This window comes from Myxine glutinosa, unplaced genomic scaffold (assembly GCF_964187855.1).
Source record: "Myxine glutinosa unplaced genomic scaffold, kmMyxGlut1.1 SCAFFOLD_185, whole genome shotgun sequence".
Taxonomy (NCBI): Eukaryota; Metazoa; Chordata; class Myxini; order Myxiniformes; family Myxinidae; genus Myxine; species Myxine glutinosa.
Genome location: NW_027616375.1, coordinates 101,103 through 389,460, shown reverse-complemented (window position 1 = coordinate 389,460; position 288,358 = coordinate 101,103). Strand labels below are relative to the sequence as shown.

At 39.5% G+C, this 288,358-nt stretch overlaps 1 long non-coding RNA gene across 1 annotated transcript; it reads left to right on the top strand.

The window, feature by feature from the left end:
* The first annotated feature begins 99,070 nt into the window (after nt 1-99,070).
* On the top strand, nt 99,071-236,546 carry LOC144888948 (uncharacterized). The gene is made up of 3 exons (XR_013621481.1): nt 99,071-99,172; nt 211,726-211,851; nt 236,342-236,546. It is a non-coding gene; the product is annotated as an uncharacterized LOC144888948 (long non-coding RNA).
* The last annotated feature ends 51,812 nt before the right edge of the window (nt 236,547-288,358 follow it).

Sequence of the window (288,358 nt, the reverse complement as noted above, 5' to 3'; positions counted from 1 at the left end):
ATCTTCGGATGAAGCACTAGTGGTTTAGTTATGCGATTAGCCAATTGATTATGAAAATATTTTGTGATAATCTTTTATTGATTTTAATTATACAATTAATCAATCAATTAGTGTACACCTCTCCCTCCCAATGCAGCCTTAATGAGCTGCACTGCGGTATTGCCGGGCGCCGGAGGCGCCCCGGCAATGCCGCGCTGCAGCATATTTAATTATTTGGCATGGGGCGGTGTACTTTGAATGTATGTGTACTTGTTTGTTGTACACCGCTCCTTTCCTATGCCACCTCCAGGCATTGCAAATCGTCATTGCCGGGCACCGAAGGGGGCTTGGCAGTGACGCACGCTGAAAGAGAGTACTCAGTTTTCACTCTGGTTTCTTGTTTGTTTGTTTGTTTGTTTTCTTTCTTGGTTGTCCGGGCGATATCTCAGCCATCCTTTGAGCTAGGAAGCTGAAATTTTGGCACAATAGTGAGAAAGTCCTTTGTCAAAAACGGTATTTTTGTACACCGCACCTTTCCTATGCCATCTCCAGGCATTGCAAATCGTCATTGCTGGGCACCGAAGGGGGCTCGGCAGTGACGCACGCTGAAAGAGAGTACTCAGTTTTCACTCTGGTTGTTTTCTTGTTTTCTTTCTTTCTTGGTTGTCCGGACGATATCTCAGCCATCCTTTGAGCTAGGAAGCTGAAATTTCGGCACAGTAGTGAGCAAGTCCTTTGTCAAATACGGTATTTTTTGTTTTTTGAATAATCAATTAATTGAGGAGTTATTTAATTATTAGCGTTTAATTAAGTACTTATTTAATTAATTAAATTTCATTTATCTTCTGACCATTATTAACTCAGGCACCTTTTGAGTTAGGAAGCTGATATTTGGACATGCCAATGACCAGGTGATTTGGCTGCAAAGGATATTTTTGATTTATTAATTAATCAATTAATCGATTAATTATTTAATTATTCGATTAATGACAAAAAAATTTTTTTTTTTTAAGTTACAGATTCTGATGAAATAGTGGTAGTTTATGTGTTCTCTGACCAAATTGATTAATAATTTAATTTTTTTATGATTATTATTTATTTATTTTCATTATTAATCATTTATTTATTTTCTTTCTCATTTGGCCAATATCTCAGGCACCTTTTGAGCTGGGAAGCTAATATTTGGACATGAGTGACCAAGTGATGTGGCTATCAAGGATATTTTTGATTTATTGATTAATCATTTCATCTATTAAGTATTTATTGATTAATCGATTAATTATTTATTGAGTAATCAATTAATTATTTAATTTTTTATAAATGACTTATTTAATTAAATTTCTAAAAGATACATCTTCGGATGAAGCACTACTGGTTTAGTTATGCGATTAGCCAATTGATTATGAAAATATTTTGTGATAATCTTTTATTGATTTTAATTATACAATTAATCAATCAATTAGTGTACACCTCTCCCTCCCAATGCAGCCTCAATGAGCTGCACTGCGGTATTGCCGGGCGCCGGAGGCGCCCCGGCAATGCCGCGCTGCAGCATATTTAATTATTTGGCATGGGGCGGTGTACTTTGAATATATGTGTACTTGTTTTTTTTTTGATTAATCAATAAATTAAGGAGTTATTTAATTATTAGCGATTAATTAAGTTCTTATTTAATTAATTAAATTTCCTTTCTCTTCTGACCATTAACTCAGGCACCTTTTGAGTTAGGAAGCTGATATTTGGACATGCCAATGACCAGGTGATTTGGCTGCAAATGATATTTTTGATTTATTAATTAATCAATTAATCGATTAATTATTTAATTATTCGATTAATGACAAAAAATTTTTTTTTTTTTAAAGTTACAGATTCTGATGAAATAGTGGTAGTTTATGGGTTCTCTGACCAAATTGATTAATAATTTAATTTTTTTATGATTATTATTTATTTATATTCATTTATTAATCATTTATTTATTTTCTTTCTCATTTGGCCAATATCTCAGGCACCTTTTGAGCTGGGAAGCTAATATTTGGACATGAGTGACCAAGTGATGTGGCTATCAAGGATATTTTTGATTTATTGATTAATCATTTCATCTATTAATTATTTATTGATTAATCGATTAATTATTTATTGAGTAATCAATGAATTTTTTATAAATGACTTATTTAATTAAATTTCTAAAAGATACATCTTCGGATGAAGCACCAGTGGTTTAGTTATGCGATTAGCCAATTGATTATGAAAATATTTTGTGATAATCTTTTATTGATTTTAATTATACAATTAATCAATCAATTAGTGTACACCTCTCCCTCCCAATGCAGCCTCAATGAGCTGCACTGCGGTATTGCCGGGCGCCGGAGGCGCCCCGGCAATGCCGCGCTGCAGCATATTTAATTATTTGGCATGGGGCGGTGTACTTTGAATGTATGTGTACTTGTTTGTTTTCTTTCTTGGTTGTCCGGGCGATATCTCAGCCATCCTTTGAGCTAGGAAGCTGAAATTTCGGCACAGTAGTGAGCAAGTCCTTTGTCAAATACGGTATTTTTTGTTTTTTGAATAATCAATTAATTGAGGAGTTATTTAATTATTAGCGTTTAATTAAGTACTTATTTAATTAATTAAATTTCATTTCTCTTCTGACCATTATTAACTCAGGCACCTTTTGAGTTAGGAAGCTGATATTTGGACATGCCAATGACCAGGTGATTTGGCTGCAAAGGATATTTTTGATTTATTAATTAATCAATTAATCGATTAATTATTTAATTATTCGATTAATGACAAAAAAAATTTTTTTTTTAAAGTTACAGATTCTGATGAAATAGTGGTAGTTTATGTGTTCTCTGACCAAATTGATTAATAATTTAATTTTTTTATGATTATTATTTATTTATTTTCATTATTAATCATTTATTTATTTTCTTTCTCATTTGGCCAATATCTCAGGCACCTTTTGAGCTGGGAAGCTAATATTTGGACATGAGTGACCAAGTGATGTGGCTATCAAGGATATTTTTGATTTATTGATTAATCATTTCATCTATTAATTATTTATTGATTAATCGATTAATTATTTATTGAGTAATCAATTAATTATTTAATTTTTTATAAATGACTTATTTAATTAAATTTCTAAAAGATACATCTTCGGATGAAGCACTAGTGGTTTAGTTATGCGATTAGCCAATTGATTATGAAAATATTTTGTGATAATCTTTTATTGATTTTAATTATACAATTAATCAATCAATTAGTGTACACCTCTCCCTCCCAATGCAGCCTCAATGAGCTGCACTGCGGTATTGCCGGGCGCCGGAGGCGCCCCGGCAATGCCGCGCTGCAGCATATTTAATTATTTGGCATGGGGCGGTGTACTTTGAATGTATGTGTACTTGTTGTACACCGCTCCTTTCCTTTGCCATCTCCAGGCATTGCAAATCGTCATTGCCGGGCACCAAAGGGGGCTCGGCAGTGACGCACGCTGAAAGAGAGTACTCAGTTTTCACTCTGGTTGTTTGTTTGTTTTCTTTCTTGGTTGTCCGGGCGATATCTCAGCCATCCTTTGAGCTAGGAAGCTGAAATTTCGGCACAGTAGTGAGCAAGTCCTTTGTCAAATACGGTATTTTTTGTTTTTTGAATAATCAATTAATTGAGGAGTTATTTAATTATTAGCGTTTAATTAAGTACTTATTTAATTAATTAAATTTCATTTCTCTTCTGACCATTATTAACTCAGGCACCTTTTTAGTTAGGAAGCTGATATTTGGACATGCCAATGACCAGGTGATTTGGCTGCAAAGGATATTTTTGATTTATTAATTAATCAATTAATCGATAAATTATTTAATTATTCGATTAATGACAAAAAAATTTTTTTTTTTAAAGTTACAGATTCTGATGAAATAGTGGTAGTTTATGTGTTCTCTGACCAAATTGATTAATAATTTAATTTTTTTATGATTATTATTTATTTATTTTCATTATTAATCATTTATTTATTTTCTTTCTCATTTGGCCAATATCTCAGGCACCTTTTGAGCTGGGAAGCTAATATTTGGACATGAGTGACCAAGTGATGTGGCTATCAAGGATATTTTTGATTTATTGATTAATCATTTCATCTATTAAGTATTTATTGATTAATCGATTAATTATTTATTGAGTAATCAATGAATTATTTAATTTTTTATAAATGACTTATTTAATTAAATTTCTAAAAGATACATCTTCAGGTGAAGCACTAGTGGTTTAGTTATGCGATTAGCCAATTGATTATGAAAATATTTTGTGATAATCTTTTATTGATTTAAATTATACAATTAATCAATCAATTAGTGTACACCTCTCCCTCCCAATGCAGCCTCAATGAGCTGCACTGCGGTATTGCCGGGCGCCAGAGGCGCCCCGGCAATGCCGCGCTGCAGCATATTTAATTATTTGGCATGGGGCGGTGTACTTTGAATGTATGTGTACTTGTCATTTATTTGTTTTCTTTCTTGGTTGTCCGGACGATATCTCAGCCATCCTTTGAGCTAGGAAGCTGAAATTTCGGCACAGTAGTGAGCAAGTCCTTTGTCAAATACGGTATTTTTTGTTTTTTGAATAATCAATTAATTGAGGAGTTATTTAATTATTAGCGTTTAATTAAGTACTTATTTAATTAATTAAATTTCATTTATCTTCTGACCATTATTAACTCAGGCACCTTTTGAGTTAGGAAGCTGATATTTGGACATGCCAATGACCAGGTGATTTGGCTGCAAAGGATATTTTTGATTTATTAATTAATCAATTAATCGATTAATTATTTAATTATTCGATTAATGACAAAAAAAATTTTTTTTTTTAAGTTACAGATTCTGATGAAATAGTGGTAGTTTATGTGTTCTCTGACCAAATTGATTAATAATTTAATTTTTTTATGATTATTATTTATTTATTTTCATTATTAATCATTTATTTATTTTCTTTCTCATTTGGCCAATATCTCAGGCACCTTTTGAGCTGGGAAGCTAATATTTGGACATGAGTGACCAAGTGATGTGGCTATCAAGGATATTTTTGATTTATTGATTAATCATTTCATCTATTAAGTATTTATTGATTAATCGATTAATTATTTATTGAGTAATCAATTAATTATTTAATTTTTTATAAATGACTTATTTAATTAAATTTCTAAAAGATACATCTTCGGATGAAGCACTACTGGTTTAGTTATGCGATTAGCCAATTGATTATGAAAATATTTTGTGATAATCTTTTATTGATTTTAATTATACAATTAATCAATCAATTAGTGTACACCTCTCCCTCCCAATGCAGCCTCAATGAGCTGCACTGCGGTATTGCCGGGCGCCGGAGGCGCCCCGGCAATGCCGCGCTGCAGCATATTTAATTATTTGGCATGGGGCGGTGTACTTTGAATGTATGTGTACTTGTTGTACACCGCTCCTTTCCTATGCCATCTCCAGGCATTGCAAATCGTCATTGCTGGGCACCGAAGGGGGCTCGGCAGTGACGCACGCTGAAAGAGAGTACTCAGTTTTCACTCTGGTTTCTTGTTTGTTTGTTTTCTTGGTTGTTTTCTTGTTTGTTTTCTTTCTTGGTTGTCCGGACGATATCTCAGCCATCCTTTGAGCTAGGAAGCTGAAATTTCGGCACAGTCGTGAGCAAGTCCTTTGTCAAATACGGTATTTTTTGTTTTTTGAATAATCAATTAATTGAGGAGTTATTTAATTATTAGCGTTTAATTAAGTACTTATTTAATTAATTAAATTTCATTTCTCTTCTGACCATTATTAACTCAGGCACCTTTTGAGTTAGGAAGCTGATATTTGGACATGCCAATGACCAGGTGATTTGGCTGCAAAGGATATTTTTGATTTATTAATTAATCAATTAATCGATTAATTATTTAATTATTCGATTAATGACCCAAAAAAATTTTTTTTTTAAGTTACAGATTCTGATGAAATAGTGGTAGTTTATGTGTTCTCTGACCAAATTGATTACCAATTTAATTTTTTTATGATTATTATTTATTTATTTTCATTATTAATCATTTATTTATTTTCTTTCTCATTTGGCCAATATCTCAGGCACCTTTTGAGCTGGGAAGCTAATATTTGGACATAAGTGACCAAGTGATGTGGCTATCAAGGATATTTTTGATTTATTGATTAATCATTTCATCTATTAATTATTTATTGATTAATCGATTAATTATTTATTGAGTAATCAATTAATTATTTAATTTTTTATAAATGACTTATTTAATTAAATTTCTAAAAGATACATCTTCGGATGAAGCACTAGTGGTTTAGTTATGCGATTAGCCAATTGATTATGAAAATATTTTGTGATAATCTTTTATTGATTTTAATTATACAATTAATCAATCAATTAGTGTACACCTCTCCCTCCCAATGCAGCCTTAATGAGCTGCACTGCGGTATTGCCGGGCGCCGGAGGCGCCCCGGCAATGCCGCGCTGCAGCATATTTAATTATTTGGCATGGGGCGGTGTACTTTGAATGTATGTGTACTTGTTTGTTTTCTTTCTTGGTTGTCCGGACGATATCTCAGCCATCCTTTGAGCTAGGAAGCTTAAATTTCGGCACAGTAGTGAGCAAGTCCTTTGTCAAATACGGTATTTTTGTACACCGCTCCTTTCCTATGCCATCTCCAGGCATTGCAAATCGTCATTGCTGGGCACCGAAGGGGGCTCGGCAGTGACGCACGCTGAAAGAGAGTACTCAGTTTTCACTCTGGTTTCTTGTTTGTTTGTTTTCTTGGTTGTTTTCTTGTTGTACACCGCTCCTTTCCTATGCCACCTCCAGGCATTGCAAATCGTCATTGCCGGGCACCGAAGGGGGCTCGGCAGTGACGCACGCTGAAAGAGAGTACTCAGTTTTCACTCTGGTTTCTTGTTTGTTGTACACCGCTCCTTTCCTATGCCATCTCCAGGCATTGCAAATCGTCATTGCCGGGCACCAAAGGGGGCTCGGCAGTGACGCACGCTGAAAGAGAGTACTCAGTTTTCACTCTGGTTGTTTGTTTGTTTTCTTTCTTGGTTGTCCGGGCGATATCTCAGCCATCCTTTGAGCTAGGAAGCTGAAATTTCGGCACAGTAGTGAGCAAGTCCTTTGTCAAATACGGTATTTTTTGTTTTTTGAATAATCAATTAATTGAGGAGTTATTTAATTATTAGCGTTTAATTAAGTACTTATTTAATTAATTAAATTTCATTTCTCTTCTGACCATTATTAACTCAGGCACCTTTTGAGTTAGGAAGCTGATATTTGGACATGCCAATGACCAGGTGATTTGGCTGCAAAGGATATTTTTGATTGTACACCGCTCCTTTCCTATGCCATCTCCAGGCATTGCAAATCGTCATTGCTGGGCACCGAAGGGGGCTCGGCAGTGACGCACGCTGAAAGAGAGTACTCAGTTTTCACTCTGGTTTCTTGTTTGTTGTACACCGCTCCTTTCCTATGCCATCTCCAGGCATTGCAAATCGTCATTGCCGGGCACCAAAGGGGGCTCGGCAGTGACGCACGCTGAAAGAGAGTACTCAGTTTTCACTCTGGTTGTTTGTTTGTTGTACACCGCTCCTTTCCTATGCCACCTCCAGGCATTGCAAATCGTCATTGCCGGGCACCGAAGGGGGCTCGGCAGTGACGCACGCTGAAAGAGAGTACTCAGTTTTCACTCTGGTTTCTTGTTTGTTTTCTTGGTTGTCCGGACGATATCTCAGCCATCCTTTGAGCTAGGAAGCTGAAATTTCGGCACAGTAGTGAGCAAGTCCTTTGTCAAATACGGTATTTTTTGTTTTTTGAATAATCAATTAATTGAGGAGTTATTTAATTATTAGCGTTTAATTAAGTACTTATTTAATTAATTAAATTTCATTTATCTTCTGACCATTATTAACTCAGGCACCTTTTGAGTTAGGAAGCTGATATTTGGACATGCCAATGACCAGGTGATTTGGCTGCAAAGGATATTTTTGATTTATTAATTAATCAATTAATCGATTAATTATTTAATTATTCGATTAATGACAAAAAAAAATTTTTTTTTAAAGTTACAGATTCTGATGAAATAGTGGTAGTTTATGTGTTCTCTGACCAAATTGATTAATAATTTAATTTTTTTATGATTATTATTTATTTATTTTCATTATTAATCATTTATTTATTTTCTTTCTCATTTGGCCAATATCTCAGGCACCTTTTGAGCTGGGAAGCTAATATTTGGACATGAGTGACCAAGTGATGTGGCTATCAAGGATATTTTTTATTTATTGATTAATCATTTCATCTATTAAGTATTTATTGATTAATCGATTAATTATTTATTGAGTAATCAATTAATTATTTAATTTTTTATAAATGACTTATTTAATTAAATTTCTAAAAGATACATCTTTGGATGAAGCACTACTGGTTTAGTTATGCGATTAGCCAATTGATTATGAAAATATTTTGTGATAATCTTTTATTGATTTTAATTAAACAATTAATCAATCAATTAGTGTACACCTCTCCCTCCCAATGCAGCCTCAATGAGCTGCACTGCGGCATTGCCGGGCGCCTGAGGCGCCCCGGCAATGCCGCGCTGCAGCATATTGAATTATTTGGCATGGGGCGGTGTACTTTGAATGTATGTGTACTTGTTATTTATTTATTTTCATTATTAATCATTTATTTATTTTCTTTCTCATTTGGCCAATATCTCAGGCACCTTTTGAGCTGGGAAGCTAATATTTGGACATGAGTGACCAAGTGATGTGGCTATCAAGGATATTTTTGATTTATTGATTAATCATTTCATCTATTAAGTATTTATTGATTAATCGATTAATTATTTATTGAGTAATCAATTAATTATTTAATTTTTTATAAATGACTTATTTAATTAAATTTCTAAAAGATACATCTTCGGATGAAGCACTAGTGGTTTAGTTATGCGATTAGCCAATTGATTATGAAAATATTTTGTGATAATCTTTTATTGATTTTAATTATACAATTAATCAATCAATTAGTGTACACCTCTCCCTCCCAATGCAGCCTCAATGAGCTGCACTGCGGTATTGCCGGGCGCCGGAGGCGCCCCGGCAATGCCGCGCTGCAGCATATTTAATTATTTGGCATGGGGCGGTGTACTTTGAATGTATGTGTACTTGTTTTCTTTCTTGTTTGTTTGTTTGTTTGTCCGTGCGATATCTCAGCCATCCTTTGAGCTAGGAAGCTGAAATTTCGGCACAATAGTGAGCAAGTCCTTTCTCAAAAACGGTATTTTTTGTTTTTTGATTAATCAATTAATTGAGGAGTTATTTAATTATTAGCGATTAATTAAGTACTTATTTAATTAATTACATTTCCTTTCTCTTCTGACCATTATCTCAGGCATCTTTTGAGTTCGGAAGCTGATATTTGGGCATGCCAATGACCAAGTGATTTGGCTGTAAAAGGTATTTTTTATTTATTGATTAATTAATTAATCGATTAATTATTTAATTATTCAATGAATGATTTAATTAATTTAAAAAAATTAAGTTACAGATTCTGATGAAATGGTGGTGGTTTATGTATTCTATGAGCCAATTGATTAACTATTTAATTTTTTTATGATTATTATTTATTTCTTTTCATTATAATCATTTATTTATTTTCTTTCTCATCTGGGCAATATCTCAGGCACCTTTTGAGCTAGGAAGCTAATATTTGGACATGACAGTGACCAGGTGATGTGGCTATAAAGGATATTTTTGATTTATTGATTAATAATTTAATCGATTAATAATTTATTGATTAATCAATTAATTATTTATTTTTTTATTAATGAATTATTTAATTAAATTTCTAAAAGATACATCTTCGGATGAAGCACTAGTGGTTTAGTTATGCTATTAGCCAATTGATTGAGAAAATATTTTATGATAATTGTACACCGCTCCTTTCCTATGCCATCTCCAGGCATTGCAAATCGTCATTGCTGGGCACCGAAGGGGGCTCGGCAGTGACGCACGCTGAAAGAGAGTACTCAGTTTTCACTCTGGTTTCTTGTTTGTTTGTTTTCTTGGTTGTTTTCTTGTTTGTTTTCTTTCTTGGTTGTCCGGACGATATCTCAGCCATCCTTTGAGCTAGGAAGCTGAAATTTCGGCACAGTAGTGAGCAAGTCCTTTGTCAAATACGGTATTTTTTGTTTTTTGAATAATCAATTAATTGAGGAGTTATTTAATTATTAGCGTTTAATTAAGTACTTATTTAATTAATTAAATTTCATTTCTCTTCTGACCATTATTAACTCAGGCACCTTTTGAGTTAGGAAGCTGATATTTGGACATGCCAATGACCAGGTGATTTGGCTGCAAAGGATATTTTTGATTTATTAATTAATCAATTAATCGATTAATTATTTAATTATTCGATTAATGACAAAAAAAAATTTTTTTTTTAAGTTACAGATTCTGATGAAATAGTGGTAGTTTATGTGTTCTCTGACCAAATTGATTAATAATTTAATTTTTTTATGATTATTATTTATTTATTTTCATTATTAATCATTTATTTATTTTCTTTCTCATTTGGCCAATATCTCAGGCACCTTTTGAGCTGGGAAGCTAATATTTGGACATGAGTGACCAAGTGATGTGGCTATCAAGGATATTTTTGATTTATTGATTAATCATTTCATCTATTAAGTATTTATTGATTAATCGATTAATTGTACACCGCTCCTTTCCTATGCCATCTCCAGGCATTGCAAATCGTCATTGCCGGGCACCAAAGGGGGCTCGGCAGTGACGCACGCTGAAAGAGAGTACTCAGTTTTCACTCTGGTTTCTTGTTTGTTTGTTTTCTTGTTTGTTTGTTTTCTTTCTTGGTTGTCCGGACGATATCTCAGCCATCCTTTGAGCTAGGAAGCTGAAATTTCGGCACAGTCGTGAGCAAGTCCTTTGTCAAATACGGTATTTTTTGTTTTTTGAATAATCAATTAATTGAGGAGTTATTTAATTATTAGCGTTTAATTAAGTACTTATTTAATTAATTAAATTTCATTTCTCTTCTGACCATTATTAACTCAGGCACCTTTTGAGTTAGGAAGCTGATATTTGGACATGCCAATGACCAGGTGATTTGGCTGCAAAGGATATTTTTGATTTATTAATTAATCAATTAATCGATTAATTATTTAATTATTCGATTAATGACAAAAAAAATTTTTTTTTTTAAGTTACAGATTCTGATGAAATAGTGGTAGTTTATGTGTTCTCTGACCAAATTGATTAATAATTTAATTTTTTTATGATTATTATTTATTTATTTTCATTATTAATCATTTATTTATTTTCTTTCTCATTTGGCCAATATCTCAGGCACCTTTTGAGCTGGGAAGCTAATATTTGGACATGAGTGACCAAGTGATGTGGCTATCAAGGATATTTTTGATTTATTGATTAATCATTTCATCTATTAAGTATTTATTGATTAATCGATTAATTGTACACCGCTCCTTTCCTATGCCATCTCCAGGCATTGCAAATCGTCATTGCCGGGCACCAAAGGGGGCTCGGCAGTGACGCACGCTGAAAGAGAGTACTCAGTTTTCACTCTGGTTTCTTGTTTGTTTGTTTTCTTGTTTGTTTGTTTTCTTTCTTGGTTGTCCGGACGATATCTCAGCCATCCTTTGAGCTAGGAAGCTGAAATTTCGGCACAGTAGTGAGCAAGTCCTTTGTCAAATACGGTATTTTTTGTTTTTTGAATAATCAATTAATTGAGGAGTTATTTAATTATTAGCGTTTAATTAAGTACTTATTTAATTAATTAAATTTCATTTCTCTTCTGACCATTATTAACTCAGGCACCTTTTGAGTTAGGAAGCTGATATTTGGACATGCCAATGACCAGGTGATTTGGCTGCAAAGGATATTTTTGATTTATTAATTAATCAATTAATCGATTAATTATTTAATTATTCGATTAATGACAAAAAATTTTTTTTTTTTTAAGTTACAGATTCTGATGAAATAGTGGTAGTTTATGTGTTCTCTGACCAAATTGATTAATAATTTAATTTTTTTATGATTATTATTTATTTATTTTCATTATTAATCATTTATTTATTTTCTTTCTCATTTGGCCAATATCTCAGGCACCTTTTGAGCTGGGAAGCTAATATTTGGACATGAGTGACCAAGTGATGTGGCTATCAAGGATATTTTTGATTTATTGATTAATCATTTCATCTATTAAGTATTTATTGATTAATCGATTAATTATTTATTGAGTAATCAATTAATTATTTAATTTTTTATAAATGACTTATTTAATTAAATTTCTAAAAGATACATCTTCGGATGAAGCACTAGTGCTTTAGGTATGCTATTAGCCAATTGATTAAGAAAATATTTTGTGATAATCTTTTATTGATTTTAATTATACAATTAATCAATCAATTAGTGTACACCTCTCCCTCCCAATGCAGCCTCAATGAGCTGCACTGCGGTATTGCCGGGCGCCGGAGGCGCCCCGGCAATGCCGCGCTGCAGCATATTTAATTATTTGGCATGGGGCGGTGTACTTTGAATGTATGTGTACTTGTTTGTTTTCTTGTTTGTTTGTTTGTTTGTTTTCTTTCTTGGTTGTCCGGGCGATATCTCAGCCATCCTTTGAGCTAGGAAGCTGAAATTTTGGCACAATAGTGAGAAAGTCCTTTGTCAAAAACGGTATTTTTTTTTTTTGATTAATCAATAAATTAAGGAGTTATTTAATTATTAGCGATTAATTAAGTTCTTATTTAATTAATTAAATTTCCTTTCTCTTCTGACCATTAACTCAGGCACCTTTTGAGTTAGGAAGCTGATATTTGGACATGCCAATGACCAGGTGATTTGGCTGCAAAGGATATTTTTGATTTATTAATTAATCAATTAATCGATTAATTATTTAATTATTCGATTAATGACAAAAAAAATTTTTTTTTTTAAAGTTACAGATTCTGATGAAATAGTGGTAGTTTATGTGTTCTCTGACCAAATTGATTAATAATTTAATTTTTTTATGATTATTATTTATTTATATTCATTATTAATCATTTATTTATTTTCTTTCTCATTTGGCCAATATCTCAGGCACCTTTTGAGCTGGGAAGCTAATATTTGGACATGAGTGACCAAGTGATGTGGCTATCAAGGATATTTTTGATTTATTGATTAATCATTTCATCTATTAATTATTTATTGATTAATCGATTAATTATTTATTGAGTAATCAATGAATTTTTTATAAATGACTTATTTAATTAAATTTCTAAAAGATACATCTTCGGATGAAGCACCAGTGGTTTAGTTATGCGATTAGCCAATTGATTATGAAAATATTTTGTGATAATCTTTTATTGATTTTAATTATACAATTAATCAATCAATTAGTGTACACCTCTCCCTCCCAATGCAGCCTCAATGAGCTGCACTGCGGTATTGCCGGGCGCCGGAGGCGCCCCGGCAATGCCGCGCTGCAGCATATTTAATTATTTGGCATGGGGCGGTGTACTTTGAATGTATGTGTACTTGTTGTACACCGCTCCTTTCCTATGCCATCTCCAGGCATTGCAAATCGTCATTGCCGGGCACCAAAGGGGGCTCGGCAGTGACGCACGCTGAAAGAGAGTACTCAGTTTTCACTCTGGTTTCTTGTTTGTTTTCTTGTTTGTTTTCTTGGTTGTCCGGACGATATCTCAGCCATCCTTTGAGCTAGGAAGCTGAAATTTCGGCACAGTCGTGAGCAAGTCCTTTGTCAAATACGGTATTTTTTGTTTTTTGAATAATCAATTAATTGAGGAGTTATTTAATTATTAGCGTTTAATTAAGTACTTATTTAATTAATTAAATTTCATTTCTCTTCTGACCATTATTAACTCAGGCACCTTTTGAGTTAGGAAGCTGATATTTGGACATGCCAATGACCAGGTGATTTGGCTGCAAAGGATATTTTTGATTTATTAATTAATCAATTAATCGATTAATTATTTAATTATTCGATTAATGACCCAAAAAATTTTTTTTTTAAAGTTACAGATTCTGATGAAATAGTGGTAGTTTATGTGTTCTCTGACCAAATTGATTACCAATTTAATTTTTTATGATTATTATTTATTTATTTTCATTATTAATCATTTATTTATTTTCTTTCTCATTTGGCCAATATCTCAGGCACCTTTTGAGCTGGGAAGCTAATATTTGGACATAAGTGACTAAGTGATGTGGCTATCAAGGATATTTTTGATTTATTGATTAATCATTTCATCTATTAATTATTTATTGATTAATCGATTAATTATTTATTGAGTAATCAATTAATTATTTAATTTTTTATAAATGACTTATTTAATTAAATTTCTAAAAGATACATCTTCGGATGAAGCACTAGTGGTTTAGTTATGCGATTAGCCAATTGATTATGAAAATATTTTGTGATAATCTTTTATTGATTTTAATTATACAATTAATCAATCAATTAGTGTACACCTCTCCCTCCCAATGCAGCCTTAATGAGCTGCACTGCGGTATTGCCGGGCGCCGGAGGCGCCCCGGCAATGCCGCGCTGCAGCATATTTAATTATTTGGCATGGGGCGGTGTACTTTGAATGTATGTGTACTTGTTTGTTTTCTTGTTTCCTTGGTTGTCCGGACGATATCTCAGCCATCCTTTGAGCTAGGAAGCTGAAATTTCGGCACAATAGTGAGCAAGTCCTTTGTCAAAAACGGTATTTTTTGTTTTTTGATTAATCAATAAATTGAGGAGTTATTTAATTATTAGCGATTAATTCAGTACTTATTTAATTAATCAAATTTCCTTTCTCTTCTGACCATTAACTCAGGCACCTTTTGAGTTAGGAAGCTGACATTTGGACATGCCAATGACCAGGTGATTTGGCTGCAAAGGATATTTTTGATTTATTAATTAATAAATTAATCGATTAATTATGTAATTATTTGATTAATGCCAAAAAAAAATTTAAATTTAAAGTTACAGATTCTGATGAAATAGTGGTAGTTTATGTGTTCTCTGACCAAATTGATTAATAATTTAATTTTTTTATGATTATTATTTATTTATTTTCATTATTAATCATTTATTTATTTTCTTTCTCATTTGGCCAATATCTCAGGCACCTTTTGAGCTGGGAAGCTAATATTTGGACATGAGTGACCAAGCGATGTGGCTATCAAGGATATTTTTGATTTATTGATTAATCATTTCATCTATTAATTATTTATTGATTAATCGATTAATTATTTATTGAGTAATCAATTAATTATTTAATTTTTTATAAATGACTTATTTAATTACATTTCTAAAAGATACATCTTCGGATGAAGCACTAGTGGTTTAGTTATGCAATTAGCCAATTGATTATGAAAATATTTTGTGATAATCTTTTATTGATTTTAATTATACAATTAATCAATCAATTAGTGTACACCTATCCCTCCCAATGCAGCCTCAATGAGCTGCACTGCGGTATTGCCGGGCGCCGGAGGCGCCCCGGCAATGCCGCGCTGCAGCATATTTAATTATTTGGCATGGGGCGGTGTACTTTGAATGTATGTGTACTTGTTGTACACCGCTCCTTTCCTATGCCATCTCCAGGCATTGCAAATCGTCATTGCCGGGCACCAAAGGGGGCTCGGCAGTGACGCACGCTGAAAGAGAGTACTCAGTTTTCACTCTGGTTGTTTGTTGTACACCGCTCCTTTCCTATGCCATCTCCAGGCATTGCAAATCGTCATTGCCGGGCACCAAAGGGGGCTCGGCAGTGACGCACGCTGAAAGAGAGTACTCAGTTTTCACTCTGGTTGTTTGTTTGTTTGTTTTCTTGGTTGTCCGGACGATATCTCAGCCATCCTTTGAGCTAGGAAGCTGAAATTTCGGCACAGTAGTGAGCAAGTCCTTTGTCAAATACGGTATTTTTTGTTTTTTGAATAATCAATTAATTGAGGAGTTATTTAATTATTAGCGTTTAATTAAGTACTTATTTAATTAATTAAATTTCATTTCTCTTCTGACCATTATTAACTCAGGCACCTTTTGAGTTAGGAAGCTGATATTTGGACATGCCAATGACCAGGTGATTTGGCTGCAAAGGATATTTTTGATTGTACACCGCTCCTTTCCTATGCCATCTCCAGGCATTGCAAATCGTCATTGCTGGGCACCGAAGGGGGCTCGGCAGTGACGCACGCTGAAAGAGAGTACTCAGTTTTCACTCTGGTTTCTTGTTTGTTGTACACCGCTCCTTTCCTATGCCATCTCCAGGCATTGCAAATCGTCATTGCCGGGCACCAAAGGGGGCTCGGCAGTGACGCACGCTGAAAGAGAGTACTCAGTTTTCACTCTGGTTGTTTGTTTGTTGTACACCGCTCCTTTCCTATGCCACCTCCAGGCATTGCAAATCGTCATTGCCGGGCACCGAAGGGGGCTCGGCAGTGACGCACGCTGAAAGAGAGTACTCAGTTTTCACTCTGGTTTCTTGTTTGTTTTCTTGGTTGTCCGGACGATATCTCAGCCATCCTTTGAGCTAGGAAGCTGAAATTTCGGCACAGTAGTGAGCAAGTCCTTTGTCAAATACGGTATTTTTTGTTTTTTGAATAATCAATTAATTGAGGAGTTATTTAATTATTAGCGTTTAATTAAGTACTTATTTAATTAATTAAATTTCATTTATCTTCTGACCATTATTAACTCAGGCACCTTTTGAGTTAGGAAGCTGATATTTGGACATGCCAATGACCAGGTGATTTGGCTGCAAAGGATATTTTTGATTTATTAATTAATCAATTAATCGATTAATTATTTAATTATTCGATTAATGACAAAAAAAAATTTTTTTTTAAAGTTACAGATTCTGATGAAATAGTGGTAGTTTATGTGTTCTCTGACCAAATTGATTAATAATTTAATTTTTTTATGATTATTATTTATTTATTTTCATTATTAATCATTTATTTATTTTCTTTCTCATTTGGCCAATATCTCAGGCACCTTTTGAGCTGGGAAGCTAATATTTGGACATGAGTGACCAAGTGATGTGGCTATCAAGGATATTTTTGATTTATTGATTAATCATTTCATCTATTAAGTATTTATTGATTAATCGATTAATTATTTATTGAGTAATCAATTAATTATTTAATTTTTTATAAATGACTTATTTAATTAAATTTCTAAAAGATACATCTTCGGATGAAGCACTAGTGGTTTAGTTATGCGATTAGCCAATTGATTATGAAAATATTTTGTGATAATCTTTTATTGATTTTAATTATACAATTAATCAATCAATTAGTGTACACCTCTCCCTCCCAATGCAGCCTCAATGAGCTGCACTGCGGTATTGCCGGGCGCCGGAGGCGCCCCGGCAATGCCGCGCTGCAGCATATTTAATTATTTGGCATGGGGCGGTGTACTTTGAATGTATGTGTACTTGTTTTCTTTCTTGTTTGTTTGTTTGTTTGTCCGTGCGATATCTCAGCCATCCTTTGAGCTAGGAAGCTGAAATTTCGGCACAATAGTGAGCAAGTCCTTTCTCAAAAACGGTATTTTTTGTTTTTTGATTAATCAATTAATTGAGGAGTTATTTAATTATTAGCGATTAATTAAGTACTTATTTAATTAATTACATTTCCTTTCTCTTCTGACCATTATCTCAGGCATCTTTTGAGTTCGGAAGCTGATATTTGGGCATGCCAATGACCAAGTGATTTGGCTGTAAAAGGTATTTTTTATTTATTGATTAATTAATTAATCGATTAATTATTTAATTATTCAATGAATGATTTAATTAATTTAAAAAAATTAAGTTACAGATTCTGATGAAATGGTGGTGGTTTATGTATTCTATGAGCCAATTGATTAACTATTTAATTTTTTTATGATTATTATTTATTTCTTTTCATTATAATCATTTATTTATTTTCTTTCTCATCTGGGCAATATCTCAGGCACCTTTTGAGCTAGGAAGCTAATATTTGGACATGACAGTGACCAGGTGATGTGGCTATAAAGGATATTTTTGATTTATTGATTAATAATTTAATCGATTAATAATTTATTGATTAATCAATTAATTATTTATTTTTTTATTAATGAATTATTTAATTAAATTTCTAAAAGATACATCTTCGGATGAAGCACTAGTGGTTTAGTTATGCTATTAGCCAATTGATTGAGAAAATATTTTATGATAATTGTACACCGCTCCTTTCCTATGCCATCTCCAGGCATTGCAAATCGTCATTGCTGGGCACCGAAGGGGGCTCGGCAGTGACGCACGCTGAAAGAGAGTACTCAGTTTTCACTCTGGTTTCTTGTTTGTTTGTTTTCTTGGTTGTTTTCTTGTTTGTTTTCTTTCTTGGTTGTCCGGACGATATCTCAGCCATCCTTTGAGCTAGGAAGCTGAAATTTCGGCACAGTAGTGAGCAAGTCCTTTGTCAAATACGGTATTTTTTGTTTTTTGAATAATCAATTAATTGAGGAGTTATTTAATTATTAGCGTTTAATTAAGTACTTATTTAATTAATTAAATTTCATTTCTCTTCTGACCATTATTAACTCAGGCACCTTTTGAGTTAGGAAGCTGATATTTGGACATGCCAATGACCAGGTGATTTGGCTGCAAAGGATATTTTTGATTTATTAATTAATCAATTAATCGATTAATTATTTAATTATTCGATTAATGACCCAAAAAATTTTTTTTTTAAAGTTACAGATTCTGATGAAATAGTGGTAGTTTATGTGTTCTCTGACCAAATTGATTACCAATTTAATTTTTTATGATTATTATTTATTTATTTTCATTATTAATCATTTATTTATTTTCTTTCTCATTTGGCCAATATCTCAGGCACCTTTTGAGCTGGGAAGCTAATATTTGGACATAAGTGACTAAGTGATGTGGCTATCAAGGATATTTTTGATTTATTGATTAATCATTTCATCTATTAATTATTTATTGATTAATCGATTAATTATTTATTGAGTAATCAATTAATTATTTAATTTTTTATAAATGACTTATTTAATTAAATTTCTAAAAGATACATCTTCGGATGAAGCACTAGTGGTTTAGTTATGCGATTAGCCAATTGATTATGAAAATATTTTGTGATAATCTTTTATTGATTTTAATTATACAATTAATCAATCAATTAGTGTACACCTCTCCCTCCCAATGCAGCCTTAATGAGCTGCACTGCGGTATTGCCGGGCGCCGGAGGCGCCCCGGCAATGCCGCGCTGCAGCATATTTAATTATTTGGCATGGGGCGGTGTACTTTGAATGTATGTGTACTTGTTTGTTTTCTTGTTTCCTTGGTTGTCCGGACGATATCTCAGCCATCCTTTGAGCTAGGAAGCTGAAATTTCGGCACAATAGTGAGCAAGTCCTTTGTCAAAAACGGTATTTTTTGTTTTTTGATTAATCAATAAATTGAGGAGTTATTTAATTATTAGCGATTAATTCAGTACTTATTTAATTAATCAAATTTCCTTTCTCTTCTGACCATTAACTCAGGCACCTTTTGAGTTAGGAAGCTGACATTTGGACATGCCAATGACCAGGTGATTTGGCTGCAAAGGATATTTTTGATTTATTAATTAATAAATTAATCGATTAATTATGTAATTATTTGATTAATGCCAAAAAAAAATTTAAATTTAAAGTTACAGATTCTGATGAAATAGTGGTAGTTTATGTGTTCTCTGACCAAATTGATTAATAATTTAATTTTTTTATGATTATTATTTATTTATTTTCATTATTAATCATTTATTTATTTTCTTTCTCATTTGGCCAATATCTCAGGCACCTTTTGAGCTGGGAAGCTAATATTTGGACATGAGTGACCAAGCGATGTGGCTATCAAGGATATTTTTGATTTATTGATTAATCATTTCATCTATTAATTATTTATTGATTAATCGATTAATTATTTATTGAGTAATCAATTAATTATTTAATTTTTTATAAATGACTTATTTAATTACATTTCTAAAAGATACATCTTCGGATGAAGCACTAGTGGTTTAGTTATGCAATTAGCCAATTGATTATGAAAATATTTTGTGATAATCTTTTATTGATTTTAATTATACAATTAATCAATCAATTAGTGTACACCTATCCCTCCCAATGCAGCCTCAATGAGCTGCACTGCGGTATTGCCGGGCGCCGGAGGCGCCCCGGCAATGCCGCGCTGCAGCATATTTAATTATTTGGCATGGGGCGGTGTACTTTGAATGTATGTGTACTTGTTGTACACCGCTCCTTTCCTATGCCATCTCCAGGCATTGCAAATCGTCATTGCCGGGCACCAAAGGGGGCTCGGCAGTGACGCACGCTGAAAGAGAGTACTCAGTTTTCACTCTGGTTGTTTGTTGTACACCGCTCCTTTCCTATGCCATCTCCAGGCATTGCAAATCGTCATTGCCGGGCACCAAAGGGGGCTCGGCAGTGACGCACGCTGAAAGAGAGTACTCAGTTTTCACTCTGGTTGTTTGTTTGTTTGTTTTCTTGGTTGTCCGGACGATATCTCAGCCATCCTTTGAGCTAGGAAGCTGAAATTTCGGCACAGTAGTGAGCAAGTCCTTTGTCAAATACGGTATTTTTTGTTTTTTGAATAATCAATTAATTGAGGAGTTATTTAATTATTAGCGTTTAATTAAGTACTTATTTAATTAATTAAATTTCATTTCTCTTCTGACCATTATTAACTCAGGCACCTTTTGAGTTAGGAAGCTGATATTTGGACATGCCAATGACCAGGTGATTTGGCTGCAAAGGATATTTTTGATTGTACACCGCTCCTTTCCTATGCCATCTCCAGGCATTGCAAATCGTCATTGCTGGGCACCGAAGGGGGCTCGGCAGTGACGCACGCTGAAAGAGAGTACTCAGTTTTCACTCTGGTTTCTTGTTTGTTGTACACCGCTCCTTTCCTATGCCATCTCCAGGCATTGCAAATCGTCATTGCCGGGCACCAAAGGGGGCTCGGCAGTGACGCACGCTGAAAGAGAGTACTCAGTTTTCACTCTGGTTGTTTGTTTGTTGTACACCGCTCCTTTCCTATGCCACCTCCAGGCATTGCAAATCGTCATTGCCGGGCACCGAAGGGGGCTCGGCAGTGACGCACGCTGAAAGAGAGTACTCAGTTTTCACTCTGGTTTCTTGTTTGTTTTCTTGGTTGTCCGGACGATATCTCAGCCATCCTTTGAGCTAGGAAGCTGAAATTTCGGCACAGTAGTGAGCAAGTCCTTTGTCAAATACGGTATTTTTTGTTTTTTGAATAATCAATTAATTGAGGAGTTATTTAATTATTAGCGTTTAATTAAGTACTTATTTAATTAATTAAATTTCATTTATCTTCTGACCATTATTAACTCAGGCACCTTTTGAGTTAGGAAGCTGATATTTGGACATGCCAATGACCAGGTGATTTGGCTGCAAAGGATATTTTTGATTTATTAATTAATCAATTAATCGATTAATTATTTAATTATTCGATTAATGACAAAAAAAAATTTTTTTTTAAAGTTACAGATTCTGATGAAATAGTGGTAGTTTATGTGTTCTCTGACCAAATTGATTAATAATTTAATTTTTTTATGATTATTATTTATTTATTTTCATTATTAATCATTTATTTATTTTCTTTCTCATTTGGCCAATATCTCAGGCACCTTTTGAGCTGGGAAGCTAATATTTGGACATGAGTGACCAAGTGATGTGGCTATCAAGGATATTTTTGATTTATTGATTAATCATTTCATCTATTAAGTATTTATTGATTAATCGATTAATTATTTATTGAGTAATCAATTAATTATTTAATTTTTTATAAATGACTTATTTAATTAAATTTCTAAAAGATACATCTTCGGATGAAGCACTAGTGGTTTAGTTATGCGATTAGCCAATTGATTATGAAAATATTTTGTGATAATCTTTTATTGATTTTAATTATACAATTAATCAATCAATTAGTGTACACCTCTCCCTCCCAATGCAGCCTCAATGAGCTGCACTGCGGTATTGCCGGGCGCCGGAGGCGCCCCGGCAATGCCGCGCTGCAGCATATTTAATTATTTGGCATGGGGCGGTGTACTTTGAATGTATGTGTACTTGTTTTCTTTCTTGTTTGTTTGTTTGTTTGTCCGTGCGATATCTCAGCCATCCTTTGAGCTAGGAAGCTGAAATTTCGGCACAATAGTGAGCAAGTCCTTTCTCAAAAACGGTATTTTTTGTTTTTTGATTAATCAATTAATTGAGGAGTTATTTAATTATTAGCGATTAATTAAGTACTTATTTAATTAATTACATTTCCTTTCTCTTCTGACCATTATCTCAGGCATCTTTTGAGTTCGGAAGCTGATATTTGGGCATGCCAATGACCAAGTGATTTGGCTGTAAAAGGTATTTTTTATTTATTGATTAATTAATTAATCGATTAATTATTTAATTATTCAATGAATGATTTAATTAATTTAAAAAAATTAAGTTACAGATTCTGATGAAATGGTGGTGGTTTATGTATTCTATGAGCCAATTGATTAACTATTTAATTTTTTTATGATTATTATTTATTTCTTTTCATTATAATCATTTATTTATTTTCTTTCTCATCTGGGCAATATCTCAGGCACCTTTTGAGCTAGGAAGCTAATATTTGGACATGACAGTGACCAGGTGATGTGGCTATAAAGGATATTTTTGATTTATTGATTAATAATTTAATCGATTAATAATTTATTGATTAATCAATTAATTATTTATTTTTTTATTAATGAATTATTTAATTAAATTTCTAAAAGATACATCTTCGGATGAAGCACTAGTGGTTTAGTTATGCTATTAGCCAATTGATTGAGAAAATATTTTATGATAATTGTACACCGCTCCTTTCCTATGCCATCTCCAGGCATTGCAAATCGTCATTGCTGGGCACCGAAGGGGGCTCGGCAGTGACGCACGCTGAAAGAGAGTACTCAGTTTTCACTCTGGTTTCTTGTTTGTTTGTTTTCTTGGTTGTTTTCTTGTTTGTTTTCTTTCTTGGTTGTCCGGACGATATCTCAGCCATCCTTTGAGCTAGGAAGCTGAAATTTCGGCACAGTAGTGAGCAAGTCCTTTGTCAAATACGGTATTTTTTGTTTTTTGAATAATCAATTAATTGAGGAGTTATTTAATTATTAGCGTTTAATTAAGTACTTATTTAATTAATTAAATTTCATTTCTCTTCTGACCATTATTAACTCAGGCACCTTTTGAGTTAGGAAGCTGATATTTGGACATGCCAATGACCAGGTGATTTGGCTGCAAAGGATATTTTTGATTTATTAATTAATCAATTAATCGATTAATTATTTAATTATTCGATTAATGACAAAAAAAATTTTTTTTTTTAAGTTACAGATTCTGATGAAATAGTGGTAGTTTATGTGTTCTCTGACCAAATTGATTAATAATTTAATTTTTTTATGATTATTATTTATTTATTTTCATTATTAATCATTTATTTATTTTCTTTCTCATTTGGCCAATATCTCAGGCACCTTTTGAGCTGGGAAGCTAATATTTGGACATGAGTGACCAAGTGATGTGGCTATCAAGGATATTTTTGATTTATTGATTAATCATTTCATCTATTAAGTATTTATTGATTAATCGATTAATTGTACACCGCTCCTTTCCTATGCCATCTCCAGGCATTGCAAATCGTCATTGCCGGGCACCAAAGGGGGCTCGGCAGTGACGCACGCTGAAAGAGAGTACTCAGTTTTCACTCTGGTTTCTTGTTTGTTTGTTTTCTTGTTTGTTTGTTTTCTTTCTTGGTTGTCCGGACGATATCTCAGCCATCCTTTGAGCTAGGAAGCTGAAATTTCGGCACAGTCGTGAGCAAGTCCTTTGTCAAATACGGTATTTTTTGTTTTTTGAATAATCAATTAATTGAGGAGTTATTTAATTATTAGCGTTTAATTAAGTACTTATTTAATTAATTAAATTTCATTTCTCTTCTGACCATTATTAACTCAGGCACCTTTTGAGTTAGGAAGCTGATATTTGGACATGCCAATGACCAGGTGATTTGGCTGCAAAGGATATTTTTGATTTATTAATTAATCAATTAATCGATTAATTATTTAATTATTCGATTAATGACAAAAAAAATTTTTTTTTTTAAGTTACAGATTCTGATGAAATAGTGGTAGTTTATGTGTTCTCTGACCAAATTGATTAATAATTTAATTTTTTTATGATTATTATTTATTTATTTTCATTATTAATCATTTATTTATTTTCTTTCTCATTTGGCCAATATCTCAGGCACCTTTTGAGCTGGGAAGCTAATATTTGGACATGAGTGACCAAGTGATGTGGCTATCAAGGATATTTTTGATTTATTGATTAATCATTTCATCTATTAAGTATTTATTGATTAATCGATTAATTGTACACCGCTCCTTTCCTATGCCATCTCCAGGCATTGCAAATCGTCATTGCCGGGCACCAAAGGGGGCTCGGCAGTGACGCACGCTGAAAGAGAGTACTCAGTTTTCACTCTGGTTTCTTGTTTGTTTGTTTTCTTGTTTGTTTGTTTTCTTTCTTGGTTGTCCGGACGATATCTCAGCCATCCTTTGAGCTAGGAAGCTGAAATTTCGGCACAGTAGTGAGCAAGTCCTTTGTCAAATACGGTATTTTTTGTTTTTTGAATAATCAATTAATTGAGGAGTTATTTAATTATTAGCGTTTAATTAAGTACTTATTTAATTAATTAAATTTCATTTCTCTTCTGACCATTATTAACTCAGGCACCTTTTGAGTTAGGAAGCTGATATTTGGACATGCCAATGACCAGGTGATTTGGCTGCAAAGGATATTTTTGATTTATTAATTAATCAATTAATCGATTAATTATTTAATTATTCGATTAATGACAAAAAATTTTTTTTTTTTTAAGTTACAGATTCTGATGAAATAGTGGTAGTTTATGTGTTCTCTGACCAAATTGATTAATAATTTAATTTTTTTATGATTATTATTTATTTATTTTCATTATTAATCATTTATTTATTTTCTTTCTCATTTGGCCAATATCTCAGGCACCTTTTGAGCTGGGAAGCTAATATTTGGACATGAGTGACCAAGTGATGTGGCTATCAAGGATATTTTTGATTTATTGATTAATCATTTCATCTATTAAGTATTTATTGATTAATCGATTAATTATTTATTGAGTAATCAATTAATTATTTAATTTTTTATAAATGACTTATTTAATTAAATTTCTAAAAGATACATCTTCGGATGAAGCACTAGTGCTTTAGGTATGCTATTAGCCAATTGATTAAGAAAATATTTTGTGATAATCTTTTATTGATTTTAATTATACAATTAATCAATCAATTAGTGTACACCTCTCCCTCCCAATGCAGCCTCAATGAGCTGCACTGCGGTATTGCCGGGCGCCGGAGGCGCCCCGGCAATGCCGCGCTGCAGCATATTTAATTATTTGGCATGGGGCGGTGTACTTTGAATGTATGTGTACTTGTTTGTTTTCTTGTTTGTTTGTTTGTTTGTTTTCTTTCTTGGTTGTCCGGGCGATATCTCAGCCATCCTTTGAGCTAGGAAGCTGAAATTTTGGCACAATAGTGAGAAAGTCCTTTGTCAAAAACGGTATTTTTTTTTTTTGATTAATCAATAAATTAAGGAGTTATTTAATTATTAGCGATTAATTAAGTTCTTATTTAATTAATTAAATTTCCTTTCTCTTCTGACCATTAACTCAGGCACCTTTTGAGTTAGGAAGCTGATATTTGGACATGCCAATGACCAGGTGATTTGGCTGCAAAGGATATTTTTGATTTATTAATTAATCAATTAATCGATTAATTATTTAATTATTCGATTAATGACAAAAAAAATTTTTTTTTTTAAAGTTACAGATTCTGATGAAATAGTGGTAGTTTATGTGTTCTCTGACCAAATTGATTAATAATTTAATTTTTTTATGATTATTATTTATTTATATTCATTATTAATCATTTATTTATTTTCTTTCTCATTTGGCCAATATCTCAGGCACCTTTTGAGCTGGGAAGCTAATATTTGGACATGAGTGACCAAGTGATGTGGCTATCAAGGATATTTTTGATTTATTGATTAATCATTTCATCTATTAATTATTTATTGATTAATCGATTAATTATTTATTGAGTAATCAATGAATTTTTTATAAATGACTTATTTAATTAAATTTCTAAAAGATACATCTTCGGATGAAGCACCAGTGGTTTAGTTATGCGATTAGCCAATTGATTATGAAAATATTTTGTGATAATCTTTTATTGATTTTAATTATACAATTAATCAATCAATTAGTGTACACCTCTCCCTCCCAATGCAGCCTCAATGAGCTGCACTGCGGTATTGCCGGGCGCCGGAGGCGCCCCGGCAATGCCGCGCTGCAGCATATTTAATTATTTGGCATGGGGCGGTGTACTTTGAATGTATGTGTACTTGTTGTACACCGCTCCTTTCCTATGCCATCTCCAGGCATTGCAAATCGTCATTGCCGGGCACCAAAGGGGGCTCGGCAGTGACGCACGCTGAAAGAGAGTACTCAGTTTTCACTCTGGTTTCTTGTTTGTTTTCTTGTTTGTTTTCTTGGTTGTCCGGACGATATCTCAGCCATCCTTTGAGCTAGGAAGCTGAAATTTCGGCACAGTCGTGAGCAAGTCCTTTGTCAAATACGGTATTTTTTGTTTTTTGAATAATCAATTAATTGAGGAGTTATTTAATTATTAGCGTTTAATTAAGTACTTATTTAATTAATTAAATTTCATTTCTCTTCTGACCATTATTAACTCAGGCACCTTTTGAGTTAGGAAGCTGATATTTGGACATGCCAATGACCAGGTGATTTGGCTGCAAAGGATATTTTTGATTTATTAATTAATCAATTAATCGATTAATTATTTAATTATTCGATTAATGACCCAAAAAATTTTTTTTTTAAAGTTACAGATTCTGATGAAATAGTGGTAGTTTATGTGTTCTCTGACCAAATTGATTACCAATTTAATTTTTTATGATTATTATTTATTTATTTTCATTATTAATCATTTATTTATTTTCTTTCTCATTTGGCCAATATCTCAGGCACCTTTTGAGCTGGGAAGCTAATATTTGGACATAAGTGACTAAGTGATGTGGCTATCAAGGATATTTTTGATTTATTGATTAATCATTTCATCTATTAATTATTTATTGATTAATCGATTAATTATTTATTGAGTAATCAATTAATTATTTAATTTTTTATAAATGACTTATTTAATTAAATTTCTAAAAGATACATCTTCGGATGAAGCACTAGTGGTTTAGTTATGCGATTAGCCAATTGATTATGAAAATATTTTGTGATAATCTTTTATTGATTTTAATTATACAATTAATCAATCAATTAGTGTACACCTCTCCCTCCCAATGCAGCCTTAATGAGCTGCACTGCGGTATTGCCGGGCGCCGGAGGCGCCCCGGCAATGCCGCGCTGCAGCATATTTAATTATTTGGCATGGGGCGGTGTACTTTGAATGTATGTGTACTTGTTTGTTTTCTTGTTTCCTTGGTTGTCCGGACGATATCTCAGCCATCCTTTGAGCTAGGAAGCTGAAATTTCGGCACAATAGTGAGCAAGTCCTTTGTCAAAAACGGTATTTTTTGTTTTTTGATTAATCAATAAATTGAGGAGTTATTTAATTATTAGCGATTAATTCAGTACTTATTTAATTAATCAAATTTCCTTTCTCTTCTGACCATTAACTCAGGCACCTTTTGAGTTAGGAAGCTGACATTTGGACATGCCAATGACCAGGTGATTTGGCTGCAAAGGATATTTTTGATTTATTAATTAATAAATTAATCGATTAATTATGTAATTATTTGATTAATGCCAAAAAAAAATTTAAATTTAAAGTTACAGATTCTGATGAAATAGTGGTAGTTTATGTGTTCTCTGACCAAATTGATTAATAATTTAATTTTTTTATGATTATTATTTATTTATTTTCATTATTAATCATTTATTTATTTTCTTTCTCATTTGGCCAATATCTCAGGCACCTTTTGAGCTGGGAAGCTAATATTTGGACATGAGTGACCAAGCGATGTGGCTATCAAGGATATTTTTGATTTATTGATTAATCATTTCATCTATTAATTATTTATTGATTAATCGATTAATTATTTATTGAGTAATCAATTAATTATTTAATTTTTTATAAATGACTTATTTAATTACATTTCTAAAAGATACATCTTCGGATGAAGCACTAGTGGTTTAGTTATGCAATTAGCCAATTGATTATGAAAATATTTTGTGATAATCTTTTATTGATTTTAATTATACAATTAATCAATCAATTAGTGTACACCTATCCCTCCCAATGCAGCCTCAATGAGCTGCACTGCGGTATTGCCGGGCGCCGGAGGCGCCCCGGCAATGCCGCGCTGCAGCATATTTAATTATTTGGCATGGGGCGGTGTACTTTGAATGTATGTGTACTTGTTGTACACCGCTCCTTTCCTATGCCATCTCCAGGCATTGCAAATCGTCATTGCCGGGCACCAAAGGGGGCTCGGCAGTGACGCACGCTGAAAGAGAGTACTCAGTTTTCACTCTGGTTGTTTGTTGTACACCGCTCCTTTCCTATGCCATCTCCAGGCATTGCAAATCGTCATTGCCGGGCACCAAAGGGGGCTCGGCAGTGACGCACGCTGAAAGAGAGTACTCAGTTTTCACTCTGGTTGTTTGTTTGTTTGTTTTCTTGGTTGTCCGGACGATATCTCAGCCATCCTTTGAGCTAGGAAGCTGAAATTTCGGCACAGTAGTGAGCAAGTCCTTTGTCAAATACGGTATTTTTTGTTTTTTGAATAATCAATTAATTGAGGAGTTATTTAATTATTAGCGTTTAATTAAGTACTTATTTAATTAATTAAATTTCATTTCTCTTCTGACCATTATTAACTCAGGCACCTTTTGAGTTAGGAAGCTGATATTTGGACATGCCAATGACCAGGTGATTTGGCTGCAAAGGATATTTTTGATTTATTAATTAATCAATTAATCGATTAATTATTTAATTATTCGATTAATGACAAAAAAAAATTTTTTTTTTAAGTTACAGATTCTGATGAAATAGTGGTAGTTTATGTGTTCTCTGACCAAATTGATTAATAATTTAATTTTTTTATGATTATTATTTATTTATTTTCATTATTAATCATTTATTTATTTTCTTTCTCATTTGGCCAATATCTCAGGCACCTTTTGAGCTGGGAAGCTAATATTTGGACATGAGTGACCAAGTGATGTGGCTATCAAGGATATTTTTGATTTATTGATTAATCATTTCATCTATTAATTATTTATTGATTAATCGATTAATTATTTATTGAGTAATCAATTAATTATTTAATTTTTTATAAATGACTTATTTAATTAAATTTCTAAAAGATACATCTTCGGATGAAGCACTAGTGGTTTAGTTATGCGATTAGCCAATTGATTATGAAAATATTTTGTGATAATCTTTTATTGATTTTAATTATACAATTAATCAATCAATTAGTGTACACCCCTCCCTCCCAATGCAGCCTTAATGAGCTGCACTGCGGTATTGCCGGGCGCCAGAGGCGCCCCGGCAATGCCGCGCTGCAGCATATTTAATTATTTGGCATGGGGCGGTGTACTTTGAATGTATGTGTACTTGTTGTACACCGCTCCTTTCCTATGCCATCTCCAGGCATTGCAAATCGTCATTGCCGGGCACCAAAGGGGGCTCGGCAGTGACGCACGCTGAAAGAGAGTACTCAGTTTTCACTCTGGTTTCTTTCTTGTTTGTTGTACACCGCTCCTTTCCTATGCCATCTCCAGGCATTGCAAATCGTCATTGCCGGGCACCAAAGGGGGCTCGGCAGTGACGCACGCTGAAAGAGAGTACTCAGTTTTCACTCTGGTTTCTTTCTTGTTTGTTTTCTTGTTTGTTTTCTTTCTTGTTTGCTTTCTTGGTTGTCCGGACGATATCTCAGCCATCCTTTGAGCTAGGAAGCTGAAATTTCGGCACAGTAGTGAGCAAGTCCTTTGTCAAATACGGTATTTTTTGTTTTTTGAATAATCAATTAATTGAGGAGTTATTTAATTATTAGCGTTTAATTAAGTACTTATTTAATTAATTAAATTTCATTTATCTTCTGACCATTATTAACTCAGGCACCTTTTGAGTTAGGAAGCTGATATTTGGACATGCCAATGACCAGGTGATTTGGCTGCAAAGGATATTTTTGATTTATTAATTAATCAATTAATCGATTAATTATTTAATTATTCGATTAATGCCAAAAAAATTTTTTTTTTTTAAGTTACAGATTCTGATGAAATAGTGGTAGTTTATGTGTTCTCTGACCAAATTGATTAATAATTTAATTTTTTTATGATTATTATTTATTTATTTTCATTATTAATCATTTATTTATTTTCTTTCTCATTTGGCCAATATCTCAGGCACCTTTTGAGCTGGGAAGCTAATATTTGGACATGAGTGACCAAGTGATGTGGCTATCAAGGATATTTTTGATTTATTGATTAATCATTTCATCTATTAAGTATTTATTGATTAATCGATTAATTATTTATTGAGTAATCAATTAATTATTTAATTTTTTATAAATGACTTATTTAATTAAATTTCTAAAAGATACATCTTCGGATGAAGCACTACTGGTTTAGTTATGCGATTAGCCAATTGATTATGAAAATATTTTGTGATAATCTTTTATTGATTTTAATTATACAATTAATCAATCAATTAGTGTACACCTCTCCCTCCCAATGCAGCCTCAATGAGCTGCACTGCGGTATTGCCGGGCGCCGGAGGCGCCCCGGCAATGCCGCGCTGCAGCATATTTAATTATTTGGCATGGGGCGGTGTACTTTGAATGTATGTGTACTTGTTTGTTTTCTTGTTTGTTTTCTTTCTTGTTTGCTTTCTTGGTTGTCCGGACGATATCTCAGCCATCCTTTGAGCTAGGAAGCTGAAATTTCGGCACAGTAGTGAGCAAGTCCTTTGTCAAATACGGTATTTTTTGTTTTTTGAATAATCAATTAATTGAGGAGTTATTTAATTATTAGCGTTTAATTAAGTACTTATTTAATTAATTAAATTTCATTTATCTTCTGACCATTATTAACTCAGGCACCTTTTGAGTTAGGAAGCTGATATTTGGACATGCCAATGACCAGGTGATTTGGCTGCAAAGGATATTTTTGATTTATTAATTAATCAATTAATCGATTAATTATTTAATTATTCGATTAATGACAAAAAATTTTTTTTTTTTTAAGTTACAGATTCTGATGAAATAGTGGTAGTTTGTGTTCTCTGACCAAATTGATTAATAATTTAATTTTTTTATGATTATTATTTATTTATTTTCATTATTAATCATTTATTTATTTTCTTTCTCATTTGGCCAATATCTCAGGCACCTTTTGAGCTGGGAAGCTAATATTTGGACATGAGTGACCAAGTGATGTGGCTATCAAGGATATTTTTGATTTATTGATTAATCATTTCATCTATTAAGTATTTATTGATTAATCGATTAATTATTTATTGAGTAATCAATTAATTATTTAATTTTTTATAAATGACTTATTTAATTAAATTTCTAAAAGATACATCTTCGGATGAAGCACTACTGGTTTAGTTATGCGATTAGCCAATTGATTATGAAAATATTTTGTGATAAACTTTTATTGATTTTAATTATACAATTAATCAATCAATTAGTGTACACCTCTCCCTCCCAATGCAGCCTCAATGAGCTGCACTGCGGTATTGCCGGGCGCCAGAGGCGCCCCGGCAATGCCGCGCTGCAGCATATTTAATTATTTGGCATGGGGCGGTGTACTTTGAATGTATGTGTACTTGTTTGTTTTCTTTCTTGGTTGTCCGGGCGATATCTCAGCCATCCTTTGAGCTAGGAAGCTGAAATTTCGGCACAGTAGTGAGCAAGTCCTTTGTCAAATACGGTATTTTTTGTTTTTTGAATAATCAATTAATTGAGGAGTTATTTAATTATTAGCGTTTAATTAAGTACTTATTTAATTAATTAAATTTCATTTCTCTTCTGACCATTATTAACTCAGGCACCTTTTGAGTTAGGAAGCTGATATTTGGACATGCCAATGACCAGGTGATTTGGCTGCAAAGGATATTTTTGATTTATTAATTAATCAATTAATCGATTAATTATTTAATTATTCGATTAATGACAAAAAAAATTTTTTTTTTAAAGTTACAGATTCTGATGAAATAGTGGTAGTTTATGTGTTCTCTGACCAAATTGATTAATAATTTAATTTTTTTATGATTATTATTTATTTATTTTCATTATTAATCATTTATTTATTTTCTTTCTCATTTGGCCAATATCTCAGGCACCTTTTGAGCTGGGAAGCTAATATTTGGACATGAGTGACCAAGTGATGTGGCTATCAAGGATATTTTTGATTTATTGATTAATCATTTCATCTATTAAGTATTTATTGATTAATCGATTAATTATTTATTGAGTAATCAATTAATTATTTAATTTTTTATAAATGACTTATTTAATTAAATTTCTAAAAGATACATCTTCGGATGAAGCACTAGTGCTTTAGGTATGCTATTAGCCAATTGATTAAGAAAATATTTTATGATCATTTATATATTTTAATTTCACAATTAATCAATCAATTATTGTACTCCTCTCCCTCCCAATTCCGTCTCCATGTGGCTGCCATATATACCCCTGCCACCGAAGGTGGATAGAGGTTGTGTTTTTGTTTGTTTGTTTTCTTGGTTGTTTGTTTGTTGTACACCGCACCTTTCCTATGCCATCTCCAGGCATTGCAAATCGTCATTGCTGGGCACCGAAGGGGGCTCGGCAGTGACGCACGCTGAAAGAGAGTACTCAGTTTTCACTCTGGTTGTTTTCTTGTTTTCTTTCTTTCTTGGTTGTCCGGACGATATCTCAGCCATCCTTTGAGCTAGGAAGCTGAAATTTCGGCACAGTAGTGAGCAAGTCCTTTGTCAAATACGGTATTTTTTGTTTTTTGAATAATCAATTAATTGAGGAGTTATTTAATTATTAGCGTTTAATTAAGTACTTATTTAATTAATTAAATTTCATTTATCTTCTGACCATTATTAACTCAGGCACCTTTTGAGTTAGGAAGCTGATATTTGGACATGCCAATGACCAGGTGATTTGGCTGCAAAGGATATTTTTGATTTATTAATTAATCAATTAATCGATTAATTATTTAATTATTCGATTAATGACAAAAAAATTTTTTTTTTTTAAGTTACAGATTCTGATGAAATAGTGGTAGTTTATGTGTTCTCTGACCAAATTGATTAATAATTTAATTTTTTTATGATTATTATTTATTTATTTTCATTATTAATCATTTATTTATTTTCTTTCTCATTTGGCCAATATCTCAGGCACCTTTTGAGCTGGGAAGCTAATATTTGGACATGAGTGACCAAGTGATGTGGCTATCAAGGATATTTTTGATTTATTGATTAATCATTTCATCTATTAAGTATTTATTGATTAATCGATTAATTATTTATTGAGTAATCAATTAATTATTTAATTTTTTATAAATGACTTATTTAATTAAATTTCTAAAAGATACATCTTCGGATGAAGCACTACTGGTTTAGTTATGCGATTAGCCAATTGATTATGAAAATATTTTGTGATAATCTTTTATTGATTTTAATTATACAATTAATCAATCAATTAGTGTACACCTCTCCCTCCCAATGCAGCCTCAATGAGCTGCACTGCGGTATTGCCGGGCGCGCCCCGGCAATGCCGCGCTGCAGCATATTTAATTATTTGGCATGGGGCGGTGTACTTTGAATGTATGTGTACTTGTTTGTTTTCTTTCTTGGTTGTCCGGACGATATCTCAGCCATCCTTTGAGCTAGGAAGCTGAAATTTCGGCACAGTAGTGAGCAAGTCCTTTGTCAAATACGGTATTTTTTGTTTTTTGAATAATCAATTAATTGAGGAGTTATTTAATTATTAGCGTTTAATTAAGTACTTATTTAATTAATTAAATTTCATTTCTCTTCTGACCATTATTAACTCAGGCACCTTTTGAGTTAGGAAGCTGATATTTGGACATGCCAATGACCAGGTGATTTGGCTGCAAAGGATATTTTTGATTTATTAATTAATCAATTAATCGATTAATTATTTAATTATTCGATTAATGACAAAAAATTTTTTTTTTTTTAAGTTACAGATTCTGATGAAATAGTGGTAGTTTATGTGTTCTCTGACCAAATTGATTAATAATTTAATTTTTTTATGATTATTATTTATTTATTTTCATTATTAATCATTTATTTATTTTCTTTCTCATTTGGCCAATATCTCAGGCACCTTTTGAGCTGGAAAGCTAATATTTGGACATGAGTGACCAAGTGATGTGGCTATCAAGGATATTTTTGATTTATTGATTAATCATTTCATCTATTAATTATTTATTGATTAATCGATTAATTATTTATTGAGTAATCAATTAATTATTTAATTTTTTATAAATGACTTATTTAATTAAATTTCTAAAAGATACATCTTCGGATGAAGCACTAGTGGTTTAGTTATGCGATTAGCCAATTGATTATGAAAATATTTTGTGATAATCTTTTATTGATTTTAATTATACAATTAATCAATCAATTAGTGTACACCCCTCCCTCCCAATGCAGCCTTAATGAGCTGCACTGCGGTATTGCCGGGCGCCAGAGGCGCCCCGGCAATGCCGCGCTGCAGCATATTTAATTATTTGGCATGGGGCGGTGTACTTTGAATGTATGTGTACTTGTTGTACACCGCTCCTTTCCTATGCCATCTCCAGGCATTGCAAATCGTCATTGCCGGGCACCAAAGGGGGCTCGGCAGTGACGCACGCTGAAAGAGAGTACTCAGTTTTCACTCTGGTTTCTTGTTTGTTGTACACCGCTCCTTTCCTATGCCATCTCCAGGCATTGCAAATCGTCATTGCCGGGCACCAAAGGGGGCTCGGCAGTGACGTACGCTGAAAGAGAGTACTCAGTTTTCACTCTGGTTTCTTGTTTTCTTTCTTGGTTGTCCGGACGATATCTCAGCCATCCTTTGAGCTAGGAAGCTGAAATTTCGGCACAGTAGTGAGCAAGTCCTTTGTCAAATACGGTATTTTTTGTTTTTTGAATAATCAATTAATTGAGGAGTTATTTAATTATTAGCGTTTAATTAAGTACTTATTTAATTAATTAAATTTCATTTATCTTCTGACCATTATTAACTCAGGCACCTTTTGAGTTAGGAAGCTGATATTTGGACATGCCAATGACCAGGTGATTTGGCTGCAAAGGATATTTTTGATTTATTAATTAATCAATTAATCGATTAATTATTTAATTATTCGATTAATGACAAAAAATTTTTTTTTTTTTAAGTTACAGATTCTGATGAAATAGTGGTAGTTTATGTGTTCTCTGACCAAATTGATTAATAATTTAATTTTTTTATGATTATTATTTATTTATTTTCATTATTAATCATTTATTTATTTTCTTTCTCATTTGGCCAATATCTCAGGCACCTTTTGAGCTGGGAAGCTAATATTTGGACATGAGTGACCAAGTGATGTGGCTATCAAGGATATTTTTGATTTATTGATTAATCATTTCATCTATTAAGTATTTATTGATTAATCGATTAATTATTTATTGAGTAATCAATTAATTATTTAATTTTTTATAAATGACTTATTTAATTAAATTTCTAAAAGATACATCTTCGGATGAAGCACTACTGGTTTAGTTATGCGATTAGCCAATTGATTATGAAAATATTTTGTGATAATCTTTTATTGATTTTAATTATACAATTAATCAATCAATTAGTGTACACCTCTCCCTCCCAATGCAGCCTCAATGAGCTGCACTGCGGTATTGCCGGGCGCCGGAGGCGCCCCGGCAATGCCGCGCTGCAGCATATTTAATTATTTGGCATGGGGCGGTGTACTTTGAATGTATGTGTACTTGTTTGTTTTCTTTCTTGGTTGTCCGGACGATATCTCAGCCATCCTTTGAGCTAGGAAGCTGAAATTTCGGCACAGTAGTGAGCAAGTCCTTTGTCAAATACCGTATTTTTTGTTTTTTGAATAATCAATTAATTGAGGAGTTATTTAATTATTAGCGTTTAATTAAGTACTTATTTAATTAATTAAATTTCATTTATCTTCTGACCATTATTAACTCAGGCACCTTTTGAGTTAGGAAGCTGATATTTGGACATGCCAATGACCAGGTGATTTGGCTGCAAAGGATATTTTTGATTTATTAATTAATCAATTAATCGATTATTTATTTAATTATTCGATTAATGACAAAAAAAATTTTTTTTTTTAAGTTACAGATTCTGATGAAATAGTGGTAGTTTATGTGTTCTCTGACCAAATTGATTAATAATTTAATTTTTTTATGATTATTGTACACCGCTCCTTTCCTATGCCATCTCCAGGCATTACAAATCGTCATTGACGGGCACCAAAGGGGGCTCGGCAGTGACGCACGCTGAAAGAGAGTACTCAGTTTTCACTCTGGTTTCTTTCTTGTTTGTTTGTTTTCTTGTTTGTTTGTCCGGGCGATATCTCAGCCATCCTTTGAGCTAGGAAGCTGAAATTTCGGCACAGTAGTGAGCAAGTCCTTTGTCAAATACGGTATTTTTTGTTTTTTGAATAATCAATTAATTGAGGAGTTATTTAATTATTAGCGTTTAATTAAGTACTTATTTAATTAATTAAATTTCATTTCTCTTCTGACCATTATTAACTCAGGCACCTTTTGAGTTAGGAAGCTGATATTTGGACATGCCAATGACCAGGTGATTTGGCTGCAAAGGATATTTTTGATTTATTAATTAATCAATTAATCGATTAATTATTTAATTATTCGATTAATGACAAAAAAATTTTTTTTTTTTAAGTTACAGATTCTGATGAAATAGTGGTAGTTTATGTGTTCTCTGACCAAATTGGTTAATAATTTAATTTTTTTATGATTATTATTTATTTATTTTCATTATTAATCATTTATTTATTTTCTTTCTCATTTGGCCAATATCTCAGGCACCTTTTGAGCTGGGAAGCTAATATTTGGACATGAGTGACCAAGTGATGTGGCTATCAAGGATATTTTTTATTTATTGATTAATCATTTCATCTATTAAGTATTTATTGATTAATCGATTAATTATTTATTGAGTAATCAATTAATTATTTAATTTTTTATAAATGACTTATTTAATTAAATTTCTAAAAGATACATCTTTGGATGAAGCACTACTGGTTTAGTTATGCGATTAGCCAATTGATTATGAAAATATTTTGTGATAATCTTTTATTGATTTTAATTAAACAATTAATCAATCAATTAGTGTACACCTCTCCCTCCCAATGCAGCCTCAATGAGCTGCACTGCGGCATTGCCGGGCGCCTGAGGCGCCCCGGCAATGCCGCGCTGCAGCATATTGAATTATTTGGCATGGGGCGGTGTACTTTGAATGTATGTGTACTTGTTATTTATTTATTTTCATTATTAATCATTTATTTATTTTCTTTCTCATTTGGCCAATATCTCAGGCACCTTTTGAGCTGGGAAGCTAATATTTGGACATGAGTGACCAAGTGATGTGGCTATCAAGGATATTTTTGATTTATTGATTAATCATTTCATCTATTAAGTATTTATTGATTAATCGATTAATTATTTATTGAGTAATCAATTAATTATTTAATTTTTTATAAATGACTTATTTAATTAAATTTCTAAAAGATACATCTTCGGATGAAGCACTACTGGTTTAGTTATGCGATTAGCCAATTGATTATGAAAATATTTTGTGATAATCTTTTATTGATTTTAATTATACAATTAATCAATCAATTAGTGTACACCTCTCCCTCCCAATGCAGCCTCAATGAGCTGCACTGCGGTATTGCCGGGCGCCGGAGGCGCCCCGGCAATGCCGCGCTGCAGCATATTTAATTATTTGGCATGGGGCGGTGTACTTTGAATGTATGTGTACTTGTTGTACACCGCTCCTTTCCTATGCCATCTCCAGGCATTGCAAATCGTCATTGCCGGGCACCAAAGGGGGCTCGACAGTGACGCACGCTGAAAGAGAGTACTCAGTTTTCACTCTGGTTTCTTGTTTTCTTTCTTGGTTGTCCGGACGATATCTCAGCCATCCTTTGAGCTAGGAAGCTGAAATTTCGGCACAGTAGTGAGCAAGTCCTTTGTCAAATACGGTATTTTTTGTTTTTTGAATAATCAATTAATTGAGGAGTTATTTAATTATTAGCGTTTAATTAAGTACTTATTTAATTAATTAAATTTCATTTATCTTCTGACCATTATTAACTCAGGCACCTTTTGAGTTAGGAAGCTGATATTTGGACATGCCAATGACCAGGTGATTTGGCTGCAAAGGATATTTTTGATTTATTAATTAATCAATTAATCGATTAATTATTTAATTATCCGATTAATGACAAAAAATTTTTTTTTTTTTAAGTTACAGATTCTGATGAAATAGTGGTAGTTTATGTGTTCTCTGACCAAATTGATTAATAATTTAATTTTTTTATGATTATTATTTATTTATTTTCATTATTAATCATTTATTTATTTTCTTTCTCATTTGGCCAATATCTCAGGCACCTTTTGAGCTGGGAAGCTAATATTTGGACATGAGTGACCAAGTGATGTGGCTATCAAGGATATTTTTGATTTATTGATTAATCATTTCATCTATTAAGTATTTATTGATTAATCGATTAATTATTTATTGAGTAATCAATTAATTATTTAATTTTTTATAAATGACTTATTTAATTAAATTTCTAAAAGATACATCTTCGGATGAAGCACTACTGGTTTAGTTATGCGATTAGCCAATTGATTATGAAAATATTTTGTGATAATCTTTTATTGATTTTAATTATACAATTAATCAATCAATTAGTGTACACCTCTCCCTCCCAATGCAGCCTCAATGAGCTGCACTGCGGTATTGCCGGGCGCCGGAGGCGCCCCGGCAATGCCGCGCTGCAGCATATTTAATTATTTGGCATGGGGCGGTGTACTTTGAATGTATGTGTACTTGTTGTACACCGCACCTTTCCTATGCCATCTCCAGGCATTGCAAATCGTCATTGCTGGGCACCGAAGGGGGCTCGGCAGTGACGCACGCTGAAAGAGAGTACTCAGTTTTCACTCTGGTTGTTTTCTTGTTTTCTTTCTTTCTTGGTTGTCCGGACGATATCTCAGCCATCCTTTGAGCTAGGAAGCTGAAATTTCGGCACAGTAGTGAGCAAGTCCTTTGTCAAATACGGTATTTTTTGTTTTTTGAATAATCAATTAATTGAGGAGTTATTTAATTATTAGCGTTTAATTAAGTACTTATTTAATTAATTAAATTTCATTTATCTTCTGACCATTATTAACTCAGGCACCTTTTGAGTTAGGAAGCTGATATTTGGACATGCCAATGACCAGGTGATTTGGCTGCAAAGGATATTTTTGATTTATTAATTAATCAATTAATCGATTAATTATTTAATTATTCGATTAATGACAAAAAAATTTTTTTTTTTTAAGTTACAGATTCTGATGAAATAGTGGTAGTTTATGTGTTCTCTGACCAAATTGATTAATAATTTAATTTTTTTATGATTATTATTTATTTATTTTCATTATTAATCATTTATTTATTTTCTTTCTCATTTGGCCAATATCTCAGGCACCTTTTGAGCTGGGAAGCTAATATTTGGACATGAGTGACCAAGTGATGTGGCTATCAAGGATATTTTTGATTTATTGATTAATCATTTCATCTATTAATTATTTATTGATTAATCGATTAATTATTTATTGAGTAATCAATTAATTATTTAATTTTTTATAAATGACTTATTTAATTAAATTTCTAAAAGATACATCTTCGGATGAAGCACTAGTGCTTTAGGTATGCTATTAGCCAATTGATTATGAAAATATTTTATGATCATTTATATATTTAAATTTCACAATTAATCAATCAATTATTGTACTCCTCTCCCTCCCAATGCAGCCTTAATGAGCTGCACTGCGGTATTGCCGGGCGCCGGAGGCGCCCCGGCAATGCCGCGCTGCAGCATATTTAATTATTTGGCATGGGGCGGTGTACTTTGAATGTATTTGTACTTGTTTGTTTTCTTTCTTGGTTGTCCGGACGATATCTCAGCCATCCTTTGAGCTGAAAGCTGAAATTTCGGCACAGTAGTGAGCAAGTCCTTTGTCAAATACGGTATTTTTTGTTTTTTGAATAATCAATTAATTGAGGAGTTATTTAATTATTAGCGTTTAATTAAGTACTTATTTAATTAATTAAATTTCATTTCTCTTCTGACCATTATTAACTCAGGCACCTTTTGAGTTAGGAAGCTGATATTTGGACATGCCAATGACCAGGTGATTTGGCTGCAAAGGATATTTTTGATTTATTAATTAATCAATTAATCGATTAATTATTTAATTATTCGATTAATGACAAAAAAATTTTTTTTTTTAAAGTTACAGATTCTGATGAAATAGTGGTAGTTTATGTGTTCTCTGACCAAATTGATTAATAATTTAATTTTTTTATGATTATTATTTATTTATTTTCATTATTAATCATTTATTTATTTTCTTTCTCATTTGGCCAATATCTCAGGCACCTTTTGAGCTGGGAAGCTAATATTTGGACATGAGTGACCAAGTGATGTGGCTATCAAGGATATTTTTGATTTATTGATTAATCATTTCATCTATTAAGTATTTATTGATTAATCGATTAATTATTTATTTGTTTTCTTTCTTGGTTGTCCGGGCGATATCTCAGCCATCCTTTGAGCTAGGAAGCTGAAATTTCGGCACAGTAGTGAGCAAGTCCTTTGTCAAATACGGTATTTTTTGTTTTTTGAATAATCAATTAATTGAGGAGTTATTTAATTATTAGCGTTTAATTAAGTACTTATTTAATTAATCAGATTTCCTTTCTCTTCTGACCATTAACTCAGGCACCTTTTGAGTTAGGAAGCTGATATTTGGACATGCCAATGACCAGGTGATTTGGCTGCAAAGGCTATTTTTGATTTATTAATTAATCAATTAATCGATTAATTATTTAATTATTCGATTAATGACAAAAAAAAAATTTTTTTTAAGTTACAGATTCTGATGAAATAGTGGTAGTTTATGTGTTCTCTGACCAAATTGATTAATAATTTAATTTTTTTATGATTATTAATTATTTATTTTCATTATTAATCATTTATTTATTTTCTTTCTCATTTGGCCAATATCTCAGGCACCTTTTGAGCTGGGAAGCTAATATTTGGACATGAGTGACCAAGTGATGTGGCTATCAAGGATATTTTTGATTTATTGATTAATCATTTCATCTTTTAATTATTTATTGATTAATCGATTAATTATTTATTGAGTAATCAATTAATTATTTAATTTTTTATAAATGACTTATTTAATTAAATTTCTAAAAGATACATCTTCGGATGAAGCACTAGTGGTTTAGTTATGCGATTAGCCAATTGATTATGAAAATATTTTGTGATAATCTTTTATTGATTTTAATTATACAATTAATCAATCAATTAGTGTACACCTCTCCCTCCCAATGCAGCCTCAATGAGCTGCACTGCGGTATTGCCGGGCGCCGGAGGCGCCCCGGCAATGCCGCGCTGCAGCATATTTAATTATTTGGCATGGGGCGGTGTACTTTGAATGTATGTGTACTTGTTTGTTTTTTGAATAATCAATTAATTGAGGAGTTATTTAATTATTAGCGTTTAATTAAGTACTTATTTAATTAATTAAATTTCATTTCTCTTCTGACCATTATTAACTCAGGCACCTTTTGAGTTAGGAAGCTGATATTTGGACATGCCAATGACCAGGTGATTTGGCTGCAAAGGATATTTTTGATTTATTAATTAATCAATTAATCGATTAATTATTTAATTATTCAATTAATGACAAAAAAATTTTTTTTTTTAAAGTTACAGATTCTGATGAAATAGTGGTAGTTTATGTGTTCTCTGACCAAATTGATTAATAATTTAATTTTTTAATGATTATTATTTATTTATTTTCATTATTAATCATTTATTTATTTTCTTTCTCATTTGGCCAATATCTCAGGCACGTTTTGAGCTGGGAAGCTAATATTTGGACATGAGTGACCAAGTGATGTGGCTATCAAGGATATTTTTGATTTATTGATTAATCATTTCATCTATTAAGTATTTATTGATTAATCGATTAATTATTTATTGAGTAATCAATTAATTATTTAATTTTTTATAAATGACTTATTTAATTAAATTTCTAAAAGATACATCTTCGGATGAAGCACTACTGGTTTAGTTATGCGATTAGCCAATTGATTATGAAAATATTTTGTGATAATCTTTTATTGATTTTAATTATACAATTAATCAATCAATTAGTGTACACCTCTCCCTCCCAATGCAGCCTCAATGAGCTGCACTGCGGTATTGCCGGGCGCCGGAGGCGCCCCGGCAATGCCGCGCTGCAGCATATTTAATTATTTGGCATGGGGCGGTGTACTTTGAATGTATGTGTACTTGTTTGTTTTCTTTCTTGGTTGTCCGGACGATATCTCAGCCATCCTTTGAGCTAGGAAGCTGAAATTTCGGCACAGTAGTGAGCAAGTCCTTTGTCAAATACCGTATTTTTTGTTTTTTGAATAATCAATTAATTGAGGAGTTATTTAATTATTAGCGTTTAATTAAGTACTTATTTAATTAATTAAATTTCATTTATCTTCTGACCATTATTAACTCAGGCACCTTTTGAGTTAGGAAGCTGATATTTGGACATGCCAATGACCAGGTGATTTGGCTGCAAAGGATATTTTTGATTTATTAATTAATCAATTAATCGATTATTTATTTAATTATTCGATTAATGACAAAAAAAATTTTTTTTTTTAAGTTACAGATTCTGATGAAATAGTGGTAGTTTATGTGTTCTCTGACCAAATTGATTAATAATTTAATTTTTTTATGATTATTATTTATTTATTTTCATTATTAATCATTTATTTATTTTCTTTCTCATTTGGCCAATATCTCAGGCACCTTTTGAGCTGGGAAGCTAATATTTGGACATGAGTGACCAAGTGATGTGGCTATCAAGGATATTTTTGATTTATTGATTAATCATTTCATCTATTAAGTATTTATTGATTAATCGATTAATTATTTATTGAGTAATCAATTAATTATTTAATTTTTTATAAATGACTTATTTAATTAAATTTCTAAAAGATACATCTTCGGATGAAGCACTACTGGTTTAGTTATGCGATTAGCCAATTGATTATGAAAATATTTTGTGATAATCTTTTATTGATTTTAATTATACAATTAATCAATCAATTAGTGTACACCTCTCCCTCCCAATGCAGCCTCAATGAGCTGCACTGCGGTATTGCCGGGCGCCGGAGGCGCCCCGGCAATGCCGCGCTGCAGCATATTTAATTATTTGGCATGGGGCGGTGTACTTTGAATGTATGTGTACTTGTTGTACACCGCTCCTTTCCTATGCCATCTCCAGGCATTGCAAATCGTCATTGCCGGGCACCAAAGGGGGCTCGACAGTGACGCACGCTGAAAGAGAGTACTCAGTTTTCACTCTGGTTTCTTGTTTTCTTTCTTGGTTGTCCGGACGATATCTCAGCCATCCTTTGAGCTAGGAAGCTGAAATTTCGGCACAGTAGTGAGCAAGTCCTTTGTCAAATACGGTATTTTTTGTTTTTTGAATAATCAATTAATTGAGGAGTTATTTAATTATTAGCGTTTAATTAAGTACTTATTTAATTAATTAAATTTCATTTATCTTCTGACCATTATTAACTCAGGCACCTTTTGAGTTAGGAAGCTGATATTTGGACATGCCAATGACCAGGTGATTTGGCTGCAAAGGATATTTTTGATTTATTAATTAATCAATTAATCGATTAATTATTTAATTATCCGATTAATGACAAAAAAATTTTTTTTTTTTAAGTTACAGATTCTGATGAAATAGTGGTAGTTTATGTGTTCTCTGACCAAATTGATTAATAATTTAATTTTTTTATGATTATTATTTATTTATTTTCATTATTAATCATTTATTTATTTTCTTTCTCATTTGGCCAATATCTCAGGCACCTTTTGAGCTGGGAAGCTAATATTTGGACATGAGTGACCAAGTGATGTGGCTATCAAGGATATTTTTGATTTATTGATTAATCATTTCATCTATTAAGTATTTATTGATTAATCGATTAATTATTTATTGAGTAATCAATTAATTATTTAATTTTTTATAAATGACTTATTTAATTAAATTTCTAAAAGATACATCTTCGGATGAAGCACTACTGGTTTAGTTATGCGATTAGCCAATTGATTATGAAAATATTTTGTGATAATCTTTTATTGATTTTAATTATACAATTAATCAATCAATTAGTGTACACCTCTCCCTCCCAATGCAGCCTCAATGAGCTGCACTGCGGTATTGCCGGGCGCCGGAGGCGCCCCGGCAATGCCGCGCTGCAGCATATTTAATTATTTGGCATGGGGCGGTGTACTTTGAATGTATGTGTACTTGTTGTACACCGCACCTTTCCTATGCCATCTCCAGGCATTGCAAATCGTCATTGCTGGGCACCGAAGGGGGCTCGGCAGTGACGCACGCTGAAAGAGAGTACTCAGTTTTCACTCTGGTTGTTTTCTTGTTTTCTTTCTTTCTTGGTTGTCCGGACGATATCTCAGCCATCCTTTGAGCTAGGAAGCTGAAATTTCGGCACAGTAGTGAGCAAGTCCTTTGTCAAATACGGTATTTTTTGTTTTTTGAATAATCAATTAATTGAGGAGTTATTTAATTATTAGCGTTTAATTAAGTACTTATTTAATTAATTAAATTTCATTTATCTTCTGACCATTATTAACTCAGGCACCTTTTGAGTTAGGAAGCTGATATTTGGACATGCCAATGACCAGGTGATTTGGCTGCAAAGGATATTTTTGATTTATTAATTAATCAATTAATCGATTAATTATTTAATTATTCGATTAATGACAAAAAATTTTTTTTTTTTTAAGTTACAGATTCTGATGAAATAGTGGTAGTTTATGTGTTCTCTGACCAAATTGATTAATAATTTAATTTTTTTATGATTATTATTTATTTATTTTCATTATTAATCATTTATTTATTTTCTTTCTCATTTGGCCAATATCTCAGGCACCTTTTGAGCTGGGAAGCTAATATTTGGACATGAGTGACCAAGTGATGTGGCTATCAAGGATATTTTTGATTTATTGATTAATCATTTCATCTATTAATTATTTATTGATTAATCGATTAATTATTTATTGAGTAATCAATTAATTATTTAATTTTTTATAAATGACTTATTTAATTAAATTTCTAAAAGATACATCTTCGGATGAAGCACTAGTGCTTTAGGTATGCTATTAGCCAATTGATTATGAAAATATTTTATGATCATTTATATATTTAAATTTCACAATTAATCAATCAATTATTGTACTCCTCTCCCTCCCAATGCAGCCTTAATGAGCTGCACTGCGGTATTGCCGGGCGCCGGAGGCGCCCCGGCAATGCCGCGCTGCAGCATATTTAATTATTTGGCATGGGGCGGTGTACTTTGAATGTATTTGTACTTGTTTGTTTTCTTTCTTGGTTGTCCGGACGATATCTCAGCCATCCTTTGAGCTGAAAGCTGAAATTTCGGCACAGTAGTGAGCAAGTCCTTTGTCAAATACGGTATTTTTTGTTTTTTGAATAATCAATTAATTGAGGAGTTATTTAATTATTAGCGTTTAATTAAGTACTTATTTAATTAATTAAATTTCATTTCTCTTCTGACCATTATTAACTCAGGCACCTTTTGAGTTAGGAAGCTGATATTTGGACATGCCAATGACCAGGTGATTTGGCTGCAAAGGATATTTTTGATTTATTAATTAATCAATTAATCGATTAATTATTTAATTATTCGATTAATGACAAAAAAATTTTTTTTTTTAAAGTTACAGATTCTGATGAAATAGTGGTAGTTTATGTGTTCTCTGACCAAATTGATTAATAATTTAATTTTTTTATGATTATTATTTATTTATTTTCATTATTAATCATTTATTTATTTTCTTTCTCATTTGGCCAATATCTCAGGCACCTTTTGAGCTGGGAAGCTAATATTTGGACATGAGTGACCAAGTGATGTGGCTATCAAGGATATTTTTGATTTATTGATTAATCATTTCATCTATTAAGTATTTATTGATTAATCGATTAATTATTTATTTGTTTTCTTTCTTGGTTGTCCGGGCGATATCTCAGCCATCCTTTGAGCTAGGAAGCTGAAATTTCGGCACAGTAGTGAGCAAGTCCTTTGTCAAATACGGTATTTTTTGTTTTTTGAATAATCAATTAATTGAGGAGTTATTTAATTATTAGCGTTTAATTAAGTACTTATTTAATTAATCAGATTTCCTTTCTCTTCTGACCATTAACTCAGGCACCTTTTGAGTTAGGAAGCTGATATTTGGACATGCCAATGACCAGGTGATTTGGCTGCAAAGGCTATTTTTGATTTATTAATTAATCAATTAATCGATTAATTATTTAATTATTCGATTAATGACAAAAAAAAATTTTTTTTTAAGTTACAGATTCTGATGAAATAGTGGTAGTTTATGTGTTCTCTGACCAAATTGATTAATAATTTAATTTTTTTATGATTATTAATTATTTATTTTCATTATTAATCATTTATTTATTTTCTTTCTCATTTGGCCAATATCTCAGGCACCTTTTGAGCTGGGAAGCTAATATTTGGACATGAGTGACCAAGTGATGTGGCTATCAAGGATATTTTTGATTTATTGATTAATCATTTCATCTTTTAATTATTTATTGATTAATCGATTAATTATTTATTGAGTAATCAATTAATTATTTAATTTTTTATAAATGACTTATTTAATTAAATTTCTAAAAGATACATCTTCGGATGAAGCACTAGTGGTTTAGTTATGCGATTAGCCAATTGATTATGAAAATATTTTGTGATAATCTTTTATTGATTTTAATTATACAATTAATCAATCAATTAGTGTACACCTCTCCCTCCCAATGCAGCCTCAATGAGCTGCACTGCGGTATTGCCGGGCGCCGGAGGCGCCCCGGCAATGCCGCGCTGCAGCATATTTAATTATTTGGCATGGGGCGGTGTACTTTGAATGTATGTGTACTTGTTTGTTTTTTGAATAATCAATTAATTGAGGAGTTATTTAATTATTAGCGTTTAATTAAGTACTTATTTAATTAATTAAATTTCATTTCTCTTCTGACCATTATTAACTCAGGCACCTTTTGAGTTAGGAAGCTGATATTTGGACATGCCAATGACCAGGTGATTTGGCTGCAAAGGATATTTTTGATTTATTAATTAATCAATTAATCGATTAATTATTTAATTATTCAATTAATGACAAAAAAATTTTTTTTTTTAAAGTTACAGATTCTGATGAAATAGTGGTAGTTTATGTGTTCTCTGACCAAATTGATTAATAATTTAATTTTTTAATGATTATTATTTATTTATTTTCATTATTAATCATTTATTTATTTTCTTTCTCATTTGGCCAATATCTCAGGCACGTTTTGAGCTGGGAAGCTAATATTTGGACATGAGTGACCAAGTGATGTGGCTATCAAGGATATTTTTGATTTATTGATTAATCATTTCATCTATTAAGTATTTATTGATTAATCGATTAATTATTTATTGAGTAATCAATTAATTATTTAATTTTTTATAAATGACTTATTTAATTAAATTTCTAAAAGATACATCTTCGGATGAAGCACTACTGGTTTAGTTATGCGATTAGCCAATTGATTATGAAAATATTTTGTGATAATCTTTTATTGATTTTAATTATACAATTAATCAATCAATTAGTGTACACCTCTCCCTCCCAATGCAGCCTCAATGAGCTGCACTGCGGTATTGCCGGGCGCCGGAGGCGCCCCGGCAATGCCGCGCTGCAGCATATTTAATTATTTGGCATGGGGCGGTGTACTTTGAATGTATGTGTACTTGTTGTACACCGCTCCTTTCCTATGCCACCTCCAGGCATTGCAAATCGTCATTGCCGGGCACCGAAGGGGGCTTGGCAGTGACGCACGCTGAAAGAGAGTACTCAGTTTTCACTCTGGTTTCTTGTTTGTTTGTTTTCTTGTTTCCTTGGTTGTCCGGACGATATCTCAGCCATCCTTTGAGCTAGGAAGCTGAAATTTCGGCACAATAGTGAGCAAGTCCTTTGTCAAAAACGGTATTTTTTGTTTTTTGATTAATCAATAAATTGAGGAGTTATTTAATTATTAGCGATTAATTCAGTACTTATTTAATTAATCAAATTTCCTTTCTCTTCTGACCATTAACTCAGGCACCTTTTGAGTTAGGAAGCTGACATTTGGACATGCCAATGACCAGGTGATTTGGCTGCAAAGGATATTTTTGATTTATTAATTAATAAATTAATCGATTAATTATGTAATTATTTGATTAATGCCAAAAAAAAATTTAAATTTAAAGTTACAGATTCTGATGAAATAGTGGTAGTTTATGTGTTCTCTGACCAAATTGATTAATAATTTAATTTTTTAATGATTATTATTTATTTATTTTCATTATTAATCATTTATTTATTTTCTTTCTCATTTGGCCAATATCTCAGGCACCTTTTGAGCTGGGAAGCTAATATTTGGACATGAGTGACCAAGCGATGTGGCTATCAAGGATATTTTTGATTTATTGATTAATCATTTCATCTATTAATTATTTATTGATTAATCGATTAATTATTTATTGAGTAATCAATTAATTATTTAATTTTTTATAAATGACTTATTTAATTACATTTCTAAAAGATACATCTTCGGATGAAGCACGAGTGGTTTAGTTATGCGATTAGCCAATTGATTATGAAAATATTTTGTGATAATCTTTTATTGATTTTAATTATACAATTAATCAATCAATTAGTGTACACCTATCCCTCCCAATGCAGCCTCAATGAGCTGCACTGCGGTATTGCCGGGCGCCGGAGGCGCCCCGGCAATGCCGCGCTGCAGCATATTTAATTATTTGGCATGGGGCGGTGTACTTTGAATGTATGTGTACTTGTTTGTTTTCTTTCTTGGTTGTCCGGACGATATCTCAGCCATCCTTTGAGCTAGGAAGCTGAAATTTCTGCACAATAGTGAGCAAGTCCTTTGTCAAAAACGGTATTTTTTGTTTTTTGATTAATCAATAAATTGAGGAGTTATTTAATTATTAGCGATTAATTAAGTACTTATTTAATTAATTACATTTCCTTTCGCTTCTGACCATTAACTCAGGCACCTTTTGAGTTAGGAAGCTGATATTTGGACATGCCAATGACCAGGTGATTTGGCTGCAAAGGATATTTTTGATTTATTAATTAATCAAGTAATCGATTAATTATTTAATTATTCGATTAATGACCAAAAACTTCTTTTTTTTTTTTAGTTACAGATTCTGATGAAATAGTGGTAGTTTATGTGTTCTCTGACCAAATTGATTAATAATTTAATTTTTTGATGATTATTAATTATTTATTTTCATTATTAATCATTTATTTATTTTCTTTCTCATTTGGCCAATATCTCAGGCACCTTTTGAGCTGGGAAGCTAATATTTGGACATGAGTGACCAAGTGATGTGGCTATCAAGGATATTTTTGATTTATTGATTAATCATTTCATCTATTAATTATTTATTGATTAATCGATTAATTATTTAATTTTTTATAAATGACTTATTTAATTAAATTTCTAAAAGATACATCTTCAGATGAAGCACTATTGGTTTAGTTATGCGATTAGCCAATTGATTATGAAAATATTTTGTGATAATCTTTTATTGATTTTAATTATACAATTAATCAATCAATTAGTGTACACCTCTCCCTCCCAATGCAGCCTCTATGAGCTGCACTGCGGTATTGCCGGGCGCCGGAGGCGCCCCGGCAATGCCGCGCTGCAGCATATTTAATTATTTGGCATGGGGCGGTGTACTTTGAATGTATGTGTACTTGTTGTACACCGCTCCTTTCCTATGCCATCTCCAGGCATTGCAAATCGTCATTGCCGGGCACCAAAGGGGGCTCGGCAGTGACGCACGCTGAAAGAGAGTACTCAGTTTTCACTCTGGTTTCTTGTTTGTTGTACACCGCTCCTTTCCTATGCCACCTCCAGGCATTGCAAATCGTCATTGCCGGGCACCGAAGGGGGCTCGGCAGTGACGCACGCTGAAAGAGAGTACTCAGTTTTCACTCTGGTTTCTTGTTTGTTTGTTTTCTTGTTTCCTTGGTTGTCCGGACGATATCTCAGCCATCCTTTGAGCTAGGAAGCTGAAATTTCGGCACAATAGTGAGCAAGTCCTTTGTCAAAAACGGTATTTTTTGTTTTTTGATTAATCAATTAATTGATGAGTTATTTAATTATTAGCGATTAATTAAGTACTTATTTAATTAATTAAATTTCATTTCTCTTCTGACCATTAACTCAGGCACCTTTTGAGTTAGGAAGCTGATATTTGGACATGCCAATGACCAGGTGATTTGGCTGCAAAGGCTATTTTTGATTTATTAATTAATTAATTAATCAATTAATCGATTAATTATTTAATTATTTGATTAATGACAAAAAAAATTTTTTTTTTTAACTTACAGATTCTGATGAAATGGTGATGGTTTATGTGTTCTCTGACCGAATTGATTAATAATTTAATTTATTTATGATTATTATTTATTTATTTTCATTATTAATCATTTATTTATCTTCTTTCTCATTTGGCCAATATCTCAGGCACCTTTTGAGCTCAGAAGCTAATATTTGGACATGAGTGACCAAGTGATGTGGCTATCAAGGATATTTTTGATTTATTGATTAATCAATTAATCAATGTATCGATTAATTATTTAATTATTCGATAAATTACTAAAAAAAAAATTTTGCCCCCAGTTACAGATTCTGATGAAATGGTGGTGCTTTATGTGTTCTCTGACCGAATTGATTGATAATTTAATTTTTTAATGATTATTATTTATTTATTTTCATTATTAATCATTGATTTATTTTCTTTCTCATTTGGCCAATATCTCAGGCACCTTTTGAGCTGGGAAGCTAATATTTGGACATGACAGTGACCAAGTGATGTGGCTATCAAGGATATTTTTGATTAATTGATTAATCATTTAATCGATTCATTATTTATTGATTAATCGATGAATTACTTATTGATTAATCAATTAATTATTAAATTTTTTATTAATGACTTATTTGATTAAATTTCTAAAAGATACATCTTCGGATGAAGCACGAGTGGTTTTGTTATGGTATTAGCCAATTGATTAAGAAAATATTTTGTGATAATCTTTTATTGATTTTAATTATACAATTAATCAATCAATTAGTGGACACCTCTCCCTCCCAATGCAGCCTCTATGAGCTGCACTGCGGTATTGCCGGGCGCCAGAGGCGCCCCGGCAATGCCGCGCTGTAGGATATTTAATTATTTGGCATGGGGGCGGTGTACTTTGAATGTATGTGTACTTGTTGTACACCGCTCCTTTCCTATGCCATCTCCAGGCATTGCAAATCGTCATTGCCGGGCACCAAAGGGGGCTCGGCAGTGACGCACGCTGAAAGAGAGTACTCAGTTTTCACTCTGGTTGTTTGTTGTACACCGCTCCTTTCCTATGCCATCTCCAGGCATTGCAAATCGTCATTGCCGGGCACCAAAGGGGGCTCGGCAGTGACGCACGCTGAAAGAGAGTACTCAGTTTTCACTCTGGTTTCTTGTTTGTTTTCTTGTTGTACACCGCTCCTTTCCTATGCCACCTCCAGGCATTGCAAATCGTCATTGCCGGGCACCGAAGGGGGCTCGGCAGTGACGCACGCTGAAAGAGAGTACTCAGTTTTCACTCTGGTTTCTTGTTTGTTTTCTTGGTTGTCCGGACGATATCTCAGCCATCCTTTGAGCTAGGAAGCTGAAATTTCGGCACAGTAGTGAGCAAGTCCTTTGTCAAATACGGTATTTTTTGTTTTTTGAATAATCAATTAATTGAGGAGTTATTTAATTATTAGCGTTTAATTAAGTACTTATTTAATTAATTAAATTTCATTTATCTTCTGACCATTATTAACTCAGGCACCTTTTGAGTTAGGAAGCTGATATTTGGACATGCCAATGACCAGGTGATTTGGCTGCAAAGGATATTTTTGATTTATTAATTAATCAATTAATCGATTAATTATTTAATTATTCGATTAATGACAAAAAAATTTTTTTTTTTTAAGTTACAGATTCTGATGAAATAGTGGTAGTTTATGTGTTCTCTGACCAAATTGATTAATAATTTAATTTTTTTATGATTATTATTTATTTATTTTCATTATTAATCATTTATTTATTTTCTTTCTCATTTGGCCAATATCTCAGGCACCTTTTGAGCTGGGAAGCTAATATTTGGACATGAGTGACCAAGTGATGTGGCTATCAAGGATATTTTTGATTTATTGATTAATCATTTCATCTATTAAGTATTTATTGATTAATCGATTAATTATTTATTGAGTAATCAATTAATTATTTAATTTTTTATAAATGACTTATTTAATTAAATTTCTAAAAGATACATCTTCGGATGAAGCACTAGTGGTTTAGTTATGCGATTAGCCAATTGATTATGAAAATATTTTGTGATAATCTTTTATTGATTTTAATTATACAATTAATCAATCAATTAGTGTACACCTCTCCCTCCCAATGCAGCCTCAATGAGCTGCACTGCGGTATTGCCGGGCGCCGGAGGCGCCCCGGCAATGCCGCGCTGCAGCATATTTAATTATTTGGCATGGGGCGGTGTACTTTGAATGTATGTGTACTTGTTGTACACCGCTCCTTTCCTATGCCACCTCCAGGCATTGCAAATCGTCATTGCCGGGCACCGAAGGGGGCTCGGCAGTGACGCACGCTGAAAGAGAGTACTCAGTTTTCACTCTGGTTTCTTGTTTGTTTTCTTGGTTGTCCGGACGATATCTCAGCCATCCTTTGAGCTAGGAAGCTGAAATTTCGGCACAGTAGTGAGCAAGTCCTTTGTCAAATACGGTATTTTTTGTTTTTTGAATAATCAATTAATTGAGGAGTTATTTAATTATTAGCGTTTAATTAAGTACTTATTTAATTAATTAAATTTCATTTATCTTCTGACCATTATTAACTCAGGCACCTTTTGAGTTAGGAAGCTGATATTTGGACATGCCAATGACCAGGTGATTTGGCTGCAAAGGATATTTTTGATTTATTAATTAATCAATTAATCGATTAATTATTTAATTATTCGATTAATGACAAAAAAAAATTTTTTTTTTAGTTACAGATTCTGATGAAATAGTGGTAGTTTATGTGTTCTCTGACCAAATTGATTAATAATTTAATTTTTTTATGATTATTATTTATTTATTTTCATTATTAATCATTTATTTATTTTCTTTCTCATTTGGCCAATATCTCAGGCACCTTTTGAGCTGGGAAGCTAATATTTGGACATGAGTGACCAAGTGATGTGGCTATCAAGGATATTTTTGATTTATTGATTAATCATTTCATCTATTAAGTATTTATTGATTAATCGATTAATTATTTATTGAGTAATCAATTAATTATTTAATTTTTTATAAATGACTTATTTAATTAAATTTCTAAAAGATACATCTTCGGATGAAGCACTACTGGTTTAGTTATGCGATTAGCCAATTGATTATGAAAATATTTTGTGATAATCTTTTATTGATTTCAATTATACAATTAATCAATCAATTAGTGTACACCTCTCCCTCCCAATGCAGCCTCAATGAGCTGCACTGCGGTATTGCCGGGCGCCGGAGGCGCCCCGGCAATGCCGCGCTGCAGCATATTTAATTATTTGGCATGGGGCGGTGTACTTTGAATGTATGTGTACTTGTTTTCTTTCTTGTTTGTTTGTTTGTTTGTTTGTCCGGATGATATCTCAGCCATCCTTTGAGCTAGGAAGCTGAAATTTCGGCACAAGAGTGAGCAAGTCCTTTCTCAAAAACGGTATTTTATTTTTTTTGATTAATGAATAAATTGAGGAGTTATTTAATTATTAGCGATTAATTAAGTACTTATTTAATTAATCAAATTTCCTTTCTCTTCTGACCATTAATTAACTCAGGCACCTTTTGAGTTAGGAAGCTGATATTTGGACATGCCAATGACCAGGTGATTTGGCTGCAAAGGATATTTTTGATTTATTAATTAATCAATTAATCGATTAATTATTTAATTATTCGATTAATGACAAAAAATTTTTTTTTTTTAAAGTTACAGATTCTGATGAAATAGTGGTAGTTTATGTGTTCTCTGACCAAATTGATTAATAATTTAATTTTTTTATGATTATTATTTATTTATTTTCATTATTAATCATTTATTTATTTTCTTTCTCATTTGGCCAATATCTCAGGCACCTTTTGAGCTGGGAAGCTAATATTTGGACATGAGTGACCAAGTGATGTGGCTATCAAGGATATTTTTGATTTATTGATTAATCATTTCATTTATTAATTATTTATTGATTAATCGATTAATTATTTATTGAGTAATCAATTAATTATTTAATTTTTTATAAATGACTTATTTAATTAAATTTCTAAAAGATACATCTTCGGATGAAGCACTAGTGGTTTAGTTATGCGATTAGCCAATTGATTATGAAAATATTTTGTGATAATCTTTTATTGATGTTAATTATACAATTAATCAATCAATTAGTGTACACCTCTCCCTCCCAATGCAGCCTCAATGAGCCGCGCTGCAGCGTATTTAATTATTTGGCATGGGGCGGTGTACTTTGAATGTATGTGTACTTGTTGTACACCGCTCCTTTCCTATGCCATCTCCAGGCATTGCAAATCGTCATTGCCGGGCACCAAAGGGGGCTCGGCAGTGACGCACGCTGAAAGAGAGTACTCAGTTTTCACTCTGGTTTCTTGTTTGTTTGTTTGTTTGTTTTCTTTCTTGGTTGTCCGGGCGATATCTCAGCCATCCTTTGAGCTAGGAAGCTGAAATTTTGGCACAATAGTGAGCAAGTCCTTTCTCAAAAACGGTATTTTTTTTTTTTGATTAATCAATAAAATTGAGGAGTTATTTAATTATTAGCGATTAATTAAGTACTTATTTAATTAATCAAATTTCCTTTCTCTTCTGACCATTAACTCAGGCACCTTTTGAGTTAGGAATCTGATATTTGGACATGCCAATGACCAGGTGATTTGGCTGCAAAGGATATTTTTGATTTATTAATTAATCAATTAATCGATTAATTATTTAATTATTCGATTAATGACCAAAAAATTTTTTTTTTTTAAGTTACAGATTCTGATGAAATAGTGGTAGTTTATGTGTTCTCTGACCAAATTGATTAATAATTTAATTTTTTTATGATTATTATTTATTTATTTTCATTATTAATCATTTATTTATTTTCTTTCTCATTTGGCCAATATCTCAGGCACCTTTTGAGCTGGGAAGCTAATATTTGGACATGAGTGACCAAGTGATGTGGCTATCAAGGATATTTTTGATTTATTGATTAATCATTTCATCTATTAATTATTTATTGATTAATCGATTAATTATTTATTGAGTAATCAATTAATTATTTAATTTTTTATAAATGACTTATTCAATTAAATTTCTAAAAGATACATCTTCGGATGAAGCACTAGTGGTTTAGTTATGCGATTAGCCAATTGATTATGAAAATATTTTGTGAAAATCTTTTATTGATTTTAATTATACAATTAATCAATCAATTAGTGTACACCTCTCCCTCCCAATGCAGCCTCAATGAGCTGCACTGCGGTATTGCCGGGCGCCGGAGGCGCCCCGACAATGCCGCTCTGTAGGATATTTAATTATTTGGCATGGGGGCGGTGTACTTTGAATGTATGTGTACTTGTTTGTTTTCTTGTTTGTTTGTTTTCTTTCTTGGTTGTCCGGACGATATCTCAGCCATCCTTTGAGCTAGGAAGCTGAAATTTCGGCACAGTAGTGAGCAAGTCCTTTGTCAAATACGGTATTTTTTGTTTTTTGAATAATCAATTAATTGAGGAGTTATTTAATTATTAGCGTTTAATTAAGTACTTATTTAATTAATTAAATTTCATTTATCTTCTGACCATTATTAACTCAGGCACCTTTTGAGTTAGGAAGCTGATATTTGGACATGCCAATGACCAGGTGATTTGGCTGCAAAGGATATTTTTGATTTATTAATTAATCAATTAATCGATTAATTATTTAATTATTCGATTAATGACAAAAAAATTTTTTTTTTTAAAGTTACAGATTCTGATGAAATAGTGGTAGTTTATGTGTTCTCTGACCAAATTGATTAATAATTTAATTTTTTTATGATTATTATTTATTTATTTTCATTATTAATCATTTATTTATTTTCTTTCTCATTTGGCCAATATCTCAGGCACCTTTTGAGCTGGGAAGCTAATATTTGGACATGAGTGACCAAGTGATGTGGCTATCAAGGATATTTTTGATTTATTGATTAATCATTTCATCTATTAAGTATTTATTGATTAATCGATTAATTATTTATTGAGTAATCAATTAATTATTTAATTTTTTATAAATGACTTATTTAATTAAATTTCTAAAAGATACATCTTCGGATGAAGCACTACTGGTTTAGTTATGCGATTAGCCAATTGATTATGAAAATATTTTGTGATAATCTTTTATTGATTTTAATTATACAATTAATCAATCAATTAGTGTACACCTCTCCCTCCCAATGCAGCCTCAATGAGCTGCACTGCGGTATTGCCGGGCGCCGGAGGCGCCCCGGCAATGCCGCGCTGCAGCATATTTAATTATTTGGCATGGGGCGGTGTACTTTGAATGTATGTGTACTTGTTGTACACCGCTCCTTTCCTATGCCATCTCCAGGCATTGCAAATCGTCATTGCCGGGCACCAAAGGGGGCTCGGCAGTGACGCACGCTGAAAGAGAGTACTCAGTTTTCACTCTGGTTGTTTGTTGTACACCGCTCCTTTCCTATGCCATCTCCAGGCATTGCAAATCGTCATTGCCGGGCACCAAAGGGGGCTCGGCAGTGACGCACGCTGAAAGAGAGTACTCGGTTTTCACTCTGGTTTCTTGTTGTACACCGCACCTTTCCTATGCCATCTCCAGGCATTGCAAATCGTCATTGCTGGGCACCGAAGGGGGCTCGGCAGTGACGCACGCTGAAAGAGAGTACTCAGTTTTCACTCTGGTTGTTTTCTTGTTTTCTTTCTTTCTTGGTTGTCCGGACGATATCTCAGCCATCCTTTGAGCTAGGAAGCTGAAATTTCGGCACAGTAGTGAGCAAGTCCTTTGTCAAATACGGTATTTTTTGTTTTTTGAATAATCAATTAATTGAGGAGTTATTTAATTATTAGCGTTTAATTAAGTACTTATTTAATTAATTAAATTTCATTTATCTTCTGACCATTATTAACTCAGGCACCTTTTGAGTTAGGAAGCTGATATTTGGACATGCCAATGACCAGGTGATTTGGCTGCAAAGGATATTTTTGATTTATTAATTAATCAATTAATCGATTAATTATTTAATTATTCGATTAATGACAAAAAAATTTTTTTTTTTTAAGTTACAGATTCTGATGAAATAGTGGTAGTTTATGTGTTCTCTGACCAAATTGATTAATAATTTAATTTTTTTATGATTATTATTTATTTATTTTCATTATTAATCATTTATTTATTTTCTTTCTCATTTGGCCAATATCTCAGGCACCTTTTGAGCTGGGAAGCTAATATTTGGACATGAGTGACCAAGTGATGTGGCTATCAAGGATATTTTTGATTTATTGATTAATCATTTCATCTATTAAGTATTTATTGATTAATCGATTAATTATTTATTGAGTAATCAATTAATTATTTAATTTTTTATAAATGACTTATTTAATTAAATTTCTAAAAGATACATCTTCGGATGAAGCACTACTGGTTTAGTTATGCGATTAGCCAATTGATTATGAAAATATTTTGTGATAATCTTTTATTGATTTTAATTATACAATTAATCAATCAATTAGTGTACACCTCTCCCTCCCAATGCAGCCTCAATGAGCTGCACTGCGGTATTGCCGGGCGCCGGAGGCGCCCCGGCAATGCCGCGCTGCAGCATATTTAATTATTTGGCATGGGGCGGTGTACTTTGAATGTATTTGTACTTGTTTGTTTGTTTGTTTTCTTTCTTGGTTGTCCGGACGATATCTCAGCCATCCTTTGAGCTAGGAAGCTGAAATTTCGGCACAGTAGTGAGCAAGTCCTTTGTCAAATACGGTATTTTTTGTTTTTTGAATAATCAATTAATTGAGGAGTTATTTAATTATTAGCGTTTAATTAAGTACTTATTTAATTAATTAAATTTCATTTCTCTTCTGACCATTATTAACTCAGGCACCTTTTCAGTTAGGAAGCTGATATTTGGACATGCCAATGACCAGGTGATTTGGCTGCAAAGGATATTTTTGATTTATTAATTAATCAATTAATCGATTAATTATTTAATTATTCGATTAATGACAAAAAAATTTTTTTTTTTTTAAGTTACAGATTCTGATGAAATAGTGGTAGTTTATGTGTTCTCTGACCAAATTGATTAATAATTTAATTTTTTTATGATTATTATTTATTTATTTTCATTATTAATCATTTATTTATTTTCTTTCTCATTTGGCTAATATCTCAGGCACCTTTTGAGCTGGGAAGCTAATATTTGGACATGAGTGACCAAGTGATGTGGCTATCAAGGATATTTTTGATTTATTGATTAATCATTTCATCTATTAAGTATTTATTGATTAATCGATTAATTATTTATTGAGTAATCAATTAATTATTAATTTTTTTATAAATGACTTATTTAATTAAATTTCTAAAAGATACATCTTCGGATGAAGCACTACTGGTTTAGTTATGCGATTAGCCAATTGATTATGAAAATATTTTGTGATAATCTTTTATTGATTTTAATTATACAATTAATCAATCAATTAGTGTACACCTCTCCCTCCCAATGCAGCCTCAATGAGCTGCACTGCGGTATTGCCGGGCGCCGGAGGCGCCCCGGCAATGCCGCGCTGCAGCATATTTAATTATTTGGCATGGGGCGGTGTACTTTGAATGTATCTGTACTTGTTTGTTTTCTTTCTTGGTTGTCCGGGCGATATCTCAGCCATCCTTTGAGCTAGGAAGCTGAAATTTCGGCACAGTAGTGAGCAAGTCCTTTGTCAAATACGGTATTTTTTGTTTTTTGAATAATCAATTAATTGAGGAGTTATTTAATTATTAGCGTTTAATTAAGTACTTATTTAATTAATTAAATTTCATTTATCTTCTGACCATTATTAACTCAGGCACCTTTTGAGATAGGAAGCTGATATTTGGACATGCCAATGACCAGGTGATTTGGCTGCAAAGGATATTTTTGATTTATTAATTAATCAATTAATCGATTAATTATTTAATTATTCGATTAATGACAAAAAATTTTTTTTTTTTTAAGTTACAGATTCTGATGAAATAGTGGTAGTTTATGTGTTCTCTGACCAAATTGATTAATAATTTAATTTTTTTATGATTATTATTTATTTATTTTCATTATTAATCATTTATTTATTTTCTTTCTCATTTGGCCAATATCTCAGGCACCTTTTGAGCTGGGAAGCTAATATTTGGACATGAGTGACCAAGTGATGTGGCTATCAAGGATATTTTTGATTTATTGATTAATCATTTCATCTATTAAGTATTTATTGATTAATCGATTAATTATTTATTGAGTAATCAATTAATTATTTAATTTTTTATAAATGACTTATTTAATTAAATTTCTAAAAGATACATCTTCGGATGAAGCACTACTGGTTTAGTTATGCGATTAGCCAATTGATTATGAAAATATTTTGTGATAATCTTTTATTGATTTTAATTATACAATTAATCAATCAATTAGTGTACACCTCTCCCTCCCAATGCAGCCTCAATGAGCTGCACTGCGGTATTGCCGGGCGCCGGAGGCGCCCCGGCAATGCCGCGCTGCAGCATATTTAATTATTTGGCATGGGGCGGTGTACTTTGAATGTATGTGTACTTGTTGTACACCGCTCCTTTCCTATGCCATCTCCAGGCATTGCAAATCGTCATTGCCGGGCACCAAAGGGGGCTCGGCAGTGACGCACGCTGAAAGAGAGTACTCAGTTTTCACTCTGGTTGTTTGTTTGTTTTCTTTCTTGGTTGTCCGGACGATATCTCAGCCATCCTTTGAGCTAGGAAGCTGAAATTTCGGCACAGTCGTGAGCAAGTCCTTTGTCAAATACGGTATTTTTTGTTTTTTGAATAATCAATTAATTGAGGAGTTATTTAATTATTAGCGTTTAATTAAGTACTTATTTAATTAATTAAATTTCATTTCTCTTCTGACCATTATTAACTCAGGCACCTTTTGAGTTAGGAAGCTGATATTTGGACATGCCAATGACCAGGTGATTTGGCTGCAAAGGATATTTTTGATTTATTAATTAATCAATTAATCGATTAATTATTTAATTATTCGATTAATGACCCAAAAAAATTTTTTTTTTAAGTTACAGATTCTGATGAAATAGTGGTAGTTTATGTGTTCTCTGACCAAATTGATTACCAATTTAATTTTTTTATGATTATTATTTATTTATTTTCATTATTAATCATTTATTTATTTTCTTTCTCATTTGGCCAATATCTCAGGCACCTTTTGAGCTGGGAAGCTAATATTTGGACATAAGTGACCAAGTGATGTGGCTATCAAGGATATTTTTGATTTATTGATTAATCATTTCATCTATTAATTATTTATTGATTAATCGATTAATTATTTATTGAGTAATCAATTAATTATTTAATTTTTTATAAATGACTTATTTAATTAAATTTCTAAAAGATACATCTTCGGATGAAGCACTAGTGGTTTAGTTATGCGATTAGCCAATTGATTATGAAAATATTTTGTGATAATCTTTTATTGATTTTAATTATACAATTAATCAATCAATTAGTGTACACCTCTCCCTCCCAATGCAGCCTCAATGAGCTGCACTGCGGTATTGCCGGGCGCCGGAGGCGCCCCGGCAATGCCGCGCTGCAGCATATTTAATTATTTGGCATGGGGCGGTGTACTTTGAATGTATGTGTACTTGTTTTCTTTCTTGTTTGTTTGTTTGTTTGTCCGTGCGATATCTCAGCCATCCTTTGAGCTAGGAAGCTGAAATTTCGGCACAATAGTGAGCAAGTCCTTTCTCAAAAACGGTATTTTTTGTTTTTTGATTAATCAATTAATTGAGGAGTTATTTAATTATTAGCGATTAATTAAGTACTTATTTAATTAATTACATTTCCTTTCTCTTCTGACCATTATCTCAGGCATCTTTTGAGTTCGGAAGCTGATATTTGGGCATGCCAATGACCAAGTGATTTGGCTGTAAAAGGTATTTTTTAATTATTGATTAATTAATTAATCGATTAATTATTTAATTATTCAATGAATGATTTAATTAATTTAAAAAAATTAAGTTACAGATTCTGATGAAATGGTGGTGGTTTATGTATTCTATGAGCCAATTGATTAACTATTTAATTTTTTTATGATTATTATTTATTTCTTTTCATTATAATCATTTATTTATTTTCTTTCTCATCTGGGCAATATCTCAGGCACCTTTTGAGCTAGGAAGCTAATATTTGGACATGACAGTGACCAGGTGATGTGGCTATAAAGGATATTTTTGATTTATTGATTAATAATTTAATCGATTAATAATTTATTGATTAATCAATTAATTATTTATTTTTTTATTAATGAATTATTTAATTAAATTTCTAAAAGATACATCTTCGGATGAAGCACTAGTGGTTTAGTTATGCTATTAGCCAATTGATTGAGAAAATATTTTATGATAATTGTACACCGCTCCTTTCCTATGCCATCTCCAGGCATTGCAAATCGTCATTGCTGGGCACCGAAGGGGGCTCGGCAGTGACGCACGCTGAAAGAGAGTACTCAGTTTTCACTCTGGTTTCTTGTTTGTTTGTTTTCTTGGTTGTTTTCTTGTTTGTTTTCTTTCTTGGTTGTCCGGACGATATCTCAGCCATCCTTTGAGCTAGGAAGCTGAAATTTCGGCACAGTAGTGAGCAAGTCCTTTGTCAAATACGGTATTTTTTGTTTTTTGAATAATCAATTAATTGAGGAGTTATTTAATTATTAGCGTTTAATTAAGTACTTATTTAATTAATTAAATTTCATTTCTCTTCTGACCATTATTAACTCAGGCACCTTTTGAGTTAGGAAGCTGATATTTGGACATGCCAATGACCAGGTGATTTGGCTGCAAAGGATATTTTTGATTTATTAATTAATCAATTAATCGATTAATTATTTAATTATTCGATTAATGACAAAAAATTTTTTTTTTTTTAAGTTACAGATTCTGATGAAATAGTGGTAGTTTATGTGTTCTCTGACCAAATTGATTAATAATTTAATTTTTTTATGATTATTATTTATTTATTTTCATTATTAATCATTTATTTATTTTCTTTCTCATTTGGCCAATATCTCAGGCACCTTTTGAGCTGGGAAGCTAATATTTGGACATGAGTGACCAAGTGATGTGGCTATCAAGGATATTTTTGATTTATTGATTAATCATTTCATCTATTAAGTATTTATTGATTAATCGATTAATTGTACACCGCTCCTTTCCTATGCCATCTCCAGGCATTGCAAATCGTCATTGCCGGGCACCAAAGGGGGCTCGGCAGTGACGCACGCTGAAAGAGAGTACTCAGTTTTCACTCTGGTTTCTTGTTTGTTTGTTTTCTTGTTTGTTTGTTTTCTTTCTTGGTTGTCCGGACGATATCTCAGCCATCCTTTGAGCTAGGAAGCTGAAATTTCGGCACAGTCGTGAGCAAGTCCTTTGTCAAATACGGTATTTTTTGTTTTTTGAATAATCAATTAATTGAGGAGTTATTTAATTATTAGCGTTTAATTAAGTACTTATTTAATTAATTAAATTTCATTTCTCTTCTGACCATTATTAACTCAGGCACCTTTTGAGTTAGGAAGCTGATATTTGGACATGCCAATGACCAGGTGATTTGGCTGCAAAGGATATTTTTGATTTATTAATTAATCAATTAATCGATTAATTATTTAATTATTCGATTAATGACCCAAAAAATTTTTTTTTTTAAGTTACAGATTCTGATGAAATAGTGGTAGTTTATGTGTTCTCTGACCAAATTGATTACCAATTTAATTTTTTTATGATTATTATTTATTTATTTTCATTATTAATCATTTATTTATTTTCTTTCTCATTTGGCCAATATCTCAGGCACCTTTTGAGCTGGGAAGCTAATATTTGGACATAAGTGACCAAGTGATGTGGCTATCAAGGATATTTTTGATTTATTGATTAATCATTTCATCTATTAATTATTTATTGATTAATCGATTAATTATTTATTGAGTAATCAATTAATTATTTAATTTTTTATAAATGACTTATTTAATTAAATTTCTAAAAGATACATCTTCGGATGAAGCACTAGTGGTTTAGTTATGCGATTAGCCAATTGATTATGAAAATATTTTGTGATAATCTTTTATTGATTTTAATTATACAATTAATCAATCAATTAGTGTACACCTCTCCCTCCCAATGCAGCCTTAATGAGCTGCACTGCGGTATTGCCGGGCGCCAGAGGCGCCCCGGCAATGCCGCGCTGCAGCATATTTAATTATTTGGCATGGGGCGGTGTACTTTGAATGTATGTGTACTTGTTGTACACCGCACCTTTCCTATGCCATCTCCAGGCATTGCAAATCGTCATTGCTGGGCACCGAAGGGGGCTCGGCAGTGACGCACGCTGAAAGAGAGTACTCAGTTTTCACTCTGGTTGTTTTCTTGTTTTCTTTCTTTCTTGGTTGTCCGGACGATATCTCAGCCATCCTTTGAGCTAGGAAGCTGAAATTTCGGCACAGTAGTGAGCAAGTCCTTTGTCAAATACGGTATTTTTTGTTTTTTGAATAATCAATTAATTGAGGAGTTATTTAATTATTAGCGTTTAATTAAGTACTTATTTAATTAATTAAATTTCATTTATCTTCTGACCATTATTAACTCAGGCACCTTTTGAGTTAGGAAGCTGATATTTGGACATACCAATGACCAGGTGATTTGGCTGCAAAGGATATTTTTGATTTATTAATTAATCAATTAATCGATTAATTATTTAATTATTCGATTAATGACAAAAAAATTTTTTTTTTTTAAGTTACAGATTCTGATGAAATAGTGGTAGTTTATGTGTTCTCTGACCAAATTGATTAATAATTTAATTTTTTTATGATTATTATTTATTTATTTTCATTATTAATCATTTATTTATTTTCTTTCTCATTTGGCCAATATCTCAGGCACCTTTTGAGCTGGGAAGCTAATATTTGGACATGAGTGACCAAGTGATGTGGCTATCAAGGATATTTTTGATTTATTGATTAATCATTTCATCTATTAAGTATTTATTGATTAATCGATTAATTATTTATTGAGTAATCAATTAATTATTTAATTTTTTATAAATGACTTATTTAATTAAATTTCTAAAAGATACATCTTCGGATGAAGCACTACTGGTTTAGTTATGCGATTAGCCAATTGATTATGAAAATATTTTGTGATAATCTTTTATTGATTTTAATTATACAATTAATCAATCAATTAGTGTACACCTCTCCCTCCCAATGCAGCCTCAATGAGCTGCACTGCGGTATTGCCGGGCGCCGGAGGCGCCCCGGCAATGCCGCGCTGCAGCATATTTAATTATTTGGCATGGGGCGGTGTACTTTGAATGTATGTGTACTTGTTATTTATTGTACACCGCACCTTTCCTATGCCATCTCCAGGCATTGCAAATCGTCATTGCTGGGCACCGAAGGGGGCTCGGCAGTGACGCACGCTGAAAGAGAGTACTCAGTTTTCACTCTGGTTGTTTTCTTGTTTTCTTTCTTTCTTGGTTGTCCGGACGATATCTCAGCCATCCTTTGAGCTAGGAAGCTGAAATTTCGGCACAGTAGTGAGCAAGTCCTTTGTCAAATACGGTATTTTTTGTTTTTTGAATAATCAATTAATTGAGGAGTTATTTAATTATTAGCGTTTAATTAAGTACTTATTTAATTAATTAAATTTCATTTATCTTCTGACCATTATTAACTCAGGCACCTTTTGAGTTAGGAAGCTGATATTTGGACATGCCAATGACCAGGTGATTTGGCTGCAAAGGATATTTTTGATTTATTAATTAATCAATTAATCGATTAATTATTTAATTATTCGATTAATGACAAAAAAATTTTTTTTTTTTAAGTTACAGATTCTGATGAAATAGTGGTAGTTTATGTGTTCTCTGACCAAATTGATTAATAATTTAATTTTTTTATGATTATTATTTATTTATTTTCATTATTAATCATTTATTTATTTTCTTTCTCATTTGGCCAATATCTCAGGCACCTTTTGAGCTGGGAAGCTAATATTTGGACATGAGTGACCAAGTGATGTGGCTATCAAGGATATTTTTGATTTATTGATTAATCATTTCATCTATTAAGTATTTATTGATTAATCGATTAATTGTACACCGCTCCTTTCCTATGCCATCTCCAGGCATTGCAAATCGTCATTGCCGGGCACCAAAGGGGGCTCGGCAGTGACGCACGCTGAAAGAGAGTACTCAGTTTTCACTCTGGTTTCTTGTTTGTTTGTTTTCTTGTTTGTTTGTTTTCTTTCTTGGTTGTCCGGACGATATCTCAGCCATCCTTTGAGCTAGGAAGCTGAAATTTCGGCACAGTCGTGAGCAAGTCCTTTGTCAAATACGGTATTTTTTGTTTTTTGAATAATCAATTAATTGAGGAGTTATTTAATTATTAGCGTTTAATTAAGTACTTATTTAATTAATTAAATTTCATTTCTCTTCTGACCATTATTAACTCAGGCACCTTTTGAGTTAGGAAGCTGATATTTGGACATGCCAATGACCAGGTGATTTGGCTGCAAAGGATATTTTTGATTTATTAATTAATCAATTAATCGATTAATTATTTAATTATTCGATTAATGACCCAAAAAATTTTTTTTTTTAAGTTACAGATTCTGATGAAATAGTGGTAGTTTATGTGTTCTCTGACCAAATTGATTACCAATTTAATTTTTTTATGATTATTATTTATTTATTTTCATTATTAATCATTTATTTATTTTCTTTCTCATTTGGCCAATATCTCAGGCACCTTTTGAGCTGGGAAGCTAATATTTGGACATAAGTGACCAAGTGATGTGGCTATCAAGGATATTTTTGATTTATTGATTAATCATTTCATCTATTAATTATTTATTGATTAATCGATTAATTATTTATTGAGTAATCAATTAATTATTTAATTTTTTATAAATGACTTATTTAATTAAATTTCTAAAAGATACATCTTCGGATGAAGCACTAGTGGTTTAGTTATGCGATTAGCCAATTGATTATGAAAATATTTTGTGATAATCTTTTATTGATTTTAATTATACAATTAATCAATCAATTAGTGTACACCTCTCCCTCCCAATGCAGCCTTAATGAGCTGCACTGCGGTATTGCCGGGCGCCAGAGGCGCCCCGGCAATGCCGCGCTGCAGCATATTTAATTATTTGGCATGGGGCGGTGTACTTTGAATGTATGTGTACTTGTTGTACACCGCACCTTTCCTATGCCATCTCCAGGCATTGCAAATCGTCATTGCTGGGCACCGAAGGGGGCTCGGCAGTGACGCACGCTGAAAGAGAGTAATCAGTTTTCACTCTGGTTGTTTTCTTGTTTTCTTTCTTTCTTGGTTGTCCGGACGATATCTCAGCCATCCTTTGAGCTAGGAAGCTGAAATTTCGGCACAGTAGTGAGCAAGTCCTTTGTCAAATACGGTATTTTTTGTTTTTTGAATAATCAATTAATTGAGGAGTTATTTAATTATTAGCGTTTAATTAAGTACTTATTTAATTAATTAAATTTCATTTATCTTCTGACCATTATTAACTCAGGCACCTTTTGAGTTAGGAAGCTGATATTTGGACATACCAATGACCAGGTGATTTGGCTGCAAAGGATATTTTTGATTTATTAATTAATCAATTAATCGATTAATTATTTAATTATTCGATTAATGACAAAAAAATTTTTTTTTTTTAAGTTACAGATTCTGATGAAATAGTGGTAGTTTATGTGTTCTCTGACCAAATTGATTAATAATTTAATTTTTTTATGATTATTATTTATTTATTTTCATTATTAATCATTTATTTATTTTCTTTCTCATTTGGCCAATATCTCAGGCACCTTTTGAGCTGGGAAGCTAATATTTGGACATGAGTGACCAAGTGATGTGGCTATCAAGGATATTTTTGATTTATTGATTAATCATTTCATCTATTAAGTATTTATTGATTAATCGATTAATTATTTATTGAGTAATCAATTAATTATTTAATTTTTTATAAATGACTTATTTAATTAAATTTCTAAAAGATACATCTTCGGATGAAGCACTACTGGTTTAGTTATGCGATTAGCCAATTGATTATGAAAATATTTTGTGATAATCTTTTATTGATTTTAATTATACAATTAATCAATCAATTAGTGTACACCTCTCCCTCCCAATGCAGCCTCAATGAGCTGCACTGCGGTATTGCCGGGCGCCGGAGGCGCCCCGGCAATGCCGCGCTGCAGCATATTTAATTATTTGGCATGGGGCGGTGTACTTTGAATGTATGTGTACTTGTTATTTATTGTACACCGCACCTTTCCTATGCCATCTCCAGGCATTGCAAATCGTCATTGCTGGGCACCGAAGGGGGCTCGGCAGTGACGCACGCTGAAAGAGAGTACTCAGTTTTCACTCTGGTTGTTTTCTTGTTTTCTTTCTTTCTTGGTTGTCCGGACGATATCTCAGCCATCCTTTGAGCTAGGAAGCTGAAATTTCGGCACAGTAGTGAGCAAGTCCTTTGTCAAATACGGTATTTTTTGTTTTTTGAATAATCAATTAATTGAGGAGTTATTTAATTATTAGCGTTTAATTAAGTACTTATTTAATTAATTAAATTTCATTTATCTTCTGACCATTATTAACTCAGGCACCTTTTGAGTTAGGAAGCTGATATTTGGACATGCCAATGACCAGGTGATTTGGCTGCAAAGGATATTTTTGATTTATTAATTAATCAATTAATCGATTAATTATTTAATTATTCGATTAATGACAAAAAATTTTTTTTTTTTTAAGTTACAGATTCTGATGAAATAGTGGTAGTTTATGTGTTCTCTGACCAAATTGATTAATAATTTAATTTTTTTATGATTATTATTTATTTATTTTCATTATTAATCATTTATTTATTTTCTTTCTCATTTGGCCAATATCTCAGGCACCTTTTGAGCTGGGAAGCTAATATTTGGACATGAGTGACCAAGTGATGTGGCTATCAAGGATATTTTTGATTTATTGATTAATCATTTCATCTATTAAGTATTTATTGATTAATCGATTAATTATTTATTGAGTAATCAATTAATTATTTAATTTTTTATAAATGACTTATTTAATTAAATTTCTAAAAGATACATCTTCGGATGAAGCACTACTGGTTTAGTTATGCGATTAGCCAATTGATTATGAAAATATTTTGTGATAATCTTTTATTGATTTTAATTATACAATTAATCAATCAATTAGTGTACACCTCTCCCTCCCAATGCAGCCTCAATGAGCTGCACTGCGGTATTGCCGGGCGCCGGAGGCACCCCGGCAATGCCGCGCTGCAGCATATTTAATTATTTGGCATGGGGCGGTGTACTTTGAATGTATGTGTACTTGTTTGTTTTCTTTCTTGGTTGTCCGGGCGATATCTCAGCCATCCTTTGAGCTAGGAAGCTGAAATTTCGGCACAGTAGTGAGCAAGTCCTTTGTCAAATACGGTATTTTTTGTTTTTTGAATAATCAATTAATTGAGGAGTTATTTAATTATTAGCGTTTAATTAAGTACTTATTTAATTAATCAGATTTCCTTTCTCTTCTGACCATTAACTCAGGCACCTTTTGAGTTAGGAAGCTGATATTTGGACATGCCAATGACCAGGTGATTTGGCTGCAAAGGCTATTTTTGATTTATTAATTAATCAATTAATCGATTAATTATTTAATTATTCGATTAATGACAAAAAAATTTTTTTTTTTTAGTTACAGATTCTGATGAAATAGAGGTAGTTTATGTGTTCTCTGACCAAATTGATTAATAATTTAATTTTTTTATGATTATTAATTATTTATTTTCATTATTAATCATTTATTTATTTTCTTTCTCATTTGGCCAATATCTCAGGCACCTTTTGAGCTGGGAAGCTAATATTTGGACATGAGTGACCAAGTGATGTGGCTATCAAGGATATTTTTGATTTATTGATTAATCATTTCATCTTTTAATTATTTATTGATTAATCGATTAATTATTTATTGAGTAATCAATTAATTATTTAATTTTTTATAAATGACTTATTTAATTAAATTTCTAAAAGATACATCTTCGGATGAAGCACTAGTGGTTTAGTTATGCGATTAGCCAATTGATTATGAAAATATTTTGTGATAATCTTTTATTGATTTTAATTATACAATTAATCAATCAATTAGTGTACACCTCTCCCTCCCAATGCAGCCTCAATGAGCTGCACTGCGGTATTGCCGGGCGCCGGAGGCGCCCCGGCAATGCCGCGCTGCAGCATATTTAATTATTTGGCATGGGGCGGTGTACTTTGAATGTATGTGTACTTGTCTTTTATTGATTTTAATTGTGCAATTAATCAATCAATTATTGTACACCTCTCCCTCCCAATGCACTCTCTGAGAGCTGCACCGCGGTATTGCTGGGCGCCCGAGGCAACCCGGCAATGCCGCACTGTAGGATATATAATTATTTGGCATGGGGGTGGTGCACTTTGACTGTATCTTTACTTGTTTGTTTGTTTGTTTACCTGTTTGTTTGGTTACCTGTTTGTTTGTCTGTTTATCTGTTTCTTTGTCTGTTTACCATTTTGTTTGTCTATCTGTCTGTTTGTCCTCACAGAACGTGAGCATGCTTTTCTCTGCAACCGTTGGTCCGGTTGCCAAGAAATGTTCACCATCCAATAGAGTTTTATAATGATTATGACGTCATAGGTCACGTGGTATGGGTGCCATCTTGGAAAAATCAAAAACTTTGCACATCTATATTCACAAAACCGACGTATGGAATAAATTGAAACGTGGCTTATTGTTAAGTACTCCCAATGAAGAATAACATATATTTGTGATGATGTCATCAGTGCCTTCATTATTGTGATATTAGACAAGTAGAACGCTTGATTCGATCAGTTTGAAGTTTCTTGAGCGTGATATACACAAAAATTGTATGGGAAAATTAAATCATCGGCCACGTGTTTGGCAGCCATATTGGATTGAACACAAATCTGTCAATAAACCACGCAAACGCAGCAGCTATTATATACCACACAAAAAACGCCACACAAACACATCCTGGCGAGGGTCTGCACTCTCTAATTTTTTTTTCATGTTTTGTGTCTGCAATGCAGGAAGCATACATGTTTGAGGAAAACACAAGACGAACATGCTCTCTGCTCTGTGGACTCTGGAAATTTGAGTTGCCATGGGTGACAAAGACAAGGCGACCCATAAGGCCTCAATTGCATCTCACCTGCCCAAGTTATCTTACATTGGCTCCAATCAACGGGATCCATTCTGCGCAGACCCCGAAGGCCTCAGTCCTCCTGCACAATGTCTGATTCGTCCTTCTCACCCTGTTTCAGCCCCTTGTATTGAGGAAAAGCAAACGGGGACCAAGAAGCGTGGAATATTTCGTGCTTTTTCTTTTACATTGCATCGACGGCGTTATAGCTTCGGACAATGGAGCCGTGATTCTGGAAATCACAATGAACGTCGGTCTTTGCACGATTCTTCGGAGTCCAGTAAGGGCTTCCCATCTAACGGTACACATTCCTATGACGGTAATAAGACCTGGAATAGTAAGACCCCTCAGAAGCAGCACAGAATAGTCAGTGGGTCTACAAGGGGTTCCTCCTTAAAACGAGACTCTCTTCTTGCTTTAGGACCATTTTGGGGTTGCTTGCAGCAGTCACGATCAGAAGATAATAATGATGATGATGTTCTGAAAAGTCTTCCGAATTTCAAAGTCACTGAGACACAAATTGCCCACAATGTCAGTGATGGGAGCTGCGAGACCTCGAGTTGCAATGTATCAAGCAAAGGTAGACTAGGTCCCGTGACCAAAATTTTAAATTGCAAAGCTTCAATGGAGAACGTTTGTGAGGTATGGAGCCTAAAAAGCAGGAGTAGTGGAAACTATGAGAACGTCATCACAGTTCCACAAACACATCATCAGGATGAAAATGAACCACTCGTACAGAATGATGGCACCAACGTAGTAGAAGAACTCGATACTATGGCGGGCATAGCTTCCAAAACCAATCGGCTGCATTTGGTGGCTAACGGCAATGAATCAAACCAACCGTGCAAGCACAAGGTTGCAGACATTGTTGAACATGCAGCAGTGCAAGAGATGTTCAGTGTTCAGTGTTGAGGATGTTGACACCGTGACTGAGACCCCTGAAGTTGATTTGGAGACGGTCAGTTTTTCAGATATTGAAAAAGACATTGGTTTCCCAAGCTTGGCACTACAACAAAGCGACTGTGACATGCAGGGCTCCGTCGAAACTACCTTCAATACCCGAGAGTCCAGGATCCTCCCGTAGCACTGACAGCGCATTGATGGAAGATTTTGTGCATGGAGAAAATGGAAAACCAGAAGGTGGGGCTGAGAGAGACATTCTCGTTTGGAACGCCATCGTTTTGCCTCAAGGACAAGAGAAATACACAAACTTAACATCTGTTCCCTCTTCTCTGGTAAAGCTTGAGTCCTGCCCTGATGAGGTTTTGCTTGATGCCGATGAAAGTAGTTGGGCCACGTGTCGTCTGGAAGTGAGTGACGATAAGGACATGGCCGCTACCGTCGAGTTGCCCACATCCAAGAGTGGAATGGATTGCTCTGAACAAATTGGTGGCACTGGGACAAAAGTTGTCGCAAAATGGCTGCAGTTTGGGAATGCAGGTTTGTTTTACTGAGTTGCATTTTATTTTACTTGTTTTGTTTTTAAATACACATTGCCTTCAAAAAGTGTTTTACCCTTGATTTTATTTTTCACATTTTGTTGTGTAACAGCCTGAATTAAAAATAGATTTTTTTTTGTCACTAACAAAATACCTCATAATGTCAGTGGCATTTCCCTTTTTTAGAATTTCTTACAGAGCAATTGAAAATGAAATACAGAAATATCTAATTTATATAAGTATTCAGCCCCTGAGTCAGTACTTCGTAGAAGCGCCTTTGGCAGCGATTACAGCTCCAAGTCTTCCTGGGTTTGTCTATATCAGCTTTGCACATCTGGATATATGGAGTTTCTCTCATTCTTCCTTGCAGATTTGCTCAAGCTCTGTCGAGTCTAAAAGAGAGCATCAGTGAACAGCAATCTTCAAGTCTTTTCCACAGATTCTCAATGGGATTCATGTCTGGGCTTTGTCTGGGCCACTCAAGGACTTTCACATTCTTGTTCAGAAACCATTCCAGTGTTGCTTTGGCTGAATGCTGGAGGTCATCGTCCTGTTGGAACATAAAATCTTCACCGCAGTCCAGGTTATTTTGCACTCTGAAGCAGGTTCTTCTCAAATATATGTCTGTATTTGGCTCCGTACATCAATCCTTATATACTTACGAGTCTCCCAATCCTCGTCACTGAAAAGCATCTCCATAGTATGATGCTTCACAGTAGGGATGGTGTTAGATGCGTTCTGCTCGTTTTCTGCCAGACATAGCGCTTTGCATTCAGGCCAAAGAGCTCAATTTTCTTCTCGTCAGGCCACGGTATATTTTGCCTGATGGTCTGAGTTTTTCACTTGCCTTTTTGTAAGCTCCAGGCGTCCTTTCATGTGCCTTTTCTCAGGAGTGACTTGCATCTTGCCACTCTCCAATAAAGCCTAGATTTGTGAAGTTCTGCAGAGACTGTTGTCCTTCCAGCAAGTTCTCCCATCTCAGCCAAGGAACTCTGTAGTTCTGTCAGTGTGGCCATTGGGTTGTTGGTCGCCTCCCTGATCAAAGTCCTTCTTGCCCGGTTGCTCAGTTTGGTCGGACGGCCAGCTCTAGGAAGTGTCTGGGTAGTTCGATATTCTTTCCATTTCCTAACGATGGAGCTCACTGTGCTCTTGGAAACTTTCAACAATATAAATTGTTTTATCCCCTTCCCCAGATCTCTGCCTCCTCACAATTCTATATCTGAGTTATACGAACAGTTCCTTGGACTTCCTGGTAGAGTTTATGCTCTGACATTCACTGTCAACTGTGAGACCTTATATGGACAGGTGTTTCTTTCTAAATCATGTAAAATCAATTTAATTGTGCGGACTCCAATTTGAAGTTGTAGAGATGTCTGAAGGATGATCAAAGGAAATTAGATGCACCTGAGCTCAATTTGGAATGTCATAGCAAAGGGGATGAATACTTATTGACTCGAGACATTTCTGCTTTTCATTTTTAATTATTTTGCAAAAAATTGTCAAAAAAAAAAATCGACTTTGACATTATGGGGTATTATGTGCAGATCAATAACAAAACAAATCTCAATTTAATCCATCTTAAGTTCAGGTGTGTGTGTGTGTGTGTGTGTGTGTGTGTGTGTGTGTGTGTGTGTGTGTGTGTGTGTGTGTGTGTGTGTGTGTGTGTGTAATGGAATATTCTTTTTGTGGAAAAATTTTCAACATCTGAGATTGATTGTTATTCTGATTGCAAATTGCATAAAAAATTGTTGTTTCGTGGTTAATATGGATTGGTAGTTCTTGTGGCTTATTTTTAAATACTCAAAATGAAAAGTTGTTTTATTTTGAGAAGATTTTACTGAAAACAACGTTTTTATCCTCTTTCTGAAGTCTTCTTGCTTGGTGAGCTTGTCTGCGTTATTGATGTAACGTTTGATGGGTTATGGTGCCATATTGTTCCCACTGGCTTTTCATCCCAGAGACTGTGGACTCGAGTCCAACACACTATTCAGGAGTTGATCTGTAATGTTCTGTAAATGAACATAATCCCAGGAGAATGGCCATGGCAAATGAACAATCCATAAATGCTCGGCCATATTACTAATGGCAGCCAGGAAGTGGGTATTCTGCCCGCCCTGCTTTCTCTTGTCAATATTTAATGCCAGTGCACGCTTCTGGTTGATTTTTCATGTCCAGAAGCCAATGGTGCACGAGGTTGAAACCACTACTGATGAGGGCAGCTCTGCCGACATCCTCAGAACAGATGACAAAAGACAGCTTAAAAGGAGTGGTGTGTTGCATCACATGTGTCATGTGACCATTTAAATTTAAGTTGTGCACACTTTGTAGAGCAAGATGTTCATTGTCTACCTAGATGTTGTGTTATTCGCCAGGTAGATGACATTTGAGAGTACAATAAGGTGCAAGGTTCATACATCTTGCTTTTTGTTGATTAACATTGTATGATTATTTCATACAATGTTAATCAACAAAAAAAGCAAGATGTATGAACCTTGAACCCTTTATGAACCTAAAGGTGGTTTAACATTGTATGATTATTTCCCTAGATTCAGGAGAACAGGAAGGACGTGATCAAAAGCAGGTGAACGTGAACATTCAGGCTTATTCGGATGAAGTGAAGCAGAAAGAGGAGGATGTGAAGAGGATTCGAGCAGCAAGCGTCGCTTCATCTTCTGGGGTGAACAGCATTGTATAGGCTCTGGGGGGTTGCTTGTGTACATCTCTCTTCTACGGCAAAACTTTTGATTTTCCTGTTCTATATGTTGAGACCCTTGGAAAAAATCTGGGTAACACTCCCAGATCAAGTACGTTTTTTCTGCACACCCCAATACGTGATTATGACTTGAGGCCAATTAGCCGAAATAGCAAAATTCAGTTTTCATGGAATAATTCAAGAGTAGGCAGCTTTAGATTCAAATGTAACATTTATTTATCATGTTTAGACATAACTAACACATTTTTAGCATGGTTCAATACTATAAACTGTCTTTTTTAGGAAAAAAAACACGTCATTTAGCTTCTTTTTCTCCAAAAATCACTTTCAGTTTGAAAGGCGCTCAAAATCCGATCACCTCTCATACACCCAATTATGTCGATAAAGCAACCAAAATTTGTCAGAAGCTTCCTTATGAAGCCCTTTAATAATTCCATGCATCATATTTATGATTCATTATATTGTATAGTGACAGTGGGGTCAAATGTTAACAAAGGTTACCCCTACCCCAAAAAGTGGTATAAACCAAAATTGGTTAAATTGGTCTAACTTTAGAAGTAAGTGAGATATTCGGCTGATTTTGGTGTCTATGTATGGGTTTTTGATAGCAAGCTATTCATTGGAACCATAATCAACCCCTTTTGAATACACCTAATTTGCATAATTTCAAAATGGCCGCCAAACACCTCCTGGCAATGATGTTGACTAAATTTCGCTCAAAATTCAGCTTAAGCAAAACTATTACACTTACATAGCTTAAGGATTCATGAATTAAAATCATAACATGTCCACAAACCCAATATAACTGTCATAACAAGGAAGCGCGTGCTGTCAATTACCACCATTTACCACCCGTGCAACTTCAATACATGTACTCTTTATCAAGCGACAGGATTCTTGCAGGCATCAGGGGAAGCCTTTTTGCAATGACAAAAATTTACACATTTGATTATGGCGGTCCTACAGGGGCATGTTGACCTGGCACACTTAGTGCATGAACAGACAACTGTCCAATGTGATTCTAGAGTTTTCCACGTTGTCTCAGGTATCAGCTGTTCCTTGTCATGCGTATAACCACAATCCTCTGGCTTAAGTGCGATCACATTTTCAGAATCTTGATGAAGCTCCAAAGCATGCATGATATTGTAGGCATTGAAAAAGCTACGCTTCATATGTGGCAGGAGACCTTGGCTGGTTGGTGGCAGGTTGTGATGAGAACTCCCTTTGACATGATGGAAGATCTCCGCACGCAAGTTCGAAAATTTCTTCGCATCGCTTTTTGGTTTCAGTACTTTGACCAAGTAGGATTCTGCATTCTTGATCAAAGGCTGAGAAAGGGTCGGCAACCCTCCAAAGTGCTTCAATAACTTTTCTGGCTCGGCATTCAAGGTGGCTTTCTTGGTCCCAACTTTGCTAGTGATATCACATCCTGTAAGACTGTGTACGGCAGGAAGAACAGCACAGAGTTGACATCCGATGCGCTCGAACAAGGTATGAAGGGGCACATACCGAGTGCTATCTCCAACTCCAGCTCGTACCCACAGCTCCTCTAGGTCATGTTGGAGAAAGACAGGCATGTGGTTGAGCAAGGCAACAACTACATCAGTATCATTGGAGATGACAACACATATTTTGTGTCCTTCTTTGAGCGCGTCCAAAACATGAAGGAGTATGCGAAGATCCGCCTCTTCAAATGTGGATTGAAGGTGTACCAGTGCGCTCTCATCTCCGTTGTGCATTTTCATACATTTCCAATCCTCGTTCTCTCTGGTCACCTGTCCGAGTACAGTTGGGTACTGACCGGTATTTGCAATATTTGAACGAACATGGCTGCAGATCAGTTTTTCAAGGAGAAGTTTGTTGTTGTTGGAAGGCCAGAATGTGTTCATATCCTTAGGTAGTGGTGTTGATGGCTCTATTGAAGTATATTCGATGGGTAGAGTGTCACTTCGCCTTTTCCTCTCGCTGTCCTTCATTGATGGATCATCAGAATACATGTCAAAGACATAGTCAGTCCGCCCAAACCGATGATATATGGCCGAAAATGACATGAAATTTGAGAGAAGGTCATTGAATTTGGAGAGTTTCGTAACATTAACCTTTCGGATTATGGCCATGATGTCAACTACAAATGATGCGTCTTTCCGATGACTATATGTAAATTCTTCCGGTTTTAGGTGCGTCTCCAACTCCTTCAGTAGCTGGCTCTTTGCTGGTTTAGTCATCATTCCTGCATCATCAAACAACACTGGGGAGGGAACAACATCGTACTTTAAGAGATCATCAGTGGTGAGGCCACGCTCCCGAGCTATTTCTATGTTTCTCTCAGCGATGTTCATCTCCTTCACTGTCGTCTTGGTAGTCTTCTGTGGCTTCTTTCGAAGAGTTTTCATCGTCTTCAAGTTTGTGCGGTGAATGGTACTGCTTATTCGTTCAGTCTTGGTGACAAACCTTTCCTTTCTGAATTTCAGGTACTTCTCTTTTCCTTTTGAAAAGGCATTGAGCATGTCAGTTTTTATATCATCGGACATAACCTCTTTTGTCACAAAGTTTTGTAGTGTTTTGGAAGCGTCTAGAGACAGAGGGGACCCCTACTCTTCAATGAATCTCATCATCTCCTGAATATGTCCTTCTTTGCGGTTCGTTGTGGCTTGAGATGATTCGTGGTGGCTGTAAGTCTCATGTGTCCTGTCAATCACATCACTGTATTGCCGATGTAGGTTCTTCACTGCCATCATTTCATGGTATATTAGGTCCCACTGGGCGACATACTGTTTTTGCTTTGCATGTCCAATGACTCTATCGCTGCACTTAGATGAAAGGTTAATGCTTTGCTCTAATTTCTGGTCTCCTCCAACAGCGGTGAATCGGCCAGGTATCTCTCTGATTGAAAAATTGCCTTTGGCAAATTGTTCATGAACTGATGGTGCAGTCTCAGGTAGACGTCGCATGTCTTCAAGGTAGAGAGAACACCATCGCAAGTAGTTGGTCGAATCGAATGCCGCAAACAGGTTCAATGCACGCTGGACAGCGTCAAGATGCAGTTCCCAAATCCCTTCACGATCAGCTCTCAACAGATCACGGACAATATCCATCATTTGCAAGAACTGAGTCCAGAACTTGAAGTTTTCATTGGTATCAGACCGTGTTTGGATGAATCTGTTCAAATCTTCGACCAACGTTTTTGATGCATCAGCAAACTGAACCATATACTTCTGACTATCTGTGATGCATTTCTCCTTGACACTAGACTGGAGGTTCGTCAGGATGGCAAGCTCATGTGTATATTGGTCGATGCCTTTCTCGGAGAAGAATTCTTTGTACTGGAGGCGTTCAAAGGCTTCAGCAAGGAGCTGCATACCCTCAAGACAGCGGCTGTAGTGACCTCCATGTAGAACAGAATTCTCGATGACAGTTGGACCAAAAACACCAGCCTGCATCCATGTGATGTCCGCGCCACTTCCATCCAGGAGTTTGCCAATACATTTCAAAACAGTTTTCACTAAGTGAAACGTTCCCAGGCATGGAACCAGGGTCCTGAATTCCTCTGGTCTCAGCAGTTGTATATCACGGACGATGCAATAAACACCTTCATCACAATACATTGGTATCTCATTTTGAGTCAGCTGAGAACCAATGTCCATAAAGTTCTTCATAGCCGTATAAACTGTCGCGTACTCTGTAACTGGATGCGGCAGAACAGGCACAAATGCAAGATTCTTTAATGGGATGGCCTCCTCCGTCCAAACAGAGTTGCTAGCACTCCAAGATGGCATTGTTTGTGACTCGGGGTAGATGGACACTTCATCATGCATGACGTTCAAGCGTGCGAGGGACCAAGAAATATCCTTCAGTTTTGCTGCATCGGCTTCGGAGGAAGTGTAAGGCAGTTCGGCCACTTTGTAAGTTGCTGGGATGTCAGCACGGCATGCAGGCTTGTGAAAGTCGGACAGTACCTGGCATTTTAATATTAAACTGAATGACTGTGGACCATGTGTGACCTGTGTGTCAGAAATCTTTGGTTTACTGGTCGACGACGGGGGTTTGTCTTGGTAGACAACAGTCACAGTGTCATGTTCAGATACATTTGCCCCCTCATGGTCCCAGTTGTCAATTGCACTGGAGGTGAATTGCCCAGGATCAAAGTGTGATGGCAGTGAAACGCGATCGTTGTTGTGCTGTGCTGTAAACGTGGCAAGGTCATGTTGGTACCTACGCAGCTCCGGGTAGCTGATTGCTAGTCCTCCGTGGTTTAGAACTGTAGTTACAATTTTGCCACCACGCCCAAGACCAAGCCCACGCCCAAGACCATGAACTGATTCCGCATTCATAATATGCATTGGAGTTCTCTTTCTACCGCAGTGATGGATATAGTACATGACTTGGAAGACAGATTGTATCTTTCTGCAACGCTGTGTGGAGAGGCTGTTACCTGATGGCTTGCTACCGGTATCGTAGTCATCATCATCTTCTTCATCCTCATCAACTGGTTCATCACTTTCTGTCATGACAGCTTCGGCTGCTTTTGCATATGTGTCAGGATTGAAATTGTACAAATGACTGAAAAAACGTAGTACAGGTTCAGGGATATTCATCTCGCTCAAGGAATGCTTTAGATCATGCGCATCACAAAAGCTATCGTCAAGGCCAAAATCATACTCATCTAGAGCCTTCCTAATCACACCAGCGCATACCTGAACAGGATCAAGGGAACGAATGCGCTCAGCTAACACTTTCTTTGGAACACTGAATACCATCATTGAGTTTTTGAACGAACTGGGATATGTAAAATCAATCTCATTACCAAAAGTGTTCAACAAGAAAACTTTTACATCTCTATTACGAAAGTTACATTTGTCATCAATATTGTTCAAAGAGTCTCTGATAGCACTAAGTTCATAACCCCTCCCTTCTTTTAGGCCTTGCTCTAACTCTTTAACAACCTGATTCCAAGCAAGCTGTTTCTCAGACACTTTTGGTATGGAAGCTTTATCACGAGAGTCATACTTATACAAGTATTTAGTCATGCAGTCCCTGTGCTAGAACAGATCTGCTCCAAACACAGAATGCGCATCTTGAAGGTCGCACGTTCGGGTGAACACATCATCTTGAAAGAAGTTTGTCGCAGCCAGAAAGGCTGAAGCACGGCCTGATTCACTAATGCGATATTTCGTGTACTGTTGTTTGTGTGATTTACTGTCACAGATAATACACTTCACTTGACGTAAGGCTGTTGTGGACGTCTCTGTATTCGGTGGATGTCGGACGGCCTTAGAACAAGTACTTCTATCTTCTTCCTGCTCAGAACGGGACAGGTCTTGGCATACAGCGAGACTCTTCCTTTTCCTATTGAGAACTGAAGTCATGGTGTATTTTTTGTAACAGTCATTGGTCACATGATAAACAAACCCATCTCCTTTAACCAGCTTAAGCCGTTTGGAAACTTGATCATTGTGGATGTAACTTGCTTCTCGTATCCTTTTGCAACCATTAGTTGTGCTCAGTTTTATCCCCCGCGCTTTTCTGGCAGATGATGCAGTTTGTCGCATCAAACGAACTGTCTTCGGGCGGTCCTGAGAGAGTAACAGACTCCATCGTCAGCGGCCACGCCTGAAAAACAAAAAATGGATATTAGTTACGTTTGTACGGCTGTAAAAATCGGCAAGGTCGGACCATATGCTGAAAATATAAAATGTGAAAGACTGATAAGCCACAAAGAAACCCATGTTTATCCCTATTAAAGGGCTTCATAAGGAAGCTTCTGACAAATTTTGGTTGCTTTATCTACATAATTGGGTGTATGAGAGGTGATCGGATTTTGAGCGCCTATCAAACTGAAAGTGATTTTTGGAGAAAAAAAAGCTAAATGACGGTTTTTTTTTTCTAAAAAAGACAGTTTATAGTATTGAACCATGCTAAAAATGTGTTAGTTATGTCTAAACATGATAAATAAATGTTACATTTGAATCTAAAGCTGCCTACTCTTGAATTATTCCATGAAAACTGAATTTTGCTATTTCGGCTAATTGGCCTCAAGTCATAATCACGTATTGGGGTGTGCAGAAAAAACGTACTTGACCTGGGAGTGTTACCCAGATTTTTTCCAAGGGTCTCAACATATAGAACAGGAAAATCAAAAGTTTTGCCGTAGAAGAGAGATGTACACAAGCAACCCCCCAGAGCCAGGAGTAGCATGGTATGTGTCGGATTTCGTTTCCACTTGCAGTCCGTTGTTTTAGGGTATGTTGAACAGTTTTGGGGGTGGTTATGTCATATATTCAATATGATGTGCACTTGGACTTTAACTCTCGTAAAAATAAATTGGTAATTCAATTTGTCATGATTGATCAAAATAAGGCCATTTGTGGGATTGGGGGTGGAGAGGGGGTGGGGGAGATAATTACTCAATAATTCAAATACCCAATAATCCTGAGATATGTTGAATTAACAATAGACTTTATACTTGCACAGATTGTGTATGCAGGCCTCGCAGGACAGCCGGCTAGCCTGGGTTTACACACTCTCACCTCTAAAGCTCTCTAGCCTGGGTTAGAATCCCAACTCAGCTATAAACTGTCATCCCGGTGTTTCACAGGCACGGCCATTCATCAATATGTGTGCAGCAGGGATGTTAAACTAGGCATACCGTCTACTGGTTTGTGGAGGTTAAAGATCCCACGGTGTCCTTTGTGAAGAGTAGGCGAGCTATCCTGGGCACCATGAACAAACTACCAACTCCTGCCCCAACTACTGCTGGGAGAGGGATGGCAAACCTCCCAGCATGACCCCAGGCCAAGAAACTGCTTCTGAGGAACCAACACACTCTATCAGACTTACATCATCAGTCATTGTGTGTGCAAGGGCAGGTAATTGAGAAAAGGAAAATATGGGGTAAGTAGGAGGGCAAGGGCGATTGTTATTTTGGGGAAGGTACTGTATGGCAAAGGAGTTTAGGAGGAGATCATGGAGAGCCAGACAGACAGCGAGACAGACAGCGAGACAGACAGACAGACAGACAGAGATATAGAGACAGAGACACGTTGTGTATCAGAACTTTTGCAGCACAGCTTTGTTTATGCATTAAACTAAAATACCCCATTCCATATGTGAGTACGTACTATGTCGAATTGAAAAGGGCTTGGCAGATCTCCACCAAAATTTGCATACATTGTGGGGAAACGTGCAGGCCAGTCATGGGAACGATTTAAATTGACCCCTTTGAGAGTAGGGGAGGGTCTGATCAATAATATCAACGGATTATGTGAAGCACATTCATCCCAAGTCACAAAAATGACAAATTACCATAATGCGGCGTTGAAATAAATGTCATGTTAAATGACAATATTTTACAACAAATCTAAACACTGCGTATCAGGAATTAACACAGAGCTAGAGGAGAAATGTTACCTGGCTTGGATTAATTGCTGCGTGAAAGAAAAAGATGAACGCGATTGTCCAATGAGATCTCGCACGACGATCATGTGACAGACGCGAACAGCACTAGGTAGGGAGCATACCTCTGCCAGGTTGAACAGTTTACGTTTTGTATCCCACTGATAAACCGAAGTTTAGTTATAAAACGTCCACAACCTTTTGAGATATCATGCTGTATATCATTTTCACCCCTCAGCCCAAATTGGGCTAAGGGGTATTGTCGTCACAGGCGTCGTCCGGGCATCCGTCAACTTTTGGTTTCCGTCAATTTCAAGCAGAACGGCTTGTCCGATTAAATCCATTTTTGCAGTGTGTGTTGGGGTTGAGTAGATTAAGGCTCCTTTCGAAAATGGGCGCGCTGCGGTTTTCAATATGGCCGCCACGGCAGCCATCCGGGCGTCCATCAACTTTTGGTTTCCGTCAATTTCGAGCAGAACGGCTTGTCTGATTAAATCCATTTTTGCAGTGTGTGTTGGGGTTGAGTAGATTAAGGCTCCTTTCGAAAATGGGCGCGCTGCGGTTTTCAATATGGCCGCCACGGCAGCCATCCGGGCGTCCATCAACTTTTGGTTTCCGTCAATTTCGAGCAGAACGGCTTGTCCGATTAAATCCATTTTTGCAGTGTGTGTTGGGGTTGAGTAGAGGAAAGTTCCTGGGCGTGCTGCGATTTTCTATATGGCCGCCACGGCAGCCATCTTGAAATTGGTTTCTGTCAATTTCGAGCAGAATGGCGAAAATCTACAAAACACACCAACAGTTCTACTTGGAGACTTCAACATCGACAATTCACATCAATCACCACAAAGTCGCCAGCTCTTCACATTTCTCAAACAGCATAACTTTAACCATCTCATCACAAGTTATACAACAGACTACCAGACTACTATTGACCACATTTATTCAAATATTCCGGCTCCCAAAATACACACAGATGTTCATGAAACATATTATTCCTATCACAAAGCAATTTCTTGTTGTCTACACGATTAAACAAACGTATTGCCATGATACCTGTAAGTTTCTCTCATCCAGACACTATAGATGCAGACAACACAGAGAAGAATCAGTTGCATGAATTCAGTGTGGAGTTGGAGATGAAATTATAATTCCAGAGAGTTATACGATGAACCCAAAACGTGAGTGAAGAGACAAATGTTCTGAACCCCAGGAGTCTGGTCAGAGACTTATACAATGTAGCCAAGATGTTAGTGAACAGACAAACATTTGGCCACGATGCATGCTGCAATAGAAATATTCAATGGTTCATTGACATTAATTCAAAGTTAAAGGTATCCTTTTCTATGGTCTTCTTTGGCTGCTCCCTATGAATTTATAACCCACTCCTATATTCAATCATGCTGTTATAGTGTTATATGCTCCCACATGCAGCTGCCATATCTTTTTGAATCGTTCTGTTCAATAATTATATCCACACATCGCCACTATCATGAAATTTCTTTTCTGCAAAATCCTACTCGGTATACAACTTCGCTTCAAATAACAAATGATCATCCGTAGAGGCTACCGCTGGGTTTTCACAATCGCCTTGCACCTATCAAGGACGCGGAGCGATCACCATGCCGGGCTCGTCCAGGACGCCCGGGCAGGCTCGCCCTCAACTTGCCAGGCCGCAGCCAGGACGCTGGGCCACGCCCCCTCTCGCCTTTCCTGGGCAAACGCTCCGGGATAATATGTATATATATTGCTGCCCGATAAACGGGCTTTTCAGAGTGCCTGAGTGTTTGGTTTGATTAAAGCAACTCGGATGAATTCCAGCTTTTTGTCGCGTCCATTCTTCCGATCGACGTGGGAGCCCCAGCTCCTTCACATCAATGCTTCCTTTCACCATGCATGGGCAGAGGGGTTAGGCCCGCTTTGCGGTGCTATTTATTAAACCTATCACCCGATGGTGAATAATCAATTATATAATTATATAATTATCGTATCTGGATCCGTATTCGGATCTTCACCAAAATCGAACCAATTCTTCCTTGTCACACAAGGCTAACCCCCGCTCTTGCAGGGAAAATGGCCTTTTAAAATGCCTGTTGTGTTGTTGTTCTTCCTTGTTACACACTCAACCTTGTTAACCCACCATTTCATGTTTATTCCAGATGGCGGAAGAGGTAGGGGCAGATGGGGGCGAGGGGGGTTCACGTTCACCCAATGAACCCCCTCTGGATCCGCCCCTCCACCATCTCACAATATCCCACTCCTTGTTAACCCACCATCTCACAATATCCCACTCCTTGTTAATCCACCATCTCACAATATCCCACTCCTTGTTAACCCACCATCTCACAATATCCCACTCCTTGTTAATCCACCATCTCACAATATCCCACTCCTTGTTAACCCACCATCTCACAATATCCCACTCCTTGTTAACCCACCATCTTACAGTATCCCACTCCTTGTTAGCACACCATTTCTCAATATCCCACTCCTTGTTAACCTAACATTTTACAATATCCCACTCCTTGTTAACCCACCATTTCTCAATATCCCACTCCTTGTTAACCCACCATCTCACAATATCCCACTCCTTGTTAACCCACCATTTCTCAATATCCCACTCCTTGTTAACCTAACATTTTACAATATCCCACTCCTTGTTAACCCACCATTTCACAATATCGCACTCGTTAACCCACCATTTCACAATATCCCACTCCTTGTTAACCCACCATTTTATAATATCCCACTCCTTGTTAACCCACCATTTCTCAATATCCCACTCCTTGTTAACCCATCATTTTACAATATCCCACTCCTTGTTAACCCACCATTTTACAATATCGCACTCTTTGTTAACCCACCATTTTACAATATCCCACTCCTTGTTAACCGATCATTTTACAATATCCCACTCCTTGTTAACCCACCATTTTACAATATACCAATCCTTGTTAACCCACCATTTTACAATATCCCACTCCTTGTTAACCCACCATTTTACAATATCCCACTCCTTGTTAACCGACCATTTTACAATATCCCACTCCTTGTTAACCCACCATTTTACAATATACCAATCCTTGTTAACCCACCATTTTACAATATCCCACTCCTTGTTAACCTACCATTTTACAGTATCCCACTCGTTGTTAACCTACCATTTTACAATATCCCACTCCTTGTTAACCCACCATTTTACAATATCCCACTCCTTGTTAACCGACCATTTTACAATATCCCACTCCTTGTTAACCCACCATTTTACAATATACCAATCCTTGTTAACCCACCATTTTACAATATCCCACTCCTTGTTAACCTACCATTTTACAGTATCCCACTCGTTGTTAACCTACCATTTTACAATATCCCACTCCTTGTTCACCCACCATTTTACAATATCCCACTCCTTGTTAACCCACCATCTCACAATAACCCACTCCTTGTTAACCTACCATTTTACAGTATCCTGCTCCTTGTTAACCTACCATTTTACAGTATCCCACTCCTTGTTAACCTACCATTTTACAGTATCCCACTCCTTGTTAACACACCATTTTATAATATCCCACTCCTTGTTAACCTACCATTTTACAATATCCCCCTCGTTAACCCACCATCTCACAATAACCCACTCCTTGTTAACCTACCATTTTACAGTATCCCACTCCTTGTTAACATACCATTTTACAGTTTCCCACTCCTTGTTAACCTACCATTTTACAGTATTCCACTCGTTGTTAACCTACCATTTTACAGTATTCCACTCCTTGTTAACCTACCATTTTACAGTATCCCACTCCTTGTTAACCCACCATTTTACAATATCCCACTCCTTGTTAACCCACCATCTCACAAAACCCACTCCTTGTTAACCTACCTTTTTACAGTATCCAACTCCTTGTTAACCCACCATTTTATAATATCCCACTCCTTGTTAACCCACCATCTCACAATAACCCACTCCTTGTTAACCTACCATTTTACAGTATCCCACTCCTTGTTAACCCACCATTTTATAATATCCCACTCCTTGTTAACCCACCATCTCACAATAACCCACTCCTTGTTAACCTACCATTTTACAGTATCCCACTCCTTGTTAATCTACCAAAATGCATGTTTATTGTTGAGCTCACTGTCTTGTTTCTCTTTTATTCTACTTGTAGAACCGTCTCCTTGATTCAGTACAATCTCACTCTTTGTCTCCTGGGCTTCAAGATGGCGATTACAGTGCAACACAATCTCATGTTGTCTTCTTCCCTCCCGATGATACTTTCTCCATCACACCCACCCCTTTCACTTGCAGGTTTATATCTTTCTCCCACATCTCCCCCATCACCCACCTGCTTATTGTTTTCCTTTCTCTCTCCACAATCCGTACAGTTCCCTTTTATCAATCGTCGGTTCTCTCCATGAGCTGCGATTTTGTATCTGGAGAAAAAGAAAACAAGGTCGAGTTTGCCTTGCCGCTCAGTTAAGGCCTTGTCCCTGTTACGCCATGCGCGCAAAGCATAAAGCGGGTTCATCAATTGCTTCTGTCTGTCTGTCTGTCTGTCTGCAGACGTCAGTATCTATGATCGAGGAACAACTTCATTTCAATTGCATGTTATATTTTGAACACTGTAGAAATTAAACCGGAACGTGAACCTGTAGTTTAACAGTACTTTGGATCGAGATTTGGCAAATCGTACAGGATGTCATTCCGATCACGCACGCGCACAGAGGAGCAAGGTAATTGTTTGTCTGTCTACCTGTCTGGCAGTGAAACAAAATTGAAAATCATTCCAAACAGGAAGTTTACTGTTTTTAGAGACTGCGTAAAGGACACAAACAACAGGCACGAATAACTAAACGTGTTAAATAAGTTGGTGTAAAATGCGGTGCCTGAACGTCCGGTGAACGTCCGGTTATTGTTTTGTTTTTTTAAATACAGCTTTAAAACGTTTTATTTCAATTGAATTATATCTTTTAACACTGTAGAACACAAGTTGTCTTGTTTGTTGGCACTTCGAAAAAACATCCAGTTTTCCAGTACTTGGAAAAAATTTGTCATTTTCCGCCATCTTGACCAATCGAATTTGCCGCTCGTGCTCTCAGCGTTGGGGAATATCGAGAATGAGACAAAATGGCGGCTCGTAGTAGATATCGATCGTGCTCAGAAATGCAAATCTCCAGTTGAAAAGACCCTTCCCATGTCCTGTTTCTCCAGATTGTGCGGAGTGTCGTATTCTATGAACTCTCGAGTTTACTTTTGGAACCAATTCTATGCAAGTTCTAGATTATTCCTTTTATCAACACAATTCAAAGTATTAATCTAAATTTGGTGTTGAATTGGCCTTGCGAATGCAATAATATGAAAGAACTCGCTAGAATCCAGTTTGTTAATCATTTTGCGAGTTGAAGCGTCGGACAATATTGCATTTCCCGTTCCCAATGGTTTTACCATTCAATAATCATCTAAATCTTGTTGAAGGTATTCAGGCCTTGTGTATGCTGCAGGCCAGACCTCATTGCATGATCAATACAGGTCGTTTAATTTACACAACACTGAAAGGTGATCGACTCCATGGATTTCTACATTCCCGGCTTTCTCGTGGAATGCTTCTGGTAACGATTTGAAGTGAAGTTGGAGACAATAAGCAGAAAGAATAAATAGTACTTACTACCTCACTTGATGTTCCTTTTGAATGCAGTAAAACTGAAAAACAAACCGTGTGTGAAAATGTGCCCATATCTAGATACAGTCGGACAGGTAGAATGGTGCAAAGGTGGCACGCTTACCTTTGAGGTGTCCAGCTTGGGTTCAGTTCTGCACTCTGATATAAACCTGGAATGTTACTTCACAGGAAGGTGTTGCCTAAATGGTTGTGCCGTCCCTGAGGTGGTCGTTAATCTGGGGTTCTACCTGCCCTGACTTCTGCTGGGAAGGCGAACATAAACTACCCAGGGTAATCCTTGGGCTTATTTGGCAGCTGTGAACCTGTCGTAATGCAGGTATAGAGGGATTGAGAGATTGACATTATAACAGCCAACATACACACATCACCAACGGATCACTGAAACTAGTCCCGGATCAAGCGTTCTACTTGTCGGTTTATGACGTCATAATCAAGGCACCTGTTGCATCATCATTAATATATGTTATTCCCCATGGGGAGTACTTTACAATGAGGCACCTTTCAATTTTTTTTCCTGGAGCATATTCGGGGATGTATAGGTGCCACGTTTTTCGGTTTTTCCAAGATGGCGCCTGTACACGTGACCTCTGACGTCATAATTATCATTATCAAATTATACAGGAGGAGGTGCTCATATGGTGAAAATTTCGTGTCACTCGGACCAACAGTTGCAGAGAAAATGAATTTTAAGGGGAATAAACCCGCAACATGCCGGCGGAAGACATACATGCAGACACCGGACGGACAAACGAACGCTTTTCCAGATGGAATTGCCCTGTGGGTTACGCTGGAAAAAAAAAAAATTTTTTGTAAATATGTAAAAGTATATGAAATATTTTACAGTGATATTGTCTACCCTGAGGAAATGATATAGTAAGTGTCATAATGCTGGTAAAAAATTTTTCAGGTAAACCAAGATGACTGACAATATTAATGTGTGTTTTAGAACAAACATGTATCATGATGTTCCTTGTGAAGAAGACGGGAGAGTGACAATGAGAGGGGCAAGAATAACAGAGGATGGCACAGTGAGAGTGTGCGGAATGGCATGGCATAGTGTGAGGGGCAAGAATAACATGGCATGGCACAGTGAGAGGGTGCAGCACGGCATGTCACAGTGTGAGGGGCAAGAATAACATGGCATGGCACAGTGAGAGGGTGCAGCACGGCATGGCACAGTGTGAGGGGCAAGAATAACATGGCATGGCACAGTGTGAGGGGCAAGAATAACATGGCTTGGCACAGTGTGAGGGTGCAGCATGGCATGGCACAGTGTGAGGGGCAATAATAACATGGCATGGCACAGTGTGAGAGTATGGCATGGCACAGTGTGAGGGGCAAGAATAACATGGCATGGCACAGTGTGAGGGGCAAGAATAACATGGCTTGGCACAGTGTGAGGGTGCAGCATGGCATGGCACAGTGTGAGGGGCAATAATAACATGGCATGGCACAGTGTGAGTGCGCGGCATGGCATGGCACAGTGTGAGGGGCAAGAATAACATGGCATGGCACAGTGTGAGGGTGCAGCATGACATGGCACAGTGTGAGGGGCAAGAAAAACATGGCATGGCACAGTGTGAGGGTGCGGCATGGCATGGCACAGTGTGAGGGTGCAGCATGGCATGGCACAGTGTGAGGGTGCAGCATGGCATGGCACAGTGTGAGGGTGCGGCATGGCATGGCACAGTGTGAGGGTGGGGCACGGCATGGCACAGTGTGAGGGCGCAGCACGGCATGGCACAGTGTGAGGGTGGGGCATGGCATGGAACAGTGTGAGGGTGGGGCATGGCATGGCACAGTGTGAGGGTGGGGCATGGCATGGCACAGTGTGAGGGGCAAGGATAACATGGCATGGCACAGTGTGAGGGTGCGGCATGGCATGGCACAGTGTGAGGGTGGGGCATGGCATGGCACAGTGTGAGGGTGGGGCACGGCATGGCACAGTGTGAGGGTGCAGCACAGCATGGCACAGTGTGAGGAGCAAGAATAACATGGCATGGCACAGTGTGAGGGTGCGGCATGGCATGGCACAGTGTGAGGGTGGGGCATGGCATGGCACAGTGTGAGGGTGGGGCACGGCATGGCACAGTGTGAGGGTGCAGCACGGCATGGCACAGTGTGAGGGTGGGGCATGGCATGGAACAGTGTGAGGGTGGGGCATGGCATGGCACAGTGTGAGGGTGGGGCACGGCATGGCACAGTGTGAGGGTGCAGCATGGCATTGCACAGTGTGAGGGTGCGGCATGGCATGACACAGTGTGAGGGTGGGGCACGGCATGGCACAGTGTGAGGGTGGGGCACGCCCGGCACAGTGTGAGGGTGCAGCAAGGCATGGCACAGTGTTAGGGTGGGGCACGGCATGGCACAGTGTGAGGGTGCAGCACGGCATGGTACAGTGTGAGGGTGGGGCACGGCATGGCACAGTGTGAGGGTGGGGCATGGCATGGCACAGTGTGAGGGTGGGGCACGGCATGGCACAGTGTGAGGGTGCAGCATGGCATGGCACAGTGTGAGGGGCAAGAATAACATGGCATGGCACAGTGTGAGGGTGCGGCATGGCATGGCACAGGGTGCGGCATGGCGTGGCACAGTGCGAGGGTGGGGCATGGCATGGCACAGTGTGAGGGTGCAGCACGGCATGGCACAGTGTGAGGAGCAAGAATAACATGGCATGGCACAGTGTGAGGGTGCGGCATGGCATGGCACAGTGTGAGGATGCGGCACGGCATGGCACAGTGTGAGGGTGCGGCATGGCATGGCACAGTGTGAGGGTGCGGAATGGCATGGCACAGTGTGAGGGTGCGGCATGGCATGGCACAGTGTGAGGGTGGGGCATGGCATGGCACAGTGTGAGGGTGGGGCATGGCATGGCACAGTGTGAGGGTGGGGCATGGCATGGCACAGTGTGAGGGTGCAGCACAGCATGGCACAGTGTGAGGGGCAAGAATAACATGGCATGGCACAGTGTGAGGGTGCGGCATGGCATGGCACAGTGTGAGGGTGCGGCATGGCATGGCACAGTGTGAGGGTGGGGCATGGCATGGCACAGTGTGAGGGTGGGGAACGGCATGGTACAGTGTGAGGGTGGGGCATGGCATGGCACAGTGTGAGGGTGGGGCATGGCATGGCACAGTGTGAGGGTGGGGCACGGCATGGCACAGTGTGAGGGTGCGGCACGGCATGGCACAGTGTGAGGGTGGGGCATGGCATGGAACAGTGTGAGGGTGGGGCATGGCATGGCACAGTGTGAGGGTGGGGCACGGCATGGCACAGTGTGAGGGTGCGGCACGGCATGGCACAGTGTGAGGGTGCGGTACGGCATGGCACAGTGTGAGGGTGCGGCACGGCATGGCACAGTGTGAGGAGCAAGAATAACATGGCATGGCACAGTGTGAGGGTGCGGCATGGCATGGCACAGTGTGAGGGTGTGGCACGGCATGGCACAGTGTGAGGGTGCAGCACGGCATGGCACAGTGTGAGGGTGCAGCATGGCATGGCACAGTGTGAGGGTGTGGCATGGCATGGCACAGTGTGAGGGTGGGGCATGGCATGGCACATTGTGAGGGTGGGGCATGGCATGGCACAGTGTGAGGGTGGGGCATGGCATGGCACAGTGTGAGGGTGCAGCACAGCATGGCACAGTGTGAGGGGCAAGAATAACATGGCATGGCACAGTGTGATGGTGCGGCATGGCATGGCACAGTGAGGGTGGGGCACAGCATGGTACAGTGTGAGAAGGCATGGCATGGCACAGTGTGAGGGTGCGGCACGGCACGGCATGGCACAGTGTGAGGGTGCAGCATGGCATGGCACAGTGTGAGGGTGCAGCATGGCATGGCACAGTGTGAGGGTGCGGCATGGCATGGCACAGTGTGAGGGTGGGGCATGGCATGGCACAGTGTGAGGGTGGGGCATGGCATGGCACAGTGTGAGGGTGGGGCATGGCATGGCACAGTGTGAGGGTGCAGCACAGCATGGCACAGTGTGAGGGGCAAGAATAACATGGCATGGCACAGTGTGATGGTGCGGCATGGCATGGCACAGTGTGAGGATGCGGCATGGCATGACACAGTGTGAGGGTGGGGCATGGCATGGCACAGTGTGAGTGTGGGGCACGGCATGGCACAGTGCGAGGGTGGGGCATGGCATGGCACAGTGTGAGGGTGCAGCATGGCATGGCACAGTGTGAGGGTGCAGCATGGCATGGCACAGTGTGAGGAGCAAGAATAACATGGCATGGCACATTGTGAGGGTGCGGCATGGCATGGCACAGTGTGAGGGTGCGGCACGGCATGGCACAGTGTGAGGGTGCAGCATGGCATGGCACAGTGTGAGGGTGCAGCATGGCATGGCACAGTGTGAGGGTGCAGCATGGCATGGCACAGTGAGGGTGGGGAACGGCATGGTACAGTGTGAGGGTGGGGCATGGCATGGCACAGTGTGAGGGTGGGGCATGGCATGGCACAGTGTGAGGGTGGGGCACGGCATGGCACAGTGTGAGGGTGCAGCACGGCATGGCACAGTGTGAGGGTGGGGCATGGCATGGAACAGTGTGAGGGTGGGGCATGGCATGGCACAGTGTGAGGGTGGGGCACGGCATGGCACAGTGTGAGGGTGCAGCACGGCATGGCACAGTGTGAGGGTGCGGCACGGCATGGCACAGTGTGAGGAGCAAGAATAACATGGCATGGCACAGTGTGAGGGTGCGGCATGGCGTGGCACAGTGCGAGGGTGGGGCATGGCATGGCACAGTGTGAGGGTGGGGCACGGCATGGCACATTGTGAGGGTGCAGCACGGCATGGCACAGTGTGAGGGTGCAGCATGGCATGGCACAGCGTGAGGAGCAAGAATAACATGGCATGGCACAGTGTGAGGGTGCGGCACGGCACAACACGGCATGGCATAGTAGGAGAGTGGGGAAACTTGTGGCCTAGTGGGTGGGCGGGCCAAGGAGTGGCATAGCCCCACTTTGGTGAAAGAAGAGACGTTGGGAGATGTTCTGAGATCTGAGCTGTACCCGACTCTTTACAGAGCAGTTTATTGGAATTGTTTGTTCGGTGCTTTACAATTGCTTTCCCAGAAGTCGATCAGGGCAGTCATTTCGAGTTTTTCAGTGTTGGTGATAGATCCCGTACTCTTTGCAAAGGACACTGCGGATGATTTTTATTTACATGCGTCAATGAATACCGGCAGATGGAATACCCAGTTTAACACCCCTTCGGAGGGATGGCACACACATCAATGCCTCAACCTGTCTGCGGAACACCAGGATGACAGTTTATAGCTAGGTCAGCACCCGAGCCCAGGTTTAGACAGCTCAGAGGTGAGGGCACGTAACTTTAGGCTATCGTGCCAACCTGGGGAGATGCTAGGCAGGGAAAAATGTGGTATATTAGGTGGGAGTGGGGAGTGAAGGGGTCGGTTACACACATATATACACACGCACACATACATACACACAAACACGCATGCGCACACAGACGCGCACGAACGCACAGACACACGCACACAGGCCCGCCCACACAGGCCGGCACGCACACGCCTATAACAATAAAGGAACTTTCCTTAAGCCGCTGTCACACCTTGACGTTTTAGCCAGCGTATGCCGACGTATGAAAAATTTGGCTACGTTAAGAGAACGCTGAAGCACGCTGGCATACGTCGTAGTACGCCGAGCCCGTCGACAAATTTTGTGCATGCACAAAATTTGTCGACGTATGCCAGCGTATGACTTACACCAGCACTCAATTTTGATACGTCGGCATACGCTGGCTAAATCGTCAAGGTGTGACAGGGGCTTTAGCAGTTGTGAATACTTATTGGAAATCTAATGACACCGCTCCCTATTGGCCACACTTGGCTACACGAATGCCAACAATATATGAGGTGCACACAGCAAAAGGACTCACGTGAACACCATTAAAGTCCTATAGAAACTGCAATCAAAGCTAATCTTATCTTGTACAACCTGTAATCTTATCTTCAGATAATCTCACCTTGTATTCCATCTTTGCATCTCCTTCTCTTAAATATAAACATCTTGGTACAACTGTGATATAAGGCTCAGACTTGTGGACCTTTTTGAATCCTTTCTTCATCACATTCACAAACCAACCAATTGTTTTCGAATTTTTGACATTACCGTTCATTATTCAGGGCTGTTTGCTGTTCCCACCTGAGCATGCAGTTCATACTGATAGGGTTTCTGGTTCAAATCCCATTGGTGATGATGATCTGTTTATTCTTCAGTGATGTGCTTTCGATTACTGGAAATGTACATTGATGGTCTCCTAGTCTCCTACATCGTTGTTCTGCATGTGATTTTACTCACTAAAAATTGCATCCCTCATCCACACCATGCAAATGTTGTGCACACACCACGCCTGGGACCACACGTCACTCACTTGAACTGTCCTACACGATCTCGAGTCTGATTTAATACATGCAATGCCTTCAGAAAGTATTCACACCCCTTGACTTTTTTCACATTGGTTGTGTTACAGCCTGATTTTAAAATGGATTGAATTGAGATTTTTTTTTATCACTGATCTCCACATTATACCCTATAATTTCAAATTGGAATGTTTATTTCAGAATTTCTTACAAATTAATTAAAAACTGAAAAATTGAAATGTCTTGAGTCAATAAATATTCAACCCCTTTACTGTGACACTCAAAATTGATCTCAGGTACATCCAATTTCTTTTGATCATCCTTGAGATGCCTCTACAACTTCAATGGAGCTCATCTGTGGCCAACTCAATTGATTGGACATTATTTAAAAAGAAACACCTTTATATATCAGTTCCCACAGTTGACAGTGCATGTAAGAGCAGAAACTCTATCATGAAGTACAAGGAAATGTTTGTATAACTCCCAATATAGAATTGTGAGGAGGCAAAGATCTGGGCTAGGGTGTGGAACAGTTTTTAGGGTGTAGACTGTTGAAAGTTCCCAAAAGTACAGTGAGCTCCATCATTAGGAAATGGAAAGAATATGGAACTACCCCAACGCCGCCTAGAGCTGAACGTCCGACCAAACTGAGCAACCGGGCAAGAAGAACCTTGGTCAGCGAGGTGACCAAGAACCCAATGACCGCTCTGACAGAACTACAGCGTTCCTTGGCTGAGATTGAAGAACCTGCTGGAAGAACAACAGTCTCGACAACACTTCACAAATCTAGGCTTTTTGAGAATGTTGCCAGACGGAAGCCACTCCTGAGAGAAAAAAAAGCCACATGGCAGCATGCCTGGAGTTTGCAAAAAGGCACGTGAAAGCCTCTGAGAGCATGAGGCAAAAAATTAAGTGGCCTGATGAGACGAAAATTTAAACTCTTTGGCCTGAATGAAAAGCGTTCCGTCTGAAAGAAACCGAGCACAGCTCATCACCCATGAAACACCGTCCCTACCGTGAAGCATTGTGGTGGCAGCATCATGCTATGGGGATGATTTTCAGTGGCAGGGACTGGGAGACTTGTACGGATAGAGGGTACAATGAATGGAGCCTAATACAGGCCAATCCTTGAGGAGAACCTCTTTCAGAGTGGAAAAGAACTTGGACTGTGGTGAAGATTTACGTTCCAACAGGACAATGACCCCAAGCATGCAGCCAAAGCAACACTGGAATGGCTTCAGGACAAGAACGTGAAGAGTGATTCAGACAAAGCCCAGACTTGAATCCCATTGAGAATTTGTGGAAAGACTTAAAGATTGCTGTTCACCGACGCTCCCAATCCAACTTGAGAGAGCGTGAGTAAATCTGCAAGGAAGAATGGGAGAAACTCCCCAAATCCAGATATGCAAAGCTGATATAGACACACCCAAGAAGACTCGAAGCTGTAATCGCTGCCAAAGGTGCTTCTACGAAGTATTGATTCAGGGGGTTGAATACTTATATAAATTAGATATTTCTGTATTTCATTTTTTAAAATTGTTTTGTAAATAATTCTTAAAATAAAAAATTCCACTTTGACATTACGGGTTACGTATAGATCACTGACAAAAAATATATCTAAATTTAATCCTTTTTATATTCAGGCTGAAACAACAAAATATGAAAAAGTCAAGGAGTGTGAATATTTTCTGAAGGCACTGTACTTCATGGGATATCCTATAGATTGGGGCCTGTTCGTGGTCACCAAGTGTTCCCAGGCTCTTAAAACTGGAAGTGTCCCCGGTCAAAGAATGGGGCAACACCCCACAGGGAGAATCGGATTCCCTGATTTGGTGGATGACGAGATGTGTACAAGCTTGTATTGGTGTGAATGATATCGGGGTCACATAGTTTGATGATTTTTTAATTCGCTTTGTTTGAGGAGTGTGTGTGCAAGCTCCTTCATGAGCTAAAGACCACCGTCATGGAGATTGACTTTTATAATTTACTCGTGGGTCCAATAAACATGGTGATCATGCATTTTGTTTCGTTGCAAAGCTGCACGAGGTGCGTTGCCTCATCAGTATGTGTGCCATGGTCTCTCTTTGCTTACCAAGCACCATTTATCCCCTTGCGTTTCTGGTTTCCTGCATAATCTTGGTCGGAAATGAGCGGGTACCTCACGGTAGGTTGGCACCATTGGTTTGCTAACCCTAACCCTCATGTAGATTATCCTTTAGTAATCACCACGTGTGATGTTTGTTCTATTCCACGGAAGTGAAGTTGTCAATGCTGTGCTTCAACATTTAATTTGGGCCATCTTCCTGGTATTTCTATATGCAAGTCTGCACAGCCTGAGATGAATCGGGAGATCCCAATGAGAAGTAAATTGAGGGAATTGGATGTGCAATCGGAAGAGGGCATTGTGAGCGCAGGGCAGTGAACGAATGTTTGCCCTGATGAGCACAAGGGGGCACCATGGTCACGCAGGAACTTGCTTGTGCCCATCGGTTGAAGTGATGTTTGTTCAGTTACAGCAGGGGGCAGAATTTCTCTTTGTTGGACTGAGATGCCCAAAGTGAAATGTGTGAGGTTATTGAGGGCAGAATTTATTTACTGGGCATTGATGAATTTATTCGTTGGTTGTCTCTTGAATATCGTTCAGGGTGAGACCAGCACACGGTACCTCAGCGCATACCACCCTCGGCCAGGCTGAACAGTTTGTTTTGTGTCCCAATGATAGGCCGGATCTGGATTCGGACATGAACCAAAATTGAATCGATTCGTCCTCGACACACACACACACACACACACACACACACACACACACACACACACACACACACACACACACACACACACACACACACACACACACACACACACACACACACACACCGGTCACCAAGTTTCGTCCAAATCCATCCATAATTTTTGAGATATCGTGCTACGTATCATTTTTGGGCCCATCTTTCAATGGTGAAGAATGGCTGAAAAAATTACAAATTCTCAGATCCGGATCGTCATCAAAATCTAATCAATTCATCCTTGTCACGGAGCTAATCTGTCCACCAACTTTCTCCAAATCCATCCATGACATTTTGGGTTTATCCTGCTCACAGACAATACAGGGGTGAAAACAAACGCCGGCCTACTTTTGGTGGCAGAGGTCATTAGGGGATAGAGCCGGGCCGGATCAAGTTTGCAATGTTTGCTTCCAGAAGTTTCCAATCCAAGCTGACCACAGGTCATGATGTATTTTTCTTTGTAAGCATTCCTAAACTAAACTGCTGCTAGCAACAACCACACGAATCTTCCTTACTACATTTTTATCAGGTACCACCAAATTTGAAGAGGAGGAGGTAAAGGGTGAGCTTGATTTGAAGTGACACCATGTGGACCGAGATGAAATGGACAAATCAAAATGCCCACAAGCTTACAAATCAAATCTTATGGAATATGAACAACGACTCATCTACCATTTTCATGATCGACAGAATGGCCTGCGGTAGTGAAGGAATAAAGTAATGGATGAATGTCTCAAAGCTAAGAAGCAAGCAGAGATTGAAGGCCTCTCCTTATTCTGAAGCACTTCCCAATCCAACGGGGCCTCACGACACTACACTTTCAAGGAAGTCATAGTGGATCACTTTTTGAGGGAAGATTACGGTCTGATCAGATTTTAGAATTAAATCCAGGAACACATTCATCCAAACCTTTGTGAAAATTATAATTTTTACAATTAGACCAAAAATTAAACCTGGGCGGTGTATAAGTGGACAGAATGCTGCTCCGCACGTTCCCGATTTAAAAAAAACCAAAATACAATTGCAGTTAAGAAATATGCTGCGATATATTTGCTGTGAAGACGTCATGATGATTTTGGAATTTCACAATACTCAATACAGTATTTAATACGCTAATACTACCTTTCTGTCTTCCCCCTCCCTCACCCCCCGAAACACGGAAATGATCGTCGGAGACAATGGATTGTTGTAAACGTTGCTTCTAATGAATCCACACCGACGGGAAATTTATAATTATTAAGTAAAGGTTACTTCAAATTTATCCGAATCGACAGGAAATTTATAATACTGCCTCAAGTTTGTGAACGACACCGAAGACGTTTGTGGCGGTTGGACGTGGACCACGTGGCTCATCGGTCTGCTGTAGGCAAAAGAATGACGGAAACAACTGTATGACTATGAAGAATGAAAAGGTGTGTAACGATCACGTCATAGGGCGTTGTAACAGTATGGAGCTCAGGATCCAGGGAGGCCTCTGGTATAAAGTGTATTTGGAATCTATCCGAGCGATATAACTACCATGATCGATGGAGGCCTAATTGTCGCACCGTGGAGCGAAAGGGGGACTATGGTTTTCCCCTCCGTCTGTGTGTGTGTGTGTGTGTGTGTGTGTGTGTGTGTGTGTGTGTGTGTATGTGTGTGTGTGTGTGTGTGTGTGTGTGTCTGCGTGCGTGTGTGTGTGTGTCTGCGTGCGTGTGTGTGTGTGTCTGCGTGCGTGTGTGTGTGTGTGTGTGTGTGTGTGTGTCTGCGTGCGTAAGCGAATGACCGCATTCGAATTTGGTGTGCGGTGCAATCAACGTCAAAATCCAAGATGGCCGCCGTCATGTATGTCTGACGCCATGTGGCATGTATGTCTGAACCTTGTGAGCGGAATATCTTGAAAAATAAGCGAAGTACCAACGTCTAATTTGGTGTGTGGGTGTATCTAGGCATAAGGAAGAACGCTATTGAAAATTGGGTCGCCACATAAAAATCCAAGATGGCCGCCACCATATATATGCCTGAACCTTGTGAGCGAAATATCTTGAAAAATAAACGAACTACTAACTTCTAATTTGGTGTGTGGGTGTATCTCGGCATACGGAAGAAGGCTATTGAAAATTGGGTCGCCACGTCGAAATCCAAGATGGCCGCCACCATATATATATGCCTGAACCTTGTGAGCGAAATATCTTGAAAAATAAACGAACTACTAACTTCTAATTTGGTGTGTGGGTGTATCTCCGCATAAGGAAGAACGCTATTGAAAATTGGGTCGCCACGTCGAAATCCAAGATGGCCGCCACCATATATATGTCAACCTCGTGAGTGGAATATTTTGAAAAATAAGCGAAGTACCAACTTCTAATCTCGTGTGTGGGTGTATCTCCGCATAAGGAAGAACGCTATTGAAAATTGTGTCGCCATGTCAAAATCCAAGATGGCCGCCACCATATATATATGCCCAAACCTTGTGAGCGGAATATTTTTGAAAAATAAGCAAAGTACCAACTTCTAATCTGGTGTGTGGGTGTATCTCGGCATGAGGATTAAAGCTATTTAAAATTGGGTCGCCACGTCAAAATCCAAGATGGCCGCCTTGCGTCTTCCACTTTGTCAACTCGCAACACTTCACCGATGGGGGACCTAGGCGTAACGCTTGTTAAAAATTATAATAATCAGTGAACATGTTTTTGCTTAAAACGCTACACAGGTTTGGAGTAATATGGTACTCATGGGATGGATTGTTTAATGATGGTACACTTGTGGGGTGGATTGTTTAATGATGGTACACTCATGGGGTGGATTGTTTAATGATGGTACACTCGTGGGGTGGATTGTTTAATGATGGTACACTCACGGGGTGGATTGTTCAATGATGGTACACTCGTGGGGTGGATTGTTTAATGATGGTACACTCATGGGGTGGATTGTTTATAATGATGGTACACTTGTGGGGCTGGGCTTGCAATGGCAAGAATCTGTGATCGTTGGGATGCATCTTACGTGAAATTCCGTGCCGGCTGTGAAACCAGATTTGCTCTTTTCTTTCTTCCTTCCCTTTCGACTTTATTTTTATTATTTTGTTAAAAAAAAGAAAGTTCTCCTTATCGACCTTCTCCCTCCCACCGGAGCTCGACATGGTTGAAGAGAAAGAACCTCTGTGAGAAAAAGTATAGGAGGAAGAAGAGTGCATCTGGTCGGTGGAGAAAGGCGAAAACGAAAGCAGGACGCGCGGTCCAAGTTTTGACGAGAAACTCGGTCTGTGTGAGCTTTTTGAGGATTTCATTAATCTCTCTGAGGGCCTGTGGGAGTTGTTAGTAAACCATCAGAAAACCATTTGGATGGTAACTTCGCTCGGTCACTTTTGACTGCTCATACGACGTGACCCGCCCATGGGGAACGTATTGGCCTCCCGAGCACATCGATTAGGATCTCTGGAGCAATAGACAGTACCCTGAAGCCCTTCACGCAGGGGCCAGGTCGTAACGAATAGAATTAGAATCGGCCGTCTTTTTCCCACTATTTTCACTTCAAAAATTTGACAGGAAGTTGAGGAACCTCACGAGCAAACATCACCAGGAAACCTCGCCAGGAAACCTCACCGCAAAACCTCACCGCAAAACCTCACCGCAAAACCTCACCACAAAACCTCACCGCAAAACCTCACCGCAAAACCTCACCGCAAAACCTCACCGCAAAACCTCACCGCAAAACCTCACCGCAAAACCTCACCGCAAAACCTCACCGCAAAACCTAACCGCAAAACCTAACCGCAAAGCCTAACCGCAAAACCTAACCGCAAAACCTAACCGCAAAACCTAACCGCAAAACCTAACCACAAAACCTAACCAGTAAACCATCAGAAAACGTCACCACAAAACCTAACCAGTAAACCATCAGAAAACCTCAACTACAAAACCTAACCAGTAAACCATCAGAAAACCTCAACTACAAAACCTAACCAGTAAACCATCAGAAAACCTCACCAGAAAACTTAACCAGTAAACCATCAGAAAACCTCACCAGAAAACCTAACCAGTAAACCATCAGAAAACCTCATCAGAAAACCTAACCAGTAAACCATCAGAAAACCTCACCACAAAACCTAACCAGTAAACCATCAGAAAACCTCATCAGAAAACTTAACCAGTAAACCATCGGAAAACCTCATCAGAAAACCTAACCAGTAAACCATCAGAAGACCTCCCCACAAAACCTAACCAGTAAACCATCAGAAAACCTCATCAGAAAACTTAACCAGTAAACCATCAGAAAACCTCACCACAAAACCTAACCAGTAAACCATCAGAAAACCTCATCAGAAAATTTAACCAGTAAACCATCAGAAAACCTAACTAGTAAACAATCAGAAAACCTCATGAGAAAACCTAACCAGTAAACCATCCAAAAACCTCACCACAAAACCTAACCAGTAAACCATCCGAAAACCTCACCACAAAACCTAACCAGTAAACCATCCGAAAACCTCACCACAAAACCTAACCAGTAAACCATCAGAAAACCTCACCACAAAACCTAACCAGTAAACCATCAGAAAACCTAACGAGTAAACAATCAGAAAACCTAACTAGTAAACAATCAGAAAACCTCAACTACAAAACCTAACCAGTAAACCATCAGAAAACGTCACCACAAAACCTAACCAGTAAACCATCAGAAAACGTCACCACAATACCTAACCAGTAAACCATCAGAAAACCTCACCACAAAACCTAACCAGTAAACCATCAGAAAACCTCAACTACAAAACCAAACCAGTAAACCATCAGAAAACCTCAACTACAAAACCTAACCAGTAAACCATCAGAAAACCTCAACTACAAAACCTAACCAGTAAACCATCAGAAAACGTCACCACAAAACCTAACCAGTAAACCATCAGAAAACGTCACCACAAAACCTAACCAGTAAACCATCAGAAAACGTCACCACAAAACCTAACCAGTAAACCATCAGAAAACGTCACCACAAAACTTAACCAGTAAACCATCAGAAAACCTCACCACAAAACCTAACCAGTAAACCATCAGAAAACGTCACCACAAAACCTAACCAGTAATCCATCAGAAAACCTCAACTACAAAACCTAACCAGTAAACCATCAGAAAACGTCACCACAAAACCTAACCAGTAAACCATCAGAAAACGTCACCACAAAACCTAATCAGAAAACCTCAACTACAAAACCTAACCAGTAAACCATCAGAAAACCTCAACTACAAAACCTAACCAGTAAACCATCAGAAAACCTCAACTACAAAACCTAACCAGTAAACCATCAGAAAACCTCACCACAAAACCTAACCAGTAAACCATCAGAAAACCTCACCACAAAACCTAACCAGTAAACCATCAGAAAACATCAACTACAAAACCTAACCAGTAAACCATCAGAAAACCTCACCACAAAACCTAACCAGTAAACCATCAGAAAACCTCACCACAAAACCTAACCAGTAAACCATCAGAAAACTTCAACTACAAAACCTAACCAGTAAACCATCAGAAAACCTCACCACAAAACCTAACCAGTAAACCATCAGAAAACCTCAACTACAAAACCTAACCAGTAAACCATCAGAAAACCTCAACTACAAAACCTAACCAGTAAACCATCAGAAAACCTCAACTACAAAACCTAACCAGTAAACCATCAGAAAACCTCAACTACAAAACCTAACCAGTAAACCATCAGAAAACCTCACCACATAACCTAACCAGTAAACCATCAGAAAACCTCAACTACAAAACCTAACCAGTAAACCATCAGAAAACCTCAACTACAAAACCTAACCAGTAAACCATCAGAAAACGTCACCACAAAACCTAACCAGTAAACCATCAGAAAACGTCACCACAAAACCTAACCAGTAAACCATCAGAAAACGTCACCACAAAACCTAACCAGTAAACCATCAGAAAACGTCACCACAAAACCTAACCAGTAAACCATCAGAAAACCTCACCACAAAACCTAAGCAGTAAACCATCAGAAAACCTCAACTACAAAACCTAACCAGTAAACCATCAGATAACCTCAACTACAAAACCTAACCAGTAAACCATCAGAAAACCTCAACGACAAAACCTAACCAGTAAACCATCAGAAAACGTCACCACAAAACCTAACCAGTAAACCATCAGAAAACGTCACCACAAAACCTAACCAGTAAACCATCAGAAAACCTCACCACAAAACCTAACCAGTAAACCATCAGAAAACGTCTCCACAAAACCTAACCAGTAAACCATCAGAAAACCTCACCACAAAACCTAACCAGTAAACCATCAGAAAACCTCACCACAAAACCTAACCAGTAAACCATCAGAAAACCTCACCACAAAACCTAACCAGTAAACCATCAGAAAACCTCAACTACAAAACCTAACCAGTAAACCATCAGAAAACCTCACCACAAAACCTAACCAGTAAACCATCAGAAAACCTCAACTACAAAACCTAACCAGTAAACCATCAGAAAACGTCACCACAAAACCTAACCAGTAAACCATCAGAAAACGTCACCACAAAACCTAACCAGTAAACCATCAGAAAACGTCACCACAAAACCTAATCGGTAAACCATCAGAAAACCTCAACTACAAAACCTAACCAGTAAACCATCAGAAAACGTCACCACAAAACCTAACCAGTAAACCATCAGAAAACGTCACCACAAAACCTAACCAGTAATCCATCAGAAAACCTCACCACAAAACCTAACCAGTAAACCATCAGAAAACCTCAACTACAAAACCTAACCAGTAAACCATCAGAAAACCTCAACTACAAAACCTAACCAGTAAACCATCAGAAAACGTCACCACAAAACCTAACCAGTAAACCATCAGAAAACCTCAACTACAAAACCTAACCGGTAAACCATCAGAAAACCTCAACTACAAAACCTAACCAGTAAACCATCAGAAAACGTCACCACAAAACCTAACCAGTAAACCATCAGAAAACCTCAACTACAAAACCTAACCAGTAAACCATCAGAAAACATCACCACAAAACCTAACCAGTAAACCATCAGAAAACGTCACCACAAAACCTGACCAGTAAACCATCAGAAAATGTCACCACAAAACATAACCAGTAAACCATCAGAAAACGTCACCACAAAACTTAACCAGTAAACCATCAGAAAACCTCACCACAAAACCTAACCAGTAAACCATCAGAAAACGTCACCACAAAACCTAACCAGTAAACCATCAGAAAACCTCAACTACAAAACCTAACCAGTAAACCATCAGAAAACGTCACCACAAAACCTAACCAGTAAACCATCAGAAAACGTCACCACAAAACCTAATCAGAAAACCTCAACTACAAAACCTAACCAGTAAACCATCAGAAAACCTCAACTACAAAACCTAACCAGTAAACCATCAGAAAACGTCACCACAAAACCTAACCAGTAAACCATCAGAAAACGTCACCACAAAACCTAACCAGTAAACCATCAGAAAACCTCAACTACAAAACCTAACCAGTAAACCATCAGAAAACCTCAACTACAAAACCTAACCAGTAAACCATCAGAAAACCTCACCACAAAACCTAACCAGTAAACCATCAGAAAACCTCAACTACAAAACCTAACCAGTAAACCATCAGAAAACCTCAACTACAAAACCTAACCAGTAAACAATCAGAAAACCTCATCTACAAAACCTAACCAGTAAACCATCAGAAAACGTCACCACAAAACCTAACCAGTAAACCATCAGAAAACCTCAACTACAAAACCTAACCAGTAAACCATCAGAAAACCTCAACTACAAAACCTAACCAGTAAACCATCAGAAAACGTCACCACAAAACCTAACCAGTAAACCATACGAAAACCTCAACTACAAAACCTAACCAGTAAACCATCAGAAAACGTCACCACAAAACCTAACCAGTAAACCATCAGAAAACGTCACCACAAAACCTAACCAGTAAACCATCAGAAAACGTCACCACAAAACTTAACCAGTAAACCATCAGAAAACCTCACCACAAAACCTAACCAGTAAACCATCAGAAAACGTCACCACAAAACCTAACCAGTAAACCATCAGAAAACCTCAACTACAAAACCTAACCAGTAAACCATCAGAAAACGTCACCACAAAACCTAACCAGTAAACCATCAGAAAACGTCACCACAAAACCTAATCAGAAAACCTCAACTACAAAACCTAACCAGTAAACCATCAGAAAACCTCAACTACAAAACCTCACCAGTAAACCATCAGAAAACGTCACCACAAAACCTAACCAGTAAACCATCAGAAAACGTCACCACAAAACCTAACCAGTAAACCATCAGAAAACCTCAACTACAAAACCTAACCAGTAAACCATCAGAAAACGTCGCCACAAAACCTAACCAGTAAACCATCAGAAAACGTCACCACAAAACCTCACCAGTAAACCATCAGAAAACGTCACCACAAAACCTAACCAGTAAACCATCAGAAAACCTCACCACAAAACCTAACCAGTAAACCATCAGAAAACCTCAACTACAAAACCTAACCAGTAAACCATCAGAAAACCTCAACTACAAAACCTAACCAGTAAACCATCAGATAACCTCAACTACAAAACCTAACCAGTAAACCATCAGAAAACCTCAACTACAAAACCTAACCAGTAAACCATCAGAAAACGTCACCACAAAACCTAACCAGTAAACCATCAGAAAACGTCACCACAAAACCTAACCAGTAAACCATCAGCAAACGTCACCACAAAACCTAACCAGTAAACCATCAGAAAACCTCACCACAAAACCTAACCAGTAAACCATCAGAAAACGTCTCCACAAAACCTAACCAGTAAACCATCAGAAAACGTCACCACAAAACCTAACCAGTAAACCATCAGAAAACCTCACCACAAAACCTAACCAGTAAACCATCAGAAAACCTCACCACAAAACCTAACCAGTAAACCATCAGAAAACCTCACCACAAAACCTAACCAGTAAACCATCAGAAAACCTCAACTACAAAACCTAACCAGTAAACCATCAGAAAACGTCACCACAAAACCTAACCAGTAAACCATCAGAAAACGTCACCACAAAACCTAACCAGTAAACCATCAGAAAACGTCACCACAAAACCTAATCGGTAAACCATCAGAAAACCTCAACTACAAAACCTAACCAGTAAACCATCAGAAAACGTCACCACAAAACCTAACCAGTAAACCATCAGAAAACGTCACCACAAAACCTAACCAGTAATCCATCAGAAAACCTCACCACAAAACCTAACCAGTAAACCATCAGAAAACGTCACCACAAAACCTGACCAGTAAACCATCAGAAAACCTCAACTACAAAACCTAACCAGTAATCCATCAGAAAACCTCACCACAAAACCTAACCAGTAAACCATCAGAAAACGTCACCACAAAACCTAACCAGTAAACCATCAGAAAACCTCAACTACAAAACCTAACCAGTAAACCATCAGAAAACATCACCACAAAACCTAACCAGTAAACCATCAGAAAACGTCACCACAAAACCTGACCAGTAAACCATCAGAAAACCTCACCACAAAACCTAACCAGTAAACCATCAGAAAACCTCACCACAAAACCTAACCAGTAAACCATCAGAAAACCTCAACTACAAAACCTAACCAGTAAACCATCAGAAAACGTCACCACAAAACCTAACCAGTAAACCATCAGAAAACGTCACCACAAAACCTAATCAGAAAACCTCAACTACAAAACCTAACCAGTAAACCATCAGAAAACCTCAACTACAAAACCTAACCAGTAAACCATCAGAAAACGTCACCACAAAACCTAACCAGTAAACCATCAGAAAACGTCACCACAAAACCTAACCAGTAAACCATCAGAAAACCTCAACTACAAAACCTAACCAGTAAACCATCAGAAAACCTCACCACAAAACCTAACCAGTAAACCATCAGAAAACCTCAACTACAAAACCTAACCAGTAAACCATCAGAAAACCTCAACTACAAAACCTAACCAGTAAACAATCAGAAAACCTCAACTACAAAACCTAACCAGTAAACCATCAGAAAACCTCAACTACAAAACCTAACCAGTAAACCATCAGAAAACCTCAACTACAAAACCTAACCAGTAAACCATCAGAAAACCTCACCACAAAACCTAACCAGTAAACCATCAGAAAACCTCAACTACAAAACCTAACCAGTAAACCATCAGAAAACCTCAACTACAAAACCTAACCAGTAAACAATCAGAAAACCTCATCTACAAAACCTAACCAGTAAACCATCAGAAAACGTCACCACAAAACCTAACCAGTAAACCATCAGAAAACCTCAACTACAAAACCTAACCAGTAAACCATCAGAAAACCTCAACTACAAAACCTAACCAGTAAACCATCAGAAAACGTCACCACAAAACCTAACCAGTAAACCATCAGAAAACCTCAACTACAAAACCTAACCAGTAAACCATCAGAAAACGTCACCACAAAACCTAACCAGTAAACCATCAGAAAACGTCACCACAAAACCTAACCAGTAAACCATCAGAAAACGTCACCACAAAACTTAACCAGTAAACCATCAGAAAACCTCACCACAAAACCTAACCAGTAAACCATCAGAAAACGTCACCACAAAACCTAACCAGTAAACCATCAGAAAACCTCAACTACAAAACCTAACCAGTAAACCATCAGAAAACGTCACCACAAAACCTAACCAGTAAACCATCAGAAAACGTCACCACAAAACCTAATCAGAAAACCTCAACTACAAAACCTAACCAGTAAACCATCAGAAAACCTCAACTACAAAACCTCACCAGTAAACCATCAGAAAACGTCACCACAAAACCTAACCAGTAAACCATCAGAAAACGTCACCACAAAACCTAACCAGTAAACCATCAGAAAACCTCAACTACAAAACCTAACCAGTAAACCATCAGAAAACGTCGCCACAAAACCTAACCAGTAAACCATCAGAAAACGTCACCACAAAACCTCACCAGTAAACCATCAGAAAACGTCACCACAAAACCTAACCAGTAAACCATCAGAAAACCTCACCACAAAACCTAACCAGTAAACCATCAGAAAACCTCAACTACAAAACCTAACCAGTAAACCATCAGAAAACCTCAACTACAAAACCTAACCAGTAAACCATCAGATAACCTCAACTACAAAACCTAACCAGTAAACCATCAGAAAACCTCAACTACAAAACCTAACCAGTAAACCATCAGAAAACGTCACCACAAAACCTAACCAGTAAACCATCAGAAAACGTCACCACAAAACCTAACCAGTAAACCATCAGCAAACGTCACCACAAAACCTAACCAGTAAACCATCAGAAAACCTCACCACAAAACCTAACCAGTAAACCATCAGAAAACGTCTCCACAAAACCTAACCAGTAAACCATCAGAAAACGTCACCACAAAACCTAACCAGTAAACCATCAGAAAACCTCACCACAAAACCTAACCAGTAAACCATCAGAAAACCTCACCACAAAACCTAACCAGTAAACCATCAGAAAACCTCACCACAAAACCTAACCAGTAAACCATCAGAAAACCTCAACTACAAAACCTAACCAGTAAACCATCAGAAAACGTCACCACAAAACCTAACCAGTAAACCATCAGAAAACGTCACCACAAAACCTAACCAGTAAACCATCAGAAAACGTCACCACAAAACCTAATCGGTAAACCATCAGAAAACCTCAACTACAAAACCTAACCAGTAAACCATCAGAAAACGTCACCACAAAACCTAACCAGTAAACCATCAGAAAACGTCACCACAAAACCTAACCAGTAATCCATCAGAAAACCTCACCACAAAACCTAACCAGTAAACCATCAGAAAACGTCACCACAAAACCTGACCAGTAAACCATCAGAAAACCTCAACTACAAAACCTAACCAGTAATCCATCAGAAAACCTCACCACAAAACCTAACCAGTAAACCATCAGAAAACGTCACCACAAAACCTAACCAGTAAACCATCAGAAAACCTCAACTACAAAACCTAACCAGTAAACCATCAGAAAACATCACCACAAAACCTAACCAGTAAACCATCAGAAAACGTCACCACAAAACCTGACCAGTAAACCATCAGAAAACCTCACCACAAAACCTAACCAGTAAACCATCAGAAAACCTCACCACAAAACCTAACCAGTAAACCATCAGAAAACCTCAACTACAAAACCTAACCAGTAAACCATCAGAAAACGTCACCACAAAACCTAACCAGTAAACCATCAGAAAACGTCACCACAAAACCTAATCAGAAAACCTCAACTACAAAACCTAACCAGTAAACCATCAGAAAACCTCAACTACAAAACCTAACCAGTAAACCATCAGAAAACGTCACCACAAAACCTAACCAGTAAACCATCAGAAAACGTCACCACAAAACCTAACCAGTAAACCATCAGAAAACCTCAACTACAAAACCTAACCAGTAAACCATCAGAAAACCTCACCACAAAACCTAACCAGTAAACCATCAGAAAACCTCAACTACAAAACCTAACCAGTAAACCATCAGAAAACCTCAACTACAAAACCTAACCAGTAAACAATCAGAAAACCTCAACTACAAAACCTAACCAGTAAACCATCAGAAAACGTCACCACAAAACCTAACCAGTAAACCATCAGAAAACCTCAACTACAAAACCTAACCAGTAAACCATCAGAAAACCTCAACTACAAAACCTAACCAGTAAACCATCAGAAAACGTCACCACAAAACCTAACCAGTAAACCATCAGAAAACCTCAACTACAAAACCTAACCAGTAAACCATCAGAAAACGTCACCACAAAACCTAACCAGTAAACCATCAGAAAACGTCACCACAAAACCTAACCAGTAAACCATCAGAAAACGTCACCACAAAACTTAACCAGTAAACCATCAGAAAACCTCACCACAAAACCTAACCAGTAAACCATCAGAAAACGTCACCACAAAACCTAACCAGTAAACCATCAGAAAACGTCACCACAAAACCTAATCAGAAAACCTCAACTACAAAACCTAACCAGTAAACCATCAGAAAACCTCAACTACAAAACCTCACCAGTAAACCATCAGAAAACGTCACCACAAAACCTAACCAGTAAACCATCAGAAAACGTCACCACAAAACCTCACCAGTAAACCATCAGAAAACCTCAACTACAAAACCTAACCAGTAAACCATCAGAAAACGTCGCCACAAAACCTAACCAGTGAACCATCAGAAAACGTCACCACAAAACCTCACCAGTAAACCATCAGAAAACATCACCACAAAACCTAACCAGTAAACCATCAGAAAACGTCACCACAAAACCTAACCAGTAAACCATCAGAAAACCTCACCACAAAACCTAACCAGTAAACCATCAGAAAACCTCAACTACAAAACCTAACCAGTAAACCATCAGAAAACCTCAACTACAAAACCTAACCAGTAAACCATCAGATAACCTCAACTACAAAACCTAACCAGTAAACCATCAGAAAACCTCAACTACAAAACCTAACCAGTAAACCATCAGAAAACGTCACCACAAAACCTAACCAGTAAACCATCAGAAAACATCACCACAAAACCTAACCAGTAAACCATCAGCAAACGTCACCACAAAATCTAACCAGTAAACCATCAGAAAACCTCAACTACAAAACCTAACCAGTAAACCATCAGAAAACGTCACCACAAAACCTAACCAGTAAACCATCAGAAAACGTCACCACAAAACCTAACCAGTAAACCATCAGAAAACGTCACCACAAAACCTAACCAGTAAACCATCAGAAAACGTCACCACAAAACCTAACCAGTAAACCATCAGAAAACGTCACCACAAAACCTAACCAGTAAACCATCAGAAAACGTCACCACAAAACCTAACCAGTAAACCATCAGAAAACCTCACCACAAAACCTAACCAGTAAACCATCAGAAAACCTCAACTACAAAACCTAACCAGTAAACCATCAGATAACCTCAACTACAAAACCTAACCAGTAAACCATCAGAAAACCTCAACGACAAAACCTAACCAGTAAACCATCAGAAAACGTCACCACAAAACCTAACCAGTAAACCATCAGAAAACGTCACCACAAAACCTAACCAGTAAACCATCAGCAAACGTCACCACAAAACCTAACCAGTAAACCATCAGAAAACCTCACCACAAAACCTAACCAGTAAACCATCAGAAAACGTCTCCACAAAACCTAACCAGTAAACCATCAGAAAACGTCACCACAAAACCTAACCAGTAAACCATCAGAAAACCTCACCACAAAACCTAACCAGTAAACCATCAGAAAACCTCACCACAAAACCTAACCAGTAAACCATCAGAAAACCTCACCACAAAACCTAACCAGTAAACCATCAGAAAACCTCAACTACAAAACCTAACCAGTAAACCATCAGAAAACGTCACCACAAAACCTAACCAGTAAACCATCAGAAAACGTCACCACAAAACCTAACCAGTAAACCATCAGAAAACGTCATCACAAAACCTAATCGGTAAACCATCAGAAAACCTCAACTACAAAACCTAACCAGTAAACCATCAGAAAACGTCACCACAAAACCTAACCAGTAAACCATCAGAAAACGTCACCACAAAACCTAACCAGTAATCCATCAGAAAACCTCACCACAAAACCTAACCAGTAAACCATCAGAAAACTCAACTACAAAACCTAACCAGTAAACCATCAGAAAACCTCAACTACAAAACCTAACCAGTAAACCATCAGAAAACCTCAACTACAAAACCTAACCAGTAAACCATCAGAAAACCTCAACTACAAAACCTAACCGGTAAACCATCAGAAAACCTCAACTACAAAACCTAACCAGTAAACCATCAGAAAACGTCACCACAAAACCTAACCAGTAAACCATCAGAAAACCTCAACTACAAAACCTAACCAGTAAACCATCAGAAAACATCACCACAAAACCTAACCAGTAAACCATCAGAAAACGTCACCACAAAACCTGACCAGTAAACCATCAGAAAACGTCACCACAAAACCTAACCAGTAAACCATCAGAAAACGTCACCACAAAACTTAACCAGTAAACCATCAGAAAACCTCACCACAAAACCTAACCAGTAAACCATCAGAAAACGTCACCACAAAACCTATCAGAAAACGTCACCACAAAACCTCAACTACAAAACCTAACCAGTAAACCACCACAAAACCTAACCAGTAAACCATCAGAAAACGTCACCACAAAACCTAACCAGTGAATCAGAAAACGTCACCACAAAACCTAACTAGTAAACCATCAGCAAACGTCACCACAAAACCTAACCAGTAAACCATCAGAAAACCTCACCACAAAACCTAACCAGTAAACCATCAGAAAACGTCACCACAAAACCTAACCAGTAAACCATCAGAAAACGTCACCACAAAACCTAACCAGTAAACCATCAGAAAACGTCACCACAAAACCTAACCAGTAAACCATCAGAAAACGTCACCACAAAACCTAACCAGTAAACCATCAGAAAACGTCACCACAAAACCGAACCAGTAAACCATCAGAAAACGTCACCACAAAACCTAACCAGTAAACCATCAGAAAACGTCACCACAAAACCTAACCAGTAAACCATCAGAAAACGTCACCACAAAACCTAACCAGTAAACTATCAGAAAACCTCACCACAAAACCTAACCAGTAAACCATCAGAAAACCTCAACAACAAAACCTAACCAGTAAACCATCAGAAAACCTCAACTACAAAACCTAACCAGTAAACCATCAGAAAACCCTCAACTACAAAACCTAACCAGTAAACCATCAGAAAACGTCACCACAAAACCTAACCAGTAAACCATCAGAAAACGTCACCACAAAACCTAACCAGTAAACCATCAGAAAACCTCACCACAAAACCTAACCAGTAAACCATAAGAAAACCTCAACTACAAAACCTAACCAGTAAACCATCAGAAAACCTCAACTACAAAACCTAACCAGTAAACCATCAGAAACCCTCAACTACAAAACCGAACCAGTAAACCATCAGAAAACGTCACCACAAAACCTAACCAGTAAACCATCAGAAAACCTCACCACAAAACCTAACTAGTAAACCATCAGAAAACCTCAACTACAAAACCTAACCAGTAAACCATCAGAAAACGTCACCACAAAACCTAACCAGTAAACCATCAGAAAACGTCACCACAAAACCTAACCAGTAAACCATCAGAAAACGTCACCACAAAACCTAATCGGTAAACCATCAGAAAACCTCAACTACAAAACCTAACCAGTAAACCATCAGAAAACGTCACCACAAAACCTAACCAGTAAACCATCAGAAAACGTCACCACAAAACCTAACCAGTAATCCATCAGAAAACCTCACCACAAAACCTAACCAGTAAACCATCAGAAAACCTCAACTACAAAACCTAACCAGTAAACCATCAGAAAACCTCAACTACAAAACCTAACCAGTAAACCATCAGAAAACCTCAACTACAAAACCTAACCAGTAAACCATCAGAAAACGTCACCACAAAACCTAACCAGTAAACCATCAGAAAACCTCAACTACAAAACCTAACCGGTAAACCATCAGAAAACCTCAACTACAAAACCTAACCAGTAAACCATCAGAAAACGTCACCACAAAACCTAACCAGTAAACCATCAGAAAACGTCACCACAAAACCTAACCAGTAAACCATCAGAAAACGTCACCACAAAACCTCACCAGTAAACCATCAGAAAACGTCACCACAAAACCTAACCAGTAAACCATCAGAAAACGTCACCACAAAACCTAACCAGTAAACCATCAGAAAACCTCACCACAAAACCTAACCAGTAAACCATCAGAAAACCTCAACTACAAAACCTAACCAGAAAACCATCAGAAAACCTCAACTACAAAACCTAACCAGTAAACCATCAGAAAACCCTCAACTACAAAACCTAACCAGTAAACCATCAGAAAACGTCACCACAAAACCTAACCAGTAAACCATCAGAAAACGTCACCACAAAACCTAACCAGTAAACCATCAGAAAACCTCACCACAAAACCTAACCAGTAAACCATCAGAAAACCTCACCACAAAACCTAACCAGTAAACCATAAGAAAACCACAACTACAAAACCTAACCAGTAAACCATCAGAAAACGTCACCACAAAACCTAACCAGTAAACCATCAGAAAACATCACCACAAAACCTAACCAGTAAACCATCAGAAAACCTCACCACAAAACCTAACCAGTAAACCATAAGAAAACCTCAACTACAAAACCTAACCAGTAAACCATCAGAAAACGTCACCACAAAACCTAACCAGTAAACCATCAGAAAACATCACCACAAAACCTAACCAGTAAACCATCAGAAAACCTCACCACAAAACCTAACCAGTAAACCATCAGAAAACCTCAACTACAAAACCTAACCAGTAAACCATCAGAAAACGTCACCACAAAACCTAACCAGTAAACCATCAGAAAACGTCACCACAAAACCTCACCAGTAAACCATCAGAAAACGTCACCACAAAACCTAACCAGTAAACCATCAGAAAACGTCACCACAAAACCTAACCAGTAAACCATCAGAAAACCTCACCACAAAACCTAACTAGTAAACCATCAGAAAACCTCAACTACAAAACCTAACCAGTAAACCATCAGAAAACGTCACCACAAAACCTAACCAGTAAACCATCAGAAAACGTCACCACAAAACCTAACCAGTAAACCATCAGAAAACGTCACCACAAAACCTAACCAGTAAACCATCAGAAAACGTCACCACAAAACCTAACCAGTAATCCATCAGAAAACCTCACCACAAAACCTAACCAGTAAACCATCAGAAAACTCAACTACAAAACCTAACCAGTAAACCATCAGAAAACCTCAACTACAAAACCTAACCAGTAAACCATCAGAAAACCTCAACTACAAAACCTAACCAGTAAACCATCAGAAAACCTCAACTACAAAACCTAACCGGTAAACCATCAGAAAACCTCAACTACAAAACCTAACCAGTAAACCATCAGAAAACGTCACCACAAAACCTAACCAGTAAACCATCAGAAAACCTCAACTACAAAACCTAACCAGTAAACCATCAGAAAACATCACCACAAAACCTAACCAGTAAACCATCAGAAAACGTCACCACAAAACCTGACCAGTAAACCATCAGAAAACGTCACCACAAAACCTAACCAGTAAACCATCAGAAAACGTCACCACAAAACTTAACCAGTAAACCATCAGAAAACCTCACCACAAAACCTAACCAGTAAACCATCAGAAAACGTCACCACAAAACCTATCAGAAAACGTCACCACAAAACCTCAACTACAAAACCTAACCAGTAAACCACCACAAAACCTAACCAGTAAACCATCAGAAAACGTCACCACAAAACCTAACCAGTGAATCAGAAAACGTCACCACAAAACCTAACTAGTAAACCATCAGCAAACGTCACCACAAAACCTAACCAGTAAACCATCAGAAAACCTCACCACAAAACCTAACCAGTAAACCATCAGAAAACGTCACCACAAAACCTAACCAGTAAACCATCAGAAAACGTCACCACAAAACCTAACCAGTAAACCATCAGAAAACGTCACCACAAAACCTAACCAGTAAACCATCAGAAAACGTCACCACAAAACCTAACCAGTAAACCATCAGAAAACGTCACCACAAAACCGAACCAGTAAACCATCAGAAAACGTCACCACAAAACCTAACCAGTAAACCATCAGAAAACGTCACCACAAAACCTAACCAGTAAACCATCAGAAAACGTCACCACAAAACCTAACCAGTAAACTATCAGAAAACCTCACCACAAAACCTAACCAGTAAACCATCAGAAAACCTCAACAACAAAACCTAACCAGTAAACCATCAGAAAACCTCAACTACAAAACCTAACCAGTAAACCATCAGAAAACCCTCAACTACAAAACCTAACCAGTAAACCATCAGAAAACGTCACCACAAAACCTAACCAGTAAACCATCAGAAAACGTCACCACAAAACCTAACCAGTAAACCATCAGAAAACCTCACCACAAAACCTAACCAGTAAACCATAAGAAAACCTCAACTACAAAACCTAACCAGTAAACCATCAGAAAACCTCAACTACAAAACCTAACCAGTAAACCATCAGAAACCCTCAACTACAAAACCGAACCAGTAAACCATCAGAAAACGTCACCACAAAACCTAACCAGTAAACCATCAGAAAACCTCACCACAAAACCTAACTAGTAAACCATCAGAAAACCTCAACTACAAAACCTAACCAGTAAACCATCAGAAAACGTCACCACAAAACCTAACCAGTAAACCATCAGAAAACGTCACCACAAAACCTAACCAGTAAACCATCAGAAAACGTCACCACAAAACCTAATCGGTAAACCATCAGAAAACCTCAACTACAAAACCTAACCAGTAAACCATCAGAAAACGTCACCACAAAACCTAACCAGTAAACCATCAGAAAACGTCACCACAAAACCTAACCAGTAATCCATCAGAAAACCTCACCACAAAACCTAACCAGTAAACCATCAGAAAACCTCAACTACAAAACCTAACCAGTAAACCATCAGAAAACCTCAACTACAAAACCTAACCAGTAAACCATCAGAAAACGTCACCACAAAACCTAACCAGTAAACCATCAGAAAACGTCACCACAAAACCTAACCAGTAATCCATCAGAAAACCTCACCACAAAACCTAACCAGTAAACCATCAGAAAACGTCACCACAAAACCTAACCAGTAAACCATCAGAAAACCTCAACTACAAAACCTAACCGGTAAACCATCAGAAAACCTCAACTACAAAACCTAACCAGTAAACCATCAGAAAACGTCACCACAAAACCTAACCAGTAAACCATCAGAAAACGTCACCACAAAACCTAACCAGTAAACCATCAGAAAACGTCACCACAAAACCTCACCAGTAAACCATCAGAAAACGTCACCACAAAACCTAACCAGTAAACCATCAGAAAACGTCACCACAAAACCTAACCAGTAAACCATCAGAAAACCTCACCACAAAACCTAACCAGTAAACCATCAGAAAACCTCAACTACAAAACCTAACCAGAAAACCATCAGAAAACCTCAACTACAAAACCTAACCAGTAAACCATCAGAAAACCCTCAACTACAAAACCTAACCAGTAAACCATCAGAAAACGTCACCACAAAACCTAACCAGTAAACCATCAGAAAACGTCACCACAAAACCTAACCAGTAAACCATCAGAAAACCTCACCACAAAACCTAACCAGTAAACCATCAGAAAACCTCACCACAAAACCTAACCAGTAAACCATAAGAAAACCACAACTACAAAACCTAACCAGTAAACCATCAGAAAACGTCACCACAAAACCTAACCAGTAAACCATCAGAAAACATCACCACAAAACCTAACCAGTAAACCATCAGAAAACCTCACCACAAAACCTAACCAGTAAACCATAAGAAAACCTCAACTACAAAACCTAACCAGTAAACCATCAGAAAACGTCACCACAAAACCTAACCAGTAAACCATCAGAAAACATCACCACAAAACCTAACCAGTAAACCATCAGAAAACCTCACCACAAAACCTAACCAGTAAACCATCAGAAAACCTCAACTACAAAACCTAACCAGTAAACCATCAGAAAACGTCACCACAAAACCTAACCAGTAAACCATCAGAAAACGTCACCACAAAACCTCACCAGTAAACCATCAGAAAACGTCACCACAAAACCTAACCAGTAAACCATCAGAAAACGTCACCACAAAACCTAACCAGTAAACCATCAGAAAACCTCACCACAAAACCTAACTAGTAAACCATCAGAAAACCTCAACTACAAAACCTAACCAGTAAACCATCAGAAAACGTCACCACAAAACCTAACCAGTAAACCATCAGAAAACGTCACCACAAAACCTAACCAGTAAACCATCAGAAAACGTCACCACAAAACCTAATCGGTAAACCATCAGAAAACCTCAACTACAAAACCTAACCAGTAAACCATCAGAAAACGTCACCACAAAACCTAACCAGTAAACCATCAGAAAACGTCACCACAAAACCTAACCAGTAATCCATCAGAAAACCTCACCACAAAACCTAACCAGTAAACCATCAGAAAACCTCAACTACAAAACCTAACCAGTAAACCATCAGAAAACCTCAACTACAAAACCTAACCAGTAAACCATCAGAAAACCTCAACTACAAAACCTAACCAGTAAACCATCAGAAAACGTCACCACAAAACCTAACCAGTAAACCATCAGAAAACCTCAACTACAAAACCTAACCGGTAAACCATCAGAAAACCTCAACTACAAAACCTAACCAGTAAACCATCAGAAAACGTCACCACAAAACCTAACCAGTAAACCATCAGAAAACCTCAACTACAAAACCTAACCAGTAAACCATCAGAAAACATCACCACAAAACCTAACCAGTAAACCATCAGAAAACGTCACCACAAAACCTGACCAGTAAACCATCAGAAAACGTCACCACAAAACCTAACCAGTAAACCATCAGAAAACGTCACCACAAAACTTAACCAGTAAACCATCAGAAAACCTCACCACAAAACCTAACCAGTAAACCATCAGAAAACGTCACCACAAAACCTATCAGAAAACGTCACCACAAAACCTCAACTACAAAACCTAACCAGTAAACCACCACAAAACCTAACCAGTAAACCATCAGAAAACGTCACCACAAAACCTAACCAGTGAATCAGAAAACGTCACCACAAAACCTAACTAGTAAACCATCAGCAAACGTCACCACAAAACCTCACCAGTAAACCATCAGAAAACCTCACCACAAAACCTAACCAGAAAACCATCAGAAAACGTCACCACAAAACCTAACCAGTAAACCATCAGAAAATGTCACCACAAAACCTAACCAGTAAACCATCAGAAAACGTCACCACAAAACCTAACCAGTAAACCATCAGAAAACGTCACCACAAAACCTAACCAGTAAACCATCAGAAAACGTCACCACAAAACCGAACCAGTAAACCATCAGAAAACGTCACCACAAAACCGAACCAGTAAACCATCAGAAAACGTCACCACAAAACCTAACCAGTAAACCATCAGAAAACGTCACCACAAAACCTAACCAGTAAACCATCAGAAAACCTCACCACAAAACCTAACCAGTAAACCATCAGAAAACCTCAACTACAAAACCTAACCAGTAAACCATCAGAAAACCTCAACTACAAAACCTAACCAGTAAACCATCAGAAAACCCTCAACTACAAAACCTAACCAGTAAACCATCAGAAAACGTCACCACAAAACCTAACCAGTAAACCATCAGAAAACGTCACCACAAAACCTAACCAGTAAACCATCAGAAAACCTCACCACAAAACCTAACCAGTAAACCATCAGAAAACCTCAACTACAAAACCTAACCAGTAAACCATCAGAAAACCTCAACTACAAAACCTAACCAGTAAACCATCAGAAACCCTCAACTACAAAACCTAACCAGTAAACCATCAGAAAACGTCACCACAAAACCTAACCAGTAAACCATCAGAAAACATCACCACAAAACCTAACCAGTAAACCATCAGAAAACCTCACCACAAAACCTAACCAGTAAACCATCAGAAAACCTCAACTACAAAACCTAACCAGTAAACCATCAGAAAACGTCACCACAAAACCTAACCAGTAAACCATCAGAAAACGTCACCACAAAACCTCACCAGTAAACCATCAGAAAACGTCACCACAAAACCTAACCAGTAAACCATCAGAAAACGTCACCACAAAACCTAACCAGTAAACCATCAGAAAACCTCACCACAAAACCTAACTAGTAAACCATCAGAAAACCTCAACTACAAAACCTAACCAGTAAACCATCAGAAAACCTCAACTACAAAACCTAACCAGTAAACCATCAGATAACCTCAACTACAAAACCTAACCAGTAAACCATCAGAAAACGTCACCACAAAACCTAACCAGTAAACCATCAGCAAAAGTCACCACAAAACCTAACCAGTAAACCATCAGAAAACCTCACCACAAAACCTAACCAGTAAACCATCAGAAAACGTCTCCACAAAACCTAACCAGTAAACCATCAGAAAACGTCACCACAAAACCTAACCAGTAAACCATCAGAAAACGTCACCACAAAACCTAACCAGTAAACCATCAGAAAACCTCACCACAAAACCTAACCAGTAAACCATCAGAAAACCTCACCACAAAACCTAACCAGTAAACCATCAGAAAACCTCAACTACAAAACCTAACCAGTAAACCATCAGAAAACCTCACCAGTAAACCATCAGAAAACGTCACCACAAAACCTAACCAGTAATAAACCATCAGAAAACCTCACCACAAAACCTAACCAGTAAACCATCAGAAAACCTCAACTACAAAACCTAACCAGTGAACCATCAGAAAACGTCACCACAAAACCTAACCAGTGAACCATCAGAAAACGTCACCACAAAATCTAACCAGTAAACCATCAGCAAACGTCACCACAAAACCTAACCAGTAAACCATCAGAAAACCTCACCACAAAACCTAACCAGTAAACCATCAGAAAACCTCACCACAAAACCTAACCAGTAAACCATCAGAAAACCTCAACTACAAAACCTAACCAGTAAACCATCAGAAAACCTCACCACAAAACCTAACCAGTAAACCATCAGAAAACGTCACCACAAAACCTAACCAGTAAACCATCAGAAAACGTCACCACAAAACCTAACCCGTAAACCATCAGAAAACGTCACCACAAAACCTAACCAGTAAACCATCAGAAAACCTCAACTACAAAACCTAACCAGTAAACCATCAGAAAACCTCAACTACAAAACCTAACCAGTAAACCATCAGAAAACCTCAACTACAAAACCTAACCAGTAAACCATCAGAAAACCTCAACGACAAAACCTAACCAGTAAACCATCAGAAAACCTCACCACATAACCTAACCAGTAAACCATCAGAAAACCTCAACTACAAAACCTAACCAGTAAACCATCAGAAAACCTCAACTACAAAACCTAACCAGTAAACCATCAGAAAACGTCACCACAAAACCTAACCAGTAAACCTTCAGAAAACCTCAACTACAAAACCTAACCAGTAAACCATCAGAAAACGTCACCACAAAACCTAACCAGTAAACCATCAGAAAACCTCACCACAAAACCTAACCAGTAAACCATCAGAAAACGTCTCCACAAAACCTAACCAGAAAACCATCAGAAAACGTCACCACAAAACCTAACCAGTAAACCATCAGAAAACGTCACCACAAAACCTAACCAGTAAACCATCAGAAAACCTCACCACAAAACCTAACCAGTAAACCATCAGAAAACCTCACCACAAAACCTAACCAGTAAACCATCAGAAAACCTCACCACAAAACCTAACCAGTAAACCATCAGAAAACGTCTCCACAAAACCTAACCAGAAAACCATCAGAAAACGTCACCACAAAACCTAACCAGTAAACCATCAGAAAACGTCACCACAAAACCTAACCAGTAAACCATCAGAAAACCTCACCACAAAACCTAACCAGTAAACCATCAGAAAACCTCACCACAAAACCTAACCAGTAAACCATCAGAAAACCTCACCACAAAACCTAACCAGTAAACCATCAGAAAACCTCATCAGAAAACCTAACCAGTAAACCATCAGAAAACCTCACCACAAAACCTAACCAGTAAACCATCAGAAAACCTCATCAGAAAACTTAACCAGTAAACCATCGGAAAACCTCATCAGAAAACCTAACCAGTAAACCATCAGAAGACCTCCCCACAAAACCTAACCAGTAAACCATCAGAAAACCTCATCAGAAAACTTAACCAGTAAACCATCAGAAAACCTCACCACAAAACCTAACCAGTAAACCATCAGAAAACCTCATCAGAAAATTTAACCAGTAAACCATCAGAAAACCTAACTAGTAAACAATCAGAAAACCTCATGAGAAAACCTAACCAGTAAACCATCCAAAAACCTCACCACAAAACCTAACCAGTAAACCATCCGAAAACCTCACCACAAAACCTAACCAGTAAACCATCCGAAAACCTCACCACAAAACCTAACCAGTAAACCATCAGAAAACCTCACCACAAAACCTAACCAGTAAACCATCAGAAAACCTAACGAGTAAACAATCAGAAAACCTAACTAGTAAACAATCAGAAAACCTCAACTACAAAACCTAACCAGTAAACCATCAGAAAACGTCACCACAAAACCTAACCAGTAAACCATCAGAAAACGTCACCACAATACCTAACCAGTAAACCATCAGAAAACCTCACCACAAAACCTAACCAGTAAACCATCAGAAAACCTCAACTACAAAACCAAACCAGTAAACCATCAGAAAACCTCAACTACAAAACCTAACCAGTAAACCATCAGAAAACCTCAACTACAAAACCTAACCAGTAAACCATCAGAAAACGTCACCACAAAACCTAACCAGTAAACCATCAGAAAACGTCACCACAAAACCTAACCAGTAAACCATCAGAAAACGTCACCACAAAACCTAACCAGTAAACCATCAGAAAACGTCACCACAAAACTTAACCAGTAAACCATCAGAAAACCTCACCACAAAACCTAACCAGTAAACCATCAGAAAACGTCACCACAAAACCTAACCAGTAATCCATCAGAAAACCTCAACTACAAAACCTAACCAGTAAACCATCAGAAAACGTCACCACAAAACCTAACCAGTAAACCATCAGAAAACGTCACCACAAAACCTAATCAGAAAACCTCAACTACAAAACCTAACCAGTAAACCATCAGAAAACCTCAACTACAAAACCTAACCAGTAAACCATCAGAAAACCTCAACTACAAAACCTAACCAGTAAACCATCAGAAAACCTCACCACAAAACCTAACCAGTAAACCATCAGAAAACCTCACCACAAAACCTAACCAGTAAACCATCAGAAAACATCAACTACAAAACCTAACCAGTAAACCATCAGAAAACCTCACCACAAAACCTAACCAGTAAACCATCAGAAAACCTCACCACAAAACCTAACCAGTAAACCATCAGAAAACTTCAACTACAAAACCTAACCAGTAAACCATCAGAAAACCTCACCACAAAACCTAACCAGTAAACCATCAGAAAACCTCAACTACAAAACCTAACCAGTAAACCATCAGAAAACCTCAACTACAAAACCTAACCAGTAAACCATCAGAAAACCTCAACTACAAAACCTAACCAGTAAACCATCAGAAAACCTCAACTACAAAACCTAACCAGTAAACCATCAGAAAACCTCACCACATAACCTAACCAGTAAACCATCAGAAAACCTCAACTACAAAACCTAACCAGTAAACCATCAGAAAACCTCAACTACAAAACCTAACCAGTAAACCATCAGAAAACGTCACCACAAAACCTAACCAGTAAACCTTCAGAAAACCTCAACTACAAAACCTAACCAGTAAACCATCAGAAAACCTCAACTACAAAACCTAACCAGTAAACCATCAGAAAACGTCACCACAAAACCTAACCAGTAAACCATCAGAAAACGTCACCACAAAACCTAACCAGTAAACCATCAGAAAACGTCACCACAAAACCTAACCAGTAAACCATCAGAAAACGTCACCACAAAACCTAACCAGTAAACCATCAGAAAACCTCACCACAAAACCTAAGCAGTAAACCATCAGAAAACCTCAACTACAAAACCTAACCAGTAAACCATCAGAAAACCTCAACTACAAAACCTAACCAGTAAACCATCAGATAACCTCAACTACAAAACCTAACCAGTAAACCATCAGAAAACCTCAACGACAAAACCTAACCAGTAAACCATCAGAAAACGTCACCGCAAAACCTAACCGCAAAACCTAACCGCAAAGCCTAACCACAAAACCTAACCGCAAAACCTAACCGCAAAACCTAACCGCAAAACCTAACCACAAAACCTAACCAGTAAACCATCAGAAAACGTCACCACAAAACCTAACCAGTAAACCATCAGAAAACCTCAACTACAAAACCTAACCAGTAAACCATCAGAAAACCTCAACTACAAAACCTAACCAGTAAACCATCAGAAAACCTCACCAGAAAACTTAACCAGTAAACCATCAGAAAACCTCATCAGAAAACCTAACCAGTAAACCATCAGAAGACCTCCCCACAAAACCTAACCAGTAAACCATCAGAAAACCTCACCAGAAAACTTAACCAGTAAACCATCAGAAAACCTCACCAGAAAACCTAACCAGTAAACCATCAGAAAACCTCATCAGAAAACCTAACCAGTAAACCATCAGAAAACCTCACCACAAAACCTAACCAGTAAACCATCAGAAAACCTCATCAGAAAACTTAACCAGTAAACCATCGGAAAACCTCATCAGAAAACCTAACCAGTAAACCATCAGAAGACCTCCCCACAAAACCTAACCAGTAAACCATCAGAAAACCTCATCAGAAAACTTAACCAGTAAACCATCAGAAAACCTCACCACAAAACCTAACCAGTAAACCATCAGAAAACCTCATCAGAAAATTTAACCAGTAAACCATCAGAAAACCTAACTAGTAAACAATCAGAAAACCTCATGAGAAAACCTAACCAGTAAACCATCCAAAAACCTCACCACAAAACCTAACCAGTAAACCATCCGAAAACCTCACCACAAAACCTAACCAGTAAACCATCCGAAAACCTCACCACAAAACCTAACCAGTAAACCATCAGAAAACCTCACCACAAAACCTAACCAGTAAACCATCAGAAAACCTAACGAGTAAACAATCAGAAAACCTAACTAGTAAACAATCAGAAAACCTCAACTACAAAACCTAACCAGTAAACCATCAGAAAACGTCACCACAAAACCTAACCAGTAAACCATCAGAAAACATCACCACAATACCTAACCAGTAAACCATCAGAAAACCTCACCACAAAACCTAACCAGTAAACCATCAGAAAACCTCAACTACAAAACCAAACCAGTAAACCATCAGAAAACCTCAACTACAAAACCTAACCAGTAAACCATCAGAAAACCTCAACTACAAAACCTAACCAGTAAACCATCAGAAAACGTCACCACAAAACCTAACCAGTAAACCATCAGAAAACGTCACCACAAAACCTAACCAGTAAACCATCAGAAAACGTCACCACAAAACCTAACCAGTAAACCATCAGAAAACGTCACCACAAAACTTAACCAGTAAACCATCAGAAAACCTCACCACAAAACCTAACCAGTAAACCATCAGAAAACGTCACCACAAAACCTAACCAGTAATCCATCAGAAAACCTCAACTACAAAACCTAACCAGTAAACCATCAGAAAACGTCACCACAAAACCTAACCAGTAAACCATCAGAAAACGTCACCACAAAACCTAACCAGTAAACCTCAACTACAAAACCTAACCAGTAAACCATCAGAAAACCTCAACTACAAAACCTAACCAGTAAACCATCAGAAAACCTCAACTACAAAACCTAACCAGTAAACCATCAGAAAACCTCACCACAAAACCTAACCAGTAAACCATCAGAAAACCTCACCACAAAACCTAACCAGTAAACCATCAGAAAACTTCAACTACAAAACCTAACCAGTAAACCATCAGAAAACCTCACCACAAAACCTAACCAGTAAACCATCAGAAAACCTCAACTACAAAACCTAACCAGTAAACCATCAGAAAACCTCAACTACAAAACCTAACCAGTAAACCATCAGAAAACCTCAACTACAAAACCTAACCAGTAAACCATCAGAAAACCTCAACTACAAAACCTAACCAGTAAACCATCAGAAAACCTCACCACATAACCTAACCAGTAAACCATCAGAAAACCTCAACTACAAAACCTAACCAGTAAACCATCAGAAAACCTCAACTACAAAACCTAACCAGTAAACCATCAGAAAACGTCACCACAAAACCTAACCAGTAAACCATCAGAAAACGTCACCACAAAACCTAACCAGTAAACCATCAGAAAACGTCACCACAAAACCTAACCAGTAAACCATCAGAAAACGTCACCACAAAACCTAACCAGTAAACCATCAGAAAACCTCACCACAAAACCTAAGCAGTAAACCATCAGAAAACCTCAACTACAAAACCTAACCAGTAAACCATCAGATAACCTCAACTACAAAACCTAACCAGTAAACCATCAGAAAACCTCAACGACAAAACCTAACCAGTAAACCATCAGAAAACGTCACCACAAAACCTAACCAGTAAACCATCAGAAAACGTCACCACAAAACCTAACCAGTAAACCATCAGAAAACCTCACCACAAAACCTAACCAGTAAACCATCAGAAAACGTCTCCACAAAACCTAACCAGTAAACCATCAGAAAACCTCACCACAAAACCTAACCAGTAAACCATCAGAAAACCTCACCACAAAACCTAACCAGTAAACCATCAGAAAACCTCACCACAAAACCTAACCAGTAAACCATCAGAAAACCTCAACTACAAAACCTAACCAGTAAACCATCAGAAAACCTCACCACAAAACCTAACCAGTAAACCATCAGAAAACCTCAACTACAAAACCTAACCAGTAAACCATCAGAAAACGTCACCACAAAACCTAACCAGTAAACCATCAGAAAACGTCACCACAAAACCTAACCAGTAAACCATCAGAAAACGTCACCACAAAACCTAATCGGTAAACCATCAGAAAACCTCAACTACAAAACCTAACCAGTAAACCATCAGAAAACGTCACCACAAAACCTAACCAGTAAACCATCAGAAAACGTCACCACAAAACCTAACCAGTAATCCATCAGAAAACCTCACCACAAAACCTAACCAGTAAACCATCAGAAAACCTCAACTACAAAACCTAACCAGTAAACCATCAGAAAACCTCAACTACAAAACCTAACCAGTAAACCATCAGAAAACGTCACCACAAAACCTAACCAGTAAACCATCAGAAAACCTCAACTACAAAACCTAACCGGTAAACCATCAGAAAACCTCAACTACAAAACCTAACCAGTAAACCATCAGAAAACGTCACCACAAAACCTAACCAGTAAACCATCAGAAAACCTCAACTACAAAACCTAACCAGTAAACCATCAGAAAACATCACCACAAAACCTAACCAGTAAACCATCAGAAAACGTCACCACAAAACCTGACCAGTAAACCATCAGAAAATGTCACCACAAAACATAACCAGTAAACCATCAGAAAACGTCACCACAAAACTTAACCAGTAAACCATCAGAAAACCTCACCACAAAACCTAACCAGTAAACCATCAGAAAACGTCACCACAAAACCTAACCAGTAAACCATCAGAAAACCTCAACTACAAAACCTAACCAGTAAACCATCAGAAAACGTCACCACAAAACCTAACCAGTAAACCATCAGAAAACGTCACCACAAAACCTAATCAGAAAACCTCAACTACAAAACCTAACCAGTAAACCATCAGAAAACCTCAACTACAAAACCTAACCAGTAAACCATCAGAAAACGTCACCACAAAACCTAACCAGTAAACCATCAGAAAACGTCACCACAAAACCTAACCAGTAAACCATCAGAAAACCTCAACTACAAAACCTAACCAGTAAACCATCAGAAAACCTCAACTACAAAACCTAACCAGTAAACCATCAGAAAACCTCACCACAAAACCTAACCAGTAAACCATCAGAAAACCTCAACTACAAAACCTAACCAGTAAACCATCAGAAAACCTCAACTACAAAACCTAACCAGTAAACAATCAGAAAACCTCATCTACAAAACCTAACCAGTAAACCATCAGAAAACGTCACCACAAAACCTAACCAGTAAACCATCAGAAAACCTCAACTACAAAACCTAACCAGTAAACCATCAGAAAACCTCAACTACAAAACCTAACCAGTAAACCATCAGAAAACGTCACCACAAAACCTAACCAGTAAACCATCAGAAAACCTCAACTACAAAACCTAACCAGTAAACCATCAGAAAACGTCACCACAAAACCTAACCAGTAAACCATCAGAAAACGTCACCACAAAACCTAACCAGTAAACCATCAGAAAACGTCACCACAAAACTTAACCAGTAAACCATCAGAAAACCTCACCACAAAACCTAACCAGTAAACCATCAGAAAACGTCACCACAAAACCTAACCAGTAAACCATCAGAAAACCTCAACTACAAAACCTAACCAGTAAACCATCAGAAAACGTCACCACAAAACCTAACCAGTAAACCATCAGAAAACGTCACCACAAAACCTAATCAGAAAACCTCAACTACAAAACCTAACCAGTAAACCATCAGAAAACCTCAACTACAAAACCTCACCAGTAAACCATCAGAAAACGTCACCACAAAACCTAACCAGTAAACCATCAGAAAACGTCACCACAAAACCTAACCAGTAAACCATCAGAAAACCTCAACTACAAAACCTAACCAGTAAACCATCAGAAAACGTCGCCACAAAACCTAACCAGTAAACCATCAGAAAACGTCACCACAAAACCTCACCAGTAAACCATCAGAAAACGTCACCACAAAACCTAACCAGTAAACCATCAGAAAACCTCACCACAAAACCTAACCAGTAAACCATCAGAAAACCTCAACTACAAAACCTAACCAGTAAACCATCAGAAAACCTCAACTACAAAACCTAACCAGTAAACCATCAGATAACCTCAACTACAAAACCTAACCAGTAAACCATCAGAAAACCTCAACTACAAAACCTAACCAGTAAACCATCAGAAAACGTCACCACAAAACCTAACCAGTAAACCATCAGAAAACGTCACCACAAAACCTAACCAGTAAACCATCAGCAAACGTCACCACAAAACCTAACCAGTAAACCATCAGAAAACCTCACCACAAAACCTAACCAGTAAACCATCAGAAAACGTCTCCACAAAACCTAACCAGTAAACCATCAGAAAACGTCACCACAAAACCTAACCAGTAAACCATCAGAAAACCTCACCACAAAACCTAACCAGTAAACCATCAGAAAACCTCACCACAAAACCTAACCAGTAAACCATCAGAAAACCTCACCACAAAACCTAACCAGTAAACCATCAGAAAACCTCAACTACAAAACCTAACCAGTAAACCATCAGAAAACGTCACCACAAAACCTAACCAGTAAACCATCAGAAAACGTCACCACAAAACCTAACCAGTAAACCATCAGAAAACGTCACCACAAAACCTAATCGGTAAACCATCAGAAAACCTCAACTACAAAACCTAACCAGTAAACCATCAGAAAACGTCACCACAAAACCTAACCAGTAAACCATCAGAAAACGTCACCACAAAACCTAACCAGTAATCCATCAGAAAACCTCACCACAAAACCTAACCAGTAAACCATCAGAAAACGTCACCACAAAACCTGACCAGTAAACCATCAGAAAACCTCAACTACAAAACCTAACCAGTAATCCATCAGAAAACCTCACCACAAAACCTAACCAGTAAACCATCAGAAAACGTCACCACAAAACCTAACCAGTAAACCATCAGAAAACCTCAACTACAAAACCTAACCAGTAAACCATCAGAAAACATCACCACAAAACCTAACCAGTAAACCATCAGAAAACGTCACCACAAAACCTGACCAGTAAACCATCAGAAAACCTCACCACAAAACCTAACCAGTAAACCATCAGAAAACGTCACCACAAAACCTAACCAGTAAACCATCAGAAAACCTCAACTACAAAACCTAACCAGTAAACCATCAGAAAACGTCACCACAAAACCTAACCAGTAAACCATCAGAAAACGTCACCACAAAACCTAATCAGAAAACCTCAACTACAAAACCTAACCAGTAAACCATCAGAAAACCTCAACTACAAAACCTAACCAGTAAACCATCAGAAAACGTCACCACAAAACCTAACCAGTAAACCATCAGAAAACGTCACCACAAAACCTAACCAGTAAACCATCAGAAAACCTCAACTACAAAACCTAACCAGTAAACCATCAGAAAACCTCACCACAAAACCTAACCAGTAAACCATCAGAAAACCTCAACTACAAAACCTAACCAGTAAACCATCAGAAAACCTCAACTACAAAACCTAACCAGTAAACAATCAGAAAACCTCAACTACAAAACCTAACCAGTAAACCATCAGAAAACGTCACCACAAAACCTAACCAGTAAACCATCAGAAAACCTCAACTACAAAACCTAACCAGTAAACCATCAGAAAACCTCAACTACAAAACCTAACCAGTAAACCATCAGAAAACGTCACCACAAAACCTAACCAGTAAACCATCAGAAAACCTCAACTACAAAACCTAACCAGTAAACCATCAGAAAACGTCACCACAAAACTTAACCAGTAAACCATCAGAAAACCTCACCACAAAACCTAACCAGTAAACCATCAGAAAACGTCACCACAAAACCTAACCAGTAAACCATCAGAAAACGTCACCACAAAACCTAATCAGAAAACCTCAACTACAAAACCTAACCAGTAAACCATCAGAAAACCTCAACTACAAAACCTCACCAGTAAACCATCAGAAAACGTCACCACAAAACCTAACCAGTAAACCATCAGAAAACGTCACCACAAAACCTCACCAGTAAACCATCAGAAAACCTCAACTACAAAACCTAACCAGTAAACCATCAGAAAACGTCGCCACAAAACCTAACCAGTGAACCATCAGAAAACGTCACCACAAAACCTCACCAGTAAACCATCAGAAAACATCACCACAAAACCTAACCAGTAAACCATCAGAAAACGTCACCACAAAACCTAACCAGTAAACCATCAGAAAACCTCACCACAAAACCTAACCAGTAAACCATCAGAAAACCTCAACTACAAAACCTAACCAGTAAACCATCAGAAAACCTCAACTACAAAACCTAACCAGTAAACCATCAGATAACCTCAACTACAAAACCTAACCAGTAAACCATCAGAAAACCTCAACTACAAAACCTAACCAGTAAACCATCAGAAAACGTCACCACAAAACCTAACCAGTAAACCATCAGAAAACATCACCACAAAACCTAACCAGTAAACCATCAGCAAACGTCACCACAAAATCTAACCAGTAAACCATCAGAAAACCTCAACTACAAAACCTAACCAGTAAACCATCAGAAAACCTCAACTACAAAACCTAACCAGTAAACCATCAGAAAACGTCACCACAAAACCTAACCAGTAAACCATCAGAAAACGTCACCACAAAACCTAACCAGTAAACCATCAGAAAACGTCACCACAAAACCTAACCAGTAAACCATCAGAAAACGTCACCACAAAACCTAACCAGTAAACCATCAGAAAACGTCACCACAAAACCTAACCAGTAAACCATCAGAAAACGTCACCACAAAACCTAACCAGTAAACCATCAGAAAACCTCACCACAAAACCTAACCAGTAAACCATCAGAAAACCTCAACTACAAAACCTAACCAGTAAACCATCAGAAAACGTCACCACAAAACCTAACCAGTGAACCATCAGAAAACGTCACCACAAAATCTAACCAGTAAACCATCAGCAAACGTCACCACAAAACCTAACCAGTAAACCATCAGAAAACCTCACCACAAAACCTAACCAGTAAACCATCAGAAAACGTCACCACAAAACCTAACCAGTAAACCATCAGAAAACCTCACCACAAAACCTAACCAGTAAACCATCAGAAAACCTCAACTACAAAACCTAACCAGTAAACCATCAGAAAACCTCAACTACAAAACCTAACCAGTAAACCATCAGATAACCTCAACTACAAAACCTAACCAGTAAACCATCAGAAAACCTCAACGACAAAACCTAACCAGTAAACCATCAGAAAACGTCACCACAAAACCTAACCAGTAAACCATCAGAAAACGTCACCACAAAACCTAACCAGTAAACCATCAGCAAACGTCACCACAAAACCTAACCAGTAAACCATCAGAAAACCTCACCACAAAACCTAACCAGTAAACCATCAGAAAACGTCTCCACAAAACCTAACCAGTAAACCATCAGAAAACGTCACCACAAAACCTAACCAGTAAACCATCAGAAAACCTCACCACAAAACCTAACCAGTAAACCATCAGAAAACCTCACCACAAAACCTAACCAGTAAACCATCAGAAAACCTCACCACAAAACCTAACCAGTAAACCATCAGAAAACCTCAACTACAAAACCTAACCAGTAAACCATCAGAAAACGTCACCACAAAACCTAACCAGTAAACCATCAGAAAACGTCACCACAAAACCTAACCAGTAAACCATCAGAAAACGTCATCACAAAACCTAATCGGTAAACCATCAGAAAACCTCAACTACAAAACCTAACCAGTAAACCATCAGAAAACGTCACCACAAAACCTAACCAGTAAACCATCAGAAAACGTCACCACAAAACCTAACCAGTAATCCATCAGAAAACCTCACCACAAAACCTAACCAGTAAACCATCAGAAAACTCAACTACAAAACCTAACCAGTAAACCATCAGAAAACCTCAACTACAAAACCTAACCAGTAAACCATCAGAAAACCTCAACTACAAAACCTAACCAGTAAACCATCAGAAAACCTCAACTACAAAACCTAACCGGTAAACCATCAGAAAACCTCAACTACAAAACCTAACCAGTAAACCATCAGAAAACGTCACCACAAAACCTAACCAGTAAACCATCAGAAAACCTCAACTACAAAACCTAACCAGTAAACCATCAGAAAACATCACCACAAAACCTAACCAGTAAACCATCAGAAAACGTCACCACAAAACCTGACCAGTAAACCATCAGAAAACGTCACCACAAAACCTGACCAGTAAACCATCAGAAAACGTCACCACAAAACCTAACCAGTAAACCATCAGAAAACGTCACCACAAAACTTAACCAGTAAACCATCAGAAAACCTCACCACAAAACCTAACCAGTAAACCATCAGAAAACGTCACCACAAAACCTATCAGAAAACGTCACCACAAAACCTCAACTACAAAACCTAACCAGTAAACCACCACAAAACCTAACCAGTAAACCATCAGAAAACGTCACCACAAAACCTAACCAGTGAATCAGAAAACGTCACCACAAAACCTAACTAGTAAACCATCAGCAAACGTCACCACAAAACCTAACCAGTAAACCATCAGAAAACCTCACCACAAAACCTAACCAGTAAACCATCAGAAAACGTCACCACAAAACCTAACCAGTAAACCATCAGAAAACGTCACCACAAAACCTAACCAGTAAACCATCAGAAAACGTCACCACAAAACCTAACCAGTAAACCATCAGAAAACGTCACCACAAAACCTAACCAGTAAACCATCAGAAAACGTCACCACAAAACCGAACCAGTAAACCATCAGAAAACGTCACCACAAAACCTAACCAGTAAACCATCAGAAAACGTCACCACAAAACCTAACCAGTAAACCATCAGAAAACGTCACCACAAAACCTAACCAGTAAACTATCAGAAAACCTCACCACAAAACCTAACCAGTAAACCATCAGAAAACCTCAACAACAAAACCTAACCAGTAAACCATCAGAAAACCTCAACTACAAAACCTAACCAGTAAACCATCAGAAAACCCTCAACTACAAAACCTAACCAGTAAACCATCAGAAAACGTCACCACAAAACCTAACCAGTAAACCATCAGAAAACGTCACCACAAAACCTAACCAGTAAACCATCAGAAAACCTCACCACAAAACCTAACCAGTAAACCATAAGAAAACCTCAACTATAAAACCTAACCAGTAAACCATCAGAAAACCTCAACTACAAAACCTAACCAGTAAACCATCAGAAACCCTCAACTACAAAACCGAACCAGTAAACCATCAGAAAACGTCACCACAAAACCTAACCAGTAAACCATCAGAAAACCTCACCACAAAACCTAACTAGTAAACCATCAGAAAACCTCAACTACAAAACCTAACCAGTAAACCATCAGAAAACGTCACCACAAAACCTAACCAGTAAACCATCAGAAAACGTCACCACAAAACCTAACCAGTAAACCATCAGAAAACGTCACCACAAAACCTAATCGGTAAACCATCAGAAAACCTCAACTACAAAACCTAACCAGTAAACCATCAGAAAACGTCACCACAAAACCTAACCAGTAAACCATCAGAAAACGTCACCACAAAACCTAACCAGTAATCCATCAGAAAACCTCACCACAAAACCTAACCAGTAAACCATCAGAAAACCTCAACTACAAAACCTAACCAGTAAACCATCAGAAAACCTCAACTACAAAACCTAACCAGTAAACCATCAGAAAACCTCAACTACAAAACCTAACCAGTAAACCATCAGAAAACGTCACCACAAAACCTAACCAGTAAACCATCAGAAAACCTCAACTACAAAACCTAACCGGTAAACCATCAGAAAACCTCAACTACAAAACCTAACCAGTAAACCATCAGAAAACGTCACCACAAAACCTAACCAGTAAACCATCAGAAAACGTCACCACAAAACCTAACCAGTAAACCATCAGAAAACGTCACCACAAAACCTCACCAGTAAACCATCAGAAAACGTCACCACAAAACCTAACCAGTAAACCATCAGAAAACGTCACCACAAAACCTAACCAGTAAACCATCAGAAAACCTCACCACAAAACCTAACCAGTAAACCATCAGAAAACCTCAACTACAAAACCTAACCAGTAAACCATCAGAAAACCTCAACTACAAAACCTAACCAGTAAACCATCAGAAAACCCTCAACTACAAAACCTAACCAGTAAACCATCAGAAAACGTCACCACAAAACCTAACCAGTAAACCATCAGAAAACGTCACCACAAAACCTAACCAGTAAACCATCAGAAAACCTCACCACAAAACCTAACCAGTAAACCATCAGAAAACCTCACCACAAAACCTAACCAGTAAACCATAAGAAAACCACAACTACAAAACCTAACCAGTAAACCATCAGAAAACGTCACCACAAAACCTAACCAGTAAACCATCAGAAAACATCACCACAAAACCTAACCAGTAAACCATCAGAAAACCTCACCACAAAACCTAACCAGTAAACCATAAGAAAACCTCAACTACAAAACCTAACCAGTAAACCATCAGAAAACGTCACCACAAAACCTAACCAGTAAACCATCAGAAAACATCACCACAAAACCTAACCAGTAAACCATCAGAAAACCTCACCACAAAACCTAACCAGTAAACCATCAGAAAACCTCAACTACAAAACCTAACCAGTAAACCATCAGAAAACGTCACCACAAAACCTAACCAGTAAACCATCAGAAAACGTCACCACAAAACCTCACCAGTAAACCATCAGAAAACGTCACCACAAAACCTAACCAGTAAACCATCAGAAAACGTCACCACAAAACCTAACCAGTAAACCATCAGAAAACCTCACCACAAAACCTAACTAGTAAACCATCAGAAAACCTCAACTACAAAACCTAACCAGTAAACCATCAGAAAACGTCACCACAAAACCTAACCAGTAAACCATCAGAAAACGTCACCACAAAACCTAACCAGTAAACCATCAGAAAACGTCACCACAAAACCTAATCGGTAAACCATCAGAAAACCTCAACTACAAAACCTAACCAGTAAACCATCAGAAAACGTCACCACAAAACCTAACCAGTAAACCATCAGAAAACGTCACCACAAAACCTAACCAGTAATCCATCAGAAAACCTCACCACAAAACCTAACCAGTAAACCATCAGAAAACCTCAACTACAAAACCTAACCAGTAAACCATCAGAAAACCTCAACTACAAAACCTAACCAGTAAACCATCAGAAAACCTCAACTACAAAACCTAACCAGTAAACCATCAGAAAACGTCACCACAAAACCTAACCAGTAAACCATCAGAAAACCTCAACTACAAAACCTAACCGGTAAACCATCAGAAAACCTCAACTACAAAACCTAACCAGTAAACCATCAGAAAACGTCACCACAAAACCTAACCAGTAAACCATCAGAAAACCTCAACTACAAAACCTAACCAGTAAACCATCAGAAAACATCACCACAAAACCTAACCAGTAAACCATCAGAAAACGTCACCACAAAACCTGACCAGTAAACCATCAGAAAACGTCACCACAAAACCTAACCAGTAAACCATCAGAAAACGTCACCACAAAACTTAACCAGTAAACCATCAGAAAACCTCACCACAAAACCTAACCAGTAAACCATCAGAAAACGTCACCACAAAACCTATCAGAAAACGTCACCACAAAACCTCAACTACAAAACCTAACCAGTAAACCACCACAAAACCTAACCAGTAAACCATCAGAAAACGTCACCACAAAACCTAACCAGTGAATCAGAAAACGTCACCACAAAACCTAACTAGTAAACCATCAGCAAACGTCACCACAAAACCTCACCAGTAAACCATCAGAAAACCTCACCACAAAACCTAACCAGAAAACCATCAGAAAACGTCACCACAAAACCTAACCAGTAAACCATCAGAAAATGTCACCACAAAACCTAACCAGTAAACCATCAGAAAACGTCACCACAAAACCTAACCAGTAAACCATCAGAAAACGTCACCACAAAACCTAACCAGTAAACCATCAGAAAACGTCACCACAAAACCGAACCAGTAAACCATCAGAAAACGTCACCACAAAACCGAACCAGTAAACCATCAGAAAACGTCACCACAAAACCTAACCAGTAAACCATCAGAAAACGTCACCACAAAACCTAACCAGTAAACCATCAGAAAACCTCACCACAAAACCTAACCAGTAAACCATCAGAAAACCTCAACTACAAAACCTAACCAGTAAACCATCAGAAAACCTCAACTACAAAACCTAACCAGTAAACCATCAGAAAACCCTCAACTACAAAACCTAACCAGTAAACCATCAGAAAACGTCACCACAAAACCTAACCAGTAAACCATCAGAAAACGTCACCACAAAACCTAACCAGTAAACCATCAGAAAACCTCACCACAAAACCTAACCAGTAAACCATCAGAAAACCTCAACTACAAAACCTAACCAGTAAACCATCAGAAAACCTCAACTACAAAACCTAACCAGTAAACCATCAGAAACCCTCAACTACAAAACCTAACCAGTAAACCATCAGAAAACGTCACCACAAAACCTAACCAGTAAACCATCAGAAAACATCACCACAAAACCTAACCAGTAAACCATCAGAAAACCTCACCACAAAACCTAACCAGTAAACCATCAGAAAACCTCAACTACAAAACCTAACCAGTAAACCATCAGAAAACGTCACCACAAAACCTAACCAGTAAACCATCAGAAAACGTCACCACAAAACCTCACCAGTAAACCATCAGAAAACGTCACCACAAAACCTAACCAGTAAACCATCAGAAAACGTCACCACAAAACCTAACCAGTAAACCATCAGAAAACCTCACCACAAAACCTAACTAGTAAACCATCAGAAAACCTCAACTACAAAACCTAACCAGTAAACCATCAGAAAACCTCAACTACAAAACCTAACCAGTAAACCATCAGATAACCTCAACTACAAAACCTAACCAGTAAACCATCAGAAAACGTCACCACAAAACCTAACCAGTAAACCATCAGCAAAAGTCACCACAAAACCTAACCAGTAAACCATCAGAAAACCTCACCACAAAACCTAACCAGTAAACCATCAGAAAACGTCTCCACAAGACCTAACCAGTAAACCATCAGAAAACGTCACCACAAAACCTAACCAGTAAACCATCAGAAAACGTCACCACAAAACCTAACCAGTAAACCATCAGAAAACCTCACCACAAAACCTAACCAGTAAACCATCAGAAAACCTCACCACAAAACCTAACCAGTAAACCATCAGAAAACCTCAACTACAAAACCTAACCAGTAAACCATCAGAAAACCTCACCAGTAAACCATCAGAAAACGTCACCACAAAACCTAACCAGTAATAAACCATCAGAAAACCTCACCACAAAACCTAACCAGTAAACCATCAGAAAACCTCAACTACAAAACCTAACCAGTGAACCATCAGAAAACGTCACCACAAAACCTAACCAGTGAACCATCAGAAAACGTCACCACAAAATCTAACCAGTAAACCATCAGCAAACGTCACCACAAAACCTAACCAGTAAACCATCAGAAAACCTCACCACAAAACCTAACCAGTAAACCATCAGAAAACCTCACCACAAAACCTAACCAGTAAACCATCAGAAAACCTCAACTACAAAACCTAACCAGTAAACCATCAGAAAACCTCACCACAAAACCTAACCAGTAAACCATCAGAAAACGTCACCACAAAACCTAACCAGTAAACCATCAGAAAACGTCACCACAAAACCTAACCCGTAAACCATCAGAAAACGTCACCACAAAACCTAACCAGTAAACCATCAGAAAACCTCAACTACAAAACCTAACCAGTAAACCATCAGAAAACCTCAACTACAAAACCTAACCAGTAAACCATCAGAAAACCTCAACTACAAAACCTAACCAGTAAACCATCAGAAAACCTCAACGACAAAACCTAACCAGTAAACCATCAGAAAACCTCACCACATAACCTAACCAGTAAACCATCAGAAAACCTCAACTACAAAACCTAACCAGTAAACCATCAGAAAACCTCAACTACAAAACCTAACCAGTAAACCATCAGAAAACGTCACCACAAAACCTAACCAGTAAACCTTCAGAAAACCTCAACTACAAAACCTAACCAGTAAACCATCAGAAAACGTCACCACAAAACCTAACCAGTAAACCATCAGAAAACCTCACCACAAAACCTAACCAGTAAACCATCAGAAAACGTCTCCACAAAACCTAACCAGAAAACCATCAGAAAACGTCACCACAAAACCTAACCAGTAAACCATCAGAAAACGTCACCACAAAACCTAACCAGTAAACCATCAGAAAACCTCACCACAAAACCTAACCAGTAAACCATCAGAAAACCTCACCACAAAACCTAACCAGTAAACCATCAGAAAACCTCACCACAAAACCTAACCAGTAAACCATCAGAAAACCTCAACTACAAAACCTAACCAGTAAACCATCAGAAAACGTCACCACAAAACCTAACCAGTAAACCATCAGAAAACGTCACCACAAAACCTAACCAGTAAACCATCAGAAAACGTCATCACAAAACCTAATCGGTAAACCATCAGAAAACCTCAACTACAAAACCTAACCAGTAAACCATCAGAAAACGTCACCACAAAACCTAACCAGTAAACCATCAGAAAACGTCACCACAAAACCTAACCAGTAATCCATCAGAAAACCTCACCACAAAACCTAACCAGTAAACCATCAGAAAACCTCAACTACAAAACCTAACCAGTAAACCATCAGAAAACCTCAACTACAAAACCTAACCAGTAAACCATCAGAAAACGTCACCACAAAACCTAACCAGTAAACCATCAGAAAACCTCAACTACAAAACCTAACCGGTAAACCATCAGAAAACCTCAACTACAAAACCTAACCAGTAAACCATCAGAAAACGTCACCACAAAACCTAACCAGTAAACCATCAGAAAACCTCAACTACAAAACCTAACCAGTAAACCATCAGAAAACGTCACCACAAAACCTAACCAGTAAACCATCAGAAAACGTCACCACAAAACTTAACCAGTAAACCATCAGAAAACCTCACCACAAAACCTAACCAGTAAACCATCAGAAAACGTCACCACAAAACCTATCAGAAAACGTCACCACAAAACCTCAACTACAAAACCTAACCAGTAAACCACCACAAAACCTAACCAGTAAACCATCAGAAAACGTCACCACAAAACCTAACCAGTGAATCAGAAAACGTCACCACAAAACCTAACTAGTAAACCATCAGCAAACGTCACCACAAAACCTAACCAGTAAACCATCAGAAAACCTCACCACAAAACCTAACCAGTAAACCATCAGAAAACGTCACCACAAAACCTAACCAGTAAACCATCAGAAAACGTCACCACAAAACCTAACCAGTAAACCATCAGAAAACGTCACCACAAAACCTAACCAGTAAACCATCAGAAAACGTCACCACAAAACCTAACCAGTAAACCATCAGAAAACGTCACCACAAAACCGAACCAGTAAACCATCAGAAAACGTCACCACAAAACCTAACCAGTAAACCATCAGAAAACGTCACCACAAAACCTAACCAGTAAACCATCAGAAAACGTCACCACAAAACCTAACCAGTAAACCATCAGAAAACCTCACCACAAAACCTAACCAGTAAACCATCAGAAAACCTCAACTACAAAACCTAACCAGTAAACCATCAGAAAACCTCAACTACAAAACCTAACCAGTAAACCATCAGAAAACCCTCAACTACAAAACCTAACCAGTAAACCATCAGAAAACGTCACCACAAAACCTAACCAGTAAACCATCAGAAAACGTCACCACAAAACCTAACCAGTAAACCATCAGAAAACCTCACCACAAAACCTAACCAGTAAACCATCAGAAAACCTCACCACAAAACCTAACCAGTAAACCATAAGAAAACCTCAACTACAAAACCTAACCAGTAAACCATCAGAAAACCTCAACTACAAAACCTAACCAGTAAACCATCAGAAAACGTCACCACAAAACCTAACCAGTAAACCATCAGAAAACCTCACCACAAAACCTAACTAGTAAACCATCAGAAAACCTCAACTACAAAACCTAACCAGTAAACCATCAGAAAACGTCACCACAAAACCTAACCAGTAAACCATCAGAAAACGTCACCACAAAACCTAACCAGTAAACCATCAGAAAACGTCACCACAAAACCTAATCGGTAAACCATCAGAAAACCTCAACTACAAAACCTAACCAGTAAACCATCAGAAAACGTCACCACAAAACCTAACCAGTAAACCATCAGAAAACGTCACCACAAAACCTAACCAGTAATCCATCAGAAAACCTCACCACAAAACCTAACCAGTAAACCATCAGAAAACCTCAACTACAAAACCTAACCAGTAAACCATCAGAAAACCTCAACTACAAAACCTAACCAGTAAACCATCAGAAAACCTCAACTACAAAACCTAACCAGTAAACCATCAGAAAACGTCACCACAAAACCTAACCAGTAAACCATCAGAAAACCTCAACTACAAAACCTAACTGGTAAACCATCAGAAAACCTCAACTACAAAACCTAACCAGTAAACCATCAGAAAACGTCACCACAAAACCTAACCAGTAAACCATCAGAAAACCTCAACTACAAAACCTAACCAGTAAACCATCAGAAAACATCACCACAAAACCTAACCAGTAAACCATCAGAAAACGTCACCACAAAACCTAACCAGTAAACCATCAGAAAACGTCACCACAAAACCTCACCAGTAAACCATCAGAAAACGTCACCACAAAACCTAACCAGTAAACCATCAGAAAACGTCACCACAAAACCTAACCAGTAAACCATCAGAAAACCTCACCACAAAACCTAACCAGTAAACCATCAGAAAACCTCAACTACAAAACCTAACCAGTAATCCATCAGAAAACCTCAACTACAAAACCTAACCAGTAAACCATCAGAAAACCCTCAACTACAAAACCTAACCAGTAAACCATCAGAAAACGTCACCACAAAACCTAACCAGTAAACCATCAGAAAACGTCACCACAAAACCTAACCAGTAAACCATCAGAAAACCTCACCACAAAACCTAACCAGTAAACCATCAGAAAACCTCACCACAAAACCTAACCAGTAAACCATAAGAAAACCTCAACTACAAAACCTAACCAGTAAACCATCAGAAAACGTCACCACAAAACCTAACCAGTAAACCATCAGAAAACATCACCACAAAACCTAACCAGTAAACCATCAGAAAACCTCACCACAAAACCTAACCAGTAAACCATAAGAAAACCTCAACTACAAAACCTAACCAGTAAACCATCAGAAAACATCACCACAAAACCTAACCAGTAAACCATCAGAAAACCTCACCACAAAACCTAACCAGTAAACCATCAGAAAACCTCAACTACAAAACCTAACCAGTAAACCATCAGAAAACGTCACCACAAAACCTAACCAGTAAACCATCGGAAAACGTCACCACAAAACCTCACCAGTAAACCATCAGAAAACGTCACCACAAAACCTAACCAGTAAACCATCAGAAAACGTCACCACAAAACCTAACCAGTAAACCATCAGAAAACCTCACCACAAAACCTAACTAGTAAACCATCAGAAAACCTCAACTACAAAACCTAACCAGTAAACCATCAGAAAACGTCACCACAAAACCTAACCAGTAAACCATCAGAAAACGTCACCACAAAACCTAATCGGTAAACCATCAGAAAACCTCAACTACAAAACCTAACCAGTAAACCATCAGAAAACGTCACCACAAAACCTAACCAGTAATCCATCAGAAAACCTCACCACAAAACCTAACCAGTAAACCATCAGAAAACCTCAACTACAAAACCTAACCAGTAAACCATCAGAAAACCTCAACTACAAAACCTAACCAGTAAACCATCAGAAAACCTCAACTACAAAACCTAACCAGTAAACCATCAGAAAACGTCACCACAAAACCTAACCAGTAAACCATCAGAAAACCTCAACTACAAAACCTAACCGGTAAACCATCAGAAAACCTCAACTACAAAACCTAACCAGTAAACCATCAGAAAACGTCACCACAAAACCTAACCAGTAAACCATCAGAAAACCTCAACTACAAAACCTAACCAGTAAACCATCAGAAAACATCACCACAAAACCTAACCAGTAAACCATCAGAAAACGTCACCACAAAACCTGACCAGTAAACCATCAGAAAACGTCACCACAAAACCTAACCAGTAAACCATCAGAAAACGTCACCACAAAACTTAACCAGTAAACCATCAGAAAACCTCACCACAAAACCTAACCAGTAAACCATCAGAAAACGTCACCACAAAACCTATCAGAAAACGTCACCACAAAACCTCAACTACAAAACCTAACCAGTAAACCACCACAAAACCTAACCAGTAAACCATCAGAAAACGTCACCACAAAACCTAACCAGTGAATCAGAAAACGTCACCACAAAACCTAACTAGTAAACCATCAGCAAACGTCACCACAAAACCTAACCAGTAAACCATCAGAAAACCTCACCACAAAACCTAACCAGTAAACCATCAGAAAACGTCACCACAAAACCTAACCAGTAAACCATCAGAAAACGTCACCACAAAACCTAACCAGTAAACCATCAGAAAACGTCACCACAAAACCTAACCAGTAAACCATCAGAAAACGTCACCACAAAACCTAACCAGTAAACCATCAGAAAACGTCACCACAAAACCGAACCAGTAAACCATCAGAAAACGTCACCACAAAACCGAACCAGTAAACCATCAGAAAACGTCACCACAAAACCTAACCAGTAAACCATCAGAAAACGTCACCACAAAACCTAACCAGTAAACCATCAGAAAACCTCACCACAAAACCTAACCAGTAAACCATCAGAAAACCTCAACTACAAAACCTAACCAGTAAACCATCAGAAAACCTCAACTACAAAACCTAACCAGTAAACCATCAGAAAACCCTCAACTACAAAACCTAACCAGTAAACCATCAGAAAACGTCACCACAAAACCTAACCAGTAAACCATCAGAAAACGTCACCACAAAACCTAACCAGTAAACCATCAGAAAACCTCACCACAAAACCTAACCAGTAAACCATCAGAAAACCTCACCACAAAACCTAACCAGTAAACCATAAGAAAACCTCAACTACAAAACCTAACCAGTAAACCATCAGAAAACCTCAACTACAAAACCTAACCAGTAAACCATCAGAAACCCTCAACTACAAAACCTAACCAGTAAACCATCAGAAAACGTCACCACAAAACCTAACCAGTAAACCATCAGAAAACATCACCACAAAACCTAACCAGTAAACCATCAGAAAACCTCACCACAAAACCTAACCAGTAAACCATCAGAAAACCTCAACTACAAAACCTAACCAGTAAACCATCAGAAAACGTCACCACAAAACCTAACCAGTAAACCATCAGAAAACGTCACCACAAAACCTCACCAGTAAACCATCAGAAAACGTCACCACAAAACCTAACCAGTAAACCATCAGAAAACGTCACCACAAAACCTAACCAGTAAACCGTCAGAAAACCTCACCACAAAACCTAACTAGTAAACCATCAGAAAACCTCAACTACAAAACCTAACCAGTAAACCATCAGAAAACCTCAACTACAAAACCTAACCAGTAAACCATCAGATAACCTCAACTACAAAACCTAACCAGTAAACCATCAGAAAACCTCAACTACAAAACCTAACCAGTAAACCATCAGAAAACGTCACCACAAAACCTAACCAGTAAACCATCAGCAAAAGTCACCACAAAACCTAACCAGTAAACCATCAGAAAACCTCACCACAAAACCTAACCAGTAAACCATCAGAAAACGTCTCCACAAAACCTAACCAGTAAACCATCAGAAAACGTCACCACAAAACCTAACCAGTAAACCATCAGAAAACCTCACCACAAAACCTAACCAGTAAACCATCAGAAAACCTCACCACAAAACCTAACCAGTAAACCATCAGAAAACCTCAACTACAAAACCTAACCAGTAAACCATCAGAAAACCTCACCAGTAAACCATCAGAAAACGTCACCACAAAACCTAACCAGTAAACCATCAGAAAACGTCACCACAAAACCTAACCAGTAAACCATCAGAAAACCTCAACTACAAAACCTAACCAGTAAACCATCAGAAAACGTCACCACAAAACCTAACCAGTAAACCATCAGAAAACGTCACCACAAAACCTAACCAGTAAACCATCAGAAAACCTCACCACAAAACCTAACCAGTAAACCATCAGAAAACCTCAACTACAAAACCTAACCAGTAAACCATCAGAAAACCTCAACTACAAAACCTAACCAGTAAACCATCAGAAAACGTCACCACAAAACCTAACCAGTAAACCATCAGAAAACCTCAACTACAAAGCCTAACCAGTAAACCATCAGAAAACCTCAACTACAAAACCTAACCAGTAAACCATCAGAAAACGTCACCACAAAACCTAACCAGTAAACCATCAGAAAACGTCACCACAAAACCTAACCAGTAAACCATCAGAAAACCTCAACTACAAAACCTAACCAGTAAACCATCAGAAAACCTCAACTACAAAACCTAACCAGTAAACCATCAGAAAACGTCACCACAAAACCTAACCAGTAAACCATCAGAAAACCTCACCACAAAACCTAACCAGTAAACCATCAGAAAACGTCACCACAAAACCTAACCAGTAAACCATCAGAAAACGTCACCACAAAACCTAACCAGTAAACCATCAGAAAACGTCACCACAAAACCTAACCAGTAAACCATCAGAAAACCTCAACTACAAAACCTAACCAGTAAACCATCAGAAAACCTCAACTACAAAACCTAACCAGTAAACCATCAGAAAACGTCACCACAAAACCTAACCAGTAAACCATCAGCAAAAGTCACCACAAAACCTAACCAGTAAACCATCAGAAAACCTAACCAGTAAACCATCAGAAAACGTCTCCACAAAACCTAACCAGTAAACCATCAAAAAACGTCACCACAAAACCTAACCAGTAAACCATCAGAAAACCTCACCACAAAACCTAACCAGTAAACCATCAGAAAACGTCACCACAAAACCTAACCAGTAAACCATCAGAAAACCTCAACTACAAAACCTAACCAGTAAACCATCAGAAAACCTCAACTACAAAACCTAACCAGTAAACCATCAGATAACCTCAACTACAAAACCTAACCAGTAAACCATCAGAAAACCTCAACTACAAAACCTAACCAGTAAACCATCAGAAAACGTCACCACAAAACCTAACCAGTTAACCATCAGCAAAAGTCACCACAAAACCTAACCAGTAAACCATCAGAAAACCTCACCACAAAACCTAACCAGTAAACCATCAGAAAACGTCTCCACAAAACCTAACCAGTAAACCATCAGAAAACGTCACCACAAAACCTAACCAGTAAACCATCAGAAAACGTCACCACAAAACCTAACCAGTAAACCATCAGAAAACCTCACCACAAAACCTCACCACAAAACCTAACCAGTAAACCATCAGAAAACATCACCACAAAACCTAACCAGTAAACCATCAGAAAACCTCAACTACAAAACCTAACCAGTAAACCATCAGAAAACCTAACCAGTAAACCATCAGAAAACGTCACCACAAAACCTAACCAGTAAACCATCAGAAAACGTCACCACAAAACCTAACCAGTAAACCATTAGAAAACGTCACCACAAAACCTAACCAGGAAACCATCAGAAAACCTCAACTACAAAACCTAACCAGTAAACCATCAGAAAACGTCACCACAAAACCTAACCAGTAAACCATCAGAAAACGTCACCACAAAACCTAACCAGTAAACCATCAGAAAACCTCACCACAAAACCTAACCAGTAAACCATCAGAAAACCTCAACTACAAAACCTAACCAGTAAACCATCAGAAAACCTCAACTACAAAACCTAACCAGTAAACCATCAGAAAACATCACCACAAAACCTAACCAGTAAACCATCAGAAAACCTCAACTACAAAACCTAACCAGTAAACCATGAGAAAACCTCAACTACAAAACCTAACCAGTAAACCATCAGAAAACGTGACCACAAAACCTAACCAGTAAACCATCAGAAAACGTCACCACAAAACCTAACCAGTAAACCATCAGAAAACGTCACCACAAAACCTAACCAGTACACCATCAGAAAACGTCACCACAAAACCTAACCAGTAAACCATCAGAAAACGTCACCACAAAACCTAACCAGTAAACCTTCAGAAAACCTCACCACAAAACCTAACCAGTAAACCATCAGAAAACCTCACCACAAAACCTAACCAGTAAACCATCAGAAAACCTCAACTACAAAACCTAACCAGTAAACCATCAGAAAACCTCAACTACAAAACCTAACCAGTAAACCATCAGAAAACGTCACCACAAAACCTAACCAGTAAACCATCAGAAAACGTCACCACAAAACCTAACCAGTAAACCATCAGAAAACGTCACCACAAAACCTAACCAGTAAACCATCAGAAAACGTCACCATAAAACCTAACCAGTAAACCATCAGAAAACGTCACCACAAAACCTCACCAGTAAACCATCAGAAAACCTCAACTACAAAACCTAACCAGTAAACCATGAGAAAACCTCAACTACAAAACCTAACCAGTAAACCATCAGAAAACCTCAACTACAAAACCTAACCAGTAAACCATCAGAAAACCTCAACTACAAAACCTAACCAGTAAACCATCAGAAAACCTCAACTACAAAACCTAACCAGTAAACCATCAGAAAACGTCACCACAAAACCTCACCAGTAAACCATCAGAAAATGTCACCACAAAACCTAACCATTAAACCATCAGAAAACGTCACCACAAAACCTAACCAGTAAACCATCAGAAAACCTCACCACAAAACCTAACCAGTAAACCATCAGAAAACCTCAACTACAAAACCTAACCAGTAAACCATCAGAAAACGTCACCACAAAACCTAACCAGTAAACCATCAGAAAACGTCACCACAAAACCTCACCAGTAAACCATCAGAAAACGTCACCACAAAACCTAACCAGTAAACCATCAGAAAACGTCACCACAAAACCTAACCAGTAAACCATCAGAAAACCTCACCACAAAACCTAACTAGTAAACCATCAGAAAACCTCAACTACAAAACCTAACCAGTAAACCATCAGAAAACCTCAACTACAAAACCTAACCAGTAAACCATCAGATAACCTCAACTACAAAACCTAACCAGTAAACCATCAGAAAACCTCAACTACAAAACCTAACCAGTAAACCATCAGAAAACGTCACCACAAAACCTAACCAGTAAACCATCAGCAAAAGTCACCACAAAACCTAACCAGTAAACCATCAGAAAACCTAACCAGTAAACCATCAGAAAACGTCTCCACAAAACCTAACCAGTAAACCATCAAAAAACGTCACCACAAAACCTAACCAGTAAACCATCAGAAAACGTCACCACAAAACCTAACCAGTAAACCATCAGAAAACCTCACCACAAAACCTAACCAGTAAACCATCAGAAAACGTCACCACAAAACCTAACCAGTAAACCATCAGAAAACCTCAACTACAAAACCTAACCAGTAAACCATCAGAAAACCTCAACTACAAAACCTAACCAGTAAACCATCAGATAACCTCAACTACAAAACCTAACCAGTAAACCATCAGAAAACCTCAACTACAAAACCTAACCAGTAAACCATCAGAAAACGTCACCACAAAACCTAACCAGTTAACCATCAGCAAAAGTCACCACAAAACCTAAGCAGTAAACCATCAGAAAACCTCACCACAAAACCTAACCAGTAAACCATCAGAAAACGTCTCCACAAAACCTAACCAGTAAACCATCAGAAAACGTCACCACAAAACCTAACCAGTAAACCATCAGAAAACGTCACCACAAAACCTAACCAGTAAACCATCAGAAAACCTCACCACAAAACCTAACCAGTAAACCATCAGAAAACATCACCACAAAACCTAACCAGTAAACCATCAGAAAACCTCAACTACAAAACCTAACCAGTAAACCATCAGAAAACCTAACCAGTAAACCATCAGAAAACGTCACCACAAAACCTAACCAGTAAACCATCAGAAAACGTCACCACAAAACCTAACCAGTAAACCATCAGAAAACGTCACCACAAAACCTAAGCAGTAAACCATCAGAAAACCTCAACTACAAAACCTAACCAGTAAACCATCAGAAAACGTCACCACAAAACCTAACCAGTAAACCATCAGAAAACGTCACCACAAAACCTAACCAGTAAACCATCAGAAAACCTCACCACAAAACCTAACCAGTAAACCATCAGAAAACCTCAACTACAAAACCTAACCAGTAAACCATCAGAAAACCTCAACTACAAAACCTAACCAGTAAACCATCAGAAAACATCACCACAAAACCTAACCAGTAAACCATCAGAAAACCTCAACTACAAAACCTAACCAGTAAACCATGAGAAAACCTCAACTACAAAACCTAACCAGTAAACCATCAGAAAACGTGACCACAAAACCTAACCAGTAAACCATCAGAAAACGTCACCACAAAACCTAACCAGTAAACCATCAGAAAACGTCACCACAAAACCTAACCAGTACACCATCAGAAAACGTCACCACAAAACCTAACCAGTAAACCATCAGAAAACCTCACCACAAAACCTAACCAGTAAACCATCAGAAAACCTCACCACAAAACCTAACCAGTAAACGATCAGAAAACCTCAACTACAAAACCTAACCAGTAAACCATCAGAAAACCTCAACTACAAAACCTAACCAGTAAACCATCAGAAAACGTCACCACAAAACCTAACCAGTAAACCATCAGAAAACGTCACCACAAAACCTAACCAGTAAACCATCAGAAAACGTCACCACAAAACCTAACCAGTAAACCATCAGAAAACGTCACCATAAAACCTAACCAGTAAACCATCAGAAAATGTCACCACAAAACCTCACCAGTAAACCATCAGAAAACCTCAACTACAAAACCTAACCAGTAAACCATGAGAAAACCTCAACTACAAAACCTAACCAGTAAACCATCAGAAAACCTCAACTACAAAACCTAACCAGTAAACCATCAGAAAACCTCAACTACAAAACCTAACCAGTAAACCATCAGAAAACCTCAACTACAAAACCTAACCAGTAAACCATCAGAAAACCTCAACTACAAAACCTAACCAGTAAACCATCAGAAAACCTCAACTACAAAACCTAACCAGTAAACCATCAGAAAATGTCACCACAAAACCTAACCATTAAACCATCAGAAAACGTCACCACAAAACCTAACCAGTAAACCATCAGAAAACCTCACCACAAAACCTAACCAGTAAACCATCAGAAAACCTCAACTACAAAACCTAACCAGTAAACCATCAGAAAACGTCACCACAAAACCTAACCAGTAAACCATCAGAAAACGTCACCACAAAACCTCACCAGTAAACCATCAGAAAACGTCACCACAAAACCTAACCAGTAAACCATCAGAAAACGTCACCACAAAACCTAACCAGTAAACCATCAGAAAACCTCAACTACAAAACCTAACCAGTAAACCATCAGAAAACCTCAACTACAAAACCTAACCAGTAAACCATCAGATAACCTCAACTACAAAACCTAACCAGTAAACCATCAGAAAACCTCAACTACAAAACCTAACCAGTAAACCATCAGAAAACGTCACCACAAAACCTAACCAGTAAACCATCAGCAAAAGTCACCACAAAACCTAACCAGTAAACCATCAGAAAACCTCACCACAAAACCTAACCAGTAAACCATCAGAAAACGTCTCCACAAAACCTAACCAGTAAACCATCAAAAAACGTCACCACAAAACCTAACCAGTAAACCATCAGAAAACGTCACCACAAAACCTAACCAGTAAACCATCAGAAAACCTCACCACAAAACCTAACCAGTAAACCATCAGAAAACCTCACCACAAAACCTAACCAGTAAACCATCAGAAAACCTCAACTACAAAACCTAACCAGTAAACCATCAGAAAACCTCACCAGTAAACCATCAGAAAACGTCACCACAAAACCTAACCAGTAAACCATCAGAAAACGTCACCACAAAACCTAACCAGTAAACCATCAGAAAACGTCACCACAAAACCTAACCAGTAAACCATCAGAAAACCTCAACTACAAAACCTAACCAGTAAACCATCAGAAAACGTCACCACAAAACCTAACCAGTAAACCATCAGAAAACGTCACCACAAAACCTAACCAGGAAACCATCAGAAAACCTCACCACAAAACCTAACCAGTAAACCATCAGAAAACCTCAACTACAAAACCTAACCAGTAAACCATCAGAAAACGTCACCACAAAACCTAACCAGTAAACCATCAGAAAACGTCACCACAAAACCTAACCAGTAAACCATCAGCAAAAGTCACCACAAACCTAACCAGTAAACCATCAGAAAACCTCACCACAAAACCTAACCAGTAAACCATCAGAAAACGTCTCCACAAAACCTAACCAGTAAACCATCAGAAAACGTCACCACAAAACCTAACCAGTAAACCATCAGAAAACCTCACCACAAAACCGAACCAGTAAACCATCAGAAAACGTCACCACAAAACCTAACCAGTAAACCATCAGAAAACGTCACCACAAAACCTAACCAGTAAACCATCAGAAAACGTCACCACAAAACCTAACCAGTAAACCATCAGAAAACCTCAACTACAAAACCTAACCAGTAAACCATCAGAAAACGTCACCACAAAACCTAACCAGTAAACCATCAGAAAACGTCACCACAAAACCTAACCAGTAAACCATCAGAAAACCTCACCACAAAACCTAACCAGTAAACCATCAGAAAACCTCAACTACAAAACCTAACCAGTAAACCATCAGAAAACCTCAACTACAAAACCTAACCAGTAAACTATCAGAAAACGTCACCACAAAACCTAACCAGTAAACCATCAGAAAACCTCAACTACAAAACCTAACCAGTAAACCATCAGAAAACCTCAACTACAAAACCTAACCAGTAAACCATCAGAAAACGTCACCACAAAACCTAACCAGTAAACCATCAGAAAACGTCACCACAAAACCTAACAAGTAAACCATCAGAAAACGTCACTACAAAACCTAACCAGTAAACCATCAGAAAACGTCACCACAAAACCTAACCAGTAAACCATCAGAAAACGTCACCACAAAACCTAACCAGTAAACCATCAGAAAACCTCACCACAAAACCTAACCAGTAAACCATCAGAAAACCTCAACTACAAAACCTAACCAGTAAACCATCAGAAAACATCAACTACAAAACCTAACCAGTAAACCATCAGAAAACCTCAACTACAAAACCTAACCAGTAAACCATCAGAAAACGTCACCACAAAACCTAACCAGTAAACCATCAGAAAACGTCACCACAAAACCTAACCAGTAAACCATCAGAAAACGTCACCACAAAACCTAACCAGTAAACCATCAGAAAACCTCACCACAAAACCTAACCAGTAAACCATCAGAAAACCTCAACTACAAAACCTAACCAGTAAACCATCAGAAAACGTTACCACAAAACCTAACCAGTAAACCATCAGAAAACGTCACCACAAAACCTAACCAGTAAACCATCAGCAAACGTAACCACAAAACCTAACCAGTAAACCATCAGAAAACGTCACCACAAAACCTAACCAGTAAACCATCAGAAAACGTCACCACAAAACCTAACCAGTAAACCATCAGAAAACGTCACCACAAAACCTAACCAGTAAACCATCAGAAAACGTCACCACAAAACCTAACCAGTAAACCATCAGAAAACCTCACCACAAAACCTAACCAGTAAACCATCAGAAAACCTCAACTACAAAACCTAACCAGTAAACCATCAGAAAACCTCAACTACAAAACATAACCAGTAAACCATCAGAAAACCTCACCACAAAACCTAACCAGTAAACCATCAGAAAACCTCACCACAAAACCTAACCAGTAAACCATCAGAAAACCTCAACTACAAAACCTAACCAGTAAACCATCAGAAAACCTCAACTACAAAACCTAACCAGTAAACCATCAGAAAACCTCACCACAAAACCTAACCAGTAAACCATCAGAAAACCTCACCACAAAACCTCACCAGTAAACCATCAGAAAACCTCAACTACAAAACCTAACCAGTAAACCATCAGAAAACGTCACCACAAAACCTAACCAGTAAACCATCAGAAAACCTCACCACAAAACCTAACCAGTAAACCATCAGAAAACCTCACCACAAAACCTAACCAGTAAACCATCAGAAAACATCACCACAAAACCTAACCAGTAAACCATCAGAAAACCTCAACTACAAAACCTAACCAGTAAACCATCAGAAAACCTAACCAGTAAACCATCAGAAAACGTCACCACAAAACCTAACCAGTAAACCATCAGAAAACGTCACCACAAAACCTAACCAGTAAACCATTAGAAAACGTCACCACAAAACCTAACCAGGAAACCATCAGAAAACCTCAACTACAAAACCTAACCAGTAAACCATCAGAAAACGTCACCACAAAACCTAACCAGTAAACCATCAGAAAACGTCACCACAAAACCTAACCAGTAAACCATCAGAAAACCTCACCACAAAACCTAACCAGTAAACCATCAGAAAACCTCAACTACAAAACCTAACCAGTAAACCATCAGAAAACCTCAACTACAAAACCTAACCAGTAAACCATCAGAAAACATCACCACAAAACCTAACCAGTAAACCATCAGAAAACCTCAACTACAAAACCTAACCAGTAAACCATGAGAAAACCTCAACTACAAAACCTAACCAGTAAACCATCAGAAAACGTGACCACAAAACCTAACCAGTAAACCATCAGAAAACGTCACCACAAAACCTAACCAGTAAACCATCAGAAAACGTCACCACAAAACCTAACCAGTACACCATCAGAAAACGTCACCACAAAACCTAACCAGTAAACCATCAGAAAACGTCACCACAAAACCTAACCAGTAAACCATCAGAAAACCTCACCACAAAACCTAACCAGTAAACCATCAGAAAACCTCACCACAAAACCTAACCAGTAAACCATCAGAAAACCTCAACTACAAAACCTAACCAGTAAACCATCAGAAAACCTCAACTACAAAACCTAACCAGTAAACCATCAGAAAACGTCACCACAAAACCTAACCAGTAAACCATCAGAAAACGTCACCACAAAACCTAACCAGTAAACCATCAGAAAACGTCACCACAAAACCTAACCAGTAAACCATCAGAAAACGTCACCATAAAACCTAACCAGTAAACCATCAGAAAACGTCACCACAAAACCTCACCAGTAAACCATCAGAAAACCTCAACTACAAAACCTAACCAGTAAACCATGAGAAAACCTCAACTACAAAACCTAACCAGTAAACCATCAGAAAACCTCAACTACAAAACCTAACCAGTAAACCATCAGAAAACCTCAACTACAAAACCTAACCAGTAAACCATCAGAAAACGTCACCACAAAACCTCACCAGTAAACCATCAGAAAATGTCACCACAAAACCTAACCATTAAACCATCAGAAAACGTCACCACAAAACCTAACCAGTAAACCATCAGAAAACCTCACCACAAAACCTAACCAGTAAACCATCAGAAAACCTCAACTACAAAACCTAACCAGTAAACCATCAGAAAACGTCACCACAAAACCTAACCAGTAAACCATCAGAAAACGTCACCACAAAACCTCACCAGTAAACCATCAGAAAACGTCACCACAAAACCTAACCAGTAAACCATCAGAAAACGTCACCACAAAACCTAACCAGTAAACCATCAGAAAACCTCACCACAAAACCTAACTAGTAAACCATCAGAAAACCTCAACTACAAAACCTAACCAGTAAACCATCAGAAAACCTCAACGACAAAACCTAACCAGTAAACCATCAGATAACCTCAACTACAAAACCTAACCAGTAAACCATCAGAAAACCTCAACTACAAAACCTAACCAGTAAACCATCAGAAAACGTCACCACAAAACCTAACCAGTAAACCATCAGCAAAAGTCACCACAAAACCTAACCAGTAAACCATCAGAAAACCTAACCAGTAAACCATCAGAAAACGTCTCCACAAAACCTAACCAGTAAACCATCAAAAAACGTCACCACAAAACCTAACCAGTAAACCATCAGAAAACGTCACCACAAAACCTAACCAGTAAACCATCAGAAAACCTCACCACAAAACCTAACCAGTAAACCATCAGAAAACGTCACCACAAAACCTAACCAGTAAACCATCAGAAAACCTCAACTACAAAACCTAACCAGTAAACCATCAGAAAACCTCAACTACAAAACCTAACCAGTAAACCATCAGATAACCTCAACTACAAAACCTAACCAGTAAACCATCAGAAAACCTCAACTACAAAACCTAACCAGTAAACCATCAGAAAACGTCACCACAAAACCTAACCAGTTAACCATCAGCAAAAGTCACCACAAAACCTAAGCAGTAAACCATCAGAAAACCTCACCACAAAACCTAACCAGTAAACCATCAGAAAACGTCTCCACAAAACCTAACCAGTAAACCATCAGAAAACGTCACCACAAAACCTAACCAGTAAACCATCAGAAAACGTCACCACAAAACCTAACCAGTAAACCATCAGAAAACCTCACCACAAAACCTAACCAGTAAACCATCAGAAAACATCACCACAAAACCTAACCAGTAAACCATCAGAAAACCTCAACTACAAAACCTAACCAGTAAACCATCAGAAAACCTAACCAGTAAACCATCAGAAAACGTCACCACAAAACCTAACCAGTAAACCATCAGAAAACGTCACCACAAAACCTAACCAGTAAACCATCAGAAAACGTCACCACAAAACCTAAGCAGTAAACCATCAGAAAACCTCAACTACAAAACCTAACCAGTAAACCATCAGAAAACGTCACCACAAAACCTAACCAGTAAACCATCAGAAAACGTCACCACAAAACCTAACCAGTAAACCATCAGAAAACCTCACCACAAAACCTAACCAGTAAACCATCAGAAAACCTCAACTACAAAACCTAACCAGTAAACCATCAGAAAACCTCAACTACAAAACCTAACCATTAACCATCAGAAAACATCACCACAAAACCTAACCAGTAAACCATCAGAAAACCTCAACTACAAAACCTAACCAGTAAACCATGAGAAAACCTCAACTACAAAACCTAACCAGTAAACCATCAGAAAACGTGACCACAAAACCTAACCAGTAAACCATCAGAAAACGTCACCACAAAACCTAACCAGTAAACCATCAGAAAACGTCACCACAAAACCTAACCAGTACACCATCAGAAAACGTCACCACAAAACCTAACCAGTAAACCATCAGAAAACCTCACCACAAAACCTAACCAGTAAACCATCAGAAAACCTCACCACAAAACCTAACCAGTAAACGATCAGAAAACCTCAACTACAAAACCTAACCAGTAAACCATCAGAAAACCTCAACTACAAAACCTAACCAGTAAACCATCAGAAAACGTCACCACAAAACCTAACCAGTAAACCATCAGAAAACGTCACCACAAAACCTAACCAGTAAACCATCAGAAAACGTCACCACAAAACCTAACCAGTAAACCATCAGAAAACGTCACCATAAAACCTAACCAGTAAACCATCAGAAAATGTCACCACAAAACCTCACCAGTAAACCATCAGAAAACCTCAACTACAAAACCTAACCAGTAAACCATGAGAAAACCTCAACTACAAAACCTAACCAGTAAACCATCAGAAAACCTCAACTACAAAACCTAACCAGTAAACCATCAGAAAACCTCAACTACAAAACCTAACCAGTAAACCATCAGAAAACCTCAACTACAAAACCTAACCAGTAAACCATCAGAAAACCTCAACTACAAAACCTAACCAGTAAACCATCAGAAAACCTCAACTACAAAACCTAACCAGTAAACCATCAGAAAATGTCACCACAAAACCTAACCATTAAACCATCAGAAAACGTCACCACAAAACCTAACCAGTAAACCATCAGAAAACCTCACCACAAAACCTAACCAGTAAACCATCAGAAAACCTCAACTACAAAACCTAACCAGTAAACCATCAGAAAACGTCACCACAAAACCTCACCAGTAAACCATCAGAAAACGTCACCACAAAACCTAACCAGTAAACCATCAGAAAACGTCACCACAAAACCTAACCAGTAAACCATCAGAAAACCTCAACTACAAAACCTAACCAGTAAACCATCAGAAAACCTCAACTACAAAACCTAACCAGTAAACCATCAGATAACCTCAACTACAAAACCTAACCAGTAAACCATCAGAAAACCTCAACTACAAAACCTAACCAGTAAACCATCAGAAAACGTCACCACAAAACCTAACCAGTAAACCATCAGCAAAAGTCACCACAAAACCTAACCAGTAAACCATCAGAAAACCTCACCACAAAACCTAACCAGTAAACCATCAGAAAACGTCTCCACAAAACCTAACCAGTAAACCATCAAAAAACGTCACCACAAAACCTAACCAGTAAACCATCAGAAAACGTCACCACAAAACCTAACCAGTAAACCATCAGAAAACCTCACCACAAAACCTAACCAGTAAACCATCAGAAAACCTCACCACAAAACCTAACCAGTAAACCATCAGAAAACCTCAACTACAAAACCTAACCAGTAAACCATCAGAAAACCTCACCAGTAAACCATCAGAAAACGTCACCACAAAACCTAACCAGTAAACCATCAGAAAACGTCACCACAAAACCTAACCAGTAAACCATCAGAAAACGTCACCACAAAACCTAACCAGTAAACCATCAGAAAACCTCAACTACAAAACCTAACCAGTAAACCATCAGAAAACGTCACCACAAAACCTAACCAGTAAACCATCAGAAAACGTCACCACAAAACCTAACCAGTAAACCATCAGAAAACCTCACCACAAAACCTAACCAGTAAACCATCAGAAAACCTCAACTACAAAACCTAACCAGTAAACCATCAGAAAACGTCACCACAAAACCTAACCAGTAAACCATCAGAAAACGTCACCACAAAACCTAACCAGTAAACCATCAGCAAAAGTCACCACAAACCTAACCAGTAAACCATCAGAAAACCTCACCACAAAACCTAACCAGTAAACCATCAGAAAACGTCTCCACAAAACCTAACCAGTAAACCATCAGAAAACGTCACCACAAAACCTAACCAGTAAACCATCAGAAAACCTCACCACAAAACCGAACCAGTAAACCATCAGAAAACGTCACCACAAAACCTAACCAGTAAACCATCAGAAAACGTCACCACAAAACCTAACCAGTAAACCATCAGAAAACGTCACCACAAAACCTAACCAGTAAACCATCAGAAAACGTCACCATAAAACCTAACCAGTAAACCATCAGAAAACGTCACCACAAAACCTAACCAGTAAACCATCAGAAAACCTCACCACAAAACCTAACCAGTAAACCATCAGAAAACCTCACCACAAAACCTAACCAGTAAACGATCAGAAAACCTCAACTACAAAACCTAACCAGTAAACCATCAGAAAACCTCAACTACAAAACCTAACCAGTAAACCATCAGAAAACGTCACCACAAAACCTAACCAGTAAACCATCAGAAAACGTCACCACAAAACCTAACCAGTAAACCATCAGAAAACGTCACCACAAAACCTAACCAGTAAACCATCAGAAAACGTCACCATAAAACCTAACCAGTAAACCATCAGAAAATGTCACCACAAAACCTCACCAGTAAACCATCAGAAAACCTCAACTACAAAACCTAACCAGTAAACCATGAGAAAACCTCAACTACAAAACCTAACCAGTAAACCATCAGAAAACCTCAACTACAAAACCTAACCAGTAAACCATCAGAAAACCTCAACTACAAAACCTAACCAGTAAACCATCAGAAAACCTCAACTACAAAACCTAACCAGTAAACCATCAGAAAACCTCAACTACAAAACCTAACCAGTAAACCATCAGAAAACCTCAACTACAAAACCTAACCAGTAAACCATCAGAAAATGTCACCACAAAACCTAACCATTAAACCATCAGAAAACGTCACCACAAAACCTAACCAGTAAACCATCAGAAAACCTCACCACAAAACCTAACCAGTAAACCATCAGAAAACCTCAACTACAAAACCTAACCAGTAAACCATCAGAAAACGTCACCACAAAACCTAACCAGTAAACCATCAGAAAACGTCACCACAAAACCTCACCAGTAAACCATCAGAAAACGTCACCACAAAACCTAACCAGTAAACCATCAGAAAACGTCACCACAAAACCTAACCAGTAAACCATCAGAAAACCTCAACTACAAAACCTAACCAGTAAACCATCAGAAAACCTCAACTACAAAACCTAACCAGTAAACCATCAGATAACCTCAACTACAAAACCTAACCAGTAAACCATCAGAAAACCTCAACTACAAAACCTAACCAGTAAACCATCAGAAAACGTCACCACAAAACCTAACCAGTAAACCATCAGCAAAAGTCACCACAAAACCTAACCAGTAAACCATCAGAAAACCTCACCACAAAACCTAACCAGTAAACCATCAGAAAACGTCTCCACAAAACCTAACCAGTAAACCATCAAAAAACGTCACCACAAAACCTAACCAGTAAACCATCAGAAAACGTCACCACAAAACCTAACCAGTAAACCATCAGAAAACCTCACCACAAAACCTAACCAGTAAACCATCAGAAAACCTCACCACAAAACCTAACCAGTAAACCATCAGAAAACCTCAACTACAAAACCTAACCAGTAAACCATCAGAAAACCTCACCAGTAAACCATCAGAAAACGTCACCACAAAACCTAACCAGTAAACCATCAGAAAACGTCACCACAAAACCTAACCAGTAAACCATCAGAAAACGTCACCACAAAACCTAACCAGTAAACCATCAGAAAACCTCAACTACAAAACCTAACCAGTAAACCATCAGAAAACGTCACCACAAAACCTAACCAGTAAACCATCAGAAAACGTCACCACAAAACCTAACCAGTAAACCATCAGAAAACCTCACCACAAAACCTAACCAGTAAACCATCAGAAAACCTCAACTACAAAACCTAACCAGTAAACCATCAGAAAACGTCACCACAAAACCTAACCAGTAAACCATCAGAAAACGTCACCACAAAACCTAACCAGTAAACCATCAGCAAAAGTCACCACAAACCTAACCAGTAAACCATCAGAAAACCTCACCACAAAACCTAACCAGTAAACCATCAGAAAACGTCTCCACAAAACCTAACCAGTAAACCATCAGAAAACGTCACCACAAAACCTAACCAGTAAACCATCAGAAAACCTCACCACAAAACCGAACCAGTAAACCATCAGAAAACGTCACCACAAAACCTAACCAGTAAACCATCAGAAAACGTCACCACAAAACCTAACCAGTAAACCATCAGAAAACGTCACCACAAAACCTAACCAGTAAACCATCAGAAAACCTCAACTACAAAACCTAACCAGTAAACCATCAGAAAACGTCACCACAAAACCTAACCAGTAAACCATCAGAAAACGTCACCACAAAACCTAACCAGTAAACCATCAGAAAACCTCACCACAAAACCTAACCAGTAAACCATCAGAAAACCTCAACTACAAAACCTAACCAGTAAACCATCAGAAAACCTCAACTACAAAACCTAACCAGTAAACTATCAGAAAACGTCACCACAAAACCTAACCAGTAAACCATCAGAAAACCTCAACTACAAAACCTAACCAGTAAACCATCAGAAAACCTCAACTACAAAACCTAACCAGTAAACCATCAGAAAACGTCACCACAAAACCTAACCAGTAAACCATCAGAAAACGTCACCACAAAACCTAACAAGTAAACCATCAGAAAACGTCACTACAAAACCTAACCAGTAAACCATCAGAAAACGTCACCACAAAACCTAACCAGTAAACCATCAGAAAACGTCACCACAAAACCTAACCAGTAAACCATCAGAAAACCTCACCACAAAACCTAACCAGTAAACCATCAGAAAACCTCAACTACAAAACCTAACCAGTAAACCATCAGAAAACATCAACTACAAAACCTAACCAGTAAACCATCAGAAAACCTCAACTACAAAACCTAACCAGTAAACCATCAGAAAACGTCACCACAAAACCTAACCAGTAAACCATCAGAAAACGTCACCACAAAACCTAACCAGTAAACCATCAGAAAACGTCACCACAAAACCTAACCAGTAAACCATCAGAAAACCTCACCACAAAACCTAACCAGTAAACCATCAGAAAACCTCAACTACAAAACCTAACCAGTAAACCATCAGAAAACGTTACCACAAAACCTAACCAGTAAACCATCAGAAAACGTCACCACAAAACCTAACCAGTAAACCATCAGCAAACGTAACCACAAAACCTAACCAGTAAACCATCAGAAAACGTCACCACAAAACCTAACCAGTAAACCATCAGAAAACGTCACCACAAAACCTAACCAGTAAACCATCAGAAAACGTCACCACAAAACCTAACCAGTAAACCATCAGAAAACGTCACCACAAAACCTAACCAGTAAACCATCAGAAAACCTCACCACAAAACCTAACCAGTAAACCATCAGAAAACCTCAACTACAAAACCTAACCAGTAAACCATCAGAAAACCTCAACTACAAAACATAACCAGTAAACCATCAGAAAACCTCACCACAAAACCTAACCAGTAAACCATCAGAAAACCTCACCACAAAACCTAACCAGTAAACCATCAGAAAACCTCAACTACAAAACCTAACCAGTAAACCATCAGAAAACCTCAACTACAAAACCTAACCAGTAAACCATCAGAAAACCTCACCACAAAACCTAACCAGTAAACCATCAGAAAACCTCACCACAAAACCTCACCAGTAAACCATCAGAAAACCTCAACTACAAAACCTAACCAGTAAACCATCAGAAAACGTCACCACAAAACCTAACCAGTAAACCATCAGAAAACCTCACCACAAAACCTAACCAGTAAACCATCAGAAAACCTCACCACAAAACCTAACCAGTAAACCATCAGAAAACCTCAACTACAAAACCTAACCAGTAAACCATCAGAAAACCTCAACTACAAAACCTCCCCCTTTTATGACTAGGTTGCTTTTCTGCCCTACTTATTAAAACCCCTCTTTACGGCTTCCATCTATGACTACCTAAAGCTCATGTAGAGGCTACAATTGCAGGCTCAATAACACTAGCAGCCTTAATACTTAAATTGGGGGGGTTACGGAATAATCCGACTATCTCTCATACCTTTCCTCCACTCACCTAAACTATCACTAATTTTAATTTGCGGTGTAGGATTGCGGTGATTAGAATTGATCATACAAATAATGGAATATGGTATATTTTTTTAGACCGTGTTTTTATGTTAATAATTGTTGTGATAAAGTTGATTGCCCCTAAGATTGAGGAGACTCCTGCTAGATGAAGGGAGAAAATAGCCAGGTCTACTGAAGGGCCTCTGTGAGAAATGTGATTCGAGAGAGGGGGATAAACTGTTCATCCAGTTCCTGCCCCAGAACTTACTAGTGAGGAAGAGAGTAATAGTATAAGTGATGGGGGTAGAAGCCAGAAGCTTATATTGTTTATTCGGGGAAATGCTATATCAGGAGCACCAATTATTATTGGGACTAGTCAGTTTCCAAAACCCCCGATTATGACAGGTATTACTTTAAAAAAGATTATTACAAATGCGTGGGCTGTGATAATTGTGTTATAGAGTTGGTCATTTTTGATTAAGGATCCTGGCTGGCTCAACTCTGTTCGGATGATCACACTAAGGGCTGTGCCAATTATTCCGGCTCAGGCCCCGAAAATAAGGTAAAGGGTGTTGTGGAAAACCAATCAGGTCCACACAACTTTAGTCCAACTGGTGGTTTAATTCCATTTAGATCATAACATCATCCTGTAATGAAGGAAATACAATAAGTATACGATGTGACATCACATGGGACCATTCATAACATTCAATGCAAGCAAGCTGGATATTCTATGCTGGCGTACCGTTAGCGAGTCTACCAGATGTAACGTGTCACAGGAGAAGTCTCGGAGCACCGTCCGCAGCAGCGGGTCTTATAGTCACGCCCCTAGCGGTGTCAATGAGCAGCGAGCATCACCCCCGGGTTCAGTACAAATACGATTTCACTACATTCTCCCCCCCGTCAGAATAATACGGCGGTGCGGCTAGAAGCGAGCGAGCGTTAGCACGAACAGGGTACGGAACGTCAGTCGACCCAACCGTATCGGGCCGGGCGGCGAATTTCTCTGCCAGCACGCGTCCGAAATTCCCCGGGTACGGCATCACGCATCCCTGTGTCCCCGGCGTCGGAGGCGCCATCAGGGTCGGGTGATGAAGGGGGTAACTCCAAGTCGTCGGGCCCAGGTAGACCTGGCGAGGGGAGAGTCGGTAGACTTTCGGCGATGGGAGCGTCGGGAGAGGCCATAGTCTCATAGATGGGTTCGGTCGGTCCGTCCGATTCCCTACTCAGGTCGGCGACCCCGAAAGGGGCAAGGTGACGGACGGAGACAGTAGTCTCACGGCCATCAGTCGTCATCACACGAGCATGCTCAGGATTAGCCTGGAGAATCTGCACTTTGTCCACTAGGGGGTCGTACTTGCTCGCGCGAACCGCCCGTTTAAGGTAGGCCGGCCCGGGCCCAGCGAGCCAACTGGGCAAAGACCGTATACACCCCGTGCTCCTGGGGTGGTGGAAAAGTCGCTCGTGGGGAGTTTGGTTGGTTGCCGTACTCAGGAGAGCCCTGATCGAGTTCAACACCGCAGGTAGCGACCAAGCCCATTTCTCGAGGCCCCGGCCGAGGGTCCGGAGGTTGAGCATGACGGCCCTCCAGATAATCCCGTTGAAGCGTTCGATCTGCCCATTAGCCTGGGGTCTGTATGGCGTGGTGTAACTAGAAGCAATGTTATTTTGGAGCAGATAGCCGCGCACCTCCTGAGACAAGAAGACCGCACCCCGGTCGGTATGGACATAGGCCGGGTAACCGAACATTGAGAACAAGTTCTGTAAGCATCGCATCACCGTGGCAGCAGTCATGTCCGCGCACGTATAAGCAAAGGGGAATCGCGAGTACTCATCGACGATAGTGAGCAGATAGCGAGAGCCGCTCGACACCGGCAATGGGCCCTTGAAATCCATCGTCAAGCATTCCCACGGTCGCGTAGCCTTAACCAGAGTCCCCATGGGAGGGTTATAGAAACGCGGTTTGATTTCCGCGCAGATAGCGCAGTCGCGACAGATACGGCGGATATCGTCAATCGAGTATGGGAGATTGCCGCACCGCACAAAATGAGCGAAACGCGTTACGCCGGGATGGCCCGCAGTGGCATGCAGCACCCGTAGGCCCTCCAAAGAGGTGATACCCGCGCATGTAGCCGGTCGTGATAAGGCATCGGCGGCCCGGTTATCCTTCCCCGGGCGATATTTGATGGTGTAACAGAAATCGGCGAGTTCGATACGCCAGCGAGTGATTTTCTCATTCTTAATGCGCTGGGCGTGTAAGGTGTCGTACATGAACGCAACGCTTTGCTGGTCCGTGATGATTTGGAAGCTCCGCCCGAGTAAGTACGGGCGCCATCGCCGAATAGACTCGACGATCGCATACGCTTCCTTTTCGACGGACGAATGTCTCCGCTCAGCGGTGGTAAGAGTCCGTGAAAAGAAAGCCACGGGACGCCCCCCTTGGGAGAGGGTCGCCGCGATGGCCTGATCCGAGGCGTCACTTTCGAGGACGAAAGAGCCGCTCTCGTCGATTATCGCCACGGCGGCTCGGGCGATGTCGGCCTTAAGGCCTTCAAAGGCCGCCAATGCGGCCGGACTCAGTGGGAAGGTGTCGCAGGCCACGAGGGGGCGAAGTTTCGCGGAGAAACTTTGCACCCATTTGGAGTAATGGGCGAATAGCCCAGGGGCGCGCTTCAGGGACGCCCGATCACAGGGAGGGGCCATGTCGAGCAAAGGTCGCAGACGCTCCTTATCCGGAGCGACAGAGCCATGGGTCACGGTGTACCCCAGAAGATCTATCGTGCGTAGGGAGTATTGGCACTTATCCTCGTTCATAGTTAAGTGATACCTCTGCGCGACCTCAAGGAAGCGCTTCAGATTAGCATCATGGTGCCCTTGGTCATATCCACAAACCGTAAGATTATCGAGGTAGACGAAAACATTGGTTAAGTGCTCCCGCACAATGAGGTCATCCATGGCCCTCTGGAAACAAGCGACCCTGTTCGTTACCCCAAAAGGCAATCGCGTAAATTGGTACAACCACTGCCACGACTCAAATGCGGTATAGATACAATCCGCCCTAGAGATAGGGATCTGGTGGTACGCACAACGGAGATCGAGAGTGCTATAGACCGAATACTGGGACACCTGTTGCACCAGCGCGTCCATCCCCGGAAGGGGGTAGGCATCCAGCTGTGTAAAGCGGTTAATCGTTTGGGAATAGTCGATTACCATGCATCTGCGGTGGGCCTCGCTGCGCACCACCAAGAACTGGGCGCGCCACGGCGACCTGCTAGGTTCTATGATGCCGTCTTTCAAGAGCTGAGCCGTTTCGTCCGCAATGAATTGCATGTCTGCGCGAGAGTAGCGCCGTGATTTCACCGCGACAGGGGTGCAGTCGGAGGTTAGATTGGGGAACAGCGAAAGCGGCTGGATGTCCATTTGCGCTAGGGCGCACACCGCAAGCGCGTCGTCCGCCCCCACAACAAGCGTGTCAGGCCCACCAAACTCCATTACCAGACGACCATGCAGCTTAAGAAAATCGTGTCCTAACAGAATATCAGCACATAATGCGGGTAAAACCAGAAGGTGTACATCAGGGAAAACCCGTCCCTTTAGCACGAGTTTCAATCGGCATTCCCCCTTCATGCTGAGTCGAAGCCCCTGGGAAGCCATGAAGATCCGTCTCGTAGACCTCCAGATCCGCCATCCATGCCTGAGCACAAGTCGCTGGTTGATAAAACTATCCGTAGACCCTGTATCCACCAAGGCCCGAACACAATGGCCTTCGACCATGAGGGGAATAAGGGCTTGAGCCAGGCCAGACGAGGCTGCTGGGAGTGGGACTGAGCCCCCCGAATGGGTCGGACAATCCTCGCGGGTGGATCCTATGCCAGCAGCAGTTTTGCGGTCGTGGCCGGAGTCTGCGTTGTCCATGGGGAATCCATTAACGCCATCAGAGGGCTTTCCCAAGCATTCCGGTGTTTCGCGATTCAAAATCCGACAATTCTGACGGGAAAAGGCCTCCGTAGTATTCGAAATCGCCTTTTCCGGGGTGAGGGCCACCGTTAGCTCGTGGACGACACGAGGAGAACGTTCCGCTGGGGCTTGGCGAGGCTTCAAAGCCCCTTGCGTGGCCCGGAGTTTGGTCAAGGACACGTACTTCGTGCCCGATTGAGGATGAGACTGTGGTGGCTGTCCGGTGACGCCCGCCAAGGACGTCTGAGCGCCCAGGGGGCCGCAGAGAGGGGCCCTCCCCTTCGAAGTCGGGTAAGGCGCCGGGTTTCGGACTCGGCTCGCAGGCTCCGCAATGAGCCCATTCAAGGTCGCCGCGCCCGCGCGACCGCGACCGCGCGATTCAGCGAGCCGCGTGCCGTTTTCCTGCACACTTTCGTGTAATGTCCCTTTTGCGAGCACAAATGGCATATAGCGTCTCGTGCCGGACACACGGGCCGGGCATGGCGTGGCCCCCCACAGAAAAAGCATGCGGCCCAGCGTAAGGCCTTGGGTCTGGTCGTAACGGCAGCCGTCAGGCCTGGGTCTTCCTCCGGAGCATCCCGGAGTTCCGCGAGCAGGTCCCCGTCCTCGGCGGTAGCACTCTCCGGCCGGGCGTGTAGTGTAGTGCCCGCCAAGAGGCGCGTGCGATCATAGGTGTTCGATTGCATCCGCGCTTCGGTGTATACTTTCCCTTGCTCGAGTGCCGTCGCGAAGGTCAGGTCGGTCTTCTCTAAGAGCTTGAGCCTTAGTTCCTGGGAGGAGACCCCTGCAATGAAGGCAACTAAAAGAAGATCATCCTGAGACTGCGCGGGAGTCCGTGGCTCCCTGGTGCTGTCCAGCAAGAGCTGCCGGAGCTCCTGGGCGTAGTGGTCCATTGCCTCGTTGGGTTGCTGACGTTGCGTTTGCAGCAAATATCGTGCATACACTGGGCTTTTTTCCTTTATGTACAGCCGTTTGAGCTCCGCGATCGAGAGGTCATACGTCGCGAATTGAGCGATGGAGTTGTACACCTTGTAGTCGATTTTTGAATGAAGTGTTGCTAGCTTCGCGGCAGCCGTCGGCGCGGTCTCAGGCTCGTCGAAATGATTCTCCAATGTTCTGAGCCAGTGCTTCAGTTGCAAGCCACCATCCGGGGCTTGCGGGTCGGCGCAGAATACGGCAACCGCCAGCGTCTTGTTGCCAGCCATGTCGGTAGATATAAATGGAATTAAGTGTTGTGGAAAACCAATCAGGTCCACACAACTTTAGTCCAACTGGTGGTTTAATTCCATTTAGATCATAACATCATCCTGTAATGAAGGAAATACAATAAGTATACGATGTGACATCACATGGGACCATTCATCTATCTATAATTCCAGTAATCTCTGTACGTTTGTACGTTTGTCTGTGACCGCTGTTTCTCGACAACCACGGGTCCGATATACTTTTAACTTGCCAGGTATATTGCTGGGGACCCGAGGATGTGCCTTTTCAAGGTTTCATATTAATCGGACAATTACTTACCGAGCTATGTCCAAAAAACGATTCAACCAATCAGAGAGCAGCGAACTATCGCGTGTGCCGAACGTGGCGGACACACTCTGCCTCGGATGGCACATTTGAGAGCGTATTCATTTATTTCACGTTGGAAAACTATGTTGGCGTTAAACTATGTTTTAAAACGAATTCAAACTGCGATTAAATTAAAACGATTCATCGTAACTGCGATTTGCGAACTTCCGGACTTCATTTCCGGCAGCCAATCACAGAACGCTTTGTTGCGTAGGCGTGGCCGATGTGAGAGCGAGCGGAGCTGAGCGCGTTACGAGCTGACCGCCATTATGGTTCGTAATTCGATTTCTTATGCGCATTATTTCTCCCAATTCAGTCAGAGCGAAGGGCGGAAGCGAAGAGCGTTGTTTTTTTTGTTTACGGGCGTACGGGCGGGGTAGAGCGTACGGGTAGCGTTTTTTTTTTTTTTTGGCAAGGAACGGGCACCCACGTACGGGCAATGCCCTAGTAACATTCAATGCAAGCAAGCTGGATATTCTATGCTGGCGTACCGTTAGCGAGTCTACCAGATGTAACTTGTCACAGGAGAAGTCTCGGAGCACCGTCCGCAGCAGCGGGTCTTATAGTCATGCCCCTAGCGGTGTCAATGAGCAGCGAGCATCACCCCCGGGTTCAGTACGAATACGATTTCACTACAAAGGGTACCAATGTCTTTATGATTGGTGGAGAAAAATCATCGGGAAAGATACAAAGTAATAAACAGGAAAGCTAAAGTTATAGCAGTAAACTGTAAATTTATTTGTAGAGAATGTCTCTTCTTGTTATATTAGTCTTATGGTGAAATTGTTCATATTAGGTTTCAGCCCTAAAGATACAGAATATTTGTTAAGACTTTGGATAAAAGCTTTATGGAAGCGTTTAACTGTTAATTAAAAGATATAAGATACCTTATTTATTCAGATAAGACTTTAGCTTATCTAAAGTGTTTGATTTGCAATCAAAAGATGTAAGTAATTACAAGTTTTCAAAGATTAGAGTGACACTCCATTGAAGATTTTGAAGATCTTTAGTTTAGTTAACTTAAATCCTTATCATGAGATTTGAAATGATGAAATTATAAATGGTGAGAGAGGTAAAAGGAGAATCGAGAATAGAAATATAAGGTTAAAAAGAAGGTTAGAGTAGTGGGGGGATTTTCATGTTCCTTTAATTTGGAGATTTGTTGGTGCTAGTAGAAGGGCTGTCACAAATGAGAGTCGTAAGTAGAAAAATAGGCTGATTAATGACCCTACTATTAGCAGGATAGTCACTAGGATCTGCGAATTCAGGGAATGTGGGAAATAGAAATAGGAAATGGCCCCCATACACTATCATATCTCAAGTAACTTCATTCCTTTACTTTTTCATTTTCCTTTTCCTGTTCCCCTTAGTCAGCTACAAAGAAAACAAGTACCTAAACTCACGTTATCCCCCTTTCTAACCTTTCATTTAGAACATTAACCTTTTATAGTTTCAAACAAAACATTGATTTTGTAAATCAACAATGAGATCCCATCTCTAAAAGGAAACTCAGAGAAAAGGAATACTTCCTTACCTTTAATTCCCAAAATTGAAATTCTTATAAACTATTCTCTGCTTCACTACCTATATTGCCCCACCCACCTTTCTGAGGGTGGGTGGGGTTTTTACCCATAACCGTAATATCCCATCATAACCTTTTATCACCCCCATATTATACACCTTGACCTATCCTGATCGCTAAATGGCTAAACGGACTCCCGTTTAGACCCCTCCTAAACTACCCCGCCCCTTCCATAGGGTCGGGGCACTACCCTAATCTGTAAAATCTCACCATCACCTCTTACCATTTTACATTTTATGTTCCCAATTTTATTTAGCTTGCTTAAATGACCTAAACGGGCTCACCCGTTTAGATTCTACCTATATTGCCCCACCCACCTTTCCGAGGGTGGGTGGGGTTTTTACCCATAACCGTAATATCCCATCATAACCTTTTATCACCCCCATATTATACACCTTGACCTATCCTGATCGCTAAATGGCTAAACGGACTCCCGTTTAGACCCCTCCTAAACTACCCCGCCCCTTCCATAGAGTCGGGGCACTACCCTAATCTGTAAAAAATCTCACCATTACCTCTTACCATTTTACATTTTATGTTCCCAATTTTATCTAGCCTGCTTAAATGACCTAAACGGGCTCACCCGTTTAGATTCTGCCTATACTACCCCCCCCCCCCACCTTTCTGAGGGTGGGCGGGGCATTACCCATTACCATAAAATCCTATAATTACCTTTTATCACCCCCATATCATGCACTTCAACACTATCCTGATCGCTAAATGGCTAAACTGGGCCCTCCGTTTAGACTCCCCTTATACTACCCCCCCCCCCCCACCTTTCTGAGGGTGGGCGGGGCATTACCCATAACTGTAATATCTCATCACAGCCCCTTATCACCCCCATATTTATGCGCTTCAACCTGTCTCTGTCTACTAAATGGCTAAACGGGGCGGCCCGTTTAGACTCCCCTTATACTACCCCCCCCCTCTTTTTCTGAGGGTGGGCGGGGCATTACCAATAACTGTAATATCCCATCACAGCCCCTTATCACCCCCATATTTATGCGCTTCAACCTATCTCTGTCTACTAAATGGCTAAACGGGCTCCCGTTTAGACTCCGCCTATACTACTCCCTCTTCTCCCCAAGACCAAATGAGATATCACCCATAACCCTAAACCCTGACATTCCCGTAACAACTGCCTAAATTCTTATTAGCCCCTGTAGATTAACCTACGATTTGAGGCTCACACATCATCAGCACTTGGATATATTAAGGATTAAAAAAACCTATAACCCCCCCCCCCCCCCCCCCCCCCGGGTCAAGGATTTACTTAAATTAACGAAAACATAGAAGAACTCGGTGAACACACTGTTGCTCTTTTTTTCTTGTTTGGGGGGGTCTGGTGGGGGACCCCCCCCAAATATAATAACATTCATTTATACTTTCCCTTTCACTAACTCCGCCCTAGTGCCCATCCCCTTGTTCTTGGTAACATTTATGCCCCGCTTTCCCATATGCGTGCTTCATCTCTTCTTCTTTCAAGTCTTATTCCACGGTAACATTGTGTCAATTAACCTTACATATCAGTGGTATTCACCATCGTACGCTCTGCGTTTAGATCCTATTACTCTTTTCTTCCCCTTAGGTACATTACTTTTAGGGTTATACTCCAGCTTCGTGCTCCTTTCGACTCACCTCATCTATATAATTATTCCTCACCCCCTACTATTCATTCGATTTTTCTTTTTCTCGGACATATATATTAACACTACTACTACTCACAGACTAATATGTTGTTTTAAAACAAAACTTTATGTTTTAAAACATTTGGTAAAAAATTACTCTGCCATGCTTCCGAACCGCACCCCAAAATACTTTATTTTTATATATTCTTTTTTATTTTTATATATTCTTTTTTATTTTTATACTTTATACATTTTACAGCCCCTGTAAATTAACCCCCCCCTTTTTTCTCAACTGATTATTAATTAATACTTTTTTTTAAAGAAAAAAGGTCCAAAAAGACCATTCGCCCCCCCCCCCCCCCTATAACCTCCACGGGGTTCAGGTATACTATTTTTCAAAATTCTATCCACTTATAATTTTAGGTTGTTGGTTTCTTTTTTTAGGGTTTAGTTCATAGCTCCGTACGCTGCTCCATGCATCGCAGCCCCAATTGCTAGAAATAATAACCATACTCTAACTCGTTATACATTACCACCGCAGTCCGCGGTGCGGGCCCCGAGAATATACTAGTTTTCACACTTAGAACATTTCAAGAGACTACACCTTAATTCGCTTTGCGTCTTCATTGATATATTTCTTATCCACTTATGATTCCACCTTTATCTTTCTTTATTCGATTCTTCTTTTTCTTTCAAGGACTAATGTTATAATACTGCTATAAACATATAACAATGTCTATTTTTAAATAGACAGTCAAACTTCAGCTATCATCTATCTTAACATACAAAGGATCTTAAATAGAAATATTATTTCTACCCGATCTTTCATGCAAAACAGGCTTTTGATAGTATTCCCGTTTTAAAAATCAACCTTACAAACATGTAGCAATCTCTTCTTAAAATTTAACCCCCTTACTCTTCCGAGTCCCCCAAAATTCCCAATTTAACCTTTTACTTTCTCAAAATCAAAAACATCTTTTTTTCAAAAAATTTATCCCCTTTTAACTTACATTTCAGTCACCAGAAACCAAATCTAAAGTGCTAACCTCAAAATATTTAACCACACTCTTACCAACTAGCACGAACACTTTTATAATTTATTCTCAATTTATTTTTATATATTCTTATAATTTATTTATATATATATTTTTATATATCCTTTTCTACGTATTCTACTTTTCTACATATTCACCTGCATACTCCATGAATTCACTCGTATTCCCCAAAACATCAAAGAATAATATGCGCCATACATATAAAATATATATTAAATAAAAATATACTGAGTGTATGTAGCTTAGCTTAAAGTATAATATTGAAGATATTAAGACAGATATTCATCTCAAACACATAAAGGGTTAGTCTTACCCTTAAAATTAGATTCTTCGAAATTTTCATGCAAATTTCCTCATTACAGTGAATTCCTTGATATTTTAAAATTATAGAGACTAAATAAGATTTATTATCCTAAATTAAAATTCTTTCACACCCCCAAGGGTATTCAGCAGTAATTAATATTGAGCAATAGACAAAAGTCTGATTCAATTAAAGAATTTTTAAGTGTCCAAAATCGTGCCAGCAGACGCGGCTATACGGTTGCTTAAATCTAATATTTGACGGTGTAAAGAGTAAATTTCATTACTATTCTTATCTAAAACTAAACCAATTTATTATAGTTAAATACATAATTTAAAAAAACAAACTAAAGTAGTTTTAATAACTAAGTTTATAACTTTACGAAAGTTGGGGCTCAAACTAGGATCAGATACCCTACTATGCCAAACCGTAAACAAAGAATTTCTTCCGCCTGAATACTACGAGCCCAAGCTTAAAATTCAAAAGACTTGACGGTGTTCTACCCACCTCGAGGAGTTCGTTTTTCAAACGATCCGCGATTCACCTCACCATTTTTATCAGTTTATATACCGCCGTCGCAAGCCAGCCCTTCTGAGGGATCAGGCAAAATGGTTTAAACCAAAACGTCAGGTTAGGTGTAACCAATAAAATGGCTAAAACGAACTACATTAATAATTTCTATTATTTCTATTAAACAAATGAAAAATTAGTCAAAATTGAATTTAGGAGTAAACAAAAACCAGACAGTTTTTTTGAACAGTGCTATAGAACACGCACACACCGCCCGTCACTCCCTGTTACTTAGGGATAAGTCGTAACATGGTAAGTGTACCAGAAGGTGCACTTGGACCCCAAGATGTAGCTTAACTAAAGCATCTCTTTTACACCAAGAATATACTTGCGCAAAACAAGCCATTTTGAGCCTTAATCTTAGCTTTATTCCCCCCATTTACCTAATTATTTGAACCTTTTTAAGCTTAGTATTTTTAGAAAAGCAAGCCTAAAGCTATAGACAAAGTACCTTGAGGGAAAGTTGAAAAAATATGAAAATTAAAGCATAAAATAGTAGAGATCAATCCTCTTACCTCTTGCATCATAGATTAACTACCCAAAACAGACTATTGGAACTTTCTGATCCCCGAAATTAAATGAGCTACTCAAGAATAATACAAGAATCAACTTATTTCTGTAGCAATAGAATAAGAAAATTCTCGAGTAGGGGTGAAATGCCTATCGATGTTTAATAATATCTGGTTACTTGAAAGAAGAATCTAAATCCGCTTTTATATCATTATCACTTATTGAATAATAATTAATTTTGTATAAAGAGTCAGTCATAAAAGGAACAGCCTTTATGACTCAAGGAAACAACCTTAGGAGAAGGAAAAATTTACCACCTTGTAGAGTAAAAATTGGCCTAAAAGCAGCCACTATAGAAAGCGTTACAGCCCATACTCACTCACTGTAAAAATTATAACTTTTTAATAACCCCTCTCAATTATATCAAGTAATATTATACCTCTATAATAGATAAAATGTTAAAATTAGTATTAAGGAGATTGTTCTCCTCTTTTTAATATTAGTGTAAACCGAAACGAACCCTCGTCGGTACCCAACGACTCTTAATTTAACAGAATAAAAGGCTTAAAGTACTTACTCAAGAAATACACCTTTCAAAACATCGTTAACCCAACGCAGGAATATTTTTAAGAAAGATAAAAAGAATTAGAAGGAACTCGGCAAACTATGGCTTCGCCTGTTTACCAAAAACATCGCTTATTGTTATAAAAATATAATAAGTCCTACCTGCCCAGTGATTTTTTTCAACGGCCATCTTTGATGATAACGTAGCATAATCAATTGTCTATTAATATTATAGACTAGAATGAATGGATTAACGAAAGCCGAACTGTCTCCTATTTCCTATCAATGAAATTAACCTCTGTCCAAAGGCAGAGATAAACCTATAAGACGAAAAGACCCTAAAAGCTTCAAATATTAGATTACCTAGCTTAAACAACAACTAAAGAAAAGTTTTAATTCCTAAAATTTGGTTGGGGCAACCATTGATATTAAAGAATCATCAATAATTTATCTAATAACCTGCATAATATCAGAGTTACATCTCAATTAAGTAAGAAACTTATCAAAATGACCCAGAAAACTGATCAATGAACAAGTTAGTTTAGGGATAACAGCGCTATTTCTTTTTAACGTCCCCATCGACAAAGAAGCTTACGACCTCAATGTTGGATTAAAATATCCAAGTGGTGCAAAAGCTACTAACGGTTCGTTTGTTCAACGAGTAATATCTTACATGATCTGAGTTCAGACCGGAGTAATCCAGGTCAGCTTCTATCTATAACTAATTTTATTTAGTACGAAAGGAAAAATAAAATATAGCCTATTAAAAATTAACGCTATTTAAATTAATTTAAAACATTTACATTTTCAAGAGAAAATAACTTATTAAAATAGCATAGCTGGTCTAATGCCATAGATTTAAATTCTATTATCATGAGTTCAAATCTCATTTTTAATATCATGATTTCTCAAATCATTAGCTCTTTACTCACTTTTGTAATAATTTTAATCGCTGTGGCTTTTTAAACTTTAATTGAGCGGAAAGTCCTGGGATATATGCAGCTCCGTGTGGGCCCTTTCGGACTTCTTCAGCCATTCGCTGATGGGATCAAACTCTTTATTAAAGAGCCTTTACAACCATCTTACGCTTCAATTTTCCTATTCATTTTGGCTCCCGCCTTAGCAATTTCACTTGCTTTAATTTTATGAATTTCCTTGCCTCTACCTTTAGCCCTCTCAGATATAAACCTTGGATTGATATTTATCTTAGCCATTTCAAGTCTTTCAGTTTACTCTCTTTTAGCCTCAGGCTGGGCATCAAACTCCAAATATGCCTTTATCGGAGCCCTACGAGCAGTCGCTCAGACAATCTCCTATGAAGTAACCCTGGGCTTAATAATTGTCGCACTCACCATTTTATCAGGGGGTTTTGACCTTAAACTTTTTATCGATTTACAAAAAAAAATCTGATTACTTTTCCCAATATGACCGATTTTCCTAATATGATTTGTCTCAACATTAGCGGAGACCAACCGTTCACCCTTTGACTTAACAGAAGGGGAATCAGAATTAGTTTCCGGATTTAATGTGGAATTTTCGGGGGGCCTATTTGCCTTATTCTTTTTAGCAGAATACGCTAACATTTTATTTATAAATTCATTAACAGTAGTCCTATTTATAGGGTCCTCCAATTTATCTTCATTATATTTTTCCACCTCTATAACAATAAAAACTATATTTCTGATCTTTTTATTTCTATGAGTTCGTGCGTCATACCCCCGATTCCGTTATGACCAACTCATACACTTAAAATGAAAAAACTTTTTGCCTATTACGCTCTCTTTATTAATTTTCCAATTCTCTATATCTCTCTTTTTCGGGGTCTCCCCCTCTGCAATTTAGGAAATATGCCTGATTTAAGGATTACTTTGATAGAGTAAAACAAAGTGCACACTCCCACTTATTTCCTTTTAAAAGAGAAAGAATTGAACTTTCACGAAGGAGATCAAAGCCCCTAATGCAACATTTACAATATCTTTTACCCGAGTAATGTAAGCTAAACTAAGCTCTTGGGTTCATACCCCAAAAATGTAAGTAATACCTTTCCTTTACTACTTGAATCCTATGATAACACCAATCCTAATCTTAGGAATTTTTCTGGGCACCATGACCACAATATTCAGCTCTAGTTCATTTTTTGCATGATTAGGATTATAAATCAATATAATAGCTATTATCCCTATAATGCTCTACCCCTTATCCCAACGATCTTTAGAATCTTCCATAAAATATTTTATTTCCCAAGCCGTGGCCTCATCAACAATTATTCTAGCTTCTTCATGAAACTACTTTTCCTCTGGGCAATGGGTTATTTCATTCATGTCAGATAATTTAGCGATTACATTAATTATCCTGGCCCTTCTCCTAAAACTTGGTCTGGCCCCCTTACACTTTTGGCTCCCAGAAGTATTGCAAGGAGTTAATCTTCATATAGGGCTGATTATTTCGACATGACAAAAACTAGCACCTTTAACTCTCCTTATTCAAGTTTCCTCTAATCTTAATAATATATATATTTTAATTTCTATCTCTGTAATATCAGTTTTAGTGGGGGGGGTTTGGGGAGCTAAATCAAATACAACTGCGAAAACTTTTAGCTTATTCCTCTATCTCCCACATAGGTTGAATTGTGGGTGTAATAGCTGTCTCAACTTCCTTAGGTTGAGTAACAACTGTAGTCTATTTAATTATCAACTTTTCTATTTTTACCATCTTGATTGAATTAAACTCCACTAAAATCTCTGATCTTATACTCTCCTGATCAAAAACTAGCTGGTCTCACACAAAATGTATCCTTATCCTCCTTTCATTAGGGGGCCTGCCCCCTTTCACTGGGTTTTTTCTAAAACTCTCTATCTCCAATGTTTTAATTTCTAATTCCCTGATCCTAATGACTATCCTGCTAATAGTAGGGTCATTAATCAGCCTATTTTTCTACTTACGACTCTCATTTGTGACAGCCCTTCTACTAGCACCAACAAATCTCCAAATTAAAGGAACATGAAAATCCCCCCACTACTCTAACCTTCTTTTTAACCTTATATTTCTATTCTCGATTCTCCTTTTACCTCTCTCACCATTTATAATTTCATTATTTCAAATCTCATGATAAGGATTTAAGTTAACTAAACTAAAGATCTTCAAAATCTTCAATGGAGTGTCACTCTAATCTTTGAAAACTTGTAATTACTTACATCTTTTGATTGCAAATCAAACACTTTAGATAAGCTAAAGTCTTATCTGAATAAATAAGGTATCTTATATCTTTTAATTAACAGTTAAACGCTTCCATAAAGCTTTTATCCAAAGACTTAACAAATATTATGTATCTTTAGGGCTGCAACCTAATATGAACAATTTCACCATAAGACTAATATAACAAGAAGAGACATTCTCTACAAATAAATTTACAGTTTACCGCTATAACTTTAGCTTTCCTGTTTATTACTATGTATCTTTCCCGATGATTTTTCTCCACCAATCATAAAGACATTGGTACCCTTTACCTTATTTTCGGGGCCTGAGCCGGAATAATTGGCACAGCCCTTAGTGTGATCATCCGAACAGAGTTGAGCCAGCCAGGATCCTTAATCAATAATGACCAACTCTATAACACAATTATCACAGCCCACGCATTTGTAATAATCTTTTTTATAGTAATACCTGTCATAATCGGGGGTTTTGGAAACTGACTAGTCCCAATAATAATTGGTGCTCCTGATATAGCATTTCCCCGAATAAACAATATAAGCTTCTGGCTTCTACCCCCATCACTTATACTATTACTCTCTTCCTCACTAGTAAGTTCTGGGGCAGGAACTGGATGAACAGTTTATCCCCCTCTCTCTAATCACATTTCTCACATAGGCCCTTCAGTAGACCTGGCTATTTTCTCCCTTCATCTAGCAGGAGTCTCCTCAATCTTAGGGGCAATCAACTTTATCACAACAATTATTAACATAAAAACACGGTCTATAGAAATATACCATATTCCATTATTTGTATGATCAATTCTAATCACCGCAATCCTACTGCTTTTATCCTTTCCTGTTCTAGCCGCAGCTATCACTATACTCCTCACAGACCGTAATCTCAACACCACTTTCTTTGATCCCTCTGGCGGAGGGGACCCCATCCTCTATCAACATTTATTTTGATTCTTCGGCCATCCTGAAGTCTATATCCTAATTTTACCAGGATTTGGTATCATCTCTCACGTAGTAACCTTTTACTTCGGGAAAAAAGAACCTTTCGGATATATAGGCATAGCATGAGCTATAATAGCCATTGGGTTTTTAGGGTTCATCGTATGAGTACACCACATATTTACGGTAGGGATAGACGTAGATACTCGAGCTTATTTCACTTCAGCCACAATAATTATTGCTATTCCCACAGGTGTAAAAGTCTTTAGCTGACTAGCTGCCATTAATGGAGGAGATATTAAATGAGAACCTCCAATATTATGAGCCTTAGGCTTTATCTTTCTCTTTACTGTAGGGGGATTGACAGGAATTGTTCTCTCTAACTCATCTCTTGACGTAGTCCTTCATGACACATACTATGTGGTTGCTCACTTCCATTATGTCCTTTCTATAGGAGCAGTTTTCGCTATTATAGCAGGACTGATACACTGATTTCCTCTCTTCTCCGGGTATTCAATCAACAAAACCTGAGCTAAAATTCACTTCCGAATTATGTTTACAGGAGTAAATTTAACTTTCTTTCCACAACACTTCTTAGGATTAGCAGGAATACCCCGTCGATACTCTGACTACCCAGATGCCTACTCAACATGAAATGTTTTATCTTCTATTGGTTCCATGATCTCATTTGTGGGAACAATCATCTTAATATTTATTATCTGAGAGGCTTTTTCTTCAAAACGGGAACCAAACCCCTTAAGCCTACCTCTGTATAACCCTGAATGAATTTACGGGACCCCTCCAACTTTCCACACATTTGAAAACCCGTCATACCTTAAAATTATAAAAAAAGAAAGGAATTGAACCTTCATCTACTAGTTTCAAGCTAGCCACATAACCACTCTGTCACTTTTTTACTTAATAGTTGATGAAAAAATCATATTGTTTTGTCAAAACAATTTTACAAAAATTATTGTGCTATTAATAATGGCTAATCATCTCCAATTTAATTTCCAAGATGCAACATCTCCACTTATGCAAGAACTAGTAAAATTCCATGATCACTCATTAACTATTCTATTTTTTATTAGTGCCCTAATCTTATATATCCTAATGATAACTTCATTATCTAAGCTCACTAACAAAAACATTTTAGACTCTCAAGAAATTGAAATGGTATGAACTGTTATTCCTGCATTTATTCTTATTATATTAGCTCTCCCCTCTATCCAAATCCTCTACCTTAGAGATGAAATTGCTTCTCCAGATATTACAATTAAAACTGTTGGGCATCAATGATATTGTTGCGGAGATGAGGACTGTATTTTTTTGATTGTGTGCTGTATTATTATTATTATTGGTTATTCTGCGCCCCCCTACCTCCGGAGCTGTGTAAAGGTGAAAGGGCATCCCATAATTAGTCCACAAGCATACACGTCAGCCAAGTAATAGAATACCCCTGTTGATAGTTATCTCTTATTCTGTGTTCTAGGGTAAGGCTGTGTCTCCCATTAATTGAAGTACTCCATTGCACCAGTGAAAGAGAATAGATCCCCTTTCATTCCCATCCCCAAAACCTCCATTTCCTATCACATCCCCTCTCGTCATTGCTGAGCCCTCGATTCCCAATCACCTCCCCTCCAATAACCGCCATTGACCACGAGGCTCGAGTCGGGGAAGAAAGGCGTGTCTCCACCTCGTCATAGAGGGGAAGAGGGGCGTGCCCGCCCGTCGTCATCCAGGGCGGAGCCCGAGGGTCGCGCGACCAACCAGGGCCGAGGTGAGCACCCCGATGGGCGTGTCCAAAACGCCGGCGGCTTAATCGCTGGAGGCGCTATAAAAGGCGCGAACGGAAGTGAGTCGTGAGTTGGTCTGAGTTGGTTGAGAGTCGGTCGTCAAGTGGAGAGTGGTGAAGAGTCAGTCAGTAGAGGTGGTGGTCAAGTGGTTGCGTTGGTTGCGGTGAGGAGTCGGTGGTAAAGAGTGAGGGACCAAGAAAGAGTTGAGGGTTTGGACCAACGAGTCAGACAAGTCCTGGGAACGCAGCGGAGGCTGCAGCAGGAAGAACACCCAACAGCCAAAGGGGGCCTGAACGGCGGTTTGGAGCAAGACCGTAAAGGAACGGCGGCTGCTAAACGCGCCGGTTGAGCTGCAGGACCCCCTTGGACCTTTCCTCTCCCTCCAGCCATCCACCTCCTGCCTTTCCACCCTTCTTGTGTACGTGAGTTTGTTTTGTTTGTTCTGTCCCTGGGTATTTAATTAAGTCTGTAGGTAAGCTAAAATTTGCACTGTGTCACCTGCGTCTTGTGTGTTGTAAATAAACCTTGATTGCTCCTTTTTGCTTGTGTAAATAATAAATCCAATTACTCTTCTGTCCGTCTATTCGTTTTATTCCTTTTCCTCTTTGCATTCGTCGTTTTAGTCTTTTCCCCTCATTGAGCAGCTGCGGTGCGATCCGGCCAAAGTCCTGGGTGAATCGGGTGAGTCAGGGATCCTGTAACGGTCGCGGCAATACCACCGCTCGGTAAATAACATCTTAATCCGCGATCAGTAACAATTGGTTGTCAGGAGTTGGATTCGGACCTGGGACTAAAATTGTTAGGCCCAAATTTTGGAACACCAATTGTGTTAGTACAGTAACAATTGGTGTCTGGGAGTGAGATTCGAGGCCCGAACCAAATTTTTAAAACGAATAGAGAAAAAAAAAAAATTTGGTCAAAATTACGAGCTGCCGAAATTTGTTTTTTTTAAAGAAAAACCCGAATTTTGAAATCGCGCCATGGCTGGTCAAGGCGACGGGATGCCGGTGGGAGAGATAGACGGGGTAGAATCGACCCAGGACCTCGGGGAAATGTATGTGGAGGAAAGGGAGGAGGAGAGCAATGAGGTGGTTGAGGGTGTATCAGACGCACAAAATGGCACTCTCGCGCACGAGGTTTCAGGCGCGCAAAGAGGCGCCTCGCACGAGCACGCGGTAGCCGAGCCCGCTGTATCAGCGGGCTTTAACATGCAGCAGTTCATGGCACGGTTTAGCGAATACATGGCACAGTCGAAGTGCAACAACGAAAAAAGAGCCAGGGAAATGGAGGGAATGGAAAACAGAATGGGGGAGCGACTAGGAAATCAAATCGGGGAGTTAGACAAGAAATTTGGGAAGTTAGACAATAATTTTGAGGAGTTAGACAAGAAATTTGGGAAGTTAGACAATAATTTTGAGGGGTTAGACAACGGGATAAAAGAGGTGAGACATGGGTTAACGGGGGTGGAAAATAGAATGGCTGCCCAGGAGAATCAGATAGAGGGGATGAAAAATGGGTTAATGGGGCAAGAAAATAGGATGGAGGACAAATTGCGGGAGATAGGGGAGCAATCCGCCAGAGAAATTAAACAAATGGGAGAGCAGATAGAGGAGGTAAAAATCGGGGTAGAAACCAAACTGGATGCTCAGAGGGATGAATTGGGACAGATGAGGGTGGCATCTACAAAAGAGATGGGGGAGATGAAAGAAGAGATACGACGAGGTGTGGGTGAGGAGGTCTCGGGGCTACGCGAGGAGGTAAAGCGAGGTGAGAAGCGTATGGAGAAAGAAGTGAGAAATAATACGGCGAAGTTACAAGGGGGAATAGAAGATCTGACGGAGGAGGTGGAACAGCTGACGGAGGGACAAAAAGAACTAGTGGAGCAGGTTCAAAAGAACACTGCGGTACTCGGAGGGTTAAAGGCGACACAAAAAGAAATTAAAAATGACTTGATAGCGACACAGAGGCAATGTCAGATGGTACGTGAGGAACTGACAATGAGGGTGGACGAGGTGACAGAGATAATGGAGACGAAGAACCGGCAGGTGAGGATGCACATAGAAACGGTCACGGTAGCCTTAGAGGACGAACTTGAGGAGACGCACCGAGAAATAAAAGAGGTTAAACAAAAATTAGAGGAAGTGGAAGAAGAGGTGAGTGAAATTAAGAAGAGACGGACAGAAACTAAGAGAGAAATAAAGGAGGAGATAGCGGAATATGTGCAAGGTCGGTGCTCAACTCATGATGTGATGCTCACTAACCGAATAAAGAGTTTGCAGGTGGCAAAGCAGGTGCGACGATGAGGTACGGAGGTGAGTGGCAATGTATATGATGTGAGGAAAGCTTCAGTCGGCTTGGGGATTGGTTTGGATCCGTGTGTTCGTGAGAGGCCGTTGGTGAAGTGTGCGACAGGTCTGGTGTGCGAGAATGTCCGACCATGGGGTGTGTGAGGAAAAAGTGCACGCCGAGGAGTGAGTGTGCCGTCAAGAGTGAGTTGGTCGAAGCGCGTGTGCGAGGGAGCACAGGGAAGTGTTACGGAGGAAGTAACGAAAAAGTGTGCGCAAGAGGATGCGCGAGAAAGGTGTGTAACGGACGGGTGTATGGGGAAAGCGCATGCTGTCAAGAGTAAGGGAGAATGCACGCCTGTGGTGAGTGTTACAGAGGGTGTAACGGGAGAATGTGCGGAAGAGTGTGCGCGAGAAAGGTGTGTAACGGACGGGTGCATGAGGAAAGAGTGCGCTGTCGAGAGTAAGGGTGAGTGCGCTGTCAAGAATGGAGGTGAAAGTAGTGAGAGTGACACGGAGCATGAGTTGGTTGTGACAGGTGAGCGAGGATGTACACCTGGAATGGAAGGATGCACACCTGGAATGGTAGAGCGTGTGTGGGAATGCACACTTGAGTTGGTCGTGAGGCACGTGGTTGGGTGTGCGAATGAGAGCACACCTGTGATTGTCACAGAGGAGGTGACCGAGGAAGGGGCGCGAAGAGGTGTGTTGGTGAGGTGTGCGAGCGACGAATGTGTGCCAAGGTGTTCGGTGGTCAGGTGTGTGACCAGGTCGGTGAGCGGAATGAGTGTACCGAGGTGAGTAAGAAAAGGTACGACGAGGAGCATGGAAACGGCTGCATGTATGAGCAAGAAAGGGGTAGCGTATGCACGTAAGCATCCAGGTGAGGCATCGACAGTAACCAGGTTAGAGGTTAGAACGACTTATAGCCGAATCGGGCCCTCGGTGCACGTCGGGCAGCTTCGCGTGCCGCGAGGACCAGCGGGGATCCGAACCACGGCGGTTTCGAAAGAGCCGCCGTACGCGATCCACGCTGTGCCTCGCTTGGAACGGCCGCGTCCGGGCTCCACTCGGCGGAGCGGGCAGCTCGATAGGAAGGGTCGTCATGGCGACCACTTTCTATTGAGACGTGCCGGCAGGTCGAGATCGGGACATTGGATGGCTCCACGCCGAGGTGGTGCGTGGGATCTCGGCCCGGGTAAGCCCCCGTCCCTGCCACGAGTGCCGGACGCATCCAGCCGCCGGCACCAAAGAACCCGCGTTCATTGCTCGGCTGTACGAAGCCGGGCTGTAGACGTGAATTGGCGCACCGAGAGGATGTAATAAGTAGACGGGTGATGAGGATAGTGTTTTGGCCCCAAAATTAGAAAAAAAAGCAAAAATTTGATAATGGTGGGTAGAATTGGCAGTAAATGGAAATTTTTTGAATTGGTTGGAATTTGGTGTGCCAAATTGATAGTAGGACCTCCCCGATGTGGAGGGATGGCAAATCCACCATCCCTCACAGACGGTGTGGGGCAAATGCGCTGTAGTTTATGGGGTGTATGGCAGTGAAAACTAGCCCGGGTGGGTTAGGTTATATAGTGTGTAGGGATCTAGCGAAGATGACATTAGGTGACGTTAAGATTAGTTAGTGACTGATACCTGTAGTGGGGACGCAGGTAGATTAGTGTGGATTATAATGACGAGGGAGCGCAATAGTTTAAAGGGACGACTGGGAAGCGCAAGTTTCAGAGGGGAGTAGTTAGCTGAGATGATGCCGTGTGTTTGAGGATTGAACAGATGTGATTGAACAGGTGTGATTGCACAGGTGTGCAACTGAACAGGTGTGTGGAGCAGTGTATGAGGGAGTAGTGGTGATTGTGTGTGTTGTGTTGACCAACTGGTCCAGGAAGAGGAGGAGGGTGCAGGTGGCACCAGGTAGGATTGCACAGGTGTGCAACGACAGGTGAATGAAGGACAGGTGTATGGAATAAATGGTATGGAGTATTGGAATGGATGGTCGTGGAGTGAGTATGGTGGAAATTGTGGAGTGGAGTGGATGGTGCGAAGGTGTGAATGGGGGAAGAGTGGACCCCCATCACAGATACCCGGGGCGGGTAGTGTAAGTGTTAGGTAGAGGGTACAGGTAAATTGTGGTTGGATATTGGCATCTGTGGTGCGGGTGAAAGAATGGTCTTTGGATGGGTGCATTAGTGTTGTGGAAATGGCTGGGCGTGTAGCCTGTTAGTGTGTGTAGTTGGTTTGGGCACTCCACCACTGTGAGGATGTCGGCGAGGTGAGGCCGCAGGTGGGCTCTGGGAGCCGGTAGTAGTTGTTGTGGATGGGGCCCGAGGATCCGGAGGACGGACCCGGGTAGCCCAGTGCCAGAGGGCACCATGGGGTGACAGAGCCAGGAGGGGCTGTCCCCAGTTAGTTAGGTTAGGGTGAGGAGCTAGGTAAGCTCGGGTGGCAACTACAGTGGTGGAGGTGTGCAGGTGGGTAGACCTGCTGGGAGAGCTACAAGTCACAGCCCAGAAATTGTGCGAGAGCACCGGGAGATGAATCGGGGGAGTGAGACCCCAAATTGAGAAGCACCACAGAATGGTCAATGGGAATTGGTTTTTAGAACCCATAGTGTAAGTGGGCCAATGGTTTGGCAGGAGAAAGACCCCGGGTAATGTAAAGTGTGTTAATGTCATTTAGAAAGTAGTTAGGATGAAGTCTCCTCGCACCATCTGCATCCACTCACCTGAGGTGACAGGTACTCCGCACCATGCCATGTTTTGTTATTTTTACTGTGCAAATGTTTGGATGGTGAGACGCATCATGACGTGGGTGTGACATTGTGCTTTGATGTTCCATCTCTGCCTCCTTATGAGGATTGATGATGAATTTGGTGATGGCAAATTTTGAAGTAGAGGGATTGTGGAGACGAATTTGGTATAGGGGAAATATGGGGAAGACGTGACAGTAGTGACGAATTTGTAAATGTGTAGATTTTTGTACATGTGGGGTAAGGGCAAGGGTAGGGTAGGTGACAGGGGGGTGACGTACGGTAGGGACGAGCTTTCTCACTTCGCCCTCCGTACGCATTTCGCCTTGCATTGCCTTATTGATGTGTACCCTTGTGACCTTACCCCTCGCTCAATTGTCTTTCCCCTTTTGTCTCCCACATGACCTGTGCGCCATTGGGTGCCGAGGGGAGCATGCGTGGGTCGGCCATTGTGCGCCCGAAATTCCCAGAACCAGCTGTCTGCATCGATGCACCACATTATGGACCACATGTCTGTGGCCGAGCACCACTTATGGACCCCATGGGTTGGGGCATGGCCCCTCTGCTGGAACCGGCCATGAGGGCCCGAAATCTTGCTGGCGGACCTTGGCCACAGGGCACCGATGCCCCACAGGTGAACTACACGTAGTCGGCCCCTGTGGGCCATAAATAAAATAAAAACGGACACGTTAGGTGCATTCTTTTATTGCAAATAGGCCGCCAGTAAGCAAAGCAAAAGAATGACAACATCTGGAAGAACAAATAATAATCACCAGCAGAGGGAGCCGAAGAGCAAGAGATCACCTGCAGGGTTAGGGGTTGTTTGGTTATTTTTATTCATGAACAGTGATGACTGTGCACCGATTGGTGCTTGAGGGTGCTTTGGTGCGTTTTTGGGTGCTTTCATGGTGCGTCGATGCAGAGCAGACTGTCTCCCCCCCAGGAAGAACAATCACAGGTCCTGGGTTAGTTTTGTAAATAAAAATAGCGTCATTGTAAATAATGCTTCCCACCGTCAGTGTATAGTTTGAAGACCATTCCGCGATTCGGATAACTGTGGGCGTAAGTCTGTTAGGCAGGGTGCAATGGAGCAGCGGGACACATTCATTTATGTTTTAAAACTGTCGCACTCAGGGTCAGGTTAAAAGTAGAGGGGACTACACCTACGTGTCACACTAAAAGTAAAAGTTGTAGGCCCGGGACTTGCCTAAGAGGAGGAGGGTGCAGTGTTGCGGAGATGAGGACTGTATTTTTTTGATTGTGTGCTGTATTATTATTATTATTGGTTATTCTGCGCCCCCCTACCTCCGGAGCTGTGTAAAGGTGAAAGGGCATCCCATAATTAGTCCACAAGCATACACGTCAGCCAAGTAATAGAATATCCCTGTTGATAGTTATCTCTTATTCTGTGTTCTAGGGTAAGGCTGTGTCTCCCATTAATTGAAGTACTCCATTGCACCAGTGAAAGAGAATAGATCCCCTTTCATTCCCATCCCCAAAACCTCCATTTCCTATCACATCCCCTCTCGTCATTGCTGAGCCCTCGATTCCCAATCACCTCCCCTCCAATAACCGCCATTGACCATGAGGCTCGAGTCGGGGAAGAAAGGCGTGTCTCCACCTCGTCATAGAGGGGAAGAGGGGCGTGCCCGCCCGTCGTCATCCAGGGCGGAGCCCGAGGGTCGCGCGACCAACCAGGGCCGAGGTGAGCACCCCGATGGGCGTGTCCAAAACGCCGGCGGCTTAATCGCTGGAGGCGCTATAAAAGGCGCGAACGGAAGTGAGTCGTGAGTTGGTCTGAGTTGGTTGAGAGTCGGTCGTCAAGTGGAGAGTGGTGAAGAGTCAGTCAGTAGAGGTGGTGGTCAAGTGGTTGCGTTGGTTGCGGTGAGGAGTCGGTGGTAAAGAGTGAGGGACCAAGAAAGAGTTGAGGGTTTGGACCAACGAGTCAGACAAGTCCTGGGAACGCAGCGGAGGCCGCAGCAGGAAGAACACCCAACAGCCAAAGGGGGCCTGAACGGCGGTTTGGAGCAGGACCGTAAAGGAACGGCGGCTGCTAAACGTGCCGGTTGAGCTGCAGGACCCCCTTGGACCTTTCCTCTCCCTCCAGCCATCCACCTCCTGCCTTTCCACCCTTCTTGTGTACGTGAGTTTGTTTTGTTTGTTCTGTCCCTGGGTATTTAATTAAGTCTGTAGGTAAGCTAAAATTTGCACTGTGTCACCTGCGTCTTATGTGTTGTAAATAAACCTTGATTGCTCCTTTTTGCTTGTGTAAATAATAAATCCAAATACTCTTCTGTCCGTCTATTCGTTTTATTCCTTTTCCTCTTTGCATTCGTCGTTTTAGTCTTTTCCCCTCATTGAGCAGCTGCGGTGCGATCCGGCCAAAGTCCTGGGTGAATCGGGTGAGTCAGGGATCCTGTAACGGTCGCGGCAATACCACCGCTCGGTAAATAACATCTTAATCCGCGATCAGTAACAATATTGAACTTATGAATTTTCTGACCTCTCCAAAGAATCAGAAATCGAATCCTACATATTACCAACGACTGATCTACAAAACGGGGACTTTCGACTCTTAGAGGTAGATAATCGAATTTCTGTCCCCATAGACTCCAAAATTCGAATACTTATCACATCAGAAGATGTTCTCCATGCATGAACTTTACCTTCCTTAGGTATTAAAGCAGACGCTGTCCCAGGTCGACTAAATCAAGTAACATTCTCTTCTTCAATACCGGGACTATTTTTTGGACAATGTTCAGAAATTTGCGGGGCGAATCATAGTTTTATACCCATCGCTATAGAAGTGATTTTCCTAAAAACCTTTGAATCATGAATCATCAAGTTATCATTAAGAAGCTAAGACAAAGCGTTAGTCTTTTAAACTAATATCGGTGATATTAACCCTTAATGATATGCCTCAACTTAATCCCTCACCTTGACTATTAATAGCCCTCTCTCTATGAGTATGCTTCCCCTTTATAATACTATCTCTGTCCCTTTTTTTGCCCCTAACGCTTAAAACCAGCTTGCCCTCCACACTTAATTCTTCTCCTAATCCATGAATCTTACCGTGATAATATCTCTATTTAATACCTTTGAAAGTCCATATTTTCTCGGCTTCCCTTTAATAATTTTTATCGCAATCCTAATTAGTTTAACTATATTTATTTCCGATAACAACTTGCTGATTAAAAACCAATCCTCAATACTAGCTTCAACATTTTAAAAAACCACAACTAAAGAAATTTTTAGCCCTATCAAAAAGTCTGGTCATTCTTGAGCACTTCTACTTATAACCACATTAATATTTATCTTCTTAAATAACATTACCGGGCTTCTCCCCTATACATTCACTGTAACCTCCCAATTATCCTTAAACATAGCCATGGCTATTCCTCTATGACTAGGAACAATTTATTATAGGAGCTACCTCTCAGCCTTCCCACTCCCTGGCCCACTTACTCACAGAAGGAACTCCAATAACCCTAGCCCCCTTCCTAATTGTTATTGAATCAATTAGTATTATTATTCGCCCCTTAGCCTTAGGAGTCCGACTAACAGCCAATATTACAGCGGGCCATTTACTTATTCACTTAGTTTCTCTAGCCCTTATTAATCTTACCAAATCCTTACCTTTACTTTTTCTGACCTTTTCAGTATTCATTTTACTCTTAATTCTAGAACTAGCAGTATCCTTTATTCAAGCCTATCCTATGTATTTGTGATACTCGTCAGTCTTTACCTAGAAGAAAACTTAATTTAACTATGACCAAACAAATACACGCCTTCCATATAGTTAACCCTAGCCCAGGGCCTCTCACTGGGGCAGCTTCTGCTTTCATGTTAACTTCAGGGTTAGCGATATGATTTCACAAACACTCCAACACTTTAATCTTCCTTAGTATAATTCTTATACTCCTAACCATATATCAATGATGACGGGACGTTACCCGAGAAGGAACTTTCCAGGGTCATCATACCTCATTAGTCCAAAAAAGCTTACGGTACGGAATGATCCTTTTTATCGTATCAGAAGTATGCTTCTTTTTTGGCTTTTTCTGAACTTTTTATCACTCCAGCCTCTCGCCCTCCCCCGACCTAGGAATAATATGGCCCCCTAAAGGGGTCATCCCTCTAGACCCATTCGAAATCCCTCTGTTAAACACCGCCATCCTTCTTGGCTCAGGAGTCTCAGTTACATGGGCCCATCACAGCCTTATAGAAAAAGCCCATAAAGACATAATCATCAGCCTTTCTATTACTATCATTTTGGGAATTTACTTTACTTTACTCCAAGCAATAGAATACTTTAACTCAACATTTAATATCTCAGACAATGCATATGGTTCCACCTTTTTTGTAGCAACGGGATTTCACTGGCGACATGTAATTATTGGAACTCTATTCCTTACTGTCTGCCTCTTACGTCAACTTATATTTCACTTCACTTCTTCCCATCATTTCGGGTTTGAGGCTGCTGCCTGATATTGACACTTTGTAGATGTTGTATGACTATTCCTATTCATTTCCATTTACTGATGAGGATCTTACTTTCTAGTATAATTAATACTTATGACTTCCGATCACTCAATCCTGTTACACTCAGGGGAAAGTAGTCTTACTAAACCTCAGACCTATAATTACACTCCATATAGAGTTGTACTACCTTTCCTAATCACACTCTTTTTACTTCTCATCATTAAATTTCTACCAATAAACATCCCAGATAAAGAAAAGCTCTCCCCCTACGAGTGCGGATTTGATCCCTCAGGATCTTCCCGACTCCCTTTTTCAATAAAATTCTTTCTTGTAGCTATTCTATTTATTCTATTTGACTTAGAAATCATCCTTCTTTTCCCATTAGCATGAGCATTAAATTCTCAATCTCATTCCAACTCTATTATTCTAGCCTCTGTCTTTGTTGTTATTTTAACCCTAGGCTTAATTTAGGAATGACTTAAAGGGGGGTTAGAATGAACTGAATAATCTGGTAATTAGTTTATTAAAACATTTAATTTCGACTTGAAAGATTGCAACAAATTGCAACTACCCTAATCAACCCCGCAACATTCATTATTTCTTTTATAATTGCACTTTCTGGATTAGCCTTCTATCAAACCCACCTTCTCTCTTTATTTCTCTGCCTCGAAGGTATGGCCTTATCAGTCTTTTGTCTCATAGCAATCTCTTCATCCTACACTCTTTCCCTCTCCACCATCCCATTGCCATTAATTATACTAGGGCATGCCCGTACTATATATATATCTAAAATTATATCCCCCCCCCTCTATTTACATGAAATGGTTTGGTCCAGCGAACGGCTTGCGTGAACGGAAAGCGAACGGCTTGCGAGTCCGTAAGTCCGGAAGTGACGTCCTCATTTGACTGTCCGGAAGGTCGCATATCGCAGTTACGATGAATCGCAAATTAGTTTTAATTAGTTTTAAAACATAGTTTAACGCCAACATAGTTTGCCAACGTGAAATAAATGAATACGCTCTCAAATGTGCCGTCCGAGGCAGAGTCTGTTCGCCACGTTCGGCACACGTGATAGCTCGCTGCTCTCTGATTGGTTGAATCGTTTTTTGGACATAGCTCGGTAACTACTTGTCCGATTAATATGAAACCTTGAAAAGGCACATCCTCAGGTCCCCAGCAATATACCTGGCAAGTTTCAAGTATATCGGACCCGTGGTTGGCGAGAAACAGCGGTCACAGACAAACAAACACACAGAGATTACTGGAATTATAGATAGATTGTAACGAATGTGAAAAGTATGGTTTTGTTGTGTTTTAACTGACCCTCGTAGAGTAAATAAGGTCGAAGGACGTCCCCCTAGTTAATTCCATGAAACTTACACAGGCCACGATATATCTTTTTAAATAGCTTATTTCCTTATTCTATGTAGGCTAAATATGTGTTTCCCACTAGATTGGCTCTGCATTGTATCAAACGAAATAAGCGTAGGCCCCTTTCAATTTCCCCAATCATCTCCGCTCTCCAAAGTTCCTTTCAAAAGCAGTGCGAGTGGTGTTCAATCCCGCAAGCCGCCATTGCCCATGTGCTAATCTCGGAGAAGAGGGGGGTAGGAGCCGCCAACTCACGGGCGTGGCACGTCGTCATGATCAAATGGGAATCGGACAGCCCTAACAGCCAACCAGCACCGCGGTGAGCGACCCGGTAGGCGTGCCCTCGCAGCCGGCGGCTTGATTCCGACCCGAGTAATAAAAGCGACTGGGAGGGACTGCTTCGGCAGATGAGAGATGAGATGAGAGGAGAGATGAGCTGTGAGATGAGCTGTGAGATGAGAGATGAGAGACGCTCCAAACCAAAAAGGAGAAGTACTTGGAGATGAAACAAGCTTTGGCGAGATGCGCTGAGAGGAGGGAGATGGCTCCACCAGAAGGAGAGGAGCAGGTGTGACCGAGCCAGCGCGTGACGTCCACAGCATCAGCAGCGTCGACGCGACCGAGGGTTTTCCTGCCAAAAACGCGAAGAATTGGGAGCTGCTACCTCCAGCCCTGCCGGTTGCAGGGACCTGACCCTGCCTCCCTCTCCAGCAACCCACCTCCGCCATTCCTGCCTGCAATTTCCCCCGTGTAAGTGTGAACGTCGTCTGTCTTAATCGTTGTCCTGGGGTTAAGTAAACTGCATAGATAAGCTAATGATTCACTGTGTGACTGCTTCTTCCATCCATTGCTTGTAAATAACTTTGATCGCTCCTTCTTTTTGCTTGTGTGTATAATAAATCCTGTTATTCCTCCGTACTCTGTCTTCTTCTCTCTTCCTTCTCTTTCGGTTGCTTTAGAGGTTTCCTGATTGAATACCTGTGGCGCGATTGGTCAACGTTGGGGGAGTCGGGCCAATCGGGGATCCTGTAACGGTCGCGGTTGACCATCCGCTCGGCCCAAAGTAACATCTTGTCCGCGACCCGTAACAATTGGCGTCAGGAGTGGGATACGAGGCCCGAACCAATTTTTTTTTTAAAACGTCGAGAAAAAATTTGGTCAAAATTACGAGCTGCCGAAATTTTGTTGTTTTATAAAACCCGAATTTTGAGATCGCGCCATGGACAATCAAGGCGATCGGATGCCGGTGGGTGAGCTAGAGGAGGGGTTAGGAGTAACCCAGGACCTCGGGGTAATGTATATGGAGGAGGTGGTTGAGGGGGTATCAGGCGCACAAAATGGCGCTGTCGCGCACGAGGTTACGGCGCGCAAAATGGCGCCTCGCACATGGCCACGGCGACCGTGCCCGCGACAGTAGCAGCGCCGCCGTTGGATTCGGACCTTTTGTTGCTACAAATCGGGGCCCTTATGGACAAAATGAGGGACGAAGCAAGGGCTAATAGTGAGCGATTGGGGGGCAAAATGGGAGAAATGGGGGAACGGCTAGAAGCTAAATTTGAGGGGTTAGACAACGGGATAAAAGAGGTAAAGAAGGGGTTAACGGGGGTGGAAAATAGAATGGCTGCCCAGGAGAATCAGTTAGAGGGGGTGAAAAATGGGTTAATGGGGTTAGAAAATAGGATGGAAGACAAATTGCGGGAGATAGGGGAGCAATCCGCCCGGGAAATCGAACAGATGGGGAACCAAATAGAGGAGGTGAAAATCGGGTTAGAAAGTAAACTGGATGCTCAGAGGGATGAATTGGGACAGATGAGGGTGGCATCTACAAAAGAGATGGAGGAGATGAAAGAGGGGATACGACGAGGTGTAAGTGAGGAGGTTTCGGGGCTACGCGAGGAGGTAAAGCGAGGTGAGAAGCATATGGAGAAAGAGGTGAGGAATAATACGGCTAGGTTACAGGGGGGCATAGAGGGTCTGACGGAGGAGGTGGAACAGCTGACAGAGGGACAAGCGGAGTTCGTGGAGCAGGTTCAAAGGAACACTGCAGTACTAGGAGGGTTAAAGGCGACACAAAAAGAAATTAAAAATGACTTCATAGCGACACAGAGGCAATGTCAGATGGTACGTGAGGGACTGTCAATGAGGTTGGACGAGGTGACAGAGGTAATGGAGACAAAGGACCGGCAGGTGAGGATGCACATAGGGACGGTCACGGTAGCCTTAGAGGACGAACTTGAGGAGACGCACCGGGAAATAAAAGAGGTGAAGTGGAAGAAGAGGTGAGTGAAATTAAGAAGGGACGGACAGAAACTAAGAGTGAGATAAAGGAGGAAGTAATGGAATATGTACAAGGTCGGTGCTCAACTCATGATGTGCACCTCACCAACCAAATAAAGAGTGTGCAGGTGGCAGAGGAGGTGCGACGAAGAGGTGCCAAGGTGAGTGGCGATATAATCGGAAATGTACATGATGTGACGGGAGCTTCAGTCGGCTTGGGGGTTGTTGTGGACCCGGGTGTTCGTGAGAGGCCGTTGGTGAAGTGTGCGACAGGTCTGGTGTGCGAGAATGTCCGGCCATGGGGTGTGTGAGGAAAAAGTGCGCGCCGAGGAAAGAGTGCACTGTCGAGAGTGAGTTGGTTGTAGCACGTGTGCGAGGGAGCACATGGAAGCGCGTAGTGAGGAGTGTTACAGAGGATGTAACGGAAGCATGCACGCCTGTGATGAGTGTTAGAGGAAGTAACGAAAAAGTGTACGCAAGAGGATGCGCGAGAAAGGTGTGTAACGGACGGGTGCATGGGGAAAGAGTGCGCTGTCAAAAGTAAGGAAGAATGCACACCTGTGGTGAGTGTTACAGAGGGTGTAATGGAAGAGTGTGCGCGAGAAAGGTGTGTAACGGACAGGTGCATGAGGAAAGAGTGCGCTGTCGAGAGTAAGGGTGAGTGCGCTGTCGAGAGTAAGGGTGAGTGCGCTGTCGAGAGTAAGGGTGAGTGCGCTGTCAAGGGTGGTGGTGAAAGTAGTGAGAGTGACACGGAGCGTGAGTTGGTTGTGACAGGTGAGCGAGGATGTACACCTGGAATGGAAGGATGCACATCTGGAATGGTAGAGCGTGTATGGGAATGCACGCTGGAATTGGTCGTGAGGCACGTGGTTGGGTGTGCGAGTGAGAGCACACCTGTGATTGTCACAGAGGAGGTGACTGAGGAGGGGGCGCGAAGAGGTGTGTTGGTGAGGTGTGCGAGCGACGAGTGTGTGAAAAGGTGTTCGGTGGTCAGGTGTGTGACCAAGTCTGTGAGTGGAATGAGTGTACCTGGGTGTGTAAGAGAAGGTGCAATGACCAAGAGCAGGGAGACGGCTGGATGTATGAGCAAGAAAGGGGTAGCGTATGCGTGTAAGCATGCAGGTGAGGCATCGACGGTAACCGGGTTAGCGGTTAGAGCGACTTATAGCCGAATCGGGCCCTCGGTGCGTGCCGGGCTTCGCGTGCCGCGAGCACCAGCGGGGATCCGAGCCACGGCGGGTTCGAAAGGACCGCCGTACGCGATCCACGCTGGGCCTCGCTTGGAACGGCCGCGTCCGTGCTCCACTAGGCGGAGCGGGCAGCCCGATAGGAAGGGTCGTCATGGCGACCACTTTTTATTGAGACGTTCCGGCAGGTCGAGATCGGGCAATTGGATGGCTCCGCGCCGAGGTGGTGCGTGGGATCTCGGCACGGGTAAGCCCCAGTCCCTGCACCGAGTGCCGGACGCATCCAGCCGCCGGCACCAAAGAACCCGCGTTCATTGCTCGGCTGTACGAAGCCGGGCTGTAGACGTGAATTGGCGCACCGAGAGGATTAATAAGTAGACGGGTGATGAGGTTAGCGTTTTGGACCCAAAATTAGAAAAGGGCAAAAATTTGATGATTGGAATAGGATTGGTAGAGTGATTGGAAATTTTTGATTTGTTGGATTTGGACGAGCGAAATTGATAGTAGGACCTCCCCGATGTGGTGGGATGGCAAATCCACCATCCCTCACACCAGGGGGCAAAGGAGCACTCGATTTATGGGGTTTATGGCAGTGAAAACTAGCCTGGGTGGGTTAGGATATTGTGTGTAGGGCCCTAGAAGATGACATTAGGTGACGTTAAGATTAGTTAGTGACAATGATACCTGTAGTGGGGACGCAGGTAGATTAGTGTGGATTATAATGACGTGGGAGCGCAATAGTTTAAAGGGACGACTGGGAAGCGCAAGTTTCAGAGGGGAGTAGTTTGCTGAGATGATGCCGTGTGGGTGAGGATTGAACACGTGTGATTGAACAGGTGTGATTGCACAGGTGTGCAACTGAACAGGTGTATGGAGCAGTGTTTGAGTGATGGTAATGGTGAGGTGTGTTGTGTTGACCAAATGGTCCAGGAAGAAAGGAGGGTGCAGGTGGCACCAGGTATGATTGCACAGGTGTGCAACGACAGGTGAATGGAGAACAGGTGTATGGAATAAATGATATGGAGTGTTGGAATGGATGGTCGTGGAGTGAGTATGGTGGAAACAATGGAGTGGAGTGGATGGTGCGAAGGTGTGAATGGGGGAAGAGAGGACCCCCATCACGAATACCCGGGGCGGGTAGTGTAAGTGTTAGGTAGAGGGTATAGGTAAATTGTGGTTGGATATTGGCATCTGTGGTGCGAGGTGAAAGAATGGTATTTGGATGGGTGCATTAGTGTTGTGGAAATGGCTGGGCGTGTAGCCTGTTAGTGTGTGTAGTTGGTTTGGGCACTCCACCACTGTGAGGATGTCGGCCAGGTGAGGCCGCAGGTGGGCTCTGGGAGCCGGTAGAGTTGTTGTGGATGGGGCCCGAGGATCCGGAGGACGGACCCGGGTAGCCCAGTGCCAGAGGGCACCGAGTGGGGTGACAGAGCCAGGAGGGGCCTTCCCCAGCTAGATAGGTTAGGGTGAGGAGCTAGGTAAGCTCGGGTGGCAACAGCAGTGGTGGAGGTGTGCAGGTGGGTAGACCTGCTGGGAGAGCTACACGTCACAGCCCAGAAATTGTGCAAGGGCACCGGGAGATGAATCGGGGGAGTGAGACCCCAAATTGAGAAGCACCACAGTTTGGTCAATGGGAATTTGGTTTTTAGAACCCATAGTGTAAGTGGCCAATGGATTGGCAGGGAGAGACCCCGGGTAGTGTAAAGTGTGTTAAAGTCATTTAGAGGATAGTTAGGAAGAAGGATCTCCTCGCACCATCTGCATCCACTCACCTGAGGTGACAGGTACTCCACACCATGCCATGTTTTGATTATTTTTTATGTGCAAATGTTTTGAATTGTGAGACGCATCATGACGTGGGTGTGACATTGTGCTTGATGTTCCATCTCTGCCTCCTTATGAGGATTGATGATGAATTTGGTGATGGCAAATTTTGAAGTAGAGGGATTGGAGACGAATTTGGTGTAGAAGGGAAAGATGGGGAAGACGAGACGTAGTGACGAATTTGTAAAGGTGTAAATTGTTGTAAATATTGGGTAAGGGCAACGGTAGTGTAGGTGACGGGGGGGGGGTGACGTACTGTAGGGACGAGTTTTTCTCACTTCGCTCTCCGTACGCACTTCACCCTGCATTGCCTTTATTGACGTGTACCCTTGTGACCTTACCCCTCGCTCATTTATCTTCCCCCCTTTTGTCTCCCACTTGAGGACCTGTGCGCCATTGGGCGCCGAGGGGAGCGTGCGTGAGGTGGCGATTGTGCGCCCGAGATTCTCAGAACCAGCATGCATTGCGTTGATGTACCACTTTATGGACCGCTGTTCTGCGGCCAAGTACCACTTGATGGACCCCAGGTTCTGGGGCAGGGCACCTCTGTTGGAGACCGGCCATAGTGGCCAGGGAATCTTGCTTGCGGACCTCGGTAAGGTGGCACCTATGCCAAACAGGTGGACCACCCTTAGTTGGCCCCTGAGGCCCTAAATAAAAATGAACACAAGTGCTTTTTATTATTTCCAAGTAGGCCGCATGAAGCCAGAAGACGTCGGGAAGAACATCGGCTCAGCAGAAAAAGAGAAGACCACCACCAGTTGTTTTGTTGTGTTTATTATGAACAGTGGTGACTGTGCACCGAGTGGTGCTTTTGGTGCTTTGTGGTGCTTTTGGGTGCTTTGGTGGTAGTGGTACTGGTGCATCGATGCAATGCGTGCTGTCTCCTCCCTCCCAACAGGAATTTCTTTTTCTTGTTCCCTAAAAAGAAAAAAAACACAGGTCCTGAGTTGCGTTGTAAATAAGAAATAACGTCTCTGTAAATAATGCTCCCCACCGTAAATGTATAGTTTGAGAACAATTCCGTAATTCGGTTAGCTGTGGGCTTGAGTCTGTTAGACAGGGTGCAATGCAGCAGGGGGACATATTTATTTGTGTTTTAAGATTGTCACACTCAGGGTCAGGTTAATTGTAGAGGGAATTACACCTACGTGTCACACTAAGTTAAAGTTTTGTAGGCCTGAGAACGGGCCTGAAGAACGGAGGGTGCAGTGTAACGAATGTGAAAAGTATGGTTTTGTTGTGTTTTAACTGACCCTCGTAGAGTAAATAAGGTCGAAGGACGTCCCCCTAGTTAATTCCATGAAACTTACACACAGGCCACGATATATCTTTTTAAATAGCTTATTTCCTTATTCTATGTAGGCTAAATATGTGTTTCCCACTAGATTGACTCTGCATTGTATCAAACGAAATAAGCGTAGGCCCCTTTCAATTTCCCCAATCATCTCCGCTCTCCAAAGTTCCTTTCAAAAGCGGTGCGAGTGGTGTTCAATCCCGCAAGCCGCCATTGCCCATGTGCTAATCTCGGAGAAGAGGGGGGGTAGGAGCCACCAACTCACGGGCGTGGCACGTCGTCATGATCAAAGGGGGGAATCGGACAGCCCTAACAGCCAACCAGCACCGCGGTGAGCGACCCGGTAGGCGTGCCCTCGCAGCCGGCGGCTTGATTCCGACCCGAGTAATAAAAGCGACTGGGAGGGACTGCTTCGGCAGATGAGAGATGAGATGAGAGGAGAGATGAGCTGTGAGATGAGCTGTGAGCTGTGAGATGAGAGATGAGAGACGCTCCAAACCAAAAAGGAGAGGTACTTGGAGATGAAACAAGCTTTGGAGAGACGCGCTGAGAGGAGGGAGATGGCTCCACCAGAAGAAGAGGAGCAGGTGTGACCGAGCCAGCGCGTGACGTCCACAGCATCAGCAGCGTCGACGCGACCGAGGGTTTTCCCGCCAAAAACGTGAAGAATTGGGAGCTGCTACCTCCAGCCCTGCCGGTTGCAGGGACCTGACCCTGCCTCCCTCTCCAGCAACCCACCTCTGCCATTCCTGCCTGCAATTTCCCCCGTGTAAGTGTGAACGTCGTCTGTCTTAATCGTTGTCCTGGGGTTAAGTAAACTGCATAGATAAGCTAATGATTCACTGTGTGACTGCTTCTTCCATCCATTGCTTGTAAATAACTGATCGCTCCTTCTTTTTGCTTGTGTGTATAATAAATCCTGTTATTCCTCCGTACTCTGTCTTCTTCTCTCTTCCTTCTCTTTCGGTCGCTTTAGAGGTTTCCCGATTGAATACCTGTGGCGCGATTGGTCAACGTTGGGGGAGTCGGGCCAATCGGGGATCCTGTAACGGTCGCGGTTGACCATCCGCTCGGCCCAAAGTAACATCTTGTCCGCGACCCGTAACAATATTAACTTTTTCAGTCTGTGAGGCAGGCCTATCTCTAGTGCTTTTAGTGACTATAACTCGAACACACGAAAATGATTTAATATCATCATTAACCCTCCTAAAATGCTAAAAACAATTTTTTCACTAATTTCTATCATTCCAATAACCTTGAGTTTTAAGAAACAATTCTTCTGAACAGCATTTGGCTCCATCATTTTTAATACCATTCCTATTTTTATTCTTTACTCCATTATCTTTTAATTCATCCTTCCTCATGCATTTACAAAACAAACTATTCGGCTATGATATAATTTCAACTCCTTTAGTATTCCTATCTCTTTGAATACTTCCCCTCATAGCTCTAGCCAGCCAACATCACATAAAAAAAGCCCTCTTTCATACCAACGTCTATATATCGCTATTCTAATTATCATACAAACATTATTAATTCTGACATTTCTGTCCACAAACATAATAAACTTCTATATCCTCTTTGAATCATCACTTATTCCTATCCTACTAATTATTTTCCGGTGAGGGAACCAAAAAGAACGTATTAGCGCAGGCATTTACCTCTTATTCTACACTCTTATTGGCTCATTACCTCTTCTAGCATCACTATTATTCCTCTCAAATACTTTATCCACCCTGTATATCCCTATTCTTAGAATAGAATCTTCAGAAATATACCATAGCCCCCTTTTATGACTAGGTTGCTTTTCTGCCCTACTTATTAAAACCCCTCTTTTCGGCTTCCATCTATGACTACCTAAAGCTCATGTAGAGGCTACAATTGCAGGCTCAATAACACTAGCAGCCTTAATACTTAAATTGGGGGGTTACGGAATAATCCGACTATCTCTCATACCTTTCCTCCACTCACCTAAACTATCACTAATTTTAATTTCTTTTGCTCTTTGGGGGGCGATCATAACCAGTTTCATTTGCCTTCGCCAAACAGACCTAAAAGCTTTAATTGCTTACTCATCTGTCAGCCACATGGGGCCGATAACAGCCAGCATTATAACCCTATCTCTATGACCTGCTTTTATTATAATGATTGCTCACGGATTATCATCTTCAGCATTATTTTTTTTAGCAAACTCAAATTACGAAAAAACTAACACACGAACTATTATTCTTTTACGTCATACACAAATACTCCTCCCTCTTACTAGTCTATGATGACTATTTATTATTTAAACCAACTTAGCTATACCCCCCTCTATTAACTTTATCTCTGAAATCACTATTATATCCTCCCTTTTTATATGATCCCCTTTAACTTTCCCTCTCTTAGCACTAACAATAGTAATTACAACAACATACTCCATGTCAATATTTATACTAGCACAAGGAAAACTTTCAAAAATAACAAAAATCCTCTCCCCCTTTTCAACCCGTGAACACTTAACCCTCTTCCTTCACCTTTTTCCTATAATTGCAATTATAGCTTATCCCAATATAATTATTAATATCTTCTGCTAATGTAATTCAACAAGAATATCAGAATGTGATCCTGAAAATAAGTACTAACTTCATTAACCAGAGATGATACTTCAGGAATTGCTAATTCTTGTTTCTGTGACTAAGCCCTCAGCATCTTTATGTTTCTAAAGGAAATAGCTATCCAATGATTTTAGGTGTCAACATTTTCTGGTGCAAAGCCAGATAGAAACTATAGCTTATAATATCACCTCCTTAATAACCAATTTTTGTTTAATCACTACTATTCTGTCATTGACACTTTCATTTAAACAAAATTCTGATAATAACCAAATCACCAAATACATACGTAATGCATTTATTATCAGTCTTCTCCCACTAATCATCTATATTGATCAACAAATAGACTCAAGCTCTTCCTTCACATCAACCTTCAATATAATCTCCTTCAATCTCCTCTTAGGATTTGAGGCAGATATGTACTGCTTAACATTCTTCTCAATCGCACTTTATATCACCTGATCAATCATACAATTCTCTCTTTGATACATGCACGAACACAATAACACCTTATTCTTTAAATACCTCACTATATTTTTAATCTCCATACTTTGCTTCCTTTCAGCCAATAATCTCCTTCAACTTATCCTAGGCTGAGAGGGTAAAGGAATCATATAATTCTTACTTATTAACTGATGACACAACCGTCTTGAAGCTAACTCAGCCGCTATACAAGCCATTATTTATAATCGCATTGGTGATACCGGACTGATCATTTTTATAATCCGATCAGCTCTATTTACCAACTCATGAAATATAAAACAAATTTTCATTCTACAAAATAATTCAATAGACCTGTGATTGCCCCAATTAGGGATCGTACTAGCCGCAACAGGAAAATCAGCCCAATTCATACTTCACCCGTGACTCCTATCTGCAATAGAAGGACCTACTCCTGTCTCAGCACTACTCCACTCTAGTACTATAGTAGTGAGCGGGGTATTTTTACTGATCCGATTCTACCCGATAATGAAAAATTCACAAATAATTATCTCAATTATTTTATGCTTAGGAGCTATAACAACCCTTTTTGCCGCATTATGTGCTTCCTCACAAACAGATATTTAAAAAATCATCGCATTTTCAACCACCAGCCAACTAGGATTAATAACAGTTACTATTGGTATTAATCAGCCCCAACTAGCATTCCTTCACATATCCACACATGCCTTTTTTAAACCCCTCTTGTTCTTGTGCTCAGCATCTATCATCCACACAATCAATAATGAACAAGATATTCGAAAAATAGGTTCACTGCACCTAATTCTGCCATTCACATCATCTTGCACCTTAATTTCTTCCTTAGCCCTAATAGGCATGCCTTACCTGTCCGGCTTCTATTCAAAAGATATTATTTTAGAAACGCTGAACATATCCTATGTCAACGCCTGAGCCCTCTTATCGACAATATTAGCAACTGCTCTAACCTCAATTTACAGCACTCGCTTAATTCTCCTTTCTATAACTATAACCCCCAACATTAACACCCTTATCTTTCTTAAAAAAGATAAAAACTTATTCAACCCTCTAATTCGCCTTACTTTAGGAAGTATTATTTTTGGCTTTATCATCTCCACATTCTTCTTGCCAGAAAAACAACCTAACTTTTCAATCCCCTTTAATAGCAAAATTTTACCAACAATTATACTAATCCTTGTTTCTTCATTAACACTTTATTTCATGAACAATCATAAATTTTCACACATACCTCCCTTATTTTTCCCCTCTATATCAGGCTATTTCCCTACCATCTTTCACCGCCTATTCTCATACTATTTCCTTCTTTTCCCTAAAAAGGTTTCTTCATCCCTCTTGGATATTCTATGATACGAAACCTTAGGCCCAAAATCTATTTCACATAACCTTTCCTCCTCATCATCCCTTTTCAATAAACTATCCCAAGGAACAATTTATAATTATATCACAATCTTTGTTATTACTATTCTCTCTTCCCTCTTAACCTCCACCCTATACTTCTAATGATCCGATAAGCTCCGCGCTCCGCACTCTTAGTAATCTCTAAAATCACTAATAAAGCTAAAAACAACCCAAGGCCCCCAAAAACAATCAGCAACCAACTTTCCCCATACAAAACGCCTGCCCCAAGAAAACCATTATCCACACCCCCCTCTCCCAACATATTCAGAACTCCATTATCTGCTTTCAAATAACCACTATACCCCAAAAATACAACAACCAAAACGCCTAAAGCTATCTTTATAAGTACCTCCTTCACAATAACAGTAGGGTACAAATCTAAGACTAATGCAGTACAATAACTAAAAACAACTATCATACCCCCCAGATAAATTAATAAAAGTGAAAGCGACAAAAATGAATTTCCTTTCGCCAAAATAATTAAACACCAACCAAAGAAACAATAATTAACCCAAGCGCCCCAAAATAGGGGGAAATATCCACAACTAAAATAACTATTCCAATAAGAAATAATATTTCTAAAATTATTATAATTTTCATTATTCTTACTCAACAACTTGAGACCAACGCTATGAAAAACCGCTATTGTACTTTCAACTACAAGAACATGACCAAAATTTTCCAAAAATCAGATCCTTTTATTAAAATTGTCAACTCTGCTTTGGTTGACCTGCCTTCCCCCTCTAACATCTCCTACTTATGAAACTTTGGCTCCATTTTAGGACTTTGCCTATTTTTTCAAATCGTTACTGGACTTATTCTTACTATACACTTTTCGCCCTCCATCCACATAGCCTTCTCCTCAGTCATCCACATTGTCCGTGACGTAAATCACGGGTGATTTATCCGAAACTTTCACATCACTGGAGCATCATTATTCTTTTCTTGTATATTTATTCACATTGGGTGAGGAATCTACTACGGCTCTTACAAAAATATCAAAACCTGATACTCAGGAGTTATCTTATTCATCTGTGCCATAGTAACCGCATTCTTCGGTTACGTTCTTCCCTGAGATCAAATATCGTTCTGAGCTGCCGCAGTAATCACCAATCTTCTTTCTGCAGTCCCTATAATGGGAACCCACCCGCATAGTAGAAACAGTTTGAGGGGGCTTCTCTGTGGGGGACCCAACACTTAAACGATTTCTCGTCCTCCATTTTCTTGTCCCCTTTCTAATAATTGCAGTATCACTAACTCATTTACTTTTCTTACACGAGACAGGTTCAAGCAACCCTATAGGAATAAACCCCAATCTTGATAAAGTACCCTTCCATCCATACTTCTCTTTTAAAGATATCCTAGGATTTCTAATTATCCTCTCCTTTAATCTTCTTGGGCTCCACCCTATTCCCTTATCTTACCACAGATCCGGATAACTTTACCCAAGCCAACTCATTAGTTACTCCCCCCCATATCAAACCAGAATGATACTTCCTATTTGCTTATGCCATCCTTCGAGCAATTCCTAACAAACTAATAGGAGTTTTTGCTCTTATCATATCACTGTCTGTTCTTCTTTTTATACCATTTTTGATCAAATCCAACTTACGGTCATTAACATTCCAGCCTTTCATACAATTCACTTTCTGACTAATAATTTCTAATTTTATCCTACTTTCTTGACTAGGGGCCATACCCCTAGAGCCCCCATACACTACCATATCTCAAGTAACTTCATTCCTTTACTTTTTCATTTTCCTTTTCCTGTTCCCCTTAGTCAGCTACAAAGAAAACAAGTACCTAAACTCATGTTATCCCCCTTTCTAACCTTTCCTTTAGAACATAAACCTTTTATAGTTTCAAACAAAACATTGATTTTGTAAATCAACAATGAGATCCCATCTCTAAAAGGAAACTCAGAGAAAAGGAATACTTCCTTACCTTTAATTCCCAAAATTAAAATTCTTATAAACTATTCTCTGCTTCACTACCTATATTGCCCCGCCCACCTTTCTGAGGGTGGGTGGGGTTTTTACCCATAACCGTAATATCCCATCATAACCTTTTATCACCCCCATATTATACACCTTGACCTATCCTGAGCGCTAAATGGCTAAACGGACTCCCATTTAGACCCCTCCTAAACTACCCCGCCCCTTCCATAGGGTCGGGGCACTACCCTAATCTGTAAAATCTCACCATCACCTCTTACCATTTTACATTTTATGTTCCCAATTTTATTTAGCTTGCTTAAATGACCTAAACGGGCTCACCTGTTTAGATTCTACCTATATTGCCCCACCCACCTTTCTGAGGGTGGGTGGGGTTTTTACCCATAACCGTAATATCCCATCATAACCTTTTATCACCCCCATATTATACACCTTGACCTATCCTGATCGCTAAATGGCTAAACGGACTCCCGTTTAGACCCCTCCTAAACTACCCCGCCCCTTCCATAGGGTCGGGGCACGACCCTAATCTGTAAAATTCTCACCATCACCTCTTACCATTTTACATTTTATGTTCCCAATTTTATCTAGCCTGCTTAAATGACCTAAACGGGCTCACCCGTTTAGATTCTGCCTATACTACCCCCCCACCTTTCTGAGGGTGGGAGGGGCATTACCCATTACCATAAAATCCTATAATTACCTTTTATCACCCCCATATCATGCACTTCAACACTATCCTGATCGCTAAATGGCTAAACGGGGCCCCCCGTTTAGACTCCCCTTATACTACCCCCCCCCCCCCACCTTTCTGAGGGTGGGCGGGGCATTACCCATAACTGTAATATCCCATCATAGCCCCTTATCACCCCCATATTTATGCGCTTCAACCTGTCTCTGTCTACTAAATGGCTAAACGGGCTCCCGTTTAGGCCCCACCTATACTACCCCACCCCTTCCATAGGGGTGGGGCACTACCCTAATCTGTAAAAAATCTCACCATTACCTCTTACCATTTTACATTTTATGTTCCCAATTTTATCTAGCCTGCTTAAATGACCTAAACGGGCTCACCCGTTTAGATTCTGCCTATACTACCCCCCCCCACCTTTCTGAGGGTGGGCGGGGCATTACCCATAACTGTAATATCCCATCATAGCCCCTTATCACCCCCATATTTATGCGCTTCAACTTGTCTCTGTCTACTAAATGGCTAAACGGGGCCCCCCATTTAGACTCCCCTTATACTACCCCCTCCTCTTTTTCTGAGGGTGGGCGGGGCATTACCCATAACTGTAATATCCCATCACAGCCCCTTATCACCCCCATATTTATGCGCTTCAATCTGTCTCTGTCTACTAAATGGCTAAACGGGCTCCCGTTTAGACTCCGCCTATACTACTCCCTCTTCTCCCCAAGTCCAAACGAGATATCACCCATAACCCTAAACCCTGACATTCCCGTAACAACTGCCTAAATTCTTATTAGCCCCTGTAGATTAACCTACGATTTGAGCCTCACACATCATCAGCACTTGGATATATTAAGGATTTTAAAAACCTTAAAATCTTTCAAACCCCTCCCCTATAACCCCCCCCCCCCCCCCGGGGTCAAGGATTTACTTAAATTAACGAAAACATAGAAGAACTCGGTGAACACACTGTTGCTCTTTTTTTCTTGTTTGGGGGGGGTCTGGTGGGGGACCCCCCCCAAATATAATAACATTCATTTATACTTTCCCTTTCACTAACTCAGCCCAAGTGCCCATCCCCTTGTTCTTGGTAACATTCATGCCCCGCTTTCCCATATTATGCGTGCTTCATCTCTTCTTCTTTCAAGTCTTATTCCACGGTAACATTGTGTCAATTAACCTTACATATCAGTGGTATTCACCCTCGTACGCTCTGCGTTTAGATCCTATTACTCTTTTCTTCCCCTTAGGTACATTACTTTTAGGGTTATACTCCGGCTTCGCGCTCCTTTCGACTCACCTCATCTATATAATTATTCCTCACCCCCTACTATACATTCGATTTCTTTCTTTTTCTAGGACATATATATTAACACTACTACTACTCACATACTAATATGTTGTTTTAAAACAAAACTTTGTTTTAAAACATTTGGTAAAAAATTACTCTGCCATGCTTCCTAACCGCACCCCAAAATACTTTATTTTTATATATTCTTTTTTATTTTTATATATTCTTTTTTATTTTTATATATTCTTTTTTATTTTTATACTTTATACATTTTACAGCCCCTGTAAATTAACCCCCCCTTTTTTCTCAACTGATTATTAATTAATACTTTTTTTTTAAGAAAAAAGGTACAAAAAGACCATTCGCCCCCCCCCCCCCCCCCCCTATAACCTCCATGGGGTTCAGGTATCCTATTTTTCAAAATTCTATCCACTTATAATTTTAGGTTGTTGGTTTCTTTTTTTAGGGTTTAGTTCATAGCTCCGTACGCTGCTCCATGCATCGCAGCCCCAATTGCTGGAAATAATAACCATACTCTAACTCGTTATACATTACCACCGCAGTCCGCGGTGCGGGCCCCGAGAATATACTAGTTTTCACACTTAGAACATTTCAAGAGACTACACCTTAATTCGCTTTGCGTCTTCATTGATATATTTCTTATCCACTTATGATTCCACCTTTATCTTTCTTTATTCGAATCTTCTTTTTCTTTCAAGGACTAATGTTATAATACTGCTATAAACATATAACAATGTCTATTTTTAAATAGACAGTCAAACTTCAGCTATCATCTATCTTAACATACAAAGGATCTTAAGTAGAAATATTATTTCTACCCGATCTTTCATGCAAAACAGGCTTTTAATAGTATTCCCGTTTTAAAAATCAACCTTACAAACATGTAGCAATCTCTTCTTAAAATTTAACCCCCTTACTCTTCCGAGTCCCCCAAAATTCCCAATTTAACCTTTTACTTTCTCAAAATCAAAAACATCTTTTTTTCAAAAACTTTATCCCCTTTTAACTTACATTTCAGTCACCAGAAACCAAATCTAAAGTGCTAACCTCAAAATATTTAACCACACTCTTACCAACAAGCACGAACACTTTTATAATTTATTCTCAATTTATTTTTATATATTCTTATAATTTATTTTTATATATATTTTTATATATCCTTTTCTACGTATTCTACTTTTCTACATATTCACCTGCATACTCCATGAATTCACTAGTATTCCCCAAAACATCAAAGAATAATATGCACCATACATATACTTACCCCTCACTCCTTTATATATATATTTATTATTTTTAATAATATTTTAAATATAAAATATATATTAAATAAAAATATACTGAGTGTATGTAGCTTAGCTTAAAGTATAATATTGAAGATATTAAGACAGATATTCATCTCAAACACATAAAGGGTTAGTCTTACCCTTAAAATTAGATTCTTCGAAATTTATACATGCAAATTTCCTCATTACAGTGAATTCCTTGATATTTTAAAATTATAGTGACTAAATAAGATTTATTATCCTAAATTAAAATTCTTTCACACCCCCAAGGGTATTCAGCAGTAATTAATATTGAGCAATAGACAAAAGTCTGACTCGATTAAAGAATTTTTAAGTGTCCAAAATCGTGCCAGCAGACGTGGCTATACGGTTGCTTAAATCTAATATTTGACGGTGTAAAGAGTAAATTTCATTACTATTCTTATCTAAAATTAAACCAATTTATTATAGTTAAATACATAAATTTTAAAAAACAAACTAAAGTAGTTTTAATAACTAAGTTTATAACTTTACGAAAGTTGGGGCTCAAACTAGGATCAGATACCCTACTATGCCTAACCGTAAACAAAGAATTTCTTCCGCCTGAATACTACGAGCCCAAGCTTAAAATTCAAAAGACTTGACGGTGTTCTACCCGCCTAGAGGAGTTTGTTTTTCAAATGATAATCCGCGATTCACCTCACCATTTTTATCAGTTTATATACCGCCGTCGCAAGCCAGCCCTTCTGAGGGATCAGGCAAAATGGTTTAAACCAAAACGTCAGGTTAGGTGTAACCAATAAAATGGCTAAAACGAACTACATTAATAATTTCTGTTATTTCTATTAAACAAATGAAAAATTAGTCAAAATTGAATTTAGGAGTAAACAAAACCAGACAGTTTTTTTGAACAGTGCTATAGAACATGCACACACCACCCGTCACTCCCTGTTACTTAGGGATAAGTCGTAACATGTTAAGTGTACCAGAAGGTGCACTTGGACCCCAAGATGTAGCTTAACTAAAGCATCTCTTTTACACCGAGAATATACTTGCGCAAAACAAGCCATTTTGAGCCTTAATCTTAGCTTTATTCCCCCCATTTACCTAATTATTTGAACCTTTTTAAGCTTAGTATTTTTAGAAAAGCAAGCCTAAAGCTATAGACAAAGTACCTTGAGGGAAAGTTGAAAAAATATGAAAATTAAAGCATAAAATAGTAGAGATCAATCCTCTTACCTCTTGCATCATAGATTAACTACCCAAAACAGACTATTGGAACTTTCTGATCCCCAAAATTAAATGAGCTACTCAAGAATAATACAAGAATCAACTTATTTCTGTAGCAATAGAATAAGAAAATTCTCGAGTAGGGGTGAAATGCCTATCGAATTTAATAATATCTGGTTACTTGAAAGAAGAATCTAAACCCGCTTTTATATCATTATCACTTATTGAATAATAATTAATTTTGTATAAAGAGTCAGTCATAAAAGGAACAGCCTTTATGACTCAAGGAAACAACCTTAGGAGAAGGAAAAATTTACCACCTTGTAGAGTAAAAATTGGCCTAAAAGCAGCCACTATAGAAAGCGTTACAGCCCATACTCACTCACTGTAAAAATTATAACTTTTTAATAACCCCTCTCAATTATATCAAGTAATATTATACCTCTATAATAGATAAAATGTTAAAATTAGTAATAAGGAGATTGTTCTCCTCTTTTTAATATTAGTGTAAACCGAAACGAACCCTCGTCGGTACCCAACGACTCTTAATTTAACAGAATAAAAGGCTTAAAGTACTTACTCAAGAAATACACCTTTCAAAACATCGTTAACCCAACACAGGAATATTTTTAAGAAAGATAAAAAGAATTAGAAGGAACTCGGCAAACTATGGCTTCGCCTGTTTACCAAAAACATCGCTTATTGTTATAAAAATATAATAAGTCCTACCTGCCCAGTGATTTTTTCAACGGCCATCTTTGATGATAACGTAGCATAATCAATTGTCTATTAATTATAGACTAGAATGAATGGATTAACGAAAGCCGAACTGTCTCCTATTTCCTATCAATGAAATTAACCTCTCTGTCCAAAGGCAGAGATAAACCTATAAGACGAAAAGACCCTAAAAGCTTCAAATATTAGATTACCTAGCTTAAACAACAACTAAAGAAAAGTTTTAATTCCTAAAATTTGGTTGGGGCAACCATTGATATTAAAGAATCATCAATAATTTAACTAATAACTTGCATAATATCAGAGTTACATCTCAATTAAGTAAGAAACTTATCAAAATGACCCAGAAAACTGATCAATGAACAAGTTACTTTAGGGATAACAGCGCTATTTCTTTTTAAAGTCCCCATCGACAAAGAAGCTTACGACCTCGATGTTGGATTAAGATATCCAAGTGGTGCAAAAGCTACTAACGGTTCGTTTGTTCAACGAGTAATATCTTACATGATCTGAGTTCAGACCGGAGTAATCCAGGTCAGCTTCTATCTATAACTAATTTTATTTAGTACGAAAGGAAAAATAAAATATAGCCTATTAAAAATTAATGCTATTTAAATTAATTTAAAACATTTACATTTTCAAGAGAAAATAACTTTTTAAAATAGCATAGCTGGTCTAATGCCATAGATTTAAATTCTATTATCATGAGTTCAAATCTCATTTTTAATATCATGATTTCTCAAATCATTAGCTCTTTACTCGCTTTTGTAATAATTTTAATCGCTGTGGCTTTTTTAAACTTTAATTGAGCGGAAAGTCCTGGGATATATGCAGCTCCGTAAAGGCCCTAATATCGTGGGCCCTTTCGGACCTTTCAAACATCCATTGTTGAGACAGTAGAAGCAGCATGTCCAGAGTAGAGTGACCTGGTCTGAACCCAAATTGATAATTGGAGATCAAGCCATTGGCGGTTCCATGACCTTGCTGATTATTGGGAGCAGGCTGATTGGTCTGTTTTTGGAAGGATCTGTTTTTGCACCTTTTTTGTGTAAAGGAGTAGTATTGGCTGATTTCCAAGCAGACGGCAGATGACCTTGAGCCCACAACTTTGAGATATCCTGTTCACAGTCAGACAGACAGACAGACAAACAGACAGGGGTGGAAACATAACCTTCATCCACCTTCGGTAGCGGAGGTAATGAATACTCAATGTGAATGAGAAGCTGCTTTATTCCTGTGACGAGTACTGACGAGCCTTCTGAGAGTTTATTTTCTATCAATTAAATTATCCATTCTATTTCTGCTTATTGGTCATTGTACATTGTCGAGGCTTTTGATGTTTGATATTGTCAGATTTGCAGATAAGTGCAGACAATTTTTATCTGTTGTAGAGGAAACAAAAAAGCTAATCAACTTTGTTGCTTTCAGTATTTTTGGTTAAATATGTGATGGGACATTTATGCAGAGTCATGGTGAAACAGGTACTTGTACTTGTTGTAATGTTTTGCTTGTCTTCACCATCATTGCAGGTCTGGCATTTCATTCCAGAAGATTGCTGGTGTTTGAACATTGTACCCAGTATATTTGCACAGCTGAGATGTCACTTTGGCGGAGTCCTCTCTCATTCACAATGAAATAGCCTCACCCTTCACAAGGTAGGATGCTGTCAGCCAGGACGCAGTGCACACAAAGTTAATGTTACCTTGAACGCATTCCTTTTGTACTATGGTACTCGCAAGATTGGGGAGTTACTTTAAACCTCCTTGTACTTGATTAGTTGGTGGAACAGATTTGATGATTGGCAGCATTCCAACAAGTAGTTTTCAAATGTGGAACATGGTCTTGCCATGTTGAACGAACAAACGAATGAAACGTTGAATGATATGGACTGTTTCCAGTGTTGGTGCATTTGAATGGAAACTTCTTTTTTTTTCATTATTTCTATTTTCTGTTGAAATCTGAAAATCCTGTAGCTTGTATCAGTTGTTTTATCAAATTGATTCTGGGAAGACTTTATTGTTTGGAAAGGAAATATTAATTTATTTCCATTGAAGTGGGCAGCAATAACTATGATTTGAACTCGACCTGGAGTCCAATTTATTGTAATAATTTTTATTAGTCCATGTCTTATTCTTCCCCACTTCTGCACCATTCCCCACTTTTTTTTCCTTTACAAGCGCGAGACTAGTAGCAGAGGAAGCGTAAGTAAATTGACAATGTATTGGGGTTGCGGCACAACAATTGTGCACGAGATAGGGAGACAGAGACGGAGACAGATCTGAAACCAGCAAGATGGTTAGGATAGGAAGGATTAATGGGAGTAATAAAGCTTGTGGGGAAGGGTGATACGAGATAGCGGTTTAAGCCATGGCGGGAAGCATGAGAAGGATCTGCCGCTGGAATACTGTTTCATAGATGGGAGTAGCGAGGATAAAAGGGGTTGAGGTGTGCAGTCAGCCTGGATTTTGGAGGTTTAACCAGCAGGGATTTACTGGAAGAATGTGTGCATATTGTAGTGGCTGAGGAGGGTCATGGAACTGAGAGCAGACAGAGCGAAATTGGAGAAGAAGTGGTTAAAAAAATTAATAAACAGAGACAACGAACCAGCTTGTGATATGAAAGCAACAGACCTTGTGCTTTAGCCTTTTCACAGTAGATTCCAATTCACATGTTGAGCTTTAGATTCCACAGAATCCAAGAGACAAATGTGTTGCTGAGGTGCCAACACATAGGAGTGAGCAATATTCCAATGAATGATGGATGGATAAAGGCCTTGTATACTGAGCAGCTCTGATTTTTCAAGAAATGACTTTGAATGCCTGAGGCCAGCTTTGTGATGTGGTTGATAAGCCCAGGGAGTTTGAGAGACTGAACCTTTTCCAGGTCCTAATCATGGAAGTAGTTAGCTGGTTTTGTTTTGTTTGTGTTCTTTTGGGGGATGCTTCTGTTTTATAATGCCAGAAGTAAAAGATAACATATAATATACGACTTTTTAAATGACGGAATCCACCTCGAGAAACGTCGGGGTTCCGGCCAGCATAGAGTATTGTTGCGTTCCCGAGGTGAACACCCCTGGGGATGGACAGCCGATCGAGCTTTACACTCCAAGGCATTCAATCCAATGGCGGTGTGAATACGCATGGGGGATGAGGGCAGCGAAGCTCTTACCTGTACGGATCCCACTGGACGTCCTTGACCCTGGTAATCAATTCAAACCGACACGGAATTATAATGCAAAAATACCGGCTGTATTGAAAGAAATGCCGGTAACAAAAGAATGCACGGTAAACTAAAATTCCTAATCGAGGGACCCTCCACACAGACTTGTATACAACACAAAGGGAAAAATAACTGGAAAATAATGCGTGTTTGTTTTTGTACTCTGCTTTGAGCTGATCTTGTACCCCGTCGGGAATCGTCACAGCCCCCTTGTCCTTGCGTGGGAAAATGCACCTCGGCATGCAGTTTGTGCGCGGAACCAGGCCATAGTGTGCCGTTCGTTCACTCCTGCTGCGCTCGTCGTCTGTGTCACACAGCACCGACGTCTCTCAGTGCACCCAGGCGACGCACAACCAGCACCGACGAGCCAAGGAAAGGACAATGCTGTCGCTCGAACCTATGAAAGCCAGGGACCATCAAGACAAAATGCGTGACTGCGTCTGCCTTCCACAAACACCAGGAAGCCAGAGGGATGCCGGATATAACTGCTCGTAATCGAGGCCAGCCTGGAGAGAGGGAAAATGTCAGGACCCAAGTCTTTTGTACCCAGGGCTATTACGTCATCTAACGATGTCCGCCATGCACCTTTCAGCGAGTCCTATCTCATCGCTCTATGGTATCCTAACCAATCACTGTTATTCAGGGCGTGACCTCATGGAGTTGCCTGCTTGATGTTCTGATGTGGTGGCTGGCGGCACCAGCGGTATTGTTCAATGTCCTGTTCCGGTTGTTTTTATTTGATGTTATTTTAGGATTGAGTGCATGGTGGGTGTGGTGTGTGTCATATAAAGAACAAAGGAGAAATCACAGAGGCCATTTACAGGGAATTTACCATTAATCCCTCACTAATTAACATACCCCCACCCTCGTCATGGGGACAAAGATACACTTGCACGACATCCGGTCGAACGGATCCCTACTAATGGTACATGGTGGCTCTTCTGCTTCACGTTAGTCGGAGCACACTACCTATACAATTCTACTTGGACTAAGGTAATCCATTGCCTACCCCCATAAACGTAACAGTATGTTGTGTGTGCGAGATGGTGGTTGTTACCTAAAATGGCTCACAATGTTTCTAAAATAACCTAAAAATAATTGGAAAAGTAACTGAGAGAGAAGGCTGTGCCTCTGCATAACGAAAGACCTGGATAAATTGATCAGCTCATCGAATGGGCAGCTGCCCATGCTACAGACTCCCGACCATTTGTGCCAGTGCAAGACCCGAGTGGATGGGTGTGTGCTGTACAAACCCCCGGCAAATTGCTACCAGTGAATGGACTTTGAGCCTTGTGGGAGTGCCTGCTCTGAACATGGCAGGCTTGGTGATTTATGTAATGGATGTCTGCAATTGAAAAGATGATGCTGTGTGTCATTACCAAGTAACGGTAAACAACTTTTCGACAAAGGGCATCTTTTCAACATGAAAACACACAAAGCTTGTGCCAGCTATTGTTTACATAGGGGTGTCAGGTGAACTTCCCTGAGGAAGACATTATTTTGTTTGGGTTCTTCTGAACACCGATAGAAGCCTGGTGTTGGCTTATAGGTTAGAATGGCTGGCTTGGGATCCTTGGGTCCTGAGTTTGATTCCTGGTCCGCCGTTGAATTGCTCGTCCTCTTTACACAGGAGGCTGCCTCTTCCGCCTGGTCTCAGTTCTCCCCCTCCTCCTGGACAGAGCTTTTTTTTGGGCTGTCTCGCCCATGGAGCGAGCCCAATAAATATAAATGTCCATTGCCACTTCTGGATTCACAGCACACTGTGCCGCCATGGCTGGCACACACTGGCCAGAGAGATCAAAATCAGCCTGGTCACACAAATGTGACTTGTGCCTCTGCGATGGTAGCCCTGTTCACAAACTAGAGGGGTTTGCACATCCAAAATTAATCTGTCTACCCTATCTATAAATTGCATACACTGCCTCCCCAGCAGCAAGTGTAACAAACAACTTACTCTGACAGGTCCCTGTTACATGGCAATCTAACCTACTCAAAACACACGGACCATAAAGCACTTCCCACAGTCTAGCTCTGGATCCGGGGCCACAACAGAAATTATGGAGTGTGTGTGTGTGTGTGTGTGTGTGTGTGTCTGGTAAAAAGTGTGTGTGTGTGTGTGTGTGTCCACTGGTAAAAAGTGTGTGTATGTGTGTGTGTGTGCGTCCATTGGTAAAAAGTGTGTGTATGTGTGTGTGTGTGTCTACTGGTAAAAAGTGTGTGTGTGTGTGTTTTATACATATATAAATATATGAAGTTATGTTAAAAATACAATCTCATTTAGATATTGTGCTTGCAATGGCAAGGTGGAAGTGCCGGGACCAGCAGAAACTGGTCACTAAAAAAGGCCTCAGCATGAAGACGTCATTTCGAAAGTCCCACACCAAATTTTCCTTTGTTAGAATTGCTCTTGCTGAACAAAAAGGAGCAATTTGAATTAATTTTCATGTGAAAAGAAAAGTTTGTTGCCTGTTGACATGAAGTTCAACTTTTAGTTGTGTGAAAAGAGCAAAAAAGTGGATTTTCACTACTCTATTGGAGGAAATAATGTTTCATGATGTCCAAATTGAAATTTGATTAGATACTTCTGAAGATATTTGAAGAATTATTGACAGCAAATGTAACAAGGTGTTAGTTTGTAGTATGATTAACTAACCGGTTTTCTGCCCAAAAGCAGATTCAGTGCTGCCAAAAGCAGCCTCTCAGTCAGGATTACACCAGGTGTTTTGTCATTGTCTTTCCCGTGTTAGTCAGGACAGGAATTTAGAATTTGTTCAGGGTGCTGCCGTTCGCTTTTCTACTCCACACGAAGAACACCGTTGGACCTTTCATGTCCACCACCCAATACCAGCAGATGGGACGTCCGGTTTAACGTCAATCCAAGGGCCGACGCACACATTGATGAATCCTCCTGTTTGTGAAGCACCAGATGACAGATAAAAGCTGTGCCGAGATTCAAACCCACGTTGGACAGCTGAGACATGAGTGTGCGTACCTCCAGGCTATCCTGCCAGTCCAATGATGACGAACAACACAACAACAACAACAACATGCATTTTAAGGCCATTTTCCCTGCTAGAGCGGGGGTTAGCCTTGCGGTCCCCATGACAATCTTCTCCATTTGCCCTATTTTCTGCATCTCTTCTTGTTAACGCCCTTGCCCGCATTTCTTCTTCCACCATCTTTAGTCAAGTCTTTCTCGGTCTTCCCCGTCCTCTACTTCCTTCTACATTAACTTCCATCACTCTTCTCAACCAGTCACTTTCATCCTTCCTCAACACATGACCAAACCATCTCAACCTGTTCCTCTTCACAGCATCAATCACAGGCAATATTCCCATCATCTTTCGCAATTCATCATTTGTCTTCCTCTCTCTCAACGATACTCCGCACATCCATCGAACCATTCGCATTTCCACCCTTTCCAGCCATGTCTCGCTGCTCGCTGCCATAAATCATAACATTTCTCACACATGCAGCATACACCTTTCCCTTCAGCTTCAGCGACACTCTCCTCCTCATCAGCGCGCCACTCAGTTCCCGAAACTTCTTCCATGCACATCTCACTCGAGCAACCGTTGCCGAGTCTGATCCACCTTTTCCATTCAGCATGTCTCCGAGGTAGCAAAATGTTTTCACACCTTCCAGCTTCACGCCGTCTCCAAGATCCAACTCAACATTTCCTCCATCTGCAGCTCCCTCTGTGCACACCTTACATTTGAATGTAGCTGCCACACTGGTAAATGACCCTCTCAGACCACTACATTTTTGATGAACCCACTCAGCGCACATTGTACATTGAATGGAGTTCACTCCGACACCCTTCCTGCACACAGCACACGGCCACTTCCCAGTTCTTTCCACCTCACCACATGCTTTACCACTTGCCATCACCTTCGTCTTTCCGATATTCACCTTCAGACCTTTTGTCTCCATACATTCCTTCCACTTGTTCATCTTTTCCTTCAGTCCATCCATACTTTCCGCAATCAACACCAGATCATCTGCATACAACAACTCCCACGGTAAACCCTCCTTTACGTTCTGAGCCAGCACCTCCATCACAGCTACAAATAGTAGTGGACTTAGTACCGACCCCTGATGCACTCCCACCTTCACCTCAAACTCACCACTGTTCCCGTCCTTCGTCCTTACAGCTGTGCACGCTCTTTTGTACATTGCCATCACTACTCTGATCAACCATTCCTCCACTCCTAACTTCCTCAATGCCCATGTCAATACTTTGCGTGGAACCCTATCGAATGCTTTCTCCAGATCAACAAACCCAAAAAACAACTTCTTCCTCTTATCCAAGTACTTATCCTGCAACTGCCTCACAATGTACTGTCGCATCTGTCGTTCCTCTTCCTGGCATAAATCCAAACTGCATTTCGTCGATCTTCACTTTCTTCCTTATCCTCCTCTCCAACACCCTTTCCAATACCTTCATTCCATGCTCCAATAACTTTATCGCTCGGTACGAGCCACACTCCAGAGGGTCACCTTTCCCCTTGTATAGAGGGACGAGGGTACTCAGTTCCCAATCCACTGGAATGCGGCCTTCTTTCACCACCAGATTACAGATCTCTGTCATTCTCTTCACACCCCAACTTCCTGCTGCCTTCAACATATCTCCCACAACTCCCGTCGGCCGTCCTGCTTTTCCACTCTTCATTGCTTTTATCGGGCTAGCGGCTAGCGGTGTTGGGCTAGCGGCTAGGGTGCCGGCTTTAGGATCCTAGGATCCTGGGTTCGAATCCCGGCCGATCGCTGAATTAACGCCAGGGGGGTTGACTCAGCCTGTCATCCTTCCGAGGTCGGCAAATTGAGTACCAGTTCACTGGTAATTCCCTGTTTGTCGTTGAAGGCGGCAAAAAGGGTTGGCGTCAGGAAGGGCATCCGGCCGTAAAACATTGCTTCAAAAAGGGGACCAAAAAACAACAACTAGCACGGTCCCCGAAAAGGCCAACCCCCGCTTTGCGGGGAAAAATGGCCTCTAAACGGTGGTTTTTATTGCTTTTATCGCTTCCTCAACTTCCTTCTCAGTTATCTTCTCTCCCGGTCCTAAAACTGGGTTACTCTCTATGTTGCCATCCCATTCATTCTGTGTATTCAACAGCATTTCCATATATCTTTTCCATCTTCCTTTAATTCCATCTGGGTCGACAACGATTTGTCGCACTTCATCCTTCAAGCAACTCACCCCCATCACATCACACCTCTCTTTCGCTATGTGCTTTGCAATCCTGAATACTGCTTTCTGACCCTCTTCCGAATCCAAGCGTTCTCTGAACATTTTCCTACATGCCTCCTGTGCCTTTGCTGCCTCTTTCTTTGCAGCCTTCCTGGCTGCCTTATAACTTTCATGCTCTGCTGTTTCTGCTCCCGTACCCTTCGCCTTCTGCCACTCCTTGAACTTCTTCCTCTTCTCGTCAATCCTCTTTCCAACTTCAACATCCCACCCCCATGTTTCCGAGTGCCTCGGTGGTCCTTTTGTTCATCCACATACCTCACCAACGGCTCCCAACAGACGAGCTTTCATTGACATCCAACCACTTTCAAGCTCAACCACATCATCCTCGACCCTACTCAGCCTCTCTTTTAATTCCTCCCTTACTGTCACCTCTTTCAACCTCCACACCTTCATTCTCGGTTGGTACTTCACCCGCCGAGCTCTCCTCGCACCTTTCACCCTTATGTCGCAGACAACCAAGTGGTGCTGTGAAACAGCCTCCTCCCCCGGGATCACCTTTGTGTCCCGGAGGTGCGCCCTATCTCGCCTACGCACCATCAGGTAGTCAACGGTTGTCGTCGACCCACCTGACGTGTATGTAACAAGCTTATTATCCTCTTTCTGGAACTGAGTATTACAAATCAACAAATCAGCTCCATCAGCAAACTCCAAAATCCTTTCACCTTCTCCATTTCTCACACCATATCCGTAACCCCCATGAACTCCCTCAAAACCATCCATACTCCTTCCCACATGTCCATTCAGGTCTCCTCCCACCACAACAACTTCCTCATCTTTCACGTTTTCCATCAGCTTCTCTATCGCACACCAGAACTTGTCCTTCTCTTCATCGCTTCGACCAACCTGCGGAGCATATCCCGAGATGACGTTCACCAAGAGCTTTCCAATCATCATTTTCACCATCATCAACCTATCACTCACTCTAGTCACACTCACCACACTGTCTACAAACTCCTCAGAAAACAGGACACCAACACCATTCACGCCCTCCGGGCACCCTTGCCACACAAACTTGTATTTCTGTCCCTGCCTACCCTTCACCATTCTCACACCACTTCCCTTCCATCTCGTCTCTTGCACACAACATATGTCCACTCTTCTTCTGACCAATACTTCCACCACTTCTCCTGATCTCACTGTCATTGTCCCTACATTCCATGTCCCAAACCTCAGAAACCGACCTCCACTTCGGGCTGCACCCTACCCATATGTACTTGGAATTGTCATGGTTCTCTTTTTGAGGCAATGTTTTTATGGCCGGATGCCCTTCCTGACGCCAACCCTCTTAGTCGTCTCTTATGACACGCAGGGATACGGTGTACCTATTCTGACCAGGGTACACACTGGGAAACGTTTAAAACATGGAAATTCTGGGGTGGGCGGGGGGGCGGCGTCAGCATCACGGCTGCGGTTTAAACATATTCCAACAATATCCAAACAAAACCATGAAAAACAATCCGGGAAAAGTCTCCAAGCGAGAACGTGGATTTGAGAAAGAAGGGGCAGAGGCGGAAGAAAAACGAGATACAGGGGGTGGGGCACAAGCCGAGACGAGGAGGAGAGCGAACAAGCACGTGTCCGGGAGGAGAGAAAGAATCAATATAGAATTCTTTGTCTAGGGAGGTGAGGTGAGGGGGAGAAAACAAAATAAAAGAAACAAGCAATACAGTGAAGGAAATAACCCAAACCGACAAAACACCGACGGGGGGAGGGAAGCCCCAAGTCACCAGGCCGCGCACAAGGTACGATCCAGAAAACGATTAATTACACACAAGTTTGCACGAACCACAAAGCAACACCAACTAGAAACACACAATAACACATACACAGCAAAATAACCAGTGGAAATTTGACAAAGACAAGAATGGGAAAACACTCAAACTTCGATGCCGTGGAGAGCTCGAAGCACGCCTCACTCGCCCGAGGAACCGGAAGTCAAACCCCTCAATGTCAAACCCCAATGATGACGAAATTGAAGGATATTTAATGGCTTTCAAAAAGGTGCTTGTACTTGATTATAAAAGATCAGTTTCGCTTTATTCCTTCATGTTTCACTTTTTCTCCAAGAGCTGGCAAGAATAATATAATGACAAGTTTTGAGCCTGGGTTTGATTTACATACAAGTATTAATTTGTCACCTTGATGTTTCACAAACAGCGTGTTCCTTCCGTAAGCTCATTGTCTCTCAGATGGAGCTTTAAGTCAAAACATCCGTCTGTCACATTGAGTTGCTAGTGGATATTAAAGATCTCTTGGTGTCTTTTGCGAGAATAGATGAGTTATTGCTGACCCCCTTACCAAATTATAACGGCTGCCCTAACGTGGTATTGCATCCAAATCCGTGTTTCCAGGAATGATGCAACTGGCTACAAGGTTGTCCACACTTCTTTAATGGCGACAATCATTCCCACGTTCTTGTGGGATTGGCCAGGCAGATGTTTTTGACTAAAGTCAAAAGGACTTCCAAGGACTTGTAGCCAGTTGTAGCCAGAAAAGGACAAAAGGACTTAAAAGAGGACTTCCGGGTTCGGTTGCGAGAGGACGCTGGCGTTGCATATTCGCCGCTTCTCCGACTGGATGGATGTACAGGGTCTGCTTCTACCTTTCTGACCTGACATCTCACACCTGTCCTGCCTTTTCACACCCGCACGTGCCGCGTGTTCTCCGGCTGGATAACGGAATCTGCTTTTGATGGTACGGAATACGGAATTCGAAAGGCCCGCTCCCGTTGATTGTGGCCGTGGCCTTGTTTGCCGGTGGCCTTGTGGCCTTGTTTGCCGCTGTGGTCTTGATTAGCGGCTGCAGTCGTTTGCCGCTGTGGTCTTGATTAGCGGCTGCAGTCGTTTGCCGCTGCGTTTGCCGCTGCGTTTGCCGCTTTGCCTCCTCGACCTTGGCCTCGTACTCGTCCCTTCGCTCCTGCCTGGCATGGCTCTGAAGTACTCCGCCGCAAGGCTTCTTCTGCTCAATACCCGCTCCACCCCATCATGCATCTCTGCCATCAAATCAAATGGACTCCTCCGACGACCCAGGTACATTCACCGTGGCTCCGGTCGCAAGTTTGTTTATTTGCAATCAGGTCACTCCATCCCCGTCCTCTGGTCGGCTCAGCGCACTCTCACTCTTCGTCCCAGCGCACCTGGTCACAGCAACCCACACGATCGCACCTCTTGCCTACGAACCCTGGCTAAATCACCTGAATTCATCCCTGCTGTTCAAAACAACATCAAGCTCACCCTGTTCAACACCCGGTCCCTCAACAATAAATGCCTCATCCTGAACGAATACATCCTGGATAACAAACTGGACTTTCTCTGTCTCACCGAAACCTGGCAACAACCTCTGGACTACTACACACTCAACCTCACCACACCCAATGGATATTCCTACGTCAATAAACCACGCTCGGAGGGCCGAGGTGGTGGAATTGCCGTTATCCACCGTCAAGACATCAAGACCAACCTCATCTCCATCTCATCTGCTCCATCATTTGAACACCTGGCTTTAAAACTCTCTGGTCACACGCAGTCAGTCATGGCTGTCGTCTACCGCCCTCCCAAACCACACCCATCATTCCTGTCTGACTTCTCCTACTTTCTGACCCAGCTATGTTCCCTCTCCCCCTCAATCCTCCTCCTTGGTGATTTCAATATCCACATGGACTCCACTGACTCCACAATAACCACTGACTTCACTGATTTACTCACCTGCTTTAACCTCACTCAACATGTCGACTTTCCTACCCATATCCGTGGTCACATTTTGGACCTTGTCTGCTCCACTGGATTAAATTTGCACCATCTCTATGGCTCCGACCTCACCCTCTCTGACCACTTAGCCATCACTCTGACCATCAACATCCCCGCCCCAACACCAAGGCATTATCGCACAATCAACTTCCGTAAGCTAAACGCTCTTTCACCTACCTCATTCTCATCCACCCTCTCTGAAAAAATGTCCACTTCTCCCTTCATTGACCTCCACACCCCTTCCGACCTCACTGACTACTACAACCACACTCTCTCCTCCTGCCTTGACCAGCTTGCGCCTGTAAAAACCAAAACAGTTTCTTTCACCCATTCTGCTCCCTGGTTTACCCCTGAACTCCACCTGATGAAAACTCGTGCTCGCCAACTTGAAAGACTCCGCAATAAAACGGGTCTCATAGTTCACTCCCAAGCCTACAAGGACCACATACAACACTACAAAGATGCCCTCTCCCGCGCCCGCTCTGCCTACTACTCTCAAATTATCCACTCTGGCTCCGGAAACCCAAAAGCACTCTTCTCGACAATAAACAAACTCCTCCGCCCCCTGAACACCACCACCCAGTCATTCACAGTAGACAACTGCATCTCCTTCCTCTCTTTCTTCCAACGCAAAATTGACAACATCTACAACAGCTTGACCACCGCCGCACCCGCTCCCCCTCCAACCACCTGCCCCCCCTTGTCCTGCCATCCCCTGTCTCGGTTCTCCCCAATCTCTCCTACTGACCTCTCTGAACTCCTCATAGGAATGAAAACTGCCACCTGCACTCTTGACCCCATCCCCTCCAGCTTTGTCAAAGCCTCCCTCCCTGCTCTCTCTCCACTTATCATTGCAACAATAAACTCCTCCCTGTCTACAGGCATCGTCCCACCTTCCCTCAAAATTGCTGCTGTTACCCCCATTCTAAAAAAACCTGGTCTAAACCCTGACACCCTAAACAACTTCAGACCCATCTCCAACCTACCCTTTCTGTCAAAAGTTTTGGAACGCGCTGTAGCCACTCAACTCAAACATCATCTCTCTGCCAATAACTTGTATGAAACATTCCAATCCGGATTCCGCTCCAACCACAGTACTGAAACTGCTCTCCTCAAAATCACCAACGACCTTCTCCTCTCCTCTGACGCTGGCAACCTCAACATTCTCGTCCTCCTCGACCTCAGCGCTGCCTTTGACACCATCGATCACACTATCCTCCTCACCCGACTTGAATCCACCTTTAACGTCACCGGCACTGCCCTCTCTTGGATTAAATCATACCTCTCTGACAGATGCCAGTTCATCTCCATCAATAACTGCAAATCCCCCACTGCTCCCCTCCCCCAAGGTGTCCCCCAAGGTTCAGTTCTTGGCCCCCTCCTCTTCATCCTTTACCTGTCCCCGCTCGGTCACTTAATCCGCCGTCATGGTCTCCAATTCCACTGCTTCGCCGATGACATCCAGCTTTTCATCTCCACCAAGTCCGTCTCCACCGACACCCACTCTATCCTGACAAACTGCATCACTGAAATAAAATCCTGGCTTCAAATCAACTTCCTCAAGCTTAACTGTGATAAATCTGAAATAATCATCATTGGCCCAAAAACGCTCACAAAATCCACCCATAACTTTGCCCTCAACATCGACGGTATCCCAGTATCCACCTCCCCTCACATCCGGAATCTTGGCGTCATCTTTGACCAAACCCTTTCCTTCGACAAATACACTAAACAGATCACAAAGTCAGCCTTCTTTCACCTGAAAAACATTGCCCGTCTCCGCTCATCCCTCTCCTCCACGGCTGCAGAAACCCTCATCCACGCCTTCATCACCTCCCGTCTGGACTACTGCAATAGCCTCCTCTATGGTTCACCCTCAAAAATCACCAATAAACTCCAATACATTCAGAACTCCGCTGCCCGTCTACTCACTCATTCCCGGACCCGTGACCACATCACCCCCGTCCTTTACAAGCTTCACTGGCTCCCCATCCCCCAGAGAATCCAGTACAAAATCCTCCTCTTGACATACAAAGCCCTCCATAACCTGGCCCCATCCTACCTGGCTGACCTCCTCTCCAGACACACTCCCACCCGCAACCTCCGCTCTGCTGGTACCAACCTCCTGACCCCCTCCATCCGGACCAAATTCAGATCCTGGGGGGACAGGGCCTTCTCCATCGCTGCTCCCACCCTCTGGAACTCACTACCTCACACCATCAGAGACTCCTCCTCACTCACCACATTCAAAACATCACTAAAGACCCACCTGTTCAACGCTGCATTCAACATTCAACCCACAGCATTTAACCCCTGACTATCTCTTCTCCTTCTCCCTCCTTTTGCTTTAAATATTTCCCTATTGATTCTTGTCTTGTCTTTTTGATTCTTGTCTTATATATATGCCGTATATCGCTGCTGTTTGTTTTCTTGATTCTTGTCTTTTTGCAATTGTTGTTTTCATGTATTGTTATGCATTATGTTTTCCACTCTGTCAAAGCGCCTTTGGGCTTCTGGAAAAGCGCTATACAAAATAAATGAATTATTATTATTATTATTAAAGTCTTTTATAGACCTGCTCGCCAGGCCTGACGTTCGACTTAGTTGTTAGGGCAGGAATTTTGAAATGTAGCCATGGTGCCGGCGATAGCCTGCCTAGTCATCAGGAAGTACAATGTGGGATCTTTAATGCCCATCAACTAATGCCAGCGGACCGGATGCCAGTTTAACGTCCATCTGAGGGACGGCACTCTCATTGAATCACCCTGTCTATGAAACGTCTATGTCTATGCAACACCAGACTTGACAGTTTGAAGTGAGTGTACATACCTCTCATCCACCCTACCAGCCCAACAAGATGCTGCACACTACAACAAACAACAACAACAGGCATTTTAAGGCCATTTTCCCTGCAAGAGTGGGGGTTAGCCTTGCGGTCCCCATGACAATGTTCTCCATTTTGCCCTATTTTCTGCATCTCCCCTTGTTAACCCCCTTGCCCGCATTTCTTCTTCCTCCATCCTTAGCCAAGTCTTTCTCGGTCTTCCCCGTCCACTACTTCCTTCTACATTCATTTCCATCACTCTTCTCAACCAGTCACTTTCATCCTTCCTCAACACATGACCAAACCATCTCAACCTGTTTCTCTTCACAGCATCCATCACAGGCTCTATTCCCATCATCTTTCACAATTCATCATTTGTCTTCCTCTCTCTCAACGATGCTCCGCACATCCATCGAACCATTCGCATTTCCACCCTTTCCAATCTTCGTTGCTGCTCTACGTTCATTACCCATGTCTCGCTCCCATAAATCATAACACTTCTCACACATGCAGCATACACCTTTCCCTTCAGCTTCAACGACACTCCCCTCCTCATCAGCCCGCCACTCAGTTCCTGAAACTTCTTCCATGCACATCTCACTCTAGCAACCGTTGCCGAGTCTGATCCACCTTCTCCATTCAGCATGTCTCAGAGGTAGCAAAATGTTTTCACATCTTCCAGCTTCATGCCGTCTCCAAGATCCAACTCCACATTTCCTCCATCTGCAGCTCCCTCTGTGCACACCTTACATTTGAATGTAGCTGCCACACTGGTTAATGACCCTCTCAGACCACTACATTTTTGATGAACCCACTCAGCGCACATTTTACATTGAATGGAGTTCACTCCGACACCCTTCCTGCACACAGCACACGGCCACTTCCCAGTTCTTTCCAACTCACCACATGCTTCACCACTTGCCATCACCTTCGTCTTTCCGATATTCACCTTCAAACCTTTTGTCTCCATACATTCCTTCCACTTGTTCATCTTTTCCTTCAGTCCATCCATACTTTCGGCAATCAACACCAGATCATCGCCAGATGATGATCACCAGATCGCCTACTTGTATGACCCATTTACTATGTACAATTGTACAGGGTGACCGCAAAAAGTGTTCCCCGGGAAGAGTTGAATAACTTTAATAACGTCTAAACTTAACAAAATTTGCAGATCATATTACTGACTTAATAAAGATGTCACATAATCAAGATGGCAGTTGTCTGCAAATATATTTGACAATTGTACAATTAAATTACTAATGGCATCGATGTTTGATGATATGCTCCACATGTCGGGCAAAGTTATTGATTACTTCTTGTATGCACTGTTCATGACCAATGGCCTGTATGCTCGTGGTAATGGCTTCGTAAAGCTGGTCTTTCAAGAAGCCCCCCCCCAAGAAGAAATGAGGGTGACTCAAGTCGGGTGAATATGGGGACCACTCCTCCTCGCTTCTTCGACTGATGACCCTGTCTTCGAATTTGTCTCCTCCAGCCACTGCAGCTTCGGATTTGCACAGTGAGGCGTCGTCCCATCCTGCTGCTGGTGCCACTTTTTCCCCTGGTCAACTCCATCCATCTCGCCCAGGGCATCCCATATTTTCCCCAAGACAGACTTCAATGTTATGTTCCTTATTCACAGTCTGGGCATTTCCTTGCCTGTCCTCAAACCAAAATGGCCTAATTATTGCATGCTTTGAGATAGCCAACCAGGCAGTGTACTTTACTGAGTGAAATGGTCTTTGCAAATCAAAGTCAGGCTTTTCACACCCCAGAATGTTGTTTCTGCTATTCATATGACCGAGGAGAAAATGGGCCTCATTAAATAACCACATAATCATTCAAGATGTCAGGATTCTTCTCCATTGCGTTCCCAAGTGAGTATCACATTGTTATTCTCACGATATCGTTATCCGTCGACTTCTGTTTGACAGATATTTGGAAAGGTCTCAATGCTAAGGCCTACATTAGAATTCTCTTCAAGCTTTCTTTTCTGAAGTTGAGCCCTTGACTGGTGCCGGAGAGATTTCTTGGGACTGTGGGCGACTGTCGGCAAATATAGCGATATTCTCGGGTGACCTTGATTTTAGTTTGCCAGAGTAGCCTCCTCTGTTTGGTGAATTCATACACAAAACTGTGCCGTGCTGTATCAATTTCTTTTCACAAACTTTTGAATTTGAGACTTGCTGGGTGCTTTTCTTGTTGCAAAATGTGGGCAGAATAGGCTCCTTGTCTGTAAGAATGAATTTGTCTTCAGATAGTTTTCTGCAGAAAATGACTTTTCTTTTGGTGTCCATGACATGGTGTGTGAATGTTGTAGATTCAAGAAACTTGGCAGATACGCTCTCATTTACCTCAGTCAAGACCTTAAAAATGAGAGATTGAATGAAGACTGAGGGTTATTAAACTTTTTCCAGGGTCCACCTTTTTGGGGTCACCCTGTACGCGTAATTACATTTCTATACCATTATTCAAATGTACATTATTCAAATGTACAGTACAGTATTTTGAGATAGCCACTGATTTGATCATAATTTTCAGATACCACAAATGATTGCAATAGCAACTGCAGTGATTGTATTACTTTGACCCATCTGGCCTGTGTAGCTCGTGTTCATGTGTAGTCATTGCCTCTGTTTAGATAGCAAGCTGGAAGCAAGGAACAGCTGCACTCATTCAGACAAATGTCCAATGAGGCAGCTGCTTTTAATCAGGTTGATTTATTTTTACCACTTATGCCATGCCAGTGCTCTTTATTCCGAGCCGCCTAACAGAGGAAAGTCTTTTATCAGTACGCACTCCTCTCTCTGTCTCTCTCTGTCTCTCTCTGTCTCTCCCATGATTGTGCTGACTTTATTTTGCAGCCTGCTATTGAAATTAATTTGTTTTTCATTTAATTTGCTTGCATTCTGATGCTTTTTTGTGGTTGGTGGAGGTGTAGCTGTTTTATTATATAAAAATATAAAATAACTACCTTTAGAGGCCATTTTTCCCTGCAAAGCGGGGGTTGGCCTTTTTCGGGCACCGTGGTTGTTGTTGTTTTTTGGTCCCCTTTTTGAAGCAATGTTTTACGGCCGGATGCCCTTCCTGACGCCAACCCTTTTTGCCGCCTTTAACGACAAACAGGGAATTACCAGTGAACTGGTACTCAATTAGCCGACCTCGGAGGGATGACAGGTTGAGTCAACCCCCTGGCGTTAATTCAGCGATCGACCGGGATTCGAACCCAGGATCCTAGGATCCTAAAGCCAGCACCCTAGCCGCTAGCCCAACACCAGGGCTCTTTGCTGTTTTATTGCTGCTGCTTATTTGCCTAAAGTTGAACACTGAATAATTTTATGATAGCAGGGCTTTTTGAATTTTAAGGAAGACGTACTGATAATACTGTCGGATCCATGCCGACTAACACCGCCGCTGGACGGATGGACCGAACTGGCTTTAACTCCGTCCGACTGCGTTAAATTATGGCGGATTTATGTGCGTGCAGTTGAGGAGAACACACGAGAAACTTAAAGCTTTTGTAACCCCAACAGGTTTATTCCCGAATAAGAAAACCAGGGGAAGACTGACCCGATGAAGGAATACAACGCCAGGTTGGGTGGGAAGGAAGGGAATGCAATTAATAATTGATTATATACAATAAAAACCACCTTTAGGTGGTGAGGTAAAATACAATGAGGTAAAATAAATCGAAAGACATTTAAGGCGCCTCACTCCATACTCAATCAGGCTTAGCGGTTAGGGTGCGGGCTTGGGGTCCTTGGATCCTGGGTTTGAATCCCGGTCGATCGCTGAATTAATGCCAGGGGAGTTGACTCAGCCTGTCATCCTTCCGAGGTCGGCAAATTGAGTACCAGTTCACTGGTAATTCCCTGTGTGTGTCGCAAGGGGCGACTAACAGGGTTGGCGGCAGGAAGGGCATCCGGCCCTAAAACATTGCTTCAAAAAAGGGGCCCACGGTGCTCAAAAAAGGCCAAAAATGGCCTCTAAAGGTGGTTCTTCACTCAATACTCAATCACAGATGGGTAAGCGAACAAAAAAGGGGTGGACCCTACTTCACTATACATTTCTAACTACATCAAGGTAATCTCTAATGCCTCCCCCCCAAACCCCCCCCCCCCCCCTCCTCTCCACATATGTGGACAGGAAGAGGGAGGCCTGAAATGAGGTGTAAGTGAGTTAACTAAACCACTTGCAATGGGTGAGCAGCAGACCTTTTGGGATTCTGCCTTGACAAGATATTGCCAGTAACCCAGGGAACCGTGGACGCTATAATTTCCAGGGAAGCAAGGTGGGGGAGCAATTGCAGGTGTACAGAGATGGGATTTGCATTAATTGATGCATGAGATGAAGCCGTTGTACACAAGAATGAGCTCTGAGCAGCTCAGAATGGAATTTGTTGTGTGGAGAATGCCGGGGCTTTACCCACCCTTTGGGAATATTATGGAGATTTGGTCTACCAAGACTGCTTGTGACAGATTACGAGTCCCATTGACTCTGCATACAAAGAAAAACAACACCAACATCAACTATTGCACAATAAATGACATGACACATTATAGCGCCAAATACTGGATTCACACAACAAAGGGGGCAGGCAAGGTCTTGAGCAGGCATGAAACTAGTGGCGTGAAGGTCACTGTGGTCATGCACACTGACGTTTGTTTCTTGTTCCCGGTTGCTCCACATGTGTTGCTGGTTTGTGAATTCCTCCCTCCAGTTCACCAAGGCTAAGTTTCCCAGACCAGATACATGTGTTTTACTGTTTAATTTTCATTCCTGTATTGCAATTCGTGTTTTCGTCCAATTTTCTGTGCCAAACCATTACATGCCTTGCGTTAAATTGATATACCTGGTAAATTCCGGCCGAGTCGCTTAATTTTCTTCAATGTTACCCTTTCCTCCAGGTCTTCAAGACAGCTGTTCACCACCATCTCACTCAGTCTGAAAACATGATCTCTTCTATCATTCACCCCCCCCCCCCTTCCATATTTTTTTCCCCCCAGATTTCCTTCCTGGGAATTTGCTTCTGTATCCACTCCTTGCATTCTCCCTACCCCTCATCCCTACCCACATCCCTTTTTGTCCGTGTGTCTATTTTGTCCTTCGGCCCTGCTGTTGACATTTCCACTTTCTCTTTTTGCTGTTCCTTTTGTCCTGTTACATCCTTATCCGTTCTCTTATAACTATTCGATGAGCCTTGACCCTGTATACAAAAAGGCGGAAAAAGCACAGCTCAGGGAGGAAGAGGGGAGAATAAATGGTGACAAAATATGGCAGACAAGCAAAGGAAAGGATGTCTCTCCCTTTCAGATTTGACTCCAACTGATCTGCTCAGTGCGGTCATGGCCCTCGTCAACTCTGGGACTGCTTTTGTGGGTGGCGGGTCCTGTCATTGGCTGACGCTTCTGTGGGTGTGCCATCTTCCAGGCCATCCCACCCTGCGGGGTGGCTCCAATAAAGAAGACTTCCTTTCCTCTCCAGAACTCTGCAGCCAACCTCGACACCATGGCTTGCGGTGCACTAGCCATACAGTCTGTGATGGTGTCGCTTCTCCTGTAGTGCAATGCACTTTCCAGTGTGCCTTTGATATTTGTACCCAAGTCCTCACCTGGCCTCACCTAAAAACAGGTGCAACCTTACTCTATACTGTCTTAAGATTAACACTCACTGCCTCCTCGGTGCACGATTTGCAATACAACTTACCCATGGAGAAAGTTATTACAGGGAGAAATCTAACCTTCATGATCACATGGTCCAAACAATTCTTACCACAATTTTTTATTTTTTTATTTTTATTTTTTTTGTATACAAGATCGAGGCGCATGAAAGAGCTAACATTAATCACACAAAAAGACAAACCGACACACAAAACACAAAAAACAAGGAGCGGCAGACAAGATGGGGAGAGAGGGGGAAGGACACAAAAGAGAGGGGGAAGAGCGGGAAGGACACAAACACAACATTTGAGAGCAGGGACATCGGGAGGACTTGGGGGGAGGTGGGAGAGGAATAAAACATATGAACACTGCAAGGACTCTGGGGTGAATTACCGGGGGTAGAAAAGATCAAGGTTTTCGATGGGGGAAGATAAGAGATGGTGGTGAACAGCTGTTTTAAAGACCTGGAGGAAGGAGTGGGATTGAAGGGAGTGGGGGAGTTTGTTCCAGAGGCGGGAGAAAAGGGGAATGAAAGAGTGAAGGTGAGCAGAGAGCCTAGATTTTGGCAGTTTAACCATAAGAGGGCTGCAGGCAGATCTTGTGCGACCTGAAGGAATATTGGGGGGACAGAGCACAGAGAGAGCTGGGGGAGCAAAGCCGGAGAGGAGTCGGTAGAAGACAGAAAGACCACCAACCTGCCTGCGGTGAGTGAGTGAAAGGCCCTCGGTGTTGACTACATCGCAGGAGATTCCAATGATTCTGAAAGCTTTGGCCTCAACAGCGTGAAGCCGAGCAAGGTGTGAGGCAGGAGCACCAGCCCAGAGGGGGGAACAGTATTCTATTGAGCTGCGGATGAAAGCCTTGTATGTGGTGAGGAGCTCAGGTGTGCCAAGGAAGGACTTCGCACGATGGAGGATGCCCAGTCGGCGACTGGCTTAGGAGGCCAGCTTGGAAATGTGGGTTTCCCAAGAAAGATCATGGCAGATAGTGAGACCCAAAAGCTTGAGCGACAGAAATTCTTGGAGAGGATTGTTGAGAAAGTAGATGGGAGGGTTGTCCAGTCGGTCCTTTCGGAGAGACATTGTAAGAGTGTGAGATTTGTCAGGATTGAAAGACATGTTCCACTTGTTTGACCAGTCTGTGATTTTGTCCAGGTCTGCAGAGAGTGAGGAGGCTGCAGACTGCTGATCTGAGGGATGAGGAATGGAGCGACAGAGAGTAGAGTCGTCAGCAAAGAGATAGAGAGGATTTTCAAGAGAGTCAGAGAGATCATTGATGAAGACCAGAAAAAGCACAGGGCCCAGAACACTACCTTGGGGAACTCCAGCCTGAACAGGAAGAGGAGATGAGAGAAACCCATTCAGGGCCACACGTTGACTACGACCAGAGAGGAAGTCCGCCAGCCATGCATGGAGATTTCCATGGATACCAAAGGAGGAGAGTTTGGTGAGCAGAGCAGGGTGCCAGACCGTATCGAAGGCACGTGAAATGTCAAGGGAGACAGCGCTAATTTCCTGTTTGGCGTTGAGGACCTCCATCCATTGTTGAGAAAGCAGAAGCAGCATGTCCAGAGTAGAGTGACCAGGTCTGAAACGAAATTGAAGATCAGAGATCAAGCCATTGGAGAAGAGGAAAGATTTAATATCTGAAGCAATGATGGATTCCATGACTTTGCTGATAATTGGGAGAAGGCTGATTGGTCTGTAGTTGCTGGGATCTGTTTTTGCACCTTTTTTGTGCAAACCGGTGATGTTGGCTGATTTCCAAGCAGATGGCAGATGACCTTGAGCAAAAGAGAGGGTGAAGAGAACAGAAAGAGGGAGTGAAAGAGCAGAAGAACATGATTTTAGGACCCGTGGGCTGATGCCGTCAGGACCAGTTGCAGAATCAGAGTCGAGGGTTGACAGAAACTTTTCCACCTTGTCAGGAGGAAAGGACACAGAGTCCAGGAGCAGCTGGGTACGACTGAGTACGGTGGGTACAGAGAGGGATGGGTTTGGGACACAAGATTTAGAGGCAAACACAGAGTTGAGGCATTCAGCTTTTTCACGTGCGGAGTCAGCCGTTAAGCCGTTTGTGGTGAGGGAGGGGATGGAGGGGGAACAAACACCAGAAACAGATTTGACCAGACGCCACCAGGATTTGGAAGAGGGAGACAGATAAGAGAGTTCGGTCTTGAGAATGGTGAGATATTGTTTCCTGGCTCTCCTGAGGGTGGACACACACTTGTTTCGGGCTTTGTGAAAGGAAATGAGATTTCCTTCCGTTGGATTTGCTTTCCAGGAGCCGAAAGCAAGTTGTTTCAGGGCAACAGCCTCACCACAAGATTCCGTGTACCATGGACGGGAGGAAGGGTATGACAACTGAAGACGAGATGGTATAAATCTGTGCATGAGAGAGAGCAATTTACTTTGAAAGAATTCCCAGGATGAGTTGATGTCAGAGGCGGTAGAGATGGGAGACCAGTCCAGATGATTGATGGCTGCTTGAAGACCGTGCCAGTTGGCCTGAGTGAAATGCCAGACTCGTCGACGCTGTGGAGGCTCTCTGAGAATGGTCAGAGAGATGTCCACTTTGACAAGCACATGATCAGATGAGCTGATTGGAGCAGAAGAAGAGCAGCAGACATTTTCAGGGAAGTTTGTCATAACCAAATCCAGAAGAGAAGATGCTCCGTTGACTGAGATCCAGGTCGGGAAATTGACAGATTGTGTCAGTCCCAGTGAGTCGCAGAAGTCCTTTGCTGAAGAGCCATGGCTGGTGAGAGAGGTACCCACACCCAGCCAACTGGCATGGTGACAATTGATATCACCACATATGAGGAAGAGAGAGTTGGGATGGGTAGATAGAAGTTGGTCCATATTATCAGACAGTGAGATGTAGATGGAGTCATCGCTGTTTGGTGGACGGTACAACACACATATGAACAAAAGGTGGGAGCGAAGGGGAAGCCGTATCCAAAGGTATTCCTGGGGGTGAGGTGGAGAGAGGGCAGTGGAGGGTGAGTGAGGAAGAGAGTTTTTTATAAAGATAGTAACCCCACCTCCAGGACGAGGCTCAGGTCTATCATACCGGAGGAGGGAGTAACCTGGGAGAGATACCAAGGCATCAGAGACATCATGAAGGAGGAAAGTTTCTGTTAAGCAGATCACATCTGGTTTGTCAGAAGCAACCTGTATGGAGAGGTCAGTCAAGTTTGAGCGAAGGCCCCGGATGTTTGAGGTCCATACCGTTAATGAAGAGGAAGGGGGAGCATCGGGTCCAGAACAGGGGGGGGGGGGAGGGGTAGGGTAAGATGTGGAAGAGGAGGAAGAGGTAGGGAGAGCTGTTGAAGGTGTGTCAGAGATTTCAGAGATTTCAGAATAGCTTGGAGAAAGGGAAGAATGGGGCGGACAAAAGGTTTGATGGAGATTGCGTGAGGCACAGTGAGGTGTTATTTGAGGAGGGGGAAGAGCGAGGCAGAAGGTTTGGGGAGATGAAGGTGAAAGTTGGAAGGGGGAAGAAGCAGGGAGGATGCTTTGAGGAGGAGGGGTGGGGTGAGAGGGGAGTCTAGGAGGGGAGGAGCGAGGGAGAGTCTCAGAGGGGAGGGGTGTGGGGGGAGTTTAGGAGGGAGGGGAGGGAAGGGGCAAGGGGGGAGATTTGAAAGGGATGGGTGATGGGGAGGATTTGGAGGGGAGGGTGAGATTGGATTTTGAAAAGTGTACGATTCATGGGAAACGAACATTTTTTGCAAAATGAGTTTGAGACCTTCGAGTCAAAAATACGTTTGAGGACACTGGAGGAGGGGTGGAGTTCTGGATAGTTTATGGAATGTAGAAAGGAGGAACTGTAAGAGATGGTATTATATATATTTTTTGGAATGAATAGATTTGGTGAGCAAGACGAAAGCATCCTTTTGTAGGAAAAGAAGAAAAGGGTGTTATAATATATGAGAGAAAATAGTTGTTCAGGGGAGAGATTATACATTTCTAACCGCGTGATCGCGAACGAAGAACGAACGAACAAAAAGAACAACAAATAAACGAATAAGACCTGGGAAGGAAATATTATTTTTGGGGTTTTTTTTTTTTTTTTTGTGAGTACAGATATTAAACAAGGAGGTACGGGGTGAACGACTGGTATGAAACAGAGAACGAAAAATAATTTCAGCATATTCGACGAATCGCTGAGAGAAAAACGAAACCACAAGGTCGGAGACGGTACGGTAGTCTAAGCCTACGAGTACTAGGCCGCAGAATACTCGATACCATTAACCGACGATTGTGTATACATGTACGAAAAAAATCTACCTGTGGATTACCTCCTTTCATGCAACAGCTGCCTTGTGATCTCAATCACAATCTCACGAGAGGAAGATCTCAATCCACAATGTCAAGAGCAACCCGTTGTTTCTGCTTGCAATCTTGTGACCATTCAAGGAGGAGCACATGAATACCATTAGCAGACATCTTGGAAAGTACAGCTGTGTGATAGATACTCAAAGCTTCAGATATATCCAGAGATGGCTCTCATCTGTTGCATGAGATTTATTGCTTCCGTCTGCTTTTATTTTCTATTCGATTGAGCTAGACCTAGTAGCATCAAACTAGTCAATGATGGAATCACTAAGGCAGAAGCTGAACTGGTGATGGATTAGGGAGTTTGGTGAAATAATGCCAAGGGTCTGCAGCAAAGAAAGATACCATCACTTTGAGAACATTGACTGGTCTATAATCAAGTGGATCAGTCTTGGAACCCTTCATGTGAAAATGGGTGATGTTTGTCTCCTTTATAAGATGATGGCAGAATACATTCTGTGAAAGCCATTGAGAAGAGGAGAGGATAAGCGCACAGTTCTTGACTATTACAGTAACAATGCTTTTAGGTTCAGTTGCAGAGGTTGTGTAAAGACTGACCAGGAGCTTCTCGGTTGTGGTGGGAAAGAAGTCCATGTGCTGCAGAGAGCAATCTCTCATGGGGAAAATGTGCGTATGTGAAGAGAGAGAGAGATTAGCGGCCTTGGCCTTTTCCGTACCTTTTCCCAAGCATTCACCAACATTCCTCCATCCTTTCGGAATGAAGATGAAGATGCAGAAGCATAACGTGCGTCCAATAAGAGGTTTGGCTACGAACACGAGTTTAATGTTTTGGCTCGTTGAGGACTAATGTAAACTGTTTGCAGGTTATGCATAGTTTGCAGGCTAGGCAGACTTTAGGTTCCCATCAGTTTCTTTTCCTTGCAGGTGGACAACGCAATCTGCTTTTTGGTGATTGCCCTGATAGCATGCATCCGTGTAGCTGGCTTGGGATGTTGAATAGGACGATTGGATGTAGGAATGGGGAGCATTGGTGAAGAAGGTATTGGTATTGTTGACATACTTTTTGTTAAACATTGTTTCCCTTGTTCTCTCTCCCTTTATCACTTTCCTCACCCTATAATCAACCTCCTACCCCATCACATAGGCTGGCTGGCCAGTTATGGGAGATAGTCTACATCTACGAGTTGCAAATGGTGGATACCACACGCATTGTAAGGATGGCAGGCAAGGATCGGAAAGTCTCATCACAAGTCCTGGTTCAGCTTGTGATATTGAACACCACAACCAAGATCAAGGCCAATCGTCTATTCTCAGTGGTGCTGGGTGCCTGGAATGTAAGCACCGGACAATTCGAATGGCGCAAAAGGCCACTGCGACATCCAGAAACGGGGGTACTTGCGAGTTGACACCTTGTAGTGAGCAATATTGCGAGTCCCACGTTCATGAGCTGTCCACTTCTAATTCGGTGCTGAAGGCCAATTGGGATATTTCAACTGTAGTTTCTGCAAATTTAGTAACGGAGACAATGGTAGATGGTATTGGAAATGACATGCGCCCTCGCCAGTCCTCTTTTTACCATCATTGCTGCTGTTATGCCAATGATTCTGAACAATCATCGACCCCTCCTCCATCTGTACCATCACAACTCATGGTATCCATCAGGTGAGACTTGAATTATTTTTTTTAAATCATATTCAGGAATTCCAGATCCTGGTCAATTATGAGATCTTATCTATTCCTGCTGGATAAGATCCTCCAATTTAACAGGATCTGGAGAAGGTTTGGTTTTATCGAAAAGCTTATCCCTTCCTGATGTCGCCATTGTGCTATCAACATTGTCTGCCTAAGAATCTCTTTTCGTGCCAAGTTAGTTTGGCAACATAAAAACTCGACATTTAGAGTTATCCGAATTATTTTTTGCGTTTTATTTTTCCATAAACTGCTCTGCATATTGTCTCTCTGTCTCTCTGTCTCTCTGTCTCTCTGTCTCTTTCACTCTCACTCTCACTCCCACTCCCACTCTCACTCCCACTCTCACTCTGTAACCCTCTCTCGCCTCAGGACATGCCTCTCATGGATGTTTGCTGATTATGCCTCATTCCTCCTCCTTTCCCTTAGAGTTCCCCACTAACCCTTTCATGATCTGCATTTCCATCTTCTGTAGCAGATATGAATCTATCTATAATTCCAGTAATCTCTGTGTGTTTGTTTGTACGTTTGTACGTTTGTACGTTTGTCTGTGACCGCTGTTTCTCGACAACTACCGGTCCGATATACTTGAAACTTGCCAGGTATATTGCTGGGGACCCGAGGATGTGCCTTTTCAAGGTTTGAAATTAATCGGACAAGTACTTACCGAGCTATGGCGATTTAGCCGTTCGCCGTTCGCTTTGGCGTTGCGAATGGACCAAACCATTCATGTAAATAGAGGGGGGGGGGGGGGGTTCTGTGGTCGTTCGCTTTGGCTTTGCGAATGGACCAAACCATTCATGTAAATAGAGGGGGGGGTTCTGTGGTCGTTCGCTTTGGCTTTGCGAATGGACCAAACCATTCATGTAAATAGAGGGGGGGGTTCTGTGGTCGTTGCGAATGGACCAAACCATTCACATCGAATCATCGAATCACATCGAATGGACCAAACCGTTCGCTTTGGACCAAACCATTGCATGTAAATAGAGGGGGGGGTTCTGTGGTCGTTTCGAATGGACCAAACCATTCATGTAAATAGAGGGGGGGGGGGGTTCTGTGGTCGTTACTGCCACGTGGTTTCAAAGTTTTTTTTTGTTGTTGTTGTTTGCACGCATGTTTTTTTGCACCCACGTACGGGCACGCCCTAGGATGTTTACACACACACACCCCTACACAAATTTTTTTTTTTTTTTTTTTTTTTGGCAAGGAACGGGCACCCACGTACGGGCACGTCCTAGCTTATATATAGTACGGGCATGCCCTAGTAATACAAACCATGAGGTGCTTTTTATCTATGGTTTTTTGCGATCGTTTATTTATTGGATTACTTGACTGTTTGTTGTCAAAAGGTAATCTTGACATTACAAAAAGCGAACACTAAGTTTCACTGGATTATAGCATTGCTAATTCATTCATATGCCAGCCACGAATCAAGTGAAGTGATTGCCTTGTGGAAAGTCTGCGTGTGTGCATACGCGTGCTTTTTAGCATCGTCGCAATGATGGATGCTGCAAGGTGGAATCAAATTGAGATAGTTAATCAAATAATCAAACAACATGCTTATTTCCCTGTGGTAAAGGAGACCTTTGCTTCCCAAAGCAAATTGTTCCCGTATTGGAACCAGGCCAGTGAAGTGTTCCTATGGGTTGCTTTGTCATGTCATTCCAGCGGTTGGAACAGTTTGTTGGTTCTCGTATTGTCATCACACGACAGCCCCATGCGATAAAACCGAGGAAGGCATTTCCACGCAGCTGTTTCCAAGGGTGTGCCTGTCTCGCAAAGCAATGTCGGGATAAATGATGAAGTCTGAAATTTTCATTTGAAGAAATGAGCCACAATAGGAAAAAATGTCGCAGTACTATACACAAGGCAGTACGATGAGATATTTGACATTCCTTGGGAACAAGGGCCTGCAACAGCTCATGATGTTTACACCTGGTTATACAATTGTCACTGTCTGCCCCATGAGGAAGTCGAAATGGTTAGCTCTACTCGCTGATCAGAACACTTTCACAATGGTGACAGACTTTGGATTGGAGTACCTTGTGTTGTGAAGCAAGCACCTGTCTCTTCCAGGCTTGAATCCCAAAAAAATGAAAACTTTGTGAGTTGTTAAATGTCATGGTGGTGGGGGAATTAATCTGAACAGCTTGAGTAATATTCATGCAAACAGTTTAAACTTTATCCTGAGAGATGATTATAGTGTTGATGTTTTAAAGTATTTTATTATTATTATTTTTTCTACATTGATCTGAAGCTTATAGGAGATACGTATACGACTATGTGCATGTGTGTATCACATGCTGGAGCAAATACTTGATGGTAGACTGACGGGTTACTTGTTAAAAGCTATTAACCGGTTATTTTTGCCTTGTATTGTGTAAATTGTTTGTTTCCAGCTTATCGATTCTTGAGACACTTCTCTTAAAAGTAGTACAGGTCCAACGCTTAACTAAGTGCAAATTCCTGTTTGTATAAAAACAAAAAACAACAAAACTCATTCATGACAGCCTAACTCGGAGAAGATCGCCTGCGGAGCAGTTTTGCTTCACTCGTCATTTCTTGGATGGAGTTGGACACATCCGCTTGAGATGCTAAGGCCCTGTTTTCATCGCACATCACAACGTCATTCTATTTTGCACCACTTGATCCTCGCATACAGTGTAGAGAGGAAATGGATGACGTCATGAGGACTTCGTTGAATAATCAATCCATAGGGTTGTGTTTTATCGGAGGGATAAAAAAAAGTTGGGGCTAATTGTACCTTGCACTGATGATAAATATTCTCACCTTTATCATACCAATAATGAGAATAAATAGATCATCACTCTAAAATCAAAACCCATTGTAAGCTGGAATCGCATGCTGTCTTTAGCAGTGCATTCAATTCCCCGGTACCCCATGCTTTTGATGTGTGTGGGCGGATGAACTACAGGTATAGATCATCTACTTGATATCACGGTGTACACAGCGGAGTGGTGGGAAAGAGTACAATAAAGGTCACTTGTAAATTATTCGCTGCATATGATGCAACAAAAATCCCAAATTGAAGTCGTGTCGATTAATGAAAATGAAGATTTTTATTTAAAATAAAATAAATCAATCTATGATGAAATTTTAGAAATAAGATGTGGAAATACGATATTTTTTTTGGGGATGCTAAGTCGAGGCTTTCTTGCATAAGAGCAAACACATAGAACAAGTAATAAAGAGAGCGGGAGACGAGGGGGCGAGAGAGGGAAGAAGAACAACAGGAGAGAACAGGGACACCGGGAGATCTGTGGAAGGGAGATGGCTGGGGCCGAGTACACGGTACAAAAAAAGTTTCAGGAAAGAAAACGGGATTTGAAGAAGGTGGATTTAGGGTATATTAATGGGTAGAACTGATCAAGGTCTTGGATGGGCGAAGATAACAGATGGTGGTGAACAGCTGTTTTGAAGACCTGGAGGGAGTAGTGGAATTGAAGGGAGTGTGGGGGTTTGTTCCAGAGATGGGGGGAAAAAGAGGAATGAAAGAGTGAAGATGAGCAGAGTCGTGATTTTGGAAATTTCACCAGAAGAGGGTTTCTGACAAATCTTGTGCATCCTGCCGGAATATTTTGGGGACAGAGCACAGACAGAGCAGGGGGTGCATTAGTTTCTAAACTAAACTATTTTCTAAAATGAATTCTTTTTTTTTTATTTGTTGAAAACAGTTTAAATTGACGACAGCCATGAAATCAGACAACTGCTTCACTTTACTACGCAGAACATAAAAAACATGCTTAACTGGCTTACATAGATCAATGTTATTATCATGATCATTTGCTGACCACATTATATCAGAATTGATTGTTTACATGTGTGAATGAAAAAAAAAAACATTTTTAGAAGAACATGTTTATCTTAGAGTAGATGGGCAATGTTTTACAACAGATAAATGTTGGTAGAACACACACACACACACACACACACACACACACACACACACACACACACACACACACACACACACACACAAGACACACACACACAAAGACACACACACACAAAGACACACACACACAAAGACACACACACACAAAGACACACACACACAAAGACACACACACACAAAGACACATACAGTCACGTGAAAAAGTAAGTACACCCCATGTAAAGTTTTGACTTTTTCAACATATTTCAACATACAGCTATTTGATCTTCATTTCAACAATATTGATAGATAAAGGTGATATAATATAACAAATATCATGAAAAATTACATTTTGTAGTCCATTGTATAATTTAAATAAACATAAATGCAAATTTCGCATGTGGAAAAAGTAAGTACACCCTTAGCTCTAATAGGTGGTATTGCCCCCTTTGGCAGAAACAACTTCAAGTAGGTGTTTCTTATGACTGTCCACCAGTCTCTGACATCGACTGGGAGAAATTTTTGCCCACTCCTCCATGCAGAATTCTTTCAGCAGTGCGATGTTTGAGGGGTTTCTTGCATGCACAGCTCGTTTCAAATCCCCCCACAACATCTCGATGGGATTTAGATCCGGGCTTTGACTTGGCCATTCCAGAACCCTCCATTTCTTTCTTTTCAGCCATTCCTTGGTGGATTTATTTGTATGTTTAGGGTCATTGTCATGTTGCAAGGTCCACCTTCGGTTGAGCTTCAACTTTCCGACAGATGGCCTCACATTATCCTCAAGCACCCTCTGGTACAATGAAGAATTCATCGTGGATTCTATGATGGTGAGCTGCCCAGGCCCTGATGCGGCAAAGCTGCCCCAAACCATATTTCCACCACCATTTTTTTTTTTTTTTTTTTTTTGTATACTGAATCGAGGCTCGTGAAAGAGCTGACATTTACTTCACAAACAAATCAACCAGACAAACAAAATATATAAAAAGAGGGAGCGGAAGACAAGAGAATAGGAAACACACAAACACTTGAGAGCACACAACATTTAAGAGCAGGGAGATGTGTGGGAGGGAGAGGGCTTGGGGGGAGGAGGCGTGGGGGGGGGGGGGGTGGGAGAAGTATAAAACACAAGGACACCAAGGACTTCCAGGACAGAAGTTGGTATTTCAAAAAGTGGAATTGGGGTGAAATTATCGGGGATAGAAAATATCAAGGTTTTGGATGGGGGAAGATAAGAGATGGTGGTGAACAGCTGTTTTAAAGACCTGGAGGGTGGAGTGGGATTGAAGAGAGTGAGGGAGTTTGTTCCAGAGGCAGGAGAAAAGAGGAATGAAGGAGTGAAGGTGAGCAGAGAGTCTTGATTTTGGCAGTTTAACCATAAGAGGGTTGCAGGCAGATCTTGTGCGACCTGTAGGAATATTTGCGGGACAGAGCCCAGAGAGAGCTGGGGGGGGGCCAGGCCAGAGAGGAGTCGGTAGAAGACGGAAAGACCACCAACCTGCCTGCGGTGAGTGAGTGAGAGGCCCTTGGAGTTTGCTTCATCGTGGGAGATTCCAATGATTCTGAATGCTTTGCTTTGCTTTGATTCTGAACCATGCTTTACATTTGGTATCAGGTTATTGTGGTCAAATTGTCTTTGGTTTTCACCAAACATGTCTTCTGGTACTGTGGCCAAATAGCTCTACTTTGACTCATCTGTCCATTGCACATTGTTCCAGAAGTGCTGGTCTTTGCCGAGGTGTTCATTGGCAAACTTTATTCTTGCCCTGATGTTCTTTCTGGACAGCAAAGGTTTCCTCCTGGCACACCTCCCATGTAGATCAAATTGGTGCAGCCTCTTTATAATGGTAGACTCGTGGACTTTGACATCACCAGTGGCAAGAGCTACCTGTAGGTCCCCTGATGACATTCTGGGGTCCTTAGAGACTTCTTTCAGCATCTTGCGGTCTGCTCTCGGGCTGAACTTGCTGGGGCGGGCTGGCCTGAACAAGTTGGCAGTTGTTTGGAATCTTCTCCACTTGTAGATGATCTTCCGGACAGTCGAATAATTGATTTCAATTTGTTTGGAGATCTTTTAAAATCCCTTCCCAGACTCGTAGGCATCCATAACCATCTTTCCGAAGGCCTCAGAGAGCTCTTTTGATCTAGGCATGGTGACGCCGCACACTTCAACAACAAAGAGCAAACCAAACTAAATGTCTGAGGTTTAAATAAGACAGGTTCCTCCAAGATCCTCTCTCACGATGTTCTAATCATTTGCACCTGAGCCGGTGCACCTGATTCTAATTTTAGGTATTTGAAGTAGTGATAAATGTAGGGGTGTACTTACTTTTTCCACATGAGAAATTAGCATTTTTGTTTATTTAAATTATACAACAGACTACAAAATGTAAATGTTTCATGATATTTGTTATATTATATCACCTTTATCTGTCAATATTGTTGAAATGAAGATCTAATAGCTGTATGTTGAAATATGTTGAAAAAGTCAAAACTTTACATGGGGTGTATTTACTTTTTCACGTGACTGTAGACTTGCAGTTGGGAGTATAATCAAACCAAATCCATGGGAAGTTCTTTAACCTGAAATTGAACAATTACCAGCTCAACGTTTTGGTTAACGACATGTGACAAGCCACATGCATCCACTCACCTTTCTCAAGAGTGATGAAAATTATCTCAAATCCACCTATATACCCAAAAGTGGGGGTGGGCAAAACCGGACAGCCAATCAACGCGTGTATCATGTCGCCCAAGAATTCTGACCTTGCTAAATTAAAAAAAAAAAACATTCACACATTTAAGGATCAAACAAAACAATCATGTAGCCCCATTGGATTGCAACCCAAATGTTCTGATAAGATCAGAGAATAATCGGTCACTTTCATTAAAATCAAACACAATTCGGGATTATCCGTGTGCCGTAAGATTAATGTAATAAATAAGTTTGCACTGTGACAGGGAGGGGAAGCCTGGGGGTAAAGATTGTCCTGATAGAAAAGCTGGTTTATGTGTTATGTGGAATCCCCAATCAAATTCAGGGAGTCCCTGGTTAGTTTGTGCAAGAGTGGTCCAAACGCTAACAACAAGTCCACCACCTCCTGCATGATGAATGTGACTGTTTCTTCTGCGTGCTTAGCCTCCAGAATCCGTCTTCTGGTCCTGTTCTCTGGGTTGAACCCAAAATGCTAACCCTATCCCACAGGGGTGTGTGCTCTGCCTTGAGACCATGTTTGGCAATGGCAGACTTGTTGGGATAATTGCACTCAAAGGCCTTGCATTGTTCAGCAATACACGAGCCTGAGGTCCTCCCCATCTCTCACACATATTCAGCTTCACAACCACAGGGTAGTGTATGCGGTTCGCTCCTATCTACTTTCTTAACAACCTTCTTGAGGAGGGTCAGTCATTTAAAGTCATGGGTCTCACTATCAGCTGTGATCCTTTTTGGGCAAACCACAATTTAAATTCGGCCTCCAAAGCCAGCCTCGAACTAGACATCCTCCATCATACAAAGTCCTTCCTTGGCACACCTGAATTCTTGTCCACCTACAAGGCTTTCATCTGCAGCTTGGATTACTGCTCTCCCCTCTGGGTCCCCCCCCCCCCCCGCCTCACATCTTGCTCAGCTTGATGCTGCGGAAAACCATGGCCTTCAAGATCATTGGAATCTCTGACGCTGAAGCTGAGTCAATGGGCTTTTCACTTTGCCATCGCAGACATTTCGGTGGTTTCTATTTTCTACCGTCTCCTTTATGGTCTTGCGCCCTCTTCTCTGTCCGTGCTTCCCCCTCCCCTCCCAAGCATCTGTGGTATCAACCTCCACATCCTCTTCAATGTCATTCTTTCCTCCAGGTCCTCGACGCAGATGTTCACCGCCAACTCAGATTGTCCCCAATCCAAAACCATGATATTTTCTACCCTCGTTAACCTCACCCTCATCCCTCCTAATTTTCCAGTTTTTCCTTCTTGGAGCTTCCTTCTCCATGTACGTGTGCTTTGCTTCCTGATTTTGTCTGTTACGTCCTGATCAGTTCAGTGTACTAACTCTTCCAGGAGTCTTGACTATGTATACCAAACATAGGGGCAATACCCCTGGCACTCACCTGGTAGAATAAACAGTATACTGCACTGATTAAAGGTATTTTAAACAAATTTGAATGGTTTCTAGAAGACAGGGCAGCATGTAGAATCATACTAAAATAATCATAAGAATTTAAACAAACAAACAAACAAAAAATACCTATTTTGGGGGGCAACCCATTCCCCAACCGCCCTCACATCCTGTATTTCCTCAGACCCAAATTTTTCTAATGCCTTGAACAAACATTGGTACATCATGGGTGATGAAGGTTGTGGTGACGTTTCATTGAAATTGTGTGTTGTAGTTTCAGAGGAAAAAGCAAATACCTATTTTGGGGGACAACCACCCCACCCCCATACATCCCCAGAGGCCCCGATTTTTTTTTTTTGTGTATTTTTTTTTTTAATGCTGTGAACAAAGTTTGGTACATTACAGGTCATGAAGGTTGTGGTCAAGCTTAATTGAAATCGTGTGTGTAGTTTCAGAGAAGAAAGCACATTTTTTTTTGTGGGGGGGGGGGGAGGGGTCAAACCTGGATCCTCTTTGAGCTCGGTAAACCCCCTTTTACCCCGATTTTTTTTAATGCCATGAACAAACTTTCGTCACAACACAACAAATATTGTTTGTGCCAAATTTGGTCGCAATCCCTTCAGCGGTTTTGGAGAAGTTCCAAGTGTTTACGGACGGACTGACGGACGACGCGCCATCGCATAAGCTCTCCTGAACTTCGTTCCAGGTGAGCTAAAAAAAGAGACAAAATTGATATACAGTAAAGAACAGCCAAACGGCATAATCTGATTTTGGTATTTTTTAAATATAATAGTAGCATATTCAAGCCAATGGGTGTTGTCTCCCTGTCCAATCTAAGCTTCCTTTTTAACTTGTACCTTTGTATTTCTACTGTTAATAATGTTTAAATCGAAAAGTACAAAAATTAACATTGGATGCAACTTACTAAGCACGCTGTTCTGTGTAGAGATGTTATAAAACATGAAGTTGGCTTCACACATTGCGCGATGTAGCTACTTGTCATAGACTAGGCTAAATTTCCAGAAATGCATCTAATACAAGTTATAGGGGCATTTCTGAGTAAAAGTTGGTAACAAGTGTTTTTAACCTATTTTGGGGGTGCTGATCATGAAAAAATAGGATACCAAGCTGAATTTTTGGTATTTGATGCTCAAATCTGGAAAAAACTAAATGGCCGCCAAAATATTTAACTTTTAGCCGCTGAACTCAGAATCACACAGGAAGACATTTCAACAAGTACACTTTACGTGAAACAAGATGAATATTTCCGGGCAATCAAATTTGTATATACTATTTTAGCAGAAGTCGATGTTTCGGCCATTTTCCAAGATGGCCGCCATCAAATCTTATATTGACGATATCTCCAGTTCTAGTGAACATAGAATCATTATTTTGATGTCTAGCCCCAGGTTATCGAGGTCAAGGAAGCATATGAGCGCACTATTATTAGTGTTGGACCAAAGCTATATACTGAAACAGGACACATTCAAGGTGGTTGCTCACAAAATAGCTCTAAATATCGGCTAACTGCAGCTAAAATGATATCTACAGACACTTACACATGGACCCTTGTGCCACACAGCTCATATAATAAACAACACGATTACAAGGCAATACAACTTTACTTTTGATCTTCATTGATTAATACGATTACATGCAGTGAACAATCACATATGAACGTTTAACTATATACAGGTAGCACAGTCATGACGTCTTTTACGATATGCAGGCTCGACGGTAAGTTGAATAATGTCGTTAACACATTACACATTGTCATTAAAGCAACCGTCCTGGTCAGTTTCTTGCCGACATACACATGCAGCTGTGCAGCCAAGTTTTGCTTTACGGCAGCTACAGCGCATGGTACGACACCGTGACCTGCAACTGCAAGAAACAAGTTCAAGACACGACTCAGGAATTGGATGGAGTGTCATCAGCACTGGTTGCAAATTGGTAGCGACCCTTTTCCATCCCAACTCCGTGACATTCGGCAGGTTCGGAAGTGGGCAGTGTGCCTCCTTCCATATCAGAGATTGGTAATGCACACGCTGGATGTGGAATTTGAGAGCATCGCTCGTGGGTGGCATCGCTTCTGGTTTGCAGGCCTTCTCAAACATGACCCGACGAACGCTATCAGTTGTCTCCAGATTGTTCATCCCGTAGATTTTGCAGACAAATATTTCTGTCGATTTTGACACTTCAGGGGTCAAATTCCCTACTCCCAAACCCACAAGAAGGTGGTGATACTCAAGGAAGACTTTCCATGCTGAACGTTTCGTGTGTCCACAGATGTGCGATGTCGTGTCCGATCCCGTAAGAGCGTGAAATGGCAGAAGTGATTGGACTGAATTTGATGGCAAGTTGTGATATAATGGACCTATGGGTATGTACTTTCTCTTCTGGGCAGTACCAGCCATCATCCATAGATTTCTGCAACTGACACGCGGAAAATGTGCCACCAACAACAGCATGACATCAGTGTCTCTCGCACATACAACTACAGTGTCCAGCCGACTATCTATGACATGTAGAATTATGCGTGTGTCCGCTTCTTCGTGTGTTGCTTTTAGTGGAGTGAGGTCAGTATTGCCACGTGATGACCTGATTTCACGCTCATCGTCAAACCCCCCTGCAACCACAATCTCTGTATCACCAGGAGCATGTGCCAGAAGTTCTTCCGAGAGGAAGCGAGCAAGGGCTGCCTTGTTTTCTGGAAGGGCAATGAAGTTTATCCAGGAGTTAGGCAGTGGCACCTCCCGTCCTTCTACAATACGACGTATTGGACGACTTGTCTTTGTTCGTTTGGTTCTTGTTCCTGCTTTGATCGACTCATCTCGGTATCTGTCAAATACAACGTCTATGCGAAGATATTGCATTCCTAACTGGAAGATTGATCTTGTGAAAACGTCTGCCAAGTCTCCAAATGTCTTGGCAGCAACCGGTTTCCCAATGGCCACGACTCGAGCCTGTCCATCTATAACAAGACAAGCTGATTTCCCGTGCAGATCGAGCATAGCAGGACATGGAACATCTGCTGTCAACATATCAGCCAGCAACGATTTGTTTCCTGTCCTTAAATTGCCATTGAGCTCTGCCAGCGAGACTGGTACTCGAAGAAGTTCGTGGTTCAACACGTTGTCCAAGTTGATCGTGCGGCCAGATGCATATGCCGTTACCAAACGTTGGAGGAAGTTTTGATCAGCTTTCAGAACAGTGCGTTTGTTCTTTTCGGCACTGTGTTGTACTACCTTATAAAGATCGTCGAATGTTGGAGCATTGTTCTTCTTGATGGTGTCATACAATGAGTGCTGAGGCACTGAGGTTTCTGCGTCTCCAACAAGTCTATCCTCCACAAATTCATCCAGTTGTTTCTGACCCATGACTCGTGCGTTCAGTAGCGATGTTTGGATTTCTTCGCTAGCAACGTCTTTTGTTGCAATGTTTTGCAGCGCAGCGTGATGCGTATCAGGTGCAAACACATGGAAGCGTTCCAATATGCTGAGCAGAATGTTCTCGTCTGCATTGTCACGTTGTTGTCTTGCTGGTTTCGATTCGTTATGGCTGAGCAAGTCTTTTGGATATATCTGCAACATTTCACGCGTATCTGCTGCAATATGTGCTCTCAGGTTGTAAGACAATGCCCATCTGTTCAAGGCTGTATTGGTTTTGGTGATACCAACGATTCCTCCGGCCCTTTTACCAGTTCCATTCAACCACTCTTGTGCCTGGTCGGGATCAACCTGATTGAACTTACGCGCCGACCGTTTGACCACAAAATTTCCTTTTTTGAATTCTTCGAGAACTGACTCTGGTAGGTTTCTCATTTCAGCCAAGTAGACAGGACCCCAGCGTCCATAGTTTACATGGTCATACCTGAGAAAGAAAGGTAGCATGCAGGTGAATGAATGGATGTGAAGGTCCCAAAGTCCATCTCGTTGGGCTCTTGTGAACATAAGTAGAATGGCTACCATTTCCAGGTATCCCCACCAGAAAGAGAAGTTGACATTGTCCTCCTTTCTGCGTTCCAGGAAATCTGACATCAATGATGAAAACGTTGGGTTTGTCAGCAAGGTGACAAGGATCTCAACAGCTGCCAGGTCGGATGCAGCCTTGGATATTTGAATATGCAGTTGCTCGTCGGCTTCTTTCACATAGTCTAGTAGATTGGGTCCTAATAGTCGCCATAGGGCCTGGCATGTAATCCCACGTGGCCAGGCTTATCAAGCAAATCTCCTCGAAGTTTTAGGGCAACATGCACCAGCGACAGGAAGATGTCCTCTTCAGGCCCGAACCTAGGCATTGTTAGTTGTTCGTCTGCTTCATCCGTCAGTCCAGATACAGCATTGCCGGTATACTTAGATGGTACCAACAACGTTTCTCTCTGAGATGTCCCACCATCAGGTCGAACAAAGAGGTTGGTATCACCTACTCGAGATTGCAGTTTTTCCCTGAATGTTGTCCGACGACTTACAAAGGACTTCGGAATAACTGTGTTAGCTTCCTCTGAAAGATTTACATACCGATCCCAGACGTCACTTAGCCTCAGCACATGACCCTTTTGGGCTGCATACATAAGTTCTGAAGAAAGCCATATCAAAGGTAAGTCTTGACTGGTGTGAAAATCTTCTTTGACTTTGGATGTACTTCTTTTGAACGAACTTAAGCAAGGAAGGTGATATTTACCTTCCGCTGCGATGAGGTCACTAACGCCTGCCAAACTGAAGCATAGCTTGTGATGTAATTTAGATGCCTCTAAAATATCTTTGCTGACATTGAATGTCATAACTGAACTTAATCGTTGTTTTGACGTACGATCCTGACAAAACATGCACAGCGTCCAGTCAACTGGCTTGACAGAGCTCCGACGTATGACACGACCTTGGGTAGACCCAACAACTGAGCTGCATGTTGGTACATTTTCTCGGTCCTGATGATGATCTTCCAGTCTTTCTAGGCGAAGAAGTTTATTTTTATCGGTGAATTGGACATAACAGTTTTTGTGCCATACGATTGAGGTGGTATTCGAACCCAACGCCAGATCCAGACGCTCAATTATATTGCGGTTTTTTGGGTCGCGTAATTTCTTTCTGGTTTCGTAAGCCTTAGCGAGTGTGGCTAGACCTTGATTGCTGGCAGATCGCAAATCCCCATCTGTTTGGCATAAAATGCATAAGGCGAAGTCAATCGATGGTCGTTTCAGAGTAGCAACAGGATCCATCTTGATTTAGTCTGAAAATAAAAGAAAGAGAGGTTGCATGTCACCGTCCCGGTAAATAAACCGTCCTTAACTAGACATGATAACAACCTTAACTAGAAAATACAGTTGACAGTGATCTGAAAGCAATGTAATGCCAATCAAGGTAAAACGGCAATAAAAGCCAATATGGTGTATGAAACATCTTCCATTGAAAGCCTGCAATTCAGCTTGGTATCCTATCTTTTCGTGGTCAGCACGCTCACATACAGCTAATAAGCATAGATACCAAGTGCTACTATGACATTCCTATTTTTAAAAGAAAATTAGAAATGTCAATATCGCGTATACTTTTTTTGACGGCCATTTTGTTTTTTGGCTGATTTAAGCCCTAAATATGTAATATTCAGCTTGGTATTATTTTTTATCGTGATCAGCACCCTCATATACAGCTAATAAGCATGGATACCAAGTATTACTACGACATTCCACTTTTCTGAAGAAAAAAAACAAATATCGCATAAACTTTTTTGGCGGCCATTTTGTTTTTTGCTGATTTAGGCCCTAAATATGCACATTTCAGCTTGGTATCCGTTTTTTTCGTGATCAGCACCCTCATATCCACCTAAAACGCCCGGATACCAACTTTTACTCAGAAATGCCTCTGCCAAAAAAAAATCAGAAATTTAGCCTCGTCTATCAAGTGTATTGTGGAATATTACCATTTACAAAATTTTGAGCCTTAACTGAATTTGATTGCAATTGGCATAATTAGGTTTGAGACTTAAACCTGGACTCTGTTTTCCACACCCCTCCCCCTCCACTCACACATCTGTGTACACAAAGTGTTTACCTCTTCGTGCCAATTGTGACAGTTTGGTGTGTCCTGCCTGCTTGGAGGTGGTTTGTGAAAGAATGTGAGTAAATTATGTTGGTTGGCCATTATACATGAACTGCTGTTCTGCATTTGGATTGTGTTGTCCACTGGTTTCGAAAAATGGTGTCTTTTAAGCATTCCATAATGTAGCTTAATTTTTTTTTTTAATGTCCACTAAGTTGCATGTTCTTTGCAAGTTGATCAAACTTTTCAGTCTCACCATCAGCCATGACTTTTCCATGGCTAACCATATAGGAAAGCTGTCCTCCAAAGCCAGCCTTCCTTGGCACACCTGAACTCCTATCCACCTGCAAGGCCATCATCCGCAGCTTTATGGAGTACTGCTCTCCCCTTTGAGGAGATTGGGCATTTTCCATAGTTCCATGTCTTTCCTTAAAAAATCAGAACTCTCAGCCTGCAAGGCCTTTGTCCAAAACTCAATGGGGCACTGCTATTCCCAATTGCCTGACCTCGCAGCTATCATCTGTCTCCTGGATTCTGTGGAATTTAAAGCTCAACCTTATTGCTATCTCAAGATTATGCTCAAGTACAAGTTCTGTTGTCTCACAAGGCAGACAAGTCCGTGTTTTTATTTTTTATTGTTTTTAACCACTTCTCTTCCACTCCAGCTTGCTCTATTCCCTCAGCCCTCTTCTTCCTCTCTGCATCTTAATCCCAGCGGTTAGCGCTCGGCCACGCTTCACATTAGCGGTGTACCATCATCTTGTCATTCTCCATCTTCACCTGATATCTTTTCTACCCCCACTAACCCTATCTAATGAATCCCTCTTGTGTACAGGTTGCTGTTTCACCCCCCTCCTCTCTCCTGTTTTCCTGTTCATTCATTCCTGTCCAACTGTAATCCTACAGCCCCACTGTTCAATTCTACTCAAGTGATTCAAGCTTGCTGTATACCCACAAACCAGTTCACTCTCCAATGCTGCCCATGATCTTTTCTAACCTTATGAACCCTCCCACACCTCTCCCCTTCTGCTTTCAAGTTGCTATGCTTCCGCTCCCCCTCCCCCCATATCACCTCGCTCTCACCTGTACTTAGATTTTGTATGCAAGGTTTTTTTTTAATATAGAAATTTCTTGAAAAGCTTGGGAAAATTGAAAAGTTTCAGGAAATGTTTGTTCATATTGTAAAGCCAGCATGATATGGGTAACTATCTGTATAGGGTCATGCCATCCGCGAATTTGCTCCTGATGGATATGTTTGGAATTCACATGTTGGTTGGTTTTGCGAGTGTGCGAGGGGCTGAGATGAGGCATGGAGTTTGGTGCGTAAAGGCCATGCTGTGATGGCCTGTGGAAGTTGTGATTAAACTGTTAAGTTGCCGTTTACAAGCAGTACGTTTCGTGTCGTTACTGGATGAAACATTGGCTGTTTGACTCGCTGAAATGTTTGAACACGAGCGACATTTTGCCAGATCACAATGAATTTGACTGTCCGGCCTAATCATCCAAACGCATGGAAGGATAAGCATGGTTGTAAGCATTTGTGTTTGTGTTTGGGATTTCGATTTTGTGAAGGCAACACCAAATCCACAGTTTGGCTTTTTTGTCTATTTTCATTGTTCGCATTGATGTCTAATTGCGAAATATTACTGTGTTCAGCTTTCAGTCGTGTACTGTGAACAAATCCTTCCTTTGAAACCTTAGTCAAAGTGCGGTGCTGCTTTTGGGGCCAAATTGGTTCATTGAAATTTGGAAGGCAAACTATGTCACAGACACAAACGATGTCACAGTTGGACAGACGCATCTTTGTCACAATGGGTATTTTGTCTTTATTTATTTATTTATTCTTTCTTTTGTTTCCATCGACCGTTCGGAGGTGTGCTTTAATGGAATGAATACAATTGATTGTTTCTAACTAATTGGCACAGCACTGATTCAATTGCAGTTCTACATTCCTTTTGTCTCTTCTCGGGGCGGAAATAGCCGAGCCTGAAAGTGGTGTGTGAATGGACTGAGGCACTAACAATGCTATTTGTTATAATTTCGCTTTACACTGCAACATGGTTTGAGCCAAATGTATTTGACTGCTTAACGTCATTGTTTTTATCCAAACTATGATTCTTTTCATGAAGAGATTTATTTACCTGTGCACATTTAATAATGTGAATGGGTGCTTTGACCAAGTTGACGTTTTAATGCATTTCTTGTTTTTCAGACAAAAAGCATCATGTCTTCCACGAAGGTAACTTGCCAGAACAGCTTTTCCATCGGTTAATTGACGAAATGATAGCATGTAATAAGTCTCCAAATAATTTATCTTTATGGGCATTGATTTGGAAAAATACAGTAAATTGGCTTGGCCACTTCGTTTGCCACTATGCTTCAGCCGACGAAGTCGCCGGAGGCATTATGTTTTCAGGTTGTCTGTCCGGCTGTCCCACGGTTGAAGGGATCAAAGTCAAACTTGGTACAAATATGTTTCATGGTGCAAATATGAACTGATTCGATTATGGGGTCAAGAGGTCAAAGGTCAAAATCTGTAATAGGTTTTCATTACCACGATAACTTGAGAACAGCTGAAGGGAACAAAGCCAAACTTGGCACAAGTATTGTAATGATGTAAATATAAACGGATTAGAATATAGGGTCAAGAGGTCAAAGGTTACAGATCTCATTCAGTAAAAATTCTGTTACTGCGCTAACTTGATATAAGTATATTATATTATTATGCAAAGATTAACTGATTCGATTTTGGCATCGAAGGTCATGCGTGTGTGTCCGCATCTACCGTATACACTCGAGTACAAGACGATCCCGTGTATAAATCGACCCCAACCTTTTGCCGAAAAAGTTGGCTATTTTTCATATATCCTGTGTATAAGACGGCCCCAGTTTTTTACCTAACATATTTTCGCAGGCGCATGCTTTGCACGTGAGCCAACCAACAAGCAAGACCAGAAACATCGAGAAACTATGGCAATTTTCAATGAGTAGCCTATGCATGCTGCCATCATCCATGTTTTTGTCTGGTCATTTGTTTAGATCATATTCCATTACTGATTCGTGATCTGTGTACCGCTAGTGTGTGCAGGACTAGGCATGTCTCAGAATCACGAACCAGGAAGTGGTGTCCGATTTATTATTCCCCTACCGGTGTACACCGGAGGGGACTATAGGTTTGCACTCGGTCTGTCCGTCTGTCAGTCCGTCACGCAAAGAACAGTTTTCCGAACTTTTTTTTCTAAACTCTTCATGCTAATGATTTCAAACTTGGTACATGTTTTCCTCATGATAAGATACAGATCAAGTTCGAACTTCACGACGTTTCGATCATTTTTGACAAAGTTGTGGCACTTTGAACTTTGGTAATTTCCCCAACAGTTTTCCGGACGACAGACTGCCGGTCGGGGACATGTATTGCAGCGCAATACTCAGAATGCTTGCTTATCTCGATCTTATATTATCTCGATCATTATCCTGTTGTATATTTTATCATTTATTTTATCATGTGAGACTGAGAAAATAAAGTTGCAACAAAGTTGTAAATACATTTTATCTATCTATAATGCCAGTAATCTCTGTGTGTCTGTCTGTGTGTTTGTATGCGACCGCTGTTTCTCGACAACCACGGGTCCGATATACTTGAAACTTGCCAGGTATATTGCTGGGGACCCGAGGATGTGCCTTTTCAAGGTTTCATATTAATCGGACAAGTACTTACCGAGATATGTCCAAAAAACGATTCAACCAATCACAGAGCAGCGAACGATCGCGTTTGCCGAACGTGGCGGGCACACTCTGCCTCGGATGGCACATTTGAGAGCGTATTCATTTATTTCACGTTTGCAAACTATGTTGGCGTTAAACTATGTTTTACAACTGATAAAAACGAATTTGCGATTCATTCGCTTTCCTGCGCGTTTGTGTACGCGATGGCGATTTCTTTACCAAACTCCGGAAGCCGTTCGCTTTGGACCGAACCATTGCATGTAAATAGAGGGGGGGGATTGTCACCACTCGCAAGCCGTTCGCTTTGGACCAAACCATTTCATGTAAATAGAGGGGGGGGATATAATTTTAGATATAGATATAGTACGGGCAATGCCCTAGTAAATATAATTTTGGTAATTTCTGGTCTTGTGTTTCTCTCGATCATATCTGTGGTGGATACAAAATGGCGGTTAGCAGGCATGAACATGACTAGTGCGGTCATCCAACATGTTCATTTGCCATTTTTGACCTAACCAGACTGTTTCCTATGACTTTTTTTCCTTTTTTATGACCTGCAGAATCATCCCACAAAACATTACTCGTGCATAAGACGACCCCCGAAATTTAGGCCATGAAATTCATCTCAAAAACTCGACTTGTACACGAGTATACACGGTATACATGTTCGCTTAAAAATGTTTTTTTTTCTGAAACTGCTTGTCTGATCGATGCAAAACTTTAAACACATAGAGGCTCTCCATGAATAATATTTTATTGAGTCACTCTGATGTCATAGGTCACACATGATATGCCAGCCATATTGGATTAAAGGAAAACAAGACGGAAAGTCTAACAGCGGCATAGCCGGGCTTGTAAAATATTATGAACCACAAACACACATGATTAGCTTTTTAAACAGTTGCTAATGCTGTTTATAACACTAAATAAAGAAATTTGGAGGAATCCCACCATCCGTGAGGTCAGTCTTACTGACAGAACCGAGGGAAGATCTACTGTAATCTATATTATACCCCACAATGGTTGGGTACGTACCGTTTTGTTGGAAGAGATGTAACGCCGATGCTTTCGATATTCATGGTCATTTTAACAATCGATTTGTTTGTGTTTCACACTGAATGAAAACCGTAAAGGTAGAGCATGGCGATTGTGATATACGACAGGTTCGACGATATGTTCGGGATGAACGGCATATAAATCAAAATGGCGATGTGTGGAGAGTCAGCCGTGTATGCCGTAATGACATCACCCTGTCATTTGACCAGATCCTCAGCTCTGTTTGTCCATCTGTATGTATGAATGTATGTATGTCCGCTCAAACGTATACCAATCACTGTTTGAGACGGCTTTGCCCTATGGGCAAGGCTGTATAAATTTGAACCTGATTTTCTCTGAAACCGCTCAAGGAAAAAAATGAAACTTGGCACATGTTATCAACTACCCAAGTGGTATACAACAACAACAACATGCATTTTAAGGCCATGTTCCCTGCTAGAGCGGGGGTTAGCCTTGCGGTCCCCATGACAATCTTCTCCATTTTGCCCTATTTTCTGCATCTCTCCTTGTTAACCCCCTTGCCCGCATTTCTTCTTCCACCATCTTTAGCCAAGTCTTTCTCGGTCTTCCCCGTCCTCTACTTCCTTCTACATTAACTTCCATCACTCTTCTCAACCAGTCACTTTCATCCTTCCTCAATACATGACCAAACCATCTCAACCTGTTCCTCTTCACAGCATCAATCACAGGCAATATTCCCATCATCTTTCGCAATTCATCATTTGTCTTCCTCTCTCTCAACGATACTCCGCACATCCATCGAACCATTCGCATTTCCACCCTTTCCAGCCTTCGTTGCTGCTCTACGTTCATTACCCATGTCTCGCTCCCATAAATCATAACACTTCTCACACATGCAGCATACACCTTTCCCTTCAGCTTCAGCGACACTCTCCTCCTCATCAGCACGCCACTCAGTTCCCGAAACTTCTTCCATGCACATCTCACTCGAGCAACCGTTGCCGAGTCTGATCCACCTTCTCCATTCAGCATGTGTCCGAGGTAGCAAAATGTTTTCACACCTTCCAGCTTCACGCCGTCTCCAAGATCCAACTCAACATTTCCTCCATCTGCAGCTCCCTCTGTGCACACCTTACATTTGAAAGTAGCTGCCACACTGGTTAATGACCCTCTCAGACCACTACATTTTTGATGAACCCACTCAGCACACATTGTACATTGAATGGAGTTCACTCCGACACCCTTCCTACACACAGCACACGGCCACTTCCCAGTTCTTTCCACCTCACCACATGCTTTACCACTTGCCATCACCTTTGTCTTTCCGAAATTCACCTTCAGACCTTTTGTCTCCATACATTCCTTCCACTTGTTCATCTTTTCCTTCAGTCCATCCATACTTTCCGCAATCAACACCAGATCATCTGCATACAACAACTCCCACGGTAAACCCTCCTTTACGGTCTGAGCCAGCACCTCCATCACAGCTACAAATAGTAGTGGACTTAGTACCGACCCCTGATGCACTCCCACCTTCACCTCAAACTCACCACTGTTCCCGTCCTTCATCCTTACAGCTGTGCGTGCTCTTTTGTACATTGGTATATAGGGTGATATATAGGGTGATAACGACGAGGTCATCAGAGAAGTGGTTTTCCAGCCATAATTGGTTGAATTGAAAGATGTGGCCTAGTACTCGTAGGCTTAGACTACCCTACCGTCTCAGACCTTGTGGTTTGTTTTTCTCTCAGCGATTCGTCGAATGCGCTGAAATTATTTTCGTTCTCTGTTTCGTACCAGTCGTTCACCCTGTACCTCCTTGTTTAATATCTGTACTCACAAAAACAAACAAAAAAAAACCCAAAAAAATATTTCCTTCCCAGGTCTTATTCGTTTATTTGTTGTTCTTTTTGTTCGTTCGTTCTTCGTTCACGATCACGCGGTTAGAAATGTATAATCTCTCCCCTGAACAACTATTTTCTCTCATATATTATAACACCCTTTTCTTCTTTTCCTACAAAAGGATGCTTTCGTCTTGCTCACCAAATCTATTCATTCCAAAAAATATATATAATACCATCTCTTACAGTTCCTCCTTTCTACATTCCATAAACTATCCAGAACTCCATCCCTCCTCCAGTGTCCTCAAACGTATTTTTGACTCGAAGGTCTCAAACTCATTTTGCAAAAAATGTTCGTTTCCCATGAATCGTACACTTTTCAAAATCCAATCTCACCCCTCCCCTCCAAATCCTCCCCATCACCCATCCCTTTCAAATCTCCCCCCTTGCCCCTTCCCTCCCCTCCCTCCTAAACTCCCCCCACACCCCTCCCCTCCGAGACTCTCCCTCGCTCCTCCCCTCCTAGACTCCCCTCTCACCCCTCCTCCTCAAAGCATCCTCCCTGCTTCTTCCTCCTTCCAACTTTCACCTTCATCTCCCCAAACCTCCTGCCTTACTCTTCCCCCTCCTCAAATAACACCTCACTGTGCCTCACCCAATCTCCATCAAACCTTTTGTCTGCCCCATTCTTCCCTTTCTCCAAGCTATTCTGAAATCTCTGACACACCTTCAACAGCTCTCCCTACCTCTTCCTCCTCTTCCACATCTTACCCTACCCCTCCCCCCCCCCTGTTCTGGACCCGATGCTCCCCCTTCCTCTTCATTAACGGTATGGACCTCAAACATCCGGGGCCTTCGCTCAAACTTGACTGACCTCTCCATACAGGTTGCTTCTGACAAACCAGATGTGATCTGCTTAACAGAAACTTTCCTCCTTCATGATGTCTCTGATGCCTTGGTATCTCTCCCAGGTTACTCCCTCCTCCGGTATGATAGACCTGAGCCTCGTCCTGGAGGTGGGGTTGCTATCTTTATAAAAAAACTCTCTTCCTCACTCGCCCTCCACTGCCCTCTCTCCACCTCACCCCCAGGAATACCTTTGGCTACGGCTTCCCCTTCGCTCCCACCTTTTGTTCATATGTGTGTTGTACCGTCCACCAATCAGCGATGACTCCATCTACATCTCACTGTCTGATAATATGGACCAACTTCTATCTACCCATCCCAACTCTCTCTTCCTCATATGTGGTGATTTCAATTGTCACCATGCCAGTTGGCTGGGTGTGGGTACCTCTCTCACCAGCCATGGCTCTTCAGCAAAGGACTTCTGCGACTCACTGGGACTGACACAATCTGTCAATTTCCCGACCCGGATCTCAGTCAACGGAGCATCTTCTCTTCTGGATTTGGTTATGACAAACTTCCCTGAAAATGGCTGCTGCTCTTCTTCTGCTCCAATCGGCTCATCTGATCATGTGCTTGTCAAAGTGGACATCTCTCTGACCATTCTCAGAGAGCCTCCTCAGCGTCGACGAGTCTGGCATTTCACTCAGGCCAACTGGCACGGTCTTCAAGCAGCCATCAATCATCTGGACTGGTCTCCCATCTCTACCGCCTCTGACATCAACTCATCCTGGGAATTCTTTCAAAGTAAATTGCTCTCTCTCATGCACAGATTTATACCATCTCGTCTTCAGTTGTCATACCCTTCCTCCCGTCCATGGTACACGGAATCTTGTGGTGAGGCTGTTGCCCTGAAACAACTTGCTTTCGTCTCCTGGAAAGCAAATCCAACGGAAGGAAATCTCATTTCCTTTCACAAGCCCGAAACAAGTGTGTGTCCACCCTCAGGAGAGCCAGGAAACAATATCTCAACATTCTCAAGACCGAACTCTCTTATCTGTCTCCCTCTTCCAAATCCTGGTGGCGTCTGGTCAAATCTGTTTCTGGTGTTTGTTCCCCCTCCATCCCCTCCCTCACCTCAAACGGCTTAACGGCTGACTCCGCACGTGAAAAAGCTGAATGCCTCAACTCTGTGTTTGCCTCTAAATCTTGTGTCCCAAACCCATCCCTCTCTGTACCCACCGTACCCAGTCGTACCCAGCTGCTCCTGGACTCTGTGTCCTTTCCTCCTGACAAGGTGGAAAAGTTTCTGTCAACCCTCGACTCTGATTCTGCAACTGGTCCTGACGGCATCAGCCCACGGGTCCTAAAAACATGTTCTTCTGCTCTTTCACTCCCTCTTTCTGTTCTCTTCACCCTCTCTTTTGCTCAAGGTCATCTGCCATCTGCTTGGAAATCAGCCAACATCACCGCTTTGCACAAAAAAGGTGCAAAAACAGATCCCAGCAACTACAGACCAATCAGCCTTCTCCCAATTATCAGCAAAGTCATGGAATCCATCATTGCTTCAGATATTAAATCTTTCCTCTTCTCCAATGGCTTGATCTCTGATCATCAATTTGGTTTCAGACCTGGTCACTCTACTCTGGACATGCTGCTTCTGCTTTCTCAACAATGGATGGAGGTCCTCAACGCCAAACAGGAAATTAGAGCTGTCTCCCTTGACATTTCACGTGCCTTCGATACGGTCTGGCACCCTGCTCTGCTCTCCAAACTCTCCTCCTTTGGTATCCATGGAAATCTCCACGCATGGCTGGCGGACTTCCTCTCTGGTCGTAGTCAACGTGTGGCCCTGAATGGGTTTCTCTCATCTCCTCTTCCTGTTCAGGCTGGAGTTCCCCAAGGTAGTGTTCTGGGCCCTGTGCTTTTTCTGGTCTTCATCAATGATCTCTCTGACTCTCTTGAAAATCCTCTCTATCTCTTTGCTGACGACTCTACTCTCTGTCGCTCCATTCCTCATCCCTCAGATCGGCAGTCTGCAGCCTCCTCACTCTCTGCAGACCTGGACAAAATCACAGACTGGTCAAACAAGTGGAACATGTCTTTCAATCCTGACAAATCTCACACTCTTACAATGTCTCTCCGAAAGGACCGACTAGACAACCCTCCCATCTACTTTCTCAACAATCCTCTCCAAGAAGTTCTGTCGCTCAAGCTTTTGGGTCTCACTATCTGCCATGATCTTTCTTGGGCAAATCACATTTCCAAGCTGGCCTCCAAAGCCAGTCGCCGACTGGGCATCCTCCGTCGTGCGAAGTCCTTCCTTGGCACACCTGAGCTCCTCACCACATACAAGGCTTTCATCCGCAGCTCAATGGAATACTGTTCCCCCCTCTGGGCTGGTGCTCCTGCCTCACACCTTGCTCGGCTTCACGCTGTTGAGGCCAAAGCTTTCAGAATCATTGGAATCTCCTGCGATGTAGTCAACGCCGAGGGCCTTTCACTCACTCACCGCAGGCAGGTTGGTGGTCTTTCTGTCTTCTACCGACTCCTCTCCGGCTTTGCTCCCCCAGCTCTCTCTGTGCTCTGTCCCCCCAATATTCCTTCAGGTCGCACAAGATCTGCCTGCAACCCTCTTATGGTTAAACTGCCAAAGTCTAGGCTCTCTGCTCACCTTCACTCTTTCATTCCCCTTTTCTCCCCCCTCTGGAACAAACTCCCCCACTCCCTTCAATCCCACTCCTCCCTCCAGGTCTTTAAAACAGCTGTTCACCACCATCTCTTATCTTCCCCCATCGAAAACCTTGATCTTTTCTACCCCCGGTAATTCACCCCAGAGTCCTTGCAGTGTTCATATGTTTTAATCCTCTCCCACCTCCCCCCAAGTCCTCCCGATGTCCCTGCTCTCAAATGTTGTGTTTGTGTCCTTCCCCTTCTTCCCCCTCTCTTTTGTGTCCTCCCCCCTCTCTCCCCATCTTGTCTGCCGCTCCCCTTGTTTTTTGTGTTTTGTGTGTCGGTTTGTCTTTTTGTGTGATTAATGTTTGCTCTTTCACGAGCCTCGATCTTGTATACAAAAAAAAAAAAAAAAAAAAAAAAAAAATTGAAATCCTTCTCCAAAAAAATCTTAAACTTGATATATCTGATCTGTGACCAGATGTGAATGAAGAATTAAATTTATGACTTTCATAACCCATGCCAAGAAACTCTGTGACATAAGGTGCATGTATATAGGTCATAATAGCAGTGGTTCATAATAGTATAATGTTCAGTTAACAAAGCTATTTTTGTTATGAATGACCGTGTGAGGAGAGACTAAGCCCTTTACGAGTGCCGTCTAGTTGTCGATCGTTTTGAGACTCATTGGCCAATAAGTTGTTGTTTGAGAGCCTGGGCCACCAGGTGTTGCTTTTTGGCAAGGTGCAAATTACTTGTTGCAATTTTTCTTTGAAAATTTATATTTTCATTTCTCTTGAAGGATAATTGCTTCTGGTTTATTCTTCCAACAAGCTGTTAAAAAAGGAACTGTTTTCTTGTAAAATTACAACTATTTTGCATCTAACCAAGATGCAAATGCCATGATGAGGTCATACTTGTTTGGCTGTGTAAAGACCTTGATGAGCCATGATGTTGGACACAAGCACACATTTTATTTATTTATTTTTCCTCTTATTCCTTGATGTTAAGTGCATTTGTAAAATAAAAACTTAATTTTTATTTTGTATACTAAGTCGAGGCTCGTATAGGAGCTAACACTGTTTAGGAGAAAACTTGTTACAAAGAAAGCGATAATAGATCAACAGCATTTTGAGAGAAACTCAGGTAACGAGGCCTTGTTTCAGGTTCCACCCACACAGCCATACAAGCAGCTCTTGGTGGCATTGGTTTCGTCATACCATGCCATTCTGAACATACATAACTAGTTTGTTCGTCATTTGCAGAAAAAGGGATAAGCCATATACAGAGGTTGCCTTGTGGACATTTTGCACCATTCTGATTGAATCACTGTGCCAAGTCGCCAACAACTGACTTGTCAGACACAGAGCCAATTTGTACATTTTGAATAAATTGCGATGCATGGAGCAATTCTTTTCTCCCGCCTCTGGAACAAACTCCCTCACTCCCTTCAATCCCACTCCTCCCTCCAGGTCTTTAAAACAGCTGTTCACCACCATCTCTTATCTTCCCCCATCCAAAACCTTGATCTTTTCTACCCCCGCTAATTCACCCCAGATCCACCTTGTTTGAAATTCCAACTTCTTTCCTGGAAGTCCTGGCAGTGTCCATATGTTTTATACCTCTCCCACCGCCCCCTTCCCATGCCCCCCCCCCCCCCCCAAAGCCCTCGCCCTCTCTCAGATCTCTCGATGTCTCCATGTCTCTCGGTCCCTGCTCTCAAATGTTGTGTTTGTGTCCTTCCCCCTCTCTCCCCATCTTGTCTACCGCTCCCGATGTTATATGTTTTATGTGTCGGTTTGTCTTTCTGTGTGATTAATGTTCGCTCTTTCACGAGCCTCGATCGTGTATACAAAAAAAAAAAAAAAAAAAAAAAAAAAAATCAATGTTTTTGGGCAACCAACTGATTCGTAATATTGCTTATATTGGGCAGTAGAGCAATCATCCATGAGCGATAACCCTAACTTGCTCTGAGTGAACCGTTCTTTTAACTGGTCTTCAGTTCATTTATAGCACCAAGTATCTGCATCGAATGATGGCATTCTTTTTTCTTCTAATTATAATTGTACACCGCTCATTTCCTATGCCATCTCCAGGCATTGCAAATCGTCATTGCCGGGCACCGAAGGGGGCTCGGCAGTGACGCACGCTGAAAGAGAGTACTCAGTTTTCACTCTGGTTGTTGTACACCGCTCCTTTCCTATGCCATCTCCAGGCATTGCAAATCGTCATTGCTGGGCACCGAAGGGGGCTCGGCAGTGACGCACGCTGAAAGAGAGTACTCAGTTTTCACTCTGGTTGTTTGTTTTCTTGCTTTCTTTCTTGTTGTACACCGCTCCTTTCCTATGCCACCTCCAGGCATTGCAAATCGTCATTGCCGGGCACCGAAGGGGGCTCGGCAGTGACGCACGCTGAAAGAGAGTACTCAGTTTTCACTCTGGTTTCTTGTTTGTTTTCTTGTTTTCTTGGTTGTCCGGACGATATCTCAGCCATCCTTTGAGCTAGGAAGCTGAAATTTCGGCACAGTAGTGAGCAAGTCCTTTGTCAAATACGGTATTTTTTGTTTTTTGAATAATCAATTAATTGAGGAGTTATTTAATTATTAGCGTTTAATTAAGTACTTATTTAATTAATTAAATTTCATTTCTCTTCTGACCATTATTAACTCAGGCACCTTTTGAGTTAGGAAGCTGATATTTGGACATGCCAATGACCAGGTGATTTGGCTGCAAAGGATATTTTTGATTTATTGATTAATCATTTCATCTATTAAGTATTTATTGATTAATCGATTAATTATTTATTGAGTAATCAATTAATTATTTAATTTTTTATAAATGACTTATTTAATTAAATTTCTAAAAGATACATCTTCGGATGAAGCACTACTGGTTTAGTTATGCGATTAGCCAATTGATTATGAAAATATTTTGTGATAATCTTTTATTGATTTTAATTATACAATTAATCAATCAATTAGTGTACACCTCTCCCTCCCAATGCAGCCTCAATGAGCTGCACTGCGGTATTGCCGGGCGCCGGAGGCGCCCCGGCAATGCCGCGCTGCAGCATATTTAATTATTTGGCATGGGGCGGTGTACTTTGAATGTATGTGTACTTGTTTTCTTTCTTGTTTGTTTGTCCGGGCGATATCTCAGCCATCCTTTGAGCTAGGAAGCTGAAATTTCGGCACAATAGTGAGCAAGTCCTTTGTCAAAAACGGTATTTTTTTTTTTTGATAAATCAATAAATTGAAGAGTTATTGAATTCTTAGCGATTAATTAAGTACTTATTTAATTAATCAAATTTCCTTTCTCTTCTGACCATTAACTCAGGCACCTTTTGAGTTAGGAAGCTGACATTTGGACATGCCAATGACCAGGTGATTTGGCTGCAAAGGATATTTTTGATTTATTAATTAATCAATTAATTATTTAATTATTCAATTAATGACAAAAAATTTTTTTTTTTTAAAGTTACAGATTCTGATGAAATAGTGGTAGTTTATGTGTTCTCTGACCAAATTGATTAATAATTTAATTTTTTTATGATTATTATTTATTTATTTTCATTATTAATCATTTATTTATTTTCTTTCTCATTTGGCCAATATCTCAGGCACCTTTTGAGCTGGGAAGCTAATATTTGGACATGAGTGACCAAGTGATGTGGCTATCAAGGATATTTTTGATTTATTGATTAATCATTTCATCTATTGTACACCGCTCCTTTCCTATGCCATCTCCAGGCATTGCAAATCGTCATTGCCGGGCACCAAAGGGGGCTCGGCAGTGACGCACGCTGAAAGAGAGTACTCAGTTTTCACTCTGGTTTCTTGTTTGTTGTACACCGCTCCTTTCCTATGCCATCTCCAGGCATTGCAAATCGTCATTGCCGGGCACCAAAGGGGGCTCGGCAGTGACGCACGCTGAAAGAGAGTACTCAGTTTTCACTCTGGTTTCTTGTTTGTTTGTTTTCTTTCTTGTTTGTTTTCTTTCTTGGTTGTCCGGACGATATCTCAGCCATCCTTTGAGCTAGGAAGCTGAAATTTCGGCACAGTCGTGAGCAAGTCCTTTGTCAAATACGGTATTTTTTGTTTTTTGAATAATCAATTAATTGAGGAGTTATTTAATTATTAGCGTTTAATTAAGTACTTATTTAATTAATTAAATTTCATTTCTCTTCTGACCATTATTAACTCAGGCACCTTTTGAGTTAGGAAGCTGATATTTGGACATGCCAATGACCAGGTGATTTGGCTGCAAAGGATATTTTTGATTTATTAATTAATCAATTAATCGATTAATTATTTAATTATTCGATTAATGACCCAAAAAAATTTTTTTTTTAAGTTACAGATTCTGATGAAATAGTGGTAGTTTATGTGTTCTCTGACCAAATTGATTAATAATTTAATTTTTTTATGATTATTATTTATTTATTTTCATTATTAATCATTTATTTATTTTCTTTCTCATTTGGCCAATATCTCAGGCACCTTTTGAGCTGGGAAGCTAATATTTGGACATAAGTGACCAAGTGATGTGGCTATCAAGGATATTTTTGATTTATTGATTAATCATTTCATCTATTAATTATTTATTGATTAATCGATTAATTATTTATTGAGTAATCAATTAATTATTTAATTTTTTATAAATGACTTATTTAATTAAATTTCTAAAAGATACATCTTCGGATGAAGCACTAGTGGTTTAGTTATGCGATTAGCCAATTGATTATGAAAATATTTTGTGATAATCTTTTATTGATTTTAATTATACAATTAATCAATCAATTAGTGTACACCTCTCCCTCCCAATGCAGCCTTAATGAGCTGCACTGCGGTATTGCCGGGCGCCGGAGGCGCCCCGGCAATGCCGCGCTGCAGCATATTTAATTATTTGGCATGGGGCGGTGTACTTTGAATGTATGTGTACTTGTTTGTTTTCTTTCTTGTTTGTTTTCTTTCTTGGTTGTCCGGACGATATCTCAGCCATCCTTTGAGCTAGGAAGCTGAAATTTCGGCACAGTCGTGAGCAAGTCCTTTGTCAAATACGGTATTTTTTGTTTTTTGAATAATCAATTAATTGAGGAGTTATTTAATTATTAGCGTTTAATTAAGTACTTATTTAATTAATTAAATTTCATTTCTCTTCTGACCATTATTAACTCAGGCACCTTTTGAGTTAGGAAGCTGATATTTGGACATGCCAATGACCAGGTGATTTGGCTGCAAAGGATATTTTTGATTTATTAATTAATCAATTAATCGATTAATTATTTAATTATTCGATTAATGACCCAAAAAAATTTTTTTTTTAAGTTACAGATTCTGATGAAATAGTGGTAGTTTATGTGTTCTCTGACCAAATTGATTAATAATTTAATTTTTTTATGATTATTATTTATTTATTTTCATTATTAATCATTTATTTATTTTCTTTCTCATTTGGCCAATATCTCAGGCACCTTTTGAGCTGGGAAGCTAATATTTGGACATAAGTGACCAAGTGATGTGGCTATCAAGGATATTTTTGATTTATTGATTAATCATTTCATCTATTAATTATTTATTGATTAATCGATTAATTATTTATTGAGTAATCAATTAATTATTTAATTTTTTATAAATGACTTATTTAATTAAATTTCTAAAAGATACATCTTCGGATGAAGCACTAGTGGTTTAGTTATGCGATTAGCCAATTGATTATGAAAATATTTTGTGATAATCTTTTATTGATTTTAATTATACAATTAATCAATCAATTAGTGTACTCCTCTCCCTCCCAATGCAGCCTTAATGAGCTGCACTGCGGTATTGCCGGGCGCCGGAGGCGCCCCGGCAATGCCGCGCTGCAGCATATTTAATTATTTGGCATGGGGCGGTGTACTTTGAATGTATGTGTACTTGTTAATTATTTATTGATTAATCGATTAATTATTTATTGAGTAATCAATTCATTATTTAATTTTTTATAAATGACTTATTTAATTAAATGTCTAAAAGATACATCTTCGGATGAAGCACTAGTGGTTTAGTTATGCGATTGGCCAATTGATTATGAAAATATTTTGTGATAATCTTTTATTGATTTTAATTATACAATTAATCAATCAATTAGTGCACACCTCTCCCTCCCAATGCAGCCTCAATGAGCTGCACTGCGGTATTGCCGGGCGCCGGAGGCGCCCCGGCAATGCCGCTCTGTAGGATATTTAATTATTTGGCATGGGGGCGGTGTACTTTGAATGTATGTGTACTTGTTTGTTTTCTTGTTTGTTTGTCCGGACGATATCTCAGCCATCCTTTGAGCGAGGAAGCTGAAATTTCGGCACAATAGTGAGCAAGTCCTTTGTCAAAAACGGTATTTTTTGTTTTTTGATTAATCAATTAATTGATGAGTTATTTAATTATTAGCGATTAATTAAGTACTTATTTAATTAATTAAATTTCATTTCTCTTCTGACCATTAACTCAGGCACCTTTTGAGTTAGGAAGCTGATATTTGGACAGGTCAATGACCAGGTGATTTGGCTGCAAAGGCTATTTTTGATTATTAATTAATCAATTAATCAATTAATCGATTAATTATTTAATTATTTGATTAATGACAAAAAATTTTTTTTTTTTAAAGTTACAGATTCTGATGAAATGGTGGTGGTTTTTGTGTTCTCTGACCGAATTGATTAATAACTTAATTTTTTTATGATTATTTTTTATTTTCATTATTAATCATTTATTTGTCTTCTCTCTCATTTGGCCAATATCTCAGGCACCTTTTGAGCTCAGAAGCTAATATTTGGACATGAGTGACCAAGTGATGTCGCTATCAAGGATATTTTTGATTTATTGATTAATCAATTAATCAATTAATCGATTAATTATTTAATTATTCGATGAAGTACTAAAAAAAAAAAAAAAAATCAGGTGCAGATTCTGATGAAATGGTGGTGGTTTATGTGCTTGTGACCGAATTGATTGATAATTTAATTTTTGAATGATTATTATTTCGTTATTTTCATTATTAATCATTTATTTATTTTCTTTCTCATTTGGCCAATATCTCAGGCACCTTTTGAGCTGGGAAGCTAATATTTGGACAGGACAGTGACCAAGTGATGTGGCTATCAAGGATATTTTTGATTTATTGATTAATCATTAAATCGATTAATTATTTATTGGTGAATCAATTACTTATTTAATTTTTTATTAATGACTTATTTAATTAAATTTCTAAAAGATGCATCTTCGGATGAAGCACGAGTGGTTTAGTGATGCTATTAGCCAATTGATTAAGAAAATAATTTGTGATAGTCTTTTATTGATTTTAATTATACAATTAATCAATCAATTAGCATACACCTCTCCCTCCCAATGCAGCCTCTATGAGGTGCACTGCGGTATTGCCGGGCGCCGGAGGCGCCCCGGCAATGCCGCGCTGTAGGATATTTAATTATTTGGCATGGGGGCGGTGTACTTTGAATGTATCTTTACTTGTTGTACACCGCTCCTTTCCTATGCCATCTCCAGGCATTGCAAATCGTCATTGCCGGGCACCAAAGGGGGCTCGGCAGTGACGCACGCTGAAAGAGAGTACTCAGTTTTCACTCTGGTTTCTTGTTTTCTTGTTTTCTTTCTTGCTTTCTTGCTTTCTTGCTTTCTTGTTTGTTTGTCCGGACGATATCTCAGCCATCCTTTAAGCTAGGAAGCTGAAATTTCGGCACAATAGTGAGCAAGTCCTTTGTCAAAAACGTTATTATTTTTTTTTGATTAATCAATAAATTGAGGAGTTATTTAATTATTAGCGATTAATTAAGTACTTATTTAATTAATTAAATTTCATTTCTCTTCTGACCATTAACTCAGGCACCTTTTGAGTTAGGAAGCTGATATTTGGACATGCCAATGACCAGGTGATTTGGCTGCAAAGGATGTTTTTGATTTATTAATTAATCAATTAATCGATTAATTATTTAATTATTCGATTAATGACAAAAGAATTTTTTTTTTTAAGTTACAGATTCTGATGAAATAGTGGTAGTTTATGTGTTCTCTGACCAAATTGATTAATAATTTAATTTTTTTAGGATTATTATTTATTTATTTTCATTATTAATCATTTATTTATTTTCTTTCTCATTTGGCCAATATCTCAGGCACCTTTTGAGCTGGGAAGCTAATATTTGGACAAAAGTGACCAAGTGACGTGGCTATCAAGGATATTTTTGATTTATTGATTAATCATTTCATCTATTAATTATTTATTGATTAATCGATTAATTATTTATTGAGTAATCAATTAATTATTTAATTTTTTATAAATGACTTATTTAATTAAATTTCTAAAAGATACATCTTCGGATGAAGCACTAGTGCTTTAGGTATGCTATTAGCCAATTGATTAAGAAAATATTTTATGATCATTTATATATTTTAATTTCACAATTAATCAATCAATTATTGTACTCCTCTCCCTCCCAATTCCGTCTCCATGTGGCTGCCATATATACCCCTGCCACCGAAGGTGGATGGAGGTTGTGTTTTTGCCCATGTATGTTTGTCTGTGAACACGATATCTCAAAAAGGTGTGGACGGATTCGGACGAAATTTGGAGGAGAGGTAGCATATGTGACAAGGACGAAATGATTAGAATTTGGTGAAGATCCGGATTCGGATCCGGCTGGTCGAATTTTTTTAATGATTCTCCACCATTGGGAGATAGGGCCAAAAACGATACATAGCAGGACATTTAAAAAAGTTGTGGACGGATTCAGACAAACTTGGTGGAGAGGTTGGATGTCTGACATGGAAGAAGTGATTCAATTTTGATGACGTTTCGAATCCGGATACGGATCAGATAATTTTAAAGTGATTTTTCACCATTGAGTTGTAGGGCTAAAATCGATAGATATCGATAAACACGATATCTCAAAAAAGTTATGGACGGATTTGGAAGAAAATTGATGGACAGGTTGGGTGTGTGACAAGACAGAATCGATGCGATTTTGGTGAAGATGTGAATATTGATTCGGATACAAGTATTATTTAATTTCCGAAGTAATTCTTCACCATTGAGAGATCGGACCAAAAGCGATATATAACATGATATTAAAAAAATTATGGATGAGTTATGTCTAAACGAGGTGGATGAGTTGGTTCGGTGACCAGAACAAGCCGATTCGATTTTGGTTTAGGTCCGAATCCAGATCTCGTCTATCAGTGCGTACAAACAAACTGTTTAGCCTGGCGGGGGTCGTTCTACCAAGTGCCGTTCTCATTCACCATATTTTGGATAACGCAGCCTTCGGCTCAGGCATTAAACATGGAAACGCAAATCGATTACAACCCGCCCCGGAGGGAGGCAAAACGCTGATGCACATGACGCCGGAAAGGACATTAATGACACCACCCAGTCGTAGCCATGGTGAAGCTCGTGACTGAAACACGCGAGGATATTGTGGGAAATTGTGAGACTGCAGCCAAGACGCAGGCTTCTCATCGACTACGGAAAAGGGGTTTCCTGCAATAATTGTCTTCAATTAGGTAAATTTATTTCACCTTAACAGTTGACGAAGCACACCTGTAAAGAAATGATCTGTAAAGATGACACATCAGAAATGCTTTTATACACATTCACGTCAGAAATGCTTTTGTTATAGGCCTACACATTCACCTCAGAAATGCTTTTATACACATTCACGTCAGAAATGCTTTTGTTATAGGCCTACACATTCACCTCAGAAATGATTTTATACACATTCACGTCAGAAATGCTTTTTTATAGGCCGACACATTCACCTCAGAAATGATTTTATACACATTCACGTCAGAAATGCTTTTTTATAGGCCGACACATTCACCTCAGAAATGATTTTATACACATTCACGTCAGAAATCCTTTTTTGATAGGCCGACACATTCACCTCAGAAGTTCAAATGATGCGATTACAAATCTCCCCTCACTCTCTCCTCAACTCCTCCACCCCCCCCCCCCCCCCCCCCCACACTCAGCTTAGTCACTGGCATTCTCACAGTACCGTGTGGTGCAGCAGAACGAGATAGCTCTTCGGTGAAGATGACAAAGCAAACCACCTGATATTCACACCACGAGCGATTGAGGAAACGTGCTCAGTCCAGGAAGTTCTCCTTAAGAGTCAGAACAATGAATTACATCGTCATTTGACTCCAGGATCAGGGTACCTGACCCGGTACGTGGTGTTTGTTTTGTACGCAGACCCGGTCCGTGATGTTTGTTTTGTACAGAGAACTTATGGTTCCTGAAAGTTTGGTGTTAATGGAATGTTTTTATTCACCGTTTATATTTTAGATTCTGAAAAGAAAGTGAAGATCAGGTCTGAGTTTGGCGCTGATTCGTTCTCTCAATGCAAGTTTGAACTGCTGCCACGTGAAGTGCGGACATCCGGTGTTGCACGAGCTTCATTGTTTGAGCTCCTTCACTTACGGAGAGACTTTCCATTCAACTTTCATTCCCGATTTAACTAAAGAGATGGCTGATCACACACATATTTCTGGTTTTAAAGGCGGTACAAGGGGTAGACCAAAAATATCCCGATTAACCTCTTCTGAAGATAAAGGTGATTGTAAATTAAGTCAAGAATGCTTGAATAGCCAATCTTCCCCAAATACCTCAAAATATTTGAGCCTTCGAGAAAAGTATGGAATGAACAAGGAATATTACAAACAATCTAAGGAAGCTACTCGGAAAAGGAAGTCAAGAAGTGAGGAAACAGTGGAGGAAATGGAAACAAGATTAAAAAAACAAAAATGTCGTAATCAAAAACTGATAGCTGCAGAAACTGAGGTAGAGAAAAGTCTCAGATTAGAAGAACAAAAATCTCGTGATCAAAAACGGATAGCTGCAGAAACTGAGGTAGAGAAAAGTCAAAGATTAGAAGAACAAAAATCACATAATCAAAAACGGATAGCTGCAGAAAATGAGGTAGAGAAAAGTCAAAGATTAGAAGAACAAAAATCTCGTGATCAAAAACGGATAGCTGCAGAAAATGAGGTAGAAAAGAGAAAAAGACTTGAAAGACAGAGAGATCGGAATCAACATCAGAGGTTATTAGGCTTTGAATTTTGCAAAGAAAAGCTTATTGAAAACACTTCAATGAATTACATATGTGTGTCAGAGTGCCGATATCGCCCAAAGTCCAGCATGACTAAAATAATATTTGAGGGAGCAAAGACAACTTTCCATGGAGAACAGCTAAGTAAGCTGACAATCAATGATCAGACTGTATCCATGGATGGCAATTATTATGTATGCAAGGCATGTAAGGATACAATAAAAAAAGGTGGAGTTCCAAATTGCAATGAGAAAGCCTTTGAGTTCATTATATCCAATCTGCCAAATAAATTTGAAAATGAGTCTATGAAACTTTACAAATGCGAGGCCTTCTTATTGAAACTGATCATTCCCTTCATCAGAATTGCTCACTTGCCAAGATCACCAGACTTCAAAGTGCGGGGGCCAATGATAACAGTTGAAGCTGATGTGAAGCAGTCAATGGAGAAAATATTGCCCCGGAATCAGGAATTTATACCAATCTCCCTGAAACGAAAGCCAAACTACAAAGGCAGTGTCGTGGAGGAGGTGATATCGAAGAGCAAAGTTCTAGAATATTTCAATTACTTCTAACTGCATAATCCTCTTTTTAAAGAAGAAGTATTTGATGGAGGAAGGTTGAATGACTTTATCACACAAGCACTTGCTAATAGAGAAGCCCAAGATGCCTCAGGAGGTAAAACTGATGAGGATGAAGGTATTATTCAAAATGGTGAAGAGAACACAGATGCTGCAGAAAGAAGCCCATCTCAAGGAAGCCAGCAGGAACAAAGAAGCAGTGATGCCAATATTCCTGATTTTATTACAGAAATTAACGAGGACACAATGTTAGAGACATTCAACACTAAAACTGATAGAGCAAATGGAGCTACTGACTTGGTGGCAGAGTTAATTCTGACTCATGAGCAGACAACTACACCTGAAAATAATTATTCAACACCTTGGAAGAAAGTTGTATTGGCACCGACTGCAGAAGGTAAATTTGTAAACTGGAAAGATGTTGTTAACATTGAGGAAAAAGCTTTCCCTCATTTGTTTCCTCATTGTATTGGAGGCTACTTATCAACATATGTAGACAAAGGGGTTATGTTTAGCAATTACATCAAACAAAGGCTTAATGGAATAGACCGCCGATACATTAATGATTATTTGTATATTTGCTTCTTATATCATGTCAAAGAAGCACTTGAAATAAAGAGATCGCGTGTAACATTCTTCAGAAAGACCAAAATGGATAGAACTAAATATACAAAGCAATCTATCAAGGACATGGACAGGGCATACATGGAAAGAACAGACTTGGGCTTTAAGGCTTTTAAAAATGTGAGAGGAACAGCACCCTATTTCCAAGAGAATAAGAAAAAGCTTTTTGCCATGCTTCGTCAATTGGGGTCTCCTCATATCTTTTACACAAAGAGTGCAAATGAGCTCAACTGGATAGAACTAATGAAGGCATTATTAGAAAAGGAAAAGAATGAACACGTGGCAACCCAGGAAGTTGAAGGCTTGAGCAAAAAACAGAAGTATATGCTTCTCAAGAAATACCCAGTAGATGTTGTCCACCATTTCGATGCAAGGTTTAGAACACTTTTGCAGGCATTACAGAAACCTAGTAGCTTAGGAAAGTACAAGGCAGTTGACTATTTTTACAGAATTGAATTTCAGCAAAGAGGAAGTGCGCATGCCCATTGTGTGCTCTGGTTGGCTGATGAGGCAGGTAATCCTCCACCAGCTGTTGATGTGAACAGTGAGTCCTCAAAAGAGAGTTTCCTAACCTTCATTGACAGCATAATTAAGACAACTAAGGAAACTAAATCAGACAACGCTGGTATTAATAATCTAATAGCAAAATACCAAACACATAACCATACTTTTACCTGCGAGAAGAAAGGTCGGAAATTAATAACAATAAAAGAGACAGAAGGTCATGGTGCACTAGATGGAAAAGAGAAAGGTGAGGAGCTCCTTTTACCAGTATGTCGCTTTGGTTTCCCCAAATATCCCATAATGAGGACAACAGTGCTCGAGGCATTTTCCAAAGATACACCTGTTGAAAATATAAAGACAGCTAAAGTCAATGCCACCAAGATAAAGAAATACATCTTGAGACAAACATATGGTCCTGAATGTCGCTCAAAGTTCTTAGCCATGAGTTTTCCTGAAACGCTGGATAGGTTAGGCAAGCCATATGAGGTCTACCTAGAGGCTCTAAGGTCGACTGTTACCAAAAGAAAGTTACAAGTTTTTTTACAAACGCTCATGCCAAGATGTTTTCATTAATAACTTCAATCCAAGCCTATTAGAAGCAGACAATGCAAATATGGACTTTCAAGCTGTTAGTGATCCTTACAGTGTTGCAGAGTATTGCTGTGGGTATATACTGAAAGCCGAGACTGGACAAAGCAAGTTGCTTCAAGCAATTGAGGAGCAATCATCTCGAAGTGGAGACTCAAAAGATGTGAAACTTAAGAAGCTGGGGAAGGTACTTGATGATACAAGAGAAGTGTCACTCAAGGAACTCATATACCGTCTTTTTGGATACAAAATGTGTGCCTTCTCAAGGAAACAGAAGTTTATAAACACTGCTCCACCTGCTAAAAGAGACGGCCTGCTAAAAGGAAACATTGAAGATCTTGGTGACAATGACGACATATTCTACCCAAATATCGTGCAATATTATGAAAACAGGCCAGCATCACTTGACAAATTGACCTTGGCAGAGTTCACAAGTGACTATGACATTTATAATCAGGGTAACAAGAAAGACAATAACTTGGACAATATTCCGGAAGATGATAATTCTGATGTTGAGGATGAAAAATGTGAATCACATGCTGGCATTCTTGTCTTAATGAACAACATGGGGACACTCAGAAAGCGAAAGAGAAGGGCTATCATAAGATACTTCCTTAGCAGTGATGATGAGAGTTCTTACATGAAGGCACTAATGATGCTTTTCTGTCCCTTCCGAAATGAAGTTGCTGAAATACATGATTATAACAGCATAGTTAGTAAATACCGAGATGTTCACGAAGAGGTTGATAATAAGCGGAAGGAATTTGAATCAAATAAGGACCTCTTGGTTGAGCTTGAGAATTTTGATATGACTGACGATGATGAAGTAGAGGAACCAAGTGAATATGTTGAAGAAGAAACAACAACAAATGAGGAAATTCTTGATTTTATGAAAAAGGCATCAAGGATTTATGATGGAAAATCAGTCAATATTGAAGAAAGACGAAAGCTAAACAAAAACATCAACTCTTTAAATCAGCAACAACGTAAAATATTTGATGACTTGATTGAGATGCCAGATGATCAACAGTTCAGCTTGTACATCAGTGGTGATCCTGGGACTGGAAAAACGTACCTGATCAATACACTCATTCAAGCACTGTGGGTGAAACACATGAAATCAGGTGTAGATCTAAACAAGGAGCTCCTATTGGTCATGTCACCAACAGCTGCTGCAGCCAAGCACCTGAAATCAGGGGATACAATCCATGGGAAGTTGAAAATGATGGGTGGTGAAAACTTTGAACGACTTCTGAACTTTTCAAGTGAGGCCAAGCTTGCAAACGACTTCTTGCAAGTAAAGATAATAATTATTGATGAAATAAGTATGGTGGGAAGTAATTTGTTTTTCAAGATAAATCAAAGGTTGGAACAGATTCTTGGAAAACAAGATGGACCGTTTGCAGGTTTGAGCATAATAATAATTGGTGATTTATTACAACTACCACCTGTTCTAGACAAGCGAATATTTGAAACACCGACAATCAGAGCACGTGCAAATTTTACAGCTGTGAATACATGGAAACGATACATCAGAATGTATATGCTAACTCAGAAAATGAGATCTAAAGATGACATTGCTTTCTCTGAACTTCAGACACGTATAGGTAGGGTCGAAGTAACATATGAAGACATAGAGGTCCTCAAATCTCGGGTTAAGGAATGTCCAACAAGAAATGAAAATGCTTGGTACAAAGATAGGAAGCAAGTTTTGATTGCAAAAACACATCAGGTCAAGGATGCTTTTAATGATGAACAGATTCAGAGGCCACATGGAGATTCGTATATTTTACCAGCAAAAGATATTCCAAGTAAGAAAAGTTATGTTATGCCTGATCTCAGCAAAGCTAACGAAACACAACTCAAGGGTCTTCCAAATCTTCTTCACCTAAAGAGTGGTGCACCTATTAAAATTACAAGCAACATCAATAAAGTTGACAAGCTAACTAATGGCACATTTGGTTATGTAGTTGATGTGGATACCAAAAATAGCATTGTTTGGTGTAGGTTTGATGATGATACCGGTGTCATGACAATAAGTATCTGCAACGCTAAGTGTAGCCTAGACAGGTATGCAGTACCGATAAAGCCATTGAAGGAGATTGTAACATGGAAAAAATCAACAGAGAGAGTAAGTTTTCGGCGGACTCAATATCCATTAGTACTTGCATATGCCATTACCTGCAATGCAGCACAAGGAATCACGAGAGACAGAGTTATGGTCGACTACACAACAAAATGTCAAAGTTTTACAAGACAACATGTTTGTTTCTTTGTTGCTGTCAGTCGGTCAAGAACTTTAGAAGGTGTGTTTCTGAAGAATTTTCAAAGAGGTTATATTTATTGTCATCCATCTGTAAAACAAGAATTAGCTCGACTGGAAGCATCTGCTGTTCATGAATGTTCACCCAAATTTTTGGATGAGAAGGCATTCGAGTGCTCAAAGGATGATATGGTGTTAACTGATTACAAGGTTTCATATATCAATATTAACGGTTTGCAAAATGCTGATCATCTTGAATGTTTAAGAAAAGATAATAATTTAGGGTTTTCTGATTTATTGTGCAAAGCTGAGACCAAACTAGGACCTGATGTAGACAATTCAATGATTGCACTTGAAGATTTCGAAATAGTTGAAAGAATCGATGTTTCGTCGAAATCAATGGGATTAGTCATTTACAAGAAAAAGAATACAGATTTAGTTTGGCTTTCATGCTCAGGCTTTAAACTAGCTTCAGGAAAAGGTCAAATAATCATATGTAAGTTAAATGTAGCCTTAATTATGTTCCTCTACCTTCACCCAAAATATGAAAGAAGTGATCTTGCAGATCTTACAAACTTCATTGGAGCAACTGAATGCAATTCAAATGCAAAGATTATAATGGGTGACTTCAATATGGATACTCTCTCAGGTCTTACACATAAGGAAGATCATTTGAAGTACATTTGTGAAAGTACTGGGTGTGTTCAAGCTTTGAAAGCCATGACACATATAAATGGAGGACAACTAGACCATATCCTATTGGATTCGAAATTTCCCTTTACATTTGTTTCTAGTTGCTTCACTAATTTTTATAGTGACCACAAAGCTATATCAGTGCGATTTTCTACCAGTGAAGGAGTTACAGCAAGGAAAGACAAAGTCAATGTTTGAAGAGGAGTAAGAAAGTGAATGTGGTTGTACCAACAAGCTTTCAAAGCAGTTACATAATATATAAATGGAGGACAACAAGACCATATCCTATTGGGTTCTTCATTTCCCTTTACATTTGTTTTTCGTTGCTTTACTATTTTTCATGGTGACCACAAAGCTACATCAGTATGATTTTCTACCAGTTATATAGTTGTTGTTATGTGGAAAGTAAAGGGTTGTGAGTTATGTAGAAAGTAAATGTTTGAAGAGGATTAAGAAACTGAATGTGTTTATACCAATATTGTACATGATGGACAGAGAGAAGTTGCTCTAAAACAAAAATGTTTCGAAACACAGTCTGTGATTCTTGATGATACCACCATGGTTCTGGAATTGTTTGAATTTATGACCATTTTTGCATGCTAGAGAGAGGTTTGGTAGATTCCTCCAATAGCAGTATGTTCCTCCAATACCTACTAAGAGGTATTGCGTATGCTGTTACCTGTTATCTGTGTTTGCTACATTGTTACCTGTTATCTGTACTTGTTTCACTCCTGTTTATTATGCTCTATGGGTGAACATATGAGTCATTTTGCTATGCATTGAAAATGTGGACAAATTGCCAACTTACGTCATTTCAATAAATATAATACCAAATCGTTGTGGTCTTTTTTGTACAACAGCCCCTCCCAATTCTGTTTCAAGGTGCCACATGGTGACATCGGCGGGCACTTTAGTTGCCCGCCGATGTCACTCTCAGAAGTATTATTTGTGCACATTTACCTCAGAAGTGCATTTGTACACAATGCACGCCGTGCAGCATCAACGGACGCCAAAGTGCATTGTGCACCTCTCCCTCCCAATACAGTCTCTATGAGCTGCACTGCGGTATTGCCGGGCGCCGGAGGCGCCCCGGCAATGCCGCGCTGTAGCATATTTAATTATTTGGCATGGGGGCGGTGTACTTTGAATGTATGTGTTTTTATGTGTTTGTTTGTGTTTTATGTGAATGTATGTGTTTGTTTTCTTATGTGTTTTATGTGAATAGTTTTCTTATGATATAGTTTTGATATAGTTTTCTATATATATATAGAAATATAGTTTTTTCTATATATATAGAAATATATATAGAAATATAGTTTTTCTATATATATATAGTTTTCTATATATATATCTATATACATATAGATATATATATAGTTATATAGTGATATAGTTCTATATGTAACTGATATAGTTTTCTTATGTGTTTTATGTGAATGTATGTGTTGTACACCGCTCCTTTCCTATGCCACCTCCAGGCATTGCAAATCGTCATTGCCGGGCACCGAAGGGGGCTCGGCAGTGACGCACGCTGAAAGAGAGTACTCAGTTTTCACTCTGGTTTCTTGTTTGTTGTACACCGCTCCTTTCCTATGCCATCTCCAGGCATTGCAAATCGTCATTGCCGGGCACCAAAGGGGGCTCGGCAGTGACGCACGCTGAAAGAGAGTACTCAGTTTTCACTCTGGTTTCTTGTTTGTTTGTTTTCTTGGTTGTCCGGACGATATCTCAGCCATCCTTTGAGCTAGGAAGCTGAAATTTCGGCACAGTAGTGAGCAAGTCCTTTGTCAAATACGGTATTTTTTGTTTTTTGAATAATCAATTAATTGAGGAGTTATTTAATTATTAGCGTTTAATTAAGTACTTATTTAATTAATTAAATTTCATTTCTCTTCTGACCATTATTAACTCAGGCACCTTTTGAGTTAGGAAGCTGATATTTGGACATGCCAATGACCAGGTGATTTGGCTGCAAAGGATATTTTTGATTTATTAATTAATCAATTAATCGATTAATTATTTAATTATTCGATTAATGACAAAAAAATTTTTTTTTTTAAAGTTACAGATTCTGATGAAATAGTGGTAGTTTATGTGTTCTCTGACCAAATTGATTAATAATTTAATTTTTTTATGATTATTATTTATTTATTTTCATTATTAATCATTTATTTATTTTCTTTCTCATTTGGCCAATATCTCAGGCACCTTTTGAGCTGGGAAGCTAATATTTGGACATGAGTGACCAAGTGATGTGGCTATCAAGGATATTTTTGATTTATTGATTAATCATTTCATCTATTAATTATTTATTGATTAATCGATTAATTATTTATTGAGTAATCAATTAATTATTTAATTTTTTATAAATGACTTATTTAATTAAATTTCTAAAAGATACATCTTCGGATGAAGCACTAGTGGTTTAGTTATGCGATTAGCCAATTGATTATGAAAATATTTTGTGATAATCTTTTATTGATTTTAATTATACAATTAATCAATCAATTAGTGTACACCCCTCCCTCCCAATGCAGCCTTAATGAGCTGCACTGCGGTATTGCCGGGCGCCAGAGGCGCCCCGGCAATGCCGCGCTGCAGCATATTTAATTATTTGGCATGGGGCGGTGTACTTTGAATGTATGTGTACTTGTTTTCTTGTTTTCTTGGTTGTCCGGACGATATCTCAGCCATCCTTTGAGCTAGGAAGCTGAAATTTCGGCACAGTAGTGAGCAAGTCCTTTGTCAAATACGGTATTTTTTGTTTTTTGAATAATCAATTAATTGAGGAGTTATTTAATTATTAGCGTTTAATTAAGTACTTATTTAATTAATTAAATTTCATTTATCTTCTGACCATTATTAACTCAGGCACCTTTTGAGTTAGGAAGCTGATATTTGGACATGCCAATGACCAGGTGATTTGGCTGCAAAGGATATTTTTGATTTATTAATTAATCAATTAATCGATTAATTATTTAATTATTCGATTAATGACAAAAAAAATTTTTTTTTTTAAGTTACAGATTCTGATGAAATAGTGGTAGTTTATGTGTTCTCTGACCAAATTGATTAATAATTTAATTTTTTTATGATTATTATTTATTTATTTTCATTATTAATCATTTATTTATTTTCTTTCTCATTTGGCCAATATCTCAGGCACCTTTTGAGCTGGGAAGCTAATATTTGGACATGAGTGACCAAGTGATGTGGCTATCAAGGATATTTTTGATTTATTGATTAATCATTTCATCTATTAAGTATTTATTGATTAATCGATTAATTATTTATTGAGTAATCAATTAATTATTTAATTTTTTATAAATGACTTATTTAATTAAATTTCTAAAAGATACATCTTCGGATGAAGCACTACTGGTTTAGTTATGCGATTAGCCAATTGATTATGAAAATATTTTGTGATAATCTTTTATTGATTTTAATTATACAATTAATCAATCAATTAGTGTACACCTCTCCCTCCCAATGCAGCCTCAATGAGCTGCACTGCGGTATTGCCGGGCGCCGGAGGCGCCCCGGCAATGCCGCGCTGCAGCATATTTAATTATTTGGCATGGGGCGGTGTACTTTGAATGTATGTGTACTTGTTGTACACCGCTCCTTTCCTATGCCACCTCCAGGCATTGCAAATCGTCATTGCCGGGCACCGAAGGGGGCTCGGCAGTGACGCACGCTGAAAGAGAGTACTCAGTTTTCACTCTGGTTTCTTGTTGTACACCGCTCCTTTCCTATGCCACCTCCAGGCATTGCAAATCGTCATTGCCGGGCACCGAAGGGGGCTCGGCAGTGACGCACGCTGAAAGAGAGTACTCAGTTTTCACTCTGGTTTCTTGTTTGTTTTCTTGTTTGTTTTCTTTCTTGTTTTCTTGGTTGTCCGGGCGATATCTCAGCCATCCTTTGAGCTAGGAAGCTGAAATTTCGGCACAGTAGTGAGCAAGTCCTTTGTCAAATACGGTATTTTTTGTTTTTTGAATAATCAATTAATTGAGGAGTTATTTAATTATTAGCGTTTAATTAAGTACTTATTTAATTAATTAAATTTCATTTCTCTTCTGACCATTATTAACTCAGGCACCTTTTGAGTTAGGAAGCTGATATTTGGACATGCCAATGACCAGGTGATTTGGCTGCAAAGGATATTTTTGATTTATTAATTAATCAATTAATCGATTAATTATTTAATTATTCGATTAATGACAAAAAAATTTTTTTTTTTAAAGTTACAGATTCTGATGAAATAGTGGTAGTTTATGTGTTCTCTGACCAAATTGATTAATAATTTAATTTTTTTATGATTATTATTTATTTATTTTCATTATTTGTTTTCTTTCTTGGTTGTCCGGGCGATATCTCAGCCATCCTTTGAGCTAGGAAGCTGAAATTTCGGCACAGTAGTGAGCAAGTCCTTTGTCAAATACGGTATTTTTTGTTTTTTGAATAATCAATTAATTGAGGAGTTATTTAATTATTAGCGTTTAATTAAGTACTTATTTAATTAATTAAATTTCATTTCTCTTCTGACCATTATTAACTCAGGCACCTTTTGAGTTAGGAAGCTGATATTTGGACATGCCAATGACCAGGTGATTTGGCTGCAAAGGATATTTTTGATTTATTAATTAATCAATTAATCGATTAATTATTTAATTATTCGATTAATGACAAAAAAAATTTTTTTTTTAAAGTTACAGATTCTGATGAAATAGTGGTAGTTTATGTGTTCTCTGACCAAATTGATTAATAATTTAATTTTTTTATGATTATTATTTATTTATTTTCATTATTAATCATTTATTTATTTTCTTTCTCATTTGGCCAATATCTCAGGCACCTTTTGAGCTGGGAAGCTAATATTTGGACATGAGTGACCAAGTGATGTGGCTATCAAGGATATTTTTGATTTATTGATTAATCATTTCATCTATTAAGTATTTATTGAGTAATCAATTAATTATTTAATTTTTTATAAATGACTTATTTAATTAAATTTCTAAAAGATACATCTTCGGATGAAGCACTAGTGCTTTAGGTATGCGATTAGCCAATTGATTATGAAAATATTTTGTGATAATCTTTTATTGATTTTAATTATACAATTAATCAATCAATTAGTGTACACCTCTCCCTCCCAATGCAGCCTTAATGAGCTGCACTGCGGTATTGCCGGGCGCCGGAGGCGCCCCGGCAATGCCGCGCTGCAGCATATTTAATTATTTGGCATGGGGCGGTGTACTTTGAATGTATGTGTACTTGTTGTACACCGCACCTTTCTTATGCCATCTCCAGGCATTGCAAATCGTCATTGCTGGGCACCGAAGGGGGCTCGGCAGTGACGCACGCTGAAAGAGAGTACTCAGTTTTCACTCTGGTTGTTTTCTTGTTTTCTTTCTTTCTTGGTTGTCCGGACGATATCTCAGCCATCCTTTGAGCTAGGAAGCTGAAATTTCGGCACAGTAGTGAGCAAGTCCTTTGTCAAATACGGTATTTTTTGTTTTTTGAATAATCAATTAATTCAGGAGTTATTTAATTATTAGCGTTTAATTAAGTACTTATTTAATTAATTAAATTTCATTTCTCTTCTGACCATTATTAACTCAGGCACCTTTTGAGTTAGGAAGCTGATATTTGGACATGCCAATGACCAGGTGATTTGGCTGCAAAGGATATTTTTGATTTATTAATTAATCAATTAATCGATTAATTATTTAATTATTCGATTAATGACAAAAAAATTTTTTTTTTTAAAGTTACAGATTCTGATGAAATAGTGGTAGTTTATGTGTTCTCTGACCAAATTGATTAATAATTTAATTTTTTTATGATTATTATTTATTTATTTTCATTATTAATCATTTATTTATTTTCTTTCTCATTTGGCCAATATCTCAGGCACCTTTTGAGCTGGGAAGCTAATATTTGGACATGAGTGACCAAGTGATGTGGCTATCAAGGATATTTTTGATTTATTGATTAATCATTTCATCTATTAATTATTTATTGATTAATCGATTAATTATTTATTGAGTAATCAATTAATTATTTAATTTTTTATAAATGACTTATTTAATTAAATTTCTAAAAGATACATGGATGAAGCACTAGTGGTTTAGTTATGCGATTAGCCAATTGATTATGAAAATATTTTGTGATAATCTTTTATTGATTTTAATTATACAATTAATCAATCAATTAGTGTACACCTCTCCCTCCCAATGCAGCCTCAATGAGCTGCACTGCGGTATTGCCGGGCGCCGGAGGCGCCCCGGCAATGCCGCGCTGCAGCATATTTAATTATTTGGCATGGGGCGGTGTACTTTGAATGTATGTGTACTTGTTTGTTTTCTTGTTTGTTTTCTTTCTTGTTTTCTTGGTTGTCCGGGCGATATCTCAGCCATCCTTTGAGCTAGGAAGCTGAAATTTCGGCACAGTAGTGAGCAAGTCCTTTGTCAAATACGGTATTTTTTGTTTTTTGAATAATCAATTAATTGAGGAGTTATTTAATTATTAGCGTTTAATTAAGTACTTATTTAATTAATTAAATTTCATTTCTCTTCTGACCATTATTAACTCAGGCACCTTTTGAGTTAGGAAGCTGATATTTGGACATGCCAATGACCAGGTGATTTGGCTGCAAAGGATATTTTTGATTTATTAATTAATCAATTAATCGATTAATTATTTAATTATTCGATTAATGACAAAAAAATTTTTTTTTTTAAAGTTACAGATTCTGATGAAATAGTGGTAGTTTATGTGTTCTCTGACCAAATTGATTAATAATTTAATTTTTTTATGATTATTATTTATTTATTTTCATTATTAATCATTTATTTATTTTCTTTCTCATTTGGCCAATATCTCAGGCACCTTTTGAGCTGGGAAGCTAATATTTGGACATGAGTGACCAAGTGATGTGGCTATCAAGGATATTTTTGATTTATTGATTAATCATTTCATCTATTAATTATTTATTGATTAATCGATTAATTATTTATTGAGTAATCAATTAATTATTTAATTTTTTATAAATGACTTATTTAATTAAATTTCTAAAAGATACATCTTCGGATGAAGCACTAGTGGTTTAGTTATGCGATTAGCCAATTGATTATGAAAATATTTTGTGATAATCTTTTATTGATTTTAATTATACAATTAATCAATCAATTAGTGTACACCTCTCCCTCCCAATGCAGCCTCAATGAGCTGCACTGCGGTATTGCCGGGCGCCAGAGGCGCCCCGGCAATGCCGCGCTGCAGCATATTTAATTATTTGGCATGGGGCGGTGTACTTTGAATGTATTTGTACTTGTTGTACACCGCACCTTTCCTATGCCATCTCCAGGCATTGCAAATCGTCATTGCTGGGCACCGAAGGGGGCTCGGCAGTGACGCACGCTGAAAGAGAGTACTCAGTTTTCACTCTGGTTGTTTTCTTGTTTTCTTTCTTTCTTGGTTGTCCGGACGATATCTCAGCCATCCTTTGAGCTAGGAAGCTGAAATTTCGGCACAGTAGTGAGCAAGTCCTTTGTCAAATACGGTATTTTTTGTTTTTTGAATAATCAATTAATTGAGGAGTTATTTAATTATTAGCGTTTAATTAAGTACTTATTTAATTAATTAAATTTCATTTATCTTCTGACCATTATTAACTCAGGCACCTTTTGAGTTAGGAAGCTGATATTTGGACATGCCAATGACCAGGTGATTTGGCTGCAAAGGATATTTTTGATTTATTAATTAATCAATTAATCGATTAATTATTTAATTATTCGATTAATGACAAAAAAATTTTTTTTTTTTAAGTTACAGATTCTGATGAAATAGTGGTAGTTTATGTGTTCTCTGACCAAATTGATTAATAATTTAATTTTTTTATGATTATTATTTATTTATTTTCATTATTAATCATTTATTTATTTTCTTTCTCATTTGGCCAATATCTCAGGCACCTTTTGAGCTGGGAAGCTAATATTTGGACATGAGTGACCAAGTGATGTGGCTATCAAGGATATTTTTGATTTATTGATTAATCATTTCATCTATTAAGTATTTATTGATTAATCGATTAATTATTTATTGAGTAATCAATTAATTATTTAATTTTTTATAAATGACTTATTTAATTAAATTTCTAAAAGATACATCTTCGGATGAAGCACTACTGGTTTAGTTATGCGATTAGCCAATTGATTATGAAAATATTTTGTGATAATCTTTTATTGATTTTAATTATACAATTAATCAATCAATTAGTGTACACCTCTCCCTCCCAATGCAGCCTCAATGAGCTGCACTGCGGTATTGCCGGGCGCCGGAGGCGCCCCGGCAATGCCGCGCTGCAGCATATTTAATTATTTGGCATGGGGCGGTGTACTTTGAATGTATGTGTACTTGTTTGTTTTCTTTCTTGTTTTCTTGTTTCTTGGTTGTCCGGACGATATCTCAGCCATCCTTTGAGCTAGGAAGCTGAAATTTCGGCACAATAGTGAGCAAGTCCTTTGTCAAAAACGGTATTATTTTTTTTTTGATTAATCAATAAATTGAGGAGTTATTTAATTATTAGCGATTAATTAAGTACTTATTTAATTAATCAAATTTCCTTTCTCTTCTGACCATTAACTGAGGCACCTTTTGAGTTAGGAAGCTGATATTTGGACATGCCAATGACCAGGTGATTTGGCTGCAAAGGATATTTTTGATTTATTAATTAATCAATTAATCGATTAATTATTTAATTATTTGATTAATGACATAAAAAAAAATTTTTTTTAAGTTACAGATTCTGATGAAATAGTGGTAGTTTATGTGTTCTCTGACCAAATTGATTAATAATTTAATTTTTTTATGATTATTATTTATTTATTTTCATTATTAATCATTTATTTATTTTCTTTCTCATTTGGCCAATATCTCAGGCACCTTTTGAGCTGGGAAGCTAATATTTGGACATGAGTGACCAAGTGATGTGGCTATCAAGGATATTTTTGATTTATTGATTAATCATTTCATCTATTAATTATTTATTGATTAATCGATTAATTATTTATTGAGTAATCAATTAATTATTTAATTTTTTATAAATGACTTATTTAATTAAATTTCTAAAAGATACATCTTCGGATGAAGCACTAGTGGTTTAGTTATGCGATTAGCCAATTGATTATGAAAATATTTTGTGATAATCTTTTATTGATTTTAATTATACAATTAATCAATCAATGAGTGTACACCTCTCCCTCCCAATGCAGCCTCAATGAGCTGCACTGCGGTATTGCCGGGCGCCAGAGGCGCCCCGGTAATGCCGCGCTGTAGGATATTTCATTATTTGGCATGGGGGCAGTGTACTTTGAATGTATATGTACTTGTTTGTTTTCTTTCTTGTTTTCTTGTTTCTTGGTTGTCCGGACGATATCTCAGCCATCCTTTGAGCTAGGAAGCTGAAATTTCAGCACAATAGTGAGCAAGTCCTTTGTCAAAAACGATATATATATTTTTTGATTAATCAATAAATTGAGGAGTTATTTAATTATTAGCGATTAATTAAGTACTTATTTAATTAATCAAATTTCCTTTCTCTTCTGACCATTAACTCAGGCACCTTTTGAGTTAGGAAGCTGATATTTGGACATGCCAATGACCAGGTGATTTGGCTGCGAAGGATATTTTTGATTTATTAATTAATCAATTAATCGATTAATTATTTAATTATTCGATTAATGAGAATTTTTTTATTTTTTTTAAAGTTACAGATTCTGATGAAATAGTGGTAGTTTATGTGTTCTCTGACCAAATTGATTAATAATTTAATTTTTTTATGATTATTATTTATTTATTTTCTTTCTTGTTTTCTTTCTTGTTTGTTTGTCCGGGCGATATCTCAGCCATCCTTTGAGCTCGGAAGCTGAAATTTCGGCACAATAGTGAGCAAGTCCTTTGTCAAAAACGGTATTTTTTTTTTTTGATTAATCAATAAATTGAGGAGTTATTTAATTATTAGCGATTAATTAAGTACTTATTTAATGAATCAAATTTCCTTTCTCTTCTGACCATTACCTCAGGCACCTTTTGAGTTAGGAAGCTGATATTTGGACATGCCAATGACCAGGTGATTTGGCTGCAAAGGATATTTTTGATTTATTAATTAATCAATTAATCGATTAATTATTTAATTATTCGATTAATGACACAAAAATTTTTTTTTTTTAAGTTACAGATTCTGATGAAATAGTGGTAGTTTATGTGTTCTCTGACCAAATTGATTAATAATTTAATTTTTTTATGATTATTATTTATTTATTTTCATTATTAATCATTTATTTATTTTCTTTCTCATTTGGCCAATATCTCAGGCACCTTTTGAACTGGGAAGCTAATATTTGGACATGAGTGATCAAGGATATTTTTGATTTATTGATTAATCATTTCATCTATTAATTATTTATTGATTAATCGATTAATTTATTTATTGAGTAATCAATTAATTATTTAATTATTTATAAATGACTTATTTAATTAAATTTCTAAAAGATACATCTTCTGATGAAGCACTAGTGGTTTAGTTATGCGATGAGCCAATTGATTATGAAAATATTTTGTGATAATCTTTTATTGATTTTAATTATACAATTAATCAATCAATTAGTGTACACCTCTCCCTCCCAATGCAGCCTCAATGAGCTGCACTGCGGTATTGCCGGGCGCCGGAGGCGCCCCGGCAATGCCGTGCTGCAGCATATTTAATTATTTGGCATGGGGCGGTGTACTTTGAATGTATTTGTACTTGTTACATTTTATTTTTGAGAGTGGGTAAAAGAAAACCATCTTCTTTTTCGGATCTCTAAATAATGTGATCAAGTTTCTTCAAGTGGACATCCGTTGTTTTTTTTTATTACAAGGATAACATGACATCCTACTATATAAAATACTAGCCGGGTACCGATCTGTGACGGGTTCG